Raw genomic sequence first — 288,358 nt, 5'->3', positions numbered from 1 at the left:
GTTCCATACCCAGCCTTTGGGATCACCTCTGGTTCCACACCTGACTTTGGGATCACTTCTGGATCCACACCTGATTTTAGGGTCACCTCTGGTTCCACACCTCGGCTCCCCAAGGCCTGGCCTTCGGGATTGTCCCTGTGACTTTGAGGCTTTGGGAAGAGGTGCTGCGTGGCTGGGAAGCTGGAGGAGGACGCCAGGCACAGTGACCTGCATTTCAAAAGTCCTTTTGTAGGGTGGGGAGCAAGAACCCAGGAGCTCCAGTCACAGAGCTGGAGGCTCCAAGATCAGTGCCTTACATCCCACATCCCGAGCTGCCTCAAAATCCCACCATTTCCACTCATTTGCTGTTCAAGAAAGTGAAGAAAATGCCATCTTCTTTCAAAGAAGGAAAAAAAAAAGAAAGGAAAATATGCAGCAAACTCTCCCGTGTGTGTTTTTTGACTTAGTAATATCTGTAGCCAATTTTCCCAAGAGACACAAACAAACACATGCCAAACCGGAATATCAATGAGGGCTTTTTTAGAGCAGGCACATTAAAATGCAAAACAGGAGATAATGAGATAAAGCAGCAACTTGCAGGTTTCTTAATTCCAGATTTTTAAATCCCGTGAAGTAGCTGGAGGAAGGGAGCTGGTGGAGGGCTTGGCTGGAGGGCTGAGGAGGGACTGAGGGTGGGGAAGAGGAGCAGAGAGAGGAGAGGGGATCAGGGAGCTCCTGAGAGGCAGGTGAGGGTGTTTAATAGCCGTGAGGCTGAGCCTTCCTCCCGGGGGTGTCCCGGGTTTGGAGGGGCAGGAGCAGCACAGGGCGTTGGGAAGAGGGAGGAGAAGCTCAGAGTGAGGCAGCCTCCCACCCCACATCTCCCCCAGTTGGGCAGGGAGTGTGTTCCAGTTGGGCAGGGAATGTGTTCCAGTTGGTTTAAGGAGAGATGCCCGTGCCTGAATTGAGGCGCAAATGAGACCATGTGATGGCAACCTCCAGATTTTATTAACGTGGATTTTATTTAGCAAGAAATGCGAGAAAGAGAGGTGGAAAGAAATAGGAAAGGGGTCTCAGGGAGGGAGAAAGAGAGCAGAAGAGAATCTGTGGGAACTGGATGATCTCTGAGGTCCTTCCAAAACAAAATGATTGTGTCATGCTAGAGGATGTGCATTTTACCTTGATATTACTGTAATAATAATAATAATAATAGTAATTTGCTAGTTCTACGATTTCCACTAGATCTCCATGTAATGTGTCACCCCCAGACCATTGTTCCTCAGCGTTCAACACGAACTGCAGCACACAAAAATCCCTCTGGCATAGGAGGGGACCCCAAGACGGGGGCAGAGCACCCTCCTGCACTCACACGGTGGGCTGGCGGTGAATTCGGGCTCTGGGGCAGGCTGACAATGTAGCAGCAGCCTTGGAGGTTTTCCTGGACTCCAAACAGCCATGCTGAGCAGCAGAAAGGTGGTTTTGTTCCTCCTTTCAGAGCTCCAGCCCCTCCGAATAACAGCTCCATGTTTTCCCACCCGTCTGCCTCGCCCGCGCTCCCGCAGCCCTGTAGGTGACACTGGAAAATTCGGGGTCACTTGGAGGAGGTGACATTTTGGATGGCGGTGCCAAAAAGATCATGAAAGGCAAATGAAAAGAAGAATGAATGAGAGGAAATGGAGAGAGGGGGAAAGTATAAGAAAGAGCCATTATTTAACCAGACCTGGCCAAGGGTAAAGGTTTTAATTCTTTCCAAGTGCCATATGTGGTTGCCTGTGGGGGAAAGGCAAAGCCATATTTATCTGACTGAACCAATAATTCATATCTGTTTCAGAAGCCGACTTTGGTGGATTGTAGATCTACAGCTGTTCCTAGTCTAGGTCCAGACTTTCCCGGTGGGAATCACTGTAGCAACACGTCTGACTTATAGGATTCATATGGAGGGGGATAGGAGACCCAGAACTGTAAATTCAAACCGTGTGTACATTACTTCTATGTATCCAATTCAAAAGCATTTAGGGCTTTTCAAAACAGTCCTTTCACTACAGGAAAACTCCCCCACACTCACAATTTAAAGGAAACAGATCTTTCATGTTTACCCTTCCTGTTTCTTGTAGGAGGTCTTGAAATAAAGGTAAGAATGCAAAGCCGTTTTATATTTTTCCAATAAAATTTGGAGCAGTTGCCCTGGTGGACGTGTGTGTGTGTGTGTATGGAGGGGGATGGTGGATGGTGGATGTGTTTCTGGGGAATAAATCACGGTGTCAGGATTAAACAAAGGCTCAAGAAATACTTTGACTTTCCATTGCTTTGCTCCAGACTACTCAAGATTATGTCTCTGCTCAAATTTGTTTTTTGACACATGCACCCCTCACAGCTTAAGAACCATCAGAGAGTAATACAGGAGTGCTTTTTAGTTTGTTTTCACAGCAGAAACTTTGGCATTTTCTTTTACCTGCTTGAGGAACACCCCCGTTTCTCCCTGGGGACACTCAGAGCTGGTGGCACTGCTGGTCACCTGGAGGTGGCCAGGTCTGCATCTCTCATTGCTTCCTGATGAACCGACCCAGAGCCAAACACAGAGATGGGGAAAGGAGATCCTCACCCAAACCCCATCCTGCTGGAAATGTCAGGAAGGACCAGGCACTGAGGAAGAGCAAATTTCCCTTTGGGATGTGCAGCTGGACCCGTGGCAGAGCCCTGCAATCCCTAAGATATCCCTCTCTGGACAAAATGGTTCTGCCAAAGGGCCAGAGCACGAGTCTGGCTTAAAACTGACTTTTCTAACAGGTTTGGTCTCTTCACAGCATCAAACTAGGCCAAAGCACGAGTCTGGCTTAAAACTGACTTTTCTAACGGGTTTGATCTCTTCACAGCTACTGCAGGAGTCTGAATTAGGCACAGAAACCCAGGGTGGTTTGGGCTGGAAAAGATAATCTCATTCCAACCCCCTTTTCATGGGCAGGGACACCTTCCACTATCCCAGGTGGCTCCAAGGCTTGTCCAACCTGGCCTTGGACACTTTCAGGAATGGGGAGCCCACAACTCTCTGATCAACATGTTCCAGGGCCTCTTCACCCTCACAGGGAATAATATCCTTCCAATACCCCACCCATCCCTGCCCTCTGGCAGTGGAAGCCATTCCCTGTGTCCTGTCCCTCCATCCCTCATCCCAAGTCCCTCTCCAGCAATCCTGGAGCCCCTTTAGGTGCTGGAAGGAGCTCTAAGATCTCTCCAAAACCTTCTCTTCTCCAGGCTGGACACCCCCAGCATCCTGTCTTCCATTTCCTCCCTGTGGGTGGGTGCTGGGGGAGTGATGGATTTGGTTTTGTTTTCTGCCCCCTGCCTGGGCTGCTGAAGGGAAGGTGCAGAGAGGAGCTGCTCTCAGCCCCGTGAGCTGCTGTTTTCTGGGCATTTAATCTCAGTTTTGTTTGCTTTCTGTCTCTCTGCCTGTGTCATGTAGAATGCATGATTGCCATGTAAGCTCTCCTTGCTCACCATGCCAAGGAAAAGAAGGAGTTTGGAGCTCTGAGTTAATCTGTGCTCTTGGAAAAGAATCACTGCTGGACTCTTCCTGGGGCCAGGACACGACAGGAACATCTCCAAACCAGGGATTCTGTGTTCCTTTCACACCTGCAGCCCATCTTCTCTTCCCTCCTGCCCTTCACTCACTGAATCATCACTGAGGGCTCCGGGTAACCCAAATGAAGGTGAATAAGGATGGAGACACCTCCTCAAATCCCACAGCCCAAACCCTAAATCAGACACCCCAGAGCAACACAGAGAGAATGTTTTTCTCCTTCTAACACATGAACTGGTGGTTTTTTTTCCTCCCCTGCACTCTGGAGCACCAAGGCTGGTCAGAGGAAGGACAATTTAGCACCTGGGAGCACCCAGGGGACTGCCAAGGGTGAGCTGCACGTCAGGGGAATTTTAAACCCATTGCGGTTCTGATCCAGATGTCAAATCTCTGCTTCCTGTAACATCACTTGTGTGCAGTTTTTGGCCTGGAGGAACACGGGGTTTACTCAGAACCATATGAGAGTGCTGCTGTACCCCTGGAAGCAAATGTCTGAGGATGGAACATGCTGGGAATGATAGCAATGCATTTAGCAGGGGCATGGAACCCATAACAGGACACAGTCTCAAGCTATGTCAGGAAAGGTTTAGGTTGGGTATTAGGAAAAAAAAAAATATTGAAAGAATAATAAAATACTGGAATTGTCTTCCCAGGGAGGTGGTGGAATCACCACCTCTGGATGTGTTTAAAAAAAGACTGGACTTGGCACTTGGTGCTGTAGTCTAGTTGTGGTGTTGGGGCACGGGTTGGACTTGATGATCTCAGAGGTCTCTTCCAACCTCATTAATCTGTCATTCTGTGATTCTGTGATTCTGTGATTCTGTGATTCTGGGATTCTGGGATTCTGTGGTTCTGTGATTCTGGGATTCTGTGATTCTGTGATTCTGGGATTTTGGGATTCTGGGATTCTGTGGTTCTGTGACTGCAGCAGGCTCAGCCCAAATCTTCACTTATCTGAGCAGGATGAACTTCAGCAATTCAGGGAGCATCCAGCACTTGGAAGGATCTATAAAATCTTGGCCGCAGGAGTCCTTAGCTATGGATTCATATTTTCTGTATCTGATCTTAACATCTCCCCTTGCAGATGTCAATGATGAGCTGCTGCTTAATGTTAATAACTTCTTATTTGCATCTCAGCAAGAGAGGCTCAGATGAGTGCTGGGACACCCCCCGAGGTGAGGGACAATATTTCAGGACCCTCTCTTGACTCTCAAAAAGCCAGAATCTTGTGGTGCTCTTAACTCTTTCTTGTGGTGGTAGAAAAATCAGGAGGAATACTTTTAACGGAGTGTTCTGGCCAAGAAAAAAGTGCTGTTACATTTCCTAAAAGAGGTTTTCATGGAGAATGCAGTAATTTCAAGCCCTGCTCTCAAAGGCCTTATTGGTAAATTGGAGCTGACAGAAAACTGCTTCTCTCTGAATTTCCCTGGCTGAGGTGTCACGTTGTGCTGGGTGATAGATGGGACAGACAGTGACAATTCACAGCCATTCCTGGCTGATTCCAGAGGCTTTCCTGCCTCTCCTTGGGAAGGCAGGAGGGAAAAACCCAACCAAGGCAGAGTTGGGAACAGCAGCTCTCAGCAGCCACACCAAGCTGCAGGTCCTGGACCACACACACAATTCCCAGGATCAAATCATCCATCTCTCATGGGATGCTGCAGAGAGGGACCAGAGGTGGGAGTTAAAGAGGCTCAACAACACCATGGGCCTCTGAAAATCTCTTTTACACCAGTTTTGGAGGCATATTTGAGGATATTTTAAGAATAAGAAGCAATGCAGTGTGGAAAACCGCCTGCTCTGGGTGTGGATTCCACCTCACCTGAGCCAAAAATGGGGAGCCCTCCCCCTCAACACTCTTCTCTCTGCACAGAAACCCTCAAAAGCTGCCAGCTCCCTCTTCCCACCTTTCCCTCTCTGTTTCATGCTCAGTAGCATCTTTGCTAAATGCATTTTAGCAATATTTCATTTGGTTTGGGGTCTAGAGTTTGGAGATCTCCATGGATCTCCTCCTCCTCCAGCAATTTTACAAACAAAATGCTGGCAGAGGGCTGCAAAAATCACCTTTATGTTCTTGAGAGGGGAGGTTTCTGTAGGGTAGGAATCAAATCACAGCAGCCAGCATCTTTTCCTCGTGTTGAACCTGGAGAGAGACCCCCCAAAGTCCCCGTGGAGGGTTTTAAACTGGTTCCACTGGGCAGACTGGACCCACAAGTGCAGCAGCCTGGCATCAATACCACCTCCTTCTTCATCTTCAGGGACCTCCTCACGTCTCCCAGCTCTGCTGCCCTAAAAGCCCTCTGCAGAGGATCTGCCCCAGAGTGCCTACAGTCCTACAGGCTGCAAATCCAAAAAAAAAAAAAGGATTAAATGGTTTCCTTTCCCTCTCTGGGCTCAGCTATTCCCCACCCCCCTCCAAGGCTGGCTCTGGAAGGGGTTTTTGCCTTTTCTCAGGTGATGGGGGAGGGATCCAGCGCTGGACCCAGAGGCCCCAAACCCTACTCTGACTTTGCTGCCTGAAGCTCAGAGCTCTCAGAAAACACAGATGAAAGGGAAGCTGGGGGAGGGCTCCAGACTGGGAGAAACAACCCTCGTGGCAGGTCCTTTGGCAGGGGTCAGGCTGCAGGACACAGAGGAGATATATTAAAAGGGGAAGCTGAAGGAATCTAAATAATCAGGCTCCCCACTGGATAATGCCTTGACAAGAGGAGATGCTGCGGGAGCCAAGGAAAACTGACTCGCACAGAGGGGCAGAAAAGTAAAAACTCCCTGCACAGAGGGGCTGAGCACGGAGACCTGGGAGGCACGGGGGAAGGGCTGAAAGCTGGAAGGAAATTAAATAATAGCCTGAAATTCCCAGGTGAAGAACAATGGAATTGAAAACAGAAAGGCCCCAAGAGATAAACAAACGAGGATGGAGAGGCCAAACGTGGAGAGAGAGACCTGGGGGCTGAGTTCTGCACCCTGCCACCCCACCTGGGCTGGGATGGGGTCCAGCCCTGCCAGGCACCACACAAGATATGGGGAGGTCCCAGGTGCCAGCCCTGAAAGTTGTGACCACCTAAACCAGCAAAGCCACACGAAGAGTATCAGTTATCCCTATTTATCTGAGGCACAGAGAGATTAAACCCAATCCCCATGCCCTGAAAGGCTCTTTTACTCTCTGTTTTTCTAAAACAGGATAACAAAATGTCCCTACTTTCACTGGGGAAAGGCAGCACAGCCCCATGGAGAGTTTGCTGCGAGGCAAGGAATTAAATCCATGCTTGAGAATCCCAGGGAAGATCCCTGGATGTGCAAGGCATATTTAATGGAATATCCAGCAGGAAACAACCTGGGAGACAGAAATCCATGGAACAGCTCTGAATAACTTCTGACACAGGTGTTACAAACTGCAGGAGCCTTGCTGGCTGCGACAGATGTGTTTTGATTGAGGACACGGTCCTTGGAGGGTGGGAAATTATTGACTTGGAACCGAACAGCAGGGTTTTTTATTTGTTTTGTTTTCTTTTTTGGCAATTCTGTTGTGTTTTAAAAATTCATGGGCAAACCCTGAAAGCACTTTACCAATAAGCATTAATATTCCCAGAGGAGAAACCGAGGCTCGGGGAGTGGGAGTTGCTGCACCACGATGCAAGAACAAGGCAAAGAAGCCAGACATCTTCCACAGGGTTTCCTTGTGCCCCCAGCATCCCCACAGTGTCCTGCTGGAATTTACCCACTGCACTCACACTGAACCTGCCTGCTCTGCTAAGTTCCCTACAAGTGGAAGAACAAAGGAAGTAAAGAGGAAAATCTGAATTTTCAGCTCCAAGTGAAAACTGTTCCCTGATATCGAATCCCCTTTCCCAGCCTGCATTCTTCCAGCACCAGCCCCAGTTTGTGTTCAAAAGCTTTTTCTATTTCCTTTTCCAGTGCCACATGCTGCTGTGTCAACATAATACAGGGTCTTCCTAAACAAAGGAATGTGTGTCTAGAAACCATCCACAGGGGATGATGGCCAGAACCCCGCCAGCAGGGGAAAAAAAGAGGTCCCACACTCCTTTTTATGGCACAGCTTAAAAACTGGGAGTAGGCAGCACCTAACTCCAGGTTTCTGATGCAGGATGGGGGAGCTCTGACACTCTGGAGGCATAGGTTGGGTATTAGGAAAAAAATTTTCACCCAGAGAATAATAAAGCACTGGGATTGTCTTCCCAGGGAGGTGGTGTAATCACCATCTCTGGATGTGTTTAAAAAAAGACTGGACTTGGCACTTGGTGCTGTAGTCTAGTTGTGGTGTTTGGGCATGGGTTGGACTTGATGATCTCAGAGGTCTCTTCCAACCTCATTATTCTGGGATTCTGGGATTCTGGGATTCTGTGATTCTGTGATTCTGGGATTCTGTGATTCTGTGTTTCTGTGGTTCTGTGATTCTGTGATTCTGTGATTCTGGGATTTTGGGATTCTGGGATTCTGTGATTCAAGAATTTTCCCTGCACAGGGGAGTTCATTTTTGTCCTTCTCTCTGCCCCTCAGGCAGGTTAGAGCAGCTAAAGGTGTGCAAGGATGGGTTTGAATTCCCCCTGTGCGCATCAACCACAGCCACAAAGAACCAGGAGAGTCAAGAGGTCCTGCTCTGTCCCAGCTCTGCTCCCAACTTGTCATTTCATCCTGGCCAAGGCACTTCCTCTGCCTTGTTGACTTGACTCAAGCTGGTTCTGAGGCTGCAGCCAAAAAGGTTTTCACCAGAAAATATGGTTCAGAGGGGAACATATGACCTGCAGCTGAGCTCTGTCGGGGTGTGAGACCATTGGATTGCACAGTGGCATGCCAGACCTCCTCATTTCCATGTAGGATTGATTCAGAGCACTGCCAAGGATCTGCAGGAAGCATATGCATTTGTTTAACATGGTGGGAGCACTAGGAGGAAGCTCAGGAAACATCGAGCCTTGTTGCAAGAAATCCTGCCCCTGGGAGCTCAGGAGAATGGCCCAGGCTGAGCCAGGAGGGAGTTTTGTCCCCAGGTACCCTGTGGGACATTGTAAAGGAGAAGTGAAGCCAAAATCAGCATCCCTGAAAACAAGGTGACCCCACCTTCCCTGCCTTGCCTTTCACTGAGATCCAAACCAAGCAGAAGGGTGAGGATGTGCCTCCCAGCCAGGCAGTGCCCTCTATATCTGCATTTTTACTTTCTATAGTTCTCCTTCTTTAAGTCCAGCATGGCTTTTAAATGACACAGACGACCTGTGGCCTGAAATCTTGGTGCAATTTGCCTCTGTCAGGAGAGCAAGGGAAGCCTCTTTACCCTGCTCAGACCCGCCAGACTTCCCCCACGAGGACTTGGCCCTTTCATTTAGAAGAAATCCTAAATATTTGTTTTAATTGCAAAATGGATCCTCATAAACCAGCAGGCCTGTGTGCTATCAGGCTTTGGATTGCATCAAGCCTGGCATGTGGGCTCGCGAGGCAGATGGTCAGGGAAAAGCACCTTGGCACAGCCTTCCCTGGCATCTCTCAGACAAAGGGCTGCACCGGGGACCAGGATTTTATCTTTCATCGCCCTTTTCCAAAGGCTGCATCCAGCAGGGTGCTAAGCTTCTGTCAGTCCCTGTCAGCCCTTCACTCCCAATGTCTTTCTCCCCACAGTCTGGCTGCTGGGGGAGTGAGGTCTCTTGGCAAAAGCCAAGCCTGGGGCTGTTTTCTGAGCTGCCGGTGTCTCTGTCTCTGTCTGCTCCCCCAGCTCCTTCCCAGCTCCCTCTCCTGCAGGTTTTCACTGCTTTCATCCAACGGGCACACCCCTGAAAAGCCAGATTGTCACAGGTGTTTAACCCTGCCTGACTCTGATCCCAAATTCAGTATTTTAGAATTTCCCAAAGGAACATTCCTCACTTGTTGTTGGGGACAGTGGTGGATTCAGCAGTGCTGAATCTGCTCCTCCAGGGAAGGGGAATGCCCTGCCCAGGAATTCCAGATGTTTTCCTCTCCCTCAAACTCCCAGAAATGAGCTGCTGCTGTTCCATACCTTGATGGAGGCAGGGGAACCAGAGGAGAGCTGGTCTTGCAGCCTGGAGCAGGAACGCTGCTGAGGATTTGAGGATTGGCTTCCTGTGAGCACAGGCTGGGCAACCCGGCCATGAAAATTTTGCCTCTATTTAAACTCTGTGAGGGATTGGTTGGAAAAAAAAAACAAAAACAAAAACAACAAACCAGATCCTTATGAGTGTAAGTGATGTTCCTCCCTGTTCTCCCTAATAGCTGCTCGGATAAACTCCAATCTAAAATGACACCAGCAACCTTTTTATGCTTCCTTATGGCCAGCATGGCCAATTTAGCCCATTTTAGGAGATCCAGCATGGATGGCACAAACACAGGCTGGTAAAATTCTAGCATTTAAGAGTATTCATTTAGCCCGGCACATTAAGTCCACAAATCTTTCTGCCAATTATTTTGGATAATTGTAACTATCACCACAAACAGTTTGAGATGTACAGGATCTGCAATTATCTGTGTTTCCCCCACACTGTAAATGAAAGGGATAAGGAGTAGAACCATCAGGGAACAACTTAAAGCTTCTATTTGCTGCTGGGAACATCTGAACCATTTCTCTGACACCTCCAAAAATTGATTAAGGGGAAAAGGCGGATGGATGAAGGGAGATTTATTTACAGAGTGAAAAGAGGACCTGGAAACTGGGGGAAGGCATGATGGAAGAAGGATGAAGAAGGGAAATAAATAAAGGGGAAATGATGAAGAACATGAATGCACACAGCCCAGTTTGGGCTCGGCTGTGAAAGGTGCTGGGGAGGGCGCGGACAGCGATGGGCACCCTGCTCCAGGGCCAGCTGGTGCCAGGACCCTTCTGGCCCTGCAGCAGGGACATTGCCCAGCCAGGGAGGATCCAGGCTGAGCAGATCCAGCCGGGAATGCCGCTAGAGGGCCCCTGGGCCAGCGGAATGCGGGGCTGGGAGCTGGCCACCATCCCGCACAGGTGACCCTGCCCAGGGTGGCTCTGTCACCCCGGCGATCCAGAGGGGAAAACGCTCCTTGCTCAGTGCTGCCCTGGAGGTCTCCATCCATCCAGCACCCAGCCCCAGCCTGTTTAACATCTAATAACTCAAGCACAGCCTGGAGAAGTCTGATTTCCAAGCCAGAGCAGCATCTTGCACCCATTCGAAACGTCCATTTGGAAATTCAGTGTGAATAACACAAACACAAGACAGATGCTGCCACTTACCCAAATGTCTTGGAGGAACAAATGGGAGGCGAATTTGAAAGCAAATGAAGCAACCAGATTGTAGCTCTTAAGTGGACTCTGTGCTACAGCAAGGGGAAAACTTGGCAGGGAGGGACTCGGCGCTCACCACTTCGCTTGATCTACATAAACCATAAGTGCACGTGGAGCTGTTCGCTTCCTTAATCAAAAGCAGGTGAAAAATCCTTTTTTTGGTGCCTCCACGGGGACAGCTCGGCCCAAAAAGCCACTGCCAGAGGCTGTGCTGGGTCAGCACAGGTCCAGTGGCAGCTGCTGCAGGACGTGCAGCAGCAGAAGCAGCAGCAGCAGCAGGTGCACGGGGAGATTTTGGCCACAAAATCCTCATTTCACCCAAAACTGCTGCTCGGAGATGCTCCCACGGGAGCTGAAGTGTTGCTATAGGACACGAGAAAGCACAACACAAACCACTGCGATGGCAAGGTAAAAAAGAAGAACGTTTATTTTCTGACTCTAACTTTTATACTTTTCTAAAGGTGACAGTGGATTGGAGAGTGAATGGGACACCTCTCCAAAGACAAATCACTAGTGTATTAACTTCTACCTCCACAAAGGAATGCAAAACAATATGTTGTTTATAGAAAATGTGCAGGAAAGTTTTCTAACAGAACATAAACTCAGAAGGCTTTAGAAAATCTTAAGAATCAGGGTGACACAGCAGTGGCGCTGCCGGAGGTTCGGGAAGAAAACGGGGTGGAAACGGGGTAAAAAAGGTGGGAATGGTGGTTGTGTGTGCCAGCCCCGAGCCACCCAGACACGGGGAGAGCACATTTCGTGCAGCTGGCGTTGTGTCAGACTAGACTGGCTTCGTGCAGGAAATGCTGAGCACTCGGGCGCTGGGAGCCAGGGCTGGGAAGGCGTCCAAGATTGTGCTTCACATCTGCTCCCGCGAAGCCACCGCGAGCCCTGTTTGAGCGTGTGGGGTAAACAACAGCAGCCCCAGCAGAACACAAGCACAAGCAAACGTGGGGCTGCTCCCATCCAGAACCTGTGGAAAAAGCAGAGGAGCTTTGTCCTGGCATGGTCAAGCTGAGTGACCACAGAATATTGCACCAGCACGGGCAAGGAAAATGCAATTTCAAGTTCAAATGTCAGCAATTTACGTTCTGATATCAATGAAATTCTGGAGCTTAATCCATGTCCATCTTCTTAAAAATTACATTTTCTTTCAGCAGTAGGAATTTATTCCTAAGAAAATAAACCAAAAAAGCCACTGTGAGCTCTGTTTGAGCATGTGGGGCTACCAACACAATGTGGGGGCCCCATGCAGAACTTTTGGAAAAGGAGAAGAGCTTTGTCCTGGCACGGCCAAGCTGAGTAACCACAATATATTGCCACAACATGGGCAAGGAAAAGTGCAACTTCAAGTTCAAATGTCAGCAGTTTAAGTCCTGACATCAGTGAAATTCTGGAGCTTAATCCATGTCCAGTAGCTTGCACCCATCTTCCTAAAAATCATCATTTCCTTCAGCAATCTGAATTTATTCCTAAGAAACCAAAAAAAAAAAAAAAAAAAAAAGCCATGGACGCACAATCCCATCGACCTCCTGACTTTCTGTTGCTTTTCCTCGTCACCTCCATAGAGCACAAACCTGTTCAATGCTTCCATTGATGGTGTTGGCACCAATAAATCTAAATTTTCAAGCTTGGCAAACCCAGGTAAACAACTGGCATAGAGATAAATGATTCCTCTAAGTTAATGTGCGACTCTCATTACTTCAGGACTTTTTTTTTTTTTTTAATCAATCCCCCAATACTGGTTTGAAAATCCTGGAAAAACACAAGTTTCTCCCCCAGCAATGAAGGTAGGAGTTTCCCCCTGTGGATTCTCAGTTGTTTTTGTTTTTTTTTTCCCATTAGACAATTCCCTGTGATATGGCAGCTTTCCTCCAAACTGGGAGTTGGAAAAATGCAGTCTCCTCAAAAAGCCTGGAGAAGAAACTCCTCAGCAGCCAGCACGCCCTCCAACCATCCAATAAATGGCATTCAGCTCAAACTCTCCAGCACTGCAAGGGAACAGGAGAACAAAGGGATTTGAAGCATGGATTAGATCATTCCAAATGGTCTCAACATTGGTGGTTTGGGGGTTTTCTTTATTTTTTTTTTATTTTTTTTTTGCCTCCCTCAAGCCTTGTGGCAAAATCTGGATTTGAACCTTTGAGGACAATGTTTTGACACAAACATTTAAGCTATTTAAAATAAGTAATAACCTTCGGTTACCTTCAAGAGTATTATATTAAAAACAGAGAATGGGATTAAAACAGATTAGCTCCCAACGTTTCTTAATGTGGCAAACAGCATCAATCAGATCATATCAACGTGAGCTGACAGCTCAGGGAAATCCAGAGGAGCAGAATCCCTTAGAAAAATGAGATATTTGATCAATTCTTGTAAATTCTTTTTTTCAGAGCTGTTAGAAACTGCACTGACTTCATAAAAATGTAATGACAGCTCAGCCTTTGCTTAGCATAACATCCTGAGAGTGCCTGGGAACATTGAATTAAGGCGCCCCGGCAGCGCCGCGCGCGAGCGAGGAGCAAACGCTGCTGTCAGTTTGCTCTCCAAATGCTGCTGCCCATCGATTTCCCAGCCTGGGAAATGCCTGCCTTGCAATCCCAGCTCTCCATCCTGCATTTCCTGGTGCAGAGCCCTGGTGGGATCCATCAAGCCACGGGGTGTGAAGCGAGGGGTGAGGCAGCACCAAGTTGAAGGATGCAGAAGTTCCCTCTCACCTGCCTTCACCCTAACCCTGCCCAAGGGAGCTGCTCCATCCCTGGGAGTGTCCAAGGGCAGCTTGGATGGGGTTTGGAGCAACCTGGGGTAGTGGAAGGCGTCCCTGCCCATGGAAAGGGGATTGGAATGAGATGACCTTTAATGTTCTTTTCCAACCCAAACCATTCTGGGTTTCTGGGAAGGTGTCCCTGCTCATGGCAGGGGTAGAACAGAATGATCTTTAAGGTCCTTTCCAACTCAAACCTGCTTTTCTGTTGCCTGTCCCCCACTGGACGTGTCTGCTGGTCTTTAATTTCCCATCCCAGGAAGAGCTGGGCAACCACCCTGACAAGTTTTCCTTATATTTTGTTGGATTCTTATATATGATTCCAGGCAGAATTCCAGCCAGTTCTGTTTCTTTTCCTCATGTTTCGGTAGTCATCTGGAAAAGGAAGAGTTGCAGACTTGTGTATTATTTGTAAATTAATCACTGCAGGGTCAGGTGGGATTTTGGGAAGGAATTCCTGGCTGGGAGGGTGGGCAGACCCTGGCACAGGTGCCCAGAGAAGCTGTGGGTGCCCCTGGATCCCTGGCAGTGTCCAAGGCAGGCTCGGAGCACCCTGGGATAGTGGAAGATGTCCCTGCCCATGGAATTAGATGGATTTGCCACCTCTTCCAACCCAAGCCAGCCTCTGATCCTGCACTTATCCCACGGGAACGGCAGCGGAAGGAACCTGGAGCCTGGCGAGAGCAGCCAGGGGGCAGGGTGGCAGTGCCACCGTCCCACCAGGGACCCGGGCTCCATTTGTGCTGCACGTCCAGCCAAGCTCCCACTCTCCAGCACAATCACATCAAGCATGAAGGAAGCAGAGCCTGGTGCTTAAAGTGGCATTATCCGAGCGCTCCGTGGGAACCGCCGTCCAAATCCCTCCGCATTAACTTGGCCTAATCTTGGAGAAATCTCTTCCCGACTGTTTTGAAATAAATCCTGTTAAATTCTGCAGGGAATTGGCCTTATCTCTCCACACCTGTGTGGGTTTTTTCCTACCTTTTCCCCCCGTGCCTGGACAAAAGGGAGCGGGGCTGTGTGTGGCAGTGTGTGTGTGTGTGTCTGAGAGGAGCTAAAGAGACAATTATCTTCCGCTGAAAATAAACATCATGAAACTATAGATGCCTAATTTTTGCACCTGGAAGATCCTCTTACAGCTATTCACTGCTAATCACTCTTAGCTAATAAATGAATAGAATAACTAATGTGATTAGAGTAATTTGCCTATTCATCAGGAATATTAAATGAATTGAATATTTTGTATTTGACTCGTCTCTCTCAGCATTTCCCTGATCCTATAATTAGCCTCTTGTCTGCTGCTGTGGCACAAACACCACGTGGCCTTTGGAACGGGACACTCGGGCTCGTTCTGCATCCCTGGACACATGGACACCTGCTTTCATAGCCACACTTTCATGCTAGAATTAAATCATCCCACTGGAAAAGGCTCTGGACATGTAGTGGAAGGAAGTCGGGGCAGAAAAGAAGGATAGAACTCTTGTCTTGGAGCAAGAAAGAGATTTTACAGAGCAGCCACTCCTGGTCACCTCAGGGGTGACCCTAAGGGGTGACAGAGGAGCTCCTTGGCTGTCAGCACCAGGAAATTCTTGGCCACTGTGGCTCTTTTCCTTATTTTCCAGTTGGAGATGTGGCAGCTCTCTGAAGACATCCAGGTGAACTCCCAGACCTGTTAATACACACTGGGATGGTGGCTGTTATATTTAAATCTTGCTGAGGAGCCAGGAGGAAGCTGAACTATGCAAATGAGGATATAAAATAACCAGTGGGCAGATATTCAAATAAGGATTTCACATATATACATAAAGGAAAAAAAAAATTCATATCTGGGATGGAGTTTTCCATATCTATACAAGGTTTTTTGAGAGAAGACAGCAAAGATTTAGAAAATTAATGCTGGTCCTTGTCTGCTTCTAGAAACTAATGGGGATATGCAGAACAACACAGAAAAGATGCATTAATAAAATTGCCAAAGATCATCTGTCACTTCCTCTTGGTAAGAAGCCAAAGCATTTTTTAAAATGCATTTGCACTTAACCAGAATGATATCATAATCTTCCTTAGTCATATCTTTTCCTGCCTTCCTGCTACTCCACAAAGCAGACAGCAAGGTTCGCAGGAGACAAACTCAAAATGCTGCATTAAAATTAAAAAGGGAAGAGGCTGCACGGAAAAGCTGCGCAGACAGAATCACCTTGAGCTAAACCTTGAGCGAGAAATACACGGGGCACGTTCGGAGCAGGGGAGGAAATTAGGAGGAGAAAACAATGAATTATTGAAGGCTGCAGGGTTCTCCAGTCTGGGCAGCTCTAAAATCAAGATGTCACACAACCTTTACAACCTTTTCAGGGTCTTCTGCTGCGTTTTGTTGGACTGAGGCAGATGTGAGGTGGTTTTAATCTTTGGAAGGGCATAATTAGGGTTTTATTTGGGTTTCAGCTCCCTTCTTTCACAGCTAACCCCACAAAGAAACAAGTCTCTTCTCCACATTTATTTATTTGGGGTTGTGGGTTTGTTGGGCTTTTTTTTTTTTTTTTTTTTATGGTTTGGGTTGTTTTTTTTTTTTTTTAAATATAACTGCAAAGAAAACCCAGACCCGCAGAACCTAAAATGTGAGTATCACTGGAATTCTGCATCAGCCTCCATCCTTATTAATTATGCCATAAATCTCCACCTGAACTCCCAGATGTCCCCGTGCTGAAGCAAGCCCTGGATTGCTGCTTCAGAGCTGATCTATTGTGTATCACACACAGCTACCTGGAGATCATCCTTCAAGGCAGAGACGAGGCAAAGCCTCTTCTAAATTCTCTTTCATATCTTGTTACACAACAAAATTTCTTTCCCAGCTACCCACAGCTCCTCACCATTATTTTTCTGCTTTCCTACTTAGACCTGGAGTTTTCACTGTGAACCTGAAACCAGTTTCACAGATTTTATTTAGGTATTTTTAACACTCCCCCCGCCCTTAATTTCTCCTTTCAGATTGCTTTCAGACAGCAAGAGTGTAAACCACTTTGATTCCCGGGTTGTTGGGAGAAAAATGCTATATGAATGAATAAGTTATAATAATAATAATACATTACAGTGATAATGATGGATGTGTTTTAAACAAAGCCTCTGGCTGCCAGTGTGGAGGAGCTATGGAAAAAAAATCAAAGATAATCTTGCATGAGGAGAATTGTAATGAGAAAGACCTGGAATATTTTATCTCTGAGCTGCTCCTATCTGCTCGCCCTGCATTGGGGTTTGTCCCAGTTTGACTTGAAGAGTGTGGCAGGTCTGGAGCTAAATTTAGGCTCAGGAAGGGAGGGGTTGGATCCATCCTGGCTTCCCCAGCGTGGGGCAGGAGCCCGTGGTGCTCACACACACTCACACAGAGCCTGTTCATCCTCCACCCTCTGCCAGCCAGCAGATGAAAGAGAGAGGGAGATTAAAATCCTCTCCCCAGCCACCCAGCAGGTCCCTGGGAAGAGCTCTCCCCCTGGCATGCCAGTGTTCCCAGGAGAAACCTGCCCTGGCAGTCCTGTCCCACTGCTGGGAAAGGGCAGCTTCAGCTCAATGCAGCTCATTTCTAAAGAAAAATTGGGATAATGGGTCAAACTCGGCGCCTGCAGAATGCAACAGATTAAACCAACCGAAGTGCTCTGAGCAAAAAACTCCTGGTTTGTAAATAATGAGATTTTTAAAGGAATAGATTCACGGTTTATCCTAGTGGGGATAAATCCTTTTCAGTTTTATCCCACCAGCTCTTTATCAAAATATCACCTCTAACACAAGCAGAAATTGGGCTGGAATGACAACCCATAATTTCTTTCAGCACGTGCACCTGTACAGTTGTTAAGGAGAGCTCCTCAATCACGGGGATTTTGGAAGTACAACAGAGGCACCAAGTCCAAGACAGAAATCTTTTCATCTTTTCTACTCCAGTTTCAATCCCAAGAGCTGCCAGACCTCGGGATGCTAAAAAGCTGGGGAATAATATCCTTTAGAAAATATAAGGCAGAATAATGTCATGTGTCCAAATTTCAGCAGCATCCCCGGATCTGGGTGACTGCAAAGCCTCTCCAGCCACACTAAATGTAAGACACAAAGCAGCAGAGCCTTGCAAACTCCCTAAAATGCTTTGGAGGCTCCAGAATCCTCAGCCTGTGCAAATCCCTGGTGTGCAAGGCTCGGCCTTGGGGGTCTCTGGGGTGGGGGGATTTACTCCTGGCCACTGATTTGAACGTGTGCCGAGCCAACATCCTGATTTCCTGCCTGCCCAAATCTCTCCACCCTCAGGACAGCGCCTAGGACAGACCCTGAGAAAGTAATCTCATGATTTATGAGGTTTTCTAACAATGGCAATAAGCAAGGCAGCGTTTTAAGCAGCTAACTGAACTGGGATGTGGGCTGGGTTTTTTTCTTTTTCCACAGCACAATGTGGATCTATTTAGCCCTTACAGCTTGAGTTTCAGCCTTTCTTTGCCCATGAGAAAGCCTGGTAAATGGGATTTGGGCTAGGAGCTATAGGGGAGAATATCTTTTAATTAACCAGGAGGGTGGCTCAGGGAGGATCCAGCACTGCCTCCGAGCGGAGTTTCCAGTTCCTCTGTGAGGCAGACGGGCACAAATGAAGGCAGAGCAAATCAAATTCCCCATGGCTCCGATTTTTAGAGGATGGGGATGACTCCATGTGCCCCTCGCCTGACCATTTCCACCTGAGCAGCTCAGGTGATGTCAATCCACATGGATTATTTTTCCCCCCCTGAGCTCAGGGGAGCCCTGTTTCTCTTTTCAAGGCGAGGCAATCGAAGCTCTCAGAGATGTTTTTTCATGAGAGCATGGCCAAACAGAAAGCACAGGGTGCCCAGAAAGCACAAAGTGGGCACAGGTCCTGCCCCTTCTGTGCCAGCAGCGTGGCTGGGGGCTCCTGCAGGGCAGGAGCACGGACCCACACCTCAACCCCCGCCACCTGCACAGCACGAGGGGTCACAAAAGGCAGGGCAGGATTCACGGAAAATATTCCAAATGCGGGCAGGTGGGAACAGAAGCAAACCTTTGAGAAACACTGAAAAGACCCAACTTTGAAAAGGCCAGAGAATGGGGCAGCACAGGGCAGCCCTGCTGGGAACTCTCACCTTGTTAAAGGCTGAGTGAAGCGAAAACCAGGCGGAGCTCCAAGAGAAAAAGCAAATTTCCCCAGCTGCAGCACCCAGGGGATGGCTGTGCCTGCTCCCAGGGTGGACACGGGGATGGAGCCGAGCCCAAAGCCTGGATCCTGACACCCCTACGACTTCACACAGCGCTGCCTCCCACCCAGAGCATCCCTCCCGTGGCCCCTCTCCCTCGCCAGGTCCCGCAGTGTTTTACTGGACAAGGCAGGCGAGTTAAATTTACATTTTATTTGAACAATGTTTCATCTTGTTCCTGTGCGTCTCCGCAGTGAGAAGCTGATGAAATTTATTCCTGCTCTTGCTGCCACGCTGTATAAATAAAGGGGAAGGAATAAAATACTTCTCCAACAGGAAGTGTGAAGGCTTTAATGCTTTGTTTAAATATGCAGTTGAGACTTTATTTATCACGCAGCATCTCTATGTGCCTACAGCTGAAATTTGCTCCCTAAAATTAAAATACCTCATTTTGCGTGCGTTTTTCCACCTGTGTCACACCACCAAACGTGGTGGATTTATCCTTAAATCTGTGCTGGGTAAGAATCTCAGCCAAAAAGATGCCCAGAAATATCATGGCCACTGTATTCATGTGTCTCAGGTACTGTGAACTCTGGCTGGCTGCACTTCCCAAGAATAATTGGTGTATACACACACCCTGGGAGATTTATATTCCCCTGCATCTTGGGCTATATACAATATGATTTAAATGGCACAGGCACTGGAGAAAGTGGACAGTAAAATGTACAGTATTTGAAAATAAACATAAAGCAAAATGGTTTGACATCCTATTTCACTTGAAATGTAAATGGTGAACATTCAGGGTGTGATTTACAACCTTTTTAAAAGCACAAATGTTTTTCCTTTTTGGCCCCCTCACTCAGATGCCACAAATCAGGAGAATTCTTTGCAGCATCAAGAAATCCCCCGTGGTGGGTTGGCTCCTTTTTGTTGCTATCCCAAGGAATAGACATGGATCCCCCAGATCAGTTTTCCTGCCTCTCCCTTTGTTTTTCCCTCTGGTGTCCCGACTTGAAATGTGGCTTTATTGTGAATTTTGGGCTGTAGGCTCTCGGAGAGAGAGGAGGGAGAGGAAGGGATGCAATGTGAGAGGAGCTTGTTGCTCATTTTTGCAGCCTTTTGCCCAGGGTCAACACCTTAAGGTTTCCATGCCTTCAATCCTGGCTGTGTCACTGCTCCCATCACAAGGGCAGTGTGGGAATCCCTAAATTCCCTGATTCCTGCTGCTGCCTGGAGTCACCGACCCAAGACAGCATCCAGCTGTGCTCACTTTCCTTTTAGGTGTCCCTCCTAACCTGTCTGTGCTGTATTCCAAAATAGCATCACTCTGTGCTGGCAGCAACCCTGCACCACCTTTCCAACCCTCCCTTCTCCCCACCCACCACCAGCACGGAAAAATGTGCAGAGAGAACCTGCCCTGCCCTGCCTCTGCTCCCAGCAAAGCACAGGGAAGATTCCTGAGATGTTCTTTTCAGCATTGAGCCACTTCTAGTCCCAGATCACAGAATATTCAGAGCTGGGAGTGCTGTCTTGAGAGGCTGCCTGAAACAGAGGTTAGACAGAGTTAGAGGAATAAAGCAGGGATTTATTAAAAGGTTTTTAAAGGACACATCTTGGGCAGTGCTGGAGTCTGGCTGTGGCTACACCCTAGATGGACCCCAGGTCACTTTTTTCATACTTTTTTTCACACTTTTATAAGTTTTGCTCCATTTCCATGTTGGGTTAATTGTCCAATTCCAGCTCCAGGTGCTGCAGTCCCACCCTCCCAGGTTGCTCCCCTCCATTCCTGCTGTTTTCATTTTTGGGGCTGAAGCTGCAGCAGTGTCCTTGGTTCTGGGCTGGAAAAGGATTGTTCTGTGTGCTGAGCTGGTTCTGGGCTGGTTCAGGATTGTTCTGTGTGCTGAGCTGGTTCTGGGCTGGAAAAGGATTGTTCTGTGTGCCTGAGCTGGTTCTGGGCTGGAAAAGGATTGTTCTGTGTGCTGAGCTGGTTCTGGGCTGGAAAAGGATTGTTCTGTGTGCCTGGGCTGGTTCTGGGCTGGTTCAGGATTGTTCTGTGTGCTGAGCTGGTTCTGGGCTGGTTCAGGATTGTTCTGTGTGCCTGAGCTGGTTCTGGGCTGGTTCAGGATTGTTCTGTGTGCTGAGCTGTGAGCAGAGCTGCTGACACTTTCTGTGGAGTTCAGAGTTATAAATGCAGCACAGAAGGTGGGAAATACGAAAGCTCAAACTTGAGGCATCAGAAGGGTCCAATTTTTAAGGGAATTGTCCACATCAGTTGGGCAAGAACTGACTGGAATTCAAGCTCCAACACACAAACCCAAATCATCGACATTGTCTTGTGCCCCAAAGCCATCATCTGCTGACCCCACAAGGCACAAATCCATGGAACCAGAGCTCCAGGATATCCCACTGCATAGGAAAGGAAGGAGGGAAAGGGAAAGGGAAAGGGAAAGGGAAAGGGAAAGGGAAAGGGAAAGGGAAAGGGAAAGGGAAAGGGAAAGGGAAAGGGAAAGGGAAAGGAAAGGAAAGGAAAGGAAAGGAAAGGAAAGGAAAGGAAATCTATTTTTCTGCATAGAGAACAGGAGACTGCCCCACCAAAGTGGCCCTTGTGCAGCTCCATGGCCATGAACCAGCACATTCCAGTCTCAAACCACAGCTACACCACAGGGGTGTCCCAAAACCACTTCCCAGCACCTCCTGTCCCTTTCCCAAGGCTCTGGGATGCAGGATGCTGCTCTGAGCATCTGTTCTGGGCTCAGGGCTGGCTCAGGGAGGACTCTGCAGCACCTGAGCACACCCGGGAGCCTCCGCCCTCCTCCCAGCCCCGAGTTGCCAACTGCACCATCCAGCCCTTAAATCTTTAATAACCTTTCCTTTCTTTACTCGGAGCACAGGAGGGTGAGCACATCTGCCCAGATCAAACCGAATCCTTAATTGAAGCAGCTGTTAATAAGGGTTAAATCTGCAGGCTGCTCTGGCCCCTCCACTCCCCGTTCCCTGCTCGCACCATCAGTGGAGCGGGGAGCCTGAAGGGTGTCCATTTTGCAAAGCCATAATGAATCATTTTTCCTTAGCAAATCTGGCCAACTTCAATCCTGGTTCCTGCAGCCTCCCTTTCACATGTCCAAGCCCTCTGTGACACATCAAATTTAATGAGACTGCACAGACCTCAAATAAGGCACTGTAGCACTGCTGGGATACTTTATTAAGGAGGATCAGACAGAATGTGTTTGCTGTTTAAGAGCCTTTAAAGGCAAATTACACTTCTTTTTGGGGGGATGAGAGCCTCCCATTTTTGTTCAGTCCCTGGCCCTCCTCAAACACATCCTGCAGGCCAATTCAAACACAGAGTTAAGGTTTCTGCAAACAGGGAAAGCAGCAAAATTGGCAGCGAGGGCTGACAGAGCAGCGAGGCTCGATTGAAGGTTGTGGGGTAGGACACAGACAAAGGAACGTGTTATTTCAGATAATAATAATAATAATAATAATAATAATAATAATAATAATAATAATAACAATAATAATATGCCTCTGTCAAGCTGTGCAAGGGAACACCCCACCCTGCTAGCAGGTGCTGCCCTGCTAGGTCCAGGGAAAGGCCAAATTATCCCTCTCTGCCTGGTGGAGAGGTGAGAAAAACTTTCTAGAAAGATCATAAAATCCTAGGATGGTTTGGGTTGGGAGGGATCTTAAAGCCCATCCAGTCTCAGCCCTCAAAATGATGATGTGAGATATGTGCTGAGCCATCCTTGGGGAAAAACTGGGGCAGCCCATGAAGAATGGGGAAAATGAAACATTATTTTTATTTGAATGTCCATATAAATAAATATAATCACCAGAACCAGGCAGAGTTCAGTCTGCAGAATCCAGATTTTGGGGCAAGGGATGCTCTTTGGGTTTGCTTGGTTTGCTTGTGTATGCTGTATGAGGTAAAAGATGAAATCCTGGATGACTTCAGGAGCTTTTTCCAGCTATAACCAGCTCAGGTTATGTCCTTGCAGACTTTTTTTTCCTTGGAAAACCCCATTTTCTGCAAGGACTCAGTGCTGTAACTTTGGCTGGAGACTGCAGCAGTCTCGTGGCTTAGCAACCTCCTGCTTAATTCAGAGCATCTCTTTTGAGATCATCGTGTTCAGCTCCTCTGTGTCCACCTCTGGCCACGTCCAGCTCTAAAAAGAGCTGTAATTTATTTCAGCAAGTGCCCGGGCTGCTGGACAAGGCAGCAGAAAGCCAAAATGTCTCTCTCAGCAAATAGATTCCAACCTAATTGGGGTTTATAGGGAAATATAAAAAAATTGGACTGGCTTCCAGAGAGCTCTCAAGGGTGCCTAAAGAGGAGAGTCTGTGTCTCAGAAGAGGAGAAATTATAACATTTTTACCTTGTTGGAGTAAGGACCCAGCCTTCCAAAAAGCTCAGTGAGAAATGAAATTAATTACACATCACAAATGCTTTGGTTGCAGGATAAACCCAGAGACGTTTCCTGCATCAGGACAACTGAGGCACAATCTGTGGAAGGTTTAATTTGACTTTTCTCCTCAATCTTTGGCTGTCTGAGGAGGTCTGGGGCTCAGTGAACCCAGTGGCCATTTGGATCCAGGTCACATTTTCTCTGAGCCACCTGCATTTGGAGTCACAGGAAGAGTGTGGTTAATGGATCACTTTAATGACATCAGTTCTGATCCATCTCTAATTAAGGGCTCTGCCAGGAATACAGTCAAGCAATTCTAATGGCCCAGAGGAAAAATTGTGAAGTCAGGTAATGAAATTTGCTTATTAGACAAAAAGGGAAGAAGGAGTGCAGGGGCACAGAAATCAATAGGGAGAGCAGGGCAGCACAGCCCTGCCCACGGAGCGAGCCCAGCTAATGAATTCACAAGTGGAGTAACCAAACCCTGCCCTGCTCACAGCACACCCTGAGGATGTTCACCTGGAAAAGGTCCAGTTCTTCTAAGCAGTTTGTTCCACACTGCAGCTTCCTCAGCTGGAGGATTTCATCACCGCTGGGCTTGTGTGTCTCCCAGGGCTTTCAGAGGCAGCTCCATTCTCCTTCTAGAGCCAGCTCCCTTCTAGGAGTGCCTGTGGTGGGATATTCCCAGGATTTACAGCCAGGATGGTGACACAGAATAACAGAATCACAGACTCACAGAATCCCAGACTCACAGAATCACAAAATCACAGAATCCCAGAATCACAGAATTCTAGAATCACAAAATCACAGAATCACAGAATCACAGAATAATTAGTTTGGAAGAGACCTCTAAGATCATCAAGTCCAACCTATGCCCCAACACCTCACTAGACTACAGCCCCAAGTGCCATGTCCAGTCTTTTTTTAAACACATCCAGAGATGGCGATTCCACCACTTCCCTGGAAAGACAATTCCAGTATTTTATTATTCTTTCAGTGAAATTTTTTTTCCTAATATCCAACCTAAACCTTCCCTGATGTAGCTTGAGACATGACTCTCCAGGATGGAGAAAAGCAAGGTCACACCTGTAGCCTGGAAGACTTCTTGGATAAAAGCCATAATGGCCCCCATTGGATCCCATTATGACATGAATATCCCTGGAAAATGATTCACTTATGACATTTTTTCAATCTTTTCCCACCTCCAGTGGAAGGTGTCCCTGCCCATGGCAGGGGTTGCAACGAGAGGATCTTTTAGGTTCTTCCCAACACAAAACATTCTGGGATTCTGTGATTAGCACAAAGATGCAGGTAAAAAAAAAAAAAAAGCCAGAGGGAAGCGTGGATGCTGCCAAAAAAAATTAAAACCTATTTATTCTGTGGTGATCTACAGAGTGCTGGGGAGGGAAATATTTATAGGTGGGATAGTTACAGCTCCAAACCCTTCACTTGCAGGCTGGTAGGAGAGGAACAGAGTCTTTGGTGGGTTTTGTTTTTTTGGTTTGGTTGGTTTTTTGAGGGGTTTTTAATATTTTTTTTTAAAGGGGAAAAGTTAACTGAAGTTTATGAGCTTGAGCTGTGGAGCAGAGCCTTTTGTGTCTGGCTTGCCCACATAATTGCACTCCCCCCTCCTCTCACCCGGTGGCAAAGGAATGTAGGTGGAATGTCTTTACAGGGAGAGCAGCTCACGCAGGGACTGCACAATCAGGGGAAGAAACAGGAGCCAATCTAAGTAAAGGATCAGGCAAGGAAAATAATATTGGGCTGTCTGCTACCACGTCTAACCCCGTGAAATGCCTCCATGAATCCCCTGCTTCCTTCTGCCTTAAAATGTCCTCCTCCTTCCCAGAGGTTCAGGGCACATATCTTGTTTCAGTCTCCTTCTTAACACTTTGCTTTTTCCCCCCCTCTCCTTTCATCCTGCTGCTGCAGATATATTTACTGGCAACGGAAAAAATCAATAAAGGAGAAGGAAATGACTTGGCAGCCTTCCGAAGTGTTAAAATAATTCTCATCTCATCCAGCTCCATTGTTTCCAAACAATATTGCCAGCTCAGGAGCTTGGCCTCAATTTTCAGCAGCAACTGGTGAATTTTGGGGAGGTTCTGTTGGTTTTTTTTTGGGGGGTGTCTTTAAAGGGATGAGCTTGGCACAGCCACGTGGGAAACACGGAGGCTTTTCCACCACACTCCTAAATTTATCTGTCCCTCGAGGGATCCCACCCCAGGAGTTTAATTTGGGGGCATATTTAAGTAAAACAGCTCTAAGAAAGGCTGGACATCCCATAAACTATCCCAGCTGCCTTTCAGCAGAGAAAACTGGGAATGATATTAGCGACCAACAGCCTGAACCAGGTGCATTCCAACCTGTCAATCCCTCGTGTGAGTTATTGCTACTTAAATACAGACTTTCTGTCCCAGCAGTGAAATATTCTGGCACGTGCTGTGCAAGAACACGGAGAGCTGACCTTCACACTGAGCTGCTCCTTGTAAGCTGGAATCTCTCCTGGATTTCTGCTTCTCCCCACATTTTTGAGGTGTATTTTGGAAAATCAGAATAGAAGGAGGGCTCAAAATGTTGAGATACTCAAAGATCCTCTCAGTTCCCACACAAAATATTTCCTCCCCAGCTCCAGCTAAAATCCAAATAACTCCATTTCTATTTTTGGCTTTTTTTTAAAAAAAAGTCAAAATAGAAAAATACTTTTCTATTAATATTAAAATCAATATTTAAAAAATACTTTTTTTTTTTTAAAAAAAAGTATTCATGCTATACAAAAATGGAAGTAAAAAGTAATTTCCAAATGGAAAATTGGAGCATTTAATTTGGAAGAGGATGGGAAGCACACCTCCACTTCAGGAATGCTCCATCTTGAGTTGAAACAGAGTCAATAAATTGGGTTTTTTTCCCAAAACAATGGTTTTTCACAGGGAGGCAAGAGCTTAAATGAAAAGCATCCTTTTATCAATAGTTTGGTGACTTAATATTTAGAATTTAAATGTTCTTTTCTTCCAGTTCACTGCAGGAGAACATGATCCCATTTCACACACCTGGAAAATACCAGAATTTGCCTTTTTTTTCCCAAGAGATTTCCCCCCCAGCACTTTTTCCTGGGTTGAACACCCTCTATCACCCTGGTACCCCAATTTGTACCTCACTTAGGTACCGAGTGACCAATGTGGGGAGTGCCTGTGTTTTTCCCATGCCCTGATTTCCCTGAAATGTGTCTTTGGCAGGACAGGGCCTGGCTGAGCGGAGCTGCTCATGGAAGAACACATTTTCTGGGCTGAGCTGGTGACAAGAAGAATTTGGTTTGGGGTTGTTCTTCCCACTGCCTCCCTTGCCACTTTGGGGTGGCACATCCTGGATCCCAGCATCCAGGATCCCACTCTTTTAACACCTAGTGATCCTCTTTTTTGACCTGGATGTTTCCTTTTTTAGACCCAGAGATGCCCTTTCAAGCTCAGAGATTCCCTTTTTAGACCCAGAGATGCTCTTTCAGGCCTAAAGATCCCTTTTTACACCCCAAAATCCCATTTTAGGCCTAGAGACCCTGGTTTAAACCTAGTGATGCCTTTTAGGCCTAGAAATCCCATTTTAGGCCTGGAAATCCCATTTTGGACTTAGAGATCCCTTTTTAGACCCAGAGATCTCCTTTCAGACCTCGCTGGTCCCCTTTTTAAACCTAGAATTTTAGGTTTAGATCCGTTTTTAGACACAGAGATCCCTCTTTAAACACTTGCACATCAATCCCATCCCCTCCAAGGGCAGTTTTTATCCAAGAAGCATTGACACCAACAATCAGGAAATTATTCTGATGGAAAAAAACTCTCCCAAAGTCCAGGTGTGTCCATGCCCAGAGCCCTCAGCACGCTCCAGCTGAGAGCAGCCGCTCTCCTCCACCATCCCAGCTTTTATTCCTGCTGGGAACGTCAGCAAACCAGGCAGGGAGGGAATTCTCTGCTGCTCCCCAAATGTGCACAAAACCCCCAGAAACGTGCACCTTGGAGGTCTTGGGGAGAGGCCTCTCTGTGTGTCAGCCTGAGAGGAATGAATTTTTTGGGTGGGAAACATCTGCCCTTCTCTGGGGCTTGCACATGGCGCTGATAATGGGGCCCATTGTGCGCGCACGGGCACGAGAAAGGGGGAACCACGAAACCAGGGAAGCCTCAGTTGTTGGATCAAATGCCAGCCATATCTAATGCCTCCAGGATGCCTCCGGAGCCCACCAGGTCCTGCTTGTTTGATGCCTTCACTTTCCAAAAGGAAAAACCCAAGATATTAACTTTCCTGTACAGAAATGGCGTGTGAGAATGTAGAGCTGGGGAAAAGTTCCACTTGGCCAACCTCAGCGTGTCTGTGGGATAAAGAAAAGTCCAGCACGACCCTGTGGGAACGCCAGAGGGGTGGGATCCCACATTCCCACCCCAAAGGCACCACCAGCACCCCGTAAGGGGATGATGTTTCTGTGTTACATCACAGCAACCCTCAGATGGAAGCAAAACCCATCCGAATTCTTCACTGTGGAAAGAAACCACATCAGTCATCCCACAGCAAGTATAAAACAGGGATATTCCCAATTGCAAAGCAGCCTCAGAGCAGGGGATGGATTTTAAGGATTTTGGGAATCCTGTCATGGTGCCACCAGTGCTGGGCACGGCCACCCAGTGTCCAGGTCAGCCTTTCTTCCGTGCAAGCACCAGGGGAAGGAGCTGCATTTCAAACCAGCCCCAGCCTCTGGCAGAGGGGCTCAGAGCAGAATAATGATGATGGGATTAGGGAAAAAAAAAAATAAAAAAAAAACCAAACCCATACAAAACGAAATTAAAAATCACACCTCGCTTCACATTGGAAATTGGACTCTGCGTTCGGAGCAAACCTCTCTAAAAGCAACCCATTGTGCAGGGGAATTCTCCCTGGATCTGGGTTTCCAGCACAGCATTACTGCAGCTCCCCACGCTCCTGAAATCCCCCGGAAAACTGAGGAAAAAGCAGCGTCCTGGCAGGTCTGGCTGTGGAATGTGAATTTTTTGGGACAAGTCTCTGCAAGAGTTGCTGAGCTGCAGAGACAAAACCCATGGCAGAGGGTGGCACAGGCAATCCCCTCCCAGCTCCTCTCCAGTCCTGTCTGAGAAGGCAAAATCTGTGTCTGGAGATACATTTTGGCTTCTCCTCTCCCCCAAAAAACATGGGCAGGCTCTGAGTGGCAGGCAAAGGGAAAAAGTGCTGGTTTTTTTGGTGTTTCCCTTCTTTCTCTTCATTTCCTCGTCCCAGTGGCAAAAGGGGAAATTGAGGGGACAGACACAACCGAGTTTGCACTGAAGGGGAAGCAATAAAACCTTCCTATATGCAATAACAACCTCTGCCACTCCTAAATATCCCCAAACTGCCAGAAATAAAGACATTGGAAAAGGCTGGGGTTTTTTTTGTTTGGTTGGTTGTTTTTTTTTTTTTTTTGCTCACCCATGATAAAATTCAGTTTTCCTCTTCACAGATTTAGAGTAAATTAAGAATAGGAATGAAAATAACAAAACTTCTGTACCTTCTGCTCCTGAATGAGAGATTCTCCTTGAACCTTCTCAAGCAAACTTCATGGGATCACTCAGGTTGGAAAAGACCTTTCAAATCATCCAATCCATCATCAGCCAGCTTCTAAACTAATAAAAACCTTTCAAATATTTTTCCTCTTTTCTTCTTCCTCTTATCCTTTCTCATTTGCCTCAGATTTATGGCATTTGTTGTTGATTTATGGCATTGAAGCACCTGCACATCAGGGTGAAAAAGGAGATTTTATTCTGTGCCCAGGGTTTGTAGGACAGATTTAGGGAAAAGGGAGTTTTATTCTATGCCTGGGGTTTGTAGGACAAATTTAGGGAAAAGGGAGATTTTATTCTGTGACTGAGGTTTGTGGGACAAATTTAAGGAAAAGGGAGATGCTATTCTGTGCCTGAGGTTTGTGGGACAGATTTAGGGATTTAGGGACTCTGCCGTACCACATGGGCACTGCAGGGTGACAAACAGGCACTGCCATCCTGTGGCAGAGTGTCCCTGCTGGTATTCAGGAGGACACAACCCTGATTTCATGGAATCACAGAATATCCTGAGTGAGAAGGGACCCACAAGGGTCATCCAGTCCATCTTCTGACCCTTCACAGTCCCAAAAAATCCCACCCTGTCCCTCGGAGCATTGTCCTGGAGCTCTGGCAGCCTTGGTGCCCATTCCCAGGGGAGCTGTTCAGTGCCTGACACCCTCTGGGGGAAGAATCTTGTCCTAAAATCCAACAAAACCTCCCTTGACACAGCTCCAGTTGTTCCCCCAGGTCCTGTCCCTGCTCACAGATCATATTTGTGTCCTTGGCCTTCCAAGGTTTCACATCCCAATCCTCCAAAAGGAAAGCTCAGTGAGCTGAACTCTCATTTTCTCTTGGAAAGAACAAGGATGAGGCATTCCTAAAGGGAAAGGGGGCAGGAGGGTGTGGGACTGGAAAAAGAAATCCCAAATTGAGTTATTTGGGGGTGTAAAGACCTCCCCAAAATGCCCTCTCAACAACAGGCTGTGTTTTCCACGAGCTGGGGGAGCCCTTTGGGAAGGGGATGTTCCTGTGTGAAAATCCAGTTGTGAGGGGCTGGGAGGCACAGCTGGCCACAGCTGCACACAGCTGTGGGCTGGCACTGGAGCTGCACATTTCTGCAGTCAGCTCTGGCATGTGCACAGGAGGCCCAGCGAGGGGAAATGCAGTTTGCTCCTGGGTGAGCTGGGCCACGTCCACCTTCTGCCACGGCTCCTCACTTCAGGCTCCTTCTTTCCCTTTTCTTTCTGTACTTTTTTTTTTCCCCTGGATTTCACGGGGGGGAAAAAAAAAAAAATCCTCCCTTTTGACCCCTTTCTGCTGGCACGTCTCCAAATGCTTCGAGCATCCGTGGGACTCTCAGTGTCACCACAGGCTGGGGTGGATAAATCTTACAGCTCCCAAATATTCAGAGGGGAAAAGCTGCTGCTCCCCAAACCTTTCCATGATCCCAAACCTTTCCATGCTTCCAAACCAGTTCCAAAAGGAGGAGTAGCTGCTGCTTTCCCAAGCTTTCCATGATCCCAAACCTTTCCACACTTCCAAACCTTTCCCTGCCCTCAAACCACTCCCAAAAGGGGGAAAATGCTGCTGCTCCCCAAACCGTTCCATGTTCCCAAACCAGTCCCAAAAGGAGGAGTAGCTGCTGCTTTCCCAACCCTTCCATGATCCCAAACCTTTCCCTGCACTCAAACCAGTCCCAAAAAGGGGAGAAGCTGCTGCTCCCCAAACCTTTCCACATTCCCAAACCTTTCCATGCTCCCAAACCTTTCCATGCTCCCCAAATCTTTCCCTGCTCCCAAACAAGTCCCAAAATGCTGCACCTGTTCTGTTTTCCTGATCCTTGTTATGTATGTGGACACGCAGATATTCGGAATTAACAACTGCTTGGAAGGGTTTTTGTATTTGCCCAAGAGGCAAGTCCCCAGCAGAGCAGGGAAATGAGGGTGAAGGCAGATTAGGAGCTGGCCCACCACATATTTGTGCAAAATATTCATTTATTATCCCTGAGAAAGCAGCAAACCCTCAGGAAGTGGCATTTGGTGGGCATTTATTTATTTAGGAAGCATGTCAGATGTCCAGTGGTGGTTGGAACAGGTGACAAACACCAAAATAAATCAGTTTTCCTTCACTGTGAGCGACCAGCTATCCACCACCAACATACCTGATGTCTTTAACAAGCACCCAACAAATCTTAATTTGCTCCAAAATCGCTCTGCTGGCCAACAAAGCCATTCAGCCACTTGCCAGGGGGGTAATGAAAACTGGCCTAGAACAGAGCTGGACAGAGCTGAAGAACAAAGCAGGGATTTATTAAAGGATCTCCTCCATGGATGCACCTTGGGCAGCACCAGAGCCCAGCCAGGGCTGCACCCAAGATGAACCAAAATGGCCCAAAATGAACCCAAGATGAACCCAAATGGTCCCAAAATGCACAAGCGCTCCCGGGGCTCTCCCTGGGATCAGTTCTGCTCCATTGGCACCTTGGAGTTCATTGTCCCATTCCAGCTCCAGCCCAGGCAGTCCCATCCTGCTTGTTTTTCTCTCTCCAGCCCACGGTGTTTGTGCTCCTGGGCTGAGGTTTGGATCATTTGTCCTTGGTGCCCAGCTGGAGCAGGAATTGTTTTGTGTCCCTGCTCTGTGCACAGAGCTCAGCATCTCCTCATGTGAAGCCCAGACCCACACACTGAAGCAGCACAGAACCTGAAAAATAGAAAAGCCAAACCTGAGGCATCACAGTGAGCGGTAAAAAAACCAAAATAAATGTATTTGAGTGCTGGCTCCTGTCCAGATCTCCAAGTCAGTAAAGTGGGGAAGCAACGTGGGCTGGCTAAAGGGGCTGTTTGAACTCTGCCCACTTACAAGGTGGAGATGCTGGTGGGGGAAAGGAGGAGGAGGAGGAGCAGACCCAGGCAGAGCCCTGGCTCCCTGCTGAAGGCAGCACCAGAAGCTCAGAGGTAAAGGCAAGGAACTCACCAGGCTGACATTTGAAGGGTTAATGGGATTTAAGCTTTGATCTCCCAAGAAAACACGCTGAAAACGTAGCCCAAGGCGTGCTCACCATTTTGTTTGCCAGTAAAACAATGCAATTTGATTTTTGTTGGCTTGTTGTTTTTAAGTGGAACCTCATGGGTGTTCTGTTAAATTCAGCCCACAAAAGCAATTTGTGTCATTTTAATGCAACTCCTGTGCTAGAAATGTTTGTTTTTAAATGCAAGTTTTATTGTTTTCATTGTTGGCACATTAAAAGCTCAATCAATAAGAAAAGCAATTTGTGATGTTGCCCTTCAAAATTCCAGCCTTATCTACCCCATAAATTGGGACAAATTTGAAAGTGAGGAATAACATGAGCTCATTCTTTTGGAATATGAAAAGAATAATTCCAGAGCTTCTCTGCTTTGACCTGTCTCTATCCATCATCTGTCTTAATATTTCCAGGAGACTCAGGCTGAGATACAGCTCTGGGACAGAGGATGGAGCAGAGCATTCTTTGATTTCTTGTATTTTAGTGCAGGCATCCCTTTTAAAATGGAAGAGAAGCCTTCTTTCTGCAGGAAACATCCAAATTTCGACCAGATATGAAGTGTTTAAGGGCACAGAATAAAAAAACTCTCCCCAAAATGAGGACAGCTCCTGCAAAAAGGGTCAGAACCCAAAGGTTCTGCCCTCAGGTCTGTCTCCTGATCTGCTGCTTGCTTTCCATTTAGCCCTGTACAATTCCTGATATCTCTCAGGGCTTCCTTTTCCCACCTTTACCCAGGGGACAGCACTACAATGGGTTTCTTGCTCTTTGATATTTGAAACACGCTCAGAGATTCCTCAGATGGAGGCGGGAGAAAGAAATCATTATTGTTATATTTTTATAGCCCCTTTCTCCCTGCAGGGTCCCCGAAGAATTCTAAAGTCTCCATAGTCTTGGGCAAGAAGGAGCAAAGAACAATCAGAGTGAATCTGCAGGAGCAGGACATGGATGATCCTTGTGGATCCCTCCCAGCTCAGGATTTTCTGTGATTCTCTGGCTGATCACTGGATGTGGAGCTGCCACTTCCATTCCCCCCAAAACATCCCCTTCTGATTTCATTTTTCCTTAAAGAGGTTGGCATTACGAGCAGGAGCAGGGATGGTGTCAGGTATGACTCTGCACGCCTTCACACCTCGTGAAATCCCATCCAGCATGGTAAAATTAATGAGGAAAACTGCCTACTGCAGCAATTTCTGAAATAGCTGTAAATGTTTTATTGCCCAAACATATGCAACAGCAACTTTAGCAAACATGCTCCAGCGAGTGTGGTAGAGAAAGGACACAACAGGATCTTTTGGAGCAGCAGACAGCCACGGCCAGACTCTATTTCTAAATAAATTGGCATTAATCAGCTGATGACTGCACAGCTTCCTGTAGCAAACCACTCTCAGCAAAGATATTCCTGCTGTATCTCCTCAGTTTCCTGATAATGCCACCAGACTGGCATTTTTCAAAACAATAAACGAGCTGAAAACGTGCCACAGGGGCTGCTTGGTGCCTCAAAATCCAATTGGGTTTGGGTTGGCACCCCAGTTGTCACAATCTGCGGTATTGATAATTCTGAGATTGTAGAAAGTCTCTGTCTGTCAGCCCCCTGCCAAAGCAGAAGCCAGAATTGGTCTGTGCTGGTTTCCAGGTTGTTTATTCTGTTGATCTCTCACATGTTCTGCTGCCCTGCCCAGCTCTGTCCTGCAGGGCAGCGTGTGGGGCTCTGCCCTCAGTGGGATGTGACAAACATTAAATACCAGAAACTCCCTGGGCTGCATTTACAAGAACGTGCCAATATCTGTCACCTACGTTGGACAGTGTGTCCCCAGCCTGAACCAACAGAAAAATGCCAACACCACAGTGAGACATGGAGGGCATGAAGAAGGAGAAAAAGGACAAGGCACACCCAATTTCCTCCATCTTGTGCCCTTTGGACCCCTCATCTAGAATCCTAAAATTTTACTTTTGCACCCGTGCCACACTTAATTATTACTGATATCAAACACTCAGAGCTGGTAATTGATCCTGTAAGATTGAAAACTCTTTTCCATGGCCAGAGATCACAGCCAGTGTCTCTGGGGGCTCTGTCCAGGGGGGTTCCTGACCCTGCCAGGGTCCCAGGGCAGCCAGAGGGAAGCCCTGGATTTCGACACCCAGTGAAGTCTTCAGGGAAATGGACACTTGCTCAGAGCTCCCACCAGCAGTGGGATCATTTCATTTTGGGGTCAAATATGTCTCTGCTTGGGAAATTAAAGAGAAGTGACTGCCTGGTAAATGTGGGTGTTCTGGAGCAGCCCACAGCAGGATGGGCTCCATCCCAGCCACCACGGCTGCAAAGCTCTGTCCACTCTGAGTGCCCAGGGCTGCTCCACCCTGGCAGGGAAGGGCACTCAGCAAACTTCCCAAACCATGCCCACACTCCCAGCTGGTGACTGAGAGACACTGTCCCAAGGAGAAGGACACTGCAGAGCCATGGGAGGGTCAGGAAAGGGCCCCAGGCCAGCCTGGTGACCTTGTGCTGCTGCTGGACTTCGGTGTCCATCACCTCCCACGTGCTGCCAGCCCACCGGGGCCCCCCAGCAGCACAAAGTGCCAGGGTGGCTCTGAGGATGTGGCAGGAACCTTCAAATCTCGAGGGATTTGAAAAACCCTCCAGAGTCACTCACTGGGGGAGCAGAATGGAAACAGCAGCACTGAAGTGAGCACTCTACACCCTGTAAATAAGATTTGAACCCAAGGGGTGCAGAGCACCAGGAGCTCCTTGTTTACCCAGCCCAGGGTGCTCAAAGATTTGGCATCTTGCAAGCTCAGCTCAGAGCTGCAGAACTTATTCCTTAGACCAGCAACTATCTGGGGATAACTCATCTATATGCTGGAAGCAGCTCCCAGAAAACATTTGCTAAATAATTTAGGAACAAAACCCGGCGATGATAATAAAAAAACCTCGAGAAGTTTGCTCCCAGATGATCTGCAAATACAAAAGAGCAATAAGTCTATCAAATGAACTCACCCAGTGCTACTCTCATATTCCCTACCATCCTCCCAATCCTGATTCTCCTCTGATTCAGCAGCTTTCCTCCTTTTGGCATTTCTGGCTGGCAGGGCTGGATGTACTTGGTTAGAATTCAATACCACGAGGGGGTTCAGTAACTGAAAGCTGCCTTTTTTTCCTCTTTTTTTTTTTCTTTTCTTCCCTTTTTTCCCCTCCTCTCTTCAGCAGCTCACAGGAGGTAAACAAAAGTTTAGAAGGCTGCCCTGCACGATTAAGGTCTGTTGAGTTTAAACCGCTTCAGTCCTCCTCAGGTTCCACCAGTAAAAGCCAAAAGCTCCTTTTACGTTCTCCAATTAAATTAAAAGAGGAAAAATGAAACTGCTGTTTGAAATCTTTGGGTCAGCTGAAAAACACGAGGGCAGAGCCCTTGCCAGGGTGCTGTAGCATCCAGCAGGGGTCTGTTGCAGGTGCTGTGCAAAAAGCACACAGCCTGAGACAGGTCTGGTCCCTCAGCACAATCCTCAAATGAAGCAGAGCAAGGAAGGAGAGAATGGGGCCAGGGAAAGGAGCACCGAGCTGGAATTCACTCGCTGGCCCCACTCCAAGCCAAGGCTCGCTCTGTGTGTTACTTTTAGGATCGATGTCACACAGGGGCCTCCAGCCAGACCCCCATCTCTGTGGAGGGATAGCCACAACCATGGTCCCTTCCGGAACCTTCGACACCCATCCTTCAACCCTTAAACCCAACATCCATCCTTCAATTTTCAGAATCGCTGCAAAGAGGGGAGAGAAATATTAACAGCGAGGAGACAGATGGTGCCATAATAAAATCCTCTCTCTCTCTCTGTCCTTACTTTTTTCCATTGCTTTTGCTTTTCAGGACAGCTCCCCCAAAAGCAGATCCTGCTTGCACTCCACATGTTCATTTTGAGCCCGCTAGATGATCCAAAGGAAGGGCTGAAAACCCTTCAGAGCTGATGGCACTAATCTGATGACCTGACAAAGCTCAAATCAAGAACCAGTTACTAGGAAATAAAGACAAACCATGGCCGCTCTCCAAAAGAACTCATAAATCTGAGCATCTCCTTCTTGCTCTCCTGTAACAGCTCTAATATTTCTTCTGCTTTTACCTTGTGAAGGCTGTTCATTATGACTTTCACCTCTCAGCCTCTCTCAGGATGTGAGCTCCATCTGCCACCACGTACCTGGAGTGAATCTCAGCAAGCCCAGCTCAGGTGCTCACTTCTCCCCTCCTCCTGAATTCTCACACTTGGCACGACCCTTCAGAGCACACAGGAGGCTTTTTTTCAATCAACGTGCTGCAGTCTCCTCACTTCTTGACTTTATTTTCCCCTCTGCCTCTCCATCCTCAATCACTCTCTGCTCGCCCTTCATTTCATCCTTACCTTGGAATTACTGACAGTGATACAGAGGATGATGATGCCTCATTCTGCTTAGTAATGGTTTTGCTGAACATCTCAGCCTCCACTTCAGCTGGCACATTAGCAACCAGAGAATAAACTGGAATTGTTTTGACACTTTACCACTTGCCAGCCCTGAGCACAGGTAGGGCTGAAGCTGCAGCACTCAGCTCTGCTTCGAGGAGCAGAGAATTCCAGCCTTTGTTGACTCGTGCTTGGCTTCTCCCGTACCAATGTTTCCTGAGCTCCTTTCATCTTTCCCTCGCTGCTGCTGAGCATGTCATTTTCCACTCCCTGTTATTCAACAGCCTTTATATTCACACGCAGCCCAATTTTCTGCCAATATCATCTTTTCATTTATGTCAACTGGATTACATGTTGCTCCTACCTGCCTCCGAGTTACCGCTCATTTTCTGTGTCAGGTGAAGTTATCTCACAGCACACAGAGCGGAGTTTTATTCCACAATTGCATTCCTTTATGTCTTCAAATTGCTTGCCACAGAGCAGGCTGTAATTCTCCTCTGGTGTAAAGCTCATCGAGAGGAAATAGAAAGATGGGAGCTGGCACTGAGGGTTCTGGTCAGCTGTTCCTCCAGCACGAGCCTTTCTCCAGGAATTATGAGAACAGACATCGCTGAGGAGGATTCTAACACTTGTGGGATGAATAACCTGTCAGTAGGTGAGGCTTCCTCTCTTGTCACATTAATTAGCAGTCATCTCCTTCCTTTAAACATAATCCTTGCAAGACTCCCAGCCTTATTTATTTTTCCCCCTGCAGTTGGGTGTTCTCCCTCCCCGCTCGGGGCTGGTGTCAGTAGATGGCACTGTGACATTCACTCTCCCAGCTTCCTTTTTGTTCAGCCTACCAGCACAGCTTTGACTTTTTACTAAATTTTTCTCCCTGTGTGTGTGTGTGTATTATAATTAGTTTTTGTTTATGCAAGGTTCTGGAGTCCTTCGGGAGCAAACTGTGGAAGCAGGGAGATGATTTGCTTTTCTGCTCTCTGATTGAGGTCAGTTCTTGAGCCAGAAGCAGTCTCTGGGTACCAGGCACCGAGGTGATGCTGAGATTCCTACAAGGAGGGATTATCCTGAATATTATCCCAGCACTCTGGCTCCAAGGCTGGCACACCAGACTGACCAGGGCAATTGGAGGGGGGATGCAGGGCAGTGCCCTCAGCAGCTCCTGGCAGCAGATCCGTGCTGCTGCCCTTGGGAGAGGACTCTGCGCTCCAAAGAGTGCCACGTACAAGTGGAAACCCATCCTCTGGTGGAATTCCTAATGCTGGGAACCCAAACTGCAAATCCAGCACTCCTTAGCAAACCCTGATATTCAAAATCTGATTATTCGCAGAGATCTAGACTGGGGTTAGTCCATCACATCCAAAACCTGTGGAATGTCAAGAGAAAAAGGACTCAAAAATGAATAAAATTCAGTGCCAAAATATGAAATGAAAAGCCTCCCCATTGGCTTAGTCTACACCATCAGTGTCAGATGCCTCAAGGTATTTGCTTTCTTTTTTGGAGGGAGAAAATAAACATTGTTATATTTTATCCATGCTTAACTTAAGATTCTTGATCTGATGATACCTGGAAACCTCAGTGAAGGCACAAAGCCTTGTTGAGCTGAGTGCTTCTCAAATAGGAGATAATAACTGGATTTAGATGAAGATGTTATCAACTGATTTCAAAAAAACACTTCTCTTTAAAAAACAACAACAAAAAAAGAGCTGAATATTTACCAAGTTTTTTACTAAAAGCACCTCTAAAATTTTCTTTTCCCCCTCTGTTTTAAGCAGAATTTTCACCCCTCCCTTTTAATTCCTGGTAATGATGTAGCAATGAGCAACATTTCATAGGGGCAAAAAGACAGCAGCAAATGAGGGAAAGGAGAATGATAAAAAATTTACTCCCCCCAAAAAAAAGTGTTAGCATAAACATCTCTTGTAAATATAAACATGTGCCCATGGATTCAGTCACATACAGGCACAGAGTGCATTTCAGTGTACAAAATGTCCTTTTGACCTCCTAGGATGAAGTGTCCTCAGCAAGAATTACAATTATCATCAAAGGTTGATTAGCAAGTGTCAGATTGACAAGGAGTCATCAGCAAATATAAATATAGGGCTTGGAAGGAATAGAAAGCCTTTGTGGGAGCTGATAGCTTCTTCCAGCACTGAACCTTGGTGTTCTACTTCTCCATGACTTTATTTTCACTCCAAGGATGTCAGAGAGAGGAGAGCAGCTCAGTGGGCTTTAATATCTCCTGTAAAACATATTCCTCAGGGTGTGACTGACCAGCTGTAACACCCCCGAGACCAGGACAACTCAGGCAAAAAGTTGTGAGTTCCTTGAGGGAAGATTTTTGACATCAGAGACCCCCAAAATGTAGCAGGGGAATTATTTTCCATTAATATGCTTACAGCGAAAGGATTGGCTTCCATTCAACTAATAGAAGTGTTAGTGCTTCGAGCCTGCATGCCTGGCATTCCTGCAGTAATACAATTCTGTATTAAAATCTATTCCAGTTGCTTGATTTATGAAAATGGTTCAAACGTGCTGCACTCGTACCCAGCTCATTGGATCAAAAGAGGGGGGAAAAAATTTAAAAAGAGAATTAATTTTTAAACAGAAAGAAAAAGCAAGTGAGAGAGCACACGCTGTTGTCCCTATCTCAGAAGTGGAGCTTTAGTCCTTATAAAAGTTGCCTGTATCCAAAATGTGACAATTTTATTTCAGAAGGTGACGACATTTTAAGAATTTGTTGCAACTCGTGGACAAAGCCGCGGTTGATTCGCTCTCCAGCGTTCCCTGGATTTTGTAATATGTCAATACATCATGTTAATGCAAGTTTTTAAAAAAGGGGAAGAGAAAGCAAAAGCTCCCTTCCTTTTTAAGTATGAGTAATCTATCCAAATCCTACTGAGACACACAAAGGAACGCCGGCAATTTTCCCTTTCATAAAATGCGGACTTTCTTTAAATACTTCCTCCCTACATTTTCAAAGCGGGGCTGTATGAAATGAAGGGGAAATGACACCCTTCCCCATTGAAAAGGAGATTATGTAAAACTGCCTGGAGAAGCCAGCCGTGTTAATGCAAATACAAGTATGATCTTATTCATAAGTTGCCATTGTGCTGGCAGAACATGCCTTGGCTCCGTGTGTCCACCTCCAGCTCCGGGTGAAGAGGAAAAACCCTTTTCTTTTGGGATCCACGCCGCCCCCGGTTTGCAAATAAATATGAAACCCCAAAGATCACTTTGAAAGAAGTGGAGGGCTCCTCGGTTTGCCATTGTGCTGAGCACTCGATGGCACTTGAAGTTGATGAGAGCAGTCAGCAGCCCTGACAATGGGGCACGGCGAGGATTTTGTGTGCCCAAAGGTGCTGGGGACACTCAGGGCTCCTTCCCTGCTCCAAAGCACTGAGTGGGGACAGCCTGGGCCTAGGAAGGGATTGAAAAGTCAAACCTACTGCCTAAAAAACCTCCCTGCAGCCACTCCAAGGCATCCTGCAGCTGGAAAAGCACAGGTCACTGCCAGCCTGTCCCAACACCCTCAGCTGCAGGGCGCCCTGCACCAGTGCCTTGCTAAAAAGATTAAAACAATGGACTCATTAATGTTGGACAAGACCTCTGAGATCACCAAGCCCAGCTTTCATTCCTGTCCTAGGCCGGGAATGTGGGATCAAAGCATAAATTCACCCCGGACCGCATCCGAGACCAAGGGATGTCTCAGAGGAAGGGAAAGAAGGAAAATTGTCATTGCAAAGCTCTGAAGTCCAATCAAAGCCCAGCTTGCAGTTGAAAAATTCAAGATACAGGTACATGAGTTTGGCCTTTTGAAAGGAAAGAATATTGAATGGAATGAAGAAATTGGGAATATTGCATGGAGTGAAGGGACTGGGAATATTGCATGGAATAAAAGAACTGGGAATATTGTGTGGAATAAAGGGACTGGGAATATTGCATGGAATAAAGGGACTGGGAATATTGCGTGGAATAAAGGGACTGGAGTGCCCAAGGCACTGAAAAGGCAGTTAAATAGAACGTGGCTGGAGAAGCTGCACTGCTGCAAACAGCCCCAGAACGTGACCCCACCTTGCTCAAAGTGCCCCTTGAGGCATTTTATCCTTGAATGTGAACAAGAAAAGTCAACCCTGGAACATTTTTACAGTAACTTTACATGGGAGCTGAGCCTCTTTCTTCTCTCGCCCACTTTTTACTCCTCTCTGCTTTCCATGGAAACTTCCTGGTGCTGTGAGGAAGCCCAAGGCCTTGGCTGTGTGTATTTAACTTTGGGCTGCTAAAGGAGGTCTAATTAATCTTCATTATGAGTGGCTTTTGAAATAGATGCCTCCACTGAGTGCCCTTCCTGTGCAGCTCCAGTCCAGAGGAGTTTCTGGCTCAGCCCAGAGGACCCTGGGGTCTTATCATAGGAAAGGCTGTTCAGTATTTGATGGAGAAATGATTACAAAACTCTTCCTACCCTGCTCCACTTGTATGTGGCAGCTGTTACCAGTCAAACCGTATTTATTTGTTTGCTAGATAAAGGTAGAAAATGACCAGGCTAACCCAAAAATTCCTCATGTTTAAATTAGCAGTGCTTCTTCAAAGCAGAAAAGTTTGATTCCCCCAAAAACTGCAGCAGAGGTAATTGCCTTATTTTAAAATAAGAGTAATACCAGGTCATTTGGTAGAAAAGTCTACTGGTTTTAATTCCTGGGGGGTTAGTTTTGGTTATTTAGGGTTTTTTTTATTTAAGTAATACCTCAAAAGATATACCAAGGTTTTACTGTTTGCATCACAGCAATCTGAGGTAGTTTTAAGAACACATTTAAACTACAGGGTTTTCTAAGGTACCAGAAACCAAAACTTCGTGTATTTTAGCAGTGGCAGTGCAAAGACCTTCAGATCTTGCTTTGTTCAGCAGTCAGGGGCCAAACCCAACCCTGTGGTTGAAGGTCTGACCTTTTGGAAATGTGTAAAACATCATACAGCCCAACATGGTGGAAATTCTGATTTCCAGGCGTTTAATGACTTTGCTTTTTAGATCCATTTCCATTGGATAGAAGCACATTAGATCATTGACCAAAATCTTTATCTGAGGGGTCACATTTCCAAGTGTTCCTCTACTGAAGGACTCAAACATGACATCAAGACCCAAAAAAAACGAGGCGATGTGGGGAGAAGCCAACTAAATTTAGGGATTTGCTCTTTTTTATTTACTATTTTGACAGAATCGGGGGAAAAAAAGTTAACTTCTCCTCCAGTTTTATTCTTTAATCTCTCTGCAGAATTATTAAATCTTTTAAGAGATCAAACACTCGGATCCTTCACAAAGGTTGTCACAATGAATTCATTTGCAGAGCTTTCATCCCTCCTTCCCCACTGAGCTGAAATAATGTTGACTATTTTTCGCTGTCTCCCTGGCTTGCTGCAGAGATCCAGTGGCAGAGGTTGTTGCAAGGACTCAATCTCCCACTTTTTTTCCCCACCTGGCACTGAAATATCCCCAGAAATTCAAAATGCAGCTGGTGGGACCTTGCTGGGGCTGTGCTGTCCAAAAACCAGCTCAGGAAAGGAGATTTTCAAATGGAGCTTTGGGACACTGCAGAGCAGGGAAAAGGGAATAGCAGCCATCCCCAAAAAGGGAGAGGGATCTACAAAAGGAAGGAGGATCCCCAAAAAAGGGAGGAGGATCCCCAAAAAGGGAGAGAGATTCTCATAAAGGGAGAGTGATCTCCAAAAAGGGAGAGAGATTCTCAAAAAGAGGGAGAGATTCCCAAAAAGGGAGAGGAATCCCCAAAAAGGAAGGAGGATCCCCAAAAAGGGATGAGGATCCCCAAAATGGGAGAAAGATTCCCAAAGAGGGAGAGAGATCTCCAAAAAGGGAGAGAGATTCCCAAAAAGGGAGAGAGATTCCCATAAAGGGAGAGGGATCACCAAAAAGAAAGGAAGATCCCCAAAAAGGGAGAGGGATCTCCAAAAAGGGAGGGGGGGTCTCCAAAAAGGGAGAGAGATTCCCAAAAAGGAAGGAGGAACCCGAAAAAGGAAGTATGACCCTCAAAAAGGGATAAGGATCCCCAAAAAGGGATGAGGATCCCCAAAAAGGGAGAGGAAGCCAAAAAGGGAGGAGGATCCCCATAAAGGGAGAGAGATCCCCAAAAAGGGATGAGGATCCCCCAAAAAGGGAGGAGGATCCCCAAAAAGGGATGAGGATCCCCCAAAAAGGGAGGAGGATCCCTAAAAAGTGAGGGGGATCCCCAAAAAGGAATGAGGATCCCCAAAAAGGGAGGAGGATCCCAAGAAAGGGAGGGGGATCCCCAGAAGTTCAATTTTTTTACGAGTGCTACTCTTGGTTCAAGAGAACACATCTGATTTTTTTGCTTGGTAGCTCAATTAGAACCAATCAGTGCTGCGTAGAACATCAAATTTCTTTGGTTTAATTAGAGATAGCTCAATTAACAAATGCACACGCCACGAAATACCACAAATTTCTAGAACTGCAAAAATCCAAGAAAAAGTTTCACAGATTTCTAGAAATAACTACAAAAATCAAAGAAAAAAATCCACCGATTTCTAGAAACAACTAAAAATGTCCAAGAAAAAATCCACAGATTTCTAGAAATAACTAAAAAAAATCCAAGAGAAAGTCTACAGATTTCTAGAAGTGACTACAAAAATCCAAGAAAAGAAACAACCTTGTTGTCTAATGACTACACCAACAAATTCTTCCACTACTGACTTGATTATTGTTAAATTGCTACTTTAACAATGCTTATTATTAATTTCATGGAGCCATTTAATGAAAGTCTTGATTTCTTGTGTGTCTCCCCCCAGAAAACATTGATTTTATCACAACCACAGAGGCTTTGCTTCCCCAAAGGTGAATTTGCTCAGGAACTGCATCTCCATGGGGAGATTAAAACTCATTTTTTCCTAAACCTTTCAGCTGATAGTGCGGAATGGAGAAGTGAGAGGCAACAGCTCACACGAAATTCTGGAGTCACAGAAACACCCCTTAATCCATCTCCTTCAGCTGCTTAGAGAAATCCTGCTAAGTCATTTTTTCCAGTCAAAATTTCGAGCACAACAGCTCCTCACTGATCATTTTTCACTGATTTTTTAAATGGAGAAAGATCAGAAAACCCAATAAAGTGAATTTTCAGCTCATTTTTTTGGCCAAGTGGTGCAAACTGAGCTGGTTCCCACCTCCCTTTCCTGCCCAGCCTCCAGCTCTCTGCTTTCCCTTTCCCAGGCATGGATGGGGCTGTGTTTTGGCTGCTCTTCCCTGGATTTTTTGCTGTTTTTCCCTGGATTTTTGCTGCTCCCAGCAGCTGTGGGCAACTGTTTCCTGCCCACCATCTGCCCAGCCTGGATCCTTCTCTCTCTCACGCTGTGCCTGAGCAAAGACCTGGCTCCAAGCTGGGGAAAATTGGCATTTGCAGCCCAGGGACCTTTGGAGGACAAACAGCTCCTGCTTCTGTCCATGCAGGTCAAACCTGAATGCCAATATCTAAAAATGTCTGGATTTTTAAATTTTTTTACAGCCCTCCTTCACCTGGCTGTAAATAAAGTAGTTTTTGAGGTGTGTTGTGCTCAGATCTTGTTGTTATCTCCCTTTCCAGCCCTGTTTTGTCTTCCACATCCCATCTACATTTCGTTTTTTTACATCTTCCATATTTACATCTTCCATATCCAAAATAACCTTTTTTACTGAAAAAAAGAAAATCACCAAGGGCAAGAGCTGAATTATTGCATTGGGATATATAAGAATTCATATTATAAGACATTATATTATTATAGAATATAAGAATTCATCATTGTAAGACATTATATTATTGAATAGTGAAGGAGAGACATGATCTAAAGCAGGAAGGAAATGAACCAATCAAAGATGGCAACAATAAAAATTGGAGAAAAGGGAAATGTTGGTGTTGTAAGGAAAAAGAAGATAAATAAAACCCCCATTTCTTTATAAAGAACAATGAGAAGTTTTCCCCTTATCCCAAGCTGAGCACGGATCTCTCTCCCTGCAGCATCATCATCATTTTTCTCCCCAAAACTTTTTAATTTTACACTTAACACTAATTTTGGGAGCTGGAAGAGCTTTGCAAAGCAGCAGAATTTTAGGGAACTCCGAGTTCAGCTCCAAACTCATCCTCACAGAGTCCCCAGGCAGAAAAAGGAGCCTTGGGAATGATTTACCTTCCGGCTCAGCCCATGCTCAAGCATTCCCAGAATTTGGGACCCTGACATAAATCAGCTGCAGGCATCCAGCAAATTGGATGTGATGCTGCAGAACTGGAACTTCAGGTTGCAATTCCCATCCGTTTAAGAGTTCTAATTTTGTTAAATTAATTTTAGGGCTTTTTTTTCTCCCTCCCCACTTTTTTTTTTTCCCTTCTTAATCCTGGTGCTGTAATCAGGCTGGGATGGAATATTTATGGTTTCTATAACATGTGCTGATATTTGAGGTTCCATACATTATCTGGCCAGGATTAAGGTTAATTAAGAGACTGTAAAAGAGGAAAGAAAGGAACGAGGTGAGACTTTAAATACATAAAAATCCCATTTTCATTGCTACATCCCACCCTCAGCTCTGTTAAAAAATGATTTTACTATTGATGAATGGTGGAATTAAAGCCCAGAGATCGCTGTGCTCTCCTTGAAGGCATGGAAAGTTATTTTCCCTGTGTCTCACTGCCCTTCCCAGCTGCAGGCAGCAGCTGTAAACCTGATGCCACGAAATCCAGGCCAGGGCTGCCTCCTCCCCACAGCCCCACTGGTGGGAGCCAAGGTCCAGAATTGCCAAAAATCAAACTCCTGCAGCAGCTTGGGCCAGGCCAGGGAGAGCTGAAGGGTTCTGCAGGCACCCAAATTTCTACAGAATCCAGAATTGTTTGGTTTAGTACTCAGCTCTTCCAAAGTGTGGGAATCCAGGGCTTCCCTCTGGCTGCCCTGGGACCCTGGCAGGGGTCAGGAACCCCCCTGGACAGAGCCCCCAGAGACACTGGCTGTGATCTCTGGCCATGGAAAAGAGTTTTCAACCTTACAGGATCAATTACCAGCTCTCAGTGTTTGATATCAGTAATAATTAAGTGTGGCACGGGTGCAAAAGTAAATTTTAGGTTTCTAGATGAGGGGTCCAAAGGGGACAAGCTGGAGGAAATTGGGTGTGCCTTGTCCTTTTTCTCCTTCTCCATGCCCTCCATGTCTCACTGTGCTGTTGGCATTTTTCTGTTGGTTCAGGCTGGGGACACACTGTCCAACGTAGGTGACAGATATTGGCACGTTCTTGTAAATGCAGCCCAGGGAGTTTCTGGTATTGAATGTTTGTCACATCCCACTGAGGGCAGAGCCCCACACGCTGCCCTGCAGGACAGAGCTGGGCAGGGCAGCAGAACATGTGAGAGATAAACAGAATAAACAACCTGGAAACCAGCACAGACCAATTCTGGCTTCTTTTTTAGCAACAGGGCAAAAAGACAGAGACTTTTTACAATCCCAGAATCATCAATACCTCAGATTCCAACACCAAAGGAGGAGCCCCCCAGCCCTTTCCATCTGAAAATTCCAATGTTTCAATCCCAGAATTGACTCAAATGGGTCCAGAAGTTTTGTAGGATGAAGGAATTTGATGTTTTGGTACCCATTTCCCTGGCTGTGCTCAGGCTGGACCAATTTTACAGGAATTAGCAACAACAAGTTGATAAAATCACTCTTTTTGAGGAAAAAACACCCCCAGAGAGGTGGGTGGTAACCCCAAAACCTGACACAGTGACACCGTGGGTGGAACATCCACCCTGAGCTTCACCTTGACCTGTCCTGACCCTTAAAAAGGGTTTAAAGAACTCCATAAAAAACAATAAGAAATGATGGAAGGAAAAGAAGAAGGAAAAGATTTCTAAAATCAAATCCAGCACCACCAAACCCTGTCCTCAGGTGCCACATCCACACATTTTTTGACCCCCCACTCCCATTCCAATGCTTTTTAACCCTTCCCGTGAAAATATTTGTCCTAATATCCTAATATATAATATCCTAATATAATATAATATAATATCCTAATATTTAATATCTGCTTTAAACCTCCCCTGGGAGCTTTCCAAGCAAGTTTTTTCATGCTGTGGGTAGCAGGAGGGTGTTCAGGAGATGGGAAAATGTGGATTATGCCCAGCCCAGGGAAGGAGCAGCATCCCTGAGCTCTGCTCCTGCTCTCTGGGTGGTTTTTTTGGGGTTTTTTTGTTTTGTTTTGTTTTGTTTTTTTTTCCAGGAGCTGCTTAATGCAAAATGCAAAAGCTGTCCCAAATCCATGCATTTATTGTTAATGGCACTTGAAGTCAAAAGCACCCTGATTCATTTAGTGGGGAGTAATCATTTAGTGTATTAGCTAATCTATTTATCAATATCAAGTCAATTATTATGAGGCATGGAGAGGGGCTGGTAATTACACAATGTAAACAGAAAGGATGGGATGGGGGAGTAATTCTATTTACTCATAATTCCAAATATTGGAAAGCAGTGGCAGTGGCTGCAGAGCACAGAGCCCACCTTAAAGAAACAGGAGCATAAAATTCTGCCTAGATGAGGATTTTGTGATCAATATTTTAACCATTCAAATATTTAGAGTTATGGCATTTTTTTTTAATATTACTGCCTGCATGAAATTTAAAAAAAAATATGAATTAGGTATAAATATCAACTAGGATTCTAAATATCTCTTAGTTAGATTCTTCTGATGCATCCTTGAATTCAGAATTTATCCCCACGTATCCATATTTTCATCTGTGTGTTTACAAGGATGACCAAGCAAAAATCATCTTTGTGGAGAAGCAGAGATAAAACCACCAAAATAACCTATGGGTAGGCTAAAAATTCACAAGAATTTAGATTATAATTGCCATCAGCCAAGTGAAGAAGTCAAAAAAATTTTATCTGATTTCACCATTCTTTTGGATTTATTAATCTCCCTCCCAGTTGTGCTGTGAAAATATTTTTTGCGTTGCAAAAATTAATTGCTGCAGTCTCTGAAGGACCCTGCCCTCGATGTCTGAAACAGAACAAATAAAAAAAATCTTAAGTACATTTGGAATTTCCACATTTGTTTCTAAGCCCCCAGTCCACCAAACTGAGCAGTGCTGCGGGGTTGTTTTGCTGTTTTGTTTTTTTTAAACATCTGAATCTGATAATTTCACTTCTCCATCCAGTGCCATGTCTAACGTCCTGATTTACTTCCTGAGTAAATCGATAGATGATGTATGAATATACAGATATGATTTAGTCAATCAATATTAATCGATATGAACAAATAATTTACTTAATCAATATTAAAGCTCCCAAGAGCTGCAGTTGTCTGATTTCCAATAATTTGCAGCATCATTCTGGGGTCATCCATTCCACGCCAGGGAGTTTCTTGGTTTAACCTTTAAAAAAGTTATCTGCTCTGAGAGTAGCCCAACAGTAGCGTGCACTCAATTTTTAATGGAATTACAACAAAAAAACCCCAATTTATTCATATTTTTATGAATAAATTCTCTCCTTCTGCTCCCTTGCCATATATAATAGATACTATATGGGATATATAATAAATACTATATGGGATATTATAAAATATATATATTATCTATTATATTCAAATATATATAATAATATAATTAATAATATAAGCAATAATATAATATATAATATATAATGATATAATAATATATATTGTATATTTGTAATTTATTATCATATAAAATATTATACATGTTATAATATATATTATATATCATAATATAGAATATATAACAATAGTCTATATAATATATAGAATTATATTCTATATAATATAGAGACTATAATGGATAATAATATGATATGCTTTATATATTTATAATTCATTTATTATCTATAATATATATACTATAATCGATTGTAATATATTTTATGTATTTATAATTCATTCATGATATATTAAAATATCTAATTATATGATTATTTATATTACAATATAGAATATAGAATATAGAATATAGAATATAGAATATAGGATGTAGAATATAGAATACTGAATATTGAATAGTGAATATAGAATATAGAATATAGAATATAGAATATAGAATATAGAATATAGAATAGTGAATATTGAATGTTTAATATTGAATATTGAATATTGAATATTGAATATTGAATATTGAATATTGCATTATGGGCATCCATGGGACACAGGAAAATATTGGAAGTTTTAGTTTTTATTTAGGGACTGGGGATGGGTTTGGGTTTCCTGAGTCCCTTTTCCCACTAATCAATGCCCCACAGGCAGGACACCAGAAACCTCTTTATTGACACTTTTCTAGGAAAACAAAAAATCAGTGCAGACAGCAGCAAAATTCTGCTTTTTGCATTCCAACCCTCCTAAACAGGAATTTCCTCAGGTGTGGGACTGGGAATTGTGGATGTCCATCAAGGAAATAAAGAAATAATAATAAATAAAGGAATTCAAGAAGTCCATCAAGGAAATAAAGAAGGGTAATAAAGAAGTCCATCGAGGAAATAAATAAAAATAAATAAAGGGATTAAAGAAGTTCATCAAGGAAATAAAGAAGGGAAATAAAAAAGTCCATCAAGGAAATAAAGAAATAAGAATAAATAAAGGAATTCAAGAAGTCCATCGAGGAAATAAATAAAAATGAATAAAGGAATTAAAGAAGTTCATCAAGAAAATAAAGAAGGGAAATAAAGAAGTCCATAGAGGAAATAAAGAAGCAAGAATTTTATCTCACAAATTTTCATGTGCGTGCACATTTACTGGCACATGTTCCTCCAAATCCCACATTTTATCTTAAAATCAACTAAACTTTCCGTTTTGGTGATGTCCCAGGGTGATGAATTTAGCTTGGTGGGAATATTTGATTTTATCAGTTTGGGGCAAATCCTAACTGGCTAATCCTTGAATAATGTGAGGATCTGACATTTGCACTGTTACTTTTTTTCCCCTCCTGGTTGTTTTTTTTAATTGAAAAAACCAAATTTGGGGGTATGACTGCACAGACCAGCATTTTATACACAGTGAAACAGAGCAAGGGGAAGCTTTGGCACGGAGTTCTTAAATCCCTCCACCCTTTTTTTTAAAAAATATATATTAAAGTTGGTAAAACCTTGAAAAAGAAATAACTTTCTAGCTCGGCATCATCCAGAGGTAGAAAGGGGAAAATTTCACAGCAGGCAGAGGAGTCACCTCGATAAATTCATGTGGAATGAACCAATGGCTCCTGTCACCCCTCCAACAAAAAATGTCACCACAAGAAATTCCCAGCAACACCAGAACGCACCCTGAGGGCACCAAGGGATGAATCTTTAAGCTTTAATTTCATTATTTTAATTTTGTCCTTTCCAATGGTCGCAAAACAGGAATTGAGATGATTTTCAAAGAAAAAAAAAATGGTGGGAAAAAAAAAAAAAAAGAAAAAAGAGAATTTTTGCCTCACTTCTCCCTTAAATCCTCATCACCCTGTGGTAGGGCTGAGCTGAAATGGGGATTTTAGTCAAAAAATTGCAATCGATGTGGGGATTCCATCAAAAATCAAAAATCAGAAGATGCTGAAAGGCCCAAGTGCCTCCCTGCTGCAGCCCCCGCGCAGGGGAAGTGGTGGGGTTAAGAAAATAAAGTGATTTCCCAGTAAGGCAGGCACACCGTGAATACAGCATTATTATGCACCAGGCCTCTCGAGACAGCGGCCTGAAAAATTCCACTGCAAAAGGAAACACCTGTTGGAATATTAACTAGGACAAAGTCAAGCAAGGAGAAAGAGGATCGGTGGCCAAAACGTTGGAAAATCCAAGAGGAAATGTTGGAGGGATTTTTCTTTATTTTTTTAAAAAGGTGTCACCATTGGTAATATTGGAGTTTTTAGCCCAGCAAACTGCCTTCTCTTCATGCAAGGATCTAGGGGTGACCAAAAAGACAAAAAAAATTCCAATATTGAGCAAATTATCTTGGTTTTTAAGAGTAGAATTGTGTTGGGCATCCTTAAACTGTGAATAATAACCAGGTTCCTCCAGAAGCTGCTGGGTTCCAGGTATTGGAAACCACTTATAGTTTAATAAAGAATAAATAGTATTATTAAATAAAGAAAAGAAAGAATATTATGAAATATTTTTAGGAAAAATCTCTTTTGGCCAGGGGGATTTTCCTATTAAGCTGAGCTCGCCATCAGGTTTTACAGATTTCCAGAGATTTAATACACTGTAAGAATAAATTCCATTTTGCTTTTGCAGAATCTCTGGATTTCTTGGAGGATTCCAGCATCTTTCCCTCCCCACGGGAGGCACAGGTGAGTGAGAACAGAGCCCTGCATCACTCTGGGCAGGGAGAATTTCACTGTGGAAAACCCTCACAGAGAAAAGAGAATTTAGAAAGGCCCAGCACGGTTTTGATCCTGAGGCTGCACCCTAAAAAAAAAAAAAAAATTAAAATAAAATTAAAATTAAAATTAAAATTAAAATTAAAATTAAAATTAAAATTAAAATTAAAATTAAAATAAAAATTTAAAAAAATAAAAATAAAAATAAAAATAAAAATAAAAATAAAAATAAAAATAAAAATAAAAATAAAAATAAAAATAAAAATAAAAATAAAAATAAAAATAAAAATAAAAATAATAAAAATCTCACTGTGACCTCTGTTGCACATCCCACTGCCAGGGCTGTAAAACCCCCAAACCCAAGCCATTTAGAGTTTGGTTTTTTTATTTAGGAAGGTGACCAAAGCTCATACTTTGCAATATTTGCTGCCTAAGTGGAAGATGCATCATCAGCCAGCCCTGCCTTCATCTGAATTCCCAATTCAGGAGGATTTAACACAGGTTTGAGAGCACTATAAAGCAGATGAGCACTTATGCCATGCCAGGAACCACGATCCTGAGTTGTAGTGCACTTGTAAGCATTTATTCTCTCTCCCCTCCAATACTTTTATTTTAAAGGGAATAACATTTCTTTCCCTGTAATGCACTGGAGGAGTAGCTCGATCCTCTTGTAGAAGTCCCTGCCGAGCATGAAAAGAACGTCTTGCAAAGGTTTCAGCTTTGCCACGTTGAGGCGGGGCTCAGCCCTGCAGACACGGGAGGAAGGCTGGGATGCACGGGATGCTCATTCCCAAAATTCCATCCTTTGGAAGGGGCTGGCTACAGAAAATAATCGCGAGAGATGGCAAGCACGAAGCTCTTTCATCCAGGCAGCCATTTGAAGGAGGAGGAGAAGGAGAAGAAGAGAAAGGAGGGGGAAATAAATAAATAAAAACCTAAACCCCAGCCACTTACAGCAAAAAAATAAACCACAACTCAGCCGGGCTCCTCCGCCACACCCAGGATGTCTGAGCAGCATCGATTCTGCACAGACACAATAAATGAGCGGGCTGACGGCGAGAAAATTAAAAATCCTCTGCAAGGTACCACCCTCAAAAAAGAGCTTTGAAGGTGCTATTACACAACCACTGCAATAGGTTTATTATCGGTAATAATCAAAATAAACCCGTCCAGGCTCTGCTTCCTGCCCTGCTCTCCAAGAAACCGCCCCCCCTGCTCGAGGTGCTGGGATTTTACACGGGGCTCATCCCTTTTCTAATGAGCTTGGCTTTATCCCCGTTACCTGGAAAGCGCAGCAGCCTGGCAGAGCCAGCCCAGCCATCCTTAACCCTTCCCACGCCGCCTCCAGCCCGCTCCTGGCGTTGTCCCTTCGGGGCTTTTCTCCCTGGAAATGTCCCCACAGAGGTGGGGATGCTCCAGGACACGCCAGGTTGTTTTGAAATGTAAACTTGAAGGAATTTAGAGATTTTAGAGGAGCTAAGATTTTAGTTAGAAATAAGCCTTACTAGAGTTAATTAAAGTAATAATAATAAATGAGTAGGTCTTGATGAAGTTAGGAGTTAGTAGTTAACTAATAACTGATTGCTTGTCAGCACAATGTTGAGTTAGCTGGGTTTATAATGAAGAATATAAACTGATAAATTGCTTTTAGGAACATCAGACAATTGTGGCCTCCTCTGTTCTGAAACCAACTGAAGACAAGGAATGGGAGTTCTACCAAGAGTTCATTTGTCAGATTGGCATTGAAAAGGTGGAAAGGTCAGAAGGAGGAAGACTTCATTGACTTCGTCATTTTGGGACCCCTCCCCATGGAAGGGACACCGACCCATTCCAAGGAACAAACCACGCATGCTGAATGGCTTTTGAAATGAGGAATGGGATGTATTTGTATTTTGGTATTCCATACTTGCATGGATAAAAAGGCTCTGTAACCACCTGGAAGCTGTGGTGTGGATTTGGGAGCGATCCCACACACAGTAAACACACACTGCCTAAATTTAAACTGTTGGAGAGTTTTTATCCATCACAGTTGGATATCGGTACTAGATCAATATCCAGATTTTTTCAATAAATCAGTTTTGCCGCTGTTTTCCCACTGCCATTGGGAATTTTAGCAGGTACGTGCGCCAAGGAGAGGGCAGGAGTGTGGGTGATGCTGGTGATGAAGGGGAGAGGTACCAACAGCCCCAAAAAGAGCTTTCAACACATCCTTAAACATCCAAGATACCCCTGGCCATGGCAGCAGGTGGGAGAGCGAGGATTTTTGAGGTCCCTTCCATCCCAAACCAGTCTGGGATTCTGTGATCACCAAATTCCTGTTGTCCTCTCAGCCCAGCAGCGCCAGGGGTGTCACCCTGCTGTGACAATACCTGCTCCCCTCCTGGGATTTATTTATTGAGGAAATAAATTCTCCAGCAGGAATCACCTCCTCGCCATGTGTTTATCAGGAATATACCCAGAAAGGGTGGGGAATTATCTCAACTGCTGCCTAGAAGTCTGTTTTTACATTAAAAGAAGTCCAAACCTGGATAAAACACAATTTCATGGTTTTGTAAGTAGCTGAAATCACAGGAAAGCTTCAGTTGGAGGTTGTATGGGAAAAAAAAAAACAACAAAAAAAAGAAAATTAAAAGTCCTCTGCAAGGAACCACACTCAAAAAGGACTTTGGAGGTGCTATTACATAACAACTGCAATAGGTTTATTATTGGTACCAATAATAACAAAAATAAAATTGACACAGACGAGACAGTGGCTTGGTGGCATTTCCATGGCTCTACATCCATCTCCAACTCTCCCATCTAGGTTTAAAATAGGAATCTGAACTTTGCAAAGCAAATCTTTGGATGGTGGAATGCTGCAGCCTTTTAAAACCCAGAAAATTTAACATGAACTTGAACCTGGCAGGGAGGAAGAGTCGTGCACAGCAAGAGCGTAATTTTAGAAAAATCCAAAATACCTTGGCAAATTGAAATTTAGCCAGGACATGAGCACAGCTCGCTGAAAGGGAACTGTGGGCTCTCAAAGGAGGCCCAGATCTTTTCCTTTTGCAAAATACAGGGATCCAAACTTTTAGATTCCCCATTCCATGGTGAGGATGCAGGAGAGGAACGAGAAAGTCACGTGGCTCAGCTGAGGAACGCTGTGTTCTTCTCCATGTGACTACAAGCAAATTATTTAGTCACTTGGTGACTGTTTTCTCCATCTGTGGAATAGAATAACATTGAATGCTCACTTTGCCCACACAGCATTACTAAAATCTCCTTTAAAAGGTGCATTTGCAGCATGGCAGCACCATCAGAACTTCCTTCTGCCCAGACCGTCATGCAGAGCAATACCTTTGGAAGAGTCAGGGGTTCTTTCCCCAGCTTTGGCAAATTTACATGATGGGTTAATTAATTTTTATCCAGGGCTTTCAGAATGCCACAAGAAAAGGCTCTGCAGAGATGGAAAGTCATTTTTACAGAGCTGAGATGAGGCCAAGGGAAACAGATTTGGATCAGAACATTTAAAGCTCTGAGCTTGGATCTCTCATAATGGTAATTAATGAATGGGACTGCAAACATTTGTTTTTCGGGCCAAACTATATTACCTTGATATGAAATGCCTGAAATCATTTCAAAGTAAAATATTTGAGTCGTAAATCTGTCAGTGCACCCCGAAAAGCGTTTGAATTTAATCTCCTGAGTTGTGCTGGGCACCGGGCTCTTCCTGTACAGCTTTTTACCTTCACAATCTTGATAAAAGCACTTGGAGGTGAGAAACTGAGCTCGATAATTCACACCCCGAGCAAAAGCAGGGCTGAGCCTAAGCCCTGGCTGAGAATTACACCTGAAGCCACCAAACCTCATCTGGATGCAGGAAGGAAGGAAAGAAAGAAAGGGAAAAGGGGGAAGGAAGGAAGGAAGGAAGGAAGGAAGGAAGGAAGGAAGGAAGGAAGGAAGGAAGGAAGGAAGGAAGGAAGGAAGGAAGGAAGGAAGGAAGGAAGGAAGGAAAGGGAGGGAAAGGGAAAGGGAAAGGGAAAAGGAAAAGGAAAAGGAAAAGGAAAAGGAAAAGGAAAAGGAAAAGGAAAAGGAAAAGGAAAAGGAAAAGGAAAAGGAAAAGGAAAAGGAAAAGGAAAAGGAAAAGGAAAAGGAAAAGGAAAAGGAAAAGGAAAAGGAAAAGGAAAAGGAAAAGGAAAAGGAAAAGGAAAAGGAAAAGGAGGATGGGAATCCATCACAACCAGCAAGCTGAGCCTGCTCAGGTGCCCTGTGGCAGGTGGAGGGAGGATCCAGCACGGAACCAGGCGATTATTTATGCAAACATCGTCTCATTAAAGCGCCGCTCGGATCAGCTATCAGCCGTAAACTGGGATTAGCGGGGAGCAGCGTGCCCGGATCCTCCGGCAGCCGGGCTGGCTGCCTGTCCAGCCCCCAGCCCTGCCTTGCCCCCGCGGCTCTCCGGCTTTGCCGGGAGCGCACCCCCGGCAGCGGAGGGAATCCTGGAATGCTGCGGGAAGCCGCCGGGCCGCCTCGCGGTCCTGCCGGGCCCTGGCAGGGCTGGGGACGGCGCAGATGCCGCCGGTGCCCCCGGGCGCTCCGCCGCTGCCCGGGCTCTAATGCCCCGGTAGCAGCGCTTCCCTTCAGATGCTGCCCGCTGCCCAGGGAAGAAAGCGCTGCCATGGATGCTTGCTCTTTTTCTTTTCCCTAAGCTGATAGACAGGACTTGTCAACTGCAATCAAGGGGAAAAGGGAAAAAAAAAAATATAGCTGGAAACCTGCTGCTGTTCTGTTCCATATTTCATGTTGTCCGTGCAGCAGGGGAGTCCCAGTCCTAGAAAATTCTTGCTTTGAATTAAGGAAAAAAAAAATTCTTGTAAAAGCCACGCCTGGTTCTCACAGAGTCCACAGAGAATTTGGGGGACTCGGTGGCATGAGAGGTTTCAAAGGCCATTGATTAAAAGGAATTTCAAGTGTGTGTACATTAATAAATAGAAGACAGGCCCACCTGAGCTGGCCAACACGAGAACTCGGGTCACCAGAAGTGAATGCCACGTTCTGGGGAGCTGTGAAGGCGTTGCTGGCAATCTTCTGCAGCTCTGAGCATCATCTGCTAAGGGCTGGGAACTGGTGAAATGAACCTTGAACCAAACACAGCACAGCTGATTTTATACACAAACCCTGTGGGGGCTGCATCCAGCTCTTGTAAAGCTTAGACCTGAACTTGGGCTAAATCCAACCCTCTTAAGTCCTGACTCAAGTTTTGCCCTTCCCCTTTCTCCTCCCCTTTTTCTACCTCACTGGGCTTGATTTCAAAAATGAAAATGCATTTTAATGTGCCCCATTAAAATCTTTTCTCCTTTTTGGTGGGGTGGAGTGGGTCCTGAGTGAGAAGCAAACCTTAAATACATGAAGCTTGGCGCTGAGGGAGTCAAGATCAATGACAGGAATTTAATTTCCTTTTCCATACCTTTCAAACACTGCACAGCACTATCGGGGCCTGCCTTGGACCTCGGGGCCATCCAAACCTCAAACCCCGACCTCAGGAATCCTCAGCTTCTGCCATGGAAGCAGAATCCTGATCCCTTAAACCCCTTTCCCTCTCCTGTGGCAAGGAGGAAGGATCACTAATAAGGCTGTGGAGTAATTAGTCATTAAGCCCCATATCCCATTAAGAGGTGCCAACAGCAGATGCCAAGGGAAGGGTGGGAGAGGGGCCTCAGGGCACACTGATATCTCCCAATATTCCCCTCTGGATTGCCTCCAAGGGGTGCCAGAGGATGGCACCGGGCTCTGTTCAGTGTGCCAGGATGAGGAGCAGTGGCCATAAAATAAAACACAACGAGTTCCAGCTCAGCACCACCCCTGGGTGTGATTAAAACAAGCCTGGGTGTGACACTGGGTGCCAGGGTTGAGTTGAGGTGCTGGGGCTGGGTTGGACTCGATGATTTTGAAGGTCTCCTCCAAGCTGGTGAATCTGTGAACACCAGGAAGGAGCTCTTCCCATGGAGGGCGTGGAGTGTCCCCATCTGGAGACATCCCAAAATCACCTGGACACGTTCCTGAGTCCCCTGGGCGTGGGGGTTGGTCTGAGTGATGTCCAGAGGTCCCTTCCAACCTCTGATCCCAGGATTTTGGGACAGCAGTGGGATCTTTGTCCCTGGACCATCCTTCCCTTCCTTCCCTTTAATGCCCCACACACCTCCCCTGCCTTAAAGTGAATAATGCAGTGGATGAGGCAGGCAACATCTTGCCCATATATATTCCTCCCAAAAAAAACCTTTATTTCCTGCAGAGATAAGGATATCTCCCATCTTTATGAGTTCCACATTGCAATCAATGTGGCCTGCATTTAAAAAATACACAAACATGCATCCATCCATCTACAGGCTGTACATGTTCCCATCCCTGCCATCCAGACAGAACATTTTGCCACACTCTGCAGGATTAAGTGCACATTGCCACGGAGAAATAAATAAATAAACAACCAGCAATTTCTCAATTTCTCCCTGCTGCGTGGCGGTGGTGAAAATTGCTTGGAAAATAGGGAACTATTATAAATATTCTATATATAACCAGGCATTGTGGAGGGAAAGGGGTGGGGGGGAAAGGGGAGAAGGTTGGTGTGTTTGAAAAATGGGAACACAAAGGAGGGCATAGAAACCTACCCAGCCATTTCCACCTCGGTGCTATTTATAGCTGCAGTGTTGGGAGGTGTTTGTTTAAAGGGGCACTGGAGGGGCATGGAGGGACCAAGCCCTCCTTGAAGGAGGCGTGCAAACAATATTCCCCTGGCAAAGGGAAGGAGAACTCGTCTGGCCTGAAAAATCATGGCTGTTCTTGCCTTTTTTTTTTTTTTTTTTTTTTTTTCCCTATTTTCCAGAATTGAAGTTTTAAATTGTGTTTGCTTCCTCGTTAACACTTTTGTTCCTCTAGCCTGGGGAGGTGGCTCGCTGGTTTTGGGGTCAGGCCCCAAACTGAAAAGAGAAGAAAGAGGGAAATTAGCAATCATTTCTGCCACCACCCTTCCCAAATTTCCCTTCTTTACAGCAGGCATTGGCAAGGGGAATCAAATTTCAAAATGTTCTGGTTAACTCCACAGTTGGTCGAAAGTAAAAATGAAAAATATTCGCCTGAGCGCTGCCAATTCTGCTGAGATTGTATTTCGTTTTGAAATTCAGTCGAAATATTGAAATAATTGGGATGAAAAATCCAACCAGCTCCTCAGAGAATCCTTTGCTTCTGAAGGGTTATAGTAGGAACCCCTGAAGGGCTCTCTATTGTTCCCCAGTGAGATGCCATATGGAGTAGGAGGGGTGGGAACTCGAGGGAAGAGTTATGACAATGAAAACAAAAACATAAATAAAAGAAAGGAAGTTCTGTGTTCTCTGCGGGGACGTGGCTGAGGATTCACCAGCCCAGCCACAAGACATTTCTGCTGCTCCAGCAGGGCATGGGGAGGATGGCGACAGCACGGGAGGGTTCTCTCAGGGCTGCTTTTCACAGAATCTGGAGGCCAGCAAGTGAAGGAGCATCCCTGGAGGCTCCAGCCAGAACTTCCAGCTCAGCCCCACTGGCCAGACAAGTTCTGGGTGTTTTGATTCATCACAGGGAGCTGTGGCTGCCCTGTGAGAAGAAGATGTTGTCCCACACTGCTGCTCTGGGGAGATGTTGGGTGGGGATCGGGGTTTGTGTCCATGGCTGTGACCAGCGTGAAAATCCTGGGATGGGTTGGGTTGGATGGGACCTTAAAATCCATTCAATTCCAACCCTGCCGTGGGCACAGACACCTTCCACTAGGCCAGGTTGGCCTTGAACTGGCCTTGGGATGGGAATATTGGAGCTGCAGTAAGGGAATATCTGTTCCCTGCTCTCCTGGACTTTGTAGGTTCAGCAGCCACCAAGGTGTTCCCTGCTAAGGCTGCTCCGTGGAGCCTGTACCACATTCCCAGTTATGCTGCCTCTTCCTGGGATAGCTGGAGTGCAAATCCAGCCCATCAACTCCTCCAAATGCTCTGGCCTTGGGATGGGAATATCTGCAGTAAGGGAATATCTGTTCCCTGCTCTCCAGGACTTAATAGGTTCAGCAGCCACCAAGGTTTTCCCTGCTAAGGCCACTCCGTGGAGCCCATCACATATTCCCAGTTGTGCTGCCTCTTCTCGTGGCAGCTGGAGTGCAGATCCAGCCCATCAACTCCTCCAAATGCTCCGGCCTTGGGATGGGAATATCTGCAGTAAGGGAATATCTGTTCCCTGCTCTCCTGGGCTCTGTACGTTCAGCAGCCACCAAGGTGTTCCCTGCTAAGGCTGCTCTGTGGAGCCCATCACATATTCCCAGTTGTGCTGCCTCTCCCTGGGGTAGCTGGAGTGCAAATCCAACCCACCAACTCCTCCAAATGCACTCCCAGCCCTCGTGGCTGGGGCAAGAGCCACACCAGCCACGAGCACACCCGTTCCACTCTGGAGAGCCACCACACCTCAGCCCCCTCGGAGGAGCCTTTCTGCTGGAAATGGCCTCGGCTGATGGTTCTAAGAAGCTCCAAAAAGCTCTCAGGGAGCAGGCTGGGGGCTCAGCCCCGCTGGGTCCCAGCAGAGAGGGAGGGGATGCTCCGAGAGCCTCCCCAGGGCTGTTTATTGAGGCCACCAGGCGCTCATCCCGGCAGCCCCTTTGCGCCTCCCCAGGGGCTGCTGGCTCCCAAAGCTGCCCTGCTCTCCTCCCAGAGCTGGAACCACACCAAAGTCATGCCCATGGCCAGGGGAAGCACTCCCAGCAGCCTGAAGAGCTTTCACAGCCCAGTGCAGCTCGCTGCCCCGCCACAAACAATGCTCATGTCCATATAAAAACTGTGCAGAAACAGCAGCTATCAGATTCTGTGCTTAATTATAGCTTTTAATTGTTTAGCTGCAGGGGCATTTGGCAGTCATTAATACACCCTCACTAAAAAAAGAAGAAAAAAAAAAATAAACTTGAAAGAAGTTGAATCGACCTGAGAAAATAAAATATCATCCTACGAAATGCTTGATATATTGTTACTTTGATAAGTTCAAACAAGTGTGACTCACTATACAACCATTCTATCAATTCTGAACAAAAAACTGCATGGGATTATTATGCTTTTAATCCAAAGAGCTGGGTATTTGGAATTCCTCAAGCCCTTTGTGGTGTCATATTAGCTAGGCCAGTCTCTCATGAAAAGAATGTATTGTTGAATAGAGTTGAGTCCGGATCTCTGCTCCATTGGGTTGATAAAATGGCAGTTGATTTAAAAAGAACCAGCTTGTCTGGAGAAAGGATTAGCAGATTAAGAGACTGCATGTAATTTTTTTTTATGTAATGTAAAGTTACATTTCATAACTAAAAGGGATTAATTAAAACGTTAATAGAAGAAGAGATGTTATTTTTCCAGGGACAAATGCCTCACCACACATACGAACATTCACTTTAGTTGCTGCTGCCTCGACAGTAGGAAACGAAATGCTATTCTCTGTGGGCAAGAGTTGACACAGAAAAGAGAGACAAGAGGTTTGTGTGGTGGCTCAGCATTTTATTTTCCTGTTGCACTGATCTGGGTTTCAAAACTGAGCAAAATTTCCCTGTGCAGCCAGCTATATGTATATATATATAAATATCTATAAATATCCACACACATTCATGCTTATTTATCCCACTTGAAGAATGCAGCAAAACTCTTTTGCCTGACATATTTTCTGCTCTAATATGATGCTTTTCTTCCTTTTTTTCTGCTTTTGAGACAGGGATCAAATTCTGCTCTCTGCAAGTGCATTTTCAATGATTTAACAACGATTTTGCACCAGAGGAAGGTGGCCAGGACTGTCCCAGTGCCCTGTCCTGTGGTTTGCAGGAAAGTTGCAAAGCTGGGCCATAAAAGCCCTACCTGAGGCCAGTTGATATGGAAAAGTTCAAAGTAAATCCCACCAGGAGGAGGTGGCAAGAAGCTGTCAAATTTACTGCCTGTGTCACCAAGTCCCAGCTTGTCTGAAACCCCTGGGCTGGGGCTTTGCTGTTTTGTTCTGCTTTCTTTTCTTCCCTGGCCTTGAATTTTTGTTTGGCCGGTGAATTTTGGGCTCCCCAGGTTTTCTTTGAGGCTTTTGTGAAGGGATCCAGGGGCACGGAGGAAAGCTGGGCTGAGCCCCTGGGATGAGGCACCTGCCAGAGCTGGGGGGTTTTAGGGGCAAAGCACCACAGGTGCCCTGCCCTGAGACCCCCGGGGCACCTCTTCTCTCCCCTGTCCCCCATCCCAGCTGAAGATGAGCTTCCTCTCAGTTAAAAATTAATAATTTTTTAAAAAATCCAAACTACTACCATAAATCAAAATCCGTCCTTATTTTCAGGGCTTCCCCACCTATGCAAATTGTGCATCCTCCCTATTAAGGAGCACCACAAATCATCTTTTATTTTTTAGCTCTAGCACCTGAATCTACCTGTGCAATAAATTTAAATTGAGTGTAATAAACTTGTTTCATTACTGCCCCCAACACCTGTGTACAGCTGTGCATTGATGATGCCATATTTGCAAAGAGGAGGAATTTCATTTCACTCTTAAATTCCCCTTCCTTTCACAGAAATTTGGATAACATGGCAATAAACCACCATAAAAAACCAAAACTACAGGCTGTAATAAAAACTACGTGTTGAAATATTTATTTAAGGCAATGCCAAACCTATTTCGAAGTGATAACAAAGTTGGGTGGTTTTTTTTGTGCCTATCTCCTCATGGATCACAAGGGAAAACCTTTAATGAGGAATTTTCTTCCCTCCCCTTTCCTCAGCCACTATTTAAACTATGCCCTGAAGTAGGAGGGTTGCTGGTGGTTCTTTGCTAAGAATAGCATCCCACCCATTTCACTGCAGATGTTTCCATTCACTGTACAAATGTTCAATGAATTTTTCAATCCCACCAGATTCCTGGCCTCAGCCATGTCAAGAGACAAAGAGCTCCACAGGTTTTTGTCAACTGTACAAAACCCGCTTCTTTCTAAGGGTTTTCAATGTACTGCAATTCACCTTCCCTGCTCCTTTTATTATTTACTCCTATGGTCTCTCATCTGAACAATCTCTTTCAAGAAATTATTCTTTTGAGCACTTTTGCAGGCCTCTAATTATTTCTGTTGTCCATGTCCCAGCTGTTTCTATTTCTTCCCTGGCCCCCTTTGCTTAGGAGTGACCAATATCACGGGACACTGATATAATATCTTATATTTTCAACATCATGTTCCACTGGAGTTGGTGGGTTTTTTCCTACCACTTCACTGGAGTTTTTTTAGCCACTGCTGCAGCCTGAACAGTGATACCATTGAACTGCTCACTCACAGACCTCTTTTTTCCCCCGCTTTGGCAATAACTTAGATAGATATGGGCTGTCCAAATATTCTTTTGAAGAGCTCCCTTGGAGTTACCAGCTGGGAATTTCCACCCAGCCCCACAAGATTTCCCTTTGACTATGCAGGGTTCCATTAAAACCAACCAGCCACCTCCAGCTTAGCCCCAAAATCACTTTTTGTGCCTTATTTTTCACCTTTCCTGCTTTATTTTTCACTTTCCTGCCTTATTTTTCACTCTTCCTGCCTTACTTTTCATTTTCCTGACTTATTTTTCACTTTTCCTGCCTTATTTTACACCTTTCCTGCCTTATTTTTCCCCTTTCCCAACTCACTAGTAAATACATTCGAGCAACTACAAAACCCTGGGCACAGCAGTGATTTTTGAGTAGGCAAAGGGATATTTCCTCCCATCCTGGAGTGCTGTAGGGATGGGAAGGGCTTTTTTCCTCCCTCCTAAACCACATCAGGGCTTTACCAGTCATCCCTTGGGTCCTGGGCTTCCTTAGTCCCTTGTCAGAGACTTGATCCTAAAACTTTCTGCGTGTCCATATAAATCCTGTCACCCAGCCCTGGTTTGCTGACCCAGAGTGTTACAGAGATGTGATTTCCCTTCCAGGAGCTGTTTGGCTCCTCTGTCTCACATCCAGGAGTTCTTTTCCCCAACCCATTTGCAAAAACCTCCTCATTCAGCTTTGCCCAGTAATTAATTAAGCCTTGCTGATTTGCAGCGTGCAGGGGGAACGTCTCCAAAGGGGCAGGTTTCCTATGGAGCAGCTGATTTCAGCAGGATTATCACTTTTTTTTTCCCTTTCCTCCTGTCAATAACTCACTCATGTCCTCCACAGTCACAGGTGTGTGCTCAAAGCTCCACCAGTGCTTCCCTGGAAGAGTTAACAGGGAGATATGGCATTTATTTCTCTGCAATATTGTGCTTTTCCTGAAGTGTTCTTCAAGCCTCCCTCAAGTGTAACAACTCTTTTCCCTCCCAGGCCCACTGTTCTGGCAAATCTACCAATTCTCTGCGAGTTGTTTGTGTCTCAATGTGCTCTTCAAATCCCCCCTTACCCTTCCTAATTTCCAGCTTGTGCCTAAGCCAGTATTGTTTATATCCCACTCTGCTGACGCCACTGGGGTTGGTTCTTTTCCACTTTCTGGTGATATTTGTCCCGTGAAAAGCACAGTCTGATGGATTATTCCTCCTTCTTTAAAGTTCTGCTGAAGTAGAATGAAGGCATGGCCGAGGGGATCAACACCATGCTCAAATTGCCCAGCACAAGACACCTTTGAGGAGCAACAGTACAAATTGGTGGCTTAGTATTAATTAGATTGGCCCTGCCTTTATCACATCACCTGTAGGAGTCAGATTTCTCCCATCTTGGAGCTGGAATAGCAGCAGTAACCTCAGGGTTAAAGCTTTCTGCAGCTCCACAGAGCCCCACGATAAGAATTCAGCATATCCTTGTATCATTTTATGCAAGGCAGACAAGGTGATTTATAAGTTATTCTCCCCGAGCTTCAATTAATTTCACTCAGGACATTTTCACAGTTGTACAATAAATGTTTAAATTAAGACATTTCCCCTCTCCCCACCCTGCTGTGGAATGGAACTGAATATTAACTGGTTATTGGGTGCCATTCATGGCCTGTGCAATTACAGATAAGAACATCGATCTGGCAGAAAAACAAATTGGCTCTTAAAAGAGGCTGGTTGGGATCTGACAGGTTAAGATGATTAGGCATCCCTCTAATGGATTCTGGATATTACTCCTGGATCCAGGCAGGAAGCAGACATCCACCCCACGGCTGGGTACCAGGCAGTGCCCTGCCCTCGCAGCAAACCCAGCTGGAAAATTACCTGCAGGGTTTCAGGCCAGTTGTTTGCTCCCTGAATTCATCTTCTTGGTTTGTCCTGGCAGCTTATGGCACTGGGTGGATAACACAAAGGGAAAAAGGTTGGGATTTTTTGGGATATAACCCTCTGATATAAGCTTTTTGTGATAGAAGCCTCTCTGATTTCCAAAACTGAGAAAAGCTCCAATTCTTAGTCTGGAGAAACCCAAGAGATTGCCTCAGGTTTGGGACCTCCAGGTTGTCACAACCACAGAGATACCCTTGGGATTAATTCTAAATAAGGAGGACATTAGACTCTGGGATTTTTATTCCCTGATAAAGTATTAAATAACCAAAATACTAAAAATTTCTGTTGTTTGAATTATAATTGTTCAGCCAGCTCATTAAAAAAAATCGCATGGGTATAAATACAAATATAAAAATCTAAATCTAAAAAGGGAGAATCTGCAGCTTTAAGGATAGCAGAGGCTTTATAAATTCTTCTTTAGGAGCAGCTCTGCAATGTAGAAGCTCCAGCATGGCCACCAGCAGCTGCACCTTTGGCAGCCACACCAAGGCATTGTTCTCGTTCCTCGGCTCTGTTTGGATTTAACCAGACTAAACTATACCCACACTGAGCCTGCACTGGCCAAAGATGTGACCACAACAAAGATTGGGCTGAAAATAACTGATCTATAGCATTGCCCAGCTCCTGGGTAGGACAATCAATTCCACGCATTTCTTGTCTCCAGAAAGGTCACTCGTCATGTTATTAATGTGCTCCAAACACAGGCTGCAGATTTCCTCTGCAGTTGCTGGCTGGGCTGATTTTTCATTTTCCCACAATGAAGAGATGTTTTCTAAATGTTCTGTCATGGAGCTGTGAGGCTTTTACAGTAAAGGGCTTGAAAAATTAAATGAGAATGGTGTCAGTAATGTCATTGGAAAGAGCTGGGAACGGTGCTCGCACACTGTGGTGGTGATTCCACCAGCACTGAGAGCTCCACTGCAGCCTGGACAGAGTCACCCCCACATGTGGCCTCAAACCCAAGAGAAAATCAGTCCAAATTGTAAATTTTGGCATATGGAGCGCTGGCGTTCTTGCTCACAGCACTGGGGTTTGATTTGATAAATTAATCTCATAGAGGAGCATGTTCTGTCCCCAGCTCGGTGTGGCTGTCCCTGCTGTCCTCTCAGGCCCCTGGGACTGGCAGTCAGCAAAATTGAGATTTGGGTTTTGGTGAGAGCCCTAATGAAACACAACCCCTGGGACAGCAGGGACTCACCCACCTCACCCCAGCACGTCAGGAATCCAACCCCTCGCAGGGAGAACCTCATGGACAAAACCCAAACAAGTCAGAATTATCATCAAATTGCTGCTTTCCACTGCCTCAGGTCCAGAACTGGGTCTAAAATATTTTCATTTTCTTTTCCAGCTACATCTTCAAGTGTCTACTTCTTGTATGTATGAAAAAAAAACCACAAAAGGCTTGCAAATTTTTTTCCCCCACGCTCATATTTTTCAAAATGAGAAATGCATTTAATGCTTTCTGTTAGGGAAAAGAAGAGATGAAAACAAATGAGGGAGTATGTAAACTAATAATTCTCCATCTCTCCTCTCATTTCACGAACAATCTTGCTCAGAGCTTTGGAAAACCTAATGAAGTTGAAAAGACAAAGAGGTTCTGATTTTTTCCTCCAGATTCCTCCCCTGTGTTGTGAGCCATCTGTAGCTCCAATGAAAGACATTTTCCACTCAGTTAATCCAGAGACTAAACCTTCCCAAACTCTCTCCATGTTTTGTGTTAAGAATCCATTGTGAGATCCTGTTATCAGTGCAGCTTGAGATACTGCAGTGACATAAAATCTTGTAGATAATACAGGCTGAGCTGCATTCAGAAAGCACCTGATAAAACCAGCAGAAATGCAAAAAAAATCCACTTTTTTCACCCAATGACCTCCCCAAATCTATGTCTTGCTCTCGACTTTTTATGAGCAGTTTGGCTTTAGATTTGATCCAAAGCCCTTGAAATAATTTGAGAGATTCCTGTTGACCCCACCAAGGCTGACATCAATCCTACAAAGGGGACAACAAAGGAGTTGCTGCATCTTTCAAAAACAAGGATGAAAATTTGTGCCAAAGCCATTTCTTTTCTCACAGGTACAGCTGCCGCTTGTCCCTTGATTTTTCCTTGGTGCTGTTCAGGAAAATGAGTGCAGGGTTTGACCATAAATTCCCATTTTTTCCTCTGTGTCTGATCAGGATCTGGCTCTGCACTGGGAAACCAGTGGCAATTTTTGCAAAGAGGTGAAAGGGAGCAGGATCAAACCCTAATGAAAACCATTTTTTAAGTCTTTTGGCTTCCCAATGTGTGCCACCCTAAACAAATGGCTGCTGGCGCTGTAGCAAACACCCAGAGCGTGGTTTTAGTGCAGAATAATCACAAGGAAAGGCAGATTATAAATTCTAGCAGTGAAATATGACCGTGATAAAAACCACAAATAGACCCAGAAGGGCTCGTGGCGATTTAAGGCAGATCTGTTAAAATGTGTGCACGATATTACAAGTTTGGGATTGTGCTGAGCTGAGCTTTAGAAGGTTTAAACCCCCCAAGAGGGCTCCAGCAGCTCGTGTGTCACCTGAATTCCCTGTGGCATCAGCCAGGAACCTTTTGGAGGGGCAGCACCTTCAGAGCACTCGCACACCACTGCCAGCACCGTGCTCCTTCCTGCTTTATTTCAACCCTATATTAAGCCTGATTGCTCCCCACCTTATTTATTCCTTTTAATTGAGCTGGCTCGTTTCTACCAAGCAGATCCAGCCCTCCTGAAAGCAGCTCCGTATTGATCAAACCTGACCTATTTTCTTGGTGCACCCACCCAGCTCCCGTGGCAGCTCCATCAATATCCTCCGTTTGCTGCAGCGGGGACGAGGTGCACGCTCAGGCTTTGAGACCTGTTCACTCATCGATCTGATTAATAAAATCATCAATGGGTGAGTTATTATCAATTGCAGGGACAGCTTTTGGGACACACACGCACGGCCTGGACCATGCTCTGAGCCACTCGTTTTTTATGGGCTGTCAACAGCCAGGCTTTGCCCTCCCTTTGGTTGGAATTCTGCATATTCAGGTGAAAACTGAAGAAATTCAACTTAATAATTGCATTTACCTGTAGAAAATTCTGCACTGCTTAACCCCATGGTACCTGAGTATTTTAACCCCATGGTACCTGAGTACTTTAACCCTGTGGCACTTGAGCATTTCAAAAGAGTTTTAAAACAAAACTTTCCCCAGCATCTTGAAGAAGAAAATGATGAGGTTTACAAAATTGGTCACAAGCACATCAAGAGAATCAAAACCTCCACAGAAAATTCAGGCTCAGAATTCAGACCTCTTAAAACATAAGCTTGAGTTTTAATGTTTTCCTCCTTATTCCATCCAATGTCCCTTTTTTTTCTGAAGGAAAACATTGGGGAAAAAGCAAGGAGGAAGCTGTACAGCTTCACAGCCCTGCTCCAGGCCCCATGGTCACCCCAGCCCTCTTCAATATATTTATTTATTGAAATCCAGCACCCTGTTCCGAGGAACTGAAGCCACCATTCTGTGTGCCACTCTTCCCCCCTCAGAAATGCTCTTGCAGAAATTTGGAATTTATCAGCAGAGATTAATTGAATCCCACCAGTACTGTACATCAAATGGAAGAACAGGGCCCCTATTTATCTCTTAAAGTTCTGAAAATGAAAAACATCTAATCACTGGTTGCCTTTGATGAATGCCTCATTGTTCTCCTCGCCGGAGAGGCATTTCATATGGCACTGGCAACACTGTGCTGCTGGGGAGGGGGCTGCAGCACGGCTTGGAAAAGTATAATTCCATTTACATCCAGCAGAAATATAAAGTTTCCATGATACGGGATTTTTTTTTTTTCTCTCTGTTTTTTTTTTTTTTCCCTTCCCTCCCATGGCAAAAAAAAAAAAAAAAAATGTTCTTAAGGCGGAGCAAGCAGAAACTAATACAATTAAATACTTTGCTTTGCCTGCCAAGGACATTTGACTGCTACTGTGCTACATCAGGTATGTAATGAAAGGCAAATGACAACGAATCTTAATGTGGTGGGGAGCTTGGGTAACTGTAGTTTTATGTCAGGGATAGCCTGGCAGAGAAAAGCTGCATTGTACCCAGGATTAGCAGAACTGCAGGATTTCATTAATGACCGAACAGCTCCGGAGCAAAACAAAGATAGTTAGGGAGTAAAAAGAGAACATGACCAGAATGTGTGGCACTAATTGGAAATGTATATTATCTTCCCGTGCTGGAGGAGCAGGCTCTGGGTGCTGCCCATTGTCATCTGGGCAGTGCCACTCGGGGCTGGGGCTGTTCCCAGGTTGGGGCGAGGCTGGACGAGGAGGCAGCAAGGGTTGGGGGTGATGAAATTTGGGGTGGACAAGTGGAACGGGAAAAAAACCAGGCTCAGGTGGGGCAGGGGTCCCATCTGCAGCTCACCCTCCTCCAAGAAAGGACAGCCTCGGCAGGTTCCTCACCCAGATTGGAATCCTGCCCTCAAACACTCATCCCTCCCTCCCTCCCCGTATAGAAACGACAAAACAGAGCGGCCTTTCAGAGCAGAAAACGAAATTTGCTCCTGGACAGCTTCATTTTTCTCCAGAGTCAGCATCAGCAACGCTTTCTCCCAGGCAGAGTCACTTCCAGTAAGGCATCGCTTCCATCTGCAAAACAAACTGGAAAACGACAACTCTGCCCATGCAGAGATGGTGCAAAGTCGATTAAAAGCAGCAGGAATTGCTGCACTGCTCATTCTGTACCCAGCTTTGTGTTGGTCACATTGTTCAGCCCTTATTTCTCATTCTTCTCCCAGAAAATCAGAGCTTTTTAAATATTATTTCAAATTTCTACGGAATATACAAGTTGTCTGCAGTCATATCCAGCAACGTTTTGCTCAGGACAGTGAGAAAAATAAAAGTGGAAGGATAAAAAATCCCCCTTTTTTCATGCAAACCCTGCAAATCTGAATGGGACAGACCCTCCCTGTACACTCAGCTCCTGTTGCAAGGCTTGGGGCTGTGATATTTACACCCATTCAGATGCTTTTTTTACATGGTCAAAGTGGTGTAAAACAGTTCAAGTCAAATGACAATTAAGCTTATTACTTGAGACAGCTTTTTTTTTTTTTAAGGGAAAAAACCTCCAAACTGCTTGCCCTTGACCACTAGGCAGAAAGGAGGGGGAAGGGAGAGAAGGAGGGAGGGAAGAGAGACTCCTTAAGACAGTTTTGAAACAGTCCAGTACTTCCCTGATCACTTTGCAAAGTTGAAATATGATTACAACCTTTTTGCATACAGAAAGGACCCATTTAAATGAAAAATTAGCTGCCTTAACAGGTCAAGCACACAGTTACATTAATGTTGTGTAGAACAATAAATCAACTTCGATCCCCAATTGAAAAAATGCTAATTTAACCCAGCGATTCACTGATTGTACTTCCCCCGTGGATGGAAATCTTTTATTTTTTTTCCCCCCCTTTACTTTTTTTTTTTTTTAATTTTATTTTTATTCAACACCAGGCAGCGCTTTTGCCGGCCCTCCTAATGGCGCTCTCGCAGACTATCAGCATTTCAGTGGAATTCTGATCATGGTTTTAATATTCCATGCAGCTTTGCCCCCTCTGATTTCATGCTGAAACATTAACAAGAGCTGACACTGGAGATTAGAAGCAGACAGCTGGAATGCCAGGTCTTTGTTGCAGCATGGACATGAGCCAACATCGTTCAACCGCAGCCAAGAGGGACCTGGGAAAGTCTTCTTAAGAAGGGGAGGTGGGAGAGGGGCAGACAAGGTAGTTTACTGAAGGGCATGTACAAGTAGATAATTGCAGAGCCCTTTCATCTCTTAAAGCCAAATTCTAATCAATCCTGGTTTATTAAGAGGGTCATTAAAGGTAAAATTAAAGGGGGGGTGAAAAAAAATCGCCATTAAGCTCGGCGAGCATAAAAAGTTTGGAGTAGAAAGCGACTGCACGGCCGCAGCCACCTCTGATTTGTCTGCTTGTTGTTTGCAGTGGTGCTGGTTGGAAATGCAGTGCTGGTCTCCTTAAAAAAAAAAAAAAAAAAAAAAAAAAAAAAAAAAAAAAATTTAATCCACTTAGTTCCAGGTGAATAAATTGAGAAATAAAACTGGATTTATGTGCTGGTGCAGTGTGTGAACTGTAAATTCCCAGGCAAAAAGGAGGAGGTGGTATAACACAACATTCTTGTGGCTAATAAATTGTTTCCCCAGAAGAGAGACCTAATAAAGGGACATCATTTCATCCCAGCCATGGGGCAACTCTTACTCTTCATCCATTCTTCAGGGAGGAACCTGGGGAGGAGACAACAGATGCTCCATGGCAATGCTGAATGGGTTTGGGGGGCTGCTTTGGGTTGGTTATTTTGAATAGGAATTTCTGAAGTTCCAATTCTGTGGTTTATATATGGATATAGTGTGCATTGACATACATGTCAAGTATATATATATATATACATACAATATACAGAATATAAATATAATATATATTAAAAATATATATAAATAAATAGTGCAGATACTCAGACAAACCTGGGGTAAATCACTCAAGAAAGGAATTTCAGATGAAGGCAGCACTGGGGGAAGCAGCGTAGCACTGAAAATGATACCTGGGGAAGCCCAAGGATCCTGGTGTTTATCCCATCACACAGAACCTTGCAGCTCAAAAATCAGGATCAGATAAAAAGTCCTGATCCCAATCCCACTGCCCCGTCCACTCCAGCCCCTTTGTGCTCAAGGAAAGAGGTTCCCCAGCTTGGGGACCTTTCCAGGCTGGGATCTGGAGTGATTCATGTGCTGACTGGCCTTTTATTTACCTATTTAATAATTCCCATCTGCCCCTCTCACCAGCCCTTCCTCCTTCCCTGCCCCTTCCAGCTTAGAGATGTGCAGAATAATAAACAAAGAGCAAATATTTGCACTAATAATCAGAAAGTGATCTAAATATTGGACTCAAAAGTCTCAGCAAAGAGTGGATGAATGGGAAGCATTTAATACTTTCCCCTTCTACGCATCTTTCCACCAAAGGCATGAAACTACTTCCTGAAAATGATTTACAATTACCTCCTTTGATTTCTGTAGCAGCCCGGAACAAGGCTCTGAACTCAGCCCAGATTTAAAAATCTCCTTGTTAATTATTAATCCTCACAACAGCACCCAGGCAGGGCAGGAATCCAGGCAGAATTGAGGCAGCTGGGGAAACTGAGGCACGGGGAGCAAGGATGCAGTTTGTGCTCCGGTGATGGAGAAAGTCCAGGATTGATCTGGGAAAACCAACCTGGAGGTGAGGAAGAGCAGGGCAGTCCTCACAGCAAAGCCTAAGTGAATTTGGGGCTCTAATCTGGGTTTAAATCGAGTTGTGGGGGCACTGAGGAGCCCAGAGGTGAGGCCAGCCACACCTGCTGTGAGAGGCACTAAACTGATCCAAGGAGGAGTTTCTTCCCCTGGCTGATCACCCTCACTTGAAGGAAAAAAACAAGGAAAAGTGCTCTTTATTTCTATTTGGAGTTGGCCTGGCTCGGTAATAGGCTTTTATGCTTATCTCTAGTAGATTAAATGGCCTTTTGGTATCTCCTGGATGTGCCAGGGCACTGCCAGCACGGAGCAATCGAGCCATTTCTCCCCATCCTTTTTCCTAAATAAACTCTTCTTTCAGTCTGCCACTGAGGCACCCTCACTTTACCCCTCAAACCTCTTCAAAAAACAAGGTTGATATCAGAATTACAGCCTGGGATGGGGTGGGAATGCCCTTGCTCTGCCCACACTGCCTCCTCCAAGGAGAGCTGCAGCCCAAGCCCCCTGTGCCATCTGCGCTGGGCAGGGTCTGCTCTCCTCCTCCCAACCTTTCCCAGCTCACTTCCAGGATTTTGTACCCCTGGAAAGCCTGGTTTGCACTCCTGGACTGTGGGTTAGGGCTGTGATTTATTGGTTTGAGTTTATCACAGCAGGGTTTGCCTGCAGGGAATATCTGCCCCATTTATATATATATATATATATACATACATACACAAATATATATATGTATATACACACATTGAAACACAGGGACAAGCACAAACCAGAAATCTGTCAGCACAGACACATTAGTGATCCTCCATGCCAGAAAATGCAATATCAAGATTTAAAAATTGCCTAAGAGTTAATATAAAGCTCAGGTATGACAGCTCCAGACCTCGCTGCCACAACTGAACTTCCCAGCCCAGCTCTGCCAAAGCTGCTCCGTTTCTTGCCTCCCTCCAGGACCCTTTTTTCTCTCTCTGTTTGATCTCCCTTCCCTGTGGCATTATCCTCTCCCCAGGCTGGTTTTTGGTAGTGCAGCCCCCTGTTTTGGGATCCTCGGGGGCAATGTTTTGCTATGTAAATGCAAACACTGTCCCTGCATGGTGCCTCCTGTTGTTCCTGCTTTCCTTTTGCTAATTGATTTGTTCTTGTCTAGACTTGAGCTCATTACAAGGAGCACTAAAGGCTCAGCATCATTTATTTCATGGCTAAGTCAATCTGTGCTGGAGAGCTGGGGCTCTAGATTGGATAAGGAACAGGTTCCTGCAGATGGAAATGGCCTGGGAAGAGAAAAATAAAAGCTGAACCAGGTAATGAACGGAAATGGAATGGCCATCATCGAATCCACGGATACCATTGACCTTTCTCAGATTTACATCATTATCTAAAGTTCACCAGAGACCTTCCATGCTTGTTATCATTATCCCTCATTAGAAGTCACTCTAGAAGCATTAACAAGCTTCTGAAATGCTCGGCTAATTGCTTTAATAAGGCAATATCAATACTAAGCCATCGTTCCCATGATTAGATAGAGGCGGGGACCCTTCAGGCTTTGCCTCCTTGGGTTTAAATGCTGGGCTGGGGGGCCTGAGGGAGGAAAGAAAAAGGATTTCCTTGGAAAATGGAGCTCCTGGAGTGGACATAAAATGCTCTGATGTTGCACAGTGCAGCTGTATTTTGAACAACCGGGGCTACACTGTTCCACCAAACAGAGGAGGTGAGCAGTTCTTCACCCAGAGCACTTTGGGCACGTGGGAGCTCTCCAAATTTGGGCTGGTGAGCTTCCAAAACAAACCCTTCCTCGGACAATTGTAGCAAACAGGGAAAGCACATCCATACATTTGTCTGGGCTTGGTGCTCGGCCAGCACGAGGCAGCTGAACTTTACTCCAGCAGGAGCTGATTCATTCCAGGGGAGGTGGGACAGGGGCATTTTTGGGACACGGACATGCTCAGGGACTCTTGCAGCAATGGGGCATCCCACAGAACTGCAAAAAAAAACATCCAAATTTGACTTTGCAGTCACTTCTCCCTAAGGATTCTGCTTTTCGTGGTGAAAATAAGAGTGCACACAATCAGCTCGTGTCCCTCTCCTGTCAGATGAATAATTTTATTACATTTCCTGGCCTGACCTTGTCTGCTGGGAGAGAAAGGAGGGCAGAACCAGGCCAGAGAGAGCAGCCCCTCCTCTTTAATGGCAGCAGTGAGTCAGCCCCATTATGGGGACAAACCCTCCCTATTTCAGCAAATCCAAGAGTTTCACGAGCTGGACCTTTCCTGGTTTATCTCCTCCTTCAGGGGCTGGTGATAAATCACATATTTCTCTGAGAAGCATCAAAGAGAGCGAGAAAGCTCCAGGACAGACACTGGCACTTGCAGGAATGATTGCAAAAGGGTGAGGAGCTGAACCTGCTCGGGAGGAACGATGATCCTACAAACCTGAAGGGTTTTTTCCTACAAACATTTAGGAAACGTTTTTCCTACAAACATTTAGAAAACGTTTTTCCTACAAACATTTAGGAATGCTACATTTACGTAGCATTTTTTTCCCTACAAACCTGGAGGGTTTGTAGGACCCTTCTCCCTTCCCAAACCTTCATCTTTCCCAGCAGATTCTGCAATGAATCCCATATTTCCCCAGACAAATCTGCAGCCCATATAAAGCAGGAACAATGGGGCCCTCCCAAAATAGCCTGGATTTCATAACAACCCCAACACTGAGCTATTGTCAGGCAGGGCTATTGTATAGGGCCATGGCAGAACATTTGGCTCCAATACTCAGGAGCTTGGGCCTGGTGCAGTCTAAAAAATGCCACGGCATCAGTTTTCACTCAGGGATGGTGTTTGCTCGGCAGATAATAGCAGATAATTCCTCCAGCCCTCCTGACAGCTTCAGCTGACCAACAGATCCCAGTCCAGCTTCTGATCCAATGAAAAAAGGATTTTAATTTTATTTTTTTTTTACCCCCCTCGTTCGTTTGTATTTGTCAAATCTCTGTTAGTAATTGTAGGGGAAGAAGAAGCAGTGAATGAGATGATGGACTGAGGGTCATGTTTGGGAATAATGAACTTGAAATAAGTGGAAAAGTAGCTGGCTTTTAAAAATGAAATAATGAAAGTAAAGTCTTTTTGGTTTTTGTTTTTTTTTTTTTTTTTTTTTTTAATGGGGTTACCAGTTTGTTGGGTGTTTTTTTTTATGCAGGTGATTTTCTATTAATACCTTTAATTTTAGCTTCTACAACTTGTGGCAGCATTTTTGTGGCCATAACCCCAAAATTAATTAACAATTCTTTCCTATACAACAGATCTGGCTGGAATTCAGTATTTTAAAGGTGTGCAGGGAGGAACTGCATCACTTTTGGGGGAATTGGGCTGCCATAGGATGAGCTCAGAGGTGCTGCTGAGTGTGATTTATACACAAACCCAGTGGCTTCCACAGGAGCCTGGAACTGAAGTCCATCAAAAGGCTCAGTGCCCACAGATTTCAGTGACTTTGGATTAACCCCCACGCTTTTAATTACCAGAGGCAAAAGAACATCATTTTACCTTCCCAATAATCCCAGCCCTTGCTTGCAGCTATTTAACAAAGCAAAAATAATCTCCCAGAGCTTTTTGTTTCTGGCTCGCCCCAGCCCAGTGCCCGTGGAGTGGATTATTCTGCTGCTGACCTTGTTTGTGCAGCCCCTTTCTGGAAGTGAAATAGTTACCAAACTATTTAAACTATTGTGTGTGGGTGAGGAGGATCAAACCAGCATTTTTGTTCATCAATTCAGATTAAAAATTTAATTTCATGCTACAATGAACCCATACAGAGTTATATCTATTAAGGTCACCTATTTCTTGTACTCCAGCTTGCTTTAGGTATTGATGACTGCAAAAACTCTTTAGAAGATAAGAATCACAGCTCCAGCCTTCTCAGCTCTCACAGTTTTAATGTTAGACACAATTTTCCTGACTCTGAAATACCTTGGACTTCATGTTTGAGAATGAGGAGGAAAAAAAAAAAATGAACTCACTCTCTCTTTCTCCCTCCCTCTCAGTTGCTGCCTGGAATTTTTAAATAACAGAGATCTGGCTTTAATTGAGGCTTTCATTGTTTGAAAAGGAGCTACAAGTATTTCTAAACTAAAATATTTGCATAGTTTCTTGCTCTCTCTGCTAAATGCTGAGAGGTGCTGGACGTCTCTCTGAACTGTCCCTTCTGGAGAACACAATTCCTGTCCTGTTACTGCAAGAGAAAAGATTTGTGGAAAGGTCTTCTGAATACATATTTAACATCTAAATGTTTTCCTTGCTATCTTTGGGCCAAGTCCTTATTGGTTTGTTACTCAAACAAAACTCCCATTCATGTCAAAGCAAGCCAGCCTTTCATTAGCTCAGGAATTTTGCAAATTTGTGGTTAGTGCATCCAGAAATTGGTAGCGTTTCATTGATCAAATAAAATAATTTTTAAAGAGGGATTTTCAGCACCAAAACAAAGATGTGTGGCCATTTGGAAGCACTTCAGAATAAACTCGCTGGTTTAGCCAATCTTGGTTTGGTTCAGGTTTTTTTTTTCTTTTTTTTTTTGATCACTGGTTCTCAAATCTTATTCCTGGGTTTGTCCCAGGGATCTGTGGCTCAGGAGGTGATTTTTGGTACAGCCATCCCAATTTTCACCATGAAGAACAGTCCCTTGAACTGTCCTGACAGTGAAATGCAGTCAAGCACAGGTTTCTTTTTGAAGGCAGGTATTTGTATCATCTCCATGCCATAAAAAGGATGAAGTATCTCCAAAATTGCCCATGAATTTGTCTATAACTCCCAATTTTATTTGGAGTTATTCTGAATCTCCCAGAACGGGATCTCAACCAGCTCAGGCACAATTTGCCCAACAAATCCCCACTGCCTTTTCTTCCTTGTTACCCTCTAGGTGTGAACAGATACTCAGTTCAATTATCTTTTTTTTTTCCCAATCATTTTCCATTGGCTGGCCCTGAAATGACTGCTGGGTGATTCTCCACTTCCTGCACTTCACAGCTCCCCTCCACAACCTTTTTTGGGAGCTCGGCATCCCTCGTGCCCTTTCAGAGATATCCCTTCCCCATGTTCTCAGAGTGAACAGCACTGAGATTGCACCAAGCACTGTGTAAATATTACAGCATCAAGTCCATCAGGCCAATCACCATTTCACACATTTAATTTTCCAGCAAAATTTTAAAAAAACTCTGCTGAAAGAGGTACTGCTGAAATGTTTCATCATCATCACCATTCCTCCACTGCACAAATCAACTTTTCCCTTGCCTCAAATGAGTTTGCAGTCAAATGTTGAGTCATGGTGAACTGCAAACAGTTCCTTGAAATTAAAAAATTAAAGGATTACATGACTAGACAGCCAGAAGGGGCTTATCAGCCACTGGAGCAGAGAAAGCAAGGAATTAAAAGGACAGCACCAGTCCAGCCAGCCTTGCCTTAAGGTAGCAGGGCCTGAAAGTTGAATCTGTAGGACAGGCAGCACCTTGCAAGTGAGATTTTCAGGTGTCAGAAGTGGAAAGGGTAAGGGAGAATGACCCAAAGTGGACTTCAAGCCCCACTTGGAGTAAGAACCTGAGCCTGCAAGAACAGGTAATACCAAGGGCAAGAAAAAACTCACAGAAAGAAATAAATAGATGAATAAATAAATTTAAGGGATCAGACTACTTGGAAAATCTTGCGCTGGAAGATGGACGAAAGGTGGCATTTCACATGGATATAGGTGAGATTTCAATCATTCCCTGTTTCTGGAGGGCTGTGTTTATGTGTTCAGTGCCTTTGTGTTCAGTTTTGGCAGGAGAGCAAACACCAAGCAGCCCTCTGTGCTGCATTTTGTCTTGCACACCAGCTGTGACCCACTGGAGTGATGCTCTCAGTGCTCATCTCCACCTCCAGCTGCTGCCATCCCACCCTGGCTGTGATTCCATGCTCCAAAGCAGGGTCAGTCTTCCACCTCCATGTCCCTGTACCTTTCCCTCTGTGTCCTACACCTTTCCATGCCCCTACACCTTTCCATGTCCCTCACTTTTCCATGCCCCTACACCTTTCCATGTCCCTACACCTTTCCATGCCTCTACACTTTTCCATGTCCCTATGCCTTTCCACGTCCCTACAACTTTCCTTGTCCCTCACTTTTCCATGTCCCTACACCTTTCCATGCCCCTACACCTTTCCATGCCCCTACACCTTTCCATGTCCCTACACCTTTCCCTCCATGTCCTTCTCAGTTTACCTGCAGCACAATTAAATAGAAATTACCATTTCTCCCACAGGGAGATGGGTTCATCCTCGCTGTAAATCACTTTTTTTTGGGGGGGGGGGAAGGTTAATTTATTCTCTTTGGCCTCCCTGCATGAAGTGATCTTTGGGTTCCCCCATTCCCACGATGAAGCTGATAAACCCCCGGCGTGGCAAACTGTGCCACAGGACCCAGGGCAGCTCCAGGGGAGGACCATTAGTGGCTGCCATCCCTGGCCACGAGACATTCCAGCCATGCCTGCAGATTCTCCTTTGGAACAGCAGCATGGACACTGCTTCAGCTCAGCACTGAAAATATCTCCCCCCAGTTTGAAAACAAGAAAAGATCTCCCCCCAGTCTGAAGACAAACAAAGATCTCCCCCCAGTCTGAAGACAAGGGAGCTCTTTCAGAGATTTCTTTGAGGAAAATCCCTGGTGGGGCTGGAACATCCTTCCTCAACAGAAAGGATGCTGAGCACAAGCAGGAGGGCTTTTCTTTAAAGGAGAGTTGGGAAAAGGGAATTGAGGGGCTGCTTCCCACAGGGAATCCTTATTCTTAACTCTTAAAAGTTCCTTATTCCTTGAGTGAAGGACTGGGGAGAGCCAGGAGAGCTGGCAGTGCCTCCCTGCACAGGGCTGGCGTGGTAAGGGTTAATATTTAGTGAGGGCAACACAGGGCAGGCTGGAATCTCATATTCTCTGTGGCTTTGAAGCTGCTGGAATGGTTTTTTAGGATGGGTCAGATCCTAGGAAAAGAAAAGTGGAACTAGGCCTGGTGTGTGCTGGGCCTGGCCTGGCCCTCCGGACCTAAACCCCAACCAGAAAAGAGGAGCATCTCTTCCACCTGGGACTTTTCACTCCCTCTAAATAATTTCTATTTCCCTTTTCTGGATCAACACCAAGTCTTTTGTGTCAAACAGTCCAGAAATTGGTAGTGAATTTTTATTTCAGCTGTCCAGGCATTTAGAATTCTTTAACCCTGGTCTGGACAATGACATGGATTAAGCAAGCCTTGCTCAGCTGAGATGAATTTTTTTATGAATCAGGTTTTTTATGTGAAAGGAGCTCATCACCACCTGAACATTCCATTACCTGGCTGTTACAGCAGCAGTTCAGTTCACTGTAATTGCTTCCTGAGATTTAATTGTTTCCAAACAATGAAAACAGTCACAGAAAGAACACTGCAGATTCATTCTTGGAGGCTTTAAGGACTATATTTTGACTTCAGTTATAGTTAAATGGCAGCAGAGTCTAAAGTCAAATTTTTTATTTAATTAGCTGCCATTTTTATCATATTAATAATTAACATCCCTGTCCTGTTGAAATTCAGATTATTGCTCTGGAAGAGGGGGAAAGTAATAATGGGCAGTGTTCAAGAGAAGGTGTCAAGGCAAGTGCTCTGCTCCAGGCAGCCAGGCTGTTCCTTGGACAGGAGATATTCCAAATTTACACACCCGGGCTTGGGGCACTCTCACTGATGGGAAACCGAATTTTGTGGCTGTTCTTTCCCTGCTGAGCCAGCCAAGGTGGAGCCCCACAGGTCAATCCCTCTGGGGGGACTCTGGCCCTGTGTGGCTGCAGATTTCCTGCCCCTCATTAGCATCACATCCCTGCTTTGCACCTCTCCTGCCCCTAAAATGGCTCGAGGAGGAGAAGAGAGCATTCCCTGCCTCCCAAACCTCGCTTCTGGAACATTCCTGATGCTTTTCCAGCATCAGGGGGCTGCTGCAGGATAAATGCAGTCATGGGAGATGCTGGGAATCAGAGGGAGCAGGGAGCTCTGGAATCTTGCTTTGCAATCTGAGCTGAGCTCTTGGAAGGACATTGTCCCTAAATTTAAATAGTCCCTTGAAGAGTAAGAACCAATAAGTTCCCTGTTACCCATCCCCACATTATTAAATACCACCCCCAAATTATTAAATATATTATTAAATGCATTATTAGACACAGGGGCTTCAGCAAAGAACAAAATAGAAGAAAAAAGAGAAATAAGTCACCCTGTCCCAAGCCTCTGCCTCCTTTTCTTCACCTGCACTGCTCCTAGCCCAATCTGTCAAGGATTTACAGCAGGGATTAATTTAGGTCCCATCTCACCAAGGTCTCCCTCCCTAAAGCTCCTTCATTTTCCTCGGAGTGTTCAGCTCATAAGCTGCTCTCCCTTGGTGTTTGGAATATGGGGAGGAAGAGCCAGTGGGGCTAAAAGAAACTGTATATTTAACCTGGATCTAATGGCAGCAATTTGACATCTTGTCTTAGCAATAAATCTCTCCTATATTGTCTCCTGAAATCGGGGGGAAACAGGGGTGGGGGGGGGGAAATGGTTGCAGCAAAGAAATGAAACAAAGCAGGAGCAGCTTCCCTTTCCTCACAGGTGGGCATCACCTCAGCCAGATGAGATTGTGAAATATAGATGAAAAAAAAAAAAATATATATATATAAACCTGCGGTCTATATATATAGACCTACAGTCTGCTCATCTCTCTCCACCAAGAGGCAAGGTCCAGACCTCTCAGAAAAGGAAATTTATTCCCTTTTTCCTGACACTCAGGGTGTCCTGAGGCTTCCCCCTCTCCAGGTAGACTCTGCAGCTTCCATCTGCTCAGTGTTTAGCGGATATTTGGTTACTCAGAGAGAGGGGAGCAGGCATCAATCTTCAGGAAAAAGGTGGCAGGAGGTGACATCTGCCCCCCTCTGCTGCAAGAGGCTGGGGTGGTGAGGAAAGAGGGAAAAAATTGGATATTTCAACCCTCAGAGCCCTCATGGGGAAGTGAGGCTGAGGGAAAGGAAGACTGAGCAGCATTCAGATAGGAATTCAGTTTGGAAAGCCATCCACAGGGTCAAAGGGATAAAATCTGCATTTGGAGAGAGAATTCCCAAACAAATCCAGACGGATTTCACAAGAATCGGGGGCTGCAATGGGATTTAACCCGCAGTGACCAGCTGGGAATGGCCTGGGCTGGGTCCAGCCCTGGGCACAGGCTGGGCTCAGGACTGGGCACAAGCACTGGACACTGACCATGGAAATAACAGAGTTTTGTCACAAAGCAGAGATGATTTTTTAGTGCTCAGGTGGGCACTGAGTGCCTGGAACCTGCTCCCATCACAGCCTCGGGGCATAATTAACACTGACCCTTCCACCTGCTTCCATTAGGGATAATTAACAAAAAGGACAGGAGCTTTGGCTCTAAAAAATTACAGATAATACAAATTTACACACCAGGGCTTGGGGCACTCCCATGGATGGGAAACCGAATTTTGTGGTCATAATGAAAATAAAAAGTAATAAAATAAAAAATGTTGTGGCGATAATAAACAAACAGACCTGAGCAGCACAAGGTGCAGTCTGGCTTAGAAACCAAAAAAAATTTAAAAAAAAAGAAGAAAAAGGATCAAACTAGGTAAAAAAAATATCTGTCCTCAGATACACTGTGGAAAAAAAAAAGGGCTGGATTCAAAGCAGCCCTTTTTTATAATGGCCTGTATAATATATTTAATATAATTAATAATGTATTTAGTAATGTATTTAGCCATTCCATTTCTAAACTAAAGGATATAAAGAAGTTCTGCTTTCAAATATCCAATTCCAAAGGCTAAAGCATCCTCCAGCCAGCAGGAGATCCAGATTAAATCCTGCCCTCAGCACGTTCTCACCAAACCTGATTTCAGGGACAGAGCTGGGGCAGAGACCCCTCAGACCTGGAGGCAAACCCAAGGGATGAACTGTCTCCCTTTTCCCTTTCCTTCATGCAGGAATGGGAAGATATTTTAATTTCTGGCCGTGAGCTCGCAGGGGGGTCAGGAAGGAGCTGTGCACACACCTGAAGGACTCAGAATTAAACAAGCTGGAGTGATGGACTCGGGGCAGTGCTGACACCTGAGCCAGGGAAGGGTTGGTACAACCAGGAGGGAAGGGATTATTCCTGAGGGGATAAAAGGAAATGCTCATTCCAGGATGCCAGGCAGCAGAGATGGACAGGGACAACCAAAAATCAACCAAAATCACAGCAAAAACGAGTCATGAACGAGTCAGAATTGGTACAAACCCTCGTTCTCAGCTTTGGTACTCTCACTTTAAAGCATCTGCAGGGATTTTAGTCCAATAAACTTTGTTGTGACCAAAAATCACCCCAGGTGGGCAGATGAGCAATGACACTGGTGGAGGAACCTCACAACCACCACCCTTGGGCTGAAAAACACCGGAATCCCTTGGACATGTCTATGATTTATCAATATTCCACATTGCAGCCAAAAACAAGTCATGAACGAGTCAGAATTGGTACAAACCCTCGTTCTCAGCTTTGGTACTCTCACTTTGAAGCATCTGCAGGGATTCTGGTCCAATAAACTTTGTTGTGACCAAAAATCACCCCAGGTGAGCGGACGAGCAATGACACTGGTGGAGGAACCTCACAACCACCACTACCCTTGGGTTGAAAAACACCAGAATCCCTTGGAAACATGTCTATGATTTATCAATATTCCACATTGCAGCCCTGCCTTGCTCATCCTCTGGGCTTCCCTTCAGCTCCTCCTTGCTGAGCAACGTTGGGTTTCTCTTGGAGAAGGAAATAATGAAGGTCAGGGCTTTTATTGGCCTGCTCTCCACCTGCCTGCAAGAGCTGATGAAAGTTCCCTCGAGCTTCACCCCGACCTTGGCTTGTCCTGCACATTCTTTAAGTGTGGGTAATTATTTCCTACCCTTTGGGTGATGCTGAATCTCGTGAAGGGAACCTCCAAGAAAAGAGAGGGTTGATTTCTAGCTTGATTAATGAAGAAAACCAATAACACGGCACTTCCTCCCGCGGATTATTTTGATTTTACTCTTCAATTATGTCCCTCTGCTGCTGTTAGGCATGTAAATTTGAGCTAGAACATCCATCTAATTCCTGTGATAAATTCAGCTATCTCGACTTCAATACAGTGGTGCTGTCCCTGAGCATCTCCTTGCAGCTGAGGAATTTGTACTGCTCTGCAGGAAGGTTAATGATAAGAAATATTAAATAGCTGGCTAGGAAATTTTCAGAAAAAAAAAAAAACAACACAGTATTGTTTTGAATCTTCCATCCTGCAGCTAAAAGAACATAAAAAAACCACTACTTTTAAAAATCTCTGCCATTTTCCTATTTTCTCTCAAGCTGGTTCTGTTTCACCAGTGTATAAAGGGATCCCAGCTCACTCTATTTGCAGTTTTTAACAGTCTGCCTCTTGCAATATTCATGTCATACCTCTTTTCATTTTTTTTTTTAAGGGAAAGGAGTAAAAAACTGAGCTGGGGTAAGACATTTGAAATGATTTTTCGAGAGAAGAGAGTGCTGGGAGCTTTGTAATATTTCCCCTTGAATCTTATTGCTCCTGTCCATATTCATGCCATACCTCTTTGCATATTTTTTTTAAGGGAAAGGAGTAAAAAACTGAGCTGGAAATGATTTTTTGAAAAAAGAGTGTTGGAAGCTTTCTAATATTTCCCCTTGCATCTTGTTGCTCCTCTCCTACAGGCAGGTCTATGAAAACCTGTAAAGCCTGGGAGCATTTTAAGAAATAACAACACTGTGGGCTGCTTTGGGCAGGGAGGGGGTAGGGGAGACAAAACAACTTCCTTTGAAGGTAGAAAATTCAAGCTGTGCCCGTGTGTTACCTGTCTGCTCATCCATCCCTAGTGCAGAGTGGATTATCCTGACCTTTTCTGCCTTCTGTGCTGATTATCCAGCATTTCCCTTCCTCTGCTGCCTGCACCTCCTCGCCGTGTGGGAAAGGGCTGGGATAGGCAGTCACTCAAGGTGCAGAATAATGAAAAGGTCACCCCAGCAGCAGCCTCACTTCAGGGGCTGCATCAGGCACGTTTTTGGTGCCTCATCTCGGTGAGCGAGACCGTAACGAGGTCAGAAATCAGCACTGAAGGAAGGGCTGGGGTAGCAAACCAAATATCCCAAATATTCTGCAGTCCTGAAATCCTTCAGGGCTTTGATGGCCCAGGCAGAGAATCTGGTTCACAGCCCTGGCTCGTGCTGAGGATGCAGTTCTCAAAGAATCAAATGAGAAGCAAAACGGAGTGAATTCTACTGGGTGTGTTCAAAAATATCAATTTTCCTCTGGCAGGAAGAGAAAGGGAAGCAGAGCTCAGGGCTGGTTTAATTACAGCAGCCAGCAGGGCTGGGGGGTTTGCCACAAATTGCTAAAATATTCCTGGAGTATTTCAGAAGAAGCACAGGTTGTTGGGAGATAAGAAAGCAGCTCCTCATGCCCCTCTGCAAGGTGAGGTCAGGATGGTGGGGTAGGGCTGTTTCTTTAATTAGGAATTAATGTGGGATCTGCAGGACCCTACATAAGGAACAGGGTCACCAACAGTTCGTGTCCAGCACATCCACCTGCCAAGGAATGTCAATAATTACCTGCTAAGGTAGCTGATGGCAACCAGCTGAATCTTGTGGCTGAAGGAATTCATGGAGGAACCTGACTACAACAATTGGAAAAACCCCAGAATCCCTTGAACGTGTCAATAATTTATCAATATTCCACATTGCAGCCCTGCCTTGCTCATCCTTTTGGCTTCATTTCAGCTGCCTTGCCCCTACCCCAGCTCCTTCTTCATCCTCTCACCTTGTGTCCTGATTCCTTCTCCTTACACAGAATCCCAGCATGGTTTGCGTTGGAAGGGACTTTCAAGATGATAAATGATCTTTTTTTATTATTTTCCCACTATCCCAGGTTGTTCCAAACCCCATCCAAGCTGCCCTTGGACTCTTCCAGGGATCCAGGGGCAGCCACAGCTTCTCTGGGGATTTAACAGGTGATGTGTTAAATATTAAATCTGCCCCACAAGCTCCCATCCCTGCTCAGAGCAGAAATTCCCTGTTCCTCTGTGCTCTGAGCTGACTCCAATCCTGGATGCTGCTCCCCAACATGGTGTAATAACCCTCCCTAAAATGCACCAGGCCCTTTCCCATGTCGAGGAAAAATAAATTAAAAGAAAAGAAAGAGAAGTGAAAAGTATAAAAGGGGATTTCATGGGATTTGAGTGCCAAACTCCAACAGGCTCTTCTGAAAATCCCAGCTTAAAGCAATAGATTTGTGTTCTTGCATTTCTTTCTCCTGATGTCAGTAATAACGATTCCTGAATTAGTTCAAAGATCTCACATATTGCTCCAGGTTTTGTTTGTTCATTTATTTTCTGCGTTTTATACTGAAAAAGTTAATAAAGGGAAAATTCCTCTGCGAAAGAATGGAGGAAAGAAAAGATAAAATCAGAAATAAAGGGCTGAATTTTCATCCCATTTAAATCCACTGCTGATAATTGAGGGGGAAAGCTGTTTTAAATGAAGGATCTATTGGAAAGATTCTGTTTCTGTGTCCCCACTTACATCCTGCATATTCCAGAAACAGGTTCAAGTGCAGGGCTCTGGCAAAGGCCGAGTTTAAAATTCAGCACAGGCTTCAAGTCCTTTCACTCCAATGTGACTTTTTATTGGGTAAAACTTAAACCTGAGTCAAGGTCAGTGGAGATAGAATTAAGTCTGGAGCAAAAGCATCTGCTGAAGGGCTTTGCCTGGTCAGAGCTTTTATTGCTCAGCCTGGTCCAGGAGGAGGTTGGGAAGACACAAAATGTGCTGCAGTTTTCCCCATAAAAAGTTCCAGAGACCTCCTTAAGTTTTCAAGTCAAATTATCACTAAAAGGATTATGAGCTGTACGCTGAATTTCACTGGGATGAGACATCCAGGAACTGAGAGCTCCTTGCTTTCTCTGGGGAATCTGATTCATCCTGAGCTGTCCCTCTCTCCCTTTGCCATCGCTGCAGCATCCGGGCTGGTGCCACATCCCGTTTTCCCTCTTGGGTTGCAAGAGGGATGAAAACAAAACAAGCCCTAAAACCACACCAGAGGCTCTGGGTTCGGTGTGTCGGGCTTTGATTCAAAGGAAGAGCTTCCAAAAAACCAGCAAGGAATTTCCCTGTGGGGCTTTTTAGTCCACTTGAAGAGAGCCAAGACCTCAGGAGGCAGCAGAGTTAACCCAGCAGTTAAACCACAGTCCTGGCCACCAGCTCAGCCCTAAGCTTGCCCTTCCTCAAAGACCCTGAGACCTTCCCAGCTCCGGGGTCACCCCTGAACCCCCAAATCTCTGTTAGCTCCTGATCCTCAGGGTGCCAGCACAGCCCTGGGAATGTCCAGGCTCTGCTTCACCTGAGGATTTCAGGGAGATGCCCACCCTTCCTGCTGTGCAAGCCCCTGAGTGATCAAAAATACAGCCAGGGGTCCGAATAATAAAAACTCCCAGCGTGTTATTAGTGCTGTCAATTTAGCCAGGGATGTTATGGCACGTGTGTCACCGAGAGAGACAGAAGCTATTATTGAAATGAGATTAGAAGCGTTTTGAAACATCAACAGTGGCATTATAGTTGGTAACATTTCCATCTAAAATAGATGACATTGATGCTATACAATCAACAATGCCACTGGGAATACAATATGGAACTGAAGACTAGATTGTTTTACTCTATATTGATTTTCCCTTAGTACTTTTTGATTAACTGTCAAATCAATTAGCTCTCCCCACCCAAACATAATATTTTTTGATGTGCCCCCTCAGAAACTCCCTGTTCAAGAGCAAATAACCCAGAGGAGCTCAAGTGCTCCAAAGTGCTCCGGAACAGAGGATTTGCAGAGATAAGTCCCCTCAGCGAGCCTGCTTCTCCTCATCCTGCTGGAGTCCAGCCATGTTTTTATTGAATCAGGTTCTGAAGCTGTCTAAGACATTGAGGGATCTGATTATAGCCTTGCCATGATGTCCTTTTAAAATCAAATGTGTGGCATTTTCACAGTGACATAATGTTCCTTTGTCTCGGCAGAGACAGTGGGGCTACAAGTTTTCTGACCAGCTTGGCCTTCCCATATTATAAATCTATAAATTCATTCATCCATCCATCAATCCATCCATCCATCTATCCATCCATCAATCCATCCATCCATCCATCCATCCATCCATCCATCCATCCATCCATCCATCCTAATTTCCCAGTCTCTACGCAGCCACACACCTTGATAATTTTATCTTTATCCTACAAAAGTCCCACAGAAGCTGTAAGAAAATGTTATTAAAGATGGGCATTAAGGAGAATCAGTGAGACACCAGGGAATTTGCCCAAAGTCACAAGCAGTCACCAAACCCATCTGGTTTTCCCAATTACAGGTCACTCACCTGGGCTGGAATGGCCAGGAAAAAGGGAAAAGGTTTCAGTCTGGGAAACAGAAGCTGAGAACTCATCCAGCTCCTGCCACAGCTTCACACCTGAGCAGCAGGGACTGGTAGAGCAGCACCAGAAAACTCAGATCCAGACTGAGGCAAGATCCCAAATTTCAGAAGTTCAGAAACTTGCTGGACCTTCTTTTTTCATGCGCTTTTTATTAATTATCCACTGTCCTGGTTCTACACCTTCTCTTTGTTTCTCTGATTCTCTGTGGTCACTGTGGGCTTTGAAAGTCTCCTGGGGATGCTTTACATCTCCTGATAAACTGGGCAAAAAGGAATATTTGTGCTAGCAGTGCCTGTGGGGCCAGCTGGGACCAGACCCTGGCTCTGTGGGGCTGTGCAGCCACGCAAGCTACAGCTGAGGTGCCCTGAATGGAGGTGGCAAGGCAGGGAAACCTCAGAGTCACAGAATCACAAATTCACCAGCCTGGGGGAGACTTTCAGCATCATCGAGCCCAACCCAGCCCCAACACCTCAACCCAACCCTGGCACCCAGTGCCACATCCAGGCTGGTTTTAAACACACCCAGGGGTGGTGACTCCACCACCTCCCTGAGCAGCCATTGCAGAACTTTATCACCTTTCTGTGAAAAACCTTTTCCTAAAATCCAGCTTATATTTCCCTTGGTCTAGCTTAAGGCTGTCTCCTGTTATTCTGTCAGTTCCTGGAGAAAGAAACAGTCACAGGGCAGGGGAGTGTGTGGGACACATCCTGGGAAATCCCCAACTCCCAATTCCCATATCTGTCCCTTGTGAGCAAGGCCTTGGGACAACACACGAAAAATAAAGATTAATAAAGACTCCAATAAAGACTAGCACTGTTCCACTACTCAACTCTACTTCCCTTCTCTCCTGCCTGCTCCCCAGGCCCCTCAGGAGGGACAAGGATCCCACCCAAGCCCGAGCTGCCCCAGTGCTGGGTGCAGCGGAGCCAGCTGCTGCCGCCACGCCGCCAGCCAAGGCTCCCATTTGTTTTGGCTGGCGCTGAAGAATCAGCTTAGGCATCTCTGAGAACAAAATGGTGCATGGAACCGGGCCAAGCTGCAAAAGATAAGAAGCCATAAGAGTCGCAACAGCTTATTTGGCTGGTGGAACAGAAGGAGAATTCTATGGGGGGAGAAAACGCCGGCGAGCAGGAGTTGTGCCTGTGCGGCTCCTGCCGGGCTGCACGGCAGGTGCTGAGCTGCTGCTGCTCCTGGGGGATGACAAATTGCAGAGGAGAGGGGATTTCTGCACAGCTGAAGAAGAGGAAGGCTCTGCAGTGACTGGAGGGGAGGGATGAGGATCCAGCCAGGATAAACACCAGGAGCAGCGGCAGAAAATAACTGCTGTGCTCTCCTGCGAGGCTGGGCAGGGAGCTGGGGTTGAAGATTAGCCACAGCCTTCCCCAAGTGATTCTCAGCCAGGCAATTCATCTCTCTGGAACTGGACCGAGCAGAAATCTTATCAGCTGCTCGTGTGTTTCAAAGAGATTGGGCCCATTTGCTCTGTGGCTTTTACACAGGAGGGGAAAAGAGCTAGGGATGTAAGGAACAACCAAACAGATCACGGAATCCCAGCAAGGGTTGGGTCAGAAGGGACCTTAAAACTCATCCAAGTTCCACCCTGACACCTCCCGCTGTCCCATCCTTGGGCACTTCCAGGGATGGGGCAGCCCCAGCTCCTCTGGGCACCTCCCCACCCTCCCAGGGAGGAGTTTATTCCAAATATCCCATCTAAATCTACCTTCCTGCTGCTTAAAGCCATCCCTTGTCATCCTAGCACCGCATGCTTTTGGAAATCCAACCCGAAAGAGGAGAAAAATAGAGAATTCAGGAATCAAATATAAGCTTAATAAGCAGTGAGTGAAGACTGGCACAAATGCAAGGATTAGGTTCTCACCTGACACACCCCAGTCTGGCTGAAATAGCCTTAAAGCACCTAAAGTCATTTTTATTCCATAAAAGGACCTAAAGTCATTTTTATTCTATGTCACTTCCTTAGTCAAATGTAACCTTAACTTTAAAGTTAAGTTGAAAAATTTAAAACACTGATTCCTTTTTTAACAAAACCTTCTTTTTAAAAAAAAAAAAATTAAGATTTAACACCCACCTTCAGCCTAAACAACAGAATTTGCACATATTTTGTGCTAAAAACCAAAGGAAAATACAATAGCAGTGTCTATCTTGGTTTCCCAGCCCTGTGAGAGGATGCAAGAAGACAGATTGCTCCTCCCCCTGAACCCAGGCTGCCTCAGTGTGCAGCATCCCTTAAAATTCAGGATGTTAAAGCCCTTATGATAAACACATCTCTGCAGCCAGAGGGATTTTTAATCTCTCTTGATTTACAGGCATTTCATTGCATTTGAGTATAACTTATTTTAATAGCATGGTGGAAATTGCAGCAGGGGCTAATTAGAGCAACTAAGTTAGTTAGATTTGTGTGCACTTGGAAAACAGGCTGCATCTTTTTTTAATAGGATAATCTAAATGGATCACCGTGACCTGCAGAGTTTCCCTGTAGGTACCAGGACACTTCTGCCCTTCTCTGAATGATGTAACTCCCTTGGAATTAGGGGACAAAGATAATTTATCCCTGTGAGGGCCAAATCCTGCAAATTTGTGGGCAACTCCCCTTCCCACAGCAGTAGTGGGAGGTCTGGACAGCTCAGAACCTGGCAGGACTGAACCCTGAGGAAAAAAAACCCTCTCTGCTTTCACTGCAATGTCATTAATAGATGCTCAACGTGCCAGCAAGCCCCACTGTTTGGGATTTTTAAACCTCACAGTCGTGGTCTTAAACTAAATTACAAACCATTAGGCCTCAGCCAAATCTGACTTGCTTCAACACCACGAGGCTGGTTTGAATTTTTCCCAACTTGAGGTCGTAGTCTACACATAATTCAAAACACATTGTGGAGGTCAACAAACCTGTCCCCGCCTCTCCCTCTTGGCTTCTTCCTCAAGGTGGGTTCTCAGACCTAATCATCCTTGGATCCTTCTAGATCAAGAAGGGAAAGAGCCATTTTTTGGGGTACTGAGTCGTTTTCACCTGCATTTTAGGGGAAGCTGAGTCACATCCTACAAGGAGAATTTATTTCTGCACAACCAGATGGGGGAGCAAACAAAGGATTGACCAAACACCGTTGTGCTCTCTGCCACCATCCACTGACCTTCCCAAGCCTCCATGGGCCCAATTTTAAGAAAATTTTCTGACTTCCAGCAGTTCCTTCATTTAAAGGAGGAAAGGAAAAATCACCCCTGCTTTTCCAGGGTTTCCCTACCTCACACTGGAACAAGGAAAAAATCCACCTGGGCTGGAAAAAAAAGCTGGGGAGCATCTTTGATCCCCTTTGAAAATTTCCACAGAAGGATTTCATTTAATTTTCCAGGCTCCTTCGCCTTTCTCCTGCAATAATGGCTGCTATCATTTAGTGCAAAGCACAACGACAGCCATTAAAAATGGTTATTAGTCTGGAACTGCCTTCTTAATAGGAAACACACATGCCACACTCTGGGAGTTCAATGTTTTTTAATAGACTTGGAGGTAAATGCCACTGTGACCCTTATTCTTCAGGAGGGAGGGAGGGAGACAGAGAGGAATACGTTCCTTGGGCTGAGATTTTGCCCTCAGGCAGAGCCTTGGGCGGGAGGTGGAGCAGCTCCACCGCTGCCCTGGGGAGGGATGGAGCCTCTGAAATGCCCCTCGGGGGATCTGCAGCTCTGCTGCAGGGGAGGAGGATGCATTAGTGCTGCAGCAGCCCTGCTCAGCTGGGGCAGGATGCTCAGCAGACTGACAGCCTTCTCCTGCCTCCTCCTTGCCCCGGGCACTGCGGGACCTTTGCAGGGCTGGGGTGTCCTTCAAGGTGAGCCTGGCACAGCTCAGGCAGACACGGGGGCTGTGGGTTCCTGGCATTAGGGCTGATCCCAGCTCCCCCTGCCTCCCAAATGCCCCTTCTGGAGTGAGGGATGCTAAAAATCCCTGCCCTGGGGAAGAGTAAAACTGGATTTCCCAACCTCCAGCAGGCTGATGTGAGACTACACGTAAATATTTAGTGGTAACATCAGTGAGAGTTTTCTTTATTTACTTCCCTTTTCCTCCCACACCTGAGCCTGCTGTTTAAAAGCAGAACTTGGGACCTCTTAAATGAAAATAACAAAAGCACCATCCCCACTGCAGTGCAAGGAGCTGCTTGACCTGATGGGAAGTCTCTAAATCCACAGTGTCTTCAGCTCTTTACCTCACCCAACAAAGATATCCCCCTTCCTCAAAGCCGATTTCACCAACTGGGAATTTTATTTGCACTGTCAGGGAATCTCGAATGCCTATCTGATGTTTGCATTCGGGTTTGTTGTTGTTTTTGCTCCTTTCATCACCTTATAAAGGCCACACAATGATTGCGTGATGCTGAGACTTTTGACAGATGTAACATATGTGCAACAATATTTATCATTTATTTAGCATGCTGGGTAGAGCGGCTGGCAAGGCTCTGCCATGCCTGACTTAAAGGCTGCTGGCATTTCCATTAGATAAAATCCCATCATGCAGGGGGTTAAGAATTCAGGCATTTCAAATCGCATCAGGCTGAATCATGATTCAAATCAGAAAAGCCAGTTTTTGGTTCACTAAGGGCTGACAAAGTGGGGCTAGGGGGAGGGTCAGGAATGGATGGCAGGTCACGAATATGTTCTTGCTCTCTGACCAGGCTAATGCAGTCTGGGTTTTCAAATCACTGGGGGAGAGGGGGGTTCTGCCCAGCTCCGAGGAGCTCTCCGACCCACGGCATTTTCAAAGGCATCCATCTCCCTGCCTTGCTGCTCCAGCCGGTTTGGGTGGAAGCAGACACGAGCCAGGAGTCATCCTCTTTGAGAAGCCCACTGCAAAAAGCGTCTGACAGTTCATTTGAAGAGGCGCACGCCTGCCAGACACGGGAATTCTGCTCTGCACCGAGGTCCTGCAGCTCTCTGGAGCAGAGAGGAAAATCCGTGCTGATGGAGAGAGGCAGCAGGGCCACGGCAGCCAAAGCCCCAGGTGGAGCTCAGGACGTCAACATCCAAACCCTCTGGGCTGTCCCAGGGTCTGTCAGGTGTGACTGACACTTCAGGCCCCAAATCAGTGCTCAGTGCAAACATCCTTCTTTCAGCCAGCCTTAAAATCAAGATTTAGCTGACGGGTTTAATGGTAATGTCAATTTATTTTCATTCTGAAGGAAAAAGGGATTAAAGACCCCACCCAAACAACCAAGGACTGCCAGTTTATCCTGACCCTGACTTGCCTGAAGAGTAATAAGAGGAGTCCCTTAACTTCTGCCCAGTTGCAGCTCTCTCTGTTCTCACGGAGCAGCAGCATACCACGCATTTCATAATTAGGGCGAGAGGCAGAGATAAGGCCACGGGGCTGAGCACATGAAAGGAGTGTGCTGGGTGTGGGGAGATGGTGCTGAAAGGGAGAAGAGTTTTGTACGGGCTGGAAAAGGCTCTGGCAGAGCAGGGCTGTGGAAGGGGGAGCTGCGTGTGCCAGCGGCAAGCAGCACGGGTGGCAGGAGAACGGGCTGCTTTCCCTGCCAGTCCTGCTTTCCAAGGATTAAAGAGAGGCTGGGGGAAATCCTGAAGTCCAGGACAACATTTAGGAGGGGATTTGGCATCCAGGTAAAAGGAACAAGTGCCCTGCAGTCCAAGGGACACAGCCAGGGTGGCTGTCCCTGAGTCCTGCAGACCTGCTTTGGGGCAAAGACAAGATTTGGGAATTTTCCCCTCTGACCATTCTGCACAAATCCAGCTCAAGGTAATATTTACGAAGCCCACTCTGCATTCTGGAGGGCTTTTGTGTTTGTTTGGTTTGAATAGGCCTGGTTTTGGCAGCAGGGCTGAGGAAACCACACATTTTTACAAGATTCCAAAGTGAAGAGAGACCTCGGCGCTGAGCACCAAAGCACACAGCAGTGGCAGGGCATTATTTGATGAGTAAATCCAGGGGAAAAAAAGCCAGGAAATATGAAAATACAGCAGCACAGAACCTGCGAATTCTGATCTTTAGCCTGGTCTCTGCTGCCTGTGGGTGAGGTGACCTTTGGTGAGCCTCTCCATGTCTTTGTGCCACTCTTGCTCCTCAGACCTTGGGTTTCTTCCCTGGATTCCAACTCTGGGCTCTGAGCCCACAGCTCTGGGCCGGCTGCACTCCTGACCTTTGTGGGCACTCACAGCTGCTCCTGAAACACCACAAAATGTCTGCATTCCATATTTCACCCCCGGCCCACAGCGCTCCCTGACCAGAGAGGAGCCCGACATAATCGGAATATTGGAGGCTGGTATTATTCCTGTTCAAATTCCTGGGTGGGAGTAAATCCATATTAACCCTCAGCCTACGAACCAGCCCATCTGATTTCTTTTTTTGCTGCTTTAGATATTAAAATTCAGGCCTGGCTATCAGGTGTGGGAGCGGGGAGTCTCTCCTTTGTCTGAGATAAAAGCAACTCTCCTGATTTTACACCACTGCAGCATCCCAGGCTTTGCTCCGGAGAGCCTCACGTAGATCCCTGCCGGTGATAAACCAGGAAGGAATGACCTAAAAGTGGTTTTTATTTTTTTTTTTTATTTTAATATCTATTTTAATATCTATTTTTTAATGCTGTTTTGTACCTGCCAGCCTTTCTGCTGGGGGTTTGCTCCTCCAGCAGCAGCAGCAGCAGCCTCACTACAAAGTGCTCCCAAAGCCTCCCATTTTCCTAACAAAAGCAGCACATGAACCCCCTCCATAAATGGTGGGGAGCATTTCCCTAAAATCAATCAGCCTCTATTATTCACTTGAAGGCCAATCTCATTGTCTACTTCTTCCTCCGGAGGCCGATTTCTGCCAGGTAGAAAATTAAGTTTCCTTCACTTTTCTTCCCCTACACAATTTTTCAGTGTTTCAGCACCGTTGTTCGGTGTGGGAAAGCGACTTCCTGTCTCAATAAACAAGTGCACACAAGGCTTTTCTGGACACATAATGGGCTCTTTTTTTTTTTTTTCCCTTTTTCTTTCTTCTTCTTCTTCTTCTTTTTTTTTTTTTATTTTATACAAAAATCATTCCACACTTAACACATCAATGAAGCCACTTAAGCTCTACTGCATCTGAATTAAAGGGGGAATTGTGTGATCAAAGAGTGTGAAGGAACCACACATGGAGTTCTTCAGACACTTTACTTTTGTTACATTTGATACATAACAAACCCAATAAATATGCTTATCCCAGTAGCCCATTTCATTATCTCATATCCTTATGTTTAAGAGCATTTCCTTTAAGAGCTGCTCTTTCTCCTTTGTTTTTTCAGCATCATACTTTTGAAGACGGTTTATTTTAAATGAAGATGCTAAAAAAGAGAGAAAAAATAATTTATTCTTTATTCTTTTTTCTCTAGGTGTGCTCAAACAAGACCAAAAATCACCCTCCAATGAGTTTTTTCCCTGGATATATTTATTCATGTGCAAATACAGGCATTAACCTCAGTTATTACAGGTTATCAGAGACAAGACTTGCACCAGGAATGTTTCCTAAAATTCTTTGCAAGAATTCTTTGCAAATTCATCCCTTTCCCTCCACTATAGATTGAACCACTTGGAAAAAATATAGATTTTGTGTACTTCGATGTTTTTAAATGAGAATAATTGCATATTTGCAGCTAAAATATTTTAAAAATAATGAATCTTGGAGCCTGCCCATTTTTTTCCCTGTTGTTTCACGTGGATGTGACCAATTTCTCCAGCCAACAAAGAAGCTGCAAGGTCTAATTTTTGGGGAATGGCTGATCATTTTGTAGCCAGCAGTGACATGTGGCTGGTCAAAGAGCTGTCAGGGCTGAGCCAAAATGGGACCTTGTTCAACGAGCTGGAGGTTTGAGGGGTGATTTTTATCCACAGATGGACAAATCCAAATTCCTGCGAGGAATCTCTATTTCCAGAAGGGAGTTCAGTGGGATTTCTGCTGGAAACTGCATGCCCAAAACTATATTTATTCCAGTCTACCAGAAATAACCATGGCAAAACCATCCAGCAAACCTCCAGGATGACTTATTTGGGAGGAAATGACAGGTGCTTTTGGCAGAGTTGCTTATTAAAAGGCATTTCAAACTGTGATTTTTAAAACTGCCTTTGTATATTTTTGTTTTTCCCGCCTTCCCCTCCACTTTTCCCAAGGGGTTCTGAGAGAAATGCTCCAGACGGGAGGTTTTATATCCCCTGAAATGGTGAGATCAGCCCCTGTTTGCTGCCACACACAGGACTGACTCCTTTTTCTTTTTAAAAAAATAAAGAAAATTATCCTGCCTTAAAATCATGGGCTGAATTGAACACATCCAAATGCTTCTCACGTGCAGCAAAGGCAGTGGGGAAAAAGCACCTGAACCACTAGGGGAAAAAAAAAAAACAAAAAACCCTAATAAAATGTATTTTCTGCTCTGTTTCATTCCTATCAGTAAATATCTTTACAAATATGCTTTTGTGATGAGCAGGGCCTGGCTGGGGCTGCCTTTGTTTTGAGGCTTCCTAAATCAAAACAAGCAAACAAAACAACCCCCTGCCAGCTCCTCTCTAACTAGGGCACATCCCTGTCCCCATCCCAGCCCTCAGCAGCTCCCAGCCAAGGTAAAAATTGCAATATTTCACCCCAACCACGAGCTGGAAATTCTTTTAATATCTCAGAGTCCTCCAATTCTCCAGCAATAGAGGCCTGGTCATTAATTGAGCAATTTTTATCCATGAAACAGCTCCTGAAATTGTGGAAATCTGGGACAGCAGCAACAAGAGGGGTGGACATGGGAAGGTGATTTTGGCACTCGTAGTGAGGAGGAATGTCAGAATCTGTGGTATTGATGATCCCAAAATTGTAGAAAGTCTCTGTCTGTCAGCCCCCTGCCAAAGCAGAAGCCAGAATTGGTCTGTGCTGGTTTCCAGGTTGTTTATTCTGTTTCTCTCTCACATGTTCTGCTGCCCTGCCCAGCTCTGTCCTGCAGGGCAGCGTGTGGGGCTCTGCCCTCAGTGGGATGTGACAAACATTAAATACCAGAAACTCCCTGGGCTGCATTTACAAGAACGTGCCAATATCTGTCACCTACGTTGGACAGTGTGTGCCCAGCCTGAACCAACAGAAAAATGCCAACACCACAGTGAGACATGGAGGGCATGAAGAAGGAGAAAAAGGACAAGGCACACCCAATTTCCTCCAGCTTGTCCCCTTTGGACCCCTCATCTAGAATCCTAAAATTTTACTTTTGCACCCGTGCCACACTTAATTATTACTGATATCAAACACTCAGAGCTGGTAATTGATCCTGTAAGATTGAAAACTCTTTTCCATGGGCAGAGATCACAGCCAGTGTCTCTGGGGGCTCTGTCCAGGGGGTTCCTGAGCCCTGCCAGGGTCCCAGGGCAGCCAGAGGGAAGCTCTGGGTTCCCACAGAGGAAAATCTGGTGAAAAAGCTCAGAGAGAACCAAGAATTTCAAAAGGTAATGAGGAGTTTGGGGTGTTACTTTCTTCATTCCTTTCCAGACTCAGGAGTACACCTGACACTCGGGTCTGGAATTGCTTCAGGTCACAACCCCACACCAATATTTTATTTATTTTATGCCAAGAAAGTACCTGATGAGGAGGGGAAACAGAATTAAAACCCAGCAGCCTGGCTGCTACTAAAAATTAATGCTAAAATATCAACCCAAACTCACCCTTTGGTTGTGGTGCACTTTACTTATAGCAGTGGCATCCACATATACAGGGAATTTTCTACATTTCCCTTCCTTCTGTTGCTTTTTTTCCCTATTGAAATCCATACTGGTCATTAAATCAAGAATTGAAGAAGTATTTAGCAGCAGCTGGGGGCTAAAATTTTGCTCTAACTCCCTTAAGCTGCATCCCATTTATTGGTGCTGGGGAATTTCTGTCCCACACATTTCCATGCCTCAAATGATCTGCTTGAAACAAATAGGAAGAACAGAAAAGATTAGAAATATTTTGATAATATTCCTTTTTTTTTTACCCTCCACAACTGAAATCCTCATCCAATTTCGGATTCCTGCTTCATTTTCTGAACAGGATCTTTTAAAGGTGACTGTTCTGGGTGTGGTTCTTAGCATTTTTTCCTTCTGAGAAGAAATGTTTTGGGGAAATTAAAAGAGAAATAATCAATTAATAGTGTTTAAAACAGCCTGATGGCAAGAATTTGAGGGGAAAATGTGCAAAGGCTGCAAAACTTGCCTGAAATCTTTGCCAAAACATTTAACTGGTAATGGAAAAAAAGCAGCATTTGGGGTTTTTTTTAACAGATTTAATTGAGAAAAGAGACCCCGAAGACCCACTGATGCTTCCCTAAATCGCTGCAGACATTGTACTTAATGATTAAATCAATTCCCCAACCAGAAATTTTTAATCTTGATGGAAATTGAGAAGCAAATTTCAAAAAGGAAGAAAGTGGATTTTTGAAAGGGGACATTTGGGTTTTCCTGCTGCATGAAAGAAAGTTTCCCTCAATTTTCCCTCAATTGTCTTAATTCAATTAAATTTAAAACCTGCCCTGGGAGAAGCCTGAAAAAAATTAGAAAATTTGTCTTAATGTATAAATTAAGGTATTTCTGTGGATTTAACAACTCCCAAAAAAATCTACCAGGTGGACAAAGATGATCCTCCACTGGTTTTGATGTGGAAATGAAGAATTATTTCAGCTTTTGAAGCTCTTTCTGCCAGTATAAATGTAGCCTAGAGATTTCACATTTTCCCTTGACACTTTACAATGGATCATTTGAGTTACTAAGTCCAAAATCCTTAATTTTTTTTTAAGCTGTAGCCACTTTTCCTCATACAGGAACAATCTAATCAGGAGTTAGGGAAGCTCCTTTCACTAGCACTTCCTAATTTCAGATATTTTTAGGCCGCTGAAGATGTTAATGCTGCAATTAAAATAGAAATAAACTGGTTTTCAGCACAATTCTTGGCAGAAAGGGAATTCCAGCAGCCTCTTTTGCTCCAATATGAGAGATTCCAGGAAAAAAAACCTCAGCACAAAGAAAAAAAATAAATAAAGGACAATTCTAAGCCAGGTTGGACTGAGGGAAGTCAGATCCAGGGTTAATTTATTGGTTTAATTTATTGGTTTAAAGTGAGCAGAAACCTGAGGGACACACACAATGTCCCCTTCCCTAAAGGAAAATTATTCCATACTGGAAATAAATTCCCCATAGTTCACCTGGCTGAAAATCACACCTAAAATCTGCAGGTCAAAATGAGATTAAAAAGAGTTGTGCTTCAGAGAGGAATAATGAAAGTAGAGAAAAATCCAGTTTTTTTCCTTGAGGAGAATAATCCCAACCAGATCCTGGATTGCCAGGATGGCACAGCTGAGATATTTTGGTATCATTCAATAAAAAAGCCATTGTCACCACACTGTCCTTCACAGATACCCTTCAACTCTCCAACTGCATTTTCCAAGTGCTTTATGCTGCATTTTAACAGATTTTAAAGAAAATAATTCAAAATGTGTTGTTTCAGTGCCTGCAGAGAAAGCTTTTGGCTGCTGGCACTGAAATAAGACTGAGAAAAGGTGGATCTGGACCTTAACCTTCAGTGGATCTCCTGAAAGTGGCAGATTTTGCATGAAAAAGAACCCAGATATGTATATTTTATATAATATAAAGTATATTTTATATATAATATATATTTTATGGAGCAAGGAGTGCCTTCAGTGGCTCCAGAGAAAGATTCTGGCTGTTGGCACTAAAATAAGAGTGAGAAAAGGTGGATCTGAACCTTGACCTTCGGTGGAGCCACTGAAAGTGGCAGATTTTGCATGAAAAAGAGCCCAGAAATGTATATTTTATATAATATAAATGTATATTTTATATAATATATATTTTATGGAGCAAGGAGTATCTTTAGTGGCTCCAGAGAAAGATTTTGGCTGTTGGCACTGAAATAAGACTGAGAAAAGGTGGATCTGGACCTTAACCTTCAGTGGAGCCACTGAAAGACATGGATTTTGCACAAAAGGAGCCCAGAAATGTGTATGTTATATAACATAAATGTATATTTTATATATTTTATGGAGCAAGGAGACAAGGAGAGCTTTCCTCGTGCTGCTCCACAGCTGCATCTCACTTCCAGCAGGGCCTGGCTCACGGCAAGGGAAGATTTGCAGCCCAGGATATAACTCATGATGAGCTCAAGTGGGAATCTGAGCCGTGGCATTTGAATTTCAGAGATTTTCCAAGGCAGGAGAGTCCCTCTGTTCTTGCCTGAACTTTAGATAAGCACACGCTGTGCCACGGCTCTGCTTTCCTCACAGCATTCCTCGAATTTTCACTGCAGTAGGAGGAAAGGGAGAGGGGGGAAAATTGAAAAAAAAAAGAAAAAATTAAAAAGGAGAAAAAAAAAAAGACAAATGTTAAAAAGGGGGAAGAGAGAGGGAGAAGTTTGATTTCCAGGAGGTGTTTTATTGCGGGGATACCCAAAGGCTGGATTCAATCCCAACTCCAGCCTGCTCTCACACAGACAAAGCTCCTCCAAGACCTTCCTCCCCTTCCAAAGGCAATTTTTGGAGGCTTTTCCTGGGCTTCCATGCCCTGACCATCCCCAAATAAATAAATTTTCATCCACCCAAATGAAGCTTCAGTCACTTTTGTATTTTTTTTTTATGTCTGGATCAGAACACGGGGTTAAAAATGCTCAGAAACCCACAAAGCTCAGTCCCACTTGCCCTTATTTGCTGATCTATCACCAACTCAGGTTGCAGAAATGGAAATAAAAAAATAAATTAATAACTAATATAACTAAATAAATGAATATAGTTAAATTAAAAATATAACTAAAATATAAGAGAAAGATGATATATAAAATATATAAGATATATAAGATATATAATATATATAAGATATATATATAAGATATATAAGATACATAAGATATATCAGATATATCAGATATAAGATATTGATATATAAAATATAAGATATATAAGATATAAGATATATAAGATATATAAGATATATAAGATATATAAGATAAGAAATATAACTAAAAAATAAGAGGCTGAAAAGACAGTGAGATAAATGATACACACAGCAATAGACAGAAGCAATTAATTAGATATAGCTGATAGACGTTCTCAAGTAAAACAAATATCAGCTCCCAGGGACTTGGTTTTTCCCTTGTATTGTGAGATTTGATCAATTAATCTTCGTTAGAATGCCTTTTTTTAAGATAAATCAGCACTTGAAGTTTTGAGCAGGTTCATTCCTTCCTTTGCTAATTCCCACGGAGCCTTTTCTCCTCCTGGAAGTTCATTTTCGAGCCTGGCATTTTGGCTCCCATTTTGTTTCTGAGGCAGACAACAACAGCCAAACCTATTCCTTTCTTACCAGATAACGCTCGTGGCTCGTTACAGAATTCTCAGGCTGTAAATCAACTTGAAAAGCTAATTTAAGGATATTCACTTGCACTATTCAGGGCTGTATAAACATTCCAAATCCCAATTTTTCATCAAGACATATGCGAGCATTTAAAAGGGACTTAAAAGAACCATTTTGCAGCTGAAGGGAGAAGACCGAGCTCCGGCGTTTTATTTTTTTCCCTCCAACAACTATCATGTAATATTAATACACAGGAAAAAAAATAATTAAAAAAATATATATTTCCAGTGTCCCTGTGTATTTATGAGGTCCTAAGGGGTGGCAGAGTTCTTTTAGCCCAGAGGAAAGCTGGAGGAAACTGCAGGAATGAGAGCGACCGTGGAAAACATCAAATACGCGACAGAATTCCTCGGTCCGGCGCAATTCCTTGCCCCGGTGCTGTGGTGTTGGTTTTCACTGTATCTGCTGGTTTAATTTGGTTTAATTGTTTCTGCCTGTTCAGCCCTTTGTCTGCCCAAACCCCCTCGCCTTAGGGAGATTTCAGAATCAAAAGGTGGGACGGGGCTTGGGCAGGAAATGAGCGCTGGTGGCACGGCGGAATTAAAGGACAAAGTTCAGGAGTGGCTCTAGGAATGGCTGGATTCATGCAAATTTTAGGGTTTTTCCTTCTCCTCTTGTTGTTGGGTTTTTTTGGTTGGTTTTGTTGTCACTAATCCAAAAAAACCTCAAAAACTCTGTGTTTGTGATTCTGGAATTAAGGAGAAAGTTCGGGAGTGGCTCTAGGAATGGCTGGATTCATGCAAATTTTAGGGTTTTCCTTCTCCTCTTGTTGTTGGGTTTTTTTGGTTGGTTTTGCTACCACTAATCCAAATAAACCCCACCAACCTTGGGGGTGTGACTCTGGAAGTAAAGGAGAAACTTCAGGAGTGGCTCTAGGAATGGCTGGATTAAGGCAAATTTTAGGGTTTTTCCTTCTCCTCTTGTTTTTTTTTCTGGTTGGTTCCGTCACCACTTCTCCAAACAAACCCCACCAACCCTGGGTTTGTGACTCCAGAGTTAAAGGAGAAACTTCAGGAGTGGCTCTAGGAATGGCTGGATTAACACAAATTTTAGGGAATCTCCTCCTCTTCCCACTCTTATTGCTGTTGGGTTTTTTGGGGGGATTTTGATTGGCTTTAGTGTCACTTCTCCAAACAAACCCCACCAACCCTGGGCTTGTGACCCTGAAATTAAAGAAGAAAGCTCAGGAGTGGCTCTAGGAATGGGTGGATTAATACAAATTTTAGGGTTTTTCCTTCTCCTCTTGTTTGTTTGGTTTTTTTCTGGTTGTTTCTGTTGCCATTTCTCCAAATAAACCCCACCAACCCTGGGTTTGTGACTGGAATTAAGCTCTAGGAGTGGCTGGATTAATACAAAATTTAGGGAATCTCCCTCTCCCTCTGCTCTTGCTTTTATTTTTGGTTGGTTTTGTTGTCACTTCTCCAAACAAACCCCAAAACCCTGGGTTTGTGCCTCGACCCTGCTGATTCCTGCTCCCCGTGGATCCCTTCCCCACGTGGGAGGTTTTGGAGACAGAAAGAAGGAGAGGGAGCAACACTGGGGTTTCTATTTTCGGTGGGGGAGTGCAAAGTGAGCTCCCAAAATTCCTCACGACGCCCATGGCACGCTCCAGGAAAATAAACAGAGCTGGCATCGGGATCTGTGCAAGGAATCTTATTTTTCCTCCTTTTTTTAAGTGCATTCTCATCCTCCTCTCCTCTTCTATCTCTCCCTTTCCCAGATTTTTTTTTCCTCTCATGTCTTTGGACAAAAGATTCCACAATCAGAGATGCAAACACCCAGCAAGGAGGATATGTGCTTCAAATGCCACATGGCCAATAAAACCTATTTTACAGCAGATCTCACCTTTTACAAGCAAATTGACCACTGTAAGAAAAAAAAAAAAAAACTGGCCCAAAATCCTGGTGTAAAACAGCCCCTAACACCCCAACCCTTAATTACAGCTATTTAAAAAATTATCTGAAAAATGCACAGTTTAAAAAAAAAAAATTAAAAATTGCAATAGTGAGAGTTCCAGTATCCAACCAAACCAACCAAAAGGTACGAGGCCGCAGATTTCAGGAATTAATTTGGGTTAATTCAGATGGCAGAGATGAGTTAGGCAAAATAACAAGCAATTACCTTTTCCTGCCTTTGAAGAACAATGAACTTGGGAACCGGTCCAACTCTAGGGAGAGTGATTACAGATTTTCTGCTCACAGAAACCTCTCCCTCCTCGAGACATACAACACGTGTGTACATATGTACTTTTTATGGCCATCCACTGATCTGCAGTCCATAACACTTGCAGGATTAATTAAAGATAAAATTCAATTATTTATTACATACCCTGCTAATTATTTTTGAAGCTCCATAAAGAGAGCAGGAAAAGCTGCCCAACACAAGCCATAATTAAGCAGAAAGGCAGCATTTGTGTGGTCACTTGGCCAATCCAACATGCAAAACGTTTATCATTTAACCATTTCCTTTATATTGTGCACCAGCCTAGGAGGGTTTGAACGCTGGGCAGGATGACAAATTAAATCTAAATTTGAGGAGGGAATATCTATTTCTACAAGTTTCGACAATCACTTTAATGGATAATAAGCAATGTTAAATAAAACATGCAGCTAAATAGGCATTAAAGGCTTTTTACATAGTTGGAAGAAAAGAAAACAGTTTTTTTCTCTTTTTTTCCCCTTTTTTTTTTTTTTTTTTTTTAATGCTGCAGACTGCAGGCATTTTGGTCTATCTCTGTCAAGTGCAATTCTTTCTTGATGAATGACAAGGTACGATAATAGGCTGCCGTTACCAGGGCAACCAGACAGCAGAGCTGTGTGCCTTGAATTTTGTCATCTGAAAATGAAACCAGAAGCAAAAGAAAAGCTGAGAATCGAGCGACAGATTAACTCTGAGGGGGGGGGACTGGCGGGGGGAGAGGGAGCACAGGAGGAGGAGGAAGGAGAGAGCAAGGAGGGGGAGAGGGGGCTGCATTACAAGCAATTAAAATTACTGTAATCTGTGCTCGCTGTGTGTGTCTGGGTTGCAGTTGCAGCTATCATTTGTCAATAAAGCTTCCAGCCCTGTTTTCCCCACTGTTCTCTTTGTTCCAGATATCTGGAGGGCTGGGAGGGGGGGAAATAAAAAAAAGCTTTAAAAAGTACTTTTTTGGGGCACTCACCTGTACAAGAGGTGGTTCTGCAGATTTGCTCCCAGCAGCTCTCCTGGTTCCACCCTGCATGAGGGTGGGGATGCAACACTCATTTCTGGATAAAATAGGATATCCCATGGATAAATGGGATCACGTCAACACAAAAATCCCCCAAGGATTTACCCAATGGCCTCACCTGGGCCTGGGAGAGGATCAGAGCCATCCCCACGGGAATTGGTTTTGTCTCACAGGGACAAAGTTGGGGACATTCAGCCAAAGGTTGAAAGCAGAAGAGCTCAAGGGGGTCAGTTCACCAACTCCGACCTGGCGTCGAATTTAAACACCAGGATGGCTGGATCTGGGCTTGGTTCAGCTTGGCTTTATGGAGATGAGCTAAAAGTCTCTCCTTTGTACCCATAAATTCCGCCCAAACAGAATCAACACACACACAAGCCTTGGGTTTATAAAAAATACCCAAACTGCCAAGTTTGAGCTGTAGATGCACGGTGTAAATGGCTTCACAAACTCAAAATATTCCCAGCTGAGCCAAAAACTCTGCCTGCCCAAGCCCCGGGAACTAAACCTGTGGCAAATTTCCTCAGCCCCGTAACCTGAGACCTCACAATATTCGTGTTTCACCCTCTTCCACTCCCTCCAGAGATTTTTACGGATGTCTCCTCTCCCTAACCTCCTGGGCTCGCAGATTAAACTTCACTCCTGCAGTTTTGTGGAAGAGCTGTTGATAAAATAACCCTCCTGTAATTTCTCTGCAGTGCCTCAGGCGAAACTCCCCGCGATCCTTGCGCTCTGTGGGTGAATCATTAGGCTCCTGTACCTCAGAAATTGGCATTTCTGCCAAGTTTGACGATGAGGAAACCGCCACAAAGAAAAAGCTGCCTGAGTCAGACCCTTTGAAGAGTCCACGGGACTCTCTCCTCCTCCTTCAGCTTGGACCAGGCTTTAACAGCACTTGAAAAAAGGATTTTCGATTCCTGGCTCACAGCTTCAGGTCTCATTAAGGCCAAATTTCTTCCCAACGAGCTTTGTCTGAAAACATTGATTTAAAACGTAGTTAACTCAATTAAAAAAGAATGCAAAGCAATAAATGTTGCCTAACCAAAATTACTCCACCTTTGCACAGGAAAATTATACTCTGAGCGTGTCAGTCATAGAGATGACATGTTCTGGAAATAAAACTTCATAACCTATGCATGTTTTTACATGGGCAAGTCAGTTACCTGATTTTTAAGGTGTCTAAAGGAAGTGATCATCCCTCCTTTTTCTCTATAGTCTAATGGGTTATAGAAGAATGACTTAATTTTTTGGCATCTCGACCGCCTTTGAATATTTTCCATGGAAGAAAGAAGTGATTTTTCTCAGTATCATCGCTTGTGTGATTGGGTTTTTTGCCATGGCAAGCCCAGGACGTTTCAGTTGTGCTGATTTATTTTTACCCCACGCCTGTGTCTGCGTGGCACCGAGGAGAGGAGCCCCTGCAGCTCTGGCAGCAGCAGCAGCTTCCTTCCACAGGGACGAATCAGCTCTGGGTGTTTGGGGAGGGAACGTGGAAATTCATGCACTTACACAAAGTTTTGGAACTGGATCATCTCCACCTTCCAGCTGAGCTCCCGCACAGGTATCAGGAAGAAACGTTTTGTTTTTTGGGGTTGGAGGAATGATCTGGCTGCCCCTCCAGTCTCCATCCAAGCAAGTGGCCACCAGGGCAATTACAAACTTGTGTTTATTGCAAGCTGTTTCCAAACCCTTCCTATGAAAGTTGGTTTGTCCCTACTTTTCCATTCAGTTTTTGAGAGGCAGCAGGAATCTGCACTAGAATTTGTCACCAGCTGCATTTATAATATGGGAAGGTGTTACTCCTGATGATCTGGTAACCCCCAAATTGGTTTCGTCCAATGCAAAAAGGGGTTTTGTATTGAGGGGTTTTTATTATTTAGGGTTTTTTAAATTTCCTTTTACTATTATTTCATTTTTTTTTTCCTATTTCCTTTTCTATCCTCTCAGCATTCTCCTGTTTGTGCATTGTGAGAAAGGAAGAAAATGAGTTCTGCTTTATTTGAGCTGCTAATTCCCACAAATCAGGAGATTTGGGTAACACACTAAACTAGAGCCTTTCTCCAGCTGCCACACATCAATTCTACTTTTCCCATCATGTAGCACAGGTGTCTATCACCATTTGGGAAATCTCATGGCAGAACCATCAAAAACATTTGGGAAATGTTCCTTAAAACGGTGTCCTGCTTCGTCCAGTCCTTCTACCTGCTTTGGTCAAAAAAGACCAAAAACATCATTTTAAAGACATCATTTTAAAGACATCATCTACATATTAATTTTTACTAATTCTACACTGCTTTTCTCATAGTGGGGTGAAGCACAGAGCATAGCCACCATGATTATTTTAAATTTGGGAATGAATTAAGGCCTCAGAGCTGTCTTAAGCCACTAAATCATCCTGATTTTTAATCTTCCTTCATGCACCTCTGTGTTAACTCAAGCTGAGGCTGAATTATTGAATTCTTGTCCCTGATAAGCAGTGGCAGAGCAAGAGCTGGAGTTTACTCAGCCTTGTGCATCCATCAGCAGCGTGTCAGGCGGTTTCCAGTCCTGGAATCCTGATTAACAGTGGTGATGGAAGAGGCCCCTGGAAAAGAGCGGGGTTTTCAAACCCCTCCACGGAGAGGTGACAGCTCAACAAATCACCTTTGGATTTGTGAGCTCAGCAGATTGTTCCTGGAAGCTGTTGAGAGAAAATAAATATGGAAAACCACAATGTCATTTCTAAGAGTCGCTTTTCAGAGCCTGACCACATTTTAAGTATCTGCTAAGTGATGTCCTTTCTCCTCCCCTGCTCCCGGCCAAAACCAATGTTGTATCAATCTCCAGACAAAGACAAGCTGGGGTTCCAGACACCAAAACAAATACCACCTACAGCCCTCCTGAGTCACACAACTCATGTGATTTCAAATAAAAATAATACAAAAAAAAAATTAACGAAAGAAAAGCTCAACTAATTCTTAATCTGAGAGACTCACAGAAAGGAAATAACTCAGCAAGGCTTTCCTCTTTGTGAATGGCTCAGTGTTCGAGGGAGAGAGGATGAGTTACAAATGCGAAATAGCACAGCACATCTTTAGATAATAAATGAATTTTGCAGCTGGGCCCAAACCCACCCTGCACGGTGTGACCTCACAGGCAGCCCCTGTAAGAATTGTCCCTGGGAAGGTGCAAAGCTTCCTACCATGCCCATGGAGATGGATGATCCTGCATCCCTCAGCTGTGGGGCTGGACCAGCTCCAGCCTGCCGGAGCCCACCCTAGGTCAGGGTGGCTCCGTGTGGTGGAAAAGTCTCTCCTCCAGCCCGAGCTTCCAAAGAAAGGCTCAGCAGTCTCTGTTGGTCAGTCTCAAGGCAGTTTATTGCAAGTTATCTAAAAGATTTTCTTCTGGGGCTGCTGTGGTTTGCTCACAGCTCAGGCAGAGGCACACACACACCCTGACATCCTCTCTGACCCCGACTGCTTCTTCTCTCCCACCCAGGGCTGCTGCTGTCTTTGATATGGGACATTACGTGTTACATGGTTACAGTTTTCCCCAATGCCTATTACCTATATTAAATGGTGCTTTTCTATCTTTTATATGGTACATTACGTGTTACATGGTTACAGTTTTTCCCAAATGCCTATTACCTATATTAAATGGTGATTTTCTATCTTTTATATGGTACATTACATGTTACATGTTTACAGTTTTTCCCAATGCCTGTTACTTATATTAAATGGTGATTTTCTACTCAAAACCAATCTGTGAGTGCCAACATCACCAAGAACATGGAGGTGAGGAAGGAGAAAGAGGGAGGACAGGGCAGGCCCAAATCCCAAATCCATCTTAAAACCTCTGACCCCCATGTACAAAACCAAACCCCCCTGTACAGCACTCAAAAATTCTTCCCTCTACTTTGTAACTACTTCTACTCTAATATCTAAACTTTTGTGACTTCTTGTTCTTCCTGCAAGGTTGGTAACTCATTCCATGGCTCAAACCCAAAATCACAGCTGTTTGCAGCTGCCTGCCAGGGTCTCAAATGCTTCTGACCTGGGCCTGGAACATCCAAAAATGTCTGAGGGACATTTTGAGTTCTGACACCAGCCCTGGTTTATGGATCCCCATATGTCAGCACAGCTTCCAGAGCCCAGCCAGATCCCTTTGGGAAGCCCTGGACACTGGCAGGAGAAGCTTTGATATCTTTGCATGTGTCTGTCCTCCTCGTGGAGATCCCCTGGCTCAGCAAAATTCTCCAGGTGTCCTTCCTGAAATCTGCCTCAGGGATGAACAAAATGTTTAATAAGGACTGGGGAAAATGGCTCTTTTGGAGAGAAGGATAATGCTAAGCTTATATGCATGGCATCTGGGCTTTCTGGTTATGGGTACATTAAAATGTATTTAAATACTGGTATTAAATTAGAGCTTCTTGCTCTGAGTGCAGTTGTCCAATAAATTATTTCAGAAATGGCTTCAGACTTTTGCAATAATTGGTTTTTGGCAAGCAACAGGACTCTTAAAAGAGCCACTATATCATTCTGAGGAGATCATAAATGAGAGTTAACTCCTAGATACGGTCATTTGCAAAACCATCAGAGGTAATAACAAAATATGAGCCACTTCAAAATGGACTGCTGAGGAGGAAGCTGAGGGGAAAAAACCTGTCACCAACCCACAGCAGGCCAGCAAATGCAGGCAAAATGGATTCCAGCCTGCAGCCCAGCAGATCCCCTCTCTGTCAGATGGAGCTGGCAGACGAGAGTTTTTCTCTTTGAGAAGAATGCCAGAGCTGTCTGGTGGGCATCATCTCCAGTGGACACTGAGAACTGTGTGCTCCCAGCTCTGCTCTTCCCTTTGATGCCATTTTCAAGTTTCATTTTCAGCCTTCTGTTCCCTCCAATAAAAGAATGAACAAGCCTCTCTGATTTATTTTTTTCCCCCCAAAAAAAAACATTGCTGATCAACCTCTAACCACTGTTTTTCCTCCAGAGGGGTTTTTCACAGGAGCACAGAGCCAGGAGGAGATTTCCTCCTGCTCTGCAGAGCTGAGGGCAGGTTGGTTACCCATGCACCACATCCCAAACGATGGCACTGCTGACTCTGCTGGCACAGGCGTGGTGAGAACCTGGGAATTCTCCATCTCTGAGGTGGCCCTCAAATCTCTGCTCCCTCTGACCAGGGACAGGACCTGAGGGAACGGCTGGGAGCGGTATCAGGGGATGGTGTTGGGTGTTTGGAAAAGGTTCTTTCCCCGGAGGGTGGTGGGGCACTGAGCATTCCCACCAGGGAATGGAGAATGAGCTGCCAGAGCTCCGGAGCGTTTGGACAAGGTGGGATTTGGTGATCCCTGTGGGTCCCTCCCAACTCAGGACATCCAATAATTCTATAATTCAAGACTAATCCCAATTCGGGACATGCTATAATCCTATAATTCAAGAATAAAGCAGTGTCCAGCACGATGATGAGCCAAAATTAACTAGTTATCCATGAAAACACTCTGAAAAACACCCCTTGGACGCTCTGGATTTGAGGGCTCTTGATGGAGAACTGAAGGCCTCAATCCATAAGCCTCAAACTGGCAAGGGAGACCAAATATTTGGAGTATGACAAGAAGCAGCTTATCCAATTTAACTTATCTGTTTTCCTACCAGTTGGAGAGGCTCCTGCATCTCCTCTGGGGTGTGGGTGGGGGTTAGGAGAGCTGTCACACTTTGATAAGTAGGGCGCTCCGCTATGAAAGATTAAGGCCAGGGATGAGGACGCAGCTGAGTGTAAATGAGACTCCCAGGAGTGAAGATCAAAGTTGGGAGGAAAACCATAGTAAAGCATGAAAACCAAACTTCCTACCAGGAACTGAAGCATGCAAGGGCCATGGTGACTTTCAGCTTCCAGGCCAGAGGCTGGAGGGCTCACTGAAAGCTCTGTGCCAAGCTTGGATGCTCCTCACTGGAAACAGATGGGAAAAGAGGGGTTCCTGCATGTCCCAGGAAAAGAACCAACTCTGCAGGCTGGGGAATCATGCTAACAAAGCGAGACAAGATACAGCTTTGATATTTCTTGGCATTTTTCTCCTGTAAATATGAAGACCACAAGACTTTAAAAGAAGCCCAGAGGGTTTCTTGTCTGTGTGTAGTCATGTAAACCACTGCTCATCAGAGAGGATTTCTGGCTAAGGAATTAAAGCTGTTTCCTTCCTGGCCCCATTTGTTAAAGATTTTGTCTCTGCTGCTTCAGTCCATCATAACTGGCTGGGACTTCAGAGGATGGGAGAGGGAAAAATCTCTCCCACAACAAGGTGACAGCCATGAACACTCATCTGGTGCAGGAAAAGAAGGTGCACTGGTCTCAATGCCATATTCTCTTCATCACAGGAACTCTGCAGATGTTATTATTACCTTGGCCAATTCCCTCACTCTCTGAATGACTTCATGTGAAATTTGGGGTAAATAATTCAATTTCCCTGAGCCTGCAAAAGAGGGAGGGTTTAAATAATGATTGTACTTACCCTATAAACTGCAACTCAGCCATTAGATCCATCTTATCTGAGCATCTGATAATCTCCTGCTGCTCCCCACATTGCAAGCATTAAGTTTGTGGAAATATGGCATGGCAGGAGCAGGAATGAGGTCTGCGCTCGTGTTCAGGTCAGAGGAGGAATAAAAGGAACACGGAGGAGCTGCTTTGGCAGTGGTGCTTCTCACTTTGCAGATCCCAGCCTCCTTTAATTAACTTTTCTGAAGTACGTGAGGAAAGAAGGGTGGAACACTGAGCTCTTCTGGTGTGCTCTGACTGCAGCAGAGCTTCTCTCCAAGGCTATTTTCAGCAGCTGCTGCTCATTGCAGCTTCCAGCGGAGGGGAATAGGGGTGGCATCTCCCACTAAATATGCCAGCACTGTTGCCTGCACTACCACGTGTCAGTTTGGGGTTAAAAAGGATGGTTTAGGGTGCATGGAGCAGGGGGAGGCAGGGCTGCACCCTGCAGCAGGGCTGGGCAGCTGCAGGCGAGGGAGGTGAGCTCTGCTCTCCCTTGGAGGTGCCCTGCAGTGACCTGTTCCGTGCCCAGGGACACTCCAGTGTCCCTGCACTGGGACAGTGACCTCTCCCAGCGGCTGATGCTGGGCCAGCACCTTCCCTTTCACAGGGTTTATAGTGGGAGACAGCCTTCCTGGTTTCTTCTCCCCCTTCCCCACATTTTTCTCCTTCAGTTTCCCATCCCATCCTCATCATCCTTCTCGTCAGGTCACTGCCTCCCTCCACCTCCCGTTTACACTGGGGACAAGGAGTCAGATGGGAAATTCCCCATCCCCACACCCCAGCTCTGCCCATCCCCAGGGGCTTCCCTTGGTCACTGAAACCCTGCAGCAATAAATTTTAAATTTGGAACTGCACAGGGTGCAGAGTGGGAGATGCAGGAGAAGGGAGGAGCTAAACCACATAATTTGCAATTCCTGGGATGGAGCTGAGTAAGGGCTCTGGGTTCTCATCCAGGGTCAGGCTCATTTCTGTGCTGCTGCATTTCCACCCCAGCTTTACTTGTGAGCAGAGCCAAAACCCCATCACACCTTCCCCTCTGGCAGCAGAGCCAAACTCTGGGATGAATTTCCATCCACAGGCGACCTGGTTTTGTTTCCACCAGTTTTCCCCAGTGCTCTCCCTCTTCCCATGCCTGCAGAAAGCAATTCCTGACTGGGAGCACAGCATCCATCAACTTCCAGGAGAGCAGGAATATTTATATCAGCTGGGGATTGGACCAGATTATGTTTAGCTTTAGTCCCCCGTTTCAGAAACAATAATGTTATGAATAATCCTTTTATGTTCATACATCTTGTATAAATATCTGAAACATGTATAAAACCAAGGAGAGGAGGGAATTCATTAAGGTGGTCAAGGGGAATGTTGCTCTGAGGAACAAGGGGCTGCTTAGGAGAGTTAAAACTGGTTTATCCCATTACTTTTTCTTTAGAAAGAAACCAGGGAAAACTAAATCTAACAAAATTTTTCTGAACAATGGTGAGTATTAGTTTGTGGAAGCATATTCCTGAGTAGCTCATGGGAGCATTAGTGTGTTAGTTCAGCTGCCCTAAAATATGCATGATAGTTTTTCTTCCGTGTTTTGCTGCAAAATTCCCGATCAGGCAGGTCCAAAGTCTGGAATCAATAGTAATTTTTCAACAGAGTTCCACGAATTTACAGGCAGGCCCCATGTGCTCATTATTCAAAATAAATGAAGGGAAGAAACAGTGAATCAAAATGTGACAGGGGCTGGGATTTTTGGAAAATCCCTCTAATTTTAAAGAGACCTTCAAGCCAACTTTTTAAGACAAAACAGGGCATGCATTGAATTTTCAGCTCAATGACATCATGTCACCCTGATTTCATCTGGTCCCCGCATGTTCTTGGTTCCAGTGTTGTGATTTATTACCATTTGAATGATAAAGCACCCAAGAATGTTCAGGCAATTGGATTAGCCCATTGACTGAATGTACAGACAGATATTTTTAGGAAAGAGGTGTCAGTTTGTGCAATATTAGATGGCCTGATCCGATTTTTTTTTACTGAGGGGGAAGGGGAATTTCCCTTCTCACATGGTTCTGGTGGTACCTCTGTGTTTGGTTCTTTTAAAGAGGAGAGCTAAATGACACAAGTTTTTTATTCACCAAAGCTGAGACCAAGTTCTTGACACCCTCTGCTGAGTCTTCTGAGAGAGAGAGAGAGAGGCTGGCAGGAAAAACCAAGCCCAAATTTTGCCTGCAGTTTAAAGAGACTCAGGGCACGGATTTTGGCGTTCCCACATTCTGTAGGGATGGGTCAGCAACGACAATTTATGGGGAGCAGGATTAGAACACATGCAAGCCTCTGGATGCCAAGTTCTTGATTCACACCATCCCATCCTCATAAATTATCAGGTGGATCCTCCAAGCTGGAAGCTGCTCAGACCCACAGCTCCAGACAGACAGACAGGATGTGGGGAAAAAAAACGATGCTCCTGTCTTTTGTTTGACAAATATTTTAGGACAAGGCTCCACGCCAAAGCAAAAATAACCCTGAAAAACTGGAATAATTCATGAATAACGTGGCACGACAACAAAAGGTTCGTGTTAGGGTAGTGGATTCTTTAATTCAGCCAAGAGGAGAAAGTGCTAAAATCAACACAAAGGGATCCCATTAGGAGATGAAAGGCTGGCTGCAATCCCTTTGGTTTACTCAGCTGGGTCACTTTAGGAGCACTGAGTGCTCAGGTGTGGCCTAATTCTCCTTTTCTTGTGTTCCTAAGCGGGGCAGGGGCTGAGGGCGTGTTTGGGTGGGAAGGGAATTCGAGATGTGTATTTCGAACCATTCTGGCCATCCTACACCAAACTGGTTCAGTTCCACACAAATCAGGGAAAGGGCCACGATGGCTCCAAAAATTTCTTGCTGTCTCAACAGCAAACTCTTCATTTCACATGAAAGCATCAGCAGCCTCTGGGAAACAGATTAAATCTAGCTCCAAACTTCCTCTTAATATGGATAAAAAATGTCTAGGAGGGCTGGCTGGACTGGTCCCAGCAGGAACGAGACTTCCTGCTGCTGAGCCCTTGGTTCAGTGTTTTAACATCTGATCTTACTGTCCCTGGGTCAAAATGATGCCTGGTGCCATCCTGACAATCACACTACGGTCAGCTTAGGAAAGAATTCCTTCCAGTGCATGTGTGGGTTTTGAATCCACCAAAGTCCAGCTCTCAGGAGCAAGGCAAGGCTCTGAAGGCAGCATGTAGAGAGAGAAAAAGCCAAAATTCAGAGATTCATGTAAAAAAATGGAAAGGAGCAAGTTTAAGTGCTCATTATTTTAAACATCTCTATTTTTGCATCTCTTCTAGTAGTAAAAATGATTGGGTTTATGGAAGAAACATCGAGGCACCACCAATGATTTGGTTTATGGAAGAAACATTGAGGCACCACCAATGCTGAGGATTTCAGGGATTAATTGCTTAGATATTGCTAATTGTGAGGGGAGGGAGGGGGTTCACCAGAGGGCTGTTACCTTTGTCTTGTGTTTTAGCAGCAAGCAGGGAAAAGCTGAAAGGAAAGGATATGAAAGGATATTCTGGGCCATGTGATGTAAAAATAGGGGCAGGCTGCCATCAAAATCAGAAATTCCCCAATGGAATTGCCCTCCCTGGTTAATCCCCCACTTGCAGCCTCCAAACCCCTCTGGGCTGGGCTTTCCTGGGCCTCCTGGCAAGATTTACATGAAATATAAAAATCCATGAAGGTAATTCTGCAGTCAGTGCTGGAGATGGAGCTGTGAAATGATCCCAAAAGAGCCAGTGCTTCCCAGGCAAAACCTGTGCTTTATTCCAGGGAATTCCCTGATATTCCCAGACCCACCTCACTGCTGCTGGATTTATCTACCATGAGGCCTGGCTGGCTGTGAGGCAGAATTTAATGATAGAGGGAAATATGTGCAGAATGAGGGGTTTATCACGATCTATTTAATAAATTAAATTAATTAGGAAGCAGGACTTCTGCAGCTTTTGAGGTCAAAACAACCTGAGCATATCAAGAGGTCTTGACTGAGCCAAGATTTGCCTGGGCAATTTTTTTCTGCGTGACTTTTCTTCTGACTAACGTTGAGTTAACAGAGGAAAATCTTCCTTAAAAGCTGTGCAAGCTGCCAAATGCAGCACACTCAGCTCCAAACACCCAAAAACACCCAAAACCACCCAAAAACTGCTTGGAGGGGGGGAGCCAACAATTTCCAGTGCACTCAGAGCTGCTGGGGGCACAGCTTTATCCCCCCACTGCTACATGACCTATGCTGGAGGTGTCTGTAAAGGAAATATTTGAAAACTGAGGGTGCATTAGAGGAGTGATTGCAGCATGGTGATTTATAGCTGCAGTAATGGACTGGGTCTCAGCAGGCTGAAATCCAATTATCAGCCCTGCCATCTCAGGCAAAATGCTTCAGCCAAACTTTCTAATCAGTGCTTTTAGGTTTGGGTTGCTGTTCAGAGGTGCTCAGCACTTCCTCACCCCACAAAATTAACATATCCCTGGCTTTCTCCAAAGCAAACCCTCAGCATGGAAAGCCAGTCTCCCCTCCCCTCTACAGGAGGAAAAAATAGATTGAAAAAAAAACCCTAAAAGAACTCATTAAATCAGATTATATTTGATACTACTGTGCTTGATAAATATTTTCAATAGCTGGGTTGAAAAATCAATAATCAGGAAAATCAAAGTGAGGAAAAGAGGATAAAAATGGCAAAAATGAGGGATGTGATTCTCTTTCCTGTGTGGATCAGGATCAGGAACATTTCCACACCCACCTCACCCAGGGACTTGTGAGAGTTCATTGAGGCCTCTGCAGAAAGTGGCTGCAGCTCCACAGATGAAGTTGCTGTAGAAGAGCTGCATTATGAAATAATGAGGGGCCATCACATGTGAACAAAACACACTTGGGTATTTCTCCACATCTTTTAGAACGCTGTGGTGTTTTCCAGCAGCCTCATCCATTCCAAATCCGCAGAGGATCAAACACTTCCCAGAATATTTTGTCTTTTTTTTTTTAAATTTATTTCTGAATATTTTTTTTTTAATTCTGAAATGACAGCATTGCTATTTCTTTTTGGGGTGTTGAAACCAAAAAGGGGATTTAAAAAAAAAAAATAAATAAGGGAAGGTTTCACACAGCGTGTTCCAAAGGAACAAAACTTCTCCCTCGACATCTGTCCCTGAAGAACAGAGGAGACCTTGGGTTTCATATCTCAGCTGAAGAGATAAATGTGGAAACACCTCCCCCACTGTCCCACAGCAGTGTCGTGGCTGGGCTGGGACAGATCCCTCAGGAGAAATAACTGAATAACTGCTTCAGTTATAAAAAATAAACTTCACTTTTGCCTCTGGAGTCTCCTCTTGCCTCCCATCTCCCGGAGAATTGACACCAGCACAGAGCCCTCAAAAAATAGACAGAGGCTGTGCTTTGGTGGGAGAATTCCTCCTAAAATATCCCAAAATAGAGGCTGGGGAACAGGAGCAGTTTTATTTGCCTTTGCAGTGCCAGTTGGTGTGCCATGGCTGTAAGGAAAAGGAACATTTGGCTGCCTCAGGAATATGGGGACTTCAGCACCTTGTTGAATACTTTCAGCAATTGAACCAAAATGTTGTGTTTCTCCTGAGTTTTGATCACTATTTTTGAGTTGTCTGCTCAGATATTCCAAAAGGAATTGGATGCTGATGCAAAGACAGCAAAAAGGACACCACTACTTCAAAACCAGGGCTTCCCTCCTGCTACGGTTTCGCTGCATCATCTTCCAAAATCCACATTATCCCCCAAAACTACACACAGAAGGTCAGGCCATGTGAAAAAGAGCAAAGGGGGACGAAGGAAAACAGGAATTGTACCAAAGCTGTGCTGTTATTTCTGAATTATCCATCAAACAGGGGAGGGAAAAATACAGATTTCAGGATTTTTTTTCCCTATTTGGGCCTTCAGCAGTGAGATGCAACAAGCAGACACTGGTGGAGCGAGAACACAATTCAGTGGAAAGGCAGATTTTGTGTGTGAGGTGCTCCACGAGCCCACCAACCCTCTTCCCAAGCTGCCATCCAAACCCCAGGAAGAAGCCAGCCCCAAGCACTCCATCCAGGGAAGGAGGTGCCCTGGGGGGAAGGGGAGAAAGGGGTGAGCAAATGAGACAAACACACTTCAGGTAACTGATTTACAGAGGTGCCATTTACTGGATTCCTTGTGGAAAACCAAGTTCTTTGCACGTTCAGACATGATACAAGCACACCAAAGCAAAACCAAAGTCCACTGATGAATTTGTGATCCTTTCCACACCTCGAGTCCCGTTCCGGAGGAGCTGGAATCCAGGTGAGTGTGACTTTATCCACAAATGAGCTCGTGCACTGAGAGGACTCTTCTCAATCCTCAGCGTTTCTGATGCTTCACAGCATTTCTTGCAGAATTCATCCTAAAAGTGAAGCTCCCAGCAGGGCAGTCGGGTGAGAAGTGTGTGATGTCCTGGGAGCAGCAGGCACAGCTTCCAGGGAAAATTCAGCTTCTTGGAGCAGCCAGAGGGAGCAGGCTGGAGACTCCTCTCAGGAGCTGAGCTTCTCCTCCTCGCCTTTCCACCTTCCAGAGGGATGCAACAGCAAAGAGCACCAGGGTTTGGTTGGTGTTTGGCAGGAGCAGCCATGGAACAAACTCAATTTATTCAGCAGCAAGGAATCAACTCAGCCAGAGCTCATCCACTCCTTGTCCCTCGGATCCTTCAGCTGAAGGGTGGTGTGAGAGGCACACACTGCACAGCAGAGCCCGTGCTCATCCTTCCACCCATCCCTCCCTCCCTCCCAGCCCCCAAAACCAGACATTTCTATCGGATTCACCACCAGCCCACTGCTGAGACGCTGCTGGAGGTGGAGCTCTGCGAGTCGAGGCAGCAAAGAAATGATTCTGGAAGTGTCAGACATTTCAGTCCAGGAGATTAGAGATTCATTGACTGCAGTGTGGGAAGAGCTGTTAAATAAAAACAATTGCAAGCAGGCTCACCAAGGAAAGAAGAGATTCCTCCTTCATTTTGGAAATTATACATTTTTTTTTAATTGGTTGGAATGCCCTCATATATTGAAATACAGTGCAGAGCATTAGGTGAACAACAGAAAAACAGAAGAGAAAACGTGCATGGCTTGTTCACAGAAGTACCATGGATTTCATTGTTACATGTGGGGGGTACACCAGAGCATCTCCTGGCATGACAGAACCTCATTCCCAACCAGGAAAATTCCAGAGGGGAAGAATTTGTGCTTAAAGAAGAGCAGCCATGCAAACCAGGAGACAGAAATATCTTGATGTGCTTTGATTCCTTGGGCAAAGCACTTTTGGGTGCCTTTCCCCCTCCTACTCCCTGCTTTTACCTTGTATAAATGAGTCTCCACCTCTTTTTGGGCAGGGTAAAATCTATTTCCATGTTCTAGGGACAATTTCAAGGGAGGGTTTTTCCCTCCATGCATAACAATAATCCCAAACTGTAAGACCTTACCCCACTGCATGACTTGTGTGGGTATCCAAGGAGTCAAAAGCACCAAAACTGTAACACAGGAGCAAAGTTCAGTCTGGGCCCAGGGTAAAAAACCAGAATTATTGCAGAATCCAAGACTGATGTACATCTTCTCCATTATTTAAAGCAGGATATTTTTAACTGGCTGGCAAAATCAAATTTTCAGGCATTCCTTTGTTTGGCAAAGGGAAAAGGAACCCCAAATATATCAAACACAGAGGCAGTGGATGAGAGTTTGCAAATTCCTCTCGTGAACCTGGGGATGCATTCAGCTCAAAGGAGCATAACAAGATACTCTGAATAACACAGAGAGATATTCTGAGCAATATTTGATGCACCTAATTACTGAGAACGTGCCTCACTGAGTTTTCCAGGAGCAGGATCAACGCCCTGCAGCTCCTTGCCCATGGATAGGATCTGTGCATTGCCAACCTGGATTGAGCTCAGGAGCATTGGCACTGATTCCATGATTCCAGGTAAAAAAACTCATTAATCCAAAGGAAAAAAATAGATTTGTATGGCATGAGAGTTGTAGCTATCCTACTGAAGACCTAAAGCAACTCCACAGATGATGATGGAGCAATTCCCAGTTTGGTTTTGGCCTTGGAATGAGAGCCCAGGTTAAACCAGGGATCCCAACCCTCCTCTGGACTTGGCCACGCATTTCTCAACGCCCAAAAAAGAAGCTGAAACCAGCCAATCCAGCACCCCAATTACCTCTATAAAAACATCTCGGACTCCAGCACTCATCCAGCAGCTCCAAATGCCAGCCCCATCCCAACCAACCCAAGAGAGGCTCCTGGCTGAAAATTCCATCTTTCCAACGGATCCCTCGGAACAGATCTGCCTTTTCCTCTGCTATTGACTAAGACTGAAAATTCCAGCTAGGCATATTCATTTCCTCTAAATACCTGATTGCCTTCCATGGAAAATATTATCTTGAGGAAGTGCCCAATGAAATTGTGCAACTCTTTGCAACCTTTGGTGTTGCAGTATCAGGTGGGGAAGCAGCAGCAATACTGGAAAACACAGGATATCTTCGGGAAACCCCATGTATTATTAGGTTTGATGAGATCCATTTTCTTGATGGCTTCTGAAAGATCTTTGTGCTAATTAGCTAAGAATACCACTGAATTATTTAATTATCTCTACTTTTGTGCCATAAAATATGTTGTCATATCACACTCTGTCTTGCTGTTGCTCTTCATACTTAATGATGCCTTTAGAGTTCCTGATTTCCTTTGTTCTCCCTCTGCAAGTGGTTTTTGGTGGTGCTGGGAAAGGAGGGGAGAGCGCAGAGGGGAGGCCAAGCAAAATCTCGGATTTTGAAGAAATTTGGATGTGTGGGAAAATCTTTACACATGCTCATTTCCAGCTCCCTGTGCCATACTCAAAATCTATAGATTTATTGCTAATCCAACCAGGAATTTTTTCCAGAGAGGAAAAAAAAAAAAAAAAAAAAGGGAGAAAACACTCATTTGGAAAAAATTAAAAATCGGCAAGGAATGCTTTTTTTTTTTTTTTTTAACCAAGGAAGAGGTAAATTATGATAATTACTCTGACTGGTAGGGTCCTTAAGCATTACTAATTAGCATTTATTGCCTGGATTATTGAAACAATGTGTGTGTTCCCAAGAGTGAGGAAGAACTGGGATGCTCTTTCCTTGGGAGCCCTGGGAAAAAGGCAGGGCAGCAGGAATGCAGCACAGTTGGCACCGAGGCTCCTCGTGCAGAACTGGAATTGTACCTTTGGGAAACCCACGCCTTGAACTCCTCAACCCTGCCTTGCCTTCCCCCCTCCTCGCTCCCCGAGAAGGGAACAAAATTTAGGGTGGAAAAAGGAGGAGAAGGAACAATCCAACTGGTTTGGCAGTGGTCGGAGGTGCAGTTGGATGCTCTGGGAATTGCAGTGACTCCTGATATTCCAGGGATTGTGCACAAACCTCCTAGGAATAAACATTTTGTTGCTCTAAAGCACTGAGGTATGGCCAAGGAGTTAAAGGGTTAACAAATCCAACAAAAAACAGGAATATTATGGTATTTCCAACTGGCATTTTGACCAACTTTGTGAAGAGCGTGCAATCAGATTTCGGCATCAACAATTGCATTTTAATATCGAGCATTTATAATGTGATTTAAGTTCAGAATTAGAAATCGATCAGGAATTAATCAATCATCTAATCAGCACTAGCCACTACACAGCATCTCAACTGCAATTTGCTATCTGGCCCAATAAATCCTTAAGTACCTTGGAAATGATTCAGGGAAGAAAGGCAGTAAAAGTATTCTTTTTTCTTTTTCTTTTTTTTTTTTTTTTTTTTTTTTGTAGCTGCAACACTGTGCAACTTTAGGTCCTGTTAAACCCCTGGAAATAAAAATAAAAAGAGCAACAATGGCAAACTGCAGAATGCCTCGGACCTTTTATTTTTACCTTTTCCTGCCACCAAACCCTGTGTGCCTTTCAACTTGGGAGAGCAAGTTCCAACTCAGCCACAACGAGGTCAAAGTCACCGAGCTCAAAGCTACAGACAAAACTCTCAGACACCAGAGTTTTGCAAAAGTTAAGATTTTTCTTTTTTTAAATAACTGTATATAAATAAAAAATCCCATGCCTCATTTGCTTATCTTTCTCCTTCTTAATTATTGGCATCATATATTGCACAGAATATTTAGCAATGCGTTATATTAAATATTGTGGCAGTGTATTAGATACACTTTTAATTGAAACTCAATGCAGCCTGGTGTTTTTTTTATTTTTGTGCTGAAAAAGATCTTCAATCCTTATTAAGCTTTACTTATTCTATTTATTGATTAGATTAATGCCTAATAATTATTTTCTCTTCTATTTTCGTTGGAAGACACAAAACTGTCTTTTTGTCCACAGATTCGTTTTTTTTGTTGTTTTTTTTTTTTTTAATGGAAACATAAAATCGTGGAAACTGATGAAATTGTTGTTAGAAAAAACTCTGTAACACTAAAAGAAGAAAGCCTTGGAGCCAGGGGAATAAGCCAAAAAATAAACCTCGAGTGCCATATCCCTCCTTTTGTCTGCAGAAGGTAAAAACGGCGGCAGGAATCGTTCTGGGCTGAGCTGTATCTGCTGGAATAGGAACGATTCCGGCTGGGGATTTATCTGGAACAGAATACGATTCTGTTCTTTCTGGAAAATCATTCCGCCTGGGGATTTACCACGGGGCTGATTTTGAACATTTCTGGGCACGACCGAGAATCCCCCTGAACCTGCGCCTGGAATTCTGCAGCGAAGGGGGAAAATAAATAAATAAATAATAATAAAAAAAAGGATGTTTGGGGGGGAATCCTTCCATTCCAGCCGCTATTCCCTCCTTTTCTCCCGGCTGCAAAACCATCCTCGGCGGAGCGCAAAATTCGCTTTTTCCCTTCTTATTTCCATTCCCCCTCCGCTCGTTTTTTATTATTTTGGGGCCACCTCTGTCCCTTTAAAGCCGCAGCCCCGGTAATTGATGTGTCTGGGCCAGTCTAGACTGGGAGCGGCTCCCAATTCGGCAGCGCGCAGGGGCGCGGAGCCTGCGCGGGTTCCGTCCTCCCCCTCCCTGCCCTTCCCCATCCAACCCTCCCCGCCCATTGTTTTGCCGCAGCCCCGCACCGCGGACACAATAGCGACCCCCGGGGAGGGGACAGCGGGGAATTGGGGGGCTCAAAACGCGGGGATCCCCCGCCTCGGGATGCGCGGGATGCGGGGGATGCGCGGGGATGCGCGGGGGATCCAGCCCGGCCGCGCGGACAGAGCGCGCTCGCCCCTTGCCTTCCCTTCTGCGGGGGGAAAAATCGCGAATGAAAGCTAGGGGAAAGGGAAAAAAGAAAATAAACAACACGAAAAAGCGCCACCGAAAAGCATCACCAAAAAAAAAAGCACCCCCGAAAAAAGCACCAGGAAAAAAGCACCCCAAAAAGCATCCCAAAAAAAAAAAAAAATCCCAAAAAAAGCAGCCCCGAAAAAGCACCAGGAAAAAAACACCCCGAAAAAAACACACCGAAAAAAGCATCCCAAAAAGCATCAAAAAACAAACAAACAAACAAAAAAAGCAGCCCCGAAAAAGCACCGCGAAAAAGGACCCCCCAAAAAAGCACCAGGGAAAAAGCACACCGAAAAAAGCATCCCCAAAAAAAAATCCCAAAAAAAGCAGCCCCGAAAAAGCACCCAGAAAAAGGACCCCCCAAAAAAGCACCAGGAAAAAAGCACACCGAAAAAAGCATCCCAAAAAGCATAAAAAAAAAAATCCCAAAAAAAGCAGCCCCGAAAAAGCACCCAGAAAAAGGACCCCCCAAAAAAGCACCCGGAAAAAAGCACACCGAAAAAAGCATCCCAAAAAGCATCCCCAAAAAAAGCAGCCCCGAAAAAGCACCCAGAAAAAGGACCCCCCAAAAAAGCACCCAGAAAAAAATCACCCCGAAAAAATCACCCCGAAAAAAGCATCCCAAAAAGCATCCCCAAAAAAAGCAGCCCCGAAAAAGCACCGCGAAAAAGGACCCCAAAAAAATCACACCGAAAAAAGCACACTGAAAAAAGCACCCCGAATAAAGCATCCCAAAAACAATCCCCAAAAAAAGCAGCCCCGAAAAAGCACAGAAAAAGGACCCCCCCAAAAAAAGCACCCAGAAAAAAATCACACTGAAAAAAGCACCCCCGAAAAAAGCACCCCGAAAAACCACCCCCCAAAAAAAATCCCAAAAGAAGCAGCCCCGAAAAAGCACCGTGAAAAAGGACCCCCCCAAAAAAAAGCACCACGAAAAAGGACCCCCAAAAAAAGCATCCCCAAAAAAGGACACCGAGAAAAGCACACCGAAAAAAGCACCCCTAAAATGCATCCCGTAAAAAGCATCCCAAAAAAACACCCCCTAAAAAAGCACATCGAAAAAAGCACCCCTATAAAGCATCCCAAAAAAGCACCCCAAAAAACCCGATTTTTAGCGGGTGTGGTAATGGCTGGACAAAGGTGCGGGGCTCCAGCGCTCCGCATTGCAAATTTACCACGCCAAGCAGGTAACAGAAAATAAATGTGGCTCGTTTTGGAATTAAAGAAGGTCTGGAATAATAGAGAAATTCAGGAGGACGAGGCTTTCTTGGCTTTTTTTTTTTTTTCCTTTTTTTCTCGCGGAGGTAAAACGCCCAGTGAAATTACAGTGGCAAAAAAAACCAGCTAAAATTCATGAAAAATAAAAAAAAAATCAAAATCAAAATCAAGCAAGCAACCTTTTCCAGTTCAATAACTGTTTAACAACAGGAACCAGCAAACATATCCTAAAGCTCTTAAATATCAAAATGTTACACCGTCAATTAATTTTTGGTGCATCGTTTTAAGTTCAAGCATTTGCATTCAAATATCCAACAGTAATTTGGTGCCATAACAAGGTACAGTAACTTCATTATAAATCGCCTTGCAGAACAGAGATAAGAAATACAGTTCCAACCATAATTAATTTTACAGCAACATAAAAACATCTAATAAAGAAAAAGAGCAGCAGCAGGAAACATTTTGAACATTTCTGGTGCATCATTTACATATCATATTGCCCGGAAAAGCAGCAAAGCTGGAAATTCTAGAAAAGGACTCAAAAGAAAACTTCGGCATTTCTTTTTACTTTTTACTTTCCAACCATTAATACATGCAACCATTTTATTCTGCACTTTTATTTTTCCAACCTATAAAATCCAACCCATCTCCTGGCTTTTTATATTTTTTTTTTATTTTTCCTCTCTCCTTTTTTTTTTTTCTTTAATTTCTTTAATTTTTTTATTCCTTTTTTTTTTTTTTTTTTTTTTGGTGTGTCCATAGAGCACATTTCCAAGATTAATCGTTCAGTTTTAAACTTGGAAGCATGAGGCATGCTGGGATTTCAGCTGAGGTCAAGCACCAATGTACCGAGCTGTTACTGTCACGCTCTCAGGGTACTCTGTGTTGCTCTCAAGAAGGGGGGAAAGGCAAAAAAAAAAAAAAATTAATTAATTAAAAAAAAAATCAAAATTGAGATGCTCTATGCACTGGCCTTCTGCAAAAAAAAAATCTTCTTTTACCACAGGCGTGATATTAATATTCCTCCATATTGAAATATCTATATTTATCGCTTTATTTACCTATATTAATTAATACGTCTGTGGATCGCCACGCACACCTCAATAACTGTATTTATATGCATCCATATCGTGTATATCTTATCTACACGCGCATATATAATAATCACTCTGTGTGTACACACATACACCCCCATATCTGGATCAGCTGGAAAATTATCTCGTGAATATACACACACACATTAAAAAAGAAAAAAAAATAACTAAAAAAATCTCTGCGGTACGAACGCTAATTTTAATTTGATTTTTAGACAGAAAATGGCCATAACCACCGCCCTACATCAGCCGATGGAGACTAAGGAGGAGAAATACACTTATTTTTTCCTTAAAAGGTCTCTAAACACTATTGTATGTGTGTGTATACGGCTCTAAATATACACACCCGCGCTCACACATATACACATAGAGAGAGGAAATTTTTCTAAAATAAAATAAAGATGTCAAAGCACAACTCACAGCTCCCAAGAGCCTAACCCGTGGATTTAAAAGCTAAACATCACAAGTTAGGGTCTCAGGGATTGAGAGGGGCGCAACAAACTAGTCCTTGCAAAAAAAAAAAAAAAAAAAAAAAATTAAAAAAAAAAAAACCAAAACCAACGGGGATCAAAAAATAATAATCATAAAAAAAAAAAAAAAGATCAAAAGGAGAAAGAGGAAAAGAATAGCAGGCAAGTTCAATTCATGGCTCAAGATTACAAAACAGGACACACAGGTGCAAGGAAAGAGCTTCTCTAAGGACCCTCTGTTGAGAGAATACATTCCATTTTTAATCGTTTATACAACAACAAAAAAAAAAAAATCAAAAAATGACATGGCGCGGCAGGTTCCCTTCCAGCTCCCAACAAGGTCGCTTGCGACAAACCCACGAAAAAGTCGCCGCATTTAAATAACGAGGAGGAAGTGTGGGGCAGTGACGGAATTATTTTCATTGTTTCACCGAGGAGGAATGCAGCACCAGGAGCAGCAATCCGCCGCTCGCCCCGGCCCCGGCACAAAGCGAGGGCAGCGGCAGCGAGGCGCTGCCTCCCCGCCCCCTCCAGCCCCGCCGATGGAGAAAAACCCCCGAGTGGCCCAAAAAGCAGGTAAAAGCTGTAAAAACTCACCGTTCGAAGCGGGGCAGGCTCCGGTCACGGCGCTGCGGAGAAGGGCCGGGCAGTGCCCGCTGCGGGCTGGGTGCTTTGACACCCGAGCGGTGCGCGCTGCGCGCAGCTGGGCGCTCTTTAACATCATTCCCCCCTTTTTTTTTTGGTTAAAAAAAAAAAAAATAGGGGCTAAAGGGAAAAGCGAGGGGAGAAAAAATAATAATAAAAAAAAAAGAGGTGGTGGGGGGGTTGGTTGGTGGGGGGGTGTTGGGGGGAGGAAAGGGAAAGGAGCCGAATTCCTCCGCAGCTCCGCTCGCTGCCGCCCTCCGCGCTGCCCGGCAATGCCGCCGCCGCTGTTGTTATTATTATTATGATGAAGAGACGGGGCTGCTGGGGGGCTGCGGGAGCCGGGGCCAGCCCGGTGCCGGAGCGAGCCCCAGACTGTCAGCGGGGAGGAGGAGGAGGAGGAGGAGGAGGAGGAGGTGGAGGAGGAGGAGGAGGAGGAGGAGGAGGAAGGGCGCGGGCAGCAGCAGCGCCGCAGCCCCGGCCGCCCTCCCCTGCCAGCCGCCGGCCGGGGCTTCAAAGGAAAACCTGGAGAAAAAGCGGCTGGCCCGGGAGAGGAGGGTGCGAGCACACACACACACACACACACACACACACACACACACACACACAAAGGACTCCATCCTGCACCGACTCCTCTCTCCGAGCACCTTGTGCACCCCCAGCCAATGGAAATTTACGCCGGCCATAACCCAGAGCAGGATCCCGTCCCCGGCTTGCCACCTCCTTCCCTCCGCTCTTCTCCCCCTTCCCTCCCTCCGTCCCCCCCATCCCCACCCCCCCGCCCAAATAAATAATACGGGTCCGCACCCTCCACCCAGCTCTGCAGCCGCTGTAGGCCCAGCGGCATCGGCGGGGAGAAGGCGAAGCGCACCGGAGGGCCCGAGGTTAAAAATGCAAAATATCCGGCGCTGCCCAGGGCAGGTCCCCCCGGCCCGGCCCCGCCGCCGCCCGCCCGGGGCAGCGGTAACAGGCACCATTACGGAGCCATCATCATCATCATCATTCACTCCGTCCTTTTCTCACCTCAGGAGTCTGAGCCCATTCACCAAAGTCCTTCCTCGTCCAGGAGCTCAAATATTTTCTTTTTTTTTTTTTTTCTTTTTTTTTTTTTTTCCTTTCCTTCTGGATCAGCCAGTCCCGACATCATTAAACTATAGTCCTCCTCTTCCTCCTCCTTCCTTCTCCCCCTCTCTGTCTCCCCCTCTCTTTTTTTTTTTCTTTTTATTTCAAAAAAAGGGGGAGTGGGGGGGTGGCTGGGGGGTGTGGGGGGGAAGCAGACATAGCTGCATGAAGTGGCTGCCTTTTCGAAAGCACATTTAATCTTTCCTGGCTCCCCTAGGCTTCGATGAATTAGAAGGGAAAGGAGAGGAGAGGGGGAAAGAAAAAATCCAGGCAAGGGAGGCTGTTGAGGGACAGCAAGCATCAGGCTCAAATCAACGACCAGATGAAAATGTACTAGACCACACTGCCCCCTCTCTTCCTCTCGCTCTGTCTCCTTCTCTCTCACACACTCTCACTCCTGGAAAGCTTCAGTGTCTGGTTACAGACTCTTTTGGATCCTTCCCCCCCGCTCCCCACCCTCGCCCTTTGCCAACTATCCTAGAGATTCCTTGCATGCCTACTTAAATCTTTAACAGAATAAGGACCCGGCTCCCCCCGCCGCCAGCGCCGCACTCTCTCACACACTCACGCACTCTCTCACACACTCACGCACTCTCTCACACACTCACACACTCCACTGCCGGTCACCCTTCCCAATAATCTCTCAAGCTGCCGGCAGAATCCCGCCGGCGCATCCCCGCCGCATCCCCGCCGCATCCCCGCCGGGTACCAGCCCCGGCACCCTCCGGCGGCCGCTCCCGCTCCGCCTTCCCGAGGGGCTGCAGGGGCTGGAGGGGGGAGCAGAGGGGCCGCAGCCCCTCGCCTGGCATCCCCGCGCCCGGCGGTGGGTTTTAAAACAATCAAACCCGGCGCTGGCTCTCGCGGGTGCCCCCGCTCCGCCCCGCCGCAGCCGCCCGTGGAAATCGCACGCCCCACGCCTGCAGTGAGGCAGGCAGACTGCCTGGCTCATGCCCGTGATGACTTTAGAGCTGACAACCTCCTCTCCTCGACCCCCCCTTCCCCTCCACACCCACCCCTGCGCTCAATGGCAGCGCCGCTGCCTCTCGCACCAGACTATATTTGCAATATGTGCTAATTTACCAGCTATATGCCCTTGGATTTTAAAATGAACTCATCAGTCAATGTTTCTAGTAGCGATGCTCCCTCTCTCTGCCTCTCACACACCCTCCACTGCAGACATGTTACTCATTCCGCAAGCATTTCCTCCCCGAATGTCCGTCAGACGCATATACACTTCATTGATCAAACCAAATCCCCTGATAACAATAAATAATAATACAGACAGTTAACATCAGCGGGGAGTGGAGCGGGGGGGCGCGGGGGGAGAGACAAAGATGACGACTAAATCTGCATTGTGCTTCAGGAGGCTGAGCCCTGCCTTTCCCAGGGATGCTCGGCACAATGCGGGGCGCAGGTAGCCCCAAAACCTCACCCTGGGGCCTTCCCCAGCCCCCCCGTTTGCCCAAACGCTGGGGATGTTGATGTTTAATACCTGAACCCACACAGGCTTCAAAAGGTGTTTGTAGGAACAGAAAGTGGGTCTGGCTGTGGAGGAGAGGAAGCATCTCACGCAAAATCCAGCAATAAATCCAGGCAGTTCCTTTGTTACACCGAGCACCGCACAGACGCTCAGGAATTAAAGGTATCTGTGCACCCAAAGCCACAAGGATTTCCAGAAACACCTTTCAGCTCGCCCTGAAATCCTTTCCCTTCCTACTGAAAGCAGGGATCACCTATGCAAGGCACCAGGTTGGGAAGAAAGGCTGTTAAACATCCCTCTGCCTGATATTTCAGGGGCTTTAGGGCTGCTGTGGCTTCATTTCCCAATTTTCTGGGGCTGAAACAGGGGAGGCAGGAGTTTGGGATTGCCCCTTGGGATTTTGGCTGGTTAGACAGCTTGTGTGGGTCTGGCAAGGAGAAAGTGGCTGCAGTGTGAGTGTTCGGGAAGTTGGGCAGGGTGGGGCTATCTAGAAATCTTTGACTCACTGGGGTAACTCCCTGAGCACAGGAATGAAATTACTGCTCCAAGCAAACTGCGTTTTATTGAGCAGCAGCCTCAGAATGAAATTCTGCATGCACACGGAGCTGGGGACAGCTAAAATGAACACATGGAAACAAATATATAGCCCGTAATTAAATTATTGGGTGCAATGCAGAAGCCTCTGGGTGATGGAAGAGGTGGGATTATGCAGCAAAGTCAGTTTGGGAATGCACGGGTACAAATTTTCTTATTTATACCGGCATAATCCTGAGTGGCATCAGCCTAGATAAGGGAAGAATCCAACCTGTGTAGTGAGGGATCTAATCTTTGGGAAAAGTAGTCTGGATTAGTGACTGTATCTGCCAACCATCCTTTCACTCCCTTTAGAGTCCCTCACCACCACTGCAAGATTTTGCCATCACGCAGAGCACTTCACATCCATTGTCTCCTGATCTTCCTTCCCAATAAAAAATGTTTGATTCTTTTTTTCCCAAAGTTTTGTAGCAAACATACAATTTCTTTATACACTTTAGCCAAGCCTTCGGAGGATACTTATTTCAAGCAGTTAACACCTGACCCCAATTTTTGTGGGTAATTAGTGAGCTAGATAACCACACAAAGTGGGTAATTATTTAGTACCCAAGGGTACTGTACAAGAGGGTAGAGGCTGGCAGTGTTAACAAAAGCACATCCCTAATTATTGTATCCATCCTGATGTTTTAAGAATGGTTACTTCCACCTAATGATCCATGATAAATCAGGAAACTCCTCTGCCTCCCTTGGATGGGATAACCAAGGGCAGGAAGGGAGGGCAAAGCCAACGAGAGGCACAACTTCAATTTGTGCAAGCTCCAAGAGAAGAGAGAGGAATCCCTTCGGAGAGGCAGCAATAACCATCCCTAAAAACCACCAGGTTGGTTGGGAAGGCTGGAAAAGCCACGAGGGAGGTTTGTAGGGAATGCCTCAGGCCCTGCTGATGGATCCTCGTGTGCAACTCCATCGTGCTCCAACCAAAAAACCATTTTGTTCCTGGAAAATCACTTTAAAGCTGTACAAACGGGGTGGTTTGTATTTAGGGAGGGTCAGAAATGCCAAGGAGTTGCACTAGGCGGGGGGGGAAAAAATCATATTTGATGAATTTCAATTATCCATCACAGCCAATATTTATGTTGCCACAACCACATTTGCCCCACGGGAAATGTTGCATCCTCAGAGGGGTTGTCCTCAAATTTAAGAAGGGAGAAATGGGAACTATATTGAAGTAGAAACTCAGTAAGATTTCATTCTTAAATCCATACAAATATCCCCAAGGCAGGTGTCAGAGGAGGGTGACAGGAAAAGGAGCAACAGCCACAAAGGAAAATTCAACAAATTCCACCTCAACTCTGAGGTGCCCTGGGAGGTTTTTGGGTTCTCCCTGCCCGGAGCCATCCTGGATGTGTCCCCGTGTCCCTGCTCCAGGTGACCCTGCCTGGGAATGGGGGATCTCCAGAGCTCCCTTCCCACCCCAAATGCTCTGGGATTCTGAGAAGAAAAAATAAAAATTTGGTTTAATCAGCAGCAGCAGGTGATAAAGAAGTGTTTGCTGGAAACAGATCCAAGGCCTGGAACACAGAGCCCCCATCCCCTGAGCACTTCACACTCACTTAAGGACATCCTCAACCAAGACATTCCGCTCAGAGGAAAAGCACTTTCCTCTTTTAATTGCTTTTATGAATCACCACCGAGGTCCACACACTTCATTTACTGGACTCCAGCAACCCTGTTTTGCAAACACTCAAATACCAAAATGTTAAAGGCCTCCAGGCTGTCAAAAATAATAAAATAAAAATAATAATAAAACAAAAATAATAAAAAATAGAGGTGTCGTTCTGTTTGGTTTGATCCCAACTTTGCATTTAACTCAGCTTGCTGCTCTAGGCCAGGCACTACACAAAAAACCCACAACTGGCAGCATCACCTGGCCCTGTGACCACCAGGAATTCAAAATTTAAACAGAGAAAGTTTGAGGGGTTTCCACAACTTCTCATATTTCTCTGTTGTTCTGTGGTTTGTTGGGTTTGGGGTTTTTGATTTTTTTTCTGGAGTGAAATAACCACAACAGAAAGAGGCCTGAAAATTGTTCTCATATTTAAAAAGGGGCCAAGTCTCTGCAGTCCATTTGTAAATAAATATAAATAAAATTGGTATCCCCTCCATTAATGCTCTCAGGGATATGGTTTGCAGGAAATTCTTGCAGAAATGGAGTGAAAGTTTGCAGAGAGAAGCTGGAAAACAGAAAGGAAGAATGAATTTAATCATGGAGACAGGATCAAAGGAAGGAGAGTCCTTGGTAGGTGCTGTTGTAGCAGAAAGTAGAATAAATACAAACTATTACAATATTTTTTTCCCCCTCAGATCAATTGGAATTAGCAATTCAAAGGGGAAGCCACAGGAGAAGGGATGTTCAGCCAGGGAGGAAGCTTTAGGGACTTCAGCATTAACTCCAAAACCTTGAGGCCTTTTTGAGACCAGTCAATAACTTCACTCTGGGCCAAGTGGACAGAGATCATTTAGGAAATATCTTTAAAATAACGCTTAGAACTCAGCTGTAAAGGACAGCATACATGAGAATAGTCTCCAAATTAATACAATGTCTTCAGGGGAGTAAAAAAATTCAGTAATAAAAATCAAGAATTCGAATGATGCGAGGAAAGGTAAAATTCAGAGTGCAAAGCAAAACTGGGCGAAGTTGTCATGATTTAGACATTTCCAGAATGGTGCTCCTGACAACCAAAAGCTTCTCATTTGAGGCTCACTGTTTTGCAGAGCAATTGCACAGCAAATCACTGATAAAATCAGCATTCTGTAAAAACACAGAACCGTCAGGACAACACTTACCACATCCCTGGTGGGTTGTGGATCCTTGGAAGAAGCTGCAGTGTCCAGATCGATTTTGTCACCCTCGTCTCATCCCCTGGCATTCAACAGAGAGGACAGAGCGTGGTTCAGAATCATCCCAGGCCCATTTCAGCACCACCAAATCCTTTTCACCCAGCAACTTTCCCCTCCAAACCAGCAGATTTTGCCTCCCCCAAGCATAAAAAAGTGGTGGTTGGATTTTCCCCCCACCCTTCAGTTCTGCCAACAGGTTCTCCTTGAGCCTCAACTCCACCCCTCCCTGGATAACGGGGAAAAATGGAAATAATAAAGGTGAGAAAGCCATAAAATGATTGGATCTTAAGCAAGGGAAAAGGAAAATGAGGCAGTGGGAAAAGCCCTGCACTTACTGAAACCCAGGATTAGGGAAAAGGGAAGAATTCAACAAAAGGTCAGCCAATATCACAGAGGGATTTGGAGGGAAAGGTCACAAAGACTGATTCATCCAAAATCAGAGAAGTGGCAACACCGTACCCAGAATTTCTGTTTTGTCTGCCCTGATCCTGAGTTCTCCTAAAACAAAATGGGTTTAACCAATTTGAAATTCAAGGTGAAACCCAACATTATGTGGATGAAGACACACAAAGAATGATTACATCACTCTGGCATGATCTGCCAAATCCATCTCACATAAAGCACCCAAACCTTTCACATTTCACGTGGGTTCAGGGCCACCAAAAGTTAAAGACTAAATTAATTCAGAACACAAAAAAAGCTCCAAGGAGCTCACTCTTATTTGTCTTATTATAATTATTATTATTCTCGTATTTCACTCTTAAACTCAATCTTATTTATTAAATCTAACCTGGTTTGGGGAGATAAGATTTGAGGTTTCACCCTGAAATCTGGCAAATTTTGAAATAAATCAGTTACTAAGAGATGGAGCTGTAGGAATATGTTACCCTACAAGGCTGCCACAAAAAAAAAAAAAAAAAAATGTCTGGTCAACATTTAATGCTTTTTTAAACTTTAATTCAAATTCCAATAGAGTTATTGCATGAAAAGGTGGAGTCCCTCAATCAAATCTTTTTTTTCTTTTTTTTCTTTTTTTTTTCCCCTGAAAAAGCCAGTAAAAATAATACCTGTTGAGGCTGTTCAATTGGAGCTTAAACTGCTGAACTTAAATTCAACTTGCAGAAAGTTTAGGGACAATTTGGGAATCTGAGCTGGCAGGAAAAGTGGAAAAATTAAAGATGCACAAGACTGAGAAGAGAGCTAGAATTGTATTTCAGTAGGAAAGGAGTGCTAGGGTCACTATGAAAAATAAGGATTGTAATTCCCAGATTGGAGTGCTGCAGTCCACACATCCATTCCCATCTCCTCCAGAAATTCAGTATTTTCAATCCTTGATAATAACATAACTATTGCACCTAAGAAAGGAGCTGGGAGCCTGAGCCTCAGTTGATGTCTCAGAGGGACCTGAGGAACCTCAAAGTTCCAGAATTCTTCAGCATCCCCCAGAGCTCCCGTCAGACTCCTCACCTTCTCACCAGCACTGCTTTCTTTTTAAAGAGAGGGTGGAGCTGCCTAAAAGACAAAACAAAGGCTTCTTTCCCAGGTTTTCTATTACTACACCTGACACAATTTAAAACGGGGAAAAAAAAATCCCTCCAAACATATTTCTCGCAAGAAAAAAAAAATACATGTTCCAGCCACTGCTTAAGAATGAAACCCAAGGGTAGGACACCAAAATATTTTCTCCAGCTGGTGGTGGGTGCAAGGCACCAATCCCTGCACAGGGACGGGAGGAGCTGGCACAGAGGAATCCCAAATTCCAAGCACAGGGGAATCCCTGGCACAGAGCAATCCCAAAGCAGCAGAGAGGATCTCTGGAGTCTCTCCATCCCTTCCCCTTTCCTGCCTGCTTTATCCACCCAGACTGAAAACTCCTGGGGAAAAGGGATGTGTGCTCACAGGGGAGACTCTGGGATGCTGAAATTTTTCAGGAGAGACTCTGGGATGCTGAGATATTTCGGTGTTGCTACCAAAAATCAAAGCTCTGGGCTCTCCAGGTGGGGAATTCTGTCTGTGGTGGAACAGGTTCTCCTTGAGCTCCAACTCCACCCCTCCCTGGATAATGGAGAAAAATTGAAATAATAAAGGTGAGGCCATAAAATGAACATGTTCTCCTTGAGATCCAATTCCACCCCTCCTTGGATAACAGGGAAAAATTGAAACAATAAAGCTGAAAAGGCCATAAAATGAACAGGTTCTCCTTGAGCTCCAACTTCATCCCTCCTTGGATAATGGGGAAAAATTGAAATAATAAATGTGAAAAGGCCATAAAATGAACATATCCTACTTCAGCTCCAACTGCATCCCTCCTTGGATAAAGGGGGAAAACTGAAATAATAAAGATGAGGCCATAAAATGAACAGGTTCTCCTGGAGCTCTGACTCCACCCCTCTCTGTATAACAGGGAAAAATTGAAATAATAAAGGTGAAAAGGCCATGAAATGAACAGGTTCTCCTTGAGCTCCAGCTCCATCCCTCCCTGGATAAACCTGAAATAATAAAGGTGAGAAGACCATAAAGTGATTGGATCTTAAGGTGGTAAAGTAGGAAAAATTAAAATGGTTTTTCTGTGGCTGTGGATGCAGAAACACCCAGCTGGTGTCCAGCCACTCCACTGGTGCTGGGAGCAGATAAAAACCAGGGAGCCACGTCTGGAGAGGGATGTGAGAGACAGGGCGAGTGTCAGGACCGTGCTGGGCCCAGCAGAGCTGCTCGTGCCAGGAACAGCAGCAGGAGGCAGCTCCTGCTGCCCCTCTGCACTTCTGCAGCGCCTCACTGCAGCCTCTGCTGCACCCTAACTCACTGCTCCTCCTGCCCGTAATGCAAAAAGACAGCCTTAACACTTCCAGGAGATGCAACGTGAGGAAAACAGGCAGAAAAATCTGAATTTCGGCCTATTTACACTGATAATAAATCACGTTGCTGAGGATTTTTAATGTGTTGTAATAACGCTCTCGAGGCGATTGCATAAAAATAGTTTTGGATGATAAATCTTATCAGTGTTGACTCTGCAAAGCAAAAATCAGAAACATTTCTTCCCGGTGTGATCCTTGCAATTCCAGCGTGAGTGTCTCTGAACAGCTCATTCAGGATCAGTTCCTCTGCCTTTACAACTCCCTTAGGAGGAACAAGGACCTCTATTTTATAGGCAGGGAGCAGAACCAAAGAAAAATAAGTGACTCATCCCAGACCCCACAGGGAGCCCACAGCAGAACTTCTGGGCCTGCATCAAGGGCTTAATAAAGAAAAAGAAATTATTTCGCTCGAAAGGCAGAGGCTGTGCGGCCCATCAATAATAAAACAAGACAAGCCCCACGAGCTGCACACGAGCAAGGGACAAGATTAAAGTGCCAGCCTTCATTCACCTGGTGTCTCCAGGAAATCCAAACTCGTGCTTCCCACAGGAAACACCAATTCCCAGAGAAATCCCCCCCAAAGCCACCTTTAACTGGGATAATTCAGCAGCAGCCCCTCATCCTCACTGTTTGACCCACATGGGTGGTCCCTGCTCCTCGCTGGAGCTGCTGGTCCACGTGGAGCCAAGTGCAGCAGCAGCTCCCGAGTGATTATTTGATCACTTTCCTGCTTAATTGCCACTTTTAATTACTCGCATGGCAACAACAAAAAGTCAATCTGGCAACGGAAATCCATTCTTTGAACAACTTCTGCCTCTTCCCTCAGACACAGACTATTGCTCCATAAGCCATTCCTGATTAATAAGGGCCCCTCATGGGAAAGCCACTGGATTTCATTTCCTTCAGCTGACAGCCCCAAGTCCCCAAAAAGCAAGGGCAAAAGAACTCTTATTTTATCGTGGAAGATGACACTGTTTTTTCCCCTTGCCATTTTCCTTCAGGAAGCTATATTAGCACTACATTTGCTCCTCCATGTGGTGGGATTTCTTAAATAAAAACGTATGTTCTATATGTCTGAGCTTGGAACCAGAGCCGCATTAGCCTGTTAACCATCCACGTTTGCTTCAGACTTGGCCAGCCACCTAGAAAACCTGCCAAGACCTCTCTGGCAGCGTTTTCCTCACAGTTCCAGGAAAACATGGAATATTCAAAGAATTTCAGGGCCTCCCGGCTTCGTTTGTCACCACTCTCCTTGCCCACTTAGAGCTAAATCACAGGCAAATTGCTCTAATGCCCTATTAAAGATTTAAAAATGGCCTTCTCCAGAGGAGGGTATCTGAGGACAAATCTCTGCTAATATATAATGCAAAAGCCCTGTTCAGATGTGATGCAATGTGGCAGGAGGGAGCTGCTTCCCAGTCCTGCAGCTTCCCAAGGGAGTTCTGTCCTGTCTGGGGCTTTTAGAGCTCCCCCAGCTAACCCAGGCAAAGAGAGGTTGGTTTTGTGCTCGCTGTTATTCCAGAAATGGCTGCGATCTCACAGAGGGATATTAGATGGGATATTGGCAATAAATTCATCCCTGTGAGGGTGGGAATGGAATTCCCAGAGAAGCTGTGGCTGTCCCTGGATGCCTGGAAGTGTCCAAGGCCAGGCTGGAGCAGCCTGGGATGGTGGAAGGTGTCCCAGCCACGGCAGGGGTGGAATTAAATTATTTTTAAGGTCCCTTCCAACCCAAACCATGCTGGGGTTCTGAACCCATTGAGATTTCAGAGTAAGAAGCAAACAAAAAAGTGGATTTCCAGCAGAAATTGGGGCAATGCTGTTAAAGACAGGCTGGGTGTCACTGCCACAGCCTGGCTGTGAGCTGACCCAGGGACAGGGAGGTGACCAAATGACATCGATTCCATACCCAAAATTCAGAGCAGGATCCATGGGAGTGGCACTGGAGACATTGCCTTTGCCATTTAAACCAGCAGCCAGCTCCCCTATAAGAGGAAAACCCTGAGTGAACAAAGTCACTCCTAACCAAGAGTGGCCCAGAGAAAAAGGCTTAAAATAATTTTTAAATAATTTAGAGAGGGTTTTTTTCCTTACAGAGAATAAAACCTCTCTGTGATTTCAGATGTCAAGCAGACTTTTCTTGATTCCCATCACTAATTTATGGATTAAACATTTAACCCTTGACTTGAGTATGGATTGAGAGTTCCCTGTTGCTGAGAGTGAAGCAATAATAAAAATTCATATAATATTATAAATATTTTATTTATAACATTATACATTTAAAGTATATTTCTTGTATTATAAATTTATTGTGTTATAAAATAATAAAAAAATAAATATGATATCTCTGAGCAGTGACTTCAATCCTAAAACCTCCAACCAGCCCTGATTCAGCAGCCTCACTACCTCTTTACAAACATGGAATGCACTGGACACTGATTGTGTTTTTTCCATTAACACCTCCCCTGGTTAACTCCTCATTCAATAATTATTCTCACATGCAAATGAAGGCAAGCACGTGACTGAACTATCTCAGGACTCTTAGAAAATCAGTTCCTTTCCCACTCTCCAAAATCTGCAGCAGAGAGCAGTGGAGCCTTCCCTTCTTCCCTTCCAAATTCCTTCCTGCTTTCCCTTCTTCCCTTCCAATTTCACATTTTCCCTTCTTCTCTTCCCATTTCCTTTGTATTTTCCCTTCTTTCCTTCCAGATTCCTTCCTGTTTTCCCTTCTTCCCTTCCAACTTCCTTTGTGTTTTTTTCCTCTTCCAATTTCCAGATGCCTTCCAGTTATCTCTTCTTCCCCTTCAAATTCCTTCCTGTTTTCCCTTCTTCCCTTCCAATTTCCTTCCATTCTTCCCTTCCAATTTCCTTCCTGTTTTCCCTTCTTCCCTTCGAACTTCCTTTGTGTTTTTAGCTCTTCCCTTCCAGTTGCCTTCCAGTTATCTCTTCTTCCCCTCCAAATTCCTTCATGTTTTCCCTTCTTCCCTTCCAATTTCTTTCCCTTCTTCCCTTCCAATTTCCTTCCCTTCTTCTCTTCCAATTTCCTTTGTGTTTTCCCTTCTTCCCTTTCAATTTCCTTTGTCTTCCCTTCTTCCCTTCCAATTTCCTTCCCGTTTTCCCATCTCCTCCTCGTTCTCTTTTCCAAATCCCACGCTCCACATCCTTTGTGGCAGGCAGTGCAGAGCCAGGGGGAAGCTGAGGCTGCAGCCGCCCCTCTGGGATGCCACGGCTGCAGTTTGTTGTCAGAGGAGATGAGAGGCCACTTCAAACACCAGCAAAACAAACTTCTCACTAAAGCCACACCAGTGCCATTAATCCCAGAATGGGTTTGACCTGCTGCTTGCAGCAATTCCTTAAATCTCACTTAAGCTGAGGAGCACAAAGGGGCTGCCTGCACTCGCCAGGGACTGTGGTGACCCCAAATCTCACACCAGCCTGGGCTGCTGCACCACAAATCCCCAGCCAGGATGGCTTGGGAGCGAAACAGGGCTGGGAAAGCAGAGCCAGCTGTGACCCTCCCTGCTTCTGAAACTTCTGTGACTTCTGGTAGTGCCAGGCTTACAGGAAATTCATTTCCTGAGGAGGAAAAAGGCCACAGCCCATGCTTAGGTGCACATCTGTGGCTGCCTGAGCTGGGTTTTGTACCCAGCCCTCCAGTGATGCTCTGCTGGCCTGGGATGTCGCTGCCCTTCCTCTGCTCTTATTTGCACTGCACAGGAATTATCAGTGCCACAATTTTGAATAATTGCCATGAGCGCTGCAGCACTGCAGCTGCTGCTCGGGGTCTGGGTGTCGAGGTGACCCCAAGAGTGTAAGATCCTCATTTCCCAGCCCGTGCAGCCAAAGGAAATGTGCAGGATCAGCTTCTCAAGGTTTTTTATTTTCCCTTATTTAGAACATTCTTTCTCTGACCTGCTGAGCTCTGTCCAGCAGCTCGGCCATGGCATTCTGTCTGTCCTCAGGGCAGTGTTTGCATTTTATACCAAAAACTGCCTGTGCCATGTTTACAATAACGTGCCAATATCTGTCATTTATGTTGAACAGTGTGTTTGTACCTTAAACCAACAGAAAAGTGTCACCAGCACAGCAAGACATGGAGGGCAAGGAGAGGGAGAAGAAGAGCAGGACACACCCAAATCCCTCCATCTTATCCCTTTGAACCCCATTCTAAAAACCCTAAAATTCTACTTTTTCACCCTGTGTTAACTCAACTCCCACACTGCTCAAACCCTTGTTGCTTGTAATTCCTCACACAAAGTTGGCAGTTTTTTTCCACGGGCTAAAATGGAAGCCACAGGTGTTTGTGACTTTGTGCCAGGGTCTCTGAGCCCCTGCCATGGTCTGGGGGTACCCAGGGCAGCAGAGGGATGAGCTGGGCTCCCACAGCAGCTGAGCCTGGGAGAAGAGCAAACACCCATCCCCTCTTCACTTTTATTTCCCATTGGGAAATTCTGTGCTCAGTCCTTCGGAGGAGCCATCCACGGACTGCACCACGCTCCAGACTTCCCCAACATTTTCCCCCAGAAGTGACCAGAATTAGCAGCTTTGGACAGCCCAAATCTGCCCTTCCCACTGGATTTTCCCTGCTCTTGAGTTGCTGCTTTTCATCCCAAACCTTATGGAGTCCAAGCTCAGTTCTAAAGTTATTACAATGAACGCCCATAATTCTGTGTATGGTTATTAAAAACACAAGTACCTAATTTGTTCTAGACTTGCAAAGTTCCCATTAAAGTCTAAAAGCAACTAGATTCCTTTTTTTAAAAAAATTAAATACTGGTGGAAAAAGAATGGCTTTATAAAACAGTTTGAATTTTTCACTATTTAATTTCACTCCTTGCACTCAGTTTGTGAAACTGAGAGATCCCAGTTTCCCTCCTCACCCTTCCTTTTCCTCAGAACATTCTTTTTGGTTTTTTCCTTTCTGATGGGCATGGTTCAGTGCCTCTGTTTCAGATTTATCTCTGCTTGTTGCTGGCACCTTTTTAGCCACTTTTTGTCCTCTCGGATCTGGTGGAACAGCTCCTGTGCCATCTTAGCGTCTTTGCACCCAAAAATTTCCCTTTAGTGTTGAGCAGAGGTTTATCCACCCCCTTTTTATAAGAGGAATGAGGCCTAAAGTGTTCATAAAAACTAAAATTCATGGCTTGAGTTACAAATACTCTGGATATAAGAAAAACAAGCAGCAAAGTCTGGTTGCCCATCAAGAATTCAATGATTTTTCAAAAGGGTCTGGAGTGGAGGTGGTGGGAGGGAGGAGCCACTGCTGATAAGACAGAAGGAAGAAAATTTCAATTTCTTTCCATGTCTGCCCCAGAAACCTGATTCTTGAACTTATTTCACCAGGAAACAGGGCCATGACATTGCACAAAGAGGCCAATTTCACCCTATAGCATGTGCAGATGATTTGCTCGGGGAGAATACATTTTATATTTTGAATGTATAAATTTAAATATATGCAAGTGGGACTGCCTGGAGCACCAGCAGAGTCAGGGCGAGCAGGATTTTTGGCTTATTTAAAGAGCAAATTAAAAGGAAGGGGGGGGATGCATTCCCAAATATTTGGGATTTTCCTCTGCTATGGGAAATTTCCAGACGTGAGATTTCTTTTCTGTTGCAGTTTGCTGAAACCCTGCTGGTCCAACAGCACAATTCTGAGTTTGTCCCTGCCTGACGCCTGAGTGGGCACAGAATTTATCCCAAAAACTCCCACCAGGAATGAACCGAAATCCCCAAGCTACGAAGAGGGAAAAATGGGAATGAGAAGGAAAATTTGGTTAAAAGAGAGAGAGAGGTGTGCACGCCCTGCTGTGGCCTCAGAGTTCATTTCCAAATATTCCGCTGCTCCACACCAGCTCATCCTTTCCCTGAACATTAAAATCAGTGTCCCCATCTCCCTGAGACGACATCTGTGTCCCTAAGAGATCAAAATTTTGTAGAAAAAAATGTATTTATTTAAATATTTTAATTTATTTATGTGCTATTCTATTTTATTTATTTAAACAATTTAATTTATTCCTAATTTTACATAAAATTCTATACTTTTAGTGCTCTTTTAATGTATTTATTTAAATATTTTAATTTACTTATAATTTTATATAAAATGCTATACTTTCAGTGCTATTTTAATGCATTTATTTAAATATTTTAATGTATTTATCATTTTATATAAAATTCTATACTTTTAGTGTTATTTTAATTTATTTATTTAAATATTTTAATTTATTTTTGTGTTATTTTATTTTATTTATTTAAATAATTTAATTTATTCCTAATTTTACATAAAATTCTATACTTTAATGCTATTTTAATGCATTTATTTAAATATTTTAATGCATTTATAACTTTATATAAAATTCTATACATTTACTATTATTTTAATGTATTCATTTAAATATTTTAATGTATTTATCATTTTATATAGAATTCTATACTGTTAGTATTAATTTATTTAATTTACATATTTTAATGTGTTTATAACTTTATATAAAATTCTATACATTTAGTATTATTTTAATGTTTTATTTAAATATTTTAATGTATTTATGATGTTATATAAAATGCTATACTTTTAGTATTATTTTATTTATTGAAATATTTTTATTTATCACTTTATAGAAAACCCTATATTTTTACTATTCATTTATTTAATTTTAAATATTTCCCGAGTGTGGCGACTGAAATTCTCTTATTTTGACCCGTCTGCTCAGCTTTGAGGCCGGAATCCAGATGGAATCACCCCATGCTCATCATCCCCACTCTGCTCCCAAGGTTGCTGGGCTTGGAATTCCAGTCATGGCAGGAATTTTACCCGTTTGGAAACGGCACCAACAGAACACTCGGGGCCTTATTGATGGAACAATGAGTCATTCTGGCACTCCACCCCATCCCACTTTTATCTAAAATTCAACTCTGCTTCATGCATCTGATGGAGGAGGGAGCAGCAGAGTTTCAGCTGGGTGTAGAACTCGGTGGTTAAAAATCCAAAAAAAAAAAAAAAAAGAAATGAAAAAAAAAAAAATCTCTCACATGATGAAAGTTTCATTTTTCACAACCATGTGAGAACAGAGAAGCAAAACACGAGCGCTGCTATGAGGATTTTCTTGCTGCCCAGCAAGGCAGGAGAATAAAATATTTCAGAATGCAACACTTGAGCAGCAATTCTGGGCAGAAAATTTCAGTGGTGTTCTACAAGAGGCTTAAAAGCTTCCCTTAATATGCACTTTACAACTGTGGCGAGCTAATGATGGTGCAAGACCACAAAATATTTCCCAAATCATTTCCCTAATGACCTGAAGCTTTCAGATGGGCTGCTGGTATTTGCTGTGTGTGATTTAAATGAGGATTGAGCTCAAAATTAAAGATTAAGGCAGGGCAAGAGCTGCCACCTGTCTCTTAGGAATGCACCTGACTTACACACAGTGCAGAATGCCCACACAGCAAATACAGGATGATTTTTGGGTCAATACTGACTGAATCTAGGCAGAACACATCCAAATATTGGGTTTTACCATGCTCCAGCTGCTGGAATACAAAGTTTTTAGGGATACACTGGTTGGGAGTTGGAATTGTTGCCATTCAGTCCAGGAAAACTGGGATATGTTACAAAACACTCTGCATTTTTTAACTGAGTGATCTCAGCACAAATGACTATTTTAACCTTCTTTTTTGTCCTTTCTACCTCCTTCCTGACTGCTGGATGCATCCGTGGGATTTCTGGGTGTGTATTTGGGATTTCTGGGTGTGTGCATGGGATTTTGGGATGCATGGCTGGGATTTCTGGGTGTGTGAATGGGATTTTGGGATGCATGGTTGGGATTTCTGGGTGCATGGCTGAGATTTTGGGATGCATGGATGGGATTTTGGGATGCACGGATGGGATTTTGGGATGCATGGATGGGATTTTGGGGTGCACGGATGGGATTTTGGGATGCATGGATGGGATTTTGGGGTGCACGGATGGGATTTTGGGATGCATGGCTGGGATTTTGGGATGCACAGATGGGATTTCTGTAATTCCTGCAAAGCCGGAGCAGAGCACCCTTGGAAGTCACTGCTCTTCTGTCAGGTGTGACTGGGATTGAAAATTTCTCAGAAGTTTTTGGGAAGAAGGAAGGCACAGAGTCACAATTACACACGAGGCAAACGAGCTGTCCTTTCATTGGAAACCATTCCATAACTCCTTGGAAGTTTGCAGTTTCCTTCATTACACGTGCAAGCATCAGTGCTTTTTTTTCTTTGGTCTTTATCTCAAATAAATCCCAGTAAATTTGGAATCCATCTCACATTTGCTTGGGCATTATCTCCCAAGGCCTCCCACGGTTCAATGCCCTCCACATCCATGTGGGATGGAAGTGGAGTGTGCCATCCCCTCTCCATGAATTCCTTCCCAGGAATGTTTCTGGCCCTCCACGTTCAGAGACCCAAAACAAGGACAAAGTTCCCATTTCCCTATCGCAGGACAAACACAGTTTTGGGAGGTGGATTGTTTCTTTTTGCATTTCACATTCCGGTGGAAACATTCCCTGAAAAACACTCGCTATCTCCCTGGCTATCCAGAGGCTGAAGTGAATAAAAAGTGGGACTGGAACCCAAGGAAAACAAGACAATTTTGTGCCTCCACTGCTGAAACTGAGCAAAACAAACCCCAGCAACTAAAGGCAGCTCTCGGGGCGAGCCACTTTCCTTTTGGCTTCCTCCTCTCCTCGTTTACAGCTCCTGAGCTGCTCCTTTCCTCCTTGCAAAAGGTCCAAAACTGTAACAGTGCCACGTTCTCCTGGAAATCCACTGAAATGGCACGTGATGGAAGCCATATGATGGGAGCTTAATTACACAGGGGGCATATGGAAGGCATATGAGACAGGGACATATGGAAGGCATATGATGGAAGGGCATCCGAGGACATATGATGGGAGTCTAATTAATTGACAATACATTCCTCTCATCAGGGGGAAGAGCTGGAATGCAGCTTTGTTCAGAGGGAAAAAATGCACATTGAATTATGTTCACTGACCATTCTCCCTTTTTAATGATCATTCCTCGGGTTTTGGAGGGGGATGGATCTTTTCATTGACATCTCGCACAGGATTATTACAAATAATCATTTGTTTTGAACCTCCTGAAGTTTGAGCGTGCTGAGCGAATCTGAAATGCTGCCACCAAAAAAAAAACAAAAAACAAAAAACCAAAAGAGCCTGTTCTGATTTGGGATTATTCACAAAGCTGCTCCTAAAGAAGTACCAAACAGGTTAAAAAATCACAATGAAAAAATTATAGAAGATCCAGTTCTCATTTGGGATTATTCACAAAACTGTTCCTAAAGAAGTTGTAAAAAGGTTAAAAAACTACAAAAAAAACAAAATAAGAAGAGCCCGATCTTACTTGGGATTATTCACAAAGTTGCTCTTAAAGAAGTCCTGAACAGGTTAAAAAAAACCACAAAAAAGACCCCATAAAAGAAGAGCCTGTTCTTATTTGGGATTATTCACAAAGTTGCTCTTAAAGAAGTCCTAAACAGGTGAAAAACTAAAAAATAAACCCAAAATAAGAAGAGCCTGTTCTTACTTGGGGTTATTCATAAAGTTGCTCTTAGAGAAGTCCTGAACAGGTTAAAAAAAAAACCACAAAAAAGACCCCAAAATAAGAAAAGCCTGTTCTTATTTAGGATTATTCACAAATTTGCTCTTAAAGAAGTCCCAAACAGGTTAAAAAACACAAAAAAACCCAAAAACAAAACAATAAAAAAAGAGCCTGTTGTTACTTGGGATTATTCACCAAGTTGCTCTTAAAGAACCTAAACAGGTTAAAAAACCATCAAAAAAAAAAAAAAAAAAAAAAAAAACCTAAAAGAAGAGTCTGTTCTTATTTGGAATATTCATAAAGTTGCTCTTAAAGAAGTCCTAAACAGGGGAAAATCTAAAAAAAAAAAAAAACAAAAAAAGAAGAGCCTGTTCTTACTTGGGGTTATTCATAAAGTTGATCTTAGAGGAGTCCTAAACAGGTTAAAAAAAAAAACACAAAAAAGATCCCAAAATAAGAAGAGCCTATTCTTACTTGGGATTATTCACAAAACTGTTCCTAAAGAAGTCCCAAACAGGTTAAAAACCCCAATCCTCATGGAAAAAACCTCTGTGTTGGATGGGAATCACTGCAGCTGAAAATTTACACTTCCATCTGCAAAAAGATTTATGTGGGGGGAAAAAAGGTAGTGCCGAGAACGTGCCAGGAAGATTCCTCATTTTTTAACTACCTGCATGTGTTTGGGGCATGTGCCTTCCTGAAAACAGAAGCAGCTGTGTGTTTTCCCAGATTTTTTCCTTGTCCCGAGGAGCTGCAGAGCTACAAACCACGGCAGTGATGTCTGTAACCTCTCTGAAAGCAAGATGGGATCAAATCCTATTAATCCACTCTTGGAATAACTCCTAAGTGAGCCCCAGTAACCCTCACAGCTTCTCCTCGCATTCAGCAAATAGGGATTTGCAGATATTTAAGTTTTTAGGGCCACTTTACCACAAAAAATGTATTTTCTGGGTTATTTAGATACCTTGAAATAGCAATAGCGTGTTCACACTTCCACATTAACCCAATGAAGTTAACCCAGTGCCTCCTCTTTCTTTTTCTTCACCAACTGAACAAGTTTAGGAAGAGACAGAGCCTCTTATTTCTGGGAACTCAGAAAACCTTGCCAGAATTACTCATCTAGAGAGTGAAAAGATTTAAGTTCAGGTCCTGGGCCCTGACCAAGTGTTGTGGCCACCACCTTCACCCAGGCCCCCAGAGGACCTGACCCCTGAGTGCTGCCAACATTGAAAAGTTCACTTTTCTCTTCCAGCTTTAGGAGAGTTTCAAGGGTTTTTCAGGTCTCCAATATTCAGGCAAATAAAACCACGGGTTTCAGGAGCGGTTGGGTAAATTGGATGTTCCAAATTCCCTGTAAAACACATCAGAAATGTGGGGGATTTTGGTCCCACAACATCTGGGGTGTTCCCCATCTCCTTTTTACTTCTTTACAACATTTTGGGTGTTCCCCATCTCCTTTTTGTTTTCCCACAACATTTGGGGTGTTCCCCATCTCCTTTTTGTTTTCCCACAATATTTGGGGTGTTCCCCATCTCCTTTTTAGTTTTTTTGCAACATTTGGGGTGTTCCCCATCTCTTTTTTGTTCCTCCACAACATTTGGGGTGTTCCCCATCTCCTTTTTGCTTCTTTGCAACATTTTGGGTGCTCCCCGTCTCCTTCACCCAAACTGCTGGGATGGAGAAGCAAACCTCTGCTTTAAAACACCCAACTTTAATGTACAAAACTCCCTAAAAATCCCCATTTTAGCTGAGTGTATTCCCCACTGGATATTCCCAAGGATCAGCTCTCTGAGGGCTCTGTAGATTTAGGTACTTCCACCAAAACCCTTTTATCTGCAATCACCAGCCTTGTTTCACTCCCAGTGTAGAATGAACTGAGCCAATCAAAGACTAATAGAAAGGGGGGAAAAATACAGATTATTTTTACCTTTGGAGACTTCTGCTTGCTGACCACGAAGGCAAGAACACTGAGAGGTTGCCATGGTGCTTTTTGGGAATGTTAACACCACGCTGCTCGAGGGCTAATGAAGGAAGACAAACATCACTGGATTTGCTACAAACTCAATAAAACAGCACCAACAAGCAGAAAAACGCTTATAAAATCAACAGTTTTGATATTTCTAGAGAGGCAGAAGGATTTTTAAAAGGTTTTCCAGCTTGTCTTACCTGCTCTTTCCTGTTCCAGGTGTCCAGAGCAAAGAGTGCTGAGGATTTTTTTGGTCGCTCCTCACGCCGGTGTGTGCAAGACCCAAGGAAAGCTAGGAGGTTGTACAGTTATCTCCCTTGGTGTAATTCTAAACTATACAACCTACTACCTCAACCTGGATGCATGCAGTCAAAAATTCATAACCTCAGGGGCTTCTACTTACACACACAAAAAATAAAAAGCCTCCAAATCCTCAGCGATTTAATTTAGAGGGAATAAACTGCTGGGGGAAAGACAGCAACCCCAAATTCAGCTCCCCACAATGGAAATGTGATAAGACACAACAAGCCAGGGTTGTTCCTGCTGGGTTTGGACAAGATCACGGAGGTTTTCACACGAGATGGAATTTTTTTCCCCTGGCCAAAATAATGGTGTTCCCCTTCCATAGCAGATTCAGAACATACACAGACATGTTTTTTTTAAAAAAAAGGCATTTAAAGAAGGCTTAGGGTGAAATTTGTCCTGACAAGTCTTTTCCTTCCTGAACACACCACGCTGACCTCGACCTTGGCTCCTGGAGGTTTGAAGGATGTGCAGGAATGGGGCTGGGAGAGAATTGCAGAAGGGGAACAAATCCTGAGGTGAATTTGACCCTTTCACCAAAAGTTTCAAATGAATCACTCTGGAAAAGCAGCATTGAGCCTCCCTCAGCAGCCAGCCACGTTTCTTTCACAAGCCACACGTTTTTAACTTGTTAAATTGCCAGCCAAACAAGCAGGATGTTATCCTTGTGACTCACCCAGCACCCACCAAGGTGGCACTTGAAGCAGCAGGCTGCATGATTTTTAAAAATTATTATTATTATTATTATTATTATTATTATTATTATTATTATTACTATTATTATTATTACTATTACTATTATCATTATCATTATTGTTATTATTAATATAATAATATAGCTATCAATATCAAGATATAAATATTATCAATACTATAAATATTATCAATTTTAGCAATATTATTTTATTATTACTAGTAATATTATTATTGTTCTAATCATCCTCAAATGTGCTGCTGGGGCTGGAGCTGCCCCTCAGTTAAATCCAGCCCCTGGCACAGCAGCTCTGTGCTGGAAGGGGATTCCAAGGGAATCAAACCTCAGGGATGGGCGCTGCTGAACGCACGTGCTGCTCTGTTTTCCCAGGATAAAGCAGAATTTCTGATGATGGAAAAGGCACTGCCCTGCCTTTACACCCCAAGCCTGGCAGGAAATAAAGGGGGGAGACGGGAAGCAGCATCACTGCTCAGAATTCAGCCTGCAACAGCAGGAGAACACGTTGGAAAAAAATGCAAAATAATCTTTCTGTGATGTCTGAGTGCCCATGATGTTGATGGTATCCCAATTTCTTAGGACTCCATATTTGGTAAAGTTTACTTTGACCAAACGTGGAAATGCAGCATATTTTAGTTAGCAGCAGAGAGCTCAGTCACTGTTAACTGTTTGATTAGTTAGAGCAGGGACCAAAGCACAGCTTGGATAAGGAAACCATGGATTTCTGGCCCTGAACTCCAACCAGGAGCTGTCTTTATCCTGTCCAAAAGCATCCTGGGCCCAGCTCCTCCATAATTTCTGTGCACTGAACAGCTTTTGTCCAACAGGAAATCCAATTCTTTAACTCAAGTTGTTTTATGGGAAGGAGTGAACCTGTGTGCTGCGTTAGGCTGATGGAAAATCCCAAATCCTGCCCAATCTCTGGGTCACAGAGCAGACAAATTCCCACTCAGACTTCCAGAACCAACCTGTTCCACATTTTATAAACAAAACCATTTCAGCTAAACCACTCGTTTTCTACAACTTATCCCTGCAAGAATTTTTCTGCATCTCAGTCTTGTAATATCCAACATGTCACAACTGAAAATTTATCAATTATGACCTATATCTGATCAATGTAATGAGAAGGTGCTGGTAACACTAACACAGGCACCCCTTGCACACCATGTATTTAAAAGCAGAGCTGAGCAAAAAAACCCTAAAAACTCTCCAATAATTTGCTCTAAAATGGAAGGTAGAGAGGGATAGAGAGTTTTGCTTCATTTGCGTACTCATCAAAGGTCTTTTCATGGATAAATTACAATACTTAATTCCTTACTTTAGATTTAGGCCAAAATAACCCAAATTTTTCTCAGCTTGGCCAAAGCTAATGACTCCCCACCTCTCTTTGCTGCTCTTCCATCTCCACAAAGAGACTTCAGGAACTTTCTAAATACCAAAAAAAATTTTGTCTCAGGGTTTGACACCTAACTCGCCCTCTGGGGTCAACTTTTAGATATCTCCCTGTTGGAACTCAAAATGTCTCTCAGACATTTTTGGAGGTTCCAGGCCCAGGTCAGAAGCATTTGAGACCCTGGCAGGCAGCTGCAAACAGCTGTGATTTTGGGTTTGAGCCATGGAATGAGTTACCAACCTTGCAGGAAGAACAAGAAGTCACAAAAGTTTAGATATTAGAGTAGAAGTAGTCACAAAGTAGAGGGAAGAATTTTTGAGTGCTGTACAGGGGGGTTTTGGTTTTGTACATGGGGGTCAGAGGGTTTAAGATGGATTTGGGATTTGGGCCTGCCCTGTCCTCCCTCTTTCTCCTTCCTCACCTCCATGTTCTTGGTGATGTTGGCACTCACAGATTGGTTTAGAGTAGAAAATCACCATTTAATATAGGTAATAGGCATTGGGGAAAACTGTACCCATGTAACACGTAATGTACCATATAAAAGATAGAAAATCACCATTTAATATAGGTAATGGGCATTGGGGAAAAACTGTAAACATGTAACACGTAATGTACCATATAAAAGATAGAAAATCACCATTTAATATAGGTAATAGGCATTGGGGAAAACTGTACCCATGTAACACGTAATGTCCCATATAAAAGACAGCAGCAGCCCTGGGTGGGAGAGAAGAAGCAGTCGGGGTCAGAGAGGATGTCAGGGTGTGTGTGTGCCTCTGCCTGAGCTGTGAGCAAACCACAGCAGCCCAGGAGAAAATCTTTGAGATAACTCGCAATAAACTGCCTTGAGACCCAACAACAGAGACTGCTGAGTTTTCTTTGGAAGCTCGGGTTGGAGGAGGGAGTTTTCCACCACACGGAGCCACCCCGACCCAGGGTGGCCTTTGACACCTCCCAATCCTGCTGCAGAACATATCCTGGAAAATTCCCCCCATTTATGGCTCCATCACCCACTACAGGTGTTTTGCTCTCTCAAAGCTTGGACAGCTCAAAGTGCATTCACATCCCAGAGGAACTGGGATTTGCAGCAGGAAATTCCCAGCAGGAAAAAGGTGCCAGGCCTTCGAGTGGTGCCATCACTCAGAATATCTGCTGGCAATGAAGGCAGGAAGGGCAGAGTTTGGGAGATTAAAGCAGGAGCAGCCTCAGTGCCGTGATTTGTGCTGGAATTCGTGTCCCCTCTCCGTGCCTGCCCTGGGGAGGAGCAGAGCAGAGGCAGCACAGCCCTGCTGACGCTACCTCCCCAGCTCCCTGTTTGTTTTCTGGTGATTTTTGTCAATTATGTCTTTACCCAATTAGCACAATCATACCTAATTACGCAATTAGGGCGAATCTGTCATCGAATGACAATGTTGGGATACGTTATGGATGTCAGGAGGTTCCTGTTGAACATGTGGAGCTCTGTGCTCCTAAATCACCTCCCGGGGCCCCAGTGCCTTTTGTCTGGCACCCCTTTTAGGCCTCTTGCTGTTTCAGAATCCCAGAAATGATTTCACACTTCTGGGGACCAAAGGGAATCTCTGGCCCGGCCCAGCCTTATTCTAAAGCTACGGTGTAATTAAAAAATTGTGTCTTTTCTCTCCCTGTAACTCTCTGATTCCTGAAGGGAACGTGATTCCAGCTGCTGTCCCACCACAGAAGTGCTGGGATTCTTTATCCAGGGAATATTTCCTCCCAAAAGGAGACAGAATGCCACTGGAGCAGTTCTTCTCAGACTCTCCAGCTCTGGGGCTCCCACCTGCCCATGCCACCGACCCCAAAAAACACCAGGACTGAGCTTCAGTCTGGACTGGGAAATCTTCACTCCTCTCTTGTTTTACTGCCTGTCCTTCACTGGCTTCAGGTGAGAGAAAAATTCACAGAGCTGCTTCCCCTACCCACATTTCCTATTGAATTTCCCCAAGAGTGAGGTGAGAATCTCAACCCAGAGCTGATTTTTTGGCACCTGCCTGGCTGGAATATCCCATTCTTTGTGGAAAGCAGCAAATTCAGCCATGCAGGGGTGCAGAGGGCAGAATATTCCCAAATAATGCCATAAAACAGTGCCCCATGCATTAATCCCCTGCCCTAAATCACACTTTATAGGCATTTACAGTCCTAGTGACTTTGAACAGGATTCCAGCAATGGACATTCACTGTGGATGGTCATGGAAGCTGAATTTTGTCCCATTATAATCAGGAAAATCATCAGCTGAGGTTTGGCTCTGAATGTCTTGGGCTGTGAACGATGCAGAAGAAGGAGGAACTCACCTTCCCTCTCAGATCCCAGGCAGGGCTTGCCAAGGAGGGGGTGGGAAAACAAAATATCCCCGAAGCAAATGCATTTCCTGAAGTCACTGAGCAAAAACTAAATACAAAAACCCACAAATGCCACCGTTCCAGTTGGAGGGCTGAGATCCCATTGGCCAAATTTCAGCCTGGAGTGATCTTTGCTTTTTCTTTTTCTTTTTTTTTTCTTTTTTTTTTTTTTTCTCAGACAGGAGGGGGTTTCACACTGGAAACGCTGACATGATTCCTGCTGCTCACCTCACTCCTTCAGCTTTATTTGGTGAAACTTTCTTAGAAGTTGGTTGTAATGAGGAACCTCAAGAGGTTCAAAGGTTTACCCCAGCTCAGAGAGCTCTCCTAGAAGTCTGGCAAACACACTAAAAAGGGCTGGAAGTCCAAAAAGCTGCAAAGTAGCGAAAGAAGCCTCATCTGGGCTCAGCTGAGACCCAGAGCAAGTAAATATTTTGAAAGCTCTCCAAAATTTTTCAACTCATGACAACAACCGTGCCTCAACTTTTAGCCAGGGTTGCAGCAATCTGAAGGTTTGCTCAATATTACATTTCAATCTCTGGGTTTTTTCTTTTTTCCAGGGGAAAGGTGGCTGAGATTTCACTCCTGAACCAAATGTGGTTTTTGGGAGGAGCTGGAGCATCAGCTCTGGGTGAGACAACAGCACCTGAACACCCCGTGCTGCTCTAAGGGGGGAAAGTGGCACAAGTAAGAAGTGCTGATGACTCCAAACTACCCCAAAACTTTTTTGGGGGGATTTTTTGGCTGATCCCAAGCCTGCTTTGTGACTGAAACCCCGCAGAGCATGGGCCTGGAGGCACGGCTGGTTCCACCTGCGTGATGAGGAATGAAGGAACTGAGAGGAAGCTGAAGCAGCGCCTGGTGCCACTTGCAGGGTGGATTGTTGGGGCTGGATTTCACCATGAACCTGCAAAAAATCCTCCCAGAGGCTCCCCAGCCCTGCTGGAGCACTCCCAGCTCAGGGAATTCCACTCCCGCAACGCCACGGAGCATTCCTGGCTCAACGGCAGGTGCACAAGGCGTGGATCCCTCCCCTAAAAATCCTCTCCTTTTTTCCTCCCTTCCTGGTTAGAAGCAAATAAACAAAAAGAGAGGGAGGAGGGGAGGAAAAAAAAAAAAATCAGATTACTGAAATAACCAGAATACTGAAATTTATCTGCCTTTTAAGAGTTTAACCAGATTTGATTATCTGAATAAGAGTATTTGGACACGGTTCAAATTCCAGGGTGCACAATTCCATTCTGCTTATCTTGAATCCCATTTGCCACTGCATATGGTTATTCTAATTACGATCAGAGTGCTATTGTGTGTGACAGGGGCTCAAAGGAGGCAAGGCACAAATAAATTCCCTTTTCGCAGGTGTTCTCAGGCAGCACCAGGAGTGAGGAGTGCCCAGTGAAAAACGGCACAGCGATATTTGGAGGGAGGAAAAAAAAGATTTACCAAATATTAAAATTTAAATTTAAAAAAAAATCAAAAAGAGGAGATTGGGGCATGTTTTGCTTCTGCTGCTTTCAACTCTAACTCTGGCCAAAGGAAACAGCAAAACCTCCCCAGATGCAGCCACACAGGAAGGGTTTTTTGGCTTTTTTTTAACCTCTAAAGCAGCCACTCTGCCCATTTCCACAGCAAGGAGAGGCAGGAATGAAGGCACTGGTTTTTGGAGAGGATATTGGGACATTTTGGGGTAATTCCCACGTCCAGGTGCTCTGGTTGGATTCCAGCAGTGCCTCTTTAAGTCCTCCTTATAATAATAAGGGAAATAATAATAATAATAATTTTTAAAAAATCATGAATATAAAAAATGATGAATGCAATGAATAAAAAATATTATAATTAATTATCTATAAAATATATAATATATAATATATTATATTCATATATAATATATTATATGTTATATGTTATATATGTTATATGTTATATATGTTATATGTTATATGTATGTGTTATATAATATGTGATATATAATATATAATATATAAATATTATACATAATACATAATATATCATACATAATACATCATCTATAATATATAATGTATAATGTATCATATATAATATGTTATAAATATAATATGTGATATATATATTTCATATATAATAGTTGATATATAATATGTGATATATATTTGATATATATAATACCTGATATACAATATGTGATATATAATATATAATATAAAAATATAATATATGATACATAATATATCATACATAATACATAATCTACAATATATAATACATAATGTACAATATATAATATGTGATATATATCATATATGGTGTATATATAATAGGTGATATATAATATGTGATATATATCATATATTATATATAATACATGATATATAATATGTCATATATATCATATATTATATATATAATACATGATATATAATATGTCATATATAATATGTGACACCTATAATATATAATGATGAATTATATTAATAATAATGAATATAAAAATGATGAATAATAATTTTTAAAAGGGGGACATAATAATACTAATAAAATAACCCATTGCAAGCGCAGGTAGGAGCTGCACAGCCCCCAATTCTGCTCCTCCACCCTAGCAGGAAGACACATTTCAAGGTTCTCCACATCATTTGCCAGACCCCAGCTTCACTGGAGAGCTTAATGAAGTGCAGTGGAACTCAGCAGCAGCACAGAAACACAAATTAAGGCTGGAAACAGAATGCAGAGATTTTGAAAAAGCTGGAAAACAACGGGGCAGAATATGGGGAGGCTGCAGCTAGAAAAGAGCAGGGCACAGGAGACAAACTGAAAAGCGTTTTAAAACTCAGCCAGAACATTTTAAACCTCAGCTAGAACAGGATTTTTGGGGTTTTCTGGGCAAGCTGAGCTCAGAGAAGCTGCAGAAGGGTCTGCTGGCTAAAGGAGTGAGAAGAAGCTGAGAAATAAGAAGTTGATCAGGAGTTTAAGGTTGTTACCAAGGAGACTAAAAGAAGAGAGAAATTAAAGAAAAGAAGGGAACTCTTGTGGTTAGATATTTTTAGGAAGTTAGTTGAAGTTGCTGATATTTTTTATTGATGGTGTTATGTTGACTTATTGGAGTTGATAATTAGGGCAGAAGAATGTCCCTGCTTCGTGCCACCTCCACCTCGAGAGCGAGCAGAAGCTGTGCTGGTGGTGCTGCCCTCCTTCCATCCTCCCTGCACGAGCCAAGAGCTGCAGGAGCCTTCCCTGAGCCCGTCCCACCAAGCTGAGGCCGCAGCACAGCCCCAAACTCACCCCAAAAAAACCCCAAAGATGCTGATCCCAGAAATAACTCCCTGCTCCTCCTCCCAGCAGCTCGCCCCACTCCTGCTGCCACTTCTCTAAAGTTCCCTTTCTAAGCACCCAGCTGTGTTTAGACCAAGCCTCTCACCAAAAGGAGGGGAAAAAAAAATCAGATATTGATTAGCAGGTCCCAACACAGGCAGAGAGAAATTGCACTAAAATATTTTACAGAGAAGAAAACAAAAAATCTGTTTCTTCTTTCCTCTTTTAAGATTCAAGAGTTAAAATTGTTTTAACTTTCAGAGAAGTCATTACTGGGCTGGGGTTTTTCTCTAATTCTATTTTTAAAGGCAAAAAACAAATTGATTTCCTAATTAAAAAAAAAAATACCAAACCAAATGGTGGTACTTCATTTTGGGACATATCTGACCCAATTTTGGCACTCTCCAAGCAACGTCACTTGAAGTGCCAGAACATCCTTGACAAATTCCAGGCTTTTCTCAGCCCATACTACCCCAAATGGCTTTAGAGAGGAGAAACCACCCTCCAGAAATATGGATTTTATTGGGTTTTACCAGCTCATTTCTCCTTGGAGCTCAGACTAAACGAGCCCATGCTCCCCTTGGAGCCAGCACGTGGGAACCCAAGGCGATGAACATTCACAGCATTTAAAAGAGCAGCCCCAAAGCAGCACAGATTATTCACAGATCTTCTGGAAAAACCAATTTTTACTGTCCCAATGTCCTCCTGCTCCCATGGTGAGCCCCTGCTCATCCCACCATGGATGGAACAATGCCCACCCTCAAAATCCCAAAGGAGAGCCTGACTCCAGGTCCTGTTCTGGGTAAAACCCCACCACAGAACAATCCAGCAGCAAAAGTTCTGCTGGAAACCACTCATCAGCTTTTATTCCCATCCAAACATTCGGGGAGTATTGAGGAGCAGCTTTTATACCCAACTTTGCATCACACAGGACACCAAAATGCAATTTTCTCTCCTGTTTTTAAACTTCGTTTCAGCTCACAGGGAGAAAGAAGAGTGGCTGGACTTCTCTGACTTAATTTTAATAAAAATGTTTCATCAAACTTCTACAATAAATAGGAAACACATAGAAAACCCTGGAAATTCATCAAAGTGAGGGAAAAAACCCGTTTTTTGGCCTACAGCAGTGTATGTCAAAGCAGCCAAGTTCAAACCCAGAGAAATTTTAAGAGTGGAAATGCAGAGCAAATCTTTGGTGGAATTAACACTGAAAGCTGCTGGAAAGAAATAGTCAGAATTTATTTTGAGTTTACAGCCTAATTATTTTCATACAGAATCTGTACATTGGGGTTTTAAAAAATGACTTCTTCAAAAATAATCATTCCACTCTCCTGACTTTAAAGGTTACTTTTCCACAGCAGCCTTTGCACTGCCTGCTCCCATGGCTTTTTCCTGCCCTATCCCTTCTTTTGGACTTTCCAGCATGATTATTTTCTCTTTAAAACTGTTTGAAAAGACACAACTGCCATGAAATTGGGAGGAACAGGGCTCTATAATAAACTGATTTTTGAAAGAGGAGTTGGAGGGCCAAGCCCCTGCTGTGTCAGAGAAGGGATTCCAAGTTCCTGGATATAAAGGAGGAGAAGTGATTGCTCTTCTCACAAATTCCTGGACTAAGCAAGGAAGGAATAACTCCATGTTACTTCATCAATGAAATTATTTTCTCTGTTTCAGAATCAACACAAGAACGCTCCCTACCACATCCCCATCACCAGAGCAGGGCAGGACATGGGTGGGATTTAATTTCTTCAGCCTGATGTCAAATCAACTCCCCCCCATCCCCTTTTCCTCAGCACCAACCAAGCAAACAACCCTTTGCAGCTTCACTTTTATATTCCTCTAAATCAATTTTTAAAAATTTTTTAAAAATTGAAAATAAAAGAGGGAGGAGGGGGGAAAAGGAGGAAAGAGTGAAGAATATTTGGAGGGGAAGTGCAGCAGCACCCCGGGGTGCTCTTGCCAGCCAGCCACAGACCTATAGATACAAGCTTGTGTGGAATATGAGCACAAGTTCGGATCTACGGGTTTGAGGCAGCAGGCAGGGATTTCTGCTGGCACTGGCAGGCTTTGGGGTCACTTTTGGGGGGGATGGAAAGAGGAAAAAAACTTTTCTGCAGGTGGAATTTCTGAGTTTTTGCCAGGAGCCTTCGTTCTCTCAGCCCCTCCTCGGAGGGTGGGGGGCAGAGTGGATTATTGATTTTGTTCTGATACAAAACCACAGATTCCTGCACTCCCATGGGAGCCTTAAGAAAATCAGAAAAATAAAATAAAAAATTAAAACCAACCAAAATAAAGCCGATCTGTGTTTCTTCCTCACAAGCACTTTGCTGGACAGAATATTACACAGTACTGAGGTTAACAAGCATTGAATTAACAAGCAGCATTGGAGGAATATCACTAAAACAGGGTAGGAAATGATCCAACAGCAAAATTTTGGGATACAAACAGAATTCCAACACACAGCCATCCCCCCAGCCTGCAAAAAGTTGTTTCCATTCTGGCAGCCTGGCTGAAGCAGGCAGAAGAAACAACTGCCTGAGAGTTGTTTTAACTTTCAGAGAAGTCATTACTGGGCTGGGGTTCTACTTTAATTCTATTTTTAAAGGCACAAAACAAAACCCCTGTCACTCTGCTGAACAAGCTGGCAATTCCCCCTAACCTCAACTCTGCATTTCTTCCACACAGACAAATAGAAAAGTTCTTTGGGATTTTTCTAATAAAGCTTGAAAAGCAAAGTTTTGCCACCGCGAGCAGGAGGTGTCCCCTCCTTCCCCTGAGGTTTCCAACTTTGCTTTCCTGTGGAAGGAATATTTCCCATTTTATTGGTGGGGAGTCAGCCTGGCTGTGAGCCCCACATGGAGCTGGTGGAGAAAATCACTGAGATCAACTCTTGCTCAAAGTGTCACCAATTTTTCACTTCTTTTCCTTCAGGAGACAAACCATATTAATGCAAGTTAATATTACCCTCTGTAAAATCAAACAGGCACCACTTGGAAAAGAATTTTGCTATTTGGGTGCTGTTAGAAAATTCTTCTTTTTTTTTTTTTTTTTTTTGTGCAGGTCCTTAAAATAAATCACTTCAACCTTTCCAGCCTGGTAAATATGCAATTATAAAATACAATTTTCCTTTATTTGGAATTGCTGGGTGGCAAGAAACTCCTGTTATAGATGTTAAACTTCCACCATCTGCCCAAAGGTTATCTAAATTCATCCTCCAACTTTAGATTCCTATGCTGACACTCACCTTAAAAGCATCTTAAAAGCCAAAATTCGTGCTGCAGCATCTTTGAAAATCCTGGGTGGCTTTCCTGTTGGAATTTTGGGGTGGAGGAAGCTCTGTCCCTGCAGTGGTGGAGGCTGGAGCGGGGCAGGGAGCACAGGGATTGTGCCCTCCTTGGGAACAGAGCTGCAAATGGAACACAACAAATGTTTTACCCAGCCAAAAATAACCCCAGCCCTCCACTACAAAGCTCATTTATTGCAGGGAACCTGAGGTTAAAATCCAGGTTGTCCAGCAGGGCCTAAAGGTACAATTTTAGGGTCAGTTGTTGCTGGGTGCACCAAGATTTCTGCCTGTAGCAGGGAATTTTGCCCTCAGTCTCACTGTGTTAATGCAAAACTGCATCAGGCAGAATGTTTTCTTTCTATTCAGGATATTCTTTTTAACCCTAATTGTGGGAAACTAATTTTTGGGGAATTTTAAAAGTTTAATCGAAGGTTTATACGGTATGTTTTTGTATGTAAATGTTGAGATAAGAAATTTTGATTTAGAAATGGTATAGAATAGGATAGTCAAAAAAAGGAGTTTAACCTGACACGTAATATCCTTTACATTCAGTTACGTGTATGAAGTGAGCTAATCCGAATGGCTCTGGCAGAGAAATACTTGATTTTCTCACATGAGATGATCTCACTGGAATCATCATGAGGTTACATTTTCCTCACTTTATCTATTTCCAAAACCATTTTTTTTTCTTCCCCATTAATTCCCGGGCTAATCTCCTTTCCCTGGGGTAGGTGAAATCCATGAAAGAAACCAAAGCTGTCAAATTTGGGTGGCTTTTGCACGGGACACGTGTCCCCAGCTCTGCCTGGAGGGGACACCCAGAGCCAGACCTTCGAGGAGCCCTGCACATGCTGCAGGAAATCTGGGATTTCTTGGGAAAACCCACCCTGTTTTCCCTGCTGCACCTCCCACTCCCCACCTGATTGGCTTTTCCAACACAAAAGGCAAGAAGGAGAGTTGGGATCCATCACCAGGGCTTCACTCAGGGGGGAAAAACGGGGAGAAAAAAGGGGAAAAGCAGCAAAACCATCCCTGGGAAAGCTCCAAAGGAATCCCCACAATAAATGTGATTGTGCCCCATGGCATTCCTGAGAGCCCCGGGGCACAGGGATGGCATTCCATGGCACCTGTGTGCTGTAAATTACAAATATCCAGGAACCAACCCGCTCCTCCTGGAAAACAAACCCATGGATAAGCTTTAAGGCAGCAAACTGAGAAACGCAGCAGCAAACCAATAGTTTTGTTTGTTGAAAATGCAGATTTTTTTTTTTTTAATGAGAGCTGCTTTTTAAACAGGAATTTCACTTGTATCCAATATATTCGGGGAGATTGAAAGAGAGTCATGGATTTGCCAAGGTGTGGGGTTGGAAATGTTTTCCCCCACTGATTAATCCCAGAGCTATTGTACCTCGTGAAAACCTGATGAACATACACACAGTGGCAGAAAATCCATCAGAGGCAAACAAATCAATCAGCATCAGCCTGGATTTGCCTCAAATGCTGAGATTACAAATAAAAAGTTTCAACCTGTACATTAAGGTATTTATCTTTAAGTTTCTCATATCCTTATGCTGAGCACACTTCATTATTAATTTTTCAATATCAGGGATCACAGGATCAACAAGGCTCTGGTACGTGGGACAGCCAAAAATACAGAATATTTCTGTCAGCAACAACCCAAAATAAAGCTGGTATTTTAGAGATTTACATCCACGGGAATACAGAGGGAAATATGGAGAAATAAAATCTCTAAAGATCTAACACTGGGGTTTGGTCTGTGGGTGGTTTTCTTGCAAACCACAAAGCAGAAATGCCCTGTCCAGGGAAATCGATCACTGCGGAATGCATTGTGTGCCTGAGCAAAAAGCTGCTTGCAGCCATTTCGTCCTTCTGCCCCGAAATTCAGGCAAATAAGAAACACAACTGTGAAATAATTCCCATTCTTTTCTCCCCAGTTTTAACCCCAATGTAATTAGGCCTATAAATATATATATATATATATACACACACACACACACACATGCATTCTATCCTAGCTTCAAAAAGCAACTTTTTAAGGAATTCTGTGCTTGAAATAATTTTAAGGAATTAGAAGGGAAAGGGAGATACTGACTGAGAATCCAAATTACCTCAGCACCATTCTGCAGGATTTCCTATGGAACGTGCGCTGCCATATTGCTAGGCCCAACTCCTCGGGAACGTATTCTGGAAGACAAAATATTTATGGATATTTTCATGGCATATTTTCAAGGAATGGATGCTGTTTTTCTTACAGGCAGAGGCTACAGCTTTAGGAGCAAAAGGAACAGCCAAGCTCCTACGAGAGAAACGACTCCCCACCTCCCAACATCCTCATTTTGAAATTTTTTTTGGCTGATTCTTTTCCGTGTTCCACCTTGGCTCAACACACTCACGCTCTCCCCCCACGCTGAGCCCGTGGAAATAAAACATTCCTTGTAAAACACAACCTCTCCACAAGTTTGCCAGTCCTATTCCCACCAAATCCATTCAGGGAAATAAAGAAACGGCGAGGCAAACGCCTTCCCTGGCAGTCAGAGGCACGCACCAAACTCCTGCAAGGGATTCGTTCTCATCTCCAGATCCTCAGCCCCAAAGTCCAGCTGGAGAAAGCAGAATCAAAGAGGAGCATCGTTACCTGCTTTGGAGGAGGTTCACCAAGCTTTTTTAAGCTTGTTGACTCTTTTAACACTGACACAAGGAGTAATTATTTCTCTGTGCCGACGCGATTGTGAAAAGAGGAGAAGCCCTGGGTTGTGGTGGCTCCGTGGATGCTATTCTTTTTGCACCACAGCAGGATTCTTGGCTGCCAGTCCAAGCTGCTTTCACTTGCCAAGTTTTAAGATGCCGGTTTTGCCTTTCATTTTATTGTTCCTCTCGCAACGCTAAAGAGCGACTTAAAAAAAAAAAAAAAAAAAAAAAATCAAAAAAAAAAGAGAAACCCCCCCCCATGCACAGCTGCTACTGGGGAGGGGGGGAATTATTTGAATTTTGCACAAGAACAGAGATGAGGAAGGAGAGCGCTGTGATGTAACCACAACGACACCCACAGAAATATTCCCAATATTGAGGGGGACGGGCCGGCTCCTGATCCCGGCGTTCCCCCACTGCCAGGGAAGAATAAAACCCAAAACCAGCCAGACCCACGAGCAAGCACGGCAGAGGTGGAGGTCGATGCCCTGTCAGCAGCACCACCTCCATCTTTCATGCACTCCAGGCTCTTCCTCCCCTCGGAGGGTTTCACCCAGGGGGTGCGGGGATGGGGAGCAGCCTCCTGCCAAAAGGGATTTCCCTGCACACGTCCCACCCCTCCCTTTTTCCGTGCCAGGATTCACCCGTTCCCAAACATCCCGGCCTCTCTTGGATGTGATGCCACTGGGAAGAAGCTCCACGGAAAAACCTCTTGTCCCAACTCCCTGTGGGGTTCTCCTCCAAACACATTCCTTCAGCGTAAGCCACTGGATTTCATTTTTAAAAATTTTTTTTTATACTTTGTCAATGGATCGATTTTAAATTTTTTTTTCCTGTTTTTTTTTTCTTTTTTAAAATTTCCTTTTTTTTTTTTTTTAACTTATTTAGATTTTTTGAATTTTTTTAAAAATCATTATTATTTTTTAAATCCCCAACTTCGCTGCCGAGGAGTCGATTTATTTCATTTTCCTTGACGTAGAAACAAAACTCCCGGGACCGGTGCCAAGGCTCGAGCGCATTTCAACGAACAAACAGCAGCAAGAAAAAAAAAAAGTTGTTTGTGATCCTTTTGGGCCGGAATATTAAAAGCATGACGGGGGTTATGTTCTGTGTACACCATAAAGTGCAGGATAATGGAACCCTGAGCGACCACTTGGTGCTGCAGATGTTGGAGGGACACAAAACTCCAGATGTGGGCAGGGAAAATCCCCGCTCGCCTCCTCGTGCAGCCACACACAAAACCCTGCTGGGCACAGTGTGGCAGCACATTTCTCTCCCTCTCAGGATTTTTCATAGAGGTGCACAGAGAGAAATGAAAGAGAAAACAATTTCTATTTCTGCTCCTTGTTTTTCCCATGTGGAGAATTGTTTCCCTGGGGTGATGCTTGGTTGGATTCTGGTGAGGATTGTTTGAGCCTGGTGGCCAATCCAACCCACCTGGGGCTGGGCTCTCAGAGAGGGGCACGAGTTGAGTTAGAGTCAGAGAAATTAGTATGTAGTTTTACTATCCTACTTTTATATAGTATATTAATGTATTTTAGCATAGTTGTAACAAAGAAATAATTCAGCCTTCTGAATTGAGTCAGACATCAGCATTTCCTCCCACTGGGTTCACCTGCATTTACAATAGCACAGTGCTGAGGTGCCTTCCTCCCAAAAATGGGAGCTGCTCCCGAAGAGCGAGGTGCAAGCAGCAGCTGCTGGGTGTGCACAGCTCCACGGGAGCAGATGATGATGAAGGCACCCCCCCAATTTCAGATTTCAAGGGAAAACCCAGCCCAACTCCAAAGTTTCTGTGCAAACCCACCGAGTCTACAACAAAAGCAGCGTGGATTAATAAAAGAGGGGAACGAAAAACAGAAAGAAAAACAGAAAGAAAAACAGAAGCTTTGTTCTAAAGTGGAAGCAGAAGATGTGAGATTTCAAAATCAGATGGCTCGGGCTGTGATTTCTTTCATTTAAATGAACTGATCTGTTGCTAAACTGCTGCTTTGGTGCCAAGAAACTTTTAACTCCTTCGGCTCTGCTGCGTTTTGCTGTTTCCTCTCTCCTCCCAGCAGGGATTATATCAGAGGGGAGAAGTGGAAAAGGGAGTGGGGAGGAAAAAATCCCCAAGGATAAAAAGAATGGGGGGATGCAGAGCACAAAGAGCCCCAATGCTCCAGGAGAGCTCTGGACAAACAACGAGCTCTGGCTCCTGCAGCCTTCCCAAAATTTGGAGAGGAGACAGAAAGGCCTTCGAGCTCCACAACTGCACCTCCAGCAAGAACAGGCACCAGGAGCAGGGCTAGCAGCAAGGGAAACCCCAAAATCCCTGAAATCCCTGGCCTGATCCGTCCACTTATCGAGAATGCCACAGCATTTCCAACAGAACCCCCTTCCCTACACGTGTGAAAAAGAACAAGTGAAAAGAAAGCTCTCCAAACCAGCCCTAAAAAATAGCTGCGATGGTAAAATTTGGGTGAAAGCTCCTACCGCTTTTCCATTTGGTTTTGGGGTTGTTTTGCCCACTTGGAAAAAAAAAAATTGAATTAAAAAAAAAAAAAATTGAAGAGAGATGTGTTGTAATTAGAGGTAATTCCAGAGGGAAAATATTTATGTGTAGAACAACAAAATGAAAAAAAAAAAAAGGAAAAAAATGAAATAAAAATATATTTCTATACCTCTGTATCTCCCACTTTGCAGTTCTGCTGCAGTTCCCCCTAAACTGCTGCTGCTTGCTCCAATCTGCTGCCTGCTTAACAACGGAATGACAGGCAACATCTGTTTGTATAGAAGCCAAGATCAAGCCTTCAAAATGTTTTTTGGCTCCGTTTCTTCTTTTTTTTTTTTTTTTTTTACTTTTTCTACCCCCTCCCCTTGGACAAAAAAAAAAAAAAAAAAAAGAAACAAACCAGAAGCAAAAGAAAAAGTAAAAGCGCCCAGGAAAATTTTGAAACAACTCAAGTGAGGCTGCCACTCTTCCCCTTGAGTTATTTCAAGGTGCAGGGCTTGGAGGAGAATTCTCTGCTTCTCTCCACCCTCCTCCCCTGCTCTCCCCACCCTTCTGCCTCTCTCTTGCTCCATGCTATTAATAAAGTATCACACAAACTGGGGGAAAAAAAATAATCCAACGTACCTTGATCCCTAAAAGGCCACTCCCTCTATGGGGAGGGAGGGGGTTCTTCAGGAGGCAACTAAAAAAAAAATTGCACGGGGAGGGGAATATGGGATTCAGGGACAGACTGCCACAGTCCTCTCACCCTGGTGGGGTTTTTTTTCCCCTCCTCTCCTCCATTTTACAAACTGTTAAATATATTGTTTGGGGAATCAAAGGGGTTGTTATGAAATGAAAAAAAAAAAAAAAAAAAAAAAAAAAAAAGAGATGCGGGTGATTAAAATAAATAAATAACTTTAAAAAGAAAAAGAAAAAAAAAATTAAAAGAGAATCAGCTCGGCTCCGAATACAATTCCAATGAGTAACAATGTCAGGCTAGTGCCAATTCTGTGGCAAATCGGGAGAAAGCACAATAATTCCACATGCTGAGATGAGAACAGCTGGAAAGGAACCAACTCTGGGGAAGTCACAATGAAAACTATCCCAGCGCCCCCACCCCCAGCCCCTCTGCCATCCTGCTCGCAGGGCACAGGGGAGGACTGGCTCCAGGGGGAGGGGAAAAAAAAATAAAAATTAAGCCACTAATTTAACAAAAGAAAAAGGCAAAACAACACCAAGAGCGTCAAGCGAAGCGGTTTAAAAACTCAGGGAATGTTTTATTTGCTGGAGATTTGGGACAGCGCTGCTGCACGCACATGTACGGAAAACAAAAAAGGGGAAGAAAAAAAAAAAAAAAGAAAATAATCAGAGAAGTTGCTAAGGAGACTTGTGTAAACTGGGAATCCAGGCACATTTGTGGCCTTTCCCCCCGTGTTGCATCTGGCATTCCGATCACGCAGCACTGCGGCACGGCTGCACCAATGCACTGCATCAATCTTGGCCTTAACGGGGCTGCCTGGCAGAGCGCGTGGCCCAGCTCTCAAACCTAGCGGGTCCCAGGCAGCCAGGGCGGCCCAGGTGGGGAGGGCTGGGGGGCGGGCACCTCGCTGCCCAGGATGAAATACAGCCCGCCAGCTCAGGAAGGGAATTTTAAAGAGGAAGCAATGTTATCCGGGCAGATATGGAACGCCGCGAGGCTCTCGCTGCGTCTCTCCCTCTCCCTGCTCTCCCACTTCTCCTGACAAAATCCCCGTTCCCTGGCAGATGTCTGAATCCCTGCCAGGTCTGACAATGCTCGACCCGCTCGCTGCCACCAGACACTGGGGCTCGTTCTCCCAGCTCCTTCTCCATAATGTGGATATATGACCCAGCTGGGGTCATATATCCGCATTAAACAACCTTTTTTCCCTCCCCCCCTTCCGTTTTCCCCCCAAAGCACACAGTTGGATGTAATATTGTCACCTTCCACTTTTAGGAAGGGGCAGATCAAATCCAAGCCTGAGCTATTTGTGCGTGGTGCCTGCTGACCTTGTCTGGCACAGGATTAAACTTGGTGGGGTTTTCTTTTTTTGTCTGCTGCTCCTTGATTTGGATGCAGGAAATCCATCTCTCTCTTTAAGCTCTCCTTCCCTCTCTTCCCCATCTGAAATCCTCTCCTGCTGATGGACAGCTCAGTGGGATCGTTCAACACCTGCTTTTCCTGCTCCTTTTGTGCCCTGCACTGGGGGAGACGAGGATTTCCATCCTCACACGAGGAATCCGGGAATCCACAAAACCAGCGGCAGCACACGTGGGAAAAGCCAATTTCACGGGCAGTGCCTTGGAGCATTCAGCATTCAGAAGCACTTTCAGCTCCCAAGGAAAACTCTTCCCAAGGCAGGGGTTGGAATGAGGTGGGATTTAAGGTCCCATCAACCCTGAGACCATTCTGGGATTCTGTGAGCGAGGGATTGACCTGGAGGCAGCACACCCCATAACAGAACCCAAACCTGCCTAAGGAGCATCATCTTTGCTGTCTACACAAGACAAAAGCACAGGATTGGGAATTCCCTGTGTCCATGTCACCCCAGGCAAGAGAATTATTCCATTAATTGGGAGTAGGGGATCAACACTTGACTCACCTGACTGCTTGGCTTGGTCTGGGAGAAACAACCTAAAAGAAAAATACCAAACCAACAAGTTAAAACTGTTCATTTGAGATTTGACTTTTGCCCTAACAGTTAAGGAAAAAGCAGAAATCCTCACAAAACCAGGATTTTTGAGTGTTTCTCTGAGTTAAACAAAAGCACACAAAATAAACATTCCCCTTTCCTCAGCTTGTACAGTTCCTTTGTACAAGCTGGTGTTTCTGTCCCAAACCCAAAAACGTGGGGTTGAGGCACCTGCCTTGAGCTCCACACATCAAGAAACAGCTGGAATGGGCTTTGGGTGGTTGCTGAGGCTGACGAAGGACAAACAGCTGGATTGAGGTTTAAGGGGTTGTTGAAGGAGGTTTTCACCTCCACAGCAGAGCCAGGAAAAGGGATCAAGCTCCTCATGTCCATGAAAACCCAGTAATTTTAACTTAAAATCGGCGAATTTGGTTCCTAAGCAGACACTGAGCCTGTGGGAATCCAGGGCTTCCCTCTGGCTGCCCTGGGACCCTGGCAGGGTCAGGAAACCCCCTGGACAGAGCCCCCAGAGACACTGGCTGTGATCTCTGCCCATGGAAAAGAGTTTTCAATCTTACAGGATCAATTACAAGCTCTGAGTGTTTGATATCAGTAATAATTACGTGTGGCACGGGTGCAAAAGTAAAATTTTAGGATTCTAGATGAGGGGTCCAAAGGGGACAAGCTGGAGGAAATTGGGTGTGCCTTGTCCTTTTTCTCCTTCTTCATGCCCTCCATGTCTCACTGTGGTGTTGGCATTTTTCTGTTGGTTCAGGCTGGGGACACACTGTCCAACGTAGGTGACAGATATTGGCACGTTCTTGTAAATCCAGCCCAGGGAGTTTCTGGTATTTAATGTTTGTCACATCCCACTGAGGGCAGAGCCCCACACGCTGCCCTGCAGGACAGAGCTGGGCAGGGCAGCAGAACATGGGAGAGATAAACAGAATAAACAACCTGGAACCAGCACAGACCAATTATGGCTTCTGCTTTGGCAGGGGCTGACAGACAGAGACTTTCTACAATCTCAGAATCATCAATAGCTCAGATTCCAACAGCTGCCCAACACCTCTGTGCCTGGGGGAGCTGCCTGCAGACCTTCCACAGCCCAGGTGAGCAGGGAGCAGTTCCCTGCCTTTGCCTCTCACCAGCCACCTGCAGCTCTCCTTTGCAGCCAGAAACCTGCGGCTCTGCCGGGGCTGGCTCAGCCCTTCCTCATCCTAGAAAAGCCCCGAGCCCTGAGCAGCCCCAAAAAGGAACCCTGGGCAAAGCTCCCGACTGCAGGGAGCTCTTGAAAGGCACCACTACGGAGAGAAAGCTGAGAAATAGCAAGAAAAATCACTTTGAACGGACACAGAGCAGGTTTAGTTGGGATTTTGGGAAGGAATTCTCCCCTGGGAGGGTGGCGAGGCCTGGGATGGAATTCCCAGAGAAGCTGGGGCTGCCCCTGGAGCCCGGCAGTGCCCAAGGCCAGGCTGGAGAAGGGGGGATGCTGGAGGGTGTCAGGGTGGACCTGGATGAGCTTTAATGTCCTTCCCACCCAAACCATGCCACGATTCTCTGACGAAAAGCAGAAGAGGCAAAAAGATGCTCAACCCCGCTGCAGGTGCAGCACCAGGTGCTTTTCACACCTTCCCACCTTCGGGCCCTGAGGCTTTCAGAGGAATTTCTGCTGCTGAGGTTGACTGAGCGGGGCCACATTTTTGTTTTTGTTGCCAATTGGAAGCCACTATTTTTATCCACAAGTCCCCCAAAGCATCTGTTTCCCTGGAGCTATTTAAGATTTCCTTTTTTAAGACCTACTTAGAGGTGTATCATTATTTTTAAATGTTACTCCGTGCAGCCAGACTCCCATTTTATCATCATTACAAGTGTCATTACCCGTGCATTTGAACTGGGTAATTTAAAGGAGAGATAAAATCCTTGCAGGGGGACTGAGAGTTCCTTCCCTTCCAGCAAATATTTTGGGATAATACCTGCCACTCGGAACAAGCTGGTGCATCCCAATGAAAGGAAAAGAAATCCCAAGTTATCTAGGAAAAAAATAAAACTGCTCGGAAGCATCCACAGAGTAGATAAATCCCCAGAAAAGAAGGAGAAAACCCCACTTAAGTGTTGCTATAATGTGGTGTAAATGCAGCTCAGGGCATTTAATTCAGGGAGCCTTTAACTCCACCTTGCTGCTGCTGCTGGCTGGCCACAGGGATTTTTATTGCCTCAAAATGAGATTTTCTCCAATCTCTTCTTAGGCAGGCAAAGCACACCTTTTTTTTTTTTTTTTTTGGTTACAGGTACCACAATTTGGGCAAAGAAGCACAAGACCCAAATCCTCCAGCTCGGGGCAGAGCAGGAGTGATGCCTGAAACTGCAAACACTCAGATGGGCCATGAAACACCAGCAGGATATGCAGAATTTCCATTCCTGACAAGCAAGAGCCCAAATTTGACCTAAGCATGCTGATATTTGGAATAAAAGCTGACTCGCTGTCCCAGGGCAGGTTAAATGCATTGAGTGGTGAAGAGAATCATGTGTTATCAATGGTTTGTATTAAATTTTTCACACCTGTCAGGGTTTTCCAGCAAGAAATTTTGACCTCTACGTGCCCTGTTCTAGAAATCCCACAGAAAAAAGAAATTTACCTTTTTCCAGCTTGAAATTAAAACTGTGATAAAGGCAAATTTTAACACCAAACCAGGGAGCTGATCCTGTAAACTCTTCTAGACACACAAACCTTAAGTACAAATTAATTTAGCAGAAAATAGATGTTGACACACCTAAAGAAAGCATCCAGAAATTGTCTTTCCTTCTTCCCTTCCCTCCTGACAGGTACCAGGAGGACAAACCTTCATCCATCAGACTGTGACACCAGCAAAGAACTTCTCCAATTAAGTGGATTTCAATGACCATGGCTTACTAAGTACAGCTTTGGAGGTACAAAATTAATTCTTTTTTGCATTGATCCTTTCAGCATTGCTCATGGACACTCATTCTTTGGGAATGTAACCAAAGCCAGGGAAAAATGTACCCTGCCTTCATTTCCTGGCGCTGCCACCCCCCAGTCCCTGATCCAGGCTGTTCCTCACCAGGCTGAGGAAAGGGCATTCATCCATGTCCTTCAAATTTTTCAGCTTTTTGTCCTTCATTTCCAACCTTAAATGGGTTTTACCTTGTAGGAAAATGGGGATAGAATACTATTTTAACTCTAAATTGAAGGATTTCAGAAAATTACCTGGATTATCAGTTCAATTCACTACTGGAATGGCCCCAGGCAGAGGATGGGAGCAAAGGGAGCAGCAGAGATTTCCAGAAGCTCACAGAGGAAGTGACCATCAGAGCCTGGAATTTATCTCACATCTCTTGGTCCCAGTCCAAATGTTTAAACCACAACATCATCCTGCAGGCCTGGGACACCAAGAGAACCTTTAACCCTCGTGCTGGAACCTCCTGAATCATTTCCCATCATTTTTACAGCAGAGGTGGCTCCAGGCTGGGGCAGGATCGTGATCTGGCTGCTCAGGGTTGGAGAATCCCAGTCCAGTTTGGGATCTCAGCCCATGCTGGGTTTGATCTCAGATTTGGGCATTTAATGACAGAGCCCTCCTCTTATTTCTGCCTCAGCTGGGCTAGGGCAGTTTGCTGGGAGCTGGAAGAACTTTTCAGATCCAATTTCTCACTGGGAAGGTGTCCCCTGCCATTCCTTTCCAACCGGGAAAAAAACTGAATGGGAACTTAAGGAAAACCTGACAGTAGTGACAATAATTTTAAAATAATCTTTAAGCACAAGCTGACAAATTTTTATGGAGATTTGTGGAGAGGAAAGAGGGAGGTCTTCTATTGTCCAGAATGTGGCTTTAGCAGGTATAAAAACACTGCCAGCCCAGTGCCATTCAGCACAGACCCAGCCAAAAAATACAATTAAATACATGCTGATTATCACAGCAAGAGTGATGGCTGGGGAGGGAAAGGAGGAGGAGGAGGAGAGTGTCCATTTTCCCAAGCTAGGTCACATCAATCTGTGGCTGTGCTGCCAGGGATACCTCCACGATCTCCCATGGTCTGGAGCAATTCAGCAGCAATTTTGGGGATGTTAAAGAGCTGACAGCACCCTGTGAATAAATGAGGGGGCTCCTTATAGCCCAGTCACCAAAGGAGAGGGATCACCAACCTTGGGATAATTCACTCACAACCAAAAGTTAAAATCTCCTCTCGTGGGCTGCTGGACACAGCCCCAGCAGAGTGCATCCATCCTTCCCCCCATCCTGTCCCAGGCTGGCTGCAAAATTCATCTGTGGAGAGAGGAACCAGGGCTGGACAGGCTGGGGAAGGGCTTCACACGCTGCTGCCAAACTCTCTGCAGCTACCCTGATTGTCTCCGAGACCAGCACAACTCAACTGAAAACAGAAAAGCTGAAACCAGTCGAAAATGAAGTTTTTTCTCTCTCCTTGCTCTTGTGGGATCATCCCTTCAAGGCCCTAAAGGCTGAGCAGGCAGGAGTTGGTCCCGTTTGTCTGAGCAAACTGGGAGAGGGAGAAGTGCTCCAGCCCTGCTTTAGATTAGGAAGAGACAGGAGAAATAAAAAGAGCATCTGACACCAAAATAAAACTGTTTTGGTCACTGCCATCTCTCTCTTATTCTAAATGAAGCAATTGTGGGCTCCGTTTGTTTTGCATTCATAATTAGCAGACGGAACAGATGGCAAAGGCGTCACTTAAAGCCACACGGCCGACAAAATAACCCAGGCTGCCAGTGCTGGTTTGCACTGGGAACAAGGAATACTTTCCCCTCTTCTTCCCATTGAAAGGCATCCCAAAGAGAGGAGCCAGCAAATCCTGTGTGGAGCAGGGGCTCACCACAGAAAGGAGCCCATTGTGTCGGGAGGGTGCTGAGGGAGGCAGCAAATGGAACAGAAAACAGGGATGGAAAGGAGCAGAAAACAGGGATGGAAAGGGGCAGAAAACAGGGATGGAAAGGGGCAGAAAACAGAGATGGAGAGGAGCAGAAAACAGGGATGGAAAGGGGCAGAAAACAGGGATGGAAAGGGGCAGAAAACAGAGATGGAGAGGAGCAGAAAACAGGGATGGAAAGGAGCAGAAACTAGGGATGGAAAGGAGCAGAAAACAGGGATGGAAAGGAGCAGAAAGCAGGGATGGAATAGAGCAGAAAGCAAGGATGGAAAGGGGCAGAAAACAGAGATGGAAAGGAGCAGAAACTAGGGATGGAAAGGAGCACAAAATAGGGATGGAAAGGGGCAGAAATCAGGGATGGAAAGGAGCAGAAAGCAGGGATGGAATAGAGCAGAAAGCAAGGATGGAAAGGAGCAGAAAACAGGGATGGAAAGGAGCAGAAAACAGAGATGGAAAGGAGCAGAAACTAGGGATGGGAAGGAGCAGAAAACAGGGATGGAAAGGAGCAGAAGCTAGGGATGGAAAGGAGCAGAAGCTAGGGATGGAGAGGAGCAGAAGCTAGGGATGGAAAGGAGCAGAAGCTAGGGATGGAAAGGAGCAGAAGCTAGGGATGGAAAGGAGCAGAAGCTAGGGATGGAGAGGAGCAGAAGCTAGGGATGGAGAGGAGCAGAAGCTAGGGATAGGAAGGAGCAGCCCCAGGCCTCGCTCAGGTGCTGCAAGGGTGGAGGGAGGTGTGTGCCCCCAGAGCTGCTGCTGCTGCAGCGTGGAGCTCTGCCCCTCTGCTGCTGGACAGGGATGGCTGGGGATGCCCAGGACCTGCCCAGGACCTGCTCAGCTGAACCTCAGCCACAGAACAGTGTGACATCCTCTGGACAGACAGACAGAATTCTGTCTCTCAGGATTTCACAGAGAGAAGAAGAGGAAACAATCTTTGTCTCTGCTCCTTGCTTTTCCCCATGTGGAATGTGGTGTGGAGATTGTTTACCTGGGTTGGATTCTGGGGAAGTTGTTTGGGGTCAGTGACCAGTGGGATCCAGCTGTGCTCTCAGCAGAGTCATGAGTTTGAGTTAAGTAAGAAATAAATATATAGAATAAAATAGCACCACTTAAAATAGTATATTAATGTAACATAGTGTAGTTTTAATAAAGCTATCCTTCAGCCTTCTGATCTAGAGCAGACATCAGCATTTCTTCCCATCAGGGGTGCCCTTTTTTACTCCAGAACAGTAGCTGGAGAAAGAGAGATAGGTTGGATTATTAGGGAGTTGGATATCCAACCTTTTTTTTTGAAGAAAAAGTTTGGGTCTCCAGGGAACAGCACAGGCTGAGGGGAAAAGGAGAAGGCCCTTGGGAAGAGCACGGAGCTGGAGAAAGAGATGTAAACCCCTCTGGAAGGAGGGAGAGGCAGGACCCAGAGCTGCTCTTCCCACCTCTCCCTCCTGCTCAAAGACCCCTCTGAAAAGCTAAAACCTCTCTGGGGAGGAACACACTGACCAAAGCCCATCTCTCTGGGGGACATCACCTTCCTCCACCAGCTGCTTCCCAACTTTTTGGACACTTTGCTCCTGGTTCCTGTCTGTTTTCACTCAGTTCCTCTTTTTGTTTTCACTTTTCTCTGCAGCTCCCTGACCTGCCATCAGCTGAGGGCTCTGTGCTCTCCCCAGGCATCCCTGTGCCTTCCCCCCAGCCTCAGCCTCAAATGACATTTAATTTTTGTTCCCTCCACTGGCTCCAATCTCCCTGCTCCATAATCCAGGAGAAGCACTCCCCATGCCAAGGCACCAGCACACAGAGCCCAGGGCTGTAGCTTGATGCCCTCCAAATTTAGAGCTGGACATTGCTCCGCTGGCACAACATTTCAACATCCAGCAGCTGCTCTAAATTAGGAAACCGCTCCACAATTGCTCTTTTGCCTCGGCTGGGAATTCCCTTTGGATGTGGAAGAGAGAGAATTGCTATCAGTGCACTGCCCTCACCTTGTCTGCAGCTCACAAGGTCCCTAAAAACCTCGCAGGGGCTGCAGCTCCTGCGGGTAAAATTCACACAGTGGATCTGCTCACTCCACAGGATGGTCCAGGAGTCCTTACACGGAAATTTGGGGATCTGAGGAGGGTAATTCCCAAAGTGTCAGACTCAATTCAGCCCCCAGCCCTGTGCATACAATGCAGTGACCATGGCAAATCACACCAAGTCCTAGAAGTGGATGCATTTCTGCAGCAGAGCAGTGGGAAAAGAGCAAGGAAATTGAGAAGGATGTGCTGCCCATCCAGGCTCAGTGCCTCAAACACCCAGCTGCCAGCTGCCCTGACCCACCACAGCTCCTGCTAAAGCTGTGGGCAAAGAAAGATGGAATTTTCACCTTTTCAGTGGGGAAAAAAATGGGTTTAGTGCACTGAAAATTGCTCACTGACGTGCTGCCTTTGGCACTCACCTGGCAGAGGGGGAACCTGGGCTCTGCTCCCTGCTCCTGCATTAAAGAACCAGCAATTAAAATGCACCATCAGCCCTCCAAGCTATAACCTCATTAAAAAGGAGTGAAATGAAACAATTCACCAGCCCAAGCCTTCCTAGGGCCTCTGGAGGAAGCAGGAGGGGAAGAGCTGCAGCGAGAGCCTGGGCTGGAGCAGCACCAGTGCAGCTGGAATGCAGCAGACATTCCTGCAGGCTGGCTGCAGCTCAGATTTCCTGCAGGCAGGGAGGGAAGCTCAGCAGCCTGTGCCACATCTGAGGTGACCACAGGGAACGCTGAGCTGCTCCCTCTGCCTCCCACTCCTCCCTCATCCTGCCAAACCCAGCCCCGAGAGCTGAATTTCCATCAAATCCCAGAATGGTTGGGCTTGGAAGGGAGTTTAAAGCTCCTCTAATTCCATGCCACGGGCATAAGATTAGAAATATTTTATTAGATTATCATACAGGAATTAGAATATTATTTAAGAAATATTTATATCCTGTAAAAGGACACCTTTCACTGTCCCAGCTTGCTCCAAGCCCTGGCTTTGGACACTTCCAGGGATCCAGGGAAGCTTCTCTGGGAAATCCATTCACCACCCTCCCAGGGAAGAATTTATCCCTAATATCCAACCTAAACCCACTGTCAGTTTGAAGCCATTCCCCCTTGTCCTATCACTGTCCTATTTTGCTTTGGGAAGGCAACGATTTTATGTTAAGCCTGAAAGGAAAAAAAAAAAAAGTGTGAGGGGAAAAGATTCCCTTTTGGGGCAGATTTTTGTCTCTTAACTTCCCAATTCTCCCACTGATCCCCCTTCTTCCCTTCTCCTTAAAACAGATTAACCCCACTGAAGTCAAGGGGAGTTTTAGTCTAATTTATAATAAAATAGACAGCTTCTCCAAGCTCAGACAAGTAGGCTGAGTTTAGGAATAGCTGAGCTATTCCCACAGCCTCTGGAAAATCAAGCTTTTTATTGATTTTTGCATCTCTAAGGTTGCTGGAAAGCCTCAGAATTCTGCATTTCCAGTAATTTTGACAATAAGCCTCTGATATTGCTCAGGGCTTGCAAAATATAGATAAAAAAGTACCCTGATATCAACATTACTTTCTGATAACAAGCTGAAGTTCCTTTGGCTTTCTTTCATCCTCTTCCTACATCCTATTCTAATTTAGAATAAAACTTCTAATTTAGGCTCCAAATTTTAATTCTAACTTAAAAACTTCTAATTTAGGCTTTGAGTTCATCAGATTAACAGGTGGCAACAAAACTATGCCCAGGGTTAATTCAGATTAAAAAAAAAGGCATTTGGACCTGGATTTGAGCAGGACAACGCTGGGATGGTAATTCCAGGAGCACTTACAGACCATAATATCATGGAATCTCCATTTTTGGGACATCAGTCAGACCTGTGTCACCTCTTTTAGGACATCCAGGAGTGGGGAAGGAGGGACAGAGCTGGCTCTCAGTGCTCTCACAGAACAGAAAATCTTGGCCTTGAGCCTTCCCAAAGCCAAACGGGTTCAAGGGGGAAGGGCTGCAAAGTGACAATTGGATTTTGGGAAGAAATTCTTCCCTCACAGCTTCAAACCCCCAGAAGTTCACCAAGGGACTGCCTGCGTGGTTCAGCTCCTGGAATTCTCCAGCTTTTCCTGCTGCCTGAATTCTCCTCCTGAATCCTCCCCAGATCTGTCCCGTGCACGGCGTTCATTCCTGCCCATGGGCAGGGCTCTCCCAGTGCCAGGAAAAATGCACTTACTTCATTCCTGAGCATGATTTCAGGAGAATGAGGTAACCAAACTCACCCACCAATAAATTCATCATCATTTCCCAACCAGAGTTTCCCCCATTTTAATCATTATTAAATTAAAGGTATCCACCTCCCTGTGTTAATGCGTTTATGGCACCTTGAATTACCATCCCCTCAGCCTGAATTCAAGCCTGCAGCTTGAATTCCAAATATCCCACTGGAAGGACTCTTACTTGGGAGGAGATGTCTGCAGCCTCTTCCCAGCTCCTCCAAAAAAAAAGGGATGTGCACCAGCACCAAGCTTCTGGAAACTTCCACACTGGAAGTGCCCAGGTGAGTTTTCCCACAGTTTTTCCAAGCTCAGACAAGTAGGTCGATCTTAGGAATAGCTGAGCCTCTGTAAAATCAAGCTTTTTATTGATTTTTGCATCTCTAAGGTTGCTGGAAAGCCTCAGAATTTTGTATTTCCAGTGATTTTGACAATAAGCCTCTGATATTGCTCAGGACTTGCAAAATATAGATAAAAAAGTACCCTGATCTCAACATTACTTTCTGATAACAAGCTGAAGTTCCTTTGGCTTTCTTTCATCCTCTTCCTACAAATTCCTGCCCAAATTTCTCAGCAGGGTGGAACTTGAGTCCCTTCAAATGCACCCATGCAGCAATGAATAAAATAATAATTAATAGGTGACTCAGATAAAGGCTTTCCATCTCAAGGCAGAGGAAAGTATTAGCTAATTAATCATCTAGTTGGCATTAACTTATCTTTTGGCACCTCCAAGAAAATATAAATCTGAAATGAGTTGGGGGTGCTGGTGTGTGGAAACAAAGGAATAAGAAGCCAACAATAGTTTTGGAAATGGATGACAAAATCCAAATGTTCTGCCTGACTGCTGCTAAATTAAGCTCCATGTTATCAGTGCAGAGATTAGGAAAAGTGAGATTCTCCTCTGAACCCGAAGTCACACTTTGGAGCTGCACAGGACACGAGGGCAGGAGTGGAGACAAGAGGATTCACTCACCCTGAAAAGAAGTGGAAATAAAAAAGGATCTGCTCAGATCTGGGTTTCATCCAAGCACGGCTCTGTGGAGGAAAAGCAGAAAGAAAGGGTTAATTTATTGTGTAGGAGATGGAGAAGGGATGCCCACCCTCCCTCCCACGCTTCCATCCTACCTGTCAAAGACCACCCTAGGTTGTGGGGTGGTTTTATGTGGTGAAAAAACTCCTAACTTATGTTTCTGAAGAAAGGCTCTGTAGTTTCTTGTTGTTTGGTCTCATGGTTGTTTATTGTAAGATATTTAAAAGATTGTCTTCCTGGGCTGCTGTGGTTTGCTTTGTAGCTTAGGCAGAGCTATACACACCTTTGGTATTTTTTTTGTCTCTTGTCTTTTTTTCTCTCCCCAGTGCCCAGGGCTGCTGCTCTCTTTTATATGGGACATTACGTGTTATATGGTTACAGTTTTTCCCCAATGCCTATTACCTATATTAAATGGTGATTTTCTATCTTTTATATGGTACATTACATGTTACATGTTTACAGTTTTTCCCCAGTGCCTATTACCTATATTAAATGGTGCTTTTCTATCTTTTATATGGTACAGTACGTGTTACATGGGTACAGTTTTTCCCCAATGCCTATTACCTATATTAAATGGGGATTTTCTATCTTTTATATGGTACATTACGTGTTACATGGTTACAGTTTTTCCCAGTGCCTATTACCTATATTAAATGGTGATTTTCTACTCTAAACCAATCTGTGAGTGCCAACATCACCAAGAACATGGAGGTAAGGAAGGAGAAAGAGGGAAGACAGGGCAGGCCCAAATCCCAAATCCATCTTAAAACCTCTGACCCCCATGTACAAAACCAAAACCCCCCTGTACAGCACTCAAAAATTCTTCCCTTTACTTTGTGACTACTTCTACTCTAATATCTAAACTTTTGTGACTTCTTGTTCTTCCTGCAAGGTTGGTAAATCATTCCATGGCTCAAACCCAAAATCACAGCTGTTTGCAGCTGCCTGCCAGGGTCTCAAATGCTTCTGACCTGGGCCTGGAACCTCCAAAAATGCCTGAGGGACATTTTGAGTTCTAACACTACCCACCTCTGCCTTCAGCCCTTTTTGCCCAAAGTGCCCTTTTCCCCCCATTTTTAAGTGAAAAAAGCTCCAGTGAGATCCTGCCTTGAGCCAAACGCTGTTCTGGGAATTATTTTAGTGCTAAAGCAACCAGGAAAATCTGTTTTCCCACCTTTCATCCGAGGCTCCCAGCTGCTGACCAAAGATGGAAGATGATCAGCTGGAATTGTGTTTTCTCCAATTGATTTTTCTTGGGGCTTCTTTTGAGCAAAATTCCCCTTTCAGGGAGAGGTCATCTCCACAAACACAGCACAGCCCTCGATGGATGCACCAATTAATGCTTTGGCAGATTCTGCTCAAATTTAAACCATCCCAGCTGGCATTTTTACCCCAAATCCAGACGAGGGGAATGATTCCACAGCTCCTTCCTAAACTCCAATTAATAAACTTTCAGCTCAGCTCCATGGCAAAGGTTTTGCAAGCACCTGTAGGTGTTTATGGGATCAAAGGAGCTGCATTCCTTCGTGCCCAGGCACAAATCCCTTCCCTGCCTGGTGGGATGGATGGGCACCTTGCTCCTCCAAAAAAAAGCCATTTTATTCCCAAAGAACTGGGAATAAGGGAAAATAGAAACACTCCCTCAAAGTATTTTTGCCTTTAATTCAACACATGCATAACCTCCAGCAACCTCCCAAGTGACACCCAAGTCTATAAAGCAGAAGGGATGAAGGCACCTGGCAGCTCCAGGAAATCACGATATTCCACAAATCCAGCTTCAACACTCCAAAAAAATCAATATATTCCTAATCAATGAGTCTGCCCAGGCACAGCACAGAGCCCACAGAGCCTCTGCAATCCATCCAAATCAAAATTTATCCCTTCCTTTCTTCCCTTCTGTTTTCTTTTTGCCCCCAGAATGACGTGAAATCCGACAATTCAGCGTGTTCTGATCAAATGCACAGGACCTGGCTTTACCTGCAGCAAAGCCCAGCAGAGGCTGAATTTTCTCCCCCAACTCATCCATCCACACAGAGTTACAAATATGGCAAAGGGAAGTAAAATGATCCCTACAGAAAAAGAAGATGCAGCTTTAGGTGTTGCAATTTTTTTTTTCCCATTCATTTCAAGAATGATTTTTTTTTTTTTTTTTTTTGGTGAACGTGGCTGGTTATTTGACGAGGGAAGCATTAGATTTGTGAGTTGTTCTGCAAGCCAAAACACGCTCCCTTTTCATTCATAACACTGAGCTGCTCGGCGTTAAACAGCCGATTATCATGAATGAAGTGGGTGTAACTTCCTTGAAATCCTCCAAAGACCTGTCAAAGCACAGCTACCGCAGCTCGCTTTTCTCCTTGAAGCACACACATCATTGCTTTAATTGTTCCCCTATCCCCCAAATCTGCTGCGTTCAAAGTCAGAATTTTTGGGGGTTTTTTGTGGGTTTTTTTGTGGATAATTTTTTTGTGGTGAGTTTTTGATTTATTTTTTGTTTGTTTGTTTGTTTTGGTTGGTTGGTTGGTTGGTTTTTTGGTTTTTTTTGTTTGTTTGTTTGTTTGTTTGGTTTGGTTTTTTTTGGGTTTTTTGGTTTGTTTTTTTTTGGGAGGAGAAAAAGGGGAAAGGTGGGGAATGGTGCCTTGGGATAAGAAAAGGGAAAGTGGGGCCGTGTCTCTGCCTTCGAGTTTTAATTTTCTTGTGAGGATCTAAATTAAGCTTCATCCATTTAAAACTGAAAAAAATAAATCTTACAAATCAAAGCCCTGGCCCGTTTTGCATGGATAATCAAGAGCCTCTGGCTCTTTTTGTAAGAGGAAACGTTTAACCCTAAAGAGAAGAGGCCTCGTGGTTAAAGTGCTGGCCAAGAACTTTGAAAATTTAAATTTGACTCCAGGTCTGCCATTCTCCAGCTCCTTCCCAAACTTTATTTTTTTTGCCCCAGTTTGCCACTTTGCTGATATTTGCAAACTGGGATGGTCTTTGAGCCAAGAGGCTGAAAACCTGCCCTGATAAACAGACATTCAGTCGAGGACGTGGTTGAATCACAGATCTTTCCAAGGATGACCATTATCCCAAAGGAAGACCTGCAGCATCCCAGCCACTCCAGGTCCCACTCCAGGACACCAATCCTGGCCAGCAGAAATTGTCATCTCACCACTGACCCCCCAAATATTTCACCCTCTTGCCTAAGCACTTTGACAGCCTGGAAAGCTACAGAAAACCCACAGAAACCACCCCAAACACACAAGGACTAACACACTTCACAAGGTTTAGACTCAGGAAACACTGGGGAAAGTGGCACCAGGGAAAACAATGAAAATTTTCATATTTCAGCTCAGACTCTCAGCTAAATGTCATTAGCTTGCCCACAACCAAAACATCAACAACCAATAGCAATCTTGATGGTTCTTCCACAACAACAGCTTTTGCACATCCCTTAACAGCTCTGACACTAACAAAGGCTGGTGCTTGGGGGGAAAAAAAAAAAAAAATTTGTCCAGCATTTTGGAAAACTCCAAAGCCAGCTCTGGAAACAGCAGCACTTCCCACCTGCTCCTGATTTTTATCCCAAAGGGGAGATGCCCACCTGGGCCCAGCCACGTTTGACAGGACACTGGATCCCAGTGAGAAAATTCCAGTGAGAAAACTGGATCCTCCACCAGCTCCACTGTATAAAAATCCCCAACCAAATGGGAATCCCAAGTCCCGAGGGATTTCCCTGCTCCCATGGAAGCCAGAGAGAAAATTCCAGTGAGAAAACTGGATCCACTGTATAAAAATCCACATCTCTCCCCGACCAAATGGGAATCCCAAGTCCCGAGGGATTTCCCTGCTCCCATGGAAGCCAGAGAGAAAATTCCAGTGAGAAAACTGGATCCTCCACCAGCTCCACTGTATAAAAATCCACATCTCTCCCCGATCAAATGGGAATCCCAAGTCCCAAGGGATTTCCCTGCTCCCATGGAAGCCAGAGGGAATTTTGATGCTGGTTTCAAATGCAGCAAGAGCTGGCTGGCACACAAGCAGATCTGGCAGGTTGCATTTGCATTCTCCTGGCTGTCATGGGCACGAGGATTCTTTTATAAAGATAAACTCCTGTTTATCTTTAGCTCCATGCAGCGCTGGTTGCAGCTGCATCTGCGGCTGCATTGCTGGGAAATGCATCACTGGCTCTGACTCACCCTGCAAAGGACACGTTTGTAAACTGACCCACCATTGACAAAATCATTTCTTTCTTCACTTGGAGGAGGCGAGATGAGGCAAAGGTTCCTCGTCTGATTCATTTCCTGGGGAAATTTTTATTCCCTGCATCTTTTTTCACTCCTTATTCAGCCAGCGCGTAGTGAAGTGATTAATACAAAAGCCATGCTTGACACAGAGTGGAAGGATTCATTCAAATTCTTTTAAAATCAGCTCTTAATTAATTGCTTAGAAAAACAACCCATTGCCAAAAATGCGGGGGGTTGGTTTTCCTGCTTTTTTAATTATTTTTTACCCAACTGAGAAAGCTTTTTCCGCTGAGAAACTAATTACAGGCAACGGCACACAGCAAAATGCATGAAGGACAAAACCTGGCACCTTTTTTGATATTCAGCCCCTCGGAAGGAAGAAACAGGAACCTGGACAGAGCTCCAGGGCAGCTCCAGCTCTGCTGCTTCTTCACTTCCATCCAGCCCTGCTCCTTTCTCCCAGCCCTGCAGAAATCCTGTGAGCATCAGGCACGAGCACAGTGAGCAGGAAATTCAAACCTGCCAGAAATAAAAGCTAAGGCAAAAAGAGAGCCTTGTGGAAACTGCTGCAAGTTTCTTGAGAATTTTTATCTCCCTGATTATTCATACCAAGGCAGTACTAACCAAGTCCAGATCGGGATGGGCTTGGGAACAATCCCTGGGGCTTGCAAGGCTCTGCAGGGCTTGGCACTCGGGGCCAGCCTTGTTTCTCCATCCTGCCAGGGTGGGCAAGCTTAGCCTACAAGATCCAGCAGAAGAAGGAGCGCGTCCTTTCCCTTCATTTCTTCTCCCTGCCTCTCTCCCTCTCTCCACATTCTTCTCCTCTCGCCTTTTTCACGGCGAGCACTGAATGATGGGATTTTTACATCAGAGGAAAGTCATCCCTTCTCCACTCCCCCAGCTCCTGGCTGTTTCCTCCTCAGCCACTCTGCGAATTTGTGAGCTCCATCCTCACTCAGAGCCCGGCACCAGCTGGTCCCACCGCGGCAGCATCCCGAGCATCCCAAATCCTGCCCCAGCAGCCCAGACTGGCAGCTCCACGCTCCCTGGCAGCCTTTAAACTGGCCGGGGCTGCCGCAGAGCTGGCACCCCGCTCCAGCACGGTCACTGGTCAGGCAAGGTGAAGTGAGCCCTGCTGGCATGGCTGGGCTGGGGAGAAGTGCAGATGTGGCTGGGAAAGCTGCCACAAGGATGTTCGGGCAGTTCGTGCCCTCTCTCCTGCAGCTTCTCCAGCCCTTTGATTTATTATCTGCAGCCACACAGGCGATGACCCCATCGCGCTGCAGCGAGCCGAGGACAGGCGAGAGACTTGTTCAGCTCAGCGTATTTTCTGATCCCTGCAAATACCCCGTTAATTACCATAAGCTGCCAGGCACCTGCCATAAGTTATTAAAGAATAGCATTAACCCAATCGGGATATTTCCCCCCCTCCTGCAGTACCACCAGTGAATTCGGGGAGCGGCGAGCAGCGCTCGGCTCGGGAGCCGCGGGGACTCGGCAGCGGCTCCGAGGCACGGAGCTGCCCCGGGCGGGCGGAGGTCGGAATTTCCTGCTGGCCCTTGGCCTTGGAAACCACCGCATCCCGCTGGAGCAGCGCTGCCGGCAGCTCGGGCAGCGGGGGGATGGATGGGGATGCTGCCCGCCCCACCTGCTCGGGAGGAGGAGGGTGGGAACGCTGTCCCCATAGCGCAGCAGCACCCTGCTCCACACAGAACTCAGTAATTCATCATCCAGTGACTTCGCTGCCTGCCTTTCCCATAAGTGAGAAGCCCCAAACACCTGCCTGGCATCATTTACACCTATGGATTTGAAGGTGAAAACCAAAATGTTGGTTGGAGGTGCTGGGACAAATCCAACCCTCTGAAAGTCTTCCCAGTTGAACTCGATTTCAGTTGTAGCCAGAAAGATTTTACTGTCACGAAGAACTCAGATATAAGTAAATCATTCATAATTCAAACACCTTCAGAGTCCTGACAACCTCACTAGAGCCACACATTGCCCATCCAGGAAACCACGGACCCAAATCTCCTCGTACATGGACAGAACTGACACAGCCCCAGGTGATTTCTCTGCCTGCCTCTCCCATAAATAAGAAGCCCCAAACACCTGCCTGGCATCATTTACACCTATGGATTTGAAGGTGAAAATCAAAATGTTGGGTGGAGATGCTGAGATAAATCCAACCCTGTGAAAATAAACCTAATTTCAGTTGGGCTGGAAAGATTTCACTGTCCCAAAGAACTCAGATATAGTTCAATAATTCATAATTCAGTGTGCCCTGACACCTTCAGATTCCTGACAACCTCACTGGAGCCCATCCAGCAAGCCACGGACCCAAATCTCCTCATGCATGGACAGCACTGACACAGCCCCAGGTGATTTCTCTGCCTCCCTTTCCCATAAATGAAAAGCCCCAAACACCTGCCTGGCATCAATTATGCCTATGCATTTGAAGGTGAAAACCAAAGTGTTGGTTAGAGGTCCCACACAAATCCAACCCTGTGAAAGTTTTCCCAATTAAACCTAATTTCAGTTGGGCTGGAAAGATTTCACTGTCCCAGAGAACTCATGCATGGTCACGATGACCCTGAGAAAAGAATGGACCATGGATAATCAGGAAGGGAATGAAGCCTTTTAGCCATGTGAAGATCACCTTCCAGAGCAGACCCAACTGGCAAAAATCAGAGTTTGGGGTAGGAAGTGGAATGGTGGAAAGGAGAAGGGTGCTGATGGTACCCAGCAGAATTCCTGGCCATGCCCCAGGGATGGTGACACAGGATCAAGTTTGTCTTACACCAAAAGCACGTCCAGGAGGGAAAATGAGCTCAGCACAGCTTGGCAGTTGTTCCTTCAGGCTCCACTCAAAGCTGACAGACAGATTTACCCCCAGGCTCACCTGGTACAGCTGTGATCACATCCAGGAGTGATCACTCCACTCAGAGAAACTCTTAAACGCGACACAGTGACAAAGAATTACACCAGCCCCTACCAGAGTGGGGTCATAATCCCCTGCCAGCAAGTGGGAGGGACTTTCAAACCTTGCTTTTCAGTCCTGCACCTTCACACTGCTTTCATTTTATCCCTTCTAGCTGAATTTGCTCAAATTATTGCAAGGAAATTTGTCCCAATGTCCAGCCAGTGGAGACATTGAGATCCCCACTCCAGCCCAGGACTCCTAAAAGCATTTATGGCACTGATGCTGCCTGGGGAGTTTGTGGATGGTCAGACCTGAATGGATTTTGGCACATCCTAAAAATACTATGGATTTTGAGAGAGATCAGTTGGTTCCTGTCGGACTTTCACACCTTATCTGGGAGTTGATGGCTCTTGGAACACCTTTTGGAGCATATCTTTATCTAAGGGTATCAAAGACTTGAACAAAAAATTTCCATGAGAAATACAAACAGGTAGAGCCACAGGGAGATTAAACCTAAGCAGGTTTTGACCAAAACCAAGACACTCATTTTTATCAGCCAAAGGCAATTCCCCCCTGAAGGGCAGTGGGTGTATTTCCATCACTCAACGTTTCAAAACCAAGGCTGGGTATTTTTCATCCAGACAGGGAAATCTTTTGGCCAGCAGTGCCCAGAAGGTCAGAGCAGCCTGTGCTGAGGATCCTGGCAGGCTCCAGCACCTCCCCAGCGTTCACCTACAGCAGCACTTGTTGTTCACAGCCAGCCCGTTTCCCCACGGATGACCAGACCTGACCCTGCTTAGATTACAAAAGTTAAAGGGTCCAGAAGTGAGGAAAACAGGAAATCCAAACAGTGAAAATCTCAGCAATAACGTTTCCCAACAAAGACCTTCAGATCTCGCTCGGGGCCAGCGGCTGTCTTGGTGACGTCCAGAAAGGGCCATGTTCAGCCTGGTCCTTCTGCCATTTATTTTTACCCTGTTTATTTTTCTATACTGTGACATTTTCCTCCTGTTTTTAAAGGTTTGGTCATAAATGAAGCCGCTAATCCAGACCTAAGAAAACAGACACAAATGCACGTACCCCATGTGCTTCCATTGGCAGGGAATTTTCCCTACAGAACACCAAGCCCGTGCACCACTTAAATCCCCTTTTGGGACCACAAAATTGGGATTGAATCCTGCAGGAAACTGAAAGGAGATGATCCACAGCTTAATTTATTGTACCATAACCTCCAGGGCTGCAAAGTAACTCCGAACATGATCCTGGTAAGGAATTATGAGCTGCATTTGGAAGAAAAAATATCATGTTTGTTTGTTTTGGTGCTTTTGCATTTTAGACCTCACCCAAATCTCCTGACCAAATATTCTGCACAAGTCTGCCTGTGATTCTGCTGTGGGCCGAATCTGTGGGTGGCATAAATTGGCATCACTCCTGTGCCACTGGGTCATCAGTGAAAACCTTGTCCTGCTTCTTCCCGGAGCCCGTTATGGGAATTCAAGGAGCTCGGAGAGGCATTTTTAAGGCCTGGTTGTTTTGCGTTCAAATTTTAACTTTCATGCCGGGTGGTTTTGGGGTGAAATTCAGCTTTTCCTCCCCGGCAGGGCAGGTTTTTGCCATTACACTGCCATCTAGTGCTGCGAGCTCGCAAGGGAAAAGAGCCCAGGCCTGGAGGGGCCACCACCAGCGAGAGCCAAGCTCGGAAAAGGGGCTCCAGGAGTAAATTAAATCCCATCAAATAAACAGAATCACCAAGTGCACAGCCACTGGTGGCCCTCAACCGTGGCACAATAGCCAAACGCTTCCAATAGAAGGAATTGCACAGAGGCTCATCCATTATCCAGCTGTTCTCCATGGCGGGGGGCGTTCAGGATGTGCAGGTTTGAAGATGAAAGTCTCCAAATCCAGCTGCTCACCTGGCACCAGGTGGTATTGCTGCCACCAAAAAAGAGTTTTTTCATGAGAAGAACCCTCCTGCAAGCTCCTGAATGCCTCCAGCCATGTCTTTTCCAGCTTTCCTGGATCTCTTCCTCAGCCCAACTCCCTCCTGCCTTCAGCTCAGTTGTATCACAACATCTGGGCCAAATTTATTCACTTTGTAATTGATTTCAGTGGTTTCCACCATGGGCTTTTTGGAGTCCCTCTCCACAGCCATCACTGTGATCAGCATCCAAAAAAGGATTTTTCTAAGCCAGCACGTCACAGCACTCACAGAAACCCTCCCCACGCTCAAGGACTGGGCAGCAAAGTTCAAACCCAACATCAGAACACTCACAAAGTGACCTTTACGAGTTAAAAACACCGCTCCTGAGGCTTTACTCATGCAGAGGATATTTGTCCTCAGTGGAATGTGTGTCAGAGGGTGTGAAAGTGAGAGTGCCTTGAGGTTAGCGATTGTTCAGCCTCAGAGTGGATGAATCATTGATAACACCACACAACATCCTGCAGGACTGTCAGCCTCTATTTCTGGCACCGTGTCCCCGCTCTGCCTCGTGAGCAAACCTTGTTTGTGCTCTGCTACGGAAAACCCAAACCAAACAACGCTGGAGGCTCCCCCAGCCAAAATTCCAGGAGTCCCACCGAGCCTGCAGAACCCACCTGGGCCATGGGTGCTGCGCACAGGGCTGGGATGGATGGATGGATGGATGGATGGATGATGGATGGATGGATGATGGATGGATGGATGGATGGATGGATGGATGGATGGATGGATGGATGATGAATGGATGGATGGATGGATGGATGGATGGATGGATGATGGATGGATGGATGATGGATGATGGATGGATGGATGGATGGATGGATGGATGGATGATGGATGGATGGATGATGGATGGACGGATGGATGATGGATGGATGGATGGATGGATGGATGGATGGATGGATGGATGATGGATGGATGGATGGATGATGGATGGATGATGGATGGATGGATGGATGGATGGATGGATGGATGGATGATGGATGGATGATGGATGGATGGATGGATGGATGGATGGATGGATGGGTGGATGGATGGATGATGGATGGATGGATGGATGGATGGATGGATGGATGGATGGATGATGGATGGATGATGGATGGATGGATGATGGATGGATGGTGGGGCCCGGAGAGGCTCTCAATGTGTGAGGAACAATATTTATGTTTCCTGGGCCACACTGGGAACACAAATATCAGGGAATATCACAAATAACACAAATATCCATGGGAATTTCAGGGATCTGGGGCAAGGCTTGGGAGGCACTGGGTGCTGAGGGAACGAGCTTAGAACTGCAGGTCAGATTTATCTTTTTGCCTTGTTTTCCTTCTGGATGACCACAAGAAAATAATTTTGCCTTTTCTCCCTCCTTTTTGTATCTCCAGACCTCCAATCCATGGCTCTGCTGCTCTTTGGAGCTGCACCAGGAGCACACTCAGCTCCCTTTGCCAACCTAAACACAAAATGAGGATCTTTAAGGTCTTTTCCAGCCCAAACCACTCCATGATTCCACCCGTGAGAAGCAAAACAGATTTTGGGGTTGCAGGGAAAACACCAAGGATCTGCAACATGGAAATCAAAGCAGATTTTGGGATCACAGGGAAAACACCAAGGATCTGCAGCATGGAAATCAAAGCAGATTTTGGGATCACAGGGAAAACACCAAGGATCTGCAACATGGAAATCAAAGCAGATTTGGGGATCACAGGGAAAACACGAAGGATCTGCAATATGGAAATCAAAGCAGATTTTGGGATCACAGGGAAAACACCAAGGATCTGGATGCTTTGGGGTGCAGATCCAGCTGCTCCATGCATCCCTTCCTCGGGAAAGGTTTGCTGGAGGAACTCCTGGAATAGCCACACTCAGGGCAGAGGCCCTTCCTGAGGTGATGGCAGGATTTTGGCCTCTGGTTTGGGATCCTGGTTCCAAAACACCAACAAATGTTGCTCATATTTCAGCCATAATCCCACAAGATTCCAGGGAACCGTGGTGGAAACACCCTGGGAAAAATCAGAATAATGGTGCAACAACATTTTTGCGGGGAATAACACCAGGAAAAACCTTTAAATCCTCTAAAACTCCATTCCAAAAGTTCCAAACAAATGTTTTATCCCTCATTACAGATTACTTTTTTGTGTTTTACTTCTACCTAGTTTTGACTATAGCTTTCCTCTTAATTTTTCATATATTAAAGAAAAATCCAATGCTGACACAAAACTCTTCTAATCCATCCCTAGTGAATGCATGTTGCCTTTTTAAAATCATCAATATTTTGATGAAATTGTAAATTCTGATCAAATATATTGTTTCATGAGGAAAAGAGGGAAACTTTCCTTCAGAGAAAATCTGGGCCTGTTTCTGAAAATAGCTAAATTTAAAATATTTTGCAAGAATTATTTTCTCTTTAAAACAAAAAAAAATTCTCAAACACCACTAAATGATCACCATTTCTATTTTTCCATCTCCACTGGAAACAATTGCAGGGTTTCAAGCACTACTTGCAGTAGGAATTTCCAGGATATTCCCATTAGAAGGAGATTTTTTAAAGAATCTAGGGAATTAGCCACACATCTTCCATTAAAACTAAAGCACCCTTGACTGCTTTACAACCTCATGAGATTAATTTGTAGAAAGTCTATTTGAAATGAATGTAAAAGTGGGCCAATATTGAAATGTGGGAGCTGAATCCCTTCTCAGTGCAGTGGGATTGGATGGGAATTTCCACACGTGCAGCACCCACAAGGTGCTGCTCTGGATTCTGAACAGAATTAAAATGATTACATTTTTTAATTGAAATCATTTCATTCCATGTCAAAACAAACACTGGAACCGAAACCAACTCCAAAATTTCAGTTTAAAGTCAAACCAGCAAGTGAGGATGTCAGCAAGGGAAAGCAGAGGCACTTTATGAGGATGTGTTTACTATTTTGGCTTGGAATCCTTGGATTCAATCCTGTTTTTCTTTCAACCCCAGACCTTAACCTGGCTCTGACACACCCCAAAATCCCACACGACCCCAAAATCCGACACCCCCCTGCTGCAGGCCCAGCCAGGCTGAGCATTCCTTGCTCCGAAGCGAGGGAAAAAAAAAAATAATCCTGTCAAATTCAAAAAATATCTCCAGTGCTGCCTCCTCCTCATTTCCTGACTGCAGGCAGGGCGGAAATAGCTACATTTCCTGAGCAGGGCTGTTCTCCAGGGAATGGCAGCCTGTCTGTCTGTCTGTCTGTCTGTCTGCAGCAGCAGGGCTCTGGAGAATCCCTGGATTTCCAGCGGGGGCACTGAGGTGCTGAGGAGGGAGATGGGAGCGTAAAAATGTGGTTAAAAAGGGAAAATAAGAAGAAAAATTAAAAAAAAGAGGGAGACAGAGGAGAGTTGCCACAGCCATGTCTGTGTGCAGTGAAAGCAGAGGGAACCTCGCAGTCCCCCAGATTTTCTCTGGGTTCTGAATATCCCTAGGCTGTATTCCAGATAAAGGGAATCTGTTTGGTCCTGACTCCTTTGAAGGTGGGGTTTGTGTGTCTTTATTCCATACCCTGTATTTAGAGAATCTGTTTGGTCCCAGACGCTTTGAAATGGGTGTTTCTATATCCTTACTCTACATCCCTATTCTATATTTTATATCCTTATTCTATGTTCTATATTCCCTGTATTTAGGGAATCTATTTGGTGCCAACTCCTTTCAAAGGTGTGTTTCTATATCCTTATTCTACAATCCTAGTCCATATTTTATATCCTTATTTTATGTTCTATATCCTTATTCTATATTCCCTGTATTTAGGGAATCTGTTTGGTCCTTTGAAAAGGGTATTTCTATACCTTTATTCTACATCCCTGTTCTAGGTCCTTATTCTATATTCCCTGTATTTAGGGAATCCATTTGGTTCCAGTTTCTCTGAAAGAAGTGTTTATATATCCTTATTCTACATCCTTATTCTATATTTTATATCCTTATTTTATGTTCTATATCCTTATTCTATGTTCTACATCCTTATTCTATATTCTCTATATTTAGGGAATCTCTTTGGTGTCAATTGCTTTGAAAGGGGTGTTTCTATATCTTTATTCTACATCCTTATTCTGTATTTTATATCCTTTTTCTATGCTCTATATCCTTATTCTGTATTCTATACCCTTTTTCTATATTCTCTATATTTAGGGAATCTATTTGGTGCCAATTCCTTTGAAATGGGTGTTTCTATATCCTTATTATACAACCCTATTCTATATTTTATATCCTTATTCTATATTCCCTGTGTTTAGGGAATCTATTTGATGCCAATTCCTTTGAAAGGGGTATTTCTATACCCTTATTCTATATCCCTATTCTATATCCTTGTTCTATATTCCCTGTGTTCAGGGAATCTATTTGGTGCCAATTCCTCTGAAAAGGGTATTTCTATATCCTTATTCTATGTTCTATATCCTTATTTTATATTCCCTGTATTTAGGGAATCTATTTGGTGCCAATTCCTCTGAAAGGGGTGTTTACATGCCCTTATTTTATATCTTTATTCCATATTTTGTACATAGGGAATCCATTTGGTCCCAACTCTTCTGAATGGACTGTTCATATATCCTTTTTCTATATCCTTAATCTATATTCTTTATATAGGAAATCTTTCTGCTCCCAATTCTGAAGTGGGTATGGGTATATCCTTATTCTATGTCTTTATTCAATATTCTGGATATAGGGAATCCATATGACCCAAATTTCTCTGAAGAGATTGTTTATACACCCTTATTTTATATCTTTATTCCATATTGTTTATTTAGGGAATCTATTTGATCCCAAAGAGGTTTTCATATATCCTTATTTTATATTCTTATTTTACATTCGCCTTTTAGCTGTCGTCTCCTAAAAGTTGACTTCCCATTCTCAACTCTTAGTTTCGGTGCTTTAAATCCTAAATAAAGAGATTTAGGCAGCTCCGTGGGTAAGTCAAACCCTAAAGCAGAGGAAATGATGGATACTACCAATCTCAACTCTGGATTTTAAATGATTGGGATTAGCCAAGAAAAATCTCATTCACAGAGGCAGAATGAGGAAAAAGAATTTTAAAAAATACAGGTATTAGGGCCTAACTGCTATTCTAATTAGCAAATAAACTCCAAAAATGTGGCCTGAGGCCACCCCATGGCTCTGCCTGGTGGGAAGCTGCCTGGCATCATCTCCCACAGAGGAGGCCAGCTGATAAAACTGAGAAAAGAAAAAGTTTTTACTTGCTGAACACATCACCTCAACCTGACCAGGACCAAACCCAATCCATCTGCTGAGCTGCCCCGTTTTTCACCCACAAAACATCTTTTCTTTGGTAATTATCAATCACCCTTCTGCAGAAAGGTTCCTCCAGTTTTGTTGTTTTTTTTTTTTTTAACTACTCAATCCTTGGAGAGACAGATGAATTTTAATGATTTAGATTATTAACCTAAAGGTTGATCCAGACTGGGAGGAACAGAATAATTTGTTTAATCATTATTATTATTTATAATTATTTAACATAGGGGAGAAAAATATCACCTTAAATGTCATCATGATGCTTTTTTAATTGCCTCAGATGAAATTCAGAATAATCATTACTCTGTAAATGTATACAGATCTAATTTTAAATACCCTGAGATGCTGGATATTTCTCTGGAAAATGCAGAGGATGCATATTCATTACTGGATAGGGAATTGCAAAACCAGAAAAGAATTGATCAACCAGTTATTGAAAATTAATTCTTTTCCCAATTCACAGCTGGGCTGTTATTTGACATGAGGCAGAAGAAGAAGCTGAGCCAGGTAATTTTTCTTATTCTCTCATTCCAGCACTTTAGGATGCACCCTTTAGGAGGAGGGATGACCTGTGGATGCCCAAAAACGTGCTTTTAATTTGTAATATTTGTATTGTGGAGTTATCTGCACTAAGACAACTGAGGGATGCCCAGCATAAGGACTTCCAACCCAGCATTGTCCCTGCTCACACTTGATTTTCTAACACCCTTGGACTTCCAACCCTGTATTTTCCCTGCTCACAGTTGACTCTTGGACTTCCAACTCATTTTTGTCACTCACACTTGATTTTCCAACACCTTTGGACTCCCAACCCTGCATTTTCCTCTGGTCACACTCGGTTTTGTAAAGTCCTTGGGCTTCCACCAGATAACCCAGCATTTTTATTGCCCACACTCGATTTTCCAAAACCCTTGGGACTCCCAACCCAACACTTTTCCCAGCTCACACTTGGTTTTGTAAAGTCCTTGGACTTCCAGCAGGTAACCCAGCACTGTCACTGCTCACACTTGATTTTCCAGCACTCTTGGACTTCCAAGCCTGCTCACACTTGACTCTTTGACTTCCAACCCATCATTTTCTCACTCACACTCGATTCTCCAGCCCCCTTGGTCTTCCAACACTGCATTTTTGCTGCTCACACTTGATTTTGTAAAGCCCTTGGAGTTCCAGCAGGTAACCCAGCATCTTCCTTGCTCACACTCGATTTTCCAGCACCCTTGGACTTCCAACCCAACACTTTTCCCTGATCACACTTGGTTTTGCAAAGTCCTGGCTCCCAGCAGGTAACCCAGCACTGTCACAGCTCACACTTGATTTTCCAACACCCTTGGACTTCCAGGAGGCAACCCATATTTTTTTTCACTCACACTTGATTTTTCAGCACCCTTGGACTTCGAATCCAACACTTTTCTCTGCTCACACTCGATTTTGTAAAGTCCTTGGGACTTCCAGCCCAGCATTTTCCCTGCTCACAGTGGATTTTCCAGCACCCTTGGGTTCCCAGCAGGTGACCCAGCCCCGTCCCAGCTCACACTCGATTTTTCCCAGCCCTTTGTCCCCCAGGGCTGAGCGAGGACGAGCCCTGCCCATTTCCCATCCCTGTGCTGGGGACAGGCCCCTGAGCCTGGGCCCGGGGAAACATTTGCATTTTCATTGGCACAGGTACAGCATTCAGAATTCTTTCAGGCCAGGCCAATTAAAACAAGCTGAAAACTGCTGAGTGAAGCAGTTTCAGGCAGGATCTGCTTACATTCCCCCTTGGAGAAAAGCGGGGGGCCCACTTGCTGTAACTCTCTCCCTCTCTGCACAGCATGGGTTTTATGCTTTTTTATTATTTTTCCCCCCTTTTTTTTTTTTTCCCTTTTCTTTTTTTTTCTTTTTTTCCCCCTTTTCTTTTTTTTTCCCTTTTCTTTATTTTTTTCCTTTTCTTTTTTTTTTCTTTTCTTTTTTCCCCTTTTCTTTTTAAGGTGGAATAACTTGTGCCCTTTACACAGGGGCTCTAAGAGATGGGTGGCAGGACTTGAGAATGTGGCTTCATTTTTAAAGCAGGCTGTAAAACCAAATGGAGGCATGGGAATTAAAATTTAAAAAAAAATAAAAAGGGGGGGAAAATAAAGAAAAAAACACCAACCCCCGAACTGGTAACTCTGCACAGATTAACACACTTTACCTCCTTCACAAACCTTGCATGGTATTTTCTTAAAAAGGAATAAAGCCACGTAATTAGCAATCAGTTGAAGCCTAAGGCTTTTTTGCCACCACAGAGACTATTCAATGCCTACTGGCTCTCCCAATACACTCCTATTACTCTTGGGTTTCATTTGGACAGCTTCTTTCAAACCTCAGCTGGGTTGTAAATGCAAACTGACAGGTTAAAAGATACCATTTTTATACCCCTGAGCAAATAAAAGAAAATAAAATGAAAAAGTGAGCTGCAGGAAGGTTGGAGGGATGAAGAAGGATCCCAGGGATGGAGGGATATGTGCTCCAAAGGGTCAGGATTCTGCATCCACCTCATTATCCTGGGGGAAAAAACCCTTTTTTTGGCAGTGCCCCTCCCAGAGCCCACAGTGGCCACTCTGCCAACCCCCTGCATGCCAGGACTACCACAGAGGCAGCACCTGCAAATGCCCCTGCATCAATCTGGGGGGGAAAATGGACTAATCCAGCAGAACAAACCAGAGCCCAGGGATTTGCATTTGTTTCCATGGCTCTGAATGAGGCTGTGGCACTCCTGGGCTGGGCTGAATGGAGGGGAAAATGTGTATTGCATGTAAAATTTGGGTCCATTTGGGGTCGAGCTGGGTTTCAAGCAGTGACAGGAGGCAGAGGGGTCTGAACCCGAATTTCTTTTCACCTTGATGAAGCAGCACTGGGCTCACACAACTACCAACAGTTCCCATCAGTGCCTGAGCACCCAGAGCAACCAGAAACTAAATCACAACCAGAAACTAAATCATAACCAGGAACTAAATCACAACCAGGAACTCAATCACAACCAGAAACTAAATCACAACCAGAAACTAAATCATAACCAGGAACTAAATCACAACCAGAAACTAAATCATAACCAGGAACTCAATCACAACCAGAAACTAAATCACAACCAGAAACTAAATCATAACCAGGAACTCAATCACAACCAGAAACTAAATCATAACCAGGAACTCAATCACAACCAGAAACTAAATCACGACCAGAAACTAAATCATAACCAGGAACTAAATCACAAACCTGCCATCCCTCACCTAATTGCCACCAAGACGTTAACGAGAGGCACAGGAGGAACAAAACAAGTGACATCTGGAGCAAATAGCAGAAACACCAGATTCCTCAGATCATCCCTGAGAGGAGACAATTCTCTTCTCTTTGCTTTCAGAGCCCTGCTCTAGGAACAAGCTGGCCCAAGGGACTGGGAAAGTAGGACATGAGGACTATTCTGGATCAAAATCCTTTTCTTTTTCAAAGGCTGCCGGGTGCCCTCCTCAACGACCTCGAGCAGCTCAGCTTGTCACCTGCCACACAGGTGCCTGCAAAGGCATTTATTGATTTCAGCAGGGCAGACAAAGAACAGACAGCAGCAGTCCCTGAAGCACAGGGAACGTGCCACGAGCATCCTGTGATCCCAGCTCTGCCTGTACAGAGCGTGGGGTTATTGATCTCTGAAAGGGCGAGCAGATCCCCAAATTTAATAACAGAGGGCAACGTGTGACATTCACGTGGGGACTTTGATGCTGGGGTGTGAAGCACTGATCACCTCCCCTTCCTGCCCCACCTCTCCTCTCAAATAACCCCTCCCATCCCTCTCATCCAGAAGCATTCATGCCTTTTATCTGTTGGAAATTTTTCCTGCTTTCTTCCCCTCACCAAGGAACCTCATTTGGTCTCCGCCTGGATTCACCTGTCCACAGCAAAAATCAACAAACCAAAACATCCACCAGGCAGAGATGTCCTCTCCAGGTGTAGGCGAGGATTGCACTGTGCAGGTGAGGGTCAATAGAAATCCAGGTAAAAAGGGGAAGAATACAAAGAAAATCTTCACAACTGAGCTACCTTGAGGTGAATCAAGGTTTCACCTGCCTGGGACACTTTTCTAGTGGCATTTGCTAAAGTCATCCCCCAAGCTGGGATTCCCTCAGCTATGCCCTGCTAGGAAGCTTTTCCTCCTGGTCTTCAAGAGGGAGAAAAAAAGAAGCAAAAAATAAAAGAGGGGATCAGGAAACACTCGCTTGGCAACATCTCGATCAATTCCCAAGACTTGCCAATTCCCTGAGTGCACCCAGATTTCCTGCTGTCCCCTCAAAGATGGGATTTTCCACTCCCACCTTTCCCCCTCCTACTTTATCTCCCTCGCCGCTGGCCCCTGAGCCTGGCTGAGTCCAGCAGTGCAGATTAGATGTGAGCAATGCCCAGAGCCTCGACTCCCCCAGACAGCCTGGGGAGATAAAAGCAGCCAAACACAGTCCAGAGACAGCCAGGGCAGCTCCCAGCAGCTCCCTCTGGAACTGGGGACACTCAGCAGCTGCCCTGCGAGTCCTGGAGGCAGAAACACTTCTTTCTGCACCCTGTGCTTAAATAGAAATGAAATTTTCCAAAATACCCAGTGGAAACCTTCTTTGAGCACCAAAAGGGGTGCAAAGGAGCAGCCACTGCCAGGCTGAAGGAGCAGAGCTCTGCTGGGTTTTCACACATCTCTGCTTGACCCTCGAAGGAGAGATCGGTGTCATTGACCAGGGCAAACAGCTCAAAGTGCTCGTCCCATCTGTGTCCCCAGCAGAGCTGTCCCCACTCCCCAGCCCCTCTCTGGTGACAGATAAGAGCTGGGGTGACACAGCAATGCAGACATCAGCAGTGACACCAGCAGGGATGTGCTGGGCACGGGGCAGTGTGCAGGGCATTCTCCAGTGGGGGAATCCAGAGCTTCCCTCTGGCTGCCCTGGGACCCTGGCAGAGTCAGGAACCCCCCTGGACAGAACCCCCAGAGACACTGGCTGTGATCTCTGCCCATGGAAAAGAGTTTTCAATCCTACAGGATGAATTACAAGCTCTGAGTGTTTGATAGAAGTAATTAAGTGTGGCACGGGTGCAAAAGTAAAATTTTAGGATTCTAGATGAGGGGTTCAAAGGGGACAAGATGGAGGAAATTGGGTGTGCCTTGTCCTTTTTCTCCTTCTTCATGCCCTCCATGTCTCACTGTGGTGTTGGCATTTTTCTGTTGGTTCAGGCTGGGGACACACTGTCCAACGTAGGTGACAGATATTGGCACGTTCTTGTAAATGCAGCCCAGAGAGTTTCTGGTATTGAATGTTTGTCACATCCCACTGAGGGCAGAGCCCCACACGCTGCCCTGCAGGACAGAGCTGGGCAGGGCAGCAGAACATGTGAGAGATAAACAGAATAAACAACCTGGAAACCAGCACAGACCAATTCTGGCTTCTGCTTTGGCAGGGGGCTGACAGACAGAGACTTTCTACAATCTCAGAATCATCAATACCACAGATTGTGACACTCCAGAACCAGAGCTGTCACGTTTCTCTGGGGCTCTGGAGCCGTCGGGCAGGGCACACAAAAGAACCATTGAGGGCAGCCCAGCGCCAGGAACAAAGCAGATGCTCCGGGGAAGTTTGCAAAGACCCCGGCACAGAAGGTTGGCAAAGCTCCTCTCCCAACCCAGGGCCCATCTCCTTGGCAGCAGCAGCAGCCCTGGAGCAGCCCCGTGGCACTGTCTGGAGGAAGGGCAGCCTGGGGGACAAAGCCTGCCAGGGAGCAGGGATGCAGAACTAAGCCAAAGCTCAGAGGCAACCAGAGCTTTTAAACTCTTTCACTGAGTTTGGCTGGTGAAATCTATTTGGCTTTTTTTTTTTTTTTTTTTTTTCCCTCTTGCTGTTTTGGCAAATTAAGGAGTGGAATGGGAAAGCAAAACCTCTCATCTGACCTGCTGGGAGCTCTACTCTTTGTGAAACACCCGAGAGGTCAAGGTGCAGGGAAGGTGTATTAGAGGTGAGGTTTCAGAGGCTGCAGGGTGGCACTGAGTGATTTTGAAGCTCTCCTAAAAGAGGATGCAATAAATCAAGTCTGAAACCAGGGACTGGTCCAAGCAAGGTCAGTTTTCTATCTGGAAAGATTCAAATGCTTTAAATGAGAGGGGGAAAAAAAAAAAAAAAAAAACCCAAACCAAGAAACAACAAAACCAGTTTGTAATGAACTTCCTACTTATTTAAAGACCAATCCAAACAGCTTTTTTGCTCCTAGCTGGTATTTCAGGAATGAGCCCGACCAAAGGCACCTGGTCTGGTTTTACAGACTGAACCACTTTTGGAAAGGAGTCAGAAGGGATTTGGACAAAAACAAGGGAGGCCCAGACACAGAGGCTGCCCTGGGAGAGCGGACCAGCTGCCTGCTCAGCCTCAAACCTCTCATCATGTGCTTGCAGGGAAGGCAGGGGTCCTGTTAGGGGTGGCTCAGCTCCCAGCTCGGGGCCAGCAGGGAAAACCCTGGCTCCAGGGAAACTGCAAACCCTGAGCAGGCAGGACACGGGGACTGAAAACAGCAGAGATGGATGCTGGAACTCAGGAGAGCAGCGGGAGGAAGCTTGGCATGGCCAAAGCACCTGCTGGCCCTGAGCTGGGAGGTTGTAGGGGTTCCCAGTGGTGCTCAGGATAAAGCAGCCCTGACCTCCCCACCTGCTAGAGCAATCCCTGGTTTGGGGGCTCCATGTGGTGGAAAAGTCTCTCCTCCAACCCAAGCTTCCAAAGAAAGGCTCAGCAGTCTCTGTTGTTGGTCTCAAGGCAGTTTATTGCAAGTTATCTAAAAGATTTTCTTCTGGGGCTGCTGTGGTTTGCTCAGAGCTCAGGCAGAGGCACACACACACCCTGACATCCTCTCTGACCCCGACTGCTTCTTCTCTCCCCGCCAGGGCTGCTGCTGTCTTTTATATGGTACATTACGTGTGACATGGTTACAGTTTACCCCAATGCCTATTACCTATATTAAATGGTGCTTCTCTATCTTTTATATGGTACATTACGTGTTACATGGTTACAGTTTTTCCCCAATGCCTATTACCTATATTAAATGGTGCTTTTCTATCTTTTATATGGTACATTACGTGTTACATGTTTGCAGTTTTTCCCCAATGCCCATTACCTATATTAAATGGTGCTTCTCTATCTTTTATATGGTACATTACGTGTTACATGGTTACAGTTTTTCCCCAATGCCTATTACCTATATTAAATGGTGATTTTCTACTCTAAACCAATCTGTGAGTGCCAACATCACCAAGAACATGGAGGTGAGGAAGGAGAAAGAGGGAGGACAGGGCAGGCCCAAATCCCAAATCCATCTTAAAACCTCTGACCCCCATGTACAAAACCAAACCCCCCCTGTACAGCACTCAAAAATTCTTCCCTTTACTTTGTGACTACTTCTACTCTAATATCTAAACTTTTGTGACTTCTTGTTCTTCCTTCAAGGTTGGTAACTCATTCCATGGCTCAAACCCAAAATCACAGCTGTTTCCAGCTGCCTGCCAGGGTCTCAAATGCTTCTGACCGGGGCCTGGAACCTCCAAAAATGTCTGAGGGACATTTTGAGTTCCAACACCCACCAGCCTGGCACAGCCCCTTCCCAGCCCTGCTGTGCCATGTGCAGAGTGGGGAGCACAGGGATCCAGCACTGCCTCAAAGCAAAACAAATCCTGGAAAGAAATGTGTGGAAAATACTCCAGAGCCCTCCTTGAACTCCTGAAATCCTCCCCCTGCTCCCAGACAATCCAGCAGGGTTCAGGAGCTGGCAGACAGCACTGCCTGCTCTGTTTCTGAGAGCCTGGGGTTCTCAGAGTTGTCCTTCATTGAATCCCAGGATGATTTATGTTGGAAGGAACCTTAAAGCCCATCCACTGCACCCCTGGAACACCTTCCACTACCCCAGGGTGCTCCAAGCCCCGTCCAGCCTGGCCTTGGGCACTGCCAGGATCCAGGGGCATCCCCAGCTTCTCTCGGCACCCTTTGCCGGGGCCTGTCCACCCTCTGATCATCTTCTAAAACTCATCTAAATCTCTCCTCTTGTAGTTCAAAGCAGAACAGCATTCAGCTCGAAGGTCAGCAGCATCTCCAGCTCAGCCCAGCCCATCCACCCCGGGAGCTCTGTGCAATCACTGGCTGTGAATTCACTCAGGCTCATGCTCTGATCTCCACACAGGGCCTCTTGTTGCTGCCACCAAGCAGGAAAACGCCAAACGTGGCTCATACCAATCCCACCTCTCACTAATCTGTTTTGTCAGCTCATCAGAATCTTGAAAGCAACCTTTAAGTGCTGGGAGGCATCCTGCTTTCTAATTAGGCTCAGTCAGATTTTGTGGTTTAGTCAAGCCAACCTGGCTCAGTGCTGCAGCTTCAAACATGTGCACTTGAAATCAGTTTTTCCACTCAGAAGAAGATAAGGTCCCCAGTTTCCTCCCCTCAGATAAGCTGAAGGAGAAAGGAACATGAAGTCACGTCCCTGCCACCCCAAATCCGTGTTGTTCTGTGTCCCATCTGCACAGCCCCAGCTGTGCTTTGCTAGCATCCAAAGCCAGAAGCTGAAGCACAGGGGTGGAGAATAAAAGAACTCAGGGATTTCTGAGCCATCAGAAAAGGTTTGATAAGCTACTGTCCACTGCCACTATTATTTGTATTTTCAGGAGCGTCACGGTGTTTTCAGCACTTTGCAAACAATAAACCAGAGCTCACAGACTTTTCCAACCAACTACAAAATGTAAAAAAAAAAAGGAGAAAATTCAAAACTGACTCACTCTGCCTGATCATAAAGCACTTCCTGAAACTTTCCACCAGCCATTTGCTTCCTATAAGAAAAAAAATTGATCTAATCCAATTTATTGAATCATTTCAGCCTTCCTGACACCAGGGAATTTCCACTGTGCCATTTTGATCACCCCTAAAACCATCTGCAGAGCCTGAGGGCTCAGGGATGCTCCTCAGAGGAGAGTCCAGGGAGAAGGCACTGACCTGGTGCAGAGGTGACACACAGAACTCGTGTCCCCTTGGAATACAGCTTGAACCTTGGTAATCCTTCCTTGGCAATCCCTCCTGGGCCATGGCATTCCCTTCTCACCCAGCTGCCAAAAGGAGATCTGAAATGAAAACAATTAACATCAATCACTCGTGCTCAGCATCCAAACCCATCTCTCACATAAACAACACAAAGGGTTTGGCTCTGAACAAATCTGGGGGAGATGCTCGTGGCTGGGCTGTCAGATGGGATCCTGTGAATTCCTTCACCTCAGCTGTGTTCATTATTCTTCTGCTCAGACCCCAAACCCAGGCAGCTCCCATGGATGTGCCCCGAGGCTGGCACAGGTCTCACTCACCTTTGGGGCTGCCTGAGGAAGCTGAAGGTGAGGGGCGGCCCCGGGGCGCTCCCACCATGGCCCAGGGGTGGCTCTGGAGGCTCCATCTCTCAGCATTAGCCTCAGGGCAAGGCAGACCCACTGCTGGGAGCCAGCCAGAGCCTCACATCCAGCTTTTCCCTGCGCTCCCTCATCCTGCCTGCTCCCTGGCTCCCACCCCAGACCGCAGCACCTGGGGGAGGTCCGGTCCAGCCTGGTCTGGTCCAGCCCAGCCCAGCCTATTCCACCCCAGCCCAGCCCAATTCAGCCCAGCCCAGCCCAGTCCAGTTCAGTCTAGTTCAGTCTAGCCCAGTTCAGCTCAGCCCAGCCCAGTGCATTACAGCCCATTCCAGCCCAGCTCACCTCAGCCCAGCTCAGCTCAGCTCAGCCCAGCCCAGTCCAGCCCAGCCCAGCCCAGCCCAGCCCAGTCCAGCCCATCTTCCCTTCCCACAGCTTCCAGGAGGGAATTGCTGTCCCCGTGGGGTTTAGGGGCAATGCAGCACTAAAATCCAGCAGGGTGAGAGCTGCAGGGCTCTGCCTTGTCTTTGCAGCTGCAATTTGGCTGCAAAGGGATGAATTAATGACCGGTGGAGAAGCCCAGAGGGATTCCCCGGCAGCTCTGCTGTCACTATGGAGATGCTGCACTCCGGGGCTGGTCCCACACGTTCTCCTGGCAGGGAGGTGCCCACACCCAGCCAGGATCCCAAATCCCCCTGGGCTGCCAGGATCCCACACCCAGCCAGGATCCACATCCCCTTGAGCTGCCCGGATCCCACACCCAGCCAGGATCCCAAATCCCCCTGGGCTGCCCAGATCCCACACCCAGCCAGGATCTACATCCCCCCGAGCTGCCTGGATCCCACACCCAGCCAGGATCTACATCCCCCTGAATTGCCAGGATCCCACATCCAGCCAGGATCCCACATCCCCCTGGCCTGCCTAGATCCCACATCCCCCTGAATTGCCAGGATCCCACATCCCCTTGAGCTGCCAGGATCCCACACCCAGCCAGGATCCACATCCCCCTGGGCTGCCCGGATCCCTCATCCCCCTGGGCTGCCAGGAGCTCTGGTGGAGCTGCTCCAGGGTTACCCCGGGGAGCAGAGAGCTCCAGCCTGGCTGTGCACATGGCTCCCCCTCGCCTTTGGAGAGGCTGAATGACTTTTCAAACCTTTGATTCCTGATGTATTCACTTCAGGAGACACAAAAGTACAAAATCTCAGCATGGAGTGACTCCCTCGCTTGCTTTATTATTTTGGGTTGTTTTTTTTTTTTTGCCTTCCCACAACTCCCCCACCCCTTGTCTTTTCTTCTCTTCTCTCCCTGGACAGTTTAATAATTTTGGCCTGTGGCCAGAAAGTCTGTCCTGATTAGCCTGGGCTGGCCGTGAAACACCTGCAGCCCATTAGAGCAGGAGGAGAGAGAGAAAAAAAATCCCTTGTCATAGGTGAAGTAAGGACCACTGCTTCCTTTGTTTTAGCACTAAGAGGACAGCCAGGAGGAGAACCAAAAAACCCCAAGGCTTTGCCACCTCCCCTGCCTCTGCCTGCCCTCAGCTGCAGCCACTGGCTCCTTTTTGCCTGGTGAGTGACTCCAGCAATTTGTTGTCACTTCCCCCGGTGAGATTTACAGGGCATTAAATACGATGTGCACTTGCTGCATTTGAACAGTGCCCCCTGCACCTTATTTTGTGTTTTTGTGAGGAGCTAACCAGGAGGAAGAAGATTCCCTCTGGGCAGGTTACAGCTGCACTGGCTCCTTGAAATCCCTGCAGTGCCCAGCCACTGCCAGGGCCAGCAGAGCCTCCAGAGTGGCCAAGGGCTCAGGAGGGGACAGGCACGAGTCCCACGGCCCCAAAAGGGTGACCAGGCACGGCAGAGATGCACAAGTGGTGCCCAAGGTACCACTGAAGCTCTCAGCTCTGGCACAGCACAATTATATTTATATTATTATATTTTTATAATAATATATAATGTTAGTAATATTAGATAACAATATATAATAAATAATAACATAGTATTGTTATAATATAATAATATTTCTATTATTATATTTTTATAATATAATATAATCATGGAATTGTCACGATCTGGGCACATGGGGGACAGTCAGAGGCAACAACCCTGAGCTCAGCTCAAAGCCCAGCTCACTGCACCCCTGCAGGACTCCCCAGCTGGAGAGGAGCCCTGCTTCTGATCCCAAATCCCCTTCCTGAGGTGTGTCTGTACACCAGGATTGCTCCAAAGAGGGGCTTGGTGCCTGCTGAGTTGAGGCAGCAAAGAGATCAAAACGTCACTCAGATCCCTCCTGCTCGGCAGGGCCACGGCCAAAACACACCTGGGCTGAGGGACAGGACACTCTGAGACCTCAAAACACCTCAAAACACACCTGGGCTGAGGGACAGGACACTCTGAGACCTCAAAACACCTCAAAATACCTCAAAACACACCTGGGCTGAGGGACAGGACACACTGAGACCTGAAAACACAACTGGGATGGACGAAACACCACACTGAGACCCCAAATAGACCTGGGTGAAGGAAAGGCCACAGTGAGACCTCAAAACACACCTGGGCTGAAGGACAGGACACAGTGAGACCTCAAAATAGACCTGGCGGAAGGAAAGGCCACAGTGAGACCTCAGAACACACTTGGGATGAAGGAAACACCACACTGAGACCTCAAAACACATCTGGGATGAAGAACAGGACACAGTAAGGCCTGAAAATACACCTGGGATGGATGAAACACCACAGTGAGGCCTCAAAATAGACCTGGGCTGAAGGGAACATCACAGTGAAGGAAAGGCCACAGTGAGACCTCAAAACACACCTGGGCTGAAGGACAGGACACAGTGAGACCTCAAAATACACCTGGGCTGAAGGGAACACCACAATGAGACCCCAAAATAGACCTGGGCTGAAGGGAACACCACAGTGAGACCCCAAAATAGACCTGGGCTGAAGGGAATGTCACAATGAGACCCCAGAATACACCTGAGTGAAGGACATGACACAGTGTGACCTCAAAACACACCTGGGATGAAAGAAACACCACAGTGAGACCTCAAAACACCTCAAAACACCTCAAAACACACCTGGGCTGAAGGACAGGACACAGTGAGACCTGAAAACACAACTGGGATGGATGAAACACCACAGTGAGACCTCAAAACACACCTGGGCTGAAGGGAACACCACAATGAGACCCCAAAACAGACATGGGCAAAGGAAAGTCCACAGTAAGACCTCCTGGGGAGGGGACACCTCTCTGAAAACCCGTGCCTGTCACAGGGACAGGAGCTGAGGGGACAGCCAGAAGTGCAAATCATTCCTCCTGCTGCCCACCTCGAACTATGATAACAAAGTGGGAGCTTCAAGGCAGCTCCAGGAGCTCTGCTGCTGGGAGCATCTCCAAGGGCTGGATGGTATTTCAATCCCAACAGCCCATCCAGCCAAAATGTCAAAAAAACCCAGAGTTCCTCCCCAAACTTGCTGTGTTTTCATCAAAGTTCTTTACGGAGCTGAAAGGCACTGGGGACATTTACACCCCAGCAGCTGAATTTTTTAGTTCTGCATCCAGTGGAGTTCAGCCATCAATAAAAGAGAAAAGGGAAAAGAAAAACTGGTGACCACAAGAGATTCAGTGAAATATTCCTGCTGCTGTCCTGGAGCATGGAAAAGCAAGTCTGCTGCTGCACACAGGTCTGACTATTTGCATTTTTAATAATTCAAGAGTTTAATTAGTATCATGCCCTTAATCAGAGGCTGAAAATACAGCTGAAGTCATCAGAGCTTAATTAGTTTAAAAAAAAAAAGAATTCTGCAATGAAAATGTCTTGACTAACGTGGAGCTCTGTCCTCAGCTTTGGGCTTCAGATGAGCTTTTACCTGTTGCTTCCGATTTTCAGTTCTAGCCCACCTCAGAATAACTTAAAATCCTCAAAGAAATCATTTCACTTCCCTGTTTATCCCTATGAACTCTTCCACAGTTTTCTTGAACTAGACTCAGGGAAAAAAAAAAAAATCAATCAGTTTTAAGATAACAAATTAATTTAAACCAGGTGTATCCCATAAACTGCATGTGAAATCCCTCTCTGCAGGAAATAAAACTGGTTTTAGAACATCCATAAGTGTCTCTGGACCCTCAGTCGAGTCAGCAGGAACACATTCCTGAGGGGCATCGCTGTATGGGCAGAAAAATCCCCTTTAGCAGCGGGACTGGGAGCTCAGACTGGTCCCAGTTGGTCACTGGGTGGTGAAGCCTGGGAGGTTTGATCCGGCCACCCTTCTCAGGGTGTGGGAACTCAAAATGTCCCTCAGACATTTTTGGAGGTTCCAGGCCCAGGTCAGAAGCATTTGAGACCCTGGCAGGCAGCTGCAAACAGCTGTGATTTTGGGTTTGAAACATGGAATGAGTTACCAACCTTGCAGGAAGAACAAGAAGTCACAAAAGTTTAGATATTAGAGTAGAAGTAGTCACAAAGTAGAGGGAAGAATTTTTGAGTGCTGTACAGGGGGGTTTTGGTTTTGTACATGGGAGTCAGAGGGTTTAAGATGGATTTGGGATTTGGGCCTGCCCTGTCCTCCCTCTTTCTCCTTCCTCACCTCCATGTTCTTGGTGATGTTGGCACTCACATATTGGTTTAGAGTAGAAAGGCACCATTTAATATAGGTAATAGGCATTGGGAAAAACTGTACCCATGTAACACATAATGTACCATATAAAAGATAAAAAATCACCATTTAATATAGGTAATAGGCATTGGGAAAACTGTACCCATGTCACACGTAATGTACATATAAAAGACAGCAGCAGCCCTGGGTGGGAGAGAAGAAGCAGTCGGGGTCAGAGAGGATGTCAGGGTGTGTGTGTGCCTCTGCCTGAGCTGTGAGCAAACCACAGCAGCCCCAGGAGAAAATCTTTGAGATAACTTGCAATAAACTGCCTTGAGACCCAACAACAGAAGATTTTTGAGCCTTTCTTTGGAAGCTCGGGTTGGAGGAGGGATTTTTTCACCACATGGAACCCCTGAACCAGGCTGGGATTCTGACATCAGGGGAGTTATCCCAGTTTGGGATGAGCAAATCCAAAATCCAGGCAGGAGCCATCCCTTCCTCCCTGCAGCCTGGTGGTGTTGTACAGGACATCCTGGATGGGCTTTCCCAACAATATTTCATTTACTGCTGGAATCCATCACTGCCCAATGCCGTGGAGACTGAATACATGCCCAGCTTCCAAAATGGATTAGTGAAATTCATGGAAATTAGGCCAATCCCAGGCAATTAAATATGCTAATCCGGATGCAACTTCCAGTTCAGGAAGTCAGGCAGCCTCCTGCCCTTCCACCTCTGATTTTCTTGGAAAAAGGAAGCCAGAAAAAGTTCTCACCATGCCAAAACTGTCCCCTGGCTCTGAGCATTAGTGAGAATTGCAGTAAATCCTTTTTTTTGGCAGGAGGAGGGGGATACATTTTCCCTCAGTAATGGTATCACAACCTGCTGTTTCTTTCCCTCTGCAGCTCCTGAACCTCTGGGTAACCTCCCAGCTCGCTGTCCCCTCAGGAATATCCCAAATAAATTAGTGAAACCTACTGGAAGGTGATAGCAATCACAGATAGCCCGAAATTCCATTTAGGATGGAATTAGGAATCCAGTCACTTATGTACCTAGGAAAGGTCTGCCTGGCTCAAACTGAAAAAAAAAATGGTTTTCTTGGGAGTGCTGGGCCAAAGGAAGATGCTGGAAATTCAAGATGGAAAAATGGAAGTTGGTTTGCCCTCAAGGAAAGTTTCCTGTAGCCCCAGCACAATTTGATTTATTCCTGACACTCCTGTGGAAGCTTTTATATATATAAATAAATATAAAACGGGTTTATACATATAAATAAATTTAAAATAGATACATTTTATTCTCTCATGCTCTTTGAATCCTGCTCAGCTCCTGAGCCAAGGAGCAGCTTTTGGCATGGATTTTCCCCTCACCTGCTGCAGGAATTTCCCCCCTCTGCCTGCTCCTGGAGGTGTTCAGGGGCTTTGCTGCAGAGCAGAGGACAAGATGACAAATGAGCCAGCGCTCAGCACAGGAATGTCAGCGAGTCTCAGCTATTTTTAATTAAGAAGCGATGACAGCTGACTAAATTCCCTGACACTGCAGTGAAAGGCTCCCTGACCCAGACATTATTGGCCACCCTCCGAGGGCCGATATCCGTCGGTCCCGACGGTGCTGCTGTCATTGTCCCTTGTCCCCACGTCTGGACACAGGCAGGGCTCACCAGAGCCACCAGCAGCAAATCCTGGGGAAACCTGGGCCTGCCAGCAGCACCAGCAGGCAGCAGGTGAGGGGGGGACAGTGAAGGTCCAAGAAATGTTCTCAAGGTTTGAACAAATTCAACTGTCATTTGGCTTGTTTTAGGTTGGTCAAGCCAGTGATTGAGCAGGGGAGAGGTGCAGAGACACAAAGAGCAATTCCTGCTGTAAGGCAGAGAAGGGGCAAGGCAGGACGGGTTTTTCTCGGCCCAGGTTACTTTCAGGAGGGTTCAACTGAGAAAGATCAAAGTGAGCTGGATTTTGAAGGGTAGGGATTCACCTGGCTGCATGCAAGGGCTCTTTGGCAGAGTGAGAACACAGTCCAGCTGTCCAGCTCCCACTGGCACAAGAAGCTGGCACAGAAGTGGCACCAGACAGCCCTGGAAAGGTGACAAGAGGAAGACACCAGCCACAAAGAGAGAATACGCAACTCCCTTTTGTTCTCAGGGCTCACCCAGCAGCGAATCCAGCAGCTGATCTCTTTACTTTGAGCTCACTTGTTGGTTTTAGCAGGAGAGAGAAAGAAAAGATTCCCTTCTAGCCTTTCCAGAGGGCCGGATGAGCCAGCAAAGTCACCCAGATCACGTACGGACTTGGCGTGAGCGAGACAAATCCATTAAGGGACATCATCAGGAACTTTCCAGCCTGCTTGCAGGCTGGGAGGGGGCAGAGCTGCTCTCTGCTGTTGCTAAGAGAGCCCCCCCAGCCCTGCTCTCTCCAAGCCCAATCCTCCTTGCCTTTCTCCTCCCATTGGTTCCGCAGCCGCATCGAACCATCCTGACAGGTTTTCCTCCTCCTCCTCCTCCTCCTCCTCACCCTGCTGCCTTCTGCCTGTGGCCTATTACCAGGGGAGAGCCAGCCAGCCACGGAATCAATATTTTGTGCAGGGCTGCATTTGCATTCCGGCCCTGCCCGCCCGTGTCTCTGCGCTCGCAGCAGCGGCAGCGAGCCCTGCCCACCTTGGCACCTGCAGGGACCATCAGCAGCCTGCCCGGGCACTGGGCACAGCCAGCTTCTGCCCAGCAGCCTGGCTGAACTGGTGTCCCCAGCTCGGGGCTCGCTGCACCCCGAGTGATGCCCTCCGCAGTGAGGTTTGAGGAAGTTTCGTGCTCTGGAGGGACCTGGAAGCCTCGTGGAGAGGGCAGAGAGTGTGGGAACGCACCCCAAAGCACAGAAAGCTGCCCTGGCTGGACCAGGATGGCTGGTGACTGTCTGTGCTGCTTGGGCACGGCCAGGCTGCAGAAATTTGGGAACAGTGGCTCCTTCATCCAGGGGCATCCTGGGGGTGGGCAGTGAAACACGGCAGCACTGAGACAGCTCATCAATCCAAGGTCAGGATCTGGGAGCGGGCACGGGGAAGGGACAGAGGAGCTGGGACATGTGGCAGCACGTTTCTCTCCCTCTCAAGATTTTTCATGGAGGTGCACAGAGAGAAATGAAAGAGAAAACAATTTCTATTTCTGCTCCTTGTTTTTCCTATGCAGAATGTGTGTGGAGAATTGTTTACCTGGGGTGATGCTTGGTTGGGTTCTGGTGAGGATTGTTTGAGCCTGGTGGCCAACCCAACCCACCTGGGGCTGGACTCTTAGAGAGGGGCACGAGTTGAGTTAGAGTCAAAGAAATTAGTATGTAGTTTTAGTATTCTCATTAATGTATTTTAGCATAGTTAGAATAAAGAAATAATTCAGCCTTCTGAATTGAGTCAGACATCAGCATTTCTTCCCATTGGGTTCTCCTGCATTTACAATAGGGACAGGTTTCCAGCACACAGCAAAACAGGCTGGGACTGACACTGGGCATCGGTGAAACACCAACAGCAAACACCCAAATATTGCCCCTGGCTTGGGAACAAACTGGGAGAAAGAACTTACACAGCAGGGACAGAGACCTGGGGCACAGGAGGGGGTGAGTAACTCCAAAAGCAAAGCCAAGCAGCTGCTGAGCTGTCCCAGGCACACCAGTGAACACCAGCCCTGTGGCTGTTTGCCTTCCCCACTCAGGTGAGTCAGCATCCGGACTGAGGAAGAAAAACCAGAATTTCCTTTTCTGTCCAGGACAGCAAGAGGTCAATGAACCCAGCAAAGCCATCCATTGCATGGACACTGTCTCCTAAATACCAGATTTTCCCATCCTGGACATTCCCCTTGCTCTCTGTCCTTTATATTACACAGTTAGGCAGAGTTCTAACCCAAACTGTTGTAAAATAACACAAATTGTTGATCAAGACAGGAAAATTTCCTCAGAAAATTTCCACTGCTAAAACTATTTATTTGTTTCAGGGGTGGGGGTGGCTGGACACAAAACACCAGGTCAGTTTAAAAAAAAAAAAAAAAAAAAAAAAAAAGTCTGACCTGAATAAAGCATTTTTATGAAATCCCTAGGGATGGTTTCTTTAATATAAGATGGAACTTGGAGTTGAAAGGAGAGAGAAGAAAAGAGCGTGATAAAAATCAGGTTCAAATCCCTGCTTGGCCTCACTCAGGAAAGAACTCTGAATTAGGTCTACAGTGACTTAAACAGCTTCAAATGTTTTGGGATCTCTGCAGTTCCTATGATCTGAGTTCCATCCTCAGGCAGAACAGCAAGAATGCTCTGAGCTCCCAAAACCGGCCACGACTTCGGACAAACAAATTAAACCCAAAACAAAACCACTTTTTTTTTTGAGATATCTGCCTTGTGATTCCTCCCAGTTGTGTCCTCACACTGTGCAGAGCTCCATGGAAGAGAATTCATGGGCTGGAAGGAAAGCTACACTTATTTTTCTGTCTCTGCACCATGTGAGACTTTCCCTGTTACCTTGAAGAGAAGCACGAAATTAAGCAAAACCCAGGATGATAAAATGAACTCAAGTAAGAACTTCTACCATGAGTAAGCCTGTTGTAGCTAGTCAAGACAGAGCCTCTGAATGCAGCTTTTGTGATCAATAAAAGCCTTTTAAACAAAATTAAAGCTCTCCGAATAATTTTAGGATGGAAAAGATTCCATCCCTGACAGCCTGGCTCTAGATTTTTCTCCTTCCTGTTACTTCCTACAGGAACTTTTACCTGTAGGTAAAAGTGTTAGATTTGCTGTAGCTGGGGGAAAAAAATCAGATTCTTACCAGGAATATGGAAATATCTAGCAGAAGTCAGATCTGGGATGGAGCACCTGGAGTAGCAGCAAGAAGATGAAGATGAGGAATAACATGATGGATGTTGACAGTATCCACCTGATGTGATGGATACCTGACAGGAAACCCCAACCCAGCACAGGGAAATCGTGTCCAGGGCTCTGTTTCCCTCGTCAGGATGGATCTGCCTCCTGCCCAGGATTCCAGGATTCCACTCCCCACCTGCCTGGCACAGCTGATGGAGAACAAGAGCCAAGAAACCTGAGAGCCATTCCTGAGCCAAGGACTGTTCCCAGCTCCCTCCTGCTTTCAGATTCCCTGTTCAAAAGATAAAATCCCCAAAGTATTCCTTTTCACATCTTCCTTGCCTCAAAAGCCGTTGAAATATCAGCTGTCTTGTCATTTTTTTTGTTCTAAGAAATGGTTTTCCATGTGTATTTTCCATTTTTTGACAGGAAAATGAAGCCAGGGCTGTTGCCCTCCTTGCTGTGTTGTGTAACTGCCCATGAAGGGATTTGATCCCTGCCTGGCTGCTCCTGCTTGGCTCCCCAGCCCCATTCCATGGATACAATTCCTCAAGAATCTGGGATGGTTAATGAAGCCAAACCACAGGAATAGTTCTCATAACTGCTCTGTTCCTCTGATGCCAAAAGCTCTCCAAACTTCAATAGTTCGGGGCAAGGTAACTCAGTGTTACAATCCCATCTTGCTGTTAAACAGAGGTGTAGCAGAGTGCTAAGGATCGTTCCAGGCCATAAAAGCAGCAGAAAAAACACACCCAAAGCCCTGATTCCTGATCCAGAGCCTCTTGCTCCATCCCAGTGGACACCATTGTTTCCTAGGATGACTAAAAATATTGGGATCTTCCGTGAAATCAAGTGGGATGCCTAAATTTTGAGGTGAAACAAGCAGCCCAGCATGGGAAACTGTAAAAGGGGATATAATATCCCAACTTCCTGAGCTCTGGTCCCATAAACAGCTTCACAAGTTGTTTCCCACACAGGAACCTGCATTTTGGGGGCAGGCAAGAAGTGCCACGTGTTTGTACATGGTCCTGTTTTCCTCTCCTCTGGCTGCACTCCTGTACATCCATACATGGCCAGAATATAAAATCCATGTGCATAAATATCCATGTGCATATCAAAGGTATGAAAATTAGAAGGGACTTTGATGTTGGACTCGGGGAAAAAAATGCTCCTGACACCACGCAGAGCTGTGGGAATGAGCTGCCTGCTCAGAAATCCAGGGATTTGGAGGGCAGACCTTTCCCTCAAGGTGCTTCTTCCCACCCATCACCTGGTCAGAAAAATGAATTTCCCATGGTTAAGCCTTGTCCCTTTTTCCTGGGTTTGTGTCACTCCTTGAAACAGTCCCAATATCACCACAACACCCCAGAATAATTAGAATTTTGGTAATTGGAGACATAGCTGAATTAGCCAGGCTGCATGCCTTCGGTACCAAACCAATTCTCTCACAAATGACCCTTAAAGCAAAACAAATCAAAAGGAATAAGCAAATGAGAATCAGAAAAAAAAAAACACCAAAAAAACAAAAAAAAACCCAAAACAAAACAAAACAAAAAACTCCCTGCACTCATTTGTTTAGGATGACAGATCAACAAACACAGACATCTTATTTTTTATTTTTTTTTTTGCAAGCAGCTTTTTATATCTCCTGACTCAAAATAAGGCCAGCCCCAGCTGCAGTGCCATGCCAAACAGTAATTACTCTATAAAAGGATGACCAAATGGGGATATTGGTGGGCCAGAGGTGTGGAATTATTTTAGGACTCACACAAATTTTCTCTGGGAGTGGTGGGAGGAGCTGTGGGCACATTTCTTCACCTAAGAAATGAGCAAACACCAGCGGGGTTTTTTCCCTGCTTGTTCCAATCCTCACCACCTGATGTGAAATGGCTTTCCCAAATTTCAGCTCAAGGGAAAAGGGAGGAAAAAAAAAATAGAAGAGAGATCTGTTTACTCCTCCATAAAAAGTCTTTGCTCTGTGACAGGTTTGGAGCTTTCCCCCCATGAATTCCTGCTGAACCACACCAAAACACGTGGCAGAATGGAAGCAAGACACTGGGAATATTTCATTCTGCTGGGAGGAAACAAATAAATATTTTAAAAATAATAAATCAAGCCTCATAGAATTCCCAGAAGAGTTCATGGAGACCTCAGAGCTCCTCCAGTTCCATGGACAGGGACACCTCCCACTCCCCCAGGTTGTTCAGAGCTCCAAGGATGCACTTGCACTCCTGATTTTTTGCAATGTTTTGGCAATATTTTGGCTCCCTGAGTCCCTCCTGCTGAGCCTAAGCGAGCAGGAGCCCCTAAATCCCAACTCCCTCATCCTCTCAGACCTTCAGGAACCTGAATCCTGTCACCTGCCTCGTGGGAGGATGGGGAATCTCTCTCTGTGGGGAATCCTAGAGAGGTTCAGTGTTTGAGAGTGGCACTGCTCGGTCCAGAAACCCTGCAGGAATTAGTGGCACTTTTCCAGCTTCCAAAATATCCCTGCTCCTTCTGCCACGGGGAAATGGCAAAAAAGGAAAGTGGTTTAAGCAAGTAAGAACACAGCAAATTCAAAATAGAAGCAGAGGGGATTAAAGCAAATAGCCAGAGTGTCCTAACCTATGTTTACTGCCCAAACCCTGTGGCAATTCCTGGTGTTTTCAGGGGGTTCTTCCTGTAAATTTGGGTTTAAACTTGGCCCATGCAACTCATCTGACTGCAGCTCCCAGGAGGGAAATGCTTCTCAAAGCCAGCCTCCAATTTCAGAGCCCAAGGCACCAAAGTGCACATGGATTTTTGCTGGAAGGGCTGGGAGAAAGTGACAGTTTCTGCCTGACATGAAATTCCCAGCCTTAATTAGACTTCAAAAATAAATCCAGTTTTCCAAGCGGGATGGTGGGTGTCAAAAAAAAAAAATAAAAATAAAGGAAGGTTTTAATGATCTCAGTGAGACTCAAGTCTGTTTTCCACTTAATATGTGGTTTTGCACCCAGGAATTTCATGGGATTATTTGAGTTGGAAGTGTCCTTAAAGATTACCCTTTTCCAACCCCTTAATTTCAAGTTAAAAATGTGTGGCAGCAATGGGTTGTGTGATACATCACACAAACAAATATTATACCAATAAATCCGAGTTTAAAAGTTTCTGAGCTCTTCATTCTCAGTTGAATTCCCAGCTGGCACAAGGAACAAAAGGCTGATCCCTCCAGGTGGAGGGATGGAACACCTCACCTGTAAACAGCTCCTCCTCAGGCTGCTGGCCAGTGGGAAGGAGATGGATTTGGGATGGCAGATTTTCTGTGTGCTTCTCAAAAGAGACTTCACCAGTCCTGGCAGAGCCTGGAAAAGAAGGGAATTCATGGTGGAATTAGAAATTAACTCCAGATGTTCCTCAGCTGCTGAGTGCTGGAGAGCCCAGCTCTGGTCACATGCTGGGAGGGGCCTCAATGTGAATATTTTCCTTAGTTCCTTCCTCTCTGGATATCCCTGATTCTGAAACTTTCCTCTGAATACAATCGAGGTTAGCACAACACAGAAATTCAGGATAATTAAAGAAAGCCATGGAGAACAAATCCACGTACCCTGTGTTCCACGGAGCTTTGAAACGTTGGGGTTTATTCCTCCTCCCTCAGTCTGCCACCAGCACCGGGCTACATGGGAGAAAAGGGATTGAAATTAAATTAAATTACATTAAATCCTGTGCCTGCTTCACTATGAACACCTCCCAAGCAGTGCTGAACCTCTCACTTTCTGCCATAACCCAGATTATAGGGCAGCAGGCTCAGACCTGGGCTAAATTCCGAATTAAAACTTAAGCCATAAAAACAGCGATCAAAACCCCAAGTTCTGTAAAAGTCACCCCGGCCCCAAAGGCGCCGTGCAGGTTTTAAACATGAGATGTGACAGATGGCTGCTCCTGCAGCACGGGTGATGCAGCACCTCTGTACAAATATTGTACTGTGCAAATATTCATCAGCTCATTCCTGCCACAGCGGTGTCAGGTAAGATCATTAACACCACCCCTAATTTCCCTGATAAGTAGGCTGAGACAGGAGGGTGGAGAGCATTGTCGAAACTGAAGCAGTGAGCAACAAAGAGAGCTCTGAGCCATCCTCCCCTCTCAGAGTCCATGCAGGGATTTTATTTTTTTTTTTAATTTTTTGTTGGTTTGTTTGTTTAATTCAAGAAATGAAATCTTCGGGACAGTTTGACCCCATGCCAGCTGAAGTTTGATGGCACAAAAAAAGCAAACAAACAATGGATTTTAGCTCACACCAGAACTAATGAAGCATTGATGTTACACTAAAATGGGACTCAGCTTAAATATCCATTTTTAACTCTCAGCTGAAGTGAAAACATTAATTCATGCAAATCAATGCTCCCTAAACAATAATTTTCCTCTAGAACATTTCTTCTTTTTAAACATAAACTCTTATCTAACAGAACCCATTTAAAGGATTATATCTGCAGAGTTCAGCAATTAGCTCTGTAAATTGTTTTCCTTGAGTGTAGGGAAGCTTCCATTACACAGTGAAATATAAAGTGTATGCTATAGTCCATGAAAACCTCTCTTGGAACGATGATTATCCTTCAAAAAGGCTGGGATGAGGGCCAGATTGCCAGAAAGAACTCAAGTTCTATTTGTACACCCAAAGTCTCCCTTTATTTCATGTAAGTATCCACTTTCAGCCCATCTTCAGGGGTTTTGAAAGGTAATTCTTCTGTGGAACACCCACAGGTGGAGTTTTCCCTAAAACACAGCCCTGAAAATCCACTCAGAGGAGAGGAAATAGGAAAGGAGTGTACGGAAACAGGGAAGAGATTGCATCAAACAGCCAAAAAAAGGTGGAAAATGGCACTGAGAGCACTTCAGACAGAAGTGAGGATGGAGAGGCTCCTCCTCATCTGACTGCAGGTCCAGAAAATCTCAGGAGAGGTTTGTAGAACAAAAGCGCCTAAGGTGTAAAAGATGGCTGGAAGTCACCTGAACCATCATTCAAAACTAAAAATGGAATCTGCTGGTGTCCACACAAGCTCTGAAGATCCCTAGGATTGGACATGCCACAGCCTCACTAAGCTGCACCACTCTCCCAGGTCTGGGGTTCCTCCCCTCCTTAAATCCAACCACAATTTCTCCGGGAGTGAGAGAAGGATTTTCTCCTGTGCTTTGAAGGCAGCTTCATTCAATCAGGTCATTCACAGGTGACACCCTCCCCACTCTGCTCCTGAGCCACAAGATCCTCACTGGCACAAAACACAGCCTCTTCTCCTTGGTTCCATGGATGCCTTTGTCAAAGAGTTGTATCCATGATCCATGGATTCATAGATTTAACCATCCATCCATCCATCCATCCATCATCCATCCATCCATCCATCCATCCATCCATCCATCCATCATCCATCCATCCATCCATCCATCCATCATCCATCCATCCATCCATCCATCCATCCATCCATCCATCATCCATCCATCCATCCATCCATCCATCCATCCATCCATCACCCATCCATCAATCATCCATCCATCCATCCATCCATCCATCCATCCATTCATCCATCCATCATCCATCCATCCATCCATCCATCCATCCATCCATCACCCATCCATCAATCATCCATCCATCCATCCATCCATCCATCCATCCATCCATTCATCCATCCATCATCCATCCATCCATCCATCCATCATCCATCCATCCATCCATCCATCCATTCATCCATCCATCCATCCATCCATCCATCCATCCATCATCCATCATCCATCATCCATCCATCCATCCATCAATCCATCCATCATCCATCATACATCATCCATCCATCCATCCATCCATCCATCCATCCATCCATCCATCCATCCATTGCAGCAATCCATCCCCTTCCAACAAAGCCTGATTAAATCCTTCATCCTGAAACACCAATGAAATCCAGGTCCTGGAACACCCACGAGGCGGTTCCAGGCACACGAGGAGGTCAAACTGCCCAGGAGAAAGTCCAGGAACCCCAATTCCTTGTCTTCCCTGTCATCTGTGAGACCAAACATCATTTGATGGTGCTCCAGAGGCTGAGGAGAGGAGAAAGCTCCTCACACAGAGCAGTCCCACGGGGTCTCAGCCCAGCTGACCCAATTTGGTGCCCCGCAGAGCTTCCACCATTCCCACCAGTGACTTACAAAGTGGCAGCCAGCTCGGAGCAGCGACAGCCCTGATTTATTCCAAAACCATCCTATTTAACGCTGCCACTTCTCTTTTCCATGCCAACATGCACACGCTCAGGAAACAGACACATTTCCATGCTCTCAGCTGGGAATCATGTTCCTGCAAGGCTGGTGGATGATGCACAAACTGTCTCTATTTGTGTCCCCCCTTTCAGATGGCAGGGTGCCCACCCAACAAGCTGATTATCTCTTGCCCTGGGCTATCAAGGCAAGGCAATGGTATGTTTAGATCAGCAAACTGCATAACAATATAAATGTCATCTATTCCACGAGAAGCTTTGGCAGGATTTTTCATCTCGTCCCTCTTTGCGGGGATGTGCCAAAAAGAAACACTAAGACTTGCAGGAGGAGAGGCGGGGACGGGGTTTCCACCCCTTCCTGCTTGCCAAAACACGTTGTGCAGCACTGGGTGTCTCGTTATCATCCCCCTGGACCATCCCAAGGTGTCAGATGATCCATGAACACCCCTGGTACAGATATAAATACACAGAGGGAGCTCCTTTTTCTGTCCAGCCAGGCTCACAGGCGGAAATGAGGCACAAGCAGCGCGGCTGGCACAGCTCAGGACATGGTCTGTACCCCTGCCCGGAGAGGATGGCACAGCCCGAGGAGAACAGCCCTGGGTGGGCACTGCCTGGCCAACAGCTCTGCTGCCAGGGCAGGGCTGCAGCAATGCCCAGCAGCTCCAGTGGGAAATGGGCTCGGGACACTGGGATTGGGACACTGGGACTGGGACACTGCAGCTCCAGAGGAGAATGGGCTCAGGACACTGGGATTGGGACACTGGGATTGGGACACTGGGACTGGGACACTGGGATTGGGACACTGGGACTGGGACACTGCAGCTCCAGAGGAGAATGGGCTTGGGACACTGGGATTGGGACACTTCAGCTCCAGAGAATGGGCTCGGGATACTGGGACTGGGACACTGGGACTGGGACACTGCAGCTCCAGAGGAGAATGGGCTTGGGACACTGGGACTGGGACACTGGGACTGGGACACTGCAGCTCCAGAGAATGGGCTCGGGATACTGGTATTAGGACACTGGGACTGGGACACTGCAGCTCCAGAGGAGAATGGGCTTGGGATACAGGGACTGGGACACTGGGACTGGGACACTGGGATTGGGACATTGGGACTGGGACACTGCAGCTCCAGAGCAGAATGGGCTCAGGACACTGGGATTGGGACACTGGGACTGGGACACTGGGACTGGGACACTGCAGCTCCAGAGAATGGGCTCGGGACACTGGGACTGGGACACTGGGACTGGGACACTGGGACTGGGACACTGCAGCTCCTGTGGGAAATGGGCTCAGGACACTGGGACTGGGACACTGGGATTGGGACACTGGGACTGGGACACTGCAGCTCCAGAGAATGGGCTCAGGATACAGGGACTCGGACACTGGGACTGGGACACTGGGACTGGGACACTGGGATTGGGACACTGCAGCTCCAGTGGGAAATGGGCTCAGGACACTGGGACTGGGACACTGCAGCTGGCCTGGCACTCTTTAGGATCTGATTCCTGCTGGAGAGCTGTGTGACATGGAATGAGGCGCTGGGAGCAGCTCCTGGTGAGGAAATGTCACCGTTCTCACAGAGAGCATCCAGCCCTGTGGGCTTAGGGAAGGAGTTGAAGGAAAAAAAGGCTGATCCATGGCTCATTGTCAGCCAGGGGACTTCCAGGACATGGCTGGGGACAACCAGGAGGGTTCAGAAATTTTGTCTGGGCAAATCATACATAAATCCTCAGCAGAAACCACAGAATGGCTTGGGTTGGTAGGGACTTAATGGTGATCTTGGCCAGGGACACCTCCCATAGCCCAGGGTGCTCCACCCAGCCTGGCCTTGGACACTCCTACGTGGGGCAGAGAAAAAGTGCAGGAAAGATGCACCAAAAGAGAGAAAAAAGCAGGGAAGAGTACCCAGAAAACCATCCTGGCATGGTGTGCTCAGGGGAACAACAAACCCAGATCAGCAGATGCAGAAACTGCGTTGGGAGTTCTCACCTGAACAGGACACGGACCAATTGCAGGAATTTTTATGGATTTTACAGGTCCTTCTCTCCAGTTTATGTTTTGTTCCCACACCAGGAGCCAAGAGCATGTCCCAGGTAAACCCTGAAATTTCCTGTGCCAATTAACCCCAGAGGGTAAAGCAAAGCTCCCAGCAATCTTCCAGAGCTTTCTTCCTAGAGCAAACCCAAGGGTTTTCAGCACGGTTTATATAAATTCACAACAAAATCCTTTATTCGGGCTACTTATTAACTTGGTTGAAGTTTGATTTTCAGAGCAGACACTCAAACCCCTTGAATGAACTCTTCCAACCCATTTCTGAGCAAGGTTCCTTCTCGGAGATGCTCCTCACTGCTCTGTGCAACCCCACTGCATCTCAATTTCTTGATTCAAGTCTTGGGTCAATGCTGGAACCGCACACAGCAAAATTCCACAGGGCCCCTCCTAAGGAGATTATGCAAAATGTCACTTAGCATAAATTCCTATTTGAAAATAGAAGGGTGTTTTACTCAATTTTGCTAACGAAAAATCAGAAAGATATTTTGTATTTCTGATATTAAAGAGAAGCCCTAAACTTTTTCTTAGTCATGCCCTTCTGCTACTGCATATTCCTCATAAATTCATATTTACAATACCTTCTGTTACCAATTTCTTTTATTTCTGAGAACAGAAATGGCTCTGAAATGCTTTTGTTTGCTTAGCAATATCCAGATGCATTAAATTCTCTTACATAAGAGGATTTGTACTTTACATTAAAGTTTTCAGGGGAGAGATATTTAAAAGATTATGAAATATGCTTGCAAAAAGAATTAAAAAAAAAAAAAAGAAGAAGAATGTTGGAACACATCCATCAATATTTCAGTATAAATTGTTGAAGCACTAGAATTACACAGTGCAATTATCTTGCAGAATGTATAGCTCCTAGCACTGATCTTTATGTTCAACAGAAAAAATGGTTTAATACATCACAAATGAATGTTCATTAAGTTGTTGGGGAGAATTCTGTCATAATTGAATAATGAAATGACTGCACCTTGAGCATCTGCTTAAAAACTCTCTGCTGCTCTGATGGATCCAGCACAAAGGGTCATTTGTGGGATATTTCTGCCAACACCAAGCTTTGTATAAAGTCAGATTTTTTCTGATTATTATTTTCTGATTATTTTTCTGATTTGTTCTGATTATTGACCACAGATCAGATTTGAGCTCTCCCTGTGAGCAGTTCAGAATATTGAACAAGTCAGCAGCGCTTTTGATCCTTGTGGGTTCCTTTCCCACTCAGGATATTTATTCCAGGATAGTTCATATGAGCTGGACAACTGGCTCCAAGAAAGGATTTTGTAAAAGGACTTGGATTTCTCTCAGGTTTGAGGATTTTTTAAAAGAAATTAGTGACAATTCTGTTAATATGACACAGAATCTTTATTATTATTATTATTATTATTATTATTATTATTATTATTATCCCAGTGAGCAGGGCCACGCTGTACATGGAATATTGAACAAAATCAGCGGCATTTCTGATCCTTGGGATTGTACCTCAGGACATTCCAGGATTCCTCAGATGAGCTGGACAACTGGCTCAAACGCTGGACGAAAGTCTTAGATTTCACCCAAGTTTTGGGGTTTTCAAAATAAATTAATAGCAATTCTGTTAATATATCACGGAGTCTTTTTTCAGCATTATTATTGTTATTGTGACGGTGATGATGATGAATATTATTATTAATTTCCCCTGTATTCTGCCTTAGCAGCAACAGCTCCCATCCACTGATCCAAAGAGTTTGGTGGCTCAGCCTGGGCTGTGAATTAGAACAGAGCTGGGCAGAGCTAAAGAATAAAGCAGGGATTTATTCAAAGGATCTCCTCCATGGATCCACCTTGGGCAGCACCAGAGCCCAGCCAGGGCTGCACCCAAGATGAACCAAAATGGCCCAAAATGAACCCAAGATGAACCTAAATGGTCCCAAAATGAACTCAAGATGAACCCAAATGGGCACAAAATGAACCCAAGATGACCCAAAATATTTCCAAAATGCACAAGTGCTCCCGGGGGCTCTCCCTGGGATCAGTTCTGCTCCATTGGCACCTTGGAGTTCATTGTCCCATTCCAGCTCCAGCCCATCAGTCCCATCCTGCTTGTTTTTCTCTCTCCAGCCCACGGTGTTTGTGCTCCTGGGCTGAGGTTTGGATCATTTGTCCTTGGTGCCCAGCTGGAGCAGGAATTGTTTTGTGTCCCTGCTCTGTGCACAGAGCTCAGCATCCCCTCATGTGAAGCCCAGACCCACACACTGAAGCAGCACAGAATGTGAAAAATAGAAAAGCCAAACCTGAGGCATCACTCTACATTTAAGCTGCCGAACAGGGCCAGCCTTTGGGGTAACGGGGTGACACAAGGAGAGCCCTGCCAAAAAACCCCCGTGGTCAGTTTGGGCTCTGTGGATGTTCAGGACGGCTGTTCTCTGGCAGTAAATATGCAAAGTTCCCCCTGGCACACAAAGGGAGCAGTTTTCCGCTGCTGTAGATCAGGCCGTGGATAATCAGCCCGCTATTCACTTCCCCGCCGCTGCGGAAGCGCAATCAGGAAAGCATTATGAGCAAAAACCTGCCCTGCAGGGATAGACTTGCTTTAATAATGTTTATGACTTGTCCATATTGTATTTATGTCTGGAAGTTGATTCCTTGGGTTTTCCCACCCTTCCCCCCCCTCCCACCCCACAACTGCCAGCCCCCAAAAGACAATTTGCAAGCTGGATGCTCCGCCAGGAGAAAAGGGGGAAGTGCTGATGGACACTCTCCTCCCTCCAGGCTCAAGATCCCAGCCAGAAATAACACTTGATTTTATTTTATTTTTTTCCTAACCTCACCTTTTCCTGGAGTGCCTGGTTCAAAACCAAGCCCATGTTTCACAAATTAACAGGTTTGGCCCCAGAAAATGCAACGCTTTGGGCAGGTGCTGCCCTCCTGTCCTGAAAACCAGCTGGGATTGATGGCACAACCAGCAACAATGGGAGAAAATGATTGGAGATTTCCCCCAGTCTCACAATTTTCACTGAGCTCTTTTAAAACCATCCATCTCAGTCTCCCAAATCCATCCCAGGAAGAGCCAATCTGCAGAGCAATTGCAGGAGCACAGGCTGGGAGAAAACCCAGCAGAGATTTGCTTCATCTCTACGCTCCCAGACAGGCTCTGCAGCAGGAATCCGCTGGGTTTGCTCCCTCCGAGTTATTCCACTTGGATTCCACCTTGCCCTGCTGCAAAACCTGCCCCAAACTTCCCAATCTTCCAAGGTTTTCAAGTCACCAAATGCTGAAGGTTTGGTTTGATTGTGGCAGGTAAATGTGATGGCAAAGTCATGCACAGAAATAGAATCTCCAGGGAGGAACATACACAAGAATTCCTAAATTGCAGGGGTTTCCTGGGTGTTTTGCTGCATTTTCCTGCTGTCCAAGTGCTCTCACACTGCTGGGAGACAGGAAAATCCCCAGGCACCTCTGACTTCGTGGGATCCAGAGCTGGATCCAGGGATGGCTCAAATCTTTAGGCACAAAACCTTCCAGACACATCCCCTGGCTGAGGCACTCCTGGCCTGGCAAACCATCTCCTCCTGAGAACAAAGCACAGCCCATTCTGGCACAAACACCCCAAAATGAGGCAGGACCAGCTGGATAATTTTGGGACCCAACCAGAACGAGTGTCTGGGCTCCCCAAACTGCAGCAGATCCTCCCAAACCTCCTTGGTTGTACAGAAGCACCGCAGAGAGCAGGCGAGGCTGAGCCTGAGGGAGCTCTCAGAGCTCAGAGGTCACCACCAGCAGGAGAAATACAGATTTTACCCCTGCCCTGGGGGCTCTCCCTGCCTCCTGCGGGGGGATGGAGCAGAGGAATCACTTCCAAAGGCTCTCTGACCTCTCCCTGGCAGCCTGGGCACGGAGCAAGGGCAGGTGGAGGTGAGCATCTGTGGCTCCTGTGCCTCACAGCTGCCCTGCACTCAAAGCTTTGTTCTGTTTTACAGCACTAAAAGACAAAATAAACAAGCCAGTCATGATTTCACTCGCCTGTGAGCCCGTATTTGCCTACAAGAAAAGCCCCCAAAAGCCACAAGCTTTCCTTTTTATTTACCTCTTTTATCTTTGCTTATTTTCTCTGGTGAAAAGTAACCCAACCTTGGCTCGCTATAAACCCAGGCAGAAACAAAAACCCTCTTGAATTCCTCTTCATTATAAATGGATTGTCAATGTGTTAAATAAATCAGTGAAAATGGAAATCCAAAAATAAATAGCCATCCTGCTGTTGCTATGACAACTCAAATTTTTTACCTGGACAGAGATTTTCTGTTTCACAGTTCGGAATCGCTGAAAAGGAGGGTCGCATTTATTTTTTTTTTTTTTAATCCTGGCATATTTCACCACCTACCCCCCAACATAAAAAAAAAGGGGGATTATTTTTGGTTACTTTTTAGCAAATGAGGGGAAGATCAAAGACAGGAGCTATTTTTCACTGCAGACAGGAGAATGGAGACACATTACGTTTACAACAACAGAGCTCAGCCCAGAAAGGACAGAGAGCACAAAAAATTTCAGGATTTCAAGGCTTTCATGTGGCCCTTCCAGGCAAAAGGCAGGGCACATATAGAGCAATATTAACATATCTTAAAATCATATTTTGGCTCATTTATTAAGGCAGTTTTACCATGGGAAAAAAGCAACATCACCTCAGAACAGCAATAAATATTTTGCAACTTGTGTTGTTGTTGATGGCAGTGAAATGTGTGTTTAAATGACCCAGACTGCAAAATTAATGCACTTCCTGGTCCTTAAAATGGGAGAAACCAATCCAATTCCCTTTAAATCCACATGGAAAAGCTCAAAGCACTGAAAAATCCCATTTTGCTGTGGAATTATCTCCTGATATACCCTATGTGTGATGGCAAGGAACATTCTGGGGTGGGAAATTAAGGGGAATTCACCAAGAGTTACCTCAGGCGTCACCTGGGACTCCCTGGCCAAGCCCAGTAAAGTCAAATAAAGGTCTTTTATTCCATTTTACCTGCTTTAAAATAATCTACTTGGTATCTGCTTGTCTGGAGCCTGGTGGGTGGATGATTCACAGATCAGAGAACACCTTCATCTCGTGCTGGCAGACAGGCAAGGAGCCTTTGCTTCACCCCAAGAGGTAGCAAAAGAAAAAAAAAAAGAAAAAAAAAAAAAAAACCAGCCAAAAAATACTTTAAAAGTTCAGAAATTCAAAAAGGCAGCTATAAAAACCCCCACTTGAAAATAGCATCCCTTTGGTTTGTTTCCTTTGGCCAATTTCTTTGCTAAATAAAATGACTTTTCAAAGAAATGGAGCTGTGACCAAAATATTTTCTTCAGGTTGAAATTAGTGACTAGTTAAAACAACAAATCAACAAATAAAAAGCCCCAAAAACAAACTCAAACAAACAAACAACCCCTGAAATATTCAGAGTTGGTGCTAGGGAAGAAGCAGCACAGAAGGAAAATTCTCCCAGTGAAGAATCTCCACAAATCACCCTTTTCCACAAAAAAAAATACCTTTTGTCACAAAATATCTTGACTTGCATTCAATGGAATTAATTAATCTCGGTCAAAATGGCAAGAAAATGCAAAATACACCCCAAAAATCAGACAACCAAGGGAGAAATTCCCATGGAATCACAGGCAGGATCGAGAGCTTTCGCACTGAAATGTGATTTTGTTATTAATGTACGTTCCTCCCAGTTGCTGGGATTTTTATGGCTCTCTCCACACACATATGCACACACACAGGGATTGGGAAAGTGCTCCAAACAAATCTGGGTGTTTGCATCCTGCCTTGCCCGAAAAGCAAAGCAGACTGTTCAAGCAGCAGCCGCTGAAAGCAAGCATTCAATTCTCCTCGGAGGCTCGTTTTCCTCTAAATGGGCCTCTCAGACTCGGTGACAACTCTTAGCTGCTTGAGGAAAAAAAAAAAAAATGGAATAGAAAAAAAAAAAAGAGGGAAAAAAAAAAAAAAAAGAAGCTATTTTCCAGTGCAAAGTAATCCCTGCTCCATTGCCATGGCACCAGACATCCGTCTCTTTCTTTCATTGACCAGACGAGGTCCTCCTCAGCCTCTAGCTCCTTTTTTTTTTTTTCAAAAAAAAAAAAAAAAAAATAGAATTTTTTTTTTTTTTGTTCATGCATGTGTGTGTGTGCTCCTGAATTTGTTTCCTCATTACGAAAACGAAGCAAAGTATTAGTTGGGGTTGATTGATTCTTCGGGGTGAGGAGAGGGGTTCGTGGGGCTTTGTCGTGGGCTCAAAACAGAGGTGCAAGGTTGAAATAAGGGAAGGAAGATGCAGCTCACCCCTTGGAAAGCCAAAGAGCCCCGTTTGCAGGCTGGGAGTTGAATCCCTTCCAAAAAAACTCGGTGATTTCTTCAAGGTACTGTGAGCATACGTGAAATAAAGGAGGAGGACAATGTAATCTCATTTTGCTTTTAACTTCTGAGCACTTTACATGATTGTGCCATGGCTGAGGAGCTGCCTACAGACTGCAGCACAATATAAAAGGAGAAAACCAAAACAAAAAAAGCAATAACTGGGAGAGATTAAAATGAGAAAAAAAAAATAGAGAAAAACGATAAAATTTAAATATACACCCTCAAAAACCATGCTGAAAATCATACAGAGGTCACCAAACCCACCTTAACTCTGCTCCCTTTTTTTTTTCTTTCCCATGCCCTCAGATCCTCTCCTGCTTCCCAGGTTAAGGAAATCCAACCCAACTGCAGCTTTTTGGGGTGAACACGGTGCTGCAGCAGCGCTGGCTGATGACTCAGCATCTGTTGCTGTCTTTTCCTATTTCATTGGGTCTGTTTGAAGGACATCCCTGGCCCTGGGGAGCTGGAACTGCTTCCCTGGGGGGTGGGGGATGTTGCAGGTGCCTGGGGGGGATTTTTGGGGAGAATAAATCAGCACCTTGGCAGGATGTGGCTCTTGGGTGACTGGAAAATGTGTGCAGCATGCGTGCAACTCTGATTTCTCATCAGGGCAAGAGAACCTGATGGGTTTTGTAAGGAAAACAAAGGGAATTTTCCCCTCACACAGAGGGAAACACCTTCAGTGCAATTTCTGGGTTTTTTCACCAAGGAACAACCCCAAACACCCCACCAACAGGAGCCCTGAGCAGGCAGATGGCTCCGAGCTGCCTAATGCCATGCTTCACCTTTGGATTTCATAAAAAAAATCAATTTCCAGAGGCATCTGCAGGACGGAGCAGGAGGAGGGAGCAGGGCCAGGGGACAGAGGATGCGCGGGGCACAGGCTGGGCTGAGCTGCCTCCAGCGCCCCATTGATCCCTGGCTCCTGCAGTCTGATCAATCCTGCACGCAGAGCAGAGCCAGGGTGAATTTATTACTCCCAGGCAAGCTCCCAGCAGAGAGGGAGGTGGATCTGCTGGGGCAGAGCCCAGCGTTGCAGCAGTTTTCGAGTCGCCCCTTCCCACGCTGCTTCCCCGGATTTAAGAGCAGCGGGTCCAGCTGGGAGGGTGACACGAGTGCTCCTGGCATGGTGGCATTGCCCACAGGCACCGTTTGGCCAAGATTTTGTTCTTGAGATTGCTGGGCACAGAAAGGGGAGGGGAGAAGGAGAAGCAGAGGGGTGAGGTGATTTGAAGCGCGTTCGCATCTCGTCACGCTGAGCCCGTTTGTCAGCCTGGAGCTGATTCCTCCCAGCCAAGGCCAAGAGGATGCTTTTGTTGGGTGTTGGAATATGAGGTATTGATGATTCTGAGATTGTAAAAGTCTCTGTCTGTCAGCCCCCTGCCAAAGCAGAAGCCATAATTGGTCTGTGCTGGTTTCCAGGTTGTTTATTCTGTTTATCTCTCACATGTTCTGCTGCCCTGCCCAGCTCTGTCCTGCAGGGCAGCGTGTGGGGCTCTGCCCTCAGTGGGATGTGACAAACATTAAATACCAGAAACTCCCTGGGCTGCATTTACAAGAACGTGCCAATATCTGTCACCTACGTTGGACAGTGTGTCCCCAGCCTGAACCAACAGAAAAATGCCAACACCACAGTGAGACATGGAGGGCATGAAGAAGGAGAAAAAGGACAAGGCACACCCAATTTCTCCATCTTGTCCCCTTTGGACCCCTCATCTAGAATCCTAAAATTTTACTTTTGCACCCGTGCCACACTTAATTATTACTGATATCAAACACTCAGAGCTGGTAATTGATCCTGTAAGATTGAAAACTCTTTTCCATGGACAGAGATCACAGCCAGTGTCTCTGGGGGCTCTGTCCAGGGGGGTTCTGACCCTGCCAGGGTCCAGGGCAGCCAGAGGGAAGCCCTGGATTCCCACAGTTGGGGGCACAAGGGACAAAGTTACCTTGCAGTGTTCTGGATGCTTTGGCACTCACACATCTCAAAACTCATCTGCCGCTGCATTAAGGAAAAGGTGTCTCCCCCAGTTGGCACAACTGTGAAACCAATTCCTGTCTGGCACCTCCCCGAGCGCCAGGAGCTCCCACAGAGAGCCGGGAGAAGCCTCCTGCCATCCCCATGCCAGGGTCAGCATTTCCTACAGCCCTGATAAACAGAGGAGACTTTTCTATTCCAGAAAAATCTGGACTCCAGGAAGATTCCCTGGCTTGTTTTATACTCGGCAGTGGGTCCAACATCCACGTTCAAGCTCTAGCACCAGGAACTGCAGGAAATTGAGCCCAGGAAGGACAAAAGAAGAGAGAAAACTCTTCAGCTCATGGCTCTCCCTGGAAAGGATGGGGAGCAGTAAGGGAATGCTGATTCCTTAAGCTGGGAGGGAATGATGAGATCTCTCACTGCTTTTAGTTCTCTCTTCCATCCAACCCCAGTCTGTAATTTAACACCTTCCCTGGAATATTTTCCTGCCTCCTCTAAAACATCTGGGTAGAGGTTATGAACTCCAGTGTGGTTCCTGCTGCAAAAAAAGAAGGGAACACCACGGAGCAAGATGGCAAATGTTCAATTAGTCAGGAACTCGTTTGTGCTTAATGACCTTTATGATCCGACTCAGTTTCTGGAAGCTGGAGCTGAGAGACGGATATAAATATGGCTTTGAAATAAAATCTCTGTTCCTACACCCAGACACAATTCTGCAGTAATTCCAGCCCAGAGGTTCCAAACCTGATGTCCCATCTCACTCCCTCACCCCACATTCCATCACAGTTTTGCTCTTTGCAACCAGGACCATCCACAGCACCTGATGGGATTTTTATTTTTTTTTTTCTTGCTTATTTTTCTATTCCTGCTTCACACAGCCCCTCCTGAGGGTATCCTGGGATTGGCTCTAGAACTGCCTCCTTCCCACCAAGATTTTTATGCAGACAAATAAAATGTAAAGCATGACCTAACCACGCGGGCGGCATTTCACATGTCACACCTTGACCTCTCCCAGGCACAATGCAAGAAACACTCAAAATAGAGTCAGGTCAAATATAACCGGGGTGAGCTTCACACAGAGCACATCTCACACCGGGCTGGACCCAGAACACAGCAGAATCACCCCCTGCTCCCTCATTCCAAGCAGCTCTTTCAAGCTGCAAAATGAAAATGATGGGGTTTGCCCAAATCCCATTGTCTGTGCTCGTCTCCACTTCCCTCCGTGTCCAATTCCGCAGACAGCCAGAAGAGGGGGATCACATACAGGACTGGCCAAAAGGTGACTTCAGCACCAGAAGCTTTTCCTTTAACAGATTTTTTTATTAATTTAAAGTTGCCCTTTCCCCACTCTAATTCCCACTGGTGACAGGGGGGAAAAAAAATCCCCTCCTCTCCAAGAACCCCATGTGAACAAAGCTGCAGTCAGTGAGGCGAGGTGGTAACAGAGTAATTTATGGTGGTTTTAGGAGGAGAAGTGTGGGTTTGAGTGAAATCACACTAATTTAAAAAGAAAAAAAAAATTTACTTCCTGAGAAAAAGCAATACTGGAACAAAAAGGAATAATAATGGAAAATAATGGGCCTCTGAGCAGCTCTTGTGGACCTGATTCAGGTTCCACAAGTTCCAATAAAGTAGCAAAATGCTGACAAACAGCCTGGCTGGGGGGGCTGGTGCAGAAATCACATCCGTTCTTCTTTTTTTTTTTTTTTTATAATTTTGGAGGGAGAAACAACAACGGAGCACACAGAGAGAGAACAGAACAGAAATTTCCCCAGCCCTTTCTCAAGCAGGGGAAAAGCCAAGCCCTGGACTGGCCTGGATTTCATGTGCCCCCACAAGGAGCAAAAGTCTCAAATTATCCTGCCAAAATCCTGGAATTGAAGGGAAAACCCTGAACTCTGTCGTCAGACAATTTAGAATTGATCAGCTTCCCCTGCCCCAGGCTGCAGCCTCCCAGGGATGACAAGGATGCTCTGCTGCCCTGCACCTGCCCCTACACCCATCCTCCTCACTCAGACATTCCAGGACACCCTGCACCTGCCAAATCCTGCTTTTCCAGCATCCCCAAACCCTCACTTGCAGCAGTGCACCCCCAGTTCCCTAAAAGCCACAAAAGAGTGCAATTCCTGGTTTACAGGGATTTGTCTTTCTGGATTTGAATGCTGAATTCAGCAGATTCCGGCACCAGAGAGAAGTGGATCAGGCCCCCAAATCCTGTGGGCTGCCACACAAATCCTTGCCATTGTCCCTCAATTTTTCCCCCATCCCTTCTGGCAGGTTGATGCGATGCATTACAACACGGCAGATTAAAATAAATAAATAAATAAAAATTCCCTCTAAAAAAACCCAATCTATTTAGATGTTGTGGGCCAGGTTTACATCAAAAACCGAGGAGGGATTGACGCTGGTTTAGCCAAGGTGGGACCCAGGTGTTCCCAAGAAAACCTACCAAAAAAAAAAAAATTAAATCTATTTTCCCTGACTTACTTTCACAGAAGAAAGAAACCAGCTACAGAAATAATCCAGGCAGACCCCTGGGGAGAAGGAGGAGGAATAAAAAAAGAGGGAAAAAAAAAAATAGAAAAAGAAGACAAATGAAAGCAAAGCAGGATCCTTTTGGGGAAAGGAGGGGACGAGTCTGGCTGGGAAGGGCCGGGGTGGGATGGGGCACACCCGCTAACCCCGGACAATCGGATGAGCAATTTTTGTCGGGAACAAAAGCCACAAAAGCCATCTGCTGAGCGCGACAGGAGTGGCCGGGGAGCAAGGACAAAGGCGGCCAGCATCGCGTGTCGGGCCGCTCCGGTGCCAGGGTCAACGGCAAGCGCCGATCCCATGGCTCGGAGGATCGATAATGCTAAAAACCCCGCGTCTGCCCCAAAAAAAGCCCTGCGAACGCGCTTCGGGAGCGCTGCAGGTGATGGGAAACGCGTGCGACACCTCGGCAGCGCTGCCCGCTGAGACACAGTGAAAACTGAACAGGGTGGAAAGCTGGATTTAGGTGAAATGTGCGGCTTTGAGCTCGCTAAAATAAGTGAGATGTGCTGTTTAGTCTGCTAACTGCAGCACTAGCAAAGCTGCCCCAGCTAAGGGTAAGAATGCGAATTTCCACACTAAAAGATAAGAGATAAGAAAGGCTCCTCAGACCTTGAAGCAGACAGGGAATAGTGACCCAAGAGTTCTTCTGTACTTTCTGAGTGCAAGTGTAACTAGCTGTAAGTGTAACCGAAATCAGCAGAATGAATATTGATGAACCTATTGTGAAATTGTATGCATATGGAAATGAAATTAAAAAGGATCAGGAGTTCTCAGGGGTGCACATGTCCATTGAAGGGCAGTGAGTCTCCCCGTGCGTCCAGCACTGTGAATAAACACACCATTCCCTACAAATCTTTATTGGAATTGTTTGATTTTGGAAGGGTTTGGTTTGATTTTTTTTTATTGATTGATTTATTGATTGTTTATTGATCCCTTTATTGGAAGGGTTTGATTTTTCATCCGCGTTTCACCAGCTTGTGGGGATTCCCATTGGGTGAGGTCCAGCTGGGGTCGGACATCCCCAAATATTTGGGTGCCCAAGGAGAGCTCAATTTTGGGGAGGAACACGAGGAGTGCCCACACAGAGAGGCTGTTTAATAACAAACCCCACTTCCCAAAACGCCCCCTCACTGTCAGAACCTGTTGCAGCTCCTAAATGTGGCATTAAATGTGCATTTTTCTGTGTGCGCTCACCCCCACCCAAATTATCCACCAACAACCAGGGGCGAGGCAGGTGCTGGAAGAATAAACGGCTGTGCCATGAGGTATTTGAGCCTGAAATTTGGGATGCTCCTCCTTCAAGTCCCTAAAATGCCTTGTTTAGGCTTTCTCAGGCCACCTCTCCCCTCCGTGCCTCAGTTTCCCTCATGTGGGATGTCCCTTATGCCCCTTATGTCCCTTATGGACAGGATTGATGCATCCTGTGAGAGGAATACTCCTGGAAAATTAGGACAGCCCCTGATATTCCAGTAAATAGGCCAGGCAAGAACCTACATTTCCATGGGAAGAATTGGTTTAACCCAATTATTAATACACCACTTACTCAGAATTAACTACAACTGAAAAGCAGCAAACTCCTAAGAGGTGATATTTCAACAGGTCCTTCTTTTTCTCCAGGACAGACTGGGCCTCAGGATGGTTTTACAAATCATCTTTACTCAAAATGCTTCAGTTATTTCAACCCCTGGTTCCAAATTGGCAGGTGATAGCATTATCTTTTGGGATGATATTTGGGACAAGAACAAATCTCCCTCCTTATTTCAGTTTTAAAGTCAGGTTATGCCCGCTCAGCTCCTCCCTTTGTAACTTGTGTGATCACCTGTACTTCAGCACATCATGGAGAAAAAACCCAAACAATTCTTTTTTTTTCTCCACAAAAGCTATGGAAAGATCCCTTGCCTCTTGGAAACATTCTAAAATTCATTATGTTTCATACTTTAGGATTTTTTTTAAACTATATTTTCCTCCTAAAAACCTCTGTATCCACTTGAGAAAATTCACAAAATATATCTTTTAAAGTTTCATTTTCTACTTTTTAACTCCACATCTTTCAGTCCTAAAGACTCCTGTGTGCATCTTTCCGTGCATGTTCAACACCTCAGTCCACCTTGACAATTCCTGGAATTATAACATGGATTTTTCTGTTAGATGGCACAGCACTATAGGGAAAACAACAATTTCAAATCCATCAATGAATTCCAACTAATTCAGCCCGAGAAATCCAGGAAAGGGAGGCAATGCAGAGGGAGGCACTACTCAGCAATCCCCATCTCAGGAATTAAATGAATAAAAGCAATCTGAAGCAAAGAGGAACAAAATAGCAGAGCACACATTTCCACTTCCCCTGGCATCTCCCTCTCTCAATCATCTAAATGGTTCATTTAACCTGTTCCTAAGTGCCCCTGTGGAAAAAAAAAATGCAAATTTTCATCCAAGTGAAAATGACTCATCACTTAAACAGGAGGATCTTCCCCCAAGTCAGCAAAGAAGTGAAAAGTGAAATTAGGGACGTAGATAAGCCAAAAGTGAAATTAGGGACGTAGATAAGCCACAAAGCCACGAGCAAAGCTGAGTCTACATCAAAGAGCAGAGAAAACCCAGCTTAAAAATGGTTATGAGTGCCAGGAAGTCGTGTCTTGGCCTGAACCATTCCACACTTCAACACCAAAGCATCAACAGGCCCAAATTTCTGCAACCTGCAGCAAAATCCCTCCTGTGGGAGGGCCTGTGGATGAGGAAGGCAACGCTGGGATTTCCCCTGCTTGGTTTCCTGTTTCCCCATCCCAGATTGGTTTGGAACATGTCAGAATCTGAGGTATTGATGATTCTGAGATTGTAGAAAGTCTCTGTCTGTCAGCCCCCTGCCAAAGCAGAAGCCAGAATTGGTCTGTGCTGGTTTCCAGGTTGTTTATTCTGTTGATCTCTCACATGTTCTGCTGCCCTGCCCAGCTCTGTCCTGCAGGGCAGCGTGTGGGGCTCTGCCCTCAGTGGGATGTGACAAACATTCAATACCAGAAACTCCCTGGGCTGCATTTACAAGAACGTGCCAATATCTGTCACCTACATTGGACAGTGTGTCCCCAGCCTGAACCAACAGAAAAATGCCAACACCACAGTGAGACATGGAGGGCATGAAGAAGGAGAAAAAGGACAAGGCACACCCAATTTCTCCATCTTGTCCCCTTTGGACCCCTCATCTAGAATCCTAAAATTTTACTTTTGCACCCGTGCCACACTTAATTATTACTGATATCAAACACTCAGAGCTGGTAATTGATCCTGTGAGATTGAAAACTCTTTTCCATGGGCAGAGATCACAGCCAGTGTCTCTGGGGGCTCTGTCCAGGGGGTTCCTGAGCCCTGCCAGGGTCCCAGACCTGCCAGGGCAGCCAGAGGGAAGCCCTGGGTTCCCACAGGAAAGGACCTTAAATCTCACCCCTGCCATGGCAGGGACTCCTCCACTGTCCCAGCTTGCTCTGAGCTGGCCCTGGACATTTCCAGGGATGGGAAACACCACGGACAGCTTTGGCCATCCATCCACATTTCGCTGCCCTACAAGCACAGCTGAAATCCAGGGCTTTTTGCCCAGAGAAAGGCAGATGAAAGCTGCTCTCCACTCCAGACATAATAAAGCACAAAAACCACCAGGCATAGGCTTTTAGAGAGCCAGGAGGAGAGAAGGAATTAGGAAACCCAACACCAAAGAGGCCCCAGCAGCACTCAGAGCTGGGTGAAGCCTTTCAGGCTGAGCCAGCCCGAGCACAAATATTATTATTATTTATTATAGCACACCTGGGATTGCTGCGTTTTCTCTTCACCTCCTGGAGCACTTACACTGTCACTGTCCCTGTGCTGGCCTGGTTTCCCAGCTTTCTTCTAGCCAGGTAAATACAGAGGCCCCATCTCAGAGGCAGCTGAGTACCTATTATACCCTGCTGCTTCTCCCTTGCACTTATCCTATTATGCCATTACAGCTGCTGTAGGGTCGGGTGTTTTCTGTTTTGTGACATAATATTGTGGGCCCAAGTCCCCCCCTGCCTGTCCCCAGCACACGGGAGTGCTGGTAAAGAGCCCTTCAGGAAGGGCCACCAATGTGTCACCAACAGGATCCAGGAGCTGCTCGCTCCCACAGATGCTTCAGTGCCTCCCTTGCATCCAGAAATTACCTCCTGGGAAATAGGAAAAGGCAGTACCCACCCAAAAAAACAGCCAACAGCAAATAAAGGCACTGCAAATGTGCAAATAGAGACAAGCTGGAGGCCTGGCAGGATGGATAACCTCCCTCTCTGCCTTTTGAGCAGAGGGAAATAGCATTTCAGGGCTTGTTTTCTCAGTTCTTTCCACCTCCTGCAGCAAAGTCCTGAGCAGCAAAGTGGGAAGTAAGCAGTGCCAGGGTTAGAGGGGTCTTTTCCTTCCCCTGGGCTCTTTGTGCAGGGGAATTTTGGTGACTTTTTGCCCTTAAAATCCCCACTGGTACTTTTGCTGCTGGAGAAAAGTCAAAGCGGCCTCACGAATGCTCTGCTGTGGTCACTGGGTCCAGCAGGAGCTTCTTGTGCCATTTTGAGCCACCAACCTTGAGAGTTTGGCACCTGAGGCTGGGATAAATTCCAGTTTACAGCCAGCCCAGGACAGGGTGGATGGAGAAATGCTCATCAGGAGGAGCTCCCAACCAAATTCAAACAGGACAGAAGGAGCTGGGGCAGGGAAGGCTCCAGCCTTTCAGCTCTGCCTGAACACAACATCCCACAGGGAATGGAGGTGACAGCCCCTGTGCCCATCCCATAACTATCCAAGGCTTTTTATTTCTATTCCTGCACGTGTAGAAGGCACCAAGCACGACCAGGGGATGACTTACTCAACCAGGGGATGATTTACTCAACCAGGGGGAGATTTACTCAACCAGGGGATAACTTACTCAACCAGGGGGTGATTTACTCAGCTCAGCATCAACAAAGAGTAAAAAACTTTGAAAGCCATGGGAATTAATTGCCTCTAATTAATGCCATCTCCTGAGCTGAAGCACTGTGTAATTTTTAAGGGCAGGTTCCTAAATCTCTTTTTTTGAAATTGCTGTTTTCAGGAATTCACCTGTGGCCACAGAGGAGGAACTCTGCAGTGCCACCACATCCAGGTCCCAGCTGCTCCCAATCCTTGCCAACAAGTACAGAGCTCCTGGACCAGTACTGAGACCATGGCCAAGGAAAAACAAGCACATTTCTACCCTATTTTAAACCATAAAATAACTGCAAAATAGCTTAATTATCAATTAGTTAGGGCTTTTTGACAATTTGTTTTGAACAAGAATATAAATTATATCCTAACTCCTATGTTGTGTCCATAGCTGCTGTTCTGGTTACAACAGAGGAAAGTTATTATCTGAGCAAAGGAAGAGATATTCAAGTTGATGAAGAGCAAATTCTGCTTTTTTGGTTCCTTCTCCAACTTTAAAACAGGCTGCACTAATCTATGAATAAATCAACAAGGCTAATTCTTAATTCTGAAGAATATGGAAGATCCAGAGTCAAGGGGAACCAGCAAAGCATGAGAAGAACTTGCAAAGGGGAGGGAAGGAAGTGTGTGGTGCTCAGGGGCTTCTGCTCAAACTAGACCCATCCCCGAGCTCACTGCACTCAGAAAACTCCATAAAAGAATAACAAAGTCCTTCATGATTTTGGGTGAGTGAATTACCCCCATCTGCCAGGGCCACACAACTCAGGGGATGGGCTGAGGGATTCCTGGAGCTCCTCTGTGGGTGCTCCTGCAGACCAAACCAGAATGTGGCTGCACTCTCTAGGAAAATTCGCTAGGAAATGAAAGCTGTCGACCTGAGAGTGCCTTTTGGCACAGCCCAGCCTGGGAGCCACGAGATCACCTTGCTCAGAGGAATCCCCCAGAGTTTGGGGACTTTTAAAACACTGGGGTTGCCACAGGGAGCTCATTTTGTGCCATTTAAGGGCTGAGTTCTGCCAGCGGCTTCTTGTTTAGAGGGGTGAAAACCTCACTGTCAATAAGTCAAGGTAGGATCATCCACATTTTGGGAAGAGTTTGACCCCAAAATCCATTGGAGCTCCCCGAAAGGCTCCCAGCAGTTTGTTGGCTGTGAAATCAGCTTCCAGTCCAGGATCCAGCCCAGCATTCCTATCGTGAATTTTCCCCAGAAACTATTTAATTCTATTTAAACATCCCAGCTTAAATTGTACCTGACAGAGTCCCTGACACAAATTTCCTCATCTGTGTTTCTGGTTTGCACATGCTGCCAGTGTCTGTCAGTCTTTTCCTAAAGCCACAATCACTTCCCAAGATTTGCACTTCACTGAAATCCATACAGAAATCACCAAGAACAGATTCACAACTTACAGTAGTTCCATAATTTTCCATAAAATCATATATTCCTTTGCAACTACTGTAATATCCCATTCTAGAGCCTGTGGTTCATCCCACTGAACTGAACTGATATTACAATGGGGGACAAAACAGTGAGAGATGAGAATTTGGGTTATTGTTTCTACTCCTCTTGTAAAAATCCCAGTGAGCATCATCATCAATGCCCATTTTTAGGGTGGATTAGTTCATGAAGATGTCTGAAGTCAGCTCCTCTTAAAATCAGCCTGGAAATGTCACTGAAATGAAATTATTTTAGTCGTTCATAAGGTTTCAATCTCGCAGTGTGGCAGTCCAGGGCATTTCAGGTTGTAGGTTTGTCAGAGCTGCTTTGTCCAGCTGTCCCAGGACTGATCCAGAGTTAAACCAACAATTCCTTCCAGCCTGAGCTGCAGGTTCCAAGTCTAAAAGCCAAGCCAGAGCCAGTTCCTCTGGGATTTGGGCACTCCAGTGATGCGTGGAGTCAAGGTTGGAACAACCTCAAGTCCAACCTGTGCCAAATCCCCACCAGAGCTCTGAGTGACACGTCCAGGCTTTCCTTGGACATCTCCAGGACTGGGGACTCCAAACCTCCCTGGGCAACCTCTTAACAACCCTTTCCATGGAGAAATTCCTGCTGATTCCACCCTGAGCCTCCCCTGGCCTGATCTGAGGCTGTTCCCTCTCCTCCTGTCCCTGTTCCTGGGATAAGATCCCAAATCCCCCACTGGCTGTACTCTCCTGTCAGGAGCTGTGCAGAGCCACAAGGTCCCCCCTGATCCCCCTTTTCTCCAGGCTCAGCCCCTTCCCAGCTCCCTCAGCCCCTCCTGGTGTTCCAGACCCTTTCCCAGCTCCTTTTCTTTCCCTGGACACTCTCCAGCCCCTCCAGGTCCTGTTTGCCCAGACTGGACACAGCACTCACAGAGGGACAATGCCCTCCCTGCTCAGCACAGCTCCATGGAGAGAGCTAATTAACCTGGCATAATTAACCTCTGTATCCACACCAGTCCTGCTCTGAGCATCCCAACCAAGCCATTTCCAGTTTGTTCTCCCCACCTCAGAGCCCCCCCAGGCACTGGAGCCGAGCCCAGGGCTCAGACCCAGCAGCAAATGTGGTCCCTGGGGAGGCTGGAGGAGACACAGGCACGAATTCCTGGTTTTTGCAGGAAGGGGCAGGACACAGCTCACAGCGCTGCCAGGAAAAGGGGACACACATCAGACACATTCCCAAAAGCAGCTGAACTCACACAGAGCTTCTGTGACTTCAGCTGGACCTGCCACAGCAGCACAGACACGTGTGGCAGGGGTCTTGGTGAGATTCTGGCTCAATCCGAGAGCAAATATCTATTTATATGGCTAGCTAGGCATTGATTAAATAGATAAATAGATGGATTTGATAGCTATAGTTCTACAATTAAAATAAATAATTTTATCTACAGTGAATACACATTTTTTACAGATCAGCACAGCCAGCCCACATGTGATCCGTACATCCAGGAAAAGCTCAGCCTGAGATCCTGTTTCAAATTAAAAGCAGCTCTGCTGCAATTAATCACAGCCTGGTTGATGAAGCACACACTGAAAGGACAACAAGAATTCTGGGAAGCTCAGCCTGTCATCTGCAGCCACAACAAGTTTGGTTTAAACCTCAGGACAACGAGGGTTTGTCACCCAGCCCCTGGTCTGAGCTGCTCTCAACACTGCCCCAAACCAGATGGCCCAGAAGGTCCCAAAATATCATTTACAAAAGTTTTGACTTCTCTATCACAAAATTAAATAACACCCATCCAACACCGGCTTTGAACACAAAACTCTCACTGTTTTTATTTATCATGATTTTATTAATGACTGAGTTCGACTATAAACCTGATTATTGACCTCCTTCCCTCTAATTCCTTCCATTCTGTGTCCCCCTATTTGGTTTTCCCCTTCACACCCACTGCACCTCCAAAAATTGAGTCACGCCTGGAAAGTTGGCAAAGCTCTGGGATCATCTTAAATCATGTGAGATGACACACAACTATTCGTGCTTCTTCCAACAATTTTGAAAACTTCATCAAAACTGAACTCTTTCTCCATTTCTTTGCAAGGAGATATTAAAAAAAAAAAAAAAAAAAAAAAACAACCCGAAAAAAAACAGCTCTCCCAGGATTTAACTCACTGAGCTATTACAGCTTTCAATAGAAAAATGCCTTAGTGAAAAACTCCTCATCAGCTTTCGCTTTAAATTAAGGGTTTAGATTTTATCTGAGAATGAATCCACTGCTAAACACAAATCTGTTCTCCTTGCTCACAGCTTTGACAGGTGTAAAATAAAAATTAAAAAAAAAAAACAAAATAAAAAGGCTATAAACGTACTCTAAGGGAATCTTAGACTATAAGAATAAAACATTATATTTATATTTAGAATAGAAATATATTCTAAATATATTCTAATATATTCTTACAATGAAGAAATGTTCCATGATCCAGACCTGTTCCCTAAAGTTCCTAAAGCCTCAGAGGGGTGATATTTGCACAGAGGAATTCTCCCAGAAAGCCAAATCTGAGCATTTTGCCCCAAGTAGCAGAGGCTGAAGAGCCAAGATTGAGTTGCCTGATTTCTACAAGTCACAAATGAAATAAAAATAAAGACAACCTGACAGATGTAATCTTATTTTTGGGATCCCTTCTCCCCCATCACTGTGTGTGGAAAGAGAGAAATAACCCCAGCAGCCAAAAATGGAAGAAAAAATATGGACAAAAGGCACTTTCTGCAGCTCCAGAGGTTGGGATTTGAGGGTTTTAGTAGGAATGGCTAAAATAGATCAGGTAAGAGAAAGTTTGGGCAAGTTTCTTCCTGGAGGAGCCCCAAACCTCCAGCTTGTCCTATAGGATCTATACCAGAGATTCTCTGAGACATTTAGGGTTTGATAAAACATTTCTGCTACTTTATAGTCTTGTATCCATATTATTTTATTTTATTTTATTTTATTTTATTTTATTTTATTTTATTTTATTTTATTATTACTATCCCTATTATTATTAGATGTTGCCCAATAATTCAAAGAGGGAACACAAGCAGTAACTAAAGAAGAAGAAAAAAATATCCTACTAAAAGATAAGACATGCAAATAGAAAAATGCATTTTTATCAAACAAGCAGGCAGCAGCAGTGTGGCATTTGCAGATTTCAGGGCCTTTAAATACAGGAATATTGTCCAAAGAGAAAAAAAAAAGAGTTTAATTTAATGATTTCTCTGACTCCACCCAAGGTTCTGAGCCAAATCAGGTGGGAAAGGACCTCAGATGCAACTTCCTGGGATCCAACCAAAATATTTTGGGTTTTATCCCATTCCTCATCCACCCTGTGGCTTCCAGCAAGAGACAATCCTCCACTGGTGTTCATGGAATCCCTGAAAGGTGGGAAAGAACCTTCAAAACCATCGAATTCCAGGTCACCTCCCCCCAGACCAGCTGCTCTGGGTCATCACCACCACCATTGGATTTTCCCTCCCCATTCTTGAATTTTAAAACCAATTGGGTGGTTTTTTTTTTCCTGAGCTGCACCCCTGAATCAATTTAATTTATTTGTCTCATCTCCCATTCTTTATACAGAATTCAAAAAGGCATCCCAAGAATAACTCAAATCTCTTGACATGATGCCTCAACTCAAGCTCATTTCACAACAAAACCAGAAACGAGGAGAAAGAACTATGGTTACAGTGAAAATATCACCCAGTTCCTCCAGAGATGGCTCATCCCTCCACAGCCCTGACAAAAATGCAGCTCTTTCAGAAGAATAAATCATTTCATGTGGTCAGTACCAAAAATGGGAGGTTTTGGAGGGATTTGCATGTTGAAAAGGTGATGGCTTGGCAGAAAGCTGGCAGGATTTCGATGCACTGGCAGGAATATGAACCAGAGATGGAAATCAGGGTGGTTATCAACAGCAAAACAGGGCCAGAGAGAACCAGAAACAATTCTGGAGGAAGAAGAACGTGGCTTGCAAGTGGATTATTGCCCTTCAAGCCAACCCTGGCACGTTCCTGAGGGCTTGGCTCCCACCTGTGTCAGGGTTCCTCAGCCAACCCTACCCAGAATATTATTTGTGACTTCTTCTCCTCATTCCTGGGTGGTTTTGCCACATGAAACAGGATGAAGCTGGAGAAGAAAATGAAAAGTTGCGAAGGGTAGAAAAACTACCAAGAGTGCAGAGCTCATTTTGACCTTGATAAAGGCCTGAACAGGCCTCTTAAATTTACAGAAATCATGGAATGGTTTGGGCTGGGAGGAACCCCAAAAATCATCCCATGGGCAGGGACATCTCCCACTGTCCCAGGGTGCTCCAAGCTTTGTCCAGTCTGGCCTTGGGCACTGACAGGGATCCAGAGGCAACCACAGCTGCTCTGGGCACTCTTCCCACCCTCCCAGCCAGGAATTCTTTCCCAAAATCCCATCTTAAACTCTCTAAATACCTCTAAGTCCTGCAGCAACTGAAAAAGCAACCAGGCCCTAAAAAGTGACACCAGACATGAGTGTCCCCTCTCAAACCATGGGCAAAAAAATGTTGGAAAACCCAAAGGACAGGTAGAAACACAATCTGTGAAATTCCCTTTTAAACCTGTAGCTCACACCTAGGTCAGGTCATTTGTAGTCAAAGCAAATGAAAAGAAAGAAAACAATGCCCACAATTTTCAGGAGATGCCCAACACTTCCAGCCTGGCTCAGGAAAATGCATTCCTGTCAATAAAAGTGGGAATTCCATGCACAGCGTGATGAAAACAACAGAGCAGATTGCAGGTGTATAAATACAAGTGGATTTGTACCACAAATCATCTTCCCACCCAAATCACCTCGTGGCAAAGGGAAATAATGTTCTGAGGTGTGAATTGGGACAGATTTGAGCACACGAGGCACTCCTGACAGACCAAAACAGAGCGAGTTGGAAACAAAGCAACAACCATTTAAAAAAATCCTTTTTCTTTCTTGACAACATTGTCACTTGAAATTGTTCTGCTGTGCTCACTTTCAGAGGTCTGGTTTGGTTAAACTCTGGCACATGTTTTGGGTAAGGAGGAGTGAAATCTGGCAGCACAAAGCTGTCTGAACTCAGGGAATGTCACATCCCTGACATTCCCACCCAGGAACTTCCACCTGCCATCCAACTGATGCTGTGGCCCTGCACACCCCCAGCATCCTGAGTCTTTCCAGCACACGGAGTTAACCACAAATTTGCCCTGATTTCCTGGAAACCAGCATCATCTCACCCATTAGGAGAATTCCCTGGCTGATGTTTCACCCCACACCTCCCACAGCTTCCCCGGCCTGAAAGAATCTCTCCAAGCAGGATTTTCCCAGTGGGAGAGAAGTTCTTCCATGCCTTATTTCAGACTCTTCCACTTTTAAAGAACCTCTTTTCTACCTGCCAAGCTCCTATCAAGGGATCAATTCCATGAACAAGAAGAAGGAAAGCAGTGACAGGGCCCTGGGAAGGTGCTGCCCATGGTGCAGAGCCCACCTGGACACAAAATTCATGGCAGCACCTCAGTTCTGGGGGTTTGCACACCCCACAATCCTGAAAAGGCAGAGGGCTGCCAATCAGTGATTTAAAGTGGCAACAGGAAATGGATTTGGGATCAGCAAAAGGCTCAGAATCCTGAAGGGTTCAGCTTTTCCTGACACAACTCTCTGGCGTAGCTCTTGCTGCATTTTGGACTCTCTGAAGCCTCCACAAGTGTGCAATGGCACACTGGCCACTGGCAGGGGACAAGAACCCAAATTCTCAGCAAATTTTAATGCAATACAACTTTTCTGACACAATTTCTGCGTGTGAGAACTTGTAAGGACTCAGCAGTGAAGCTCCGAGCAGGGAAATGGTACTTGCCTGGAGCTCCAGGTGGGATGGAGCTCTGGAGAGGTGAGATCCTCTTCTTGGTCCTTGGGCAGGTCTTTCCTGGAGATTTCTGGCCCTGACTCCCAGCTCCAGAAGAATCCAGGTGATCTTTTCTCTTTTGTATGAACAAATCCCACTGAAGTTACTCCTATGAGAGGGGAAAAAAAAAAATATATATATTTATTTATTTGTAGAACAGAACTGTAAGGGTTGCTCACTGAAATCCCACAAGAAAGAGTGAAAGAGGTGCCTGCAACTTGAACTAACACCACACAGAGAACTTCAAATTACAGAACAGAATCTGGGGCAAAAAAAGCATTTTCATATCCTCATATTAAAGCAAAGTGAACATAAACTGTTTTGATTAATAAGGAGACAAAATAAATTTTAAAAACTAAACACAGAGTGAAGTTTTCCCTTTTCCACCTGAAACACATCAGACTGGAACACCTCACCCCCTGAATCACCCTTTTTACAGCAAAATTCATCTGTGGGGCTAAATGTTTCTGCCTGTGCTCTGAAAAAAACTTCTTTTCCCCCATCTCAGCCAGCACCACCAGACTCCCCTGCCACTCTGGAGTGCCAAATTCCCCCTCAGCTCGAAGATTTCCCTAGCCAGACGTACCTAAAGAAAACACCTGAATTCCAGTATTTAAACCTAGATAGGGCAGGGTGGAGGAGGAGGAGGAGGAGGAGGAGGAAGGGGACTCGGGGCTGGCCCCGGTGCTGGAGTCACTGGGCAGGGGGCACCTCTCAGCAGGAATGCCAACCCAGAGCTGTGCCTGCAGAAAGCCCTGCCAGATAAACCCACAGCCTCAAAAAGCAAAGCAACGAGCCAGGCCTGCTCCTGATTCATCAGCATTCAGCTGTGGATCCAGCGGGACAGCTCGGAATTTACACTGGAATAAGGAAAAATCAGGATTAGGCACCATCTGCCTCAGAGAGGGAAGCGACCAGAATTGCTCTGCACATTTGAATCCTCTTCCCCCATTTCTTTTAATCTCTTGCACGTTTCCAGGTTTTCCACTCAGCTCCGGTGACAAAAGATTTTACAAAATGACAGTCCAGATTGAGAGAACAGAAATTACAACCTCTGACAAAAGAGATGCCAAACTTTTTATCAACGATAAGTGCTCCTTCCACGCAGACCCTGGGCTGCAATGGTAAATATAAGGCAGATGTCGAATGGAAATTAAACATTGTGCTCCCAGGGTGGCCTCGGCTGCATTCAGAGCTTGATTTAAAACAAGGCCAGAGTTCTTTCATCATTTCTTCAAAAAAAAAAAAAAAAAAAGTTTCAAACATAAAGATATTCCAAACAGGCGCATACTTGACCTAGAACTTGGCGGTGCAGGACAATAAATGAGTGTAAAAAGCACCAGCACGGGGGAGAAAAGGCAAAGCGAGTTGTCTGCAGGATGGGCTGGGAGAATTTGGTCCTCAAATCACTTCTATTTCAGCACCCTGAGAGTTAAGAGGGAACCCAGGTGAAAGATCTTGGCCCCTTTTCTAAATTCCCACCAAGAGCTCTCGTTTGGGAGGCTCGGCCAACTCGACATTCTGCAATAGAAGCAAAGCAAGCCCAAGCACCTTGAGGAGAATTTCTCTGTGAGCTTCTTTAAGACTTAAACCATATTTACATGTGTGCAAGCACTCTGCCTGGTATTATTAGACATGATAAAATAGCACGAGACGTTTGCAATGGCTCAGATATTCAGCCTCAAGCAGCACATATTTGAACGGTCTGCAGGGTTTGCTTTTAATGATTTCTGATCATATAACAGCTCAGCCAAAAGAACATAATAATAGTTTGCAAAAATTAAATCCCCAGACTGTTAAATATCCTGTACACTGAGGGCAGTGAGGAAAAATTTAAGGATTGAAAGGATGATGCTCAATTTTACAGAAACAGTTAAAAGCACAAACCAAATTGCATTTGCTTCTCTCCCACTTCGGTAGATTTTTTTCTTTTTTTAAGGCAAGTGAAAAAAATAATGAAAGTGAAACGAGTAAAATATTTACAGCTTGAACACATAAATATGTTTGCACTCTTCTGAGCGGCCTCCTTTTAGGAATCATTTTCTCCTCTTAGCAATTTCATCTCAAACGCAGTAAAACAAAAAAACTTTTGAGGCCATGACTTTGTAACCTCCCTGAAGTTTTGAACACAGGCAGAGCTGGCCTGTGCACACAAGACAATCAAACACAAGCTTAAATACCAAGTAAACTCCTGTCTATATTCATTTTTCTCCCCTCCACCAAAGGAAGAAATTGTGACAAGATTTTACTTTGAATGCCCTGACAAAGCAGCACTTTCTGGCACGAGCAGGACACTCATCCCCCCTTCATCTCCCAGCACAAGATTCAATCAGCTGAAACACAAACCTCATTCTGCACTGAGAGATTTTTTTTTTTTTTCCCCAAATAAAACCAACTTGCAAACAGCCTCCCTGGCCTTTTTAAAACCCGTTTTCGATTGCTTTAAAACATAAAATAGAGATGGATGGATGGATGGATGGATGGATGGATGGATGGATGGATGGATAGATGGACAGCTAGAGAAATGCTTTCAGTCATGCTTCCTCCCCCCGACACACCTTTAAAATTGAAAAGCATCAGTATCCAAATAGCAACAGGAAATTTTTACCTTGTGGCTAAATAGCTCACTGTTCACTTTGCAGCTGCCTCTATTTTTTGCTGGGCAAAAAAAAAAAAAAAAAAAAAAACCAAAAAAAAACCACCAATACAAAAGTCTTTCCTAAGAAAACCAAGCTTTTGACATAAGGGCAGCGCCAAACGCAAACCTACAAAGAAATTTCTTTTTTTTTCCCCCCGTCCCGTCGTTATAATTCCTAATTTTGTGGGATGTATTGCTGGGGCTGTTTATCATAACAGTGTGCAATAAAAAGGACGACTAACTCTTGCAATTTTCTCCCTACTCCTCCCCTTGACAGGGGCCACTGATAGGGAAAGAGGCTCGGAAAAGCAGAGCAGTGAAAGGCTAAGAAACAATAGGCAACCATGGCTTTGACAATGCAGCCCTGAACCCTTTTTGCTCCCGCTGTGACACTTGCATTCAAGAGCAAGGGCGGCTGCCATCATAAGAATGGACAATGGCATAAGGAATACAAGGGAGAGAAGGGGAGGGGGGGGGATTTAAAAAAAAAAAAAAAAAAAAAAAGGAAATCAGATGAATTCAGAGCTAAGATGGCAGAGCTCTCACCTTTTCCGCTTTTTTCGAGTAATCTGGATGGAGACGTCCCACGGAGAAGAGATAAAAAGGGTTGTGCTGAACTGGTGGATGGTTCTGAAGACTTCTGCATTTGCAAACGCATTTTAGAACTATTTGTAGGGGTATATATGCTGCATGCCATCTCTCTGTCTCTGTCTCTCTCTCTCTCCCTGTGTCTCTCTCTCTTCTGTTTTATGTCCTGCTATCTCCATCACACACCTCTAATAGTACGAAGACTTTCTGCCCGTGTAAGTAAGTGAGAGTGTGTGTGTTCCTTAATGTTTGAATCAAGACACACGTCTGCATGCATTTCTAATCTAAGGAGCCTATAGCAGTTACTACAACTATCAATTAGTCAGCAATAGCTCCAGATCCCCATGTGTCTGGGTGAACAAAGGTGAGAAACACATGCAAATAGTCCTCCAGCACCTGGGTCACGTACAGTAACTTAGCCAGCAACAAATAATTGCATCTGTTTCTGCCTTTTCTCCGTGCTCCTCGCTGCTTGGGATGCAAAGTTCCAGGTTATTAATGTGGAATAGCAGCACAATTAGGCATGGCACTGTATATTTCCAGCCCAACGACACAATAAAATGGAATTAAGCTGAGCTGGGATGGGAATAAACGGGGGACTTTAAAGGGTTTAAAGAAAAAGATGCTCTGAGCTGTAGCAGTGCTTCAATTTTATTTTATTTTATTTTTTTGTTTGGAGCAATTGTTCCTGAGTTAAAGGATGCAAATGATGTAAGAGGTATTTTGGTCGTTTCATATCTGTTAGATAAGAAACTGATTATTGCAGAGGAGACAGTGGATGCCTAATTTCCTGAAGTTAAGTCCATAAAGAGGGTAAGCTAAATCTGTTACTATTTTTTATTAATTAAGCGACTGTTACTTCTAAGATCATTTTAAGGGTGTTTTTTCAGATGTTTCAGACTTAAGCCAAACAATTAAGAAGAAAGATACGGTACCTTTTACTCTCTCCTTCTTCTTAACCTCACAAAAAATGAGCCTCACCTTTAAAAACTGTCAGAGTCAAAACGGACTAGAAAAGAAACAAAACAAAACAAAACAAAACTAAAAAAATTTAAATTTAAAAAAAAAAAATCAAGAGCAATAAAATGCAAAAAGCTCCGAAATCCAGCACCACCCTGACTCCAGCACAAGAAAAGACAGAGCTAGGCTGCGATCCAGAGAGCATTTCAGAGGTGACAACACAGGCTGGGGACAATGTTATTTACACAGATCTGATCAGAGCGGCCACGGGCTCCAAACTCTAATTGAATTTGCAGAAATTATCCAGCCCGCATTTCGGAGTGCGGGAAACTCGGAAAATGAAGCGGTTTCACCGAGTTCGGGGCTGAGAGAATAAATATTTCTTTCCCCCCTCCTGTAGAATATGCTCAGAGTCCTGCAAGGCTGCACGAACTCTCTTGTTATGTCCCTTTCTCCTGATCTCAGCTTCCATGGGAGGCTAATTAGTGACACCAAAGGCAAAATATCCTTGCTGCTTTTTGGGCTCGGAGGAACTGAGTTTATTTAGCTTGAGACGGCATAAAGAAAGAAAGGAAAAAAAAAATGAAATTAAATCATCTTCAATTTCAAATAACTAAGGAAAGCAACCCCTCCCCAGCTCCCTCACCTTTTTAGGAACAGCCAGTGGCTGGAAGGTTGGAGCTGCTATCGACACTGAAGGTGCTCAAGATTAAAGGAGAGCTGCAGGAACAGACCCAGAAGCCCTGGGTGGGAGCATCCCAGAGCTCTGAGCCTGAAAATAAAGCAAGAAAGGGCTGGAAAAACCCCACTGCTCGGTGGGTGTTGTGCTCTGACCCAGCTCTCCATTCCCAAACTTAGGAGAACTGGAGATTCCCAGCGTGAGGAGCAGCACCTGCAGCGGCCGGGCTCTCTGCATCCCCGGCAGGAGCAGGGAAAACCCTCCCAAAACAAAAAAAAAACTAAAAAAAAAACCCTACAAAAATAATCTCAACCCTCTCGCCGAACAATGAGACCTTAAAAAATCCACGTTCGGGAGGGTATTCCATGCAGATAGGCAGGGGGAGGGGGCGGGGGATGAGGACAACATTTCCCATCAATGCCGTTTATTCCTTCAGCTCGGGGAAAAAAGGCTCTTTCCCCACTTTAATGGGAATTACTCATCTCGGTCCTCGGGCCGCTCTGGCTGCCTGCAAACGTCCAGCTCAGGTGGGAAGGGACATTTGTTCAGGGGGTCAGGCAGAGAGTGATCCCTCGATGCCTTTCTGGGGGTGAAAAGTGGTTAAACAATAGTAAAAAATGGTCATTTCTGGGGCGGTCTGCCTGCTAAACCATTTGGGCACGCAGATCCGAGGATGGGAAAGGAGCTGAGGGAGGACGATGGTTAAAACAGAGAGCTGCCTATTCCCAACACTGTTTTACATCCAATTCTTCCAGCTTTTTGCTCTCTCAACACACCCCATTGCCATAAAATAAGCCAGCTTTCTTTAAGAATAAAAAAAGCCCCACGCAGATGAATAGACAGCACTAATCAGATGTAATGTAATCGAATACTCTTCTTCATCTAATCTGCCTGCTCTGTGTAATCTCGCTATTCTCCCAGCTCCAGCATTTGTAACAGGCATGACATTGATTCCCATCTCGGATAATGTTATTTCAGTGTTTTATTCTTAAATGAGCCCACAAGTTGGGTGGCTGCTTGGCATTCCAAACTCTTCATCAACTTTGCACGGCGAGCTGGGGGTGGAAAGAGGAGAGGGGCTGCTCCTCTCTGCTGCTTTCGAGTGGTTGCATCTCCCAACCCTCAGAGCCTGGCAGGAATTTTTATACAGACAAAAGAACCTGCAGAATTTAACCACGGAACTGCACGGGATCAACAGCAAAAAAAAAAAAAAAATAAATAATCCCAAATCCCACCAAAGCTCGTTTGATAAGATCTGCCTGCATCCAGCAGCTGGGAAAAGCTGAAATCTTTGCACACAGAGCTGCTGTTTTGGTTTTTCCCCTTTTTAATGTTTTCTAAAATGCAGAATGATTTCCTTAAATAAACATTTCGGCAGCGTCCACCTAGGTTTTCCCCAAAGAGAAAGGAAAGCCTCGTGTAATTTTCCAGGACGAGCAGGATTCCCAGCTAATCGGACAAATCGTTCTGCTGGGGAAATGACAGCAATGGGGAGAGCAAACAAACCCTCTCAGACAAACAAATATATTTGAACGTAATAAAAATGTTGACAACCGTTATGTGATTAAAGCAATTGTTTTATTCATTTAAGGCCTCACCATCAGAATAATTTAAAATTAAGTGAGAAACATCAGCCCCTTGGGTTTTGCAGAAGATATTTAATTTGGAGGAATAGTTGTGGGGTTGTATTTTTTTTTTTTAAACATAGCTATTTTCAACGTTGCAAGATAAAGCTCTCTCTTTTTTTTTTCTAATTTTATTTTAAGAATAGACCCCATTTAGGATTTCACATTGTAAATCTCCCTATGTCTGAATGCTGTTACAAGGTTTGACAATGAAAGAATAATTCATGTCAGACAAAAAGAGCCCTTCAATCAGCTTCATGCAGCTTTTCTCCTGCAGGGCTATGCCAAAACGAATGTGGAATCCTGAACTGAACCATCCATCACATTTCCCGAGTCTTTCAATTAATGACACTGCAATCAGATCGATGGCGTGTAATAAGAAAAGAGCTTTGCATTTCTATACCTATTAATTCGCTGAGTAACTCCAGTGGTAAAACGTGACCAGAAAGGGAAGAGAAAAGAAAATTTCATCCTCCTGGCGAGATTTTGGAGGATATTGAAGCCACGCTGGACGAGGCTGGGTGTCAGCCCTGCTCGGAGCAGAAATCACACAGGTTTTTTGTTGTTGTTGGAAAGCAGCACAGCCTCGCGTGCAGACAGGTATTTTCTGCTGCTAACCGAGCGTTTTCTAGGGAGACACTCTAAAGAGGAGCCTGCTTTTCTTGCAGGCTGGTCGAGGGTGTCCCAGGGCAGGATGTGCAGCCTGGTTTTGCAGGGCAGAAGCAGCAATTCAGTAATTAGCCACCAAATTCCCAGATCCCAACACGCGCCGAGGACGGAGCCACCTCACGCAGCGCCTGAGCCTCCAACAAAACCAGCTGGGGAGGGGGAGAGGGCACTCAGGACACACACACACACACAAAAAAAACCCTCTACCAGTAGCCTTGGGATGAAATCAGGGTGACCTCACGTCGGTGAACTGGCATAAGATATTTTGGATCGATGACAAAAAATTATCGAGGCTTTGCAGAAGGGAGCTGCCAAGCACATTTCAATTCCCCTCCTGCACTTGGGGGGATTGTTTGGAGAAGCAGGGAGCTACAGGCAAGGGAAAAGTGCAGCTCACCAGAACACAGGCATGATTAAAAGGAGATAATTTGCAGATTTTTTTCCCTCTTAAAAGGTAGATTTTTTGCCTTAAAATGCCCAGTTTACAAAATACCGTCTCTGAAAACTGAGCTTGAACCAAGGGGTTTCACCACCGTGGGAGGAAGGAGTGATTTGGAGGAGACAAAAGTGGTTCTCCAGTGGTGAGAGATGAATCTTGGCCCCAGAAAGATCCCCTTGTATTGTCCTGGGCAGGAAACTGGAGGTGAAAAGTCCCCACCAGCCCCAACCCTTCCTCTGGGTCGGATAATTCTTCAACCTCCAGCACTGACATGAATTTCAGCAGCTTTGGCTTCACCTCAAAGGAAAAGGAGCTGCAGCTGGGATAGGAGATGGACCTGGGTCAAAACCTACAAAAAGACCTTCTTCTGGGAGCAATAGACTTTCAGGGAGGTTGTGTACTTTGGAAGTCTTCAGAAAAGGAAAAAAAAAAAAAAACTTTATGAGAGAAAACAAGGAATGGAACAACAGGAAACAAGGGAGGTTTTCAAGGTTCACTTCCCCAAATATCAAAGAGTGCCCTCAAAGGATCATTTCTGGCTTTGCCTCTTGACATCTTTTACGATCAAATTTCAGCAATTTCAAATTTCATCGGCTTCCCCCCCAAAAAATAAAACAAAAATTTAAAAAAAAAGAAAAACAAAAAGGAAAGAAGAGAAGAAGAAAGCTTTGTGAATGCTGCAGCTGAATGTGCCACACACAGGGAGCAGATTCAGGCTGAGAACCAGGATGGCAACTGAAAACTCCATCCAGGGCAACAACAGCAGAATGGGACGGTGCCCATGAGCTGACTTGCAAAATAACTGCAACTCGAGCACAGACTAAGAACAATAAATAAATAAATCATGTCGAAGCAGAGGCAATCCCTCTGCGATAAAACAGCAGAGCTGAATGCAGCCTGAAGAAATCTGAAAAAATGAAACCTGGACGAGGAGGGGAGGGGCTGGGAGTTTCAATAGGAAGGCAAATGCAAAATATTTGTATTGCACATCACCACATCTTGTCCTCTCTCTGCAGGGGACACGAGGACGGAGCTGTAGGTGTGTCAGCATCCCACAGTGGTTTGGAGGAGCAGATTTTGGAGCTCACACCTCAGTGACCTCCAAGGAACAACCACACCAGCGCTCCTGAGCTACAGAAAAACAGCCCTGAGTGGTTTCAGCGTGCCCCACACAGGGAGGTGTCTTTAATGCCAGGGTTTGGGGGGCTGTTCCTGCCCTTGCACAGGGTTCCCACTGCTCAGCCATGCCTGGAGATCTCCAGCTCTGAGCAGAGCCCTGCCCACTGCTGTTGGATAATATTATTTTTCTGATCTTGAGATGGGGTGACTGAGAGGTGTTTTAAAGACTTAAGTTTTATGAGAAGGGTGAGAAAATACAGATGTTATAATTTATGTTATCATAATTAGAAGGTGTTTTGTCATTCATAAAAAGATTTCTAATTCCTAGAAGTTACTCCACAACCTAAAGAAGATCAACAAGATCCTAGAAAACATAAAGCCTCTACAACCTAGACTTCCCTCCCTTTCAAAAATTCCAAAAAGCTCCCCCCTTGTTGTCATCAACTTAAAAAATTATTTTTTCAGCATTCTACTACGTCCAGAAGATACTCCTCAATTTACCTTTTCAGGTCCAACCACCACACTGCACGGCTCAGAGCTGAATAAAATACAAATGTCCTGTCAGGAGCAGCTCGGGCAGAGGGGAGAAAAGGCTGCTGCTGCCTCCAGCCATGATTTCAGCCCTGGCTGCCTTCCAGGAGCTCCCAGAGCCTCACAAGGCATGGGCAGCCTTGCTTGCATCTGCTTCCCTCTGCTGTAGCTGCAGACAGACTTGCACGCTGCTGTTTTCTGGGTTTTTTTGCTTTTAAAATAGGTTTGGTCAGGCTTTCAGGAGGTTTTCGCAGGCTCCTTCTCCTCCTCTCTCTCCAAGGAGCTTGGGGAGCGATCAGTGCAAATGAATTTGATGAAGAGAAGATTCTCTAACTGTTTGCCTTGTTCAGGGCTGGGGCAAGGGAAGCATCTGGGCTTGTGGTGAAGCATCTGTCTGCAAAAACTGTGGGGCCCTGCCAGCAGAGCCAGGCAAAAAATCCCCACCTGGACTGCCAAAGCAAAAAATCCCATCTAGATTGCCCAAAGCAAAAAATCCCATCTAGACTCTCCAAAGCAAAAAATCCCATCTAGATTGCCCAAAGCAAAAAATGCCCATCTAGACTGCCCAAAGTAAAAAAAATCCCCATCTAGATTGCCCAAAGCAAAAAAATCCCCACCTGGACTGCCCAAAGCAAAAAATCCCCATCTAGACTCTCCAAAGCAAAAAAATCCCCATCTAGAGTGCCTACAGCAAAAAATGCCCATCTAGACTGCCCAAAACAAAAAATCCCCATCTAGATCTCCCAAAGCAAAAAATGCCCATCTAGATTGCCCAAAGCAAAAAATCCCCATCTAGACTCCCCAAAGCAAAAAATCCCATTCTAGATTTCCCAAAGCCAAAAATGCCCATCTAGACTGCCCAAAGCAAAAAATCCCAAGTGAGTAAAATCTCTCCCTGGACTTCCCAAAGCCATGGTCAAGCCCAAGCTTTGGTGGCCAGCCCTTCGTCCCATGCATTTCTGGGAATTCAGCTGCCAAGGTGCAATCCCAGCATGGCAATTGTCATTATTCCTTTCTTGCTTTCCACTGCAAAGACACTTTTTCCATGCTCCTGGTGCTCCTGGCCATGATGAATGCAATAATTACAGGTCAGTGTTAAAGCAATCAGTGCAACAAGGGCTCTGCTCCTCAGCCAGCTCCTGGAAAATGTCCCTGGTGCCTCCTCTGGAAACCCAACTTCAGCTTTCTCCAAATCCTAAGTGCTGCAATCGTCCCTTTCCAGCCAAATAAAAGTATTTCAATATCTGCCTTTACAAATAATGATCCGACAGCAAGAGGTTATTGAAAGGTGGATGAGAAAATGAGAACCTGAAGGAGATGGGATCACAGAATTAAAGGGTGGGTTGGGTTGAAAGGGACCTTCAGGATCATCCAGGTGCTGAAATATTTGGAGGATGTGCATGGAATTACAAGGTTGGACGTGGTTTAAGTTCTTAAATAAAGGGAGGGACAGAGATTAGGATAATTCTGTATTTTTTAGGCACTTCAATGAGACAGGGGGGCACTTTAAAGTGGAATGACAACGGGCTGAGGAGTCAAAGCCCAGGGCAGGGTAGGGGTCATCCCAGCTTCCTATTCCTCACCATGCCATGAAATTTTAAAAATCCCTTCAGTTTTGGTCTGGTCTCTCTCCACAGCCTGCCCTCATCCTCTGACAGAACAAAGGCATCACATCCCCAGGTACTGGCAGCTCCCAGGTTTGTTTTTCCCGGCGGGCCCAAAGGGACTCTGCCTGCCAGAGCTCTGATCTCTGGGGGCCACTTCTGCTCCCAGTTTATAGCAAAATGCAGCTCCCAGCCTGGAACAGCCTATCCCGGGATGATCCAGGACAAGCTCAGCTCCCAGGCCCATCTGGAACGGGACAAGGACACACCTAAGGGGAGGGAGAGGCACAAAAAGGAATTTATTTATTGCTGTTTCTCATCTCCCTGCTGGGATTTCCACTCAGGGACACATGGCTTGGGCCAGGTGATAATCCACTGGATTTATTTCTCCTTCTGGGGGTGTGGAAAACTGAACCAGAGCACCCTACACAGAGTCCATCAGCAGCAATTAGCCCCTGTTCCCTCATCAGCAGCGTGACCTCTGTCATTTAATCAACAAAAATATTTTAGTGGTGCCAGCTTGGTTCTAAAATGAATATTTTTACATTTTCTTTCCTTTCAAAAGTTTGCCTAGAGATGCTAGAAAGATTTTCAGAATGATGGGCTCTACTTAAAAACAAAAATCCCCAATCAACCTCTGGGTCTTTATCTGCATCTTCCAACTACTAAACTTTTAAATTCTGGGCATTACACATTTAGAGGTGACACTGTACTCATGGTTTTTATGAAAAATGATTGAGGGAGTCTCCCCACAAAAGTGGAAATACTTCTAAGAAATTTATTTTTGAGTAGTTCAGATCATTTCATCTCTGGACTTGCCCCCTTCTCTTCACTGGTTGAGGGGATTCTGACTGACCAGCATATTCCTAATTTTCAGATATTTACCTCTAGGCCTGTCCGAGTGTGCAGCCCTTGGATGAGGAGCATTACGATTTCCTACAGGCCTGTGGCAGCCAAAAACTGATCAAACTTTTGAGTTTCCTCTGATATTGGAAAATAATAAACTTCCAAAGCTTTGGCCAGTATTTTAATTGTCCTACACAACTCTGTGCCCTTCAGACTGAATTTTGTGAATCCTTTCAATTGTGTGAACTTAGGAGATAATGCTTACAGGCAATGTTATTTGTGCTAGTTAAGCAAATATCTCATTAATTCAAGTGTCTAATGATTTCCTTCTGTTTGTTACCTTGGTTCTCACCCTCTTACTGTTCTTGTCCCTCTCCTACACTTTCAACCATAACACACAAATAGATTTGCTCTTGGCAGATACGGTGATAACTCACAGGAAAAGGAGCTTAATCTTAAATAACGCCAGGATACAGGAATAAAACCAATCTACTCCCATTCCTGTGAGCTAGAAAATAAATTTTATTGACTCCAAAGCTGAGAAATGGCATAATTGGGCCCTATCAGATGTTTATCAGATTGATGCCAGTGGTTAGTCAGCCTTAAGTGCAAACACAGACATATCAGTGCTCCTTTTCGAGGGAAGTCACCTCTCCTCCAAGGGTACATTAGTCACAGGGAAACTGTTGAACCTGGAGAAATAAAACTTTCCTGGTGGTCACAGTGGTCGCCTGGTGGAAGAGTTTATTACCCTGACATTAGGCTGTAAAATTACCATTATTATTGAACTCCAAAGTGAGCGCTGCTTTTCAGCAGTGGATCACGACAGCTCTGAGTGGGATTCAGAGCTCCAGAGGCACAAGATGAGGAATTTAAACTGTTTGGGCTCACTGGAGGATGTGCAGGAGCTTTAACACCTGTCTAGGAGAGATCAAGATTTTTGGTTGCCCGTCAAAACATTCCCAGATCAACCCTATTTAAGATTTTTTTATAAAAACCTTACATTTAGGAAAAATATAATGAAAATAATATCCTCTAAACAGTTCTTGTAATGTAAAAATAGAGAAAAGAGGATCCTGCAGAGGGTCTGGACTCTTGTGTTCACCTTGAGCCCTTCCCCAGGGAGCAGAGCCCACCTGCCCTGGGTGGGTTGGGTTCACCTCCCTCGTGTCCTGGACACTCCAGGTATTTATCCAGCACCACAGGGACATTTTCCAAGTTTCCCAATCCAGTTTCTTTCAGGAATTCACCTTCAGAAAGAGGTTTGGGAAAGAAACAGCATTACCACATCATAACACTCCTTACCTACAGGCTTGCTAAAAGAAAAGGAAAAGCCTGGAGAAGCACTTGAGAGGGAAATTTAGCCTGGTCTATGTAGGTGGGGTCAGCAGTGAGGGTTTAGCCCATTTTTCCCATTTTTCCCACTTTTCCCATTGGAAGTCTGGCCCAATGAATGCAGCAGAAGTGAAAAAACAGCCATCCACAAACCATGATCAGAGGCTGAGGTTTCTAAACCGTATTGAGGTTGCAAAAACAAATTGACATCAACATATGGGGGAAGTCTGAAGTTGCAGCAAACATTCGCAAATGTGAGAAACTTTGGCATGCAAGAGTCCCCATTAAATTCAAATACACAATGCACAAGATTAAAGTTATTCAGAGGCATTAATGTTTGCGAGATCAGACCCCTGAGATGTCTCTGTGTAGTAACAGTTACTTTAGGTTTAATCTGTTATTGCATTAATATCTATAAAGAGCATATATAAATACAAATCAGATGGCAGCTGCAATCTCGCTGAAGAAAAAGATTGAAGGGCCTGGGGGGAACTAAAACTTCCACGATGGGAATTTCCAGTGCCACGAATTTTGGGGATTCTCATCCCGCTCAAACTGCAGCTTTCTTATTTTATTTATTTTTTTTTACACTATTCACACACACACACAGATATGTGATAGAACAAGAAAAGGCAAAGACAATAATTAGGGGAAGGAGAGAAGGACAATAAAAATTGTTTTCAAGTGGACAGATTGCCCTTGCACAGGAGCAAGTGATGGTCTTTAAGCATGGCAGCCCCCCTCATATTTCTGTGAAAAGCCTGATGTGTTCTACTTAACACTTAAGAAAATGCACTGGGGAATAATGACCTCTAATTTATTTTGGCTGCAGCGATGTTCGTCTGTGCTTCTGTTAATCTCACTCTGAAGATTTCAGGGCACTTTTGAGCTGGAGCCTGGCTCATTCTGCAGTGCCTGCTATTAATCTGCTCGGATATTTCCCCAAATAACCATCTGCTCCACCTTGTATTTGTTGCACTCCCCGACTATCTCAGCTCTTGGTCCGTCCTGCTGGCTTATTCAGCACTCTTTAAATTTCTCCTCTGGCCTTATGTCTGGTTGCTTATGTTTTGGACAGACAATAGAGGTGATACAGGCCATTATTCATGAGAAGCTTCAAGTGTAACGTGAGAAACATCTCATCTCCTGACCCCTGTTAGCATAAGAATTGCTGATAAAATTCTGGACTGAAAGAGAAGAATCTTCTGGGAAAAATATCGGCAAAAGTTTCACTTGAGATGGGGTTTGTAAGAATAATCCAGATTAATTCTCTGCCTAAGGACCAGGTCTCACTCCTGGTGCAGTCACCAGGGCTCTGGAGAGGCACTGTGGCAGAGACCTTAGGGGCCCGTGGAATTTTAAAGAGAAGAATATCCTTTACTCCCCCAGCCTGTGGTTGTGCATTTTATATTTTTTTATCCAAGGATCACAAAGTGATTTGCACACTCGAGCCTCCAAACACTCCCAGAGAGGGTGTAAATATTGATTCCACATCTGGATCACCTGAATTTAAGATTGGAGAGATCTCCTTGGATCATGTATCATCAAGTCACCACCACGTCCTAACCAGTTTGCACTTATTTTAGCAGAGTTACGTCTGAAAGAAGTTGGGGTGAAGCAGTGGAAAAATCACAATATCTGTCAAAGATCATCACTGAGGCTACACCCGATCATGGGAAGCAAATTTTGGCCACAGTTTCTTCTTTTTCCTTGCATCAACCCCAAGCAGGCTCACCAGCAAAGAATTGATGCTGTCCGTGCCTCCAGTGGGATTTATTTCAGCAGGGTTGATTTAGCAGGAGCCCTGAGTCTGCTAAGCACAAACCCAATACTCCTTTAAGAGAAAAATGTTAAATAAATGGCAAACAAACCAATGAATACCCTCGGAATGATTAATGGAAACAAAAATCTCCGTGTGCACACTCCAAATATCCCAAACCCAAATAGAAACCTGCCGAGGAATGTTTATGGATGCTCCAGCTGCTAATGGCATGCAGAGCCTTATCCCTCAAATCTCACAGGTCAGTGGAACAGGAATATGTGCATTTCCAAATGCTCCTTGCTTGGCTGATCCATCAATATGATAACTGATACATACTTAAACTCCTCGGTGGACTCCCTGAAATTAAAACAACCGGAGAGCACAGAAAGAGCTTAAATAACCATTACCAATGGATTTCAGATCAAAGTCGAGGAATTATTCCACAAAGATCACCCAACACAATCAAACACAACCAGTTTTGGAGATGGGTGAGGGAAGTGGGAGATGGAACCAATTCCATTTCGTATGCAGAGGCAGCTCAGCAAAAAGTCTGCCCAGATTAAAAGCTTGACAAAGTCGCTCTCCTCACTAATTGATGGGGAAAAAAAAAACATCAGTAAATGAAGAATTTTCTCCTTCCAGCAGTGAGAGAGCAGATGTTTGCTTGGAGACAGGGTTTGGGGACAGGCTGCAGCTTTTCCCTCCTTGTTTTGAGTGGCTGCTCAGGTTTTTTATGTTGAGCATGGTCTGGGCTATCCCTGTGGTCACTCGGGGTCACTTGTCCTGGCTGTGTCCCCTCCCAGCTCCCCGTTCAGCATTGTCAGTGGGGTGAGGTGCAAAAAAGGGCTCTGTGCAAACTCTGCTCAGCTGGAACTAAAACATCCCTGTGTTATCAGCACTGTTGTCAGCACAAATCCAAAACACAGCCCCGTACTGGAATCTAGGAGGAAAATTAACTCTACTGCAGCCAAAATTTCAATTTTAGCATCATGAGGTGCCCTGAAACAAGGGCACCTCAATGCCACGGACACACTCCCCTCTCACTCCACAATCCAGGTCCTTAAGGAAAATATCAAATATTGCCCAATTCACCACAAAAAAAGGCAACTGAGGAGCCCTGGAAGAACAATCAGCCGTGAGTCTGAGGGAGAGCATTTCCAAAACAGAACAAGTGAGCCATGGGTGGGGTTAACACTGAACTCACACAAATCTGAGAGGAAAAGTGCTCCTCTCTGGGCATCCCTTCCTGTAAATCCTGCTTTGGGGCTGTCTCTGGGGCTCTCCCCTCTCCTGGGTGGAACCCTGCAGCCCTTTGATTTCCCTGCACTTTGCAGCTATGTCATTCCTGGCTGACCCTTCCCAAACCTCTGATGTTTTCCTCTCGGAGCTGCAGGAGCATTGTACGTGCTTAGCAAGAGACCAGAGCTGGGTTACTCTTAAGGCTTTCAGGATCTTTCAGGAAATTTTTGAGATGCTGGGGAAACCAGGAGGAGAGATAGGAGCCATTTCCCTCAAAATTTCAGCCTTTATTTTCCTTTCCTCTCCATGTGCAGCCAGAAAAATAACATCACATAAATTTCTGGTTGTGGAGCCATTCCTCAGAGAACAGGACAGTGGCCAAATCATGTCCAAAATTGTCCAAATCTCCTCTTTCTGCTCTCTTCTCCCCTCCACACCCAGAGTCTCATCTAAAAAGAGGATAAAATATGAAGTTTGAATTGTGAAGCTTAAAAAAATCAGGCAGACCCAATCAGCTGAGCCTAAATTAAACTTCAGGAGATGGTCAGAGGAACCCAATCCCCACATCTACACTAAACCTTGGCACCTCAACATTTCATTTGGGGTTCTCTGACCTCCTTTAGCCTCTTCTCCCACGCAAAATTTGACTCCCACATGGGTGTTGTGTTGGGAGGTTTTTTTGGAGCTCTTGTAGGTGCTGGTTCCTTCGAAGGGGCTGGAAGAACAGAAATTAGTCCTCAACATCTTGGATTTTCCAAGAAGAAATCTTTCCAGGAACAAATGGAGGAAACAGGCTCCCAGGGCTCCTCATAAATTCTGGCAAGGAGAGGGCTGTGCTTCCATGGAGGACATTTCAGAGCAACATTTCCTGAGGCATTTCTGAATGCTGTGCATTTACAGGCAGAGATGAAGTCTGCAAAAGGCCTGGCCAACAAAGGTGGGAGAACAATGCAGCAAGCAACAAATGAAAATCCATTTTTTTCCTTCATTTAACTAAAAGAAACGAGGCCTGATTCCCTTTGTTTGACACCAGTAGGGCACCATTCAGTGCCCAGGAGTTAATCCTGATTTACTGCAGCACATCACTCCGAGTTCCCTCAGACAGGGAATCCAGCACAACCACATCTGCAGCAAACTCCAATTTTCCTAATCACCCACCTCCCCTCCATGCATTCTGTTGACCACGAAGGCAATCAGACGAATTTGTAAGTCTGAGATGGGGGAGCAGTGTGAGCCTCCATGGCTGGGTTTCTATGGAAACAATTCCCCCGGCATCCTCAGTCCACATTCCGTATTCCTGTCTGGCTGCCTCCTTCTCACACTCCAAATCCCTCTTCTCCAAACACTCATCTCTGCAGGGTGATGTTTGCTGCTCCCTCCTGCTCTCCCCTGAGCTGGGAGCACTGGGATGGGCAGGAATGGATGGGGCAGTCACTGCTCATCCAGTGAGATGGGATGAGCAGGAATGGGGCAGTCACTGCTCCCCACTGAGCTCTGGGATGAGAGAAATGGGGCAGTCACTGCTCCCCACTGAGCTGGGCAGAACTGGGATGGGCAGGAATGGATGGGACAGTCACTGCTCCCCACTGAGCTCTGGGATGGGCAGGAATGGATGGAGCAGTCACTGCTCCCCACTGAGCTCTGGGATGGGCAGGAATGGATGGAGCAGTCACTGCTCCCCAATGAGCTCTGGGATGGGCAGGAATGGATGGGACAGTCACTGCTCCCCACCCCTGACCCAGAGGAACCAGGATGGAGGCAATAGCAACACAATCTCCACAGGCCCTTTAGGGTTTTGCTGTTTTGGTGCAACTGGCAAGAGTCAAAAGTAGTCCTAATCACAGAGGTTTGGCCCATTTCACCCCTCAGTGAAGACTTACAAAGGAAAATTATATTTGTAGCTACTTCCACACAGAAGCTGCCACCTTTCCATCTCCTCCTCCTGCTCCCTGGCAGCTTCACCATCCCATAACAGCAATTACTTGTGGGGAAGGTGGCAGCTTCTCAACTCCCTGTGCAGCCAAGCTCACCAGGGCTGAGCCTGGATGGAATACGGATGGAATCTCTCCCTGCCCAGCTGGAACAGGGAGCAGGCGAGGGAGCCAGGAATCAACCTCTCGCTTCAAATTTGGCCACGATGCTTCAACTAACACCCCATCCTCAGGACAAGTCCCACTTCCCAAGCACCAGGGCCTCCACCACTTCCCTTCCGAGACTTCCACAGCCCAACAGGCTTCACACTTCATTTTCCTCAGAGCCAGCCCATGGTTTTAATTGCTCAGCCTCGCCGTAAGTCAATCCCTGCGAACAATCCGTGCCTTGTGTGTGCACAGAGCAGCCACCACCCCGATCCCCTGAGCGAGGGCAGCACCCAGGGCTGCTGGGGCTGCAAACCTGAGCTGCTGCGCCCACCCCAGCCAGCTCCACCAGCACCTGGCCACTTCTGCACTGCTCTTCCGGGCTAGTGCCTCTGGCAAGCACATTTCCCTCCCTCTCAGGATTCTTCATAGAGGTGCACAGAGAGGAATGAAAGAGAAAACAATTTCTATTTCTGCTCCTTGTTTTTCCCATGTGGAATGTGTGTGGAGAATTGTTTCTCTGGGGTGATGCTTGGTTGGATTCTGGTGAGGATTGTTTGAGCTGGTGGCCAATCCAACCCACCTGGGGCTGGGCTCTCAGAGAGGGGCACGAGTTGTATAAGAGTCAGAGAAAGTAGTATGGAGTTTAAGTATCCTCCTTTTATATAGCATATTAATGTATTTTAGCATAGTTATAATAAAGAAATCATTCAGCCTTCTAAATTGAGTCAGACATTGTCATTTCTTCCCATTGGGTTCACCTGCATTTACAATAAGTGCCACACACACTCAGGGCTGAGCTCCACCTGCAGCCCCTCAGAAATTCATCCCACAGTTTCTGGGACTGCTTCAGACTTTTCTCTGCTGCTTCAAAAGCTGCCTGTGTTTCTGCAAGAACAAGGTAACAGAAATGCCCTCACTGGCCATTATTTGCCAATATTCAGCTGAGCAATTAAGCACTTTAAGCCTGCTGACTCTTGCCAGCATTTTGCAGAGGTGCTATAGAAGGAATATGTCCAAAAATCTTCCACATTTAACCACTCTGCATTGTGGGCACACCAGGAATTACCTTGCAGGAGTTCAAACACCTAAACTACCACTTCCACCCCTACTGTGCCAGTTTTTAAAGAGTGCAAGGGCCACATTTTTAGACAGTATAATTTGGCCCAGATCCCCGGCTCCATTGTTTTCACTGGCACTGGGGTAAGTTACACCAGATGAGGATATTGCTCAGAAAAGATTTTCCTTTAAAACAAACACACAAACAAAACCATGTTCAGACAAGAGCAGGGGTTTTGAAGCTGCATTCCTGTCTCCAGAAACTTCCAACGACTCGCAGTAGTCTCTGCTTCACCAAGCCACAAATTTGTAACGCTTTAATCTTTCCATGTAAGTCAGTTCCTCTCCTCCCTTAATTGTTTTTGTTGCTCTTCTCTGAATTCCGTCCAATTTACCACACAGTGCAGACTCCATTACATCCGAAAGGCCAGAAGGATGGTGTACAGAAGCTCATTTTCCAATTCTATGACCTCAGTTCTTGGGAGGATTTCAGAGCCCAGACACCAGGCTATAAATGAAGAATGTGCGCCCGTATAGCTGGGTAATTTAAATGCATTTTCTGTGAATAAATCTACTCGGTACTTTCTTGATCTGTACAATCTTCTGCCATAGGGGCCTAACATAAAAATACTTCAAAGGCTCCAACAAATTCCCTCAAGATGTGATCTTCAGCATTTCAAAAGCTGAAAGACATAGACAAGGTTTAAAGTGATCATGATATATTTTCAAGGTAACACTCTTCAGCAACTCCTGTTCACCCATTTCTTGAAAGTGAAATTCTACCACCTCTCTCTATATAGATCTTTTGCTCTTATTGACTCGCTTATGAGCAAGGCAAAGATGAAGTGAATTTGACTTTTGGTTAGGGTTTATTAGACCTCATTATCTTTAAATGAAGCACAGCAATGCTTCCTTCCTTCACACACCTACTAGACAGGGCCAAGTGGAAATCCTGCAGCCACAGACCCCTCACCACTTCCCTATTGCAGCACTAGGAAAGTTTGAATTTGGATTCAAGTTTCAGCCTCCATCTCCTTCCCCGTTTCAAGCTGAAACACAACCCTGTGTAGTCACACTCCAGTGAAAGATTATTTTTATGTCACACCTCAGTCCCATCTCTGATATTAATTATACACCCCGAGCCTGAAGTCAAAAGAGATTTTAAAACTGGTGCTCTGGGCTGAAACCAGGATTCCTCCTGCCTGCCTTCCAAGCAGTTCCATACCAACCTCCCCGAGACTGCAGCATATTTAATGAGAATGCAGATGATCAATTGCAGCCCGCCTTGCACGGTTAACTCAATCAACAAACTACTAATGACTCCAGCATGTTACAGCTTTTTTGGCTAATGAGAACCGCATTGACCAGATTTTTCCCCCCTTCTCCCAGGATCAAACGCCAATATGGAACCAGTTCTGCTCCAGCTGTAACTTTAGCCTGCAAGCAAAACGCTGCCCGGCCAGGGGACAAAGCCTGAGTGTCATTAGGGAGCAAAAAGAGCCCCCAGAGCCACGGGCCAGCCCTTCCCAAGGATGTGTCTGGCTGCTGAAACCAAACTCCTGAGAAAGGCAGAGCTCCCACCTTGGTGCATTTGGAGGCAGAAAAGCCTTTTGTTCCTGCACCATCCCACTCCTCCTCCTCCTCCTCCTCTCTGCTTTCTGCTGCAGGGTAATTTGTAGCAGGTGAGAAGTAAATACCTCCTGCTTCCTCTCTCTTTTGCTTTTGTTGCTGCAATTTACCTCCATTCTTTTCTTGCCTCGTCCTCCAAAGAGAAGTGAATTGACCTCGTGAAAGAATTCAGGGATATATAGAGATCACAGAGTTTAAAAATGGGATTCTTACATTCTTCATCACCAACAGGGGCTGTTTTCCACATGGGAATCCAACAGCTGATCATGGTCCAAGTGAGGAGCATTTATTGCAGAGCCTGAGGTGGGAAACAGTTCCTGGGGTGTTTTCCTGCCTGTTACCAGCCACTGTCAAACAAAGATTTTGCTCCCATGGAAGGCATTCCAGTGACTCCAGCCACCTTTGGACCAACACTTTGTTTCTTTACCAAATAACCATTGCTGATGTACACAGTGGCCCTTTTCTGAAGCAGCTTTTCCATCCTGTACCCTGGAGAAAAGACAATGCTCCAGTCTGACCAATTCCTCTCCATCAGGAGCAGACCTTGCTGTCATTTTTGGCTACACCATCATTTTGCTGGGTGACCTCCTTTCCCCAGTCCTCCACTCCCCTCTGTCAGACAGGAATAACACAGAAGGTTTGGTCCTCTAGGAAATAAAACTGCTACAGCAAAACCCAAGCCAGGCATTATTTTGCTTCTGATCAAACTCTGCCATCCTTGACTGCCACAAAACCAAGCAAAAAGTGGCGAGAAGGAGCAATTAGGGCTGGAGAATCAACTGGAAAGCATCAATCCAGATTTTTTTTTTTTCAGCCTAAGCTCATTTGCTGGGATCACTCTGAACAGAAGTCATGGAGGATGCACAGAGTGCATCACTGGGGACTGCTCCTTCCTCTTTCAGAGCTGCTCCTGCACAGTTCCCTCCACTTTTAAAGGTTAAAATGTTAAATATCAGCCAAGTGATGGTGGGAGCCCACGCTTGACTTCATTCCTTCCTTCACCATGTGCTGGGGCCAGGAATTCAGACACTGAGCAACCTCCCTGGGCTGGGAGCTCCTCGCCTGGGGCTGCTCTGCTCCTCTCTTCCTGCCAGGCTCTGCTCTACCCACAGCTCCACAAGCTTTCTCCTGCCTTTTCCGTGGGATTCAGCCTTCCCAGCTTCACCTGCAGCTCCTCACACACCTTCCTCCTCCCTCCAAATTCAGCTTTCATCCTACAGTGCCAAAACCCTTTTTCCCCCTTTTCCTACCCCAATTTCCATACCGTCTGTACCAACAGCCTCTCCAAGGATCCACAGATCTCTCTGCTGTGGTGACCTGCCCTAATAAAAGATTTTTTTATTCATTTCTCATTCTGAAGGCCCTAATTTTTAACAGCTCACCACCCTTGTCTTGCACAAATTCAGTCTTTCAAGAATTCCAGTGACCTGTGAGCTGGAGCTCCACATCCACAAGTTTCCACAGCATGCTAAGAGCCCTGCACAAACACTGATCATGTTTATCTCCTCCAAACATTCAAATTTTACACTGAAAAATTCACTTAGGACAAAAAGGGTGAGATTTAATCCTATTCTTGTCTACTGCAAGCAGCCAATAAAGGAGAATCATTAAGACTGGAAAAACCTGTGAGTCCAATTGATGCCTTGTGCAGGCTGAGCTAGAAGAGAGCTGGACAGAACTAAAGAATAAAGCAGGGATTTATTAAAGGATCTCCTCCATGGATCCACCTTGGGCAACACCAGAGCTCAGCCAGGGCTGCACCCAAGGTGAACCAAAATGGTCCCAAAATGAAACCAAGATGAACCAAAATGGTCCCAAAATGGTCCCAAAATGAACCCAAGATGAACCAAAATGGTCCCAAAATGCACGAGCGCTCCCGGGGGCTCTCCCTGGGATCAGTTCTGCTCCATTGGCACCTTGGAGTTCATTGTCCCATTCCAGCTTCAGCCCATCAGTCCCATCCTGCTTGTTTTTCTCTCTCCAGCCCACGGTGTTTGTGCTCCTGGGCTGAGGTTTGGATCATTTGTCCTTGGTGCCCAGCTGGAGCAGGAATTGTTTTGTGTCCCTGCTCTGTGCACAGAGCTCAGCAACACTTAATATGAAGCCCAGACCCACACATTGAAGCAGCACAGAATATGAAAATATAAAATCTAAACCTGAGGCATCACAATCATTAATTCAGGTAGGAGCCAGGATTAGGAGATGTTCCTCCCAGTCTGGTTTAGGAGATGTCAAAGTCACTTTATTCTCCTGAGCATCCAGGCCTTGAAATCTGGCTCTGGCAAGTCCTATGGAAAGTAAACTCAAGTTACAGTAAAAATAACTTTACCAATGCTCTGGGTTCTCATTTGTAAATGGACCAGGGCTTTAGCACAGCCAAGGTTTGGTGCTACTTCCTCAGATTGCTTTTAGGTTCATTAAGCTCCAACTTCAGGAAGAAAATGGTAGCACTTGATTTATGGGCACGGGGGAAGAAGGATTAAATGAGCAATAAATCTCCCAACAGTGGTGTTCCTCCAGCCCTCTGCAAGCCAGAGCAAGGAGCTCCCAGATTCCAGCCCAGGATTAACACCTGATGGCTAGGGAAAAATAATCCCCCTGCTCCATGCCTCAGTTTCCCCGATCAGAATGAGGTGCTGCCAACTGTGAGGCTGAATTCTGGGACATTTAAATAGGAAATTGCTGCCTTAAAAATGGGTTATTTGTGACTTCTGAAGCAAATATGAGAAAATGAATGGATTTTCTGCCTGCTTTTTGCCTCTTTTTATTGCCTTCAAGGAGCACAGAGGAAGGACCAGGAGGTTTTCTGGACAGATCAATGAAAGTAACACCCAACAAATGACCTTTCCTCAGTGTCTCATAAGTACCTGTCAACTTCAGGAGTGCCACCACCCTTGAATGGAGAGATTTAAAGCCAGACTATTCATTAGAGAGCAAACTATTATTCCAGAGGTTTAAATGAATTGGCCAGTGGCCAGCCTTCCTCACTGCCTAGGGCCTACTGGGAAAAGGGAAAGTGGCTGCTGTAGGGTTTGCAAAAAAGCAAAACAATTAATAGGATTTAAAGAGCAGCAAGAACCAGGCTGTGATGGTCTGACACTGGCAGAAGGTGGCACGAGGAGTAAGAAGATTTAAGCACCATCGAGGAGTCACAAAAACAAGTCTGTAAATAGCAGGGATGGCTCCTCTTTTATGGCATCACTAAATCAACCAGCTAAGCTGACTCTGAGGAATGGCATCAAAAGGTGAAGAGGTTTGGAGAGCACCTCAAAAACCCAATTTTTGCTGCAGTAGATACCACTCACTCACCACATGCAGTTCTGAAATAAAGCTAAATATTCTTTGGTATAACTCAGATTTGCATTCAATCTCAAAGCAAGAGTTACAAACCTCACCCAAAATTTGCTTACCCTGCTGAAGAACCCTGAGTTGGTTCTGGGTTACTCTATTCTGCAAATGCACCAGAATATTGCCATTTATTCTCCATGAAGGCAGCAATTAAACCTGTGCATGTCGGTTTTCCATCCAAAACTGCACGACAGCAACACCACAAGATTTTCATCTGGGTTAAAGCTGGCTCCAGTGCTTGCTGACAGCCCTGGGGGAAATATTTTACCACAATCAGTCTGCAGCTTCTGTCTCGCTGCTGCTGGTGAGGATGGTCACCTTCATCAGGTCACGGAATCTTCCAGAAACACCTTCCATTACCCAGGGTGCTCCAAGCCCTGTCCCACCTGGCCTTGGGTATTTGGGGTATCCAGAACTTCTCTGGGCATCCTGTGCCAGGGCCTCACCACCCTCACAGAGCAGAATTTCCTCCTGAATATCCAATCTGAATATCCAATCTTAAATTTTCTGCCAGTCTGAAGCCTTCCCTCATTGTCCTCTCACCACCTGCCCTTGCAGATAATGTGAGTCTAACACACAAAAAAACCACACACAACATCTTTGATGACTGTTCCACACCTTCCAAAAATTGTTTTATTTAAAATAAAATAGCGTCTTTTGTGCAAGGTTTGAAAGATGAACAAGTTGCCATTACTTCATCACAACATCCCTCCAGCCTTCCCCATCCTCTCAACCCCACCAGAGCACAAATCTCCCAAAATACATCCGAGATGGTTTTGCTACTCCGCGTTTAATTCTAATTAAAACACAAACACAGAGAGTTCCCCACCTTTCCATGCCCCATTCCCCTGCCAGTGACACACCAGGTGGATGTTCCTGCTGCAGGGATTTTGCAGCTCTAAAAACAAAAATGCTCCTCGTGTCCTGCAGCTGTGAGCGCCTCGAGTCCTGCCCTCCACATCCCCCGTGGTTGCTTCACCTGATTTTGGGCTCTGTTACCTCAGCACAGCTGTGTCACCCCTTCAGCTGGCTGGGGATTCTTTCCCTTTTTGGTTTTCCAAGAGGTTTCTACTCCATCCCACCCCTCCTATTTACCTTGAATCCGTTTAACAACTCCCTCCTCTCCAGCCCCTTGGAGGAAACTCGTGGTGAGCGGTGGTTCCCTCAGAGGAAGGCTGCACTTGGCATGACACACAGCCAAACAGCCTCACCATGTGCAAAAATAAGATTATACCACACTAAGCTGGACTCCAAGTGCCCAGCTTTGCCACAGATAAGGCTCAGCATGCAAATCAAGCGCTTTTTATTTCAAAATATAAAATCCCTCCCCAGCTGCTATAGGTGCAAAAGGCAGAGTTTTAGGACAAGCTTTATGGTGCAATTTGTTTCCATCGAATTTAGCTGAGTGAGTGGATCCAGGATCTCTCACAGTAAAACAGGTCAGGGTGGGAATGGGAAAAGATATTTCCATTCTTCAAAGGCAGAAAAACAATTTTTCATCTTTTCTGAGTGGACACAGTTAAAGAAGATTACAACTGGTATGATTGCTTTTGGCAGCCCAGTGTTTGACCTATCATTCTGTGAAAATATAACTAACCCTCCATATATTCACTGTCAGGAATTTTCCCCCACGAGTTTTTGTTCTCCTCCACCTAACTGAGATGGAAAAATTCACCATATAGATCTGCATTTAAAGCTTCCTTGGCCTATTTCATCAACAGACAGAACAGATTAAAGTGAATTAAAAGTGAATAGAACATAAGCACAGCTCAGAACTCTGTCTGCTCAAGGATCCTGGCTTGGAAAGGACCTTACAGCTCATCTCATGCCTTGGGCAGGGACATCTTTCACTATGCCAGGTTGTCCAAGCCCTGTCCAACCTGGCCTTGGATGCTTAGACTGGCTCAAATTCAATATTAAATTTCAGCCTAGCTGCTCCAGGTGCAGCTTGTGCTTTAGGAACTCCCTAAAACCCAGTTTGCCAAGGGTTGGGAGGACAAAAAAACACATTTATAAACAGTTATTGCCTCTCACCCCTGCAGTGACCAGGTAGAGGTGTGACAACCCTTTGCTGCCATTGCACCCTGAGCATCTCAGCTCCACCAGGTCCCTGATTTCTCCATCACCAGGGGAAAATCCCCCCAGACTTCCTCCACAGGCCTCTCCTCACATGCAGAGCACCCCCAGGCTCATGCCCACATGGGATTTCCTTGGGATTTTTGTTGGTGACCATCTTGGCCCACGCTGGAAAATCCAGATGAATGCAGCCCCTTGCAGCTCCCTCCTGGCTGCTTTAAGTTTAACTTTTCCTGTTTACCTTTTAATTTAATGTATTCTTTTGATCTCTCTTCCTCTCCTTTCTCTTGTCTCCCCGAGTTTGCTGACACAGGAGAAGCATGACAAGCTCAGACAGGCCTAACCTACTTTTTCCCTTTTCTCTGGTACATGTGAATGCTCCCACTCTCCTTCCCAGCATATGAAAGCACATTCCAAGGATCATTATAATGATATTTCCAGTCCCCTGTGAAGTAATTCCCCCACTGACACGTGAGGAAACTGAGACACAGACCTCTTCAATTACTTGCCCCCCAAAATTACAGCAGCACAAGGGGAAATAAAACCCACCAGGCTCTGGCTTTTCTTGGTCCCAAATCTCTATACAATTCTTATTCCTCAACCTATCACGGGTTTGGGAAATGCCTCCACTCCTAAATAGAGGAACAACAAAATTTTAGGTGTCCATCACAGGGCTTTGCACATTTCTGGGGTTTAATTGCAGCTGAGGAACTCTGGTCACCCTGTCCTGGGAGCCTGCAGGCTGTGCTGGCACCTGAGAGCTGGAGAGGGACTATTGTAAATGCAGGTGAACCCAATGGGAAAAAATCACAATGTCTGACTCAATTCAGAAGGCTGAATGATTTCTTTATTATAACTATGCTAAAATACATTTATATACTATATAGAAGGAGGATACTAACACTACATATTATTTTTACTGACTCTAACTCCCAACTCGTGCCCCTCTCTGAGAGCCCAGCCCCAGGTGGGTTGGATTGGCCACCAGGCTCAAACAATCCTCACCAGAATCCAACCAAGCATCACCCCAGGTAAACAATTCTCCACACACATTCCACGTGGGAAAAGCAAGGAGCAGAAATAGAAATTGTTTTCTCTTTCATTCCTCTCTGTGCACCTCTATGAAGAATCCTGAGAGGGAGAGAAATGTGCTGCCACAAGGGACTGGGGACAAGGGATGAGGGACCCAGGGAATGGCTCCCACTGCCAGAGGGCAGGGCTGGGTGGGATTTTGGGCAGGAATTGTTCCCTGGCAGGGTGGGCAGGCCCTGGGATGGATTCCCAGAGCTGCTGTGGTGGATCCCTGGCAGTGCCCAAGGCCAGGCTGGAGCACCCTGGGACAGCAGAAGGTCCCTGCCCATGGCACTGGATGAGCTTTAAGGTCCCTCCCAACCCATCCTGTCATTCCATGCACTTTGTTTCATCCCTCAGCCAAGCTGGTTTCCCTCCTTGCATGGGATAATCAGTGCTAAGCCACGAGCTCGACTTGACAGAAATCAGATTCCCAGTTGTGACACCAACTAAAATTCCATCATTCCCTCCAAGGCACAGAAAAAAACCTCAGCATTTACAAATCTGAACTTTCAAAAGCAAGAACACCTTTAAAATTAGCCTAAAATTACCTGAATTCAGATACTGACACCTTTGGGGTTCATATTCTCAAAGATGTTCTCTGCAACACCTTTTTTTTTCTCGTGAAAGCTGAAATTAGCACATTATCTTGGAGTCTGAAGAGCAAAATAAGCCAAGTACTGCAAGGAGAGAATGATAAAATCAAAAGTGGACTTTGGGCATCTGCACCAGAGGACTCAACCAAACTATATTAATTTTTGAGGTCAATAGTTGAGAACTGCTGAAAACCCTGTTTAGACCTCACAATCAAGAGTGGCTTGAATTTGGTTTCAGTAAATTTAGTTTGGAACCAAGTCAAGTTTACACAAAATCACTTCCACCAAGAACCAGAGCGACCACATAGGGGCTCAGTGCACTCCAATGCACTTTATCTGTGCATCACCACTTCAATAAAAAATAACTTCCATAAAAATTAACTTCTGCCCACCCCAGTGCAGACAATCCCACAGTTCTTTACACCTACAGGTGCAATAATGCTCCTTTTCCAGCTCAGTTTTGCTTCTGCTCTAATGTTTAATTATCTCCAACACAGCAGCAGCCACAGCACTCCAGAAAGAAATCAATTCTCCCTTTGCTCCCAGCTCTAAATGCATGTACTCCATAATCAGCCTCACAGAACACACATTTGGGACTGGAGCACATGAGAGGCCACCTCAGCTATTAAATTATTTTGGAACCATCCCTCTCAGACTCAGCTTGGGGTATTTTTTTCCTTCATTTCAATACCCAAAAAAAAAAAAAAAAAAAAAGAGCGATGTTTTTAGTTGATAAGATATTCATTAATAAAATCTCAGCTGCTTTACTGGGATGCTTTCCAGTCCTAAAAATCCCCCTCCACACCTTAGACATCTTATCTAGAGGGTTTTGGTGTGCTGGTGCTCTCTGCTCCTGCCAGCAGCCCTGGGATTGGTTTCTCCCCTCACTGACTCCTGAGCACTCCAACACCTTTCTAGAGCTCCCAAAAAAAGATAAAAAAACCCCAAAACCTCCAGAACAGCAAGGAAACATGAACTGGATTCAGTGCTGACAGCCCTGAGGGTCTAAAGCAGGAGAATTCCCTTTCTCAGCAGCTCCTCAGAGGGCACTTGCAACTCCATTGAGGGTATCGAGCTTTTTATTTATTCTCTTTTTCCTTTCTTTAATTTCCAAAGCTGCAGGCAGGGAGAAAATATCAATTAAATAAAGGCCGAGATGAAACTGAGTCTCAGTAGGAAATGTTCACCCTGTCCCACACCACCTGTGCAGCAAGAGCTGAAACCTCTGCCAAAGCCTGGATTTCGGGGAGGGAAGCACAAAAATCACCAAGCTGCAAACATCAGCTCAGAAGTGAAGCACAAAAGCATTTTGGTAGAGGTGGCACAAGGGAGGCAGAAACACTGAGAACCTCAGGTGCACTCCAGCTTATGAGCTGCCCATTGTTTTCCACTTCAACTAGAAAATTTCCTCGAGGAAAAATCAGGGAAATAACATTTGGGGCAACTTTTCTCCAGCGAAATGCTCCCAAAAAAAACCCCATGGGAGTCTGAGCGTTTCAGAGAAGTGTTGAACCCCAACCCTGGGCTGGTGCCATGTATCAGTTAAGGATTAATACTTCTTCCTTTTTCTTTCAGGTTATCTTTGGAGGCACAAGAAATCATTCAGAGGAGCACCCAGGGTGTTTTCTGTGCTGGAGCTGCCTCTCCTTCCCTCCCTCCCTCTGTTTTAGGAGAGTGGCAATGCTCTGAAAAGGCCGGATCTTGGCTGACTTTATTGCAGTTGGGGGCCAAGTGAAAAAGGAGAGACCCATAAACACAAAGATGCCAAGATACCTGGAGGCTGCAGCTGGAATGACCAACCCTGGCGGCTTTGTTCCCTGGGAATAATCAATATATTGGCAGAGATCATATCTGTGTACATAGCAGGAAAGTGGAGGTGCAAAAAAGATACCATTTAGTTTCTTATTATATCTCTGTGTACCTTCCATAAATCCTAAACCATCTTTTTGTTCACGTTTCTACTCTGAATTGACACCTCCTGTTCTGCTTTTTCCCCTTTACAGGTGCTACCAAAAATTTCTGCACAAAATCTTTGGGGTAAGAAAACCAAACATTTATGGCTGTGGCCCACGGAACCCAAAATCTACTCACTCGAACCCAAATCCCACAGAAAATAACCAGATTTAACTGGAAACATTGGTTGAATTTTCACTAAATTCAGCTATCCCAGGCTAATTTAGTGCTTTCTGTGGCAGCAGCTCCCAGAAAATCACCTGGAAATTAAATAAACGCAGCTCCAGAGTGCTCTGCATTCCTCTGAGTCCTGCTGGCCCCACAGCAGAAACCCCAGGCCAGCCCAGGGATGAGCCCTAAATTCCCAGGGCAGGCAATAAACTGGAATGATGCAAACTCACCTTTTGATAAAACCCCTCCTGTGCTGCAGAACCCTGAGCTGAGCAGTGTGAAGTGCAGGAAATCACCCCAACCCATCACCCCCATCCCACCGGGCATCCAGGATCCACGGATCTGACCCAAAACCTCAGGGTGGCACAGGATGCTCAGATTTCCTCCAAGGGAACTCAAGAGCAACAAGTTTTTCCCTGGAGAAATGCAGTTATTGATGAGCTGCGTGGGGCAGGAGGCAAAGGCTGCAGGGCACAGGCAGGGCATGAGAGAAAACCCCACTGTGAGAGCTTCAGCTCAGGACTTGCAGAGTTTAAACCTCATTTAAATTTATATTTAAGTCTATAAAAAGAGGTGAGTAAATGTGATGCAATTTCTGAACAGGAAAGGAAATGGGATACATCACGAAATAAAGTTAAATTTAAAAGTAAGCAAAATAAGCCATCACCCTGCCCACCAAAATGAGTTTCCAGCACAAACTGAACCATTTGCCCATCCACACACAAATTTCCAGTGCTCATCTCCAAAAACGCTCCCAGGCCGTCAAGGTGAGGCTTTTTCATTCAGGTTCACAAACTAAGATGTCATTGTAAGTGGTTTAGAAGCCCAGCAAATTTTAATATCCATGCCAGCGTGTGTGACCAAAGGGATTACCCACAATGGCTCACCTGATTAGTTATACAAATTCCTGCCTTTTTCTCTTTTTTTTCTTTTTTTTTTTTTTTTTTTTTGTTTTGCTTGTTGTTGTTGTTTTTTCTTCTTTTCTTCTCCCTTTTTAATCCAACACTGTGCAGAATGCCAGGCAGGAGAATGGGCTGTGTGCTGGAATGTCTGAGGGCTACAGGCTCGGGATTTATATTCCATGCTGAATTCATTGTTCTCCCTCCTACCCCTGCTGCCCTCTAAAATACGCTGCAGCCATGACAGAAATAAATTAGCCTGAGGTACAGGTCACACCTTCAAGGGCAGGCAGAACTCTGGGTAAAATCAATAGAGAAGATGGGAGTCTCTAACAGCTGAAGCAGAAAGAATGACACATTGAGGGCTTTACACATCCCCAGACAAAGGCACTTTGGAGCAACCCCGATCCCTGCTGCCTGGGGAACACAAAGCTCGTTTTTTCAACCACCTGAACCCCGAGAGCAAGTCAGAAAAGTCCCATTTCTATGGAGAATTTGCATCTCGATGCAGAAAGTTCCATTTCTTTGCACCTCTGCCCGGGGAAGGGGGTTCAGATGCTGAACTCTGGCCCAGGTTTCAGCCCTCAAAACTTTTTTGTTTTGCAGAGAGCAGAATCTGCACTGAGCTTCAGCTTAAATTTTGCTGCACTCCCCAGCCTCAAACAAACAAAAAAAAAACCTCCCTGAACTCTGGTGCACTCCAAAACAGACACTGAAATATGTTTGGCATCCATTACTTTACTTTGTGATTTGAAAGCAATGGATAATACATTCAAAACCATTGAGAGCCTGAAACTCAGGCTTCAGAATCTCTGAATGCCAGCTCCTCTGAAATCAGGAGATAGAAGTTTTGTAAGGATTTGGATATGGGAAGATGGATGCAGGAGTCAAGTGGGTTTTGCTAATGTCCCTATGGTGAGTTAAGTATTAACTCTCAGAGTGAGGCTCACAACCTGCTCAGACACTTCACAGATCCCACGGGGTTCCCACCTGCCTTTCCAGGTTCCTAAAAGCTTGAAAGGCTGATTTAAGCTCCCACAACACTGCTAAAAATAGGAGTTAAACTTCTCAGTCCCGCAGGAGTTTCTGAAATTGCTGCCCAGGAGGTTTCTCAACAGACAGAGCTAAAAGCTTTTCTCCTCTCCTGTCCCTCCCAGACTTCTCCAGAGACAACTCTGGCCCAAATGCAGCTGGATCTAAATCCAAATGAACCTTGATTTTCTGCACAGCCAGCAGGAAAATGCCAGATAAATAACTTTCCCCTGACCTCCTTGTTTGTTTGCCTTTTTAAAAACCCCACACAACATTAACACGTGTCTTGTGCTTTGATCTTGGTTTAGACTCACTCTTCCACCTATGGCAAAAGACATCGTATTTGTACTTACATTTGTGGAGCCTGTGTGGCAAATGGAATTGCTTTCATTCCCACTGCTACCTGCAAAAATAAAGGGAGGAATTCACCGTTTACACCAGGAATTGTTTTTTGTTCACAGTCACTGTCCCATGTCTCAAAAAATGCAGCAACACCTGCAACACCTCTCTGCCTTTTAGGGAAAATTGGGGTAAATTCAACACCTTGAGGGAAAAGGTTTTATTAGGAACTTGTGAAGAGGTTTCCAACTCCTCCCTGGCTCATTCCCTGCTGGTCCTGGGAACAGGAAGGTGGGAAAAAGCACATTGTGGATGTTCCCAGGGGTGTTTCAGGGCTCGTGATCCTGGGCAAACATCAGGCACAGGAGCCTCCAGCGACCTGCCCTGCTGCCCCTTGGTTCTTCTCAAGGACAAGAGGGTGATGATCATGCACATTTCTGCCTGAGATACCTCAAACACCACCTGAGGCACCATTTGTAGTTTTCTCCTTACACTTCTGCTCCAGACATGAAAAAATACAGTGTTTAATGCCTCCTCCAAAGAGATTCCATGTCCTCATCTAGTGCAGCTTCCTTGAAAATAAATAATCTCTTGTTTTCCACCTCCCTGAGCTCTCCCACATGGAGAGTCCTGTTCTTGGGAGAACATCCCAACAAGCACAGGGTCCTTTGCCTGCACAGATCACTTTTAGGAATGTGATCCTTCCTAAATCCCATTTAGGATGTAGGAATGATCCAGCAGAAATATCCCCATGTGGGGCTGCCTCTCCTTCCCAAGGGATTTAGCCAGGATGGATCTTGACATCCTGATCCTCAAAATGCTCTGAGAAATCCCCATCTTCAAAAAAAAAAGGATATGTGAGCACTGGGAGGTGCCTGAAGTGCTCCAGAATTCCAAGAGCACCAAATTCCTGCTCTGCTCATCCCAAGGAAGGAGCAGCCCCCCAGCTCAAGGGGATGGGCCCAGCCCATTCCTCTCCTGCTTCCTCCATCCAAATTTCACCTCTACCTCTTGATTGTGGCTGCATTCAGATGGAGACATCTCCATTTCAAAGAGAAAAACCACACATGGAACTTTGAAGGGTTTTTCCCTATTTAAGGTTTTTTTCCCTATTTAAATAGTTAAAAAAAAAAAACAAAAAAAACCCAAAAAAAACCCACAGGATTCAGCACAAAAATGGAAGACAAAAAATGAGATTTAGGAAAGGTAAATGAAACCTTAGAAAGACCTGGGCCTTTCCAGGAACTGTGCAATTCCCCTCCCTTGGTTTAGAAATAAAGAAAGATTTAAATGCAACCAACAAACAGGAGCAGACTTGCCTTGGGAATACCTGGGGAGGTGGAGGAAAAAATGTATCTCTATTTAAGGATGAAAACAAAGAAGGACAGGAGATTAAATGGATTATTGGCCAAAACCTGGCTGATCCTCATTTAATGGATCTGAGTTTTCCACATCACAGGTGAACGTCTTGGTTCTGTGGGCCAAGAGCTGTTTTCCACTTCCAACTTTTGCAAACCTACAGATTTCAAAATTTCAACCCTGGGGAGGGAAATTAAATAATCACGAAATATTTCCTGTCCTGAATTGTAATTTTTCACATGAAGTGGGTTTGTACAAAGCTGGATTAGTGCAATTTGGATACCTGCAAAGGAACAATGGGGGACCTGAATATTCCACATCGCAGGTGAAAGTCTGGCCTCTGTGGAGTTTTTCCCACTTCCAACTTTTGCAAACCTACAAATTGCAAAACTTCAACCCTGGGGAGGGAAATTAAATAATCACAAAATATTTCCTGTCCTGAATTATACTTTCCACATGAAGTGGGTTTGTGCAAAGCTGGATTCGTGCACTTTGGATACCTGCAAAGGAACAAAGGGGGAGGCCACGTTGTTGGTGCCTGGATGAGGACAATGCTTTCCCTTCCCACGGCCTCTGGATCTGGGATCAATCCCAGGCACCAAAAGCCCGTGTTCAAAACTCAGAGGAGGATGTGCAGCTTTGCAGCCTGGCTTTATTCATCTCTCAAAGCACAAGGCTTTTTTTTTTTTTTTTTTTTTTTTTTTTTTTTTTTTTTTTTCTTCCATAAATATGCAAAGTGCCTCGCAAAAGACCCTCCCCATTTCCCAGGAAATGGAGGGATGGAATGTACAGGGGGAGCGAGCCCCGTGGCCACACCGTGTCCATCTGCAGCACCACCATCCCCACCAGGCCCCCAAATCAAAAGGCAGAGACATTTCCCCAACCTTCCCTCATCAAAAACTCCCTTGGATCTCAGGGGTGGAGGTGGGGAAAGATCAGAGAGCTCCAGCTTTGGGTATTTGCAGATTCCTCCTGCTCCCTGTCCCTCCCCAGGCTCCAGGCAGGTAATCCCAGTGGGAATCCCCCAGGAGATCCAGCAAAACCCACTCCTCCTCTCCCCCTTTGCACAGAGCGGGGTGTGCAGAGGATTTTTAGCAAAATTCATGGAGTTTGCAAAGATATTTTCCACTCCTAAAGCTCCAACTAGGAGTTATTCATCGTACCTGCTATCCCTGTTTTTCCTACTGAGATCCTCTGCATGGGGTAACTCCCAGTTTAGAACAACCAAATAATAAATATTCAGCTTTTAAACACAAGGATTTCACGTTTGCACGTGTTTAAGTAATTTCTTCTGTTTCTAAAACAAATATCCAAGTCTGTACCCACTCTTCAAACACACAAACTTAAATCCCAACTTTTGATAAACCACGTAACTATTCCCAAGTATATCCGAGGACAAAATTTAACACCAGGAGCTGCCAAATGTTTCTGACCCACTTCAAACAATCATTAACTACAGGCAGTTTCTAATTATTTAAGTCCATTTCACTTCTTATTCAGTGGTCGTTTTGTTTCTTGGCCATTTGGCCTATGTTCCAAAAAATCTCCATTAGGCAGCACAAAGTCTCACAAAAAGAAGAAAAATTCTCTTTTCCCATTCCAAGGTTGGGAATATTTTGAATCCTTGAGAGAAAGGAGTTCTAAACATGCTTTTAAAAGCAAAAAATAGAGAGCACTTAAAAACTGAAAAGCTTAAAAATTCAGCCACTGAGTAAAATTTAGTTATCAACAAAATTGCTTTCTCTCACCTCTATGCTAACAGTTTTGCAAATCCTTTTCCAGAAAGAACTGGAAAAATGTATTAAAAGGCAAAAAACATCGATGCTGGGACTGGGAACAATCACATGAACAAGCCACAAGATTTGCTTGATAACACAGAGTTTATTATTCAAGAACGAGTCTCATTTTCAGCTCTAAGGCATAGGGCGGGGAGAGAAAGGGGGGAACAGGCTTTTAAAGCACATGCTGGAAGCCCAGGATTGCATTTAGAGCAAAAAAGAAGAAAGAGAAGAAAAAGTAAAGAAAACAAATCTCTGTTCTATCAGCAAGTCGACTTTGCAAAAGTTAAGCTCAGCTCCCAGCAAATCTGGGTTATTTTCACTTAAACCAAGTTTACCTTCAGCAGAGAGAATGAACAAGCAGAGAACTGCTGAATTTTATTTATTTTTTTTTTCCTTTTTTCCCCCCAAAAGTTCAGCTCTACTGAAGATGGGAAGGGATAGAGGAGAGCAGAAACAGGGGGAGCTCAAAAGCCACAAAAGATGCTGGCAAAGTTCCTCTGCGCCCCCTCGTACTGACCTAAGCAGTCTTCGTTTCACAGGTACCAAAGTTTTGTCTCCTTCTCCAGGGCGAGATTCCCACTCGCAGGAAAGCATCAAAAAGAACATTGTTTGCACTCCTCCGAGGAGGAGGGAAGGGAGAAAAGCAGCCCAGGTAGGTAGAGTTTCTTCCTGAAAAGTAAATCCGGCGCTCTGGAACGAGTTCAAGCCTCAGGCTTGACAGGCAGGAGAGCGAAGCTTTTTGCACTGAGCATGCTTCATCCTGCACTGCCTGCACACTTAATGAACATTACTTCCTTCCCAGTGGTTACTCCTAGCAGAAATCCACACCCCCTCTTTTGAGAAGTGAGGAATGCAGCTGAAACCAAAGTCCAGAAAACATGCCCGGCGCCCAGACAAGGCCCCACGGATCAATAAACTCAGGTTGTGACCCGCAGGTCAGTTTGTCAAACAGGACATCAGGGTGAGTTTTTTCTACACTTGGTGGAGTTTGCTTTATGCCTCAGCTAATGCTGCTCGCTCCCCAGAGAAAATAAAACTGCGCTGCCTTTTAGAGAATGATTAAATGCTCCAATAACAGATGGGAATTCTCTTTCGAATCTTGTCTTTCCAAACCTGCTCGAAAGTGAGGAAAGAAGTTGTGCTGGTTTTTTTTTTTTATTCCAGACTAAACTCGGTTCTTGGACTCCTGAACAAAAGCTGTTTGAATTTGTCGTAGGGAAGGAGTATCTGGTGACTGAAAAAAAAAAAAAAGCTCCTTTTATTTAGTTAGGGTCTAATCCTGTTCCGTTTGCAATCACATGGAGTTTTGTCATTACCTCCAGTGGGAATAGAGCTGGGGTTTTAGATTACAAATGCTTGCAGGCAAGAGCTGTGTCTACTCCAGTGACCTGCACAGGCCAGACTGGTTTTGGCACTTCAATTTGCAATTTACACCACTGCTGTGCCTGAACCCTGCGCAGCAGCAAACCCCCCCTTCCCCAAATTCACAGGGAATTGCTGAAGAGAAGCAATTTTGCAAAATTGCATGGGTGGTTTTTAAAGCTTTTCATTGTATTTCCAGGGTTTTTTTTTTCCTGGAAGTTCCACTTCGCTCTCACGTCTCAATCCTCCCCCACAGGAGGAGGAGAAATTTTTTGTCCTGGAGTTTCTGCTGGCCCTGACTGCCCCATCACAGCCTCCAGGAAAAAGCCAAGTGCAAGAATTAAAATGAAATAACGCAGGCCGTAATATTGTCAGGGTAAGGAGCACTAATCCCAACACAACTGCATGGGACATTGCACTCTGAGGCCTCTACATTTTAAAATAGGTTAAAACTCATCATGACCTCAGTGTCTGAGCAAAGCCAGGCTCCGCAGGGCTGCAGGACCTGATGTGAGCAGGACAAACCATGACAGAAATTCCATTTCTGGAGTCCAAATGGCCCAGACCTTGAGAACACAGACCCAGCTTTGCCTGCAGATTCTGAAAGTGCACAGAGGGAATATACTCACACAAATCCAGTTCAGAACCACTTTGCTCCTAAGGGCAGCCAAGTGATGTCATTTCTTTAAAAAATTGCTTCCTTGCCCACACGTCTCTGGTTTCCCTTGTTTCCTTCAGGATCATAGAAGAAAAAGTCCAAATCCTACATGACAAAACCAAGCTGTGCTGCATTTCCAGTGCACAGAGCTTGAAGAGGTTTTGGAAACCCCCAGAGAAAGTTTTGGGCTGGTTTGGAGAAGCAGCCATGGCAGGCTAATTAAACCCAAATGCAGTAACCAAAAAGCTCTTCTCCGTGCTGTTTCCACTTCACATCCCAAAGCTTTCCTTTGGTCAGGAAAGTCCCTGGTTCCCCTCAGATGCATAAAGTCCTAACAGGGGATTTTCCTAACAGGCAGCTAAATTGGAGTTTTATCTCCCCTGGACCATCTCAGAAGCTTTTCTGAGTTGTGCCAGGAACTAAAATCAGGTGTTCACTGATGTTCATGGAGAGCAGGGGCACAGGGGCTGAAAGGAGCTCTGAGCTGATGCACCCAAGGCTTAATCACAGAGTGGTGATTTTGGACATCCTCGTGTCCCTCAGCTCTTCAGAAAACCCAAAAATGGTTTGGGTTTGCTCATCCCATGGGCAGGGACACCTCCTACTATCCCAGGCTGCTCCGAGTGTCCAAGCAACCTGGCTTTGGACACCTCCAGGATCCAGGGGCAGCCACAGCTTCTCAAGTTACGTCAGGGAAGGTTTAGGTTGGATATTAGGAAAGATTTTTCACCAAAAGAATAATAAAACACTGGAATTGTCTTCCCAGGGAGACGGTGGAATCACCACCTCTGGATATGTTTAAAAAAAGACTGGATTTGGCACTTGGTGCTATGGTCTAGTTGAGGTGTTGGGGCATGGGTTGGACTTGATGATGTCAGAGGTCTCTTCCAACCTCATTATTCTGGGATTCTGGGATTCTGGGATTCTGGGGTTCTGGGATTCTGTGGTTCTGGGATTCTGTGATTCTGGGATGCTCTGGGCACCTGTGCCAGGGCCTGCCCACTCTCTGAGTAAAGAATTCTCCCTCCCATCCCCATTCCTGCAGCCCAGCTGGATGAGCAGGGCACACCTTGAGCTCCAAGTGCCACCAGGAGCAGCGAGGCACCTTTGGAGCACCCTGGTGTGACACCGGGGTGGCACCAGGCTGGGGGGACAGCAGGACGTGAGCCCAGGTACCCCAGAGCTGAAACGTGCCAGCCCTCCTGCTACTCACACAGGAGCTGCATGGGAGATTCTAGCTGCACCCAGGAACCCCACGCTCAGAATTCCCAAACCCCACACTCAGAATTCCCAAACCCCACACTCACAAATCCCAAACCCCATGCTCACAAATCCCAAACCCCACGCTCACAAATCCCAAACCCCACGCTCACAAATCCCAAACCCCACACTCAAAAATCCCAAACCCCATGCTCACAAATGCCAATCCTCACAAATCCCAAACCCCACCCTCACAAATCCCAAACCCCACACTCAAAAATCCCAAACCCCACACTCAGAATTCCCAAACCCAACACTCAGAATTCCCAAACCCCACACTCAGACATCCCAAACATGCTCAGACATCCCAAACCCCACACTCACAAATTCCAAACCCCATCCTCACAAATCCCAAACACCACAATCAGAAATTCCAAACCCCACACTTAAAAATCCCAAACCCCACTTCTGAAATTCAAAACCCCACCCTCACAAATCCCAAACTCCATTCTCAGAAATCCCAAACCCCATGCTCCAAAATCCCAAACCCCACACTCGGACATCCCAAACCCCACACTCAAAAATCCCAAACCCCACAATTAAAAATCCCAAACCACACACTCAGAATTCCCAAACCCCACACTTAAAAATCCCAAACCCCATGCTCACAAATCCCAAACTCCACTCTCAGAAATCCCAAACCCCACACTCAGAAATCCCCAACCCCACACTCACAAATCCCAAACCCCACACTCAGACATCCCAAACCCCACACTCACAAATGCCAATCCTCACAAATCCCAAACCCCACCCTCACAAATCCCAAGCCCCACACTCAGACATCCCAAGCCCCACGCTCAGACATCCCAAACCCCACACTCACAAATGCCAATCCTCACAAATCCCAAACCCCATCCTCCCACAGCTGCTCCTGCAGCACCCCAGGGCTGCTGGCTGCATTTTCCTGGTGGATCCCCAGGCCTGGGAGCTGCAGGCACATGGCAAACGTGCCGTGTGTGTCACACCAGGACGAGCAGGCTGCTGATTCCCTTCATGCCTAATTACCCAGCAGCGCCTGGCACCAGGATTTATTTAGCACAGCTCTCAGACAGGTCCCGTGTCCAAGTGGAAAACGCTCCCTCCCCTTCTCCTGCCGCAAGGAAAATCTGCCAGGGCATCCGAGGCCACAAAACTCTTCTCTGCAGGGATGTAGGAGAAATTGGATGGACCACTGGATGCCAAAGTTAGTGTGGCTGCACCTGGAAATGAGCTCAGAAATGTATCTGTATCTCCAACTGAAACATAAATTAAGTTTTGTATATTAAGTATATAGATATATAGATAATATATAGCTATATCAATATATCGATAGAGAGATAGAGAGATAGACAGATAGATAGACAGATAGATAGATAGATATACAGATATATATATAGATATATAGATATATAGATATATAGATAGATATATAGATATATAGATAGATATATAGATATATCGATATATAGATATATAGATATATAGATATATCGATATATAGATATATCGATATATAGATATATAGATGTATAGGTTCTGTTCGGACACACAAATTACATGCTTTTGAGAGTAATTTCATTTCACCCAGGGAAATGTGTGAAATTTGTTTCCCCACCTACGACTCTGCAGCTGGGACAGGTCACTCCATTCAGTGCCTGAGATGCTTTAGGCTGTGCAATAGATGGCAGCGAGCTGGGCAGGGTGGAAAAGAGCAGGGAAAAGGGGATATTCCCCTTGTTTGGAACTGCTAGATGGAGTGTCAGCAGCAGGGAGAGGAGAGCACAGCCTCCTCCAGGCAGCCCTGAGCCAGGGCAGGGCTGGGGAAGCCCGGCTGGGTGAAAAGAGCGGCCCGAGCCGCGGGCACAGGATTGCTCTGGGCTTGGGCTGCTGCCCACAAGTTGTGTTTCACCAGCAGAGCCATGGGCACAGGCCTGGAAGGGGCTCGCCAGGGTGAGGACAGAGCCCACCAAGGCACGGGCAGCTCCTCCAGGAGGGGACCATTGTCCCTTCGGATGCGCCACTTCCAACCAGCGCCAAACCTCCGCCTCTCCCAGCGCCAGCAGCTCCAGCTGGGACAGCTTTGCCTCCCTCTTTTCCCCCTCAGGACACATAAAACACATTCCTGCTCTCCTTCCTGACACCAGAAGAGCCTGGATTGCTTCCCATTGTGCTGCGGGAGCTTGAACCGTGGCCATGCTATTTACAGCATCTCCCTCGCCCGCGGGGCTCGGAGGCGCATCCCGATTTTTCCACCATATGCAAGCAGCAGGCACTGCTGCCTGTGCCAGCAGGGCGAGCTCGGCCCTACCTGCCCGGGCTGCCTTGTGGCCTCTGGAAGCACTACAGAGGGAAAAATCTGGATTTCCCAAGGAGCTCCGTCTGCCTCCCCATTGTTCTCGGTGCTCGGTTGCGTCCATCCTTCAATTCTTGGTGGGAAAGGACAAATTAAAGCAAGGCTCTCAAGGGTGGGGCTGGGTTTCTGTTCCTCTGAACTGTCATGTTCGCTTTTGGCCGCTGGAGAGCTTTTCAAAAGGCTTTCAGTGACTCAGAAACCTCAAATCTCTTGGTTTTCAGCGGGAGTTGGGCTCCTGCTGGAGCTGCAAAAAGCGTGTTCTGCTTGTGAGGGTCTGGAGAAACATCCCGGCTTTTCCATGGACATTTAACAGCCCTCGGAGAGGCTCCGGGTGTTTGGGGCTGGGATGGAACTGGGGTGACTTCTGGAGTGACTTCTGGAGCCTGTTGGGGTGGGTGGAGCTTTTGCTGCTCCAGCAAAGCTCATTCCAGCCTTGCACTGGGAGCAAAAGTGACCCAGGAGATTTTATTCAGATGGACAGGACAAAGAACTCAGCCAGAGATTAAATAATGGTGTGTCCCCAAATGTCCCCAAGAGAGAAACCTCCAGGAGATCAGATGGACCAAGGATGCCAAGGAGGGACCCCCAGATCTGGTACCAGAGGCAAAGTCTGACTCAAAGGGACTTTGGGGCTGTTCCTGTTGGGAATTCAGTTATGGAAATTAAGATTGCAAATCCTGCTGAAGAGCTCAAACCCCCAGAAGGCAGAAACAGAGGGAAGAAACGGAGTGGAAGTGTGTGATGGGTACAAAAATGTGCCAAACTATTGGTCTCTTCCAACTTTAGGACCTACTAAAATAAAGAAGAATTTATGCATTAACTTGATGGAACACTAAATAAGAGCAGCTGGCACATTTTCCAGTGTGCAGCAGGTAATCCAGACATGTTTAATGTTAAATTACAAGAAAGTTTAACTTTGAAGACGGTGCAAGGACAGAGCAGGAAGCACAGCAGCTCCCAAGGCTGTTCCAGCATCCCCCTGATCTTCCACACAACTTTGGGCCAGGCACTTCCCATCCCTGATTAAAAGTGATCAAAGGTTGCTGTGATAAAGCTGAGACAGCAAAAAATACAGGAAAGATGCAGCCACAGAATTCAGGGGACTCAACTCAGTCTAACAAATTCGATTAACGATGATTTTTTTTCAGTGTCTTGTTGTAGGGTAATAAATGACAGCAGGCATTTACCTGTGAGAACCGCTGGTTTTATATTCCAGGCAAAATAAAGTTGATGGAAGGAGGAGAAAAAGACAAACTGCACAAGCAGCAGCATTGAGCTCAGGGAATTTAATTTTTCTCCTCTCTCAGGAGAGAGCTGTCTCAAGGCTAAATGTTTTGTGTGCACAGGTACATGTGATAGATACTCGTGGAGAGATGTTGAAGTGCAATTCTTCTGAAGGAGCTGAGCTGCATCATTTGTGCTGCGTCTCTAACCTGAAAACAGCTCAACTTCAATAAGACATGGTACTTTAAAAGAGAAGGGAAGAGAAGAAAGGAAAAAAAAAGGGGGGGGAAAAATCAAGATTTGTTTGTAACTTCTGATAGAAGGAAAAAAGATTTAGGGTTTTGCTTCTAAGCAAGTAGAGCTAAAAGCCATTTTATTGCACTGAGTGGATTGGATATGTTTTTGCCAGCATAAAAGGCCTTGCTGTGGATCAATCCCTACAGGATTAAAGAGTTTTCTGATGCCTAATCCCAGCCTCATCTGAGGGTGCAGAGAATATCAGAGCTGAACATGAAGTTCAGAGCAGAAAACAACCACAAGGAGCATGGAAATGCAGGATTTTTCAGCCATCACAGTGGCACAGGAAGGAGGCTGGAACCTAAATGCAACAGCTCTGCACAGCCAGACTGGGTCAGGAATTTGATTTTCTGGCCCCCTTGATCCTCCAACATTAGCAAAGCTGGAAGATTTCCTTGAAAGGCAATTCCTCAACCTAAGTTAAGCACCTTATGCACACCATCACAATTAGAAGCCAACTATTTTTTAATTAGAAAACGCTACAGACGTTTCTTAACCTATCAACTTTTTACTATATCATAGATACCTTAAAACCAATCATCTAAAATGACCCTTTGTGAGTCTTACTACAATATATCTTTCATAATTCTGTTTTCTCTGAAGTATCTAGCCTTATTTACAAAACCATCCTTTAAAACTTTTTTCCTAGCTCCATTTCTCTTTACAACATCTGTCCTATCCCACGACATTTCTAAATCATTTCTTGTCTCAAAGTTTACATACAAATATGAAAAGTTTACATTCAAATATGAAAAGTTTACATACAAATATGCGTGAGCCTTCTATCAAACCCAAAAAACTCTCTACAAACCCGTTGCCCACAATTTCTGCGTGTAACAAGAGATTTAAGTGTGAAGTGGTGGTTAGCTCCTCACAGTCTGAGCAGGGAGAAGGTGGCAGTGGGATTTCCTCCCTTCTTTTTGGAGATTTGCAAGAACAGAGCCACAGCAGTTGGGTTTTTGAGTGAGTTTCGCTGAGGTTTCCACACCTCCAGGGCTGTAAAACTTTTGCTGAGGGTTCCTAAATCACTTTGCAAAGATGTGGGACAGTGTGGGAGTCTGGGGTGGGTTGATGCTGGCCGAACATCAGTGCACCCACAAAAATCACGTGAAAAGCAGCACAGAGCCAACAGCTCACCCCAAGGCTGAGTATAACTGAGTATAAACAGCTAATAAATGAGATTTGGGGGGTCCCCAAGTCTTGTAGCTCACCCCCATGAGCCCAGGTGGTCCCAGATGGAGCATTTTGAAGCGTGACCACCCTCATTTGAACCACCTTGAGATGCTCTAACACTGTTTTATGTCACAAGAGAAAAAGAAAGCAGGATTCTTTCTCATCCTACCTGGAAGAGCTCATGGAAAATGTCATTACAGCTGGGATGAACGCTTTGATTTTGTGTATATTGACACTTCACTACGGAAATTTCTATATCCAGACTTTCCTAAACAGCTTCAGCATGCACCAATTGATTTTTAACCCTCACCTGAATGCATCTGCTCCTTCTTGGGGATCTTTTTCCCATCAAATACACACCCCTGCCTTTTCAAGCCACTGCCTGGCTGCTGATTTATTCCAAGGACTCTCCTTTCTTCCCAATATCTCCCTTATCCTTTCTTTGCCTGTTGGTAACTTGGCTTATCCCATTTAAGTAGTTTGCAGGGTCAGAGTGAGTGTCAGGGGATGTTTGTCTTATGTCCCATGAATTTAAAAGTCCCTTGGCCTGCAAATGCTGTTGTCCTGTGGCTGCATCGCCTCCTTAACCGTGCACCACGCACAATACTTTGTTTTTTAATTTTTTATGGCTTCTTTTAGTGATTTTAAAGTTTTTTAAGGTGTCTGGGTGAATTCACACAGCTCCAGATCACCACAGACCTCGCTTGGTGCCTGCCAGAGGAGTGAAAGCTTTTCATTTGTTGCAGAGGTAAATGCAATAAATACCCACAACATCTCCATCAAGCAGGACTTTGCCTGATGTTTACTTGGAAACCACTCTCAGATGTGTTCCTGCCATAAACTCCTAATTGTAAAAGACTGAAACTCTTGACATCGAGTGTTACACCTTGTGGTAAAGTGTTTGTAGCTTTTTTTTTTTTTTTTACTTTTAAACAAACAATTACATACAAACAAGGTTTAGAGAAACAAATAATAATACCCAGAGCAGGAGAGGAAAAATCACTCCAGACTGCTTCACATATTTCTGTTTATTCTCCTGCCAGCATGGAAGGAATTAATATAATTAAATAAAAATCATTAACGAATATAACCAATGCAGAAAAAGCCCAGCTGGAATTTGGACAAAGCAGGAGCCGTGGATGCTGCTCTGCCATTCCTGTTCCATGCACAAGGAGATGCTGAATTTACCTCTCTGCTGAGCCACCAAAGCACTTCAGGCACCTCAGACAGAGAAAATGCTTCAAAGAAAGCAAAAATACATTGCAACACGGGATTCAAAACAGATAGATTTCTGATGTGAACTTCAGCAGAAAATCAGGAATAAATCAAAAAGTGAACACACATTTTGAGTGCAGCATCTTTACAGGCAGGTATTTATCACTTAGATATTCAGAAACACAATATGTTTATTTCAACAATTAATCTTTTTACTTTAAACAGCCATGGGGTAATCTAAGGGAAAGGGCTTGGAGCAGGGAATGGCACCTGCATTCCCCCTCAGCAATCCCCATCAATCCCTCCAGGATTACAGAGTTTTCTGGTGCCTAATCCCAGCCTGGCAGAAATGCCTCAGTGAGAGTGCAGAGAATATCAGAGCTGAACATGAAGTTCAGAGCAGAAGCCAACCACAAGGAGCATGGAAATGCAGGATTTTTCAGCCATCACAGTGGCACAGGAAGGAGGCTGGAGCCTGAATCCAACAGAGCCCAGACTGGGTCAGGAATTTGATTTTCTGACCTCCTTGATCCTCCAACATTAGCAAAGCTGGAAGATTTCCTTGAAAGGCAACTCCAAATGTCAGCATTGAGCTCGAGTCCCATTTCCTCTGCCTGGATCAGCGACCTTGCAAACCTCTGACAGCACAGAATTCCTAAATACAACCCAGCAAACTAAATTTGGGGATAAATCTCTGCTTCCCTTCTTTATTAGCAGCTCATCTTCCTTCTGCTCTGAAATCATTCCCAAAGGAGCCTCCTTGCACGGGAATCCCCTGGCTCAGCAGTGCTCAGCAGGCAGGGGGATGCACAGATCTCAACCCAAATTTTGCTCTGAGGCTGGACCTGCAATTTGCAGTTCCCATCCTGCTCCACAGCCCTCAGCTCACACAGCATTCCCCAAAATTCCTCTTCCCAGCCCCAGCTGGCTCCTGGAGGCAGTGGATCCTGCTCCAGGGATGCTCAGCCTCTCCCCTGAGCTGCTGCTCTGGCTCTTCTTGCTCTCTGCTCTATTCCAGGAACACACAGGCAGGGAGTTTTCACCGTGTAACACCCCAAATCCCCCCGCTCCCGCTGGCAAATGGGGCTTTGCATTCTCTGCTCGGGGTTCTGGAGGGGAAATCATGGAGATGATGGGAACACCCACCAGGAATCCCAACCTCCAGCAGCTCAGGCTCATGCCAGGCTCCCACGCATCCCATGCATCCCAGGCAGCAGGACAGGCAGCAAAGGGAGAGGCAGAGCATTCAAAGCTTTTCCTCTCCTCTCCCTACCAAAATCTGTGGGAGGGAGCAAGGCAGGGCCAGCACTCACACAGTTACCCCTGCTCTGATGCCAGCTGGAGGGAGACACGGCTCTCCATGGCTCAGAACTCCCAAGCAATGCTCCAGTTGCCAGCTCGTGTCTCCACAAACCCCCTCCAACTCACCAGGGACATCATTTCCTTTTCATCTTCCTCTATTTTCAAATTGCTGAGCAATAAAGGTGCATTTAATAGCCATTTGCACGTGCTTGATTTACTCCACAGTTTCTGAAGAGCTTCCCTAATAACCCAAGCTTAAATCCTGTATTTTTGGTGTTTTGTTCAAAACACTTGCAGGAGTTCAGCAATTGATTAAAGAGGGAACAACTGGTGGTGTTTGATGTGGAAGGAGCTCCCACATCTCAGAGCTTGGAGAGGGCTCCATGTCAGGACAGGAGTGAGCTGCAGGTTTTGGGTGAGTTTGGTGGGACTCTGCTCCTGTCCCTTTCTGTCCTTTCATTTCTTTCTTGACTTCTCCACTTATAAAGCCGCAGGTGTGAGGAGTTCATATGTGACTGGTGCATTTCTGCAGAAGCATTTCTACACTAAATCACAAAATCATTTCGATTGAAAATGATCCATTTTCAAGATCATCCAGTCCAACCCTTAGCCCAGCACTGCTGAGCCCATCACTGAACTGTGTCCTCAGGTGCCACATCCACATCTTGGAAGTCAAAAAGGCCAATTCATTGCTTATAACCATTTCTGCCATACCCTAAATGCTGTTATGATTCCTCTTGCTGGTGTCTGCAGTCCTGCTGTGAGGGACACTCTGCAAACACAGAATTAAAGCTGACTGGGAGGTTCTGGAGTGGCCTCAGATCCACTTTCTGTTCAATCTGCCCTCTTCAGGTGTTCAGAGGAAGCTGTGCCAAGAGAAAGGCAGGAAACTGGCATTTTGGTGACTGGACGTGGCCTTTGTTCCAAGCACAGGAAAGCAGGGAAGACCAGGATGATGACAACTTGTTTAAAGTGTCATTGGTATAGGAGCAGTCAGTAAAATGCTGCTCCTGACCCATTTTCCTCAGCCTCAGCAGCCATCAAAGCCAAATCACTGCTCTACCTCATGTTTTTTTCTTATTGATAAAGAGATTAGAGATTTAACCCAACTCTTCTCCCTTAATCTCACCCTCATGCCTAGCTGGAGAATTAGAGGAGTTTTAGAGCCAATATCATCCTGAGAGATCTCAGCCTAACTCCCAGGCATCCCATAAATGAAAGGAACCAAGGATCCTTTACCTGCAGAGACATTCAGGCAGCTGACATGTGGGAACACAGGGCTTCCCTCTGGCTGCCCTGGCAGGGGTCAGGAACCCCCCTGGACAGAGCCCCCAGAGACACTGGCTGTGATCTCTGGCCATGGAAAAGAGTTTTCAATCTTACAGGATCAATTACCAGCTCTGAGTGTTTGATATCAGTAATAATTAAGTGTGGCACGGGTGCAAAAGTAAAATTTTAGGATTCCAGATGAGGGGTCCAAAGGGGACAAGCTGGAGGAAATTGGGTGTGCCTTGTCCTTTTTCTCCTTCTTCATGCCCTCCATGTCTCACTGTGGTGTTGGCATTTTTCTGTTGGTTCAGGCTGGGGACACACTGTCCAACGGAGGTGACAGATATTGGCACGTTCTTGTAAATGCAGCCCAGGGAGTTTCTGGTATTGAATGTTTGTCACATCCCACTGAGGGCAGAGCCCCACACGCTGCCCTGCAGGACAGAGCTGGGCAGGGCAGCAGAACATGTGAGAGATAAACAGAATAAACAACCTGGAAACCAGCACAGACCAATTCTGGCTTCTGCTTTGGCAGGGGGCTGACAGACAGAGACTTTCTACAATCTCAGGATCATCAATAGCTCAGATTCCGACACTGACACTGGCACATCCTCGGGAATGTGCAATCATCACCACTCCAGGCAGTGATGCTTTCAGGCAATAAACCCTGGCTGGCCTCGTTCTCCACCTGCAGCACTCATTTCATCCACTTCACTCCATTTAGCAACTTTAAAGAAGGGCTGGAAACCCAGGTAATTAATTAAGGGAAGGGTTTGAACTTGTGCTGGAGAGGGAAAGGAATCCTTAAGTAGTTATATAACAGCATCCAAAATGTTAAGTTCCTAAACTACACACAACAGTGGGGAAAAGGAATTTCAGTAATTTCAGTATAAAAAATATCCTAGGCCAGCAAATATTCAATGTACACACAAAACATGGAACAAACCTGGAGATTAAACACTGATGAGATTAAACACTCCAGAATGTTTAATGGCTACCCCCATAACCACAATAATAATATTAACTAGTAATATTATAATATTAACTCAGCCATATTTTTATTTCTTTATGCCTGATATTAATTTACTGACAATTAACAGACCAAGATTTGAACATCACAGGGCAGAGAGGATTGGGAAGCACTGGAGAAATGATTCAGGGTTGTTTCAAAGCTGCTGGAGCAATGCTAAATCCCAGTGAAATCCCTTTTCCCTCATCAAAAACTGGCATTTCCCTGAAATTTTAGGGGAACTCCAAGAACTTTTCTCAGTTGTGATGACTGAAGGGTGGAAATTGCAGGGTAAGTAAGCTGCAGGATCACCCCAAATAAAGGATGTCCAAGCATGAGTTTCACAGGGAGTTTTGGGGAATATCCAGGGAGTTTTAGGGATTGCCCAGCAGCAATTCCAATCTGTGGATTGTTCCACATCCTGGAAAAGCAGAATATTATGGATAACACCTCCCTGCCACCTCAGGCTGAGCCCTGGAGCTGAACCAGCAGAGTTCTGATCTCCAGCAGGTCCATCCCTGCTCCCCCATCTCCCATTCCCACCTCTCTGCCCTCGCCCCAAACTCCGGCCATGCCTGGAGCTGGGAGAGAAAAATCCCAATTGCCTTGGAAAAGTGTGTTTGGGAAGGAGATGTGTTCTCCCTGAGTTACAGCAGCTGAGAGGGTGCCAGAAGGGATGAGTTCAGCAGAGCCAAAGCAGCTGGGGAGGAGAAACCAGCATGGTGACCCCCACAAAACCCTGGAATTTGGGTTCATGCCTGGATATTTTGGGATGCTTCTGCAGCATCCCAGTTTTTCACCAGGTGGGAATCTGAGTGGCCTCACAGGGAGGGTAAAGCCAAGCCCAAAGCTCAGCAGAGCAGCAAATAAATGGAATATTGGGACACGGGGAGACGGCGCAGGGACACTGGAGTGGCCAAGGTAGCAGAAAATCTGAATTAATGAGCTCCCCTGCTCCAAAGTTGCTCCCACACGCAGCCA

At 45.3% G+C, this 288,358-nt stretch overlaps 1 protein-coding gene and 2 long non-coding RNA genes across 45 annotated transcripts; 1 reads left to right on the top strand and 2 right to left on the bottom strand.

The window, feature by feature from the left end:
* Positions 1 to 11,220: 11,220 nt before the first annotated feature.
* Positions 11,221 to 39,553, bottom strand: LOC146765466 (uncharacterized). Of its 3 annotated transcripts, none has more exons than XR_014950038.1 (3): positions 28,701 to 39,545; positions 23,678 to 23,826; positions 11,221 to 20,294 (listed from the first exon to the last, which is right to left on the bottom strand). It is a non-coding gene; the product is annotated as an uncharacterized LOC146765466 (long non-coding RNA). The 3 variants fall into 3 exon arrangements; XR_014950039.1 differs by having other exon boundaries at positions 11,221 to 23,826; positions 28,701 to 28,921; positions 30,893 to 39,538; XR_014950037.1 differs by having other exon boundaries at positions 11,221 to 23,826; positions 28,701 to 39,553.
* Positions 39,554 to 60,676: 21,123 nt separating this feature from the next.
* On the top strand, positions 60,677 to 87,327 carry LOC146765465 (uncharacterized). The gene is made up of 2 exons (XR_014950036.1): positions 60,677 to 67,723; positions 68,245 to 87,327. It is a non-coding gene; the product is annotated as an uncharacterized LOC146765465 (long non-coding RNA).
* A 2,664-nt stretch (positions 87,328 to 89,991) lies between these two features.
* On the bottom strand, positions 89,992 to 275,058 carry LOC144247416 (uncharacterized). 41 transcript variants are annotated; one of them, XR_014950033.1, is made up of 14 exons: positions 274,794 to 275,058; positions 271,151 to 271,200; positions 238,804 to 238,960; positions 210,981 to 211,049; positions 210,631 to 210,738; positions 197,591 to 197,715; positions 174,124 to 174,185; positions 163,970 to 164,001; positions 158,504 to 159,077; positions 158,293 to 158,368; positions 144,785 to 156,283; positions 143,528 to 143,649; positions 124,345 to 130,448; positions 115,786 to 123,073 (listed from the first exon to the last, which is right to left on the bottom strand). XR_014950033.1 is itself a non-coding variant. In XM_085560416.1 (14 exons), the coding sequence occupies exons 7-13, from the start codon at positions 176,200 to 176,202 to the stop codon at positions 144,857 to 144,859; spliced, it is 435 nt and encodes a 144-aa protein (XP_085416542.1). In that variant the 5' UTR covers positions 176,203 to 176,249; positions 197,591 to 197,715; positions 210,631 to 210,738; positions 210,981 to 211,049; positions 238,804 to 238,960; positions 271,151 to 271,200; positions 274,794 to 275,058; the 3' UTR covers positions 115,786 to 123,073; positions 124,345 to 144,856. The 41 variants fall into 41 exon arrangements, 20 of the variants coding, with proteins under 20 accessions (XP_085416542.1, XP_085416535.1, XP_085416540.1 ...); XM_085560416.1 differs by lacking the exon at positions 158,504 to 159,077 and adding exons at positions 171,336 to 171,371; positions 176,158 to 176,249 and having other exon boundaries at positions 124,345 to 144,878; positions 156,122 to 156,283; XM_085560409.1 differs by lacking the exon at positions 158,504 to 159,077 and adding an exon at positions 171,336 to 171,371 and having other exon boundaries at positions 124,345 to 144,208; positions 144,785 to 144,878; positions 156,122 to 156,283.
* Positions 275,059 to 288,358: the final 13,300 nt, after the last annotated feature.

Source organism: Lonchura striata, chromosome 24, assembly GCF_050655825.1.
Source record: "Lonchura striata isolate lonStrDom1 chromosome 24, ASM5065582v1, whole genome shotgun sequence".
In the NCBI taxonomy this organism is placed as follows: Eukaryota; Metazoa; Chordata; class Aves; order Passeriformes; family Estrildidae; genus Lonchura; species Lonchura striata.
Note: the sequence above shows the minus strand (reverse complement) of the source record. Positions and strands in the feature narration are given on the sequence as shown.

Excerpts from the sequence above, each read along its gene's own strand:
- LOC144247416 (XM_085560402.1), bottom strand. The coding sequence starts at position 179,121 with ATGGAGAAACAAGGCTGGCCCCGAGTGCCAAGCCCTGCAGAGCCTTGC. Across the intron at positions 176,250-179,030 it reads CCCATCCCGATCTGGACTTG|GGATCATTTTACTTCCCTTT; the intron begins GTTAGTACTGCC and ends CTTTTTCTGTAG. Across the intron at positions 164,002-171,335 it reads CCAGGTTCCCCCTCTGCCAG|GTTGTTTCTCCCAGACCAAG; the intron begins GTGAGTGCCAAA and ends TTTTTCTTTTAG.